General features: G+C 41.4%; 7 protein-coding genes across 11 annotated transcripts; 3 read left to right on the forward strand and 4 right to left on the reverse strand.

The window, feature by feature from the left end:
• Positions 1-35625: 35625 nt before the first annotated feature.
• On the reverse strand, positions 35626-119789 carry LOC128372464 (signal-induced proliferation-associated 1-like protein 2). 5 transcript variants are annotated; one of them, XM_053332538.1, is made up of 22 exons: positions 119669-119784; positions 99354-99426; positions 86784-88569; positions 82173-82306; positions 80639-80827; positions 74842-75016; positions 74503-74606; positions 73151-73308; positions 71935-72511; positions 65866-66140; positions 57918-58172; positions 54695-54838; positions 53240-53340; positions 53016-53104; positions 51354-51727; positions 48787-49050; positions 45526-45664; positions 42108-42327; positions 40490-40621; positions 38048-38165; positions 37877-37955; positions 35626-37454 (listed from the first exon to the last, which is right to left on the reverse strand). In XM_053332538.1, the coding sequence occupies exons 3-22, from the start codon at positions 88297-88299 to the stop codon at positions 37308-37310; spliced, it is 5190 nt and encodes a 1729-aa protein (XP_053188513.1). In that variant the 5' UTR covers positions 88300-88569; positions 99354-99426; positions 119669-119784; the 3' UTR covers positions 35626-37307. The 5 variants fall into 5 exon arrangements, with proteins under 5 accessions (XP_053188513.1, XP_053188510.1, XP_053188512.1 ...); XM_053332535.1 differs by having other exon boundaries at positions 57918-58211; XM_053332537.1 differs by lacking the exon at positions 99354-99426 and having other exon boundaries at positions 57918-58211; positions 119669-119789.
• A 722-nt stretch (positions 119790-120511) lies between these two features.
• Positions 120512-123043, forward strand: map10 (microtubule associated protein 10). Its single transcript, XM_053332647.1, has one exon. The coding sequence runs from the start codon at positions 120581-120583 to the stop codon at positions 123041-123043; it is 2463 nt and encodes an 820-aa protein (XP_053188622.1). The 5' UTR covers positions 120512-120580.
• A 1480-nt stretch (positions 123044-124523) lies between these two features.
• ntpcr (nucleoside-triphosphatase, cancer-related) lies at positions 124524-128038 on the forward strand. The gene is made up of 5 exons (XM_053333004.1): positions 124524-124609; positions 125300-125462; positions 125554-125656; positions 126534-126743; positions 127310-128038. The coding sequence occupies exons 1-5, from the start codon at positions 124576-124578 to the stop codon at positions 127385-127387; spliced, it is 588 nt and encodes a 195-aa protein (XP_053188979.1). The 5' UTR covers positions 124524-124575; the 3' UTR covers positions 127388-128038.
• Positions 128039-133664: 5626 nt separating this feature from the next.
• On the reverse strand, positions 133665-140541 carry LOC128372803 (uncharacterized). The gene is made up of 9 exons (XM_053332966.1): positions 140281-140541; positions 136016-137941; positions 135129-135263; positions 134933-135007; positions 134754-134840; positions 134572-134663; positions 134377-134462; positions 134225-134288; positions 133665-134111 (listed from the first exon to the last, which is right to left on the reverse strand). The coding sequence occupies exons 1-9, from the start codon at positions 140494-140496 to the stop codon at positions 133736-133738; spliced, it is 3057 nt and encodes a 1018-aa protein (XP_053188941.1). The 5' UTR covers positions 140497-140541; the 3' UTR covers positions 133665-133735.
• On the reverse strand, positions 140525-160754 carry LOC128372553 (spectrin beta chain, non-erythrocytic 5). Its single transcript, XM_053332648.1, has 24 exons — positions 160150-160754; positions 159436-159522; positions 157914-158057; positions 155069-155215; positions 154311-154502; positions 153538-153624; positions 153181-153299; positions 152954-153068; positions 152784-152861; positions 152565-152680; positions 151026-151188; positions 147060-147205; positions 146865-146961; positions 146241-146390; positions 145869-146018; positions 145114-145370; positions 143904-144039; positions 143257-143451; positions 142648-142800; positions 141537-141754; positions 141030-141213; positions 140776-140931; positions 140571-140658; positions 140525-140529 (listed from the first exon to the last, which is right to left on the reverse strand). Exons 1-24 carry the CDS (start codon positions 160648-160650, stop codon positions 140525-140527), a joined length of 3684 nt encoding a protein of 1227 aa, XP_053188623.1. The 5' UTR covers positions 160651-160754.
• A 13-nt stretch (positions 160755-160767) lies between these two features.
• Positions 160768-161043, reverse strand: LOC128372877 (protein myomixer-like). Its single transcript, XM_053333074.1, has one exon. It carries the CDS (start codon positions 161041-161043, stop codon positions 160816-160818), a length of 228 nt encoding a protein of 75 aa, XP_053189049.1. The 3' UTR covers positions 160768-160815.
• Positions 161044-175202: 14159 nt separating this feature from the next.
• On the forward strand, positions 175203-202380 carry klhdc3 (kelch domain containing 3). The gene is made up of 11 exons (XM_053333028.1): positions 175203-175239; positions 177029-177274; positions 178717-178893; positions 179137-179252; positions 179338-179409; positions 180821-181034; positions 183684-183770; positions 185062-185170; positions 197700-197773; positions 198623-198701; positions 201386-202380. The coding sequence occupies exons 2-11, from the start codon at positions 177121-177123 to the stop codon at positions 201450-201452; spliced, it is 1149 nt and encodes a 382-aa protein (XP_053189003.1). The 5' UTR covers positions 175203-175239; positions 177029-177120; the 3' UTR covers positions 201453-202380.
• Positions 202381-209278: the final 6898 nt, after the last annotated feature.

The raw sequence follows: 209278 nt of genomic DNA on the forward strand, positions 1-209278 counted from the left end.
AAGGGGAGGTTGGCTTGTTTTGAGCAAAAAGATGCTTGTGCTGCTCTCTCATGTGTAATATCAAGAGGAATGGGAAAGACCTTTTTTTTTAGCAAACCGTGTAAACAGCGGAAGCAGCAGAGAATTGATTATTACTTCAATGTCCAGGCAGGAAAAACATATTGTTAGTAATTCCTCCAGGGAGAGATCCTTAATTTAGTTCTACGGAGGAGCACTTCCTGCAAGAGGACCAGCCACTGGTTCACCTTGTAACATCCCTGGGGGACATGGCTGTCACTGGAAAGCTGAAATATCATGCCAGCTCTGCCATCCTTCCCACTTAGTCTCAAAAACAGACAGGTACCACACGAGGGGGAGACAGGATCGATAGATCTGATGGATGGAGCTGGCTGCCTTTAGGAGAGCAGCCGGGGGGTGGAGGGGAGGGGAGAGAAGTAATGAGAGCTCCCATGAGCGGTGGGGAAGTTTTTGCCATGGGAGGCTGGGCATGTGGCCCCCTTTCCTTTCACTAGAGCTGCCAGTTTGACATAATGAGGCGTAGATGGGGCTCCTGTCCTGGAGAGGTGGTAGTGATGTGAGATGCTGCTTCTCAGCGGCTGTCTGTCTGTCAGTCTGTGTGTAGACCAGGCTGCACCCACAGAGGACAAGGAAAACGAGACCTGGCGCACCAGCACAGTATATGAAGTTTGCCCGGGTGTGACTCTGAATCAAGGACTGCTGGTTGTTTTATCTTCCATGCTAGATAACTTCAGTCACTGTTCCAGGTGTAAGCAGTTCTGATTAATGCTTTAAACTGCACTTATCAATATTTTTATATTAATCATGGATCAGAGCTGTAATGTGAAAGGCATTTTGTACAGATTTTTACATTTTTTTTCCCTATTTGTTAATATTTTAGGCCACTAAGACTTGTTGTGACCGCCTGAGGGTTCCCCAACCTAGGATAACAGAATACAGGATATGGCTTAATTCACTTAATGCTCCAAAGATCCACCACTGTACATCTCATCAGAGCTGAAACAGAGTCTAGAAGCCATGTTGATACAATGTGTGTGATTTGCCACCTGGCTTCAGAAATACATTGACATGCTACTATTCTGAGAGATTTCTCAGCTATCCAGCCAGCTGACCTCTGTGACCTGGTATTAATGTTATTAAAAGATCTTTTTGCAGAATAGATTATTGTGTTGACCCTTGGTTGACATCTGGCTTGGTTTATGTTACCTATGTTCATTCCAGCTGAAAGGGGTCACTATCTGGTCATGCTCATCTGGTACCAGAGTATTAAAATGTCTCAACAGTAACAAAATACCTTTAGTGTGAGTGAAAATATTCAGTTCATTTGTCACCAACCAATTGGAGTTGTAAGCCTGTGGGATAGATGATGGATATCTTTCACTGGATGGTGTGTGTTTGTGTATGTTAACACAAACATACACAAACACAATTCAGTTTATTTGATGAGAGCCCAAAAAACTATTTATAGCAATTTAGCCTCAAGATGTGTAACATGTTAATAAATGTGTCAAGAGCGTCTATATGGGCCCTCTTAAACTTTCCCATCCTTTTCAGTGCAACAAACAGATGATGAAGAGCAGCCCAAGGACATTAATGCCATTTGGAATTTAAAATGGGACCAGGGTGAAAAAGAGAGGAAGAAATGGAGAATGACAGAAAAAACAGATAGCAATGTGAGTATTCCTGTAGGGGAAGATGTATATCTATAAAAGATGCAGGCTTTAATTCACATCTGAGAATAGATGCCTGTTGGAATATGCAGATCATCTCCAGCAACAACACAAAGTACTTCTGAAATGTTTTGCTGTTTCACAGGAACGCTTGTCCCTTGATGTATTATTAATCATATTGTACAGCTACAAATGTTTGGAATTACAGCTGCCTACATCTGCGTGACAATCACCCACCATGAATTATCCAAATGAAATGGAAGTGGTAAACCTAGATAAGCAGACTCACAGCTACAGGAGACAAGATAAATTTAAATGGAAACATCAATATTCATCACAGAGCCTGAGAGTGGATTAAAACTGCATATTGTGTCATGACACCAAGAAAAGCTCAGCAGTAAGGTTCAAAGTGTGTGTATGTACGTTTGCTGACGGATTGTTCTGGACAGTGGGTTGCTTAAACTGACTTCAGATCAGTCTGATCTCTGAGATTTACACTTGCTGACATGAGGCCTCAGTATATTTACAGAATACCCTGTTTAATATCCTGCTGTGATGGTGCCTTCGGCATGAGACAAGTTCACAGAAACTTTGGCTGACAACACGATCCTCATGTTTAATGAATCTCAAGCACTATATTTTGGTTGCGGGTAGTTTTTTTGCCCCTATGGACACAAGAAGAACTTAATAAAAGTAATAAAAATCTAAATAAAACAGTATGAAACTAAATGGTTTATTTACTGACATTAGAAGCTTAATTTATTCATCATGACAGTGTTTTTTTGTCCTGCAGTGGTTCCTCTTCATACATCAGTTTGCTCCAATGATTTCCACAACTGTATAAACAGCCACAAGGGCACTGAAATGCATGTAACACTGACTGATTGCAGAAATCTATTAAAATTGTAGCAGGTGAAAGCCTTTTTAGCCAATGGGAAGAATATGGTCATGCCTACTGTTAATGATTACAGCAGCACTTAACATTATAGATTACATAAGACCAATTCATACATCCCAACCACTAATGCATATCCCAATTCATCTTAATCTGAACTAACCTCCATTTAACCTCACAATCACATACATCGTGTGTAAGCTGGTTGCATGTTAAATTTACATATTAATCTACATGTGTTTATGACCTTTACCCTCCAATCTAGCTATATGCATTAATTTATATTTACAAGATTACAATATGTAATGTCATTCCTGTGATCATCTGGAAGGACAGAGTTAAGCCACATTTGTCACATTACTGAATTCAGTTTTATCTCCTTACAAGCCCAGTTGGTGTGTAATGAAACCTGCAATTTTGTGTTAAATAAGCTTCCCTTTTGCTTTATGTTTCTCTGTATTACACAAGCTATCTAACCTTGCATCATTCTGTCATATTTTCTGTTTGTCTGTAATCTATTGAAGGGGAACTCAATAAATTTTTACATATCAAAGTGTGTTTACAGGACACACTTTACAGGATGAAGTAAAAACTTTTGACCTGTGCAAAGTCAAAAAAATTGCTTCATGAGGGCTGAAGGTAAAAGAATGGGAAAGATCTGGGTTTGAAGAGTTAGAAAAGAAGTGAGGTTACCCGTGGCTCACTCTGACTTTCTGCTTGAGGCTATAGTGGCTCGAGGCTATTAGCCACTATTAGCACAACACAATCGAATCTCCAACTGAGCTGCTGATGATTGAGCTTCATTGTGTCATTTTTTTAACCATCCATTGTGAGTTTCTCAATATTATGAGAACAATTCTAAGCCAGTGGCGTATACTTTCAATAATCATATAGTTGTTTTAAGTTTAGAAAAGCAAATTCCCAGCAGAAATTCAAATCAAAATAACCAAAAAAAATCCCATATTGGTTGAAATTGACAGCCTTTACTGACACAGTCTCTAATTTGCAAGTGGAAGAAGCTCTGAGTGGATCTCAACATGAGCATTAATAAGCTGCTTTGCATTATAGTATGAATATAGCTGACTTTGGGTAACCATCTGTATTTAGGTCATACATGGTTCAAATTCACTCAAGTCTTACTACTTTAAAATGTTTGCCACAAGAAAAGCAAGGTTGTGTCTTGCAAAGGCTAGAAGCAAGGAGAGAGAACAGAATAATGTTGTGTATAATGCAGAATGGGAAAAAACAAACTGTGTTATATTTACCCAAGGTGACTTTCAGGCAAGTCTCATTTTTCTGCAGTATTGTTCAGTTGGTACAGCAACAGAATAAAGATGGAATGACAGCATTGCATGAGCCAGCAAATATGATTTCTCACTGTACAACAGCCCTGTGTGCTTTGTTGAATACTTTTAAGTGCCAAAAAACATCTATTCATATTCAAAGGTAAAATAAAGATAATTAGGTAATGTTGATCCTCTCTCCCAAAACACAAATATGATTTTCATTTTCTCATTTTCTAAAAACTGATGGTGTGTTGGTTCAAAACACAAACACAACACTAAAGCCTGGCCGAACTCTGTATTGTAGAAAACCATTCAAAATGACCTCTGTGATTCCCTCCAATGTCTGTGGCAGCATGAAAAAACAGTAACTGTATTTTGTCCTCATACGTACTAACCTTCGGCCGGCTGGAACATCATATAACATTGTGAATTAAGGCCAAGGTACTTTCAAGGGCAAAAGAAGCAAAACAGCAAACATGGAGCAGCACTAGGAGTTGAAGTCTTTGAGGTTTATTAATATACAGCTGCAGATTAATAATATACAGCTGGCAGAGGATCAGCGGAGTGGGAGCTGCCAGTTCTTGCTCTGCGGCCAGTATACTGCAGAGCCATGAGGTCACTTTGTTGTGTCTCCCCAGGAGGTTTCAAAAAGCAGCCATTCCTCCTGCAGTGTAGGAAGTGAATTCTTGAAGAGACCTTTCTATACACCCTGGGGAATCTGTCTCTGCGTGACCCCAAGGTTATGGAAACGGGGGAAACTGCTTTTGTCTGGAATATTGGCCTCCCATTTTTCCCTTTTCTTTTCTTCTTGTTATTTAAAAAAATCATTTGCTTGTATATCTTCCACTGGGCTTAATTTATGACAACGTGAGAAAGGGAAGGGCTTTTTTCTTTAATTGAAAAAGTGTAAAAACTGTTTCACAGGCAGTTCATTATTCGGGCAGAATCTAATTAATTTTGCATCCAATAGAAGCTGTATCTGATTTGGGAATTATCTGCAATGGGAAAAATGGACAAATTTCTCATTTATGCTTGTAGCATATGTACAAATATTGTATAGAAATCAATTGAAGCCTCCAGCATTAATGAACTGTCAGCCCCAGTGAACATCTTGTTATTGGTGATAAGAGAAACCCAGGAAAAGAGCATGAAGAGTCGCCTTGGGAGTCTTAGCTATACTGCCCTCCCTTTGTTTTTGTTGCCATGGCACTGGCTCATCCATTCCCCACATTTCTCCGTGGCATAACACAGTGCGGATAGTGTTACTATTACTCATTCTGTAAGGCCTCCCTTCAGTGCTTCCCTGTGCAATCTCCAGTACACCAGAGTGCCCCATCAGCACCATTGTGCCATCTGCAGGCACGAGACACGGAGCGAACCCACTAGGTTTATCTGTCACCAAGCAGACTGTGGGACAGGTGAGGTGGCGAGGTGAAAAATAACCTTCTGGCTGGTTGCTTCGAAGAGCCAGAAAAAGAAGAACCCCCATGAGTAAAGAGAATGAATTGAAAAGGAGAGGCGTATCGTTCTCCTTCTTTTTGATGGGTGCTCTCATTTCAACAGCCTGCTGCTCGTGTGTGTAATGTTTTTGACAAAACAATCAGGGAGGCTATAATAGCTCATTGTGTGAAGGCTCCCTGGCTTGGTAAACAATAAGACTCTTGTGATCTCTGATACTGATGCTGTGCTTTTTTAATCTGCAGGGGGAAATCATAGTAACAGTACATCCAAGTCTATCTTTTTTTCTCTTAATTCATACATACATGTATGTAATGGGGACATTAGATTTGGGGTTTGGCAGGACCTCTAAGGCAAAATATGATGAGAAAATGATTTTCTGTTGTATAAAAGGTGTCCTGTTACCACCATACACAGCCATGGCAGCTTCTCCAAAAATAATCTCGTTGTCTTCTTCCATCCATCAGTGATGTGGTTGACTGCTTCGCTATAAGCAATTACCGCTCCAATTGGGCTTAATGACACTGAGAGGGAGGCAGATCTGCAGCTTGGGGAGCAGCTATGTGCTATTTATAAATCTTTTGAAAAGACACCTGATGCTACTCCACAGAAGCTGTAGCGCTCCAGAAAGATGTACCATGATCATGCTTGCTAGCCAGTGACTGGCTCAGGTGTTTGTCTGCCAAACCATGACCTACTTCTATAGCTGGTGGACCTGGACATGCATGGAGTCAACCAACAAGAGGACATTGATCGTTGTCGTTTTTACCAGCAGTGTCACATAATTTCTGTGTTATACTGATGACTAAGGTCAGAGATGGACATTTACCAGCAGTTGCTCTGAGCTTTATCTGGTTTCCCCCCAGTATCCCATGCAAGCAGAACTTAAATTCATCCAACTTGGAGTCCTGCTTGAGTTGCATTCAGCTAATTATTCCCCTGTTAAGGGTATTCCCTGTGTCAGGAATGCAACATCCATCTTTGTCCGTCACAGCTCACTCCAGCATGGTGCCACATGACAGCTACAGCATGAGTACCCATAGACTGATTGATATCTCCATTGGCACTCCAACTCAGGGCTAATGGAAATGAATGACAGCACATGCAGAACGTCTCTCTGGCTCTCCATGCTACATTAGCTACTATCAGCAGAGATTTTGCCAGAAGCACAACTCCACTTCCTCTACACGCACACATCCCACAGGACGTGGTTTGGCAGCTACAATACTGGCAACATGACCATACTTGCACTTGTAATTTTATGAATACACTTTGTGAAGGGTTTTGTGATGAATCATTCAGTAGATTCCAAAAAATGTCATAGCATTGTTCTGCATTCAGGTGGAGAGCATTGTGGATTCAACTTGGGAATTGTTTTAAGGCTTGAATTCCTTTTGTGTTAAAGGCTTGTAAGATTAAATTAAAGCTGCTGTAATTAATATTTTCACATTAACAATAGCTCAAATGACTTGCATGTGAAAGGAGCCTCTCACGGTAAGAAACCCACAGACAATAGTCAAGTCAATGTCATTGGTACAGCCAAATATGGCAAGTCACAATCTGCTTCAGGGGAGTTTTCAGTACAGAAATACAGCATCCTCTGTCCTTAGACGCTTGGTTTCAATTTATAAAAACACCCTAAAAAACCTTTAAAAGGAAAAAGTGGGGGGGAAACCTCAGCAACAGAGGAAAGGTTCCTATCCTAGGATGGACGGATGTGTAATAGATCTTTCAGCTCTTTGTTTTGGTTTTACAGTCCACATCTTTACTATTTTGGTTCACTTTCACCACATTACTCATTTCAAGCAAAAAAAAAAAAATCTGATAAACTCACTGAAAAGAGAGTGAATATCGTCCAGTGTCCAGAAACGTGACTTCAAAAATTGCTAATGTTTCTCCATAAGGGGTGATACGATTTATCATTTACAGCATGTTTTCCCTGCTTTTATAAAATAAGAAAATGTATAGCCATTTCCTGAGACCTGGAGTAATTTACCTCTCTCTAGTTCGAAAAAGGCTAAGCTGTCAACAGTCTGTGATCCTTTAAATATTTATAATCACCTTGTAAGTATGAAAAACAGCAGAAATACCTGTGATAAAAGGTTGTGTCATTTATCATCACAGTGGTTGTAAACATGTCCAGAATACAATGAGACTGATGTTTCTGGTGCATGTTAATCATATATATACGGTATATGTAATATTGGGTAAATGGAGATTCTTACTTGACCTTCAAAACCTCAACAGATTGCACATTTTCCAATATGCTAAGAGGACCGTTGGTTGTCTTTCACACCTCCAGTTCACACACTCCAATTCTCTTAGCCAATTACACATTGCATTTCACCCACACACTTTATCATGAATCCGCTGCCAACCATTCATATTGCTATGCTATTATCAGTCCAGTCTATTTCATCTAATTCCAGTAACATTTTGTAGAGTGGTATGTGATACAAGATTTGAAGGACCCGTTCTGTGAAATACACTGTGGCATTTAGCCAGAGAGATGAGTGCAGCTCTGGAAGGCTCCTGCCATAAGTCTAGCTGGCTACAGCAGCGGCCATCAGAAGAACAGGAGCCATATCTGATTGGTCATAAAGACATTGCATCAAGGGAATAGGAAGTAAAGTGACTGTTTACAAATGTCAGGCTGGTCCTGCCACACTTGTAAAAGATAACATTACAGAGTTTAAAGAACCCCCAACTCCCGCAATTGGAAGATAATAGAAGGTGACTTTTACAAATGTGAAGAGGTGGCCTTTTCACAAGGCATTTCATCAAGTGCGGCCATGGCTACGCTGATTGCCCAAGTCACTAGTGCATGCCAGATGCAATTTTTTTCTATCTGGAGGCCAAATGGCTCTGCCAGTAATCAATCCAGATATACATGATATTTATTATGTGATTCTCTCCCTGTGCCAAAGGGAGTGTGTGGCAATGAAACTAAAATTATACTCCACAATTAGCAGAGGCATTAGAAAGGCATTTTCTGCATCTATACGTGATCACACAATACAATCTTGGCAGGCTTGCATGTGTTTATTAGAACAATATCAGAAATGAAACTGTGAAATGTTTATAAATTTTGGCAGCTTATCAAACATTTCTGAAATTCCTGAACAGGACATTTTGCATTTGCTGTTGAAAACACTGACTTGAAGTCCTCAGATAAATACGATGTAGTTTTAGCCATTCTACAGATGTCTCCACGGCTTTGAAATATCTGAAATATCTTACTTTATTACCTGATGGATTGCCATGAGATTATGTGCACACACATTTATGGTCTCCAGAGGATAACGCCTACTGACTTTTCCAGACTGACTTTTGATTGATGTGTTGACAACTACTAGATGGATTGCCATGGAATTCAACAGACATTAATATCTCCCTAAGGATGAATTGTTATCCATTATCTTTTAATCTAGTGCACATTAAATGTGATGACATTTAATTTTATCCTGTGTTTTAGTTTCTGAACAAATACTTGCAAAACTTTCAGAGCTAGTACGTTCAGCCTCAGCTCTTTGTGTCAAGTGCAAATGCAAGTATACTAAAATCAAAACTGGACAACAAGCTGGACATGGTCAACATGATATCTACTAGACACCAGCATATGCATTAGCATGTAGACTTCATACTTGTTATAGAACTACTTAGTGAGTCATTGATAGTTAGTTCTTGATGTGTTCCTTGAAACACTGTATTGTAAACTGTGAGCAAATCAATTGTGTGATACACTCGCCTTCTGGGAGCAAAAGCTTCAAAAGGGACATTAGATCCAACATAACTCCATATAGCCTCACAGTTGGTTCTTTCTGTGTTGTGGACTTTGACAATAACAGCTACTAATGCACTGACCCCTTAACCTGTGTTCCTGCAGACCATTGAGAGTGTAAGGCTGATGCCCCCGGATAGAGCGCTGGATGGAACTAACCTCCATACAGCTCAGAAAAAATACTTTTTTTCATTCAGTGGAAGAACATGACTACACATAAGAGGGCTCACTTTCTTTCAAGCTGAATGACTAATTGTCTATCTCTTTCAGGAGTTTATCATTCTGGTGAGTGTGCAGTCTGGAGTTCACTGGATCGAGATTGAATTAGCTTTAACATAAACAGGGAGCTGGCGCAATACCAGGTGCGAAAAACTGCTAAAAACAGTGAAAAGCAATTCATTTGATTGACATGAATGCTTGGGGTGTTCTTTCTGTCTCCTCTCGTCAGGGTATTTTGCTTTGTGAGTTAGTCCTGAGGCAGAAACTGTACTCTGCCTGACCTGTAAACATTGCAGAAGGTCAATGCACCATCGGTAGCAATGGCAACTATTATGTATTGTTGCTCTATACTTTCCCTGGGGGAGGTAGGCATGAAGAAAGCAGCACGTATGATATATAGGCTATCCTGCTTCTGCTGACAACTCTGAATGTTGAAGTCCCACACTACTATGAGTCTCTAAATATATAAACAATAGCTAAATAAGCACCTATATATCTGCCATTTATATTCTGAATTTTAGCCACTAAAGCACATCATAATCCACACAATCACAGTAACTAAGAGACATTTTCTGGTAAAAAGCAAATTAAAGTGACAGACAGCTCAAATGAACCAGCAAATGTCATGTCTTTTCCAGACAGGCAGAAGATTCCAACAGATGGTCTCTTTATGTTCAGTATGCGCACAGTCACCATGACTCCATTTCTGCTCAGCAGCATCCATGCTGACCAAAATTTGCATGACTTCATGATCATAAAGCAAATAAGTAGCATTCACATTTATCAGTACAATAGAGTGTCAGAGTGAAGGTCAGTTCAGAACCAATTTAATCCAATCAAGAAGTCTGTATAATTCAAAAACTGGGATTTATAGCCTTAAAAACAAATGAGTAATCTCTTCTAGATTATTGTGAAGGTGGGCTCTGTTTTTACTTTGTTAGAGATAAGTAGAAAGTCCCTTGACCTCAACCCCATTTAAAAACCAGGTGAAGAAACAGAAATTGGTACTCAAATGAACAAATAATTTACAAATATTTTTATTTAAGATACACACATAAATGTGCCCAGCTCACATGGATTTACAAGACAAGACGGTCTCATATGTTGATGGTAAGTACTCAACAAAAACTGAGTCATGTCTACAGTCTCTATTAAACTGTCAAATAGACTGGGATGTTCAGCAGACATTATCAGTAAAAGATGAACTCCAAGCTCATAATAAATGGATGTTGCAGTAGGCCAAATGCCACAAAAAAACTCTGATAGCTTCAAGTCATATTGCCAAATAGCTGTTCTCCATATTTTGTTGAATTTTCTTTAAGAGCATCAAACACATATTGGGTCTCAATGAGTGACATATTGACTGAATAATAACTAATACAACCTCACATCATCACATCCTTAAATACATTTTCATTCAATGCAAAACTGATTTTAGCTGCCTAATGTGTGAGGGACTAAATGTGTACTGTAAAAAAGTGGTGACATCTTTAGGAAGAATAAAAAAAGAAAGCCTGAATATTAATTCACATATGCACATACATCTGGGCAATCACTGTGTAAGGCGGGTATGATGGTCAGATGTGATAAGGGGATTCAGATGCTGTTACACAGTCCCACAGTTGCTTCATTTTAAGCATACTGACGTCATCAGAGAGCAGGTAGGGTTTCAAGCATCATAGCATGCTCGCATCTTCTGTTCAGACCCATCTGCTCCTGATGTCTTGTGTGTTTCTGCTCTGTTAGCCAAGAGACAACAAGCCACAGCTGGTTCAGCCACAGAGCTTTATGTCTTCCTGCTGTAGATGTCACTCAAGTGAACAGCACAAAGGCCACAAGAGATAGAGAGTGAATGATATTATTGAGATTTATAATACCAGTGTCTTGATGATGACATGTGTTTACACCAGCAGTGGCCCTAAAATAAGTCTGTGTTCTGCACTTTTTATTCTCAGTATGCACATGTGCATATAAGTACTTACAAGACGCCCGTGGCTTAGTTCTTCTGGAAAGTGAAGTAGAGAGTAGAAGTGGAGAAGAAAAGTGTTGAGGGAGCGAACCTGAAAAGAAGCAGGTGTAGGTGAAGAAAAAGGAACAAAAAGTGGTTGAGTGCAATTAGAAGGAAAAATAGCTGACAGAGTTTATTTAGTTTCATCGTGCTTTGTCAGGGTTTTTCTTGCTATGGTAGCCTATAGTCCCTGCCCGGTCCTCTGAGTTTGAGGGGCAGCCTTGCTTCTGGCTGACGGGATGGCGATGGAGGAAAGCAGATGGAGGATTATAGCTGGCCTAATTGCCTCCGCCCTGCTAACACACCCCCATCTGCTGAAAGGGGATCCTTGAGGCTTTCTCCTCCTCAGCAGAAGCCAGCACTCTATAGTGCTGCCATTGTCTGGATATGACTGATGCACCCATCCCTGACCTTCACCTCTTACAGATCCACCCAATATCTCTCTATTCTAAACCATACATTAGCTTGCCATGGCAGAATAATTAATCGTGATATCATAATGGAGCACAAGACATATGAAGTCAATATAAATCTTTAAATATTTAATATTAATGTCGCTGCCATGCAATAAGGCACGTTATTAAAGGTAAGCTGAGCCACAGGATTTTTTTGGTTTTGCATTTTACGATGTGGAAATAGCTTCTATCCTCCACTTTATTGGTTGCCTGGGTTGCTGTCGAAGACACTCAGAGTGACAGCAGTTCCCCTCTGCTATAACTGTCAGAATACATCAACATAATAGCTCACTGTTGCTGATGGCATCAACGTCTTATTCAAAGAGTTGTCATGACACTGCATCTTGGTTAAAATCCTGGTTGTGCCTTTTGGATAGGTCAACATTTTGGAAAAACAAATTTCATCATTGATACCGCTCTCATGTCTGTGCTACAACTAGCTGGAGCTGGAGCCAGGAGGCAAGAAGCATAGCTTAGCATAAAAACTGAAAAGAGTGTAAAGCAGCTAGTTAAATCATCTGTTGTGGGTCATAAAGCATGCAAAAAATTTATTTTATGTCACTTTTTTAGTAAGTGAGCAATTTAAAGTTGCTGGTGTGCAGGTTTTTGAACTTTTGACAGATCAAGGCAAGCAATTCCCTGTTTGCAGTGTTATGCTAAGACAAGCTAATTACCTCTCTGTCGCTCATAGACATGATAGTGGCATTGATTTTCTTATTTAACTTTTGGAAATAAATCTCCCAAAAAATGATAATGATGATGATGATGATGATGATGATGATTATTATTATTATTATTATCATTATTATTGTTAATCATAATTATTATTATTATTATTATGCAGACCTATTCCTCTAGCATTTTGTGTTATATTTCAGTATATTTTGGATGAAGAACACTGGAAAAGAAAGATGAAGAGCTAGAACTGAGCTGGTGTGAAGTTGGCTGAAATGTGTTAAAATGTGTTTAAACGTACTGTTGTTGCTTCAGAGAAAGTGCCACACCTGAACCATGAACACATAGCTCTCCTCAGCAGTCTGTCCATGCTGGCCCAAGGCTCTGTCTTCTGTGTGTGTGTGTGTGTGTGTGTGTGTGTGTGTGTGTGTGTGACAGTGGCACTTATGGGGCTTTCATCAGTAAAGCCTGACTGGTGAGCAAATCTAGGGCTTTCCTCCTCCTTGAGCCCTTTTGGGCTTCAAGCTCTCTCCCTCACTTTTTCTGTGTGTGTGTGTGTGTGTGTGTGTGTGTGTGTGTGTGTGTGTGTGTGTGTGTGTGTTTCTGAGCTCATATCAGGGAAAACTATTATCAAAAAACCCTTTGAAAAACATATGGTGCTCCAATTTTTGCTACAGATACCTCCCGCTCTTTTTCCGTATGGTGATCTGCCTCAGGGCTGAACATTGGCGACACTATTGTCCTCTGAAACTGCTGAAGGCGTCTGATTTAGAGGTGATTAGTGGTGCCCAGGGAAGGGGGGATTGCATGGTGTTCTACCCTGTGGACATACAGGTTTCATGGGGGAAAATAGCCTTGAGGGAGGATTTAGAGCCACATTTCATTCATGTTGAGATAAAGGCAACTGTGACCAAGACTGACAATGTTGTAGCCCTCAAGCAACCTGACAAACAAAATCTAAACACAAAAGCAGTTTTAAATTATTTATTTTACTGAATTAAAAAGCTACTGATCACTGACATATTAGTCTTAACTGCACTGTTGCTCCAATGTGGACAGTAGATTTCCTAGGGGCATGGGGGGCCAGTGAGCCAAAAGAAGCACTCGGGTGTGGATGATGACAGATGAGAGGGAGAGAGAGATGAGAGAAGAGGAGAGAAGGAATAGGAACAGAAAGGAGCTGAAAGCGCCCTTCTGCAACCCACTTGTAGCCCCAGAGTCCTTCGGCTGCAGCATTTTCACATGAGACAGCACTTTGACAAAACTGTACAACTAGACTGACCTACATACAAGTACCCCGATTCTTTGACTAAACTTCTCAGGGAGGTTTGAATTTAATCGACAGCCTTGTAATATAAATGAGGTCTTGTCTGTCTTTTGGTCTCTGCCACTCTGATTGCTCTGGAGCATAATGAAAAGCAGAGGTGGACATGAATACCCAATGGAGGAACATTTGAATAAAATATCTGTCGTCTCCATATGAGCCCCGAATGTGTTCCTGATGTGATGGCTGTTGAGTCCTGGGGCCCATAAACATTTGTCAGCTTCATGTCTGTGTCTGCTCATGTGATTCACTGATTGGGTCAAAGTGGGTTACAAGTGGGTCCATGAGAGCAGTCATAATCAACGGGCCCCTCCATATGTCCACCTACAGTGTGTTACAATGCAGAACTGGATTGCACCAGTTATTTGTAAGTTATGCTATTTGTAAGTTTGTGTGCCAAATTCTCCCAAAGTTCTAGCTAGTTTCAAACTAGTGATTTTATTAAAATTTAAAAAGCTAGAAAAGACTTGAGAAATGTGTAAATCAATTGCTGGCAGAGCCGTCAGCTATGTGAAAATAGCATAACTTACACATATTACAGCTGTAAGGGGGAATGCCTTATCTAAAACATAAGTACTAATCTTTTGTTTTATTCATATATGATTTCATTAAGAAATGTGTGCATTAGTCAGTGGTGTTCATGCAGTTTGAATCTGACTAAGCTAACCTGATTAACATTATTTGGACATATAGTGTACTTTTACTGGCATTAATTAAATCTTTACCAGTTAAATAGCATTGTTTCAAGCATTTTGTGAAATGTGTTGACCATATTTCACACAACCTCTTTAATATACATACAGTCGTACATTAGCAAGCTAACATTAGTTTTGTCAGTTAATTCAGTCACATGTAGCTATGTTACTTACAAATTCTCCACATGAGAACTAGTTGGTGTTAAGCAACGTGTTTAGTGACCCCTACATATCATTAGGCTATTTTTTAACCAAAGAAGAGCAGATGCAACTAGCTCCAGTACTGTAGTGTCTTTGGGCTAGGTAGTGAGGCAAGGGAGTGCAAATGTGGCCTTTTTGGACATACAGTAAATGACCCCCATGTGGGTCACTTGTTGGTTACCACATGAGTTAAACATAGGTTGCCAGAGGCTAATGTGTTATTTTTCCTGTGAATCTCACCTCATGACATTTGGAGAACAAATTGGACCCCATTTGGTTTTCCCAAATGTCAAGAGGTGGCTGTCCACTGTTAGCCTATCACTGACCCATTTCCCATACTAGCTGGGAAATAATACTCATAATGCATGCCTGTGATTAATGCTAGACGTTAATGTTAACTCTCCACTCATCTTTTTTCCTTGTCTTTGTGATTCAGTTTATGGTGTCTGCATAGCAACCTGCTTCATTTGAGCTGTGATCCATGATAGCTGGGCTTTATAACCCACCACTGACAGCAGGCATCTTCAGAGAGAAAGCTACTGGACTTAGATCAGCTTTGACACACTGACACAAGGCTGCTAATCTCCATGTGTCGGCAGCATCACACGAGAGTGTCCAAGGTTATTCTCACAGAGCTGTACTTGACATGGGCTAAAGGCTACGGTTTATCATGGTACTCTCCACAATGACACACTGTGTTATAAGAAAAGGATTTGTCAATCTGAAGTGTCAGTATTGTCCCCTGCGGATTAATGTCACTCCAGGTCTCATACGGTTAACAAAATGTATTATAGCACATTCACCACAGACACACAAACCAAAGCAACTGCTTTTGGTCTTTGTTAATGAAATGGAGAGGATCACATGGGGAATTTGAACAGTATTGTGTTATGGAAAGATCAATAGAGCTCTGTCCACTAAAATTAGAAAGACAAATCCCAGCATGGGGTAGATTTTAATCAATACAGGCATTTTTTTCACAATCTTGATACCCTCAATGTAGAAGCTCAGATATCAGATACATGATTTCATAAAGGAAACACAAAGTATAATCATCATCTTAAGGAAAAGAAGAGCTTTGGGTTAAGTCTACATTGCAGTGAAGTACTATAAATAGTATATTTCACATACAGAAAGAACTAGGACAAAAAATGCATACAATGAGATAAAGCAGAGAGACATTTTTAAACAGCTTTGGGGTTCCTAAAGATGGTGATTACATTGCTACACAAAGGGCTTTAATCCCCATAGATCTGCTGACAGAGCCTGGGAATATTGACAATGAGACAAAGTCAGACTGGGTGCACTGGGTTCAGTGTCCACAGAGTAGACTAGACTGCTGGGCATCAGACCAGAAGGGGTCACTCTGCCACCATCACTGCACTGCACTTCCTCTCTCTGTAAGGCTTGGGATGACAAACATAGTTAGAGTGAACAAGCCTGAATTTTCACTGATTCACGTGAACAGCGAATGGGTCGGGGGTCTGTAATGTTTTTACATCCCAGAGAAAAGGAGTGCTTTTAAATTTGGTCTTTAAAACAAAAAACAAAAAAAAACCTGTTCCTAAATGGCAGTTGGGAATGTAAAAATTCAAACATCTGCCCAGCTGCTTAACAAAGACACAGCGTGTGGTGCAGATCTACTGTATATTAACACAGGTGTCAGCAGCAAAACTAGAATGCCATATGTTTTCCAAGGTTTGGTGATAATAGTTTTCCATATCTGCTCTTCTTCTCTCTCTCTCTCTCTCTCTCTCTCTCTCTCTCTCTCTCACTCTCTCTCTCTCTCTCTCTCTCTACATTGTCTCTCAAGCACAAAAGCACTCACTCACTGATATTCCAATCATTTCTCTTCCGATTGCTCTGCACTTGGCTGCACCTGCTCCATCGTCCTCTCTCCTTTTTCCTACCTGGGGGGAAGGTGAGCGACGAGACTCTGGCAGAGAAGAAGGCTCTGATTTGTATTAATTTGCGGCCGATCTCTGGGGAGAGTGCAAGAGAGAGAGCGAGCGAGAGAGACAGAGAAAACCGTGTGCCTCTTCACCCTTCAGCCCCCTTCCTCCCCCTCTCCACCATCACCACCACTGCAGCTATACAGAAACAGGAACCATCCAATCAATCCAACTCTCCCCAAAGGCTTGTCCAATCAACCCAAGACCTGACACAGAAATTAATCACTTCACCATCTCTAACAATTGATGGCACCAAGCCGTGCGTAGAGTTTTCAAGGGAAGTACATGTAGAGAGGCGTATGCATGAGTGCGAAAGCCCCCTTCACTTCTCAACCTCAGCCACACCCACACACTCACACTCTTCACACACAATCTACACACTTGTGGACATTATTAATTCTATTTGGTTAAAAGGATAATTCCAGTATATTATGGTGTAGTCTGGTCTTTGCCGTCATTCATATTAGTTTTGGTATTGCTGAGTTAATAAACTTAAAATTCAGGACCTCTGAACACAGCAAGATTGAAATAAATATTGAAAATCATACGTCATTGCACAAAGAAACTGCATGCACACATCTATGGCAAGTAAGACAGGTCAAAGTTTAGCAGAGAAACCATGATGGATGTTTACAGCAGACCATTTGGGTGATAATTTTAGCCTTCGCCATAATATTCTTTTCCAAATAAGTTTGTTATTATAACCGCTAGTTCAGTCAGAGACACTTAGGTCAAGTAACTCTTGGTAAATGTTTGTACAGCTAAATTTGTCAGAAAAGTTTCTGCTCTCTTAGGGAGAATACATATGTAGGAACACTAGACAAGCAATAACAACGCTTAAATCACATGAGGTTGACGTAGAGAGAGTTGCAGCAGCAAGCAGTGTTGGCATTGAGAATCAGCAGATTCATAGTGAGAAGTGAAACTAATATGAATATGCAGCTGGCTGTATGCAGCTCATTATGAAATTACACTAAATTTGAATTTGTAATAAACTGGAATTAACTGGAATTGTACATCCTAAAAACCAAAGCCTTAAGTATGCTTCAACCAAAGTGCTTGTCTGATTGGTGACCAACTTCATACTGTGATCCGATTCAACCCACACTTTTCCAAGGTTGGAATTAGAGGGACTGCATTGGAGAATTTCTGTAACCTTTCGAAACTGACAATCTGGCATTAATCATGACATTAATCAGTCATCATGCAGCAACTGGCCAGGTTGACAAAGATGAGAAAGTAAGCAGAAGTTTTTTTTCAAGCTCTCTTTTTTCATTATTTACACAACTATATCCGCCTTCCAGTGTGTGGCCATTTGGAGCAGCTATAAACACTTTGCTGCATCATTTGTTTCAAAAATTCCTACCTTCATACAAGCACTTGGCATGGTTGTCTATTACCTGTGGCATTTTTATTTTTGGCAGATTGTCAATAACAAGACAAGATGGTCAGATTTCCAAAAAAAAAAAACCCACTAGAGTGGATTTGCCATTTCACCTCCATAAATAAGGATCTTCAAAGAGACTTTGATCACAGTGTGGTCTTCCCAACCGGGAGACAGGATAAAGGGTAGTGTTACTATCTCAACATCACTCCTTCTACACACACCTACACAAACACACACGCACACACACACACACACACACACACACACACACACACCATCAATGACCATTCCATACATTATTGCAATACCATGTGTTGCTCCGCTAAGGACCACGGTAATTGTGCTTGGGAACAGCTTAAAGGGTAATTGCCCGTGGTGTGCAGGGTGTCCACAGACAGCCCCCGCAGGCACCAAAGGGGGTTTAAGAGGGTTTTGGGGAGGGGGATGAGTGATCAGAGCTTTGAGGCTGCTTCAGATCTCCTCCTCATCACCAATACATCCCGCTGGCATTTGACAGTCTGCGAATCAGGATGTTGACCTGCTCCAAATCTTCCTGATGCTCTCTGGGTGTGAGGAGGAGGTCTCTGGCGAATCCACAAGATCTCAACTCATTAATCTGTGAGTTGTTTATCTCCTGTATAGGCAGCGTCAGATCAGAGTTGCCGCCGAGCAGGTGTGAAGTTGTTTGCTCTTAACATATCTCGGATAGTAAGGGCAGCAGGCTCGGTGACATCAGCTCTGGACTCAGATGAAAGCTTGATTAGGAGCGGAAGCTAAATTTGTCCCTGTGAGGGATTAGCCTTCTGACAGGAGGACTCAGTTACACCCTCTCAGCATCAACTTGGAGATGGATCCGGGTGGAGGTGTCCCTGTCCATAATCCAATGGCATGCTGTTGCTGATGTTTTTCTGGCCTTCATGCATAGATAAGTCTATGACCTGCGTTCATTTTACTCTGACTGTGAAATTTGTTTGCCCTTGCTCCTACTGACTGACAGTCTGATTACACCTGCCTCCTTTATGTGGGTGGACAGCAGTCATTTTGAAGTGAGTGCTTGTGAAATAACCGCCTTTCCCTTTTGCTTTCTGTTCTCTTCTACCTTATGAGAACATCTCTAAGCTTTAGGAATCTGTATCTCCAAACCTTTCTAAAGATCAGGAGAGGATCGTTTTTGGAAGCAAACAATTTATCAGATTTTTGTCATGTGTCTAAAGAGACGGATATTAATCACAAAGCTTACAAGGAGACTTAAATCAGTAACTGTGTGTGTGTGTGAGACCCCTACATGCCCATTTACAAATTCAGCCCAAAATTTTGACAGAATTACATTGACAGATGGCTCCCAAAAAAGGAAGCTCCTTTGATGTCCAGGTGCTGAACCAACAAAGACATACAATGTATTCTGTGGCTTCTATTTCTGCTCTCAATGACTAATATCCTGTATGCCACTGTTCATTTTCATCTGCCAGCTCTGTGTAGATTAATCTACGAATGAAAGGGCAGTTAGATGACAAATATGTCACACATACTGTAAAAAAAGATTGTCTAGCATGGGAAAGTAGACAATACAAAGGGCAATACAGGACACAGGAAGATAGATAAGGACTTCTCTATAAGGCTCAATGCATAAGATTTAAGATTCGATGATATTTCTACTTTGACATTTGCTGTGTATTGTTGTGGTGTCATTCAACACTCATTGAGAGCAATTATTCATAAAAACAAAGATATCAAATAAAATGTGCAATGAAGAGTCAATCTAAAAGGTGTAAAATATGAAAATGTCCAATCAGGTCTGCTGAAATGCAATGCTTTGCTTATATACTCAAATAGCATATGAAGCATAGAGGCCTTTGTTCAGTTGGAAGAATCAGAAAGAAATGATATTAACTCTCTGAAATGAGTTCTCTCTAGCTGTTTCTTGTTCTCTAGCTGTAATATGATGAAACCAGACAGTTGGTAAAACTAAAATATCTCCTCCCTTGATACCCAAAACTTCTCTTGTTGCCACAGACAAAGTATTTGTTCAAATGAAAGTGGGATTATCCGCCCTTCACAAGAGGAAGAGATGGTGGTGTACAAAATTAAATCTGCTCCACTGCATTGCCCACAATAACCTCTAATAAAAGGTCATTCACACCTCCCAAAGTCAACACCCTTCTTTCTATTTTTTTCCTATTTTGTTTTAGTATGTGATGGATTACACTTTTTATGTGTCCTTTGGGTCGTGTGCTTTAGTGTCACATACAGTATTTGTCATGGGCTGGGGTGCTAATACTTTAGTGTGGTCTTGGAATCAACCCAGACCTCCCACTTGGCATGCAAGATTACAGCTGACCCAACAGGCCGCTGTGGACATACTCCCTCCATCCTTCTCTGTCTCTGTGAAAGCAGCACACTCATCTAGCCAAGAGACACATGAGTAAAACATGTCAGTCCAGAGACAATGAAACATATGGGGGTCAAAACGGGCATATGTGATAGTTTGATACTCTGCCATGATATGCTAATTGAATTTTAGTCCATTTTTACATTAGATAAGAACAATGTCCCATATGCAGCCAAAGCCTTTCATTTAAAAAATCATCAAACATGAGCCTTGTTCCCATTGTTGTCCTCCAAAAAGGGCACATTTTGCCTCATAATATAATAAATATCTTAACACCATTCACTATAAGACTGTCTTATTATTACATGCTGCCTTGAACTAGCTATGTAAAGCAGTAGCTAACTAGCAGTAGTGAAGACAAATATCTGATGAGTAATCCTAAAATGAACCACTGACCCAGTGCCCCTTCTAAACAAGCCCTGAAGGTAGGTGCTCTTTTTAGTGTCATTGCCCACAAAACACATTATGTCAAAGAGAATCTCATTATGCTGGTAGGAAAAGCCATTGCATGATGCACTGCCTGTTAGAAATGTTGATACAGTAGTGCAAAAATGACTTTGTTCATAAGATAGATGGTCTGTAACCTTCAACATTAGCTAGAATTGTGTTTTACAATTGGATAAAATGTATATTGGCCACTGCTACATAACTGCTACAACTGTTGCTACATCTACATAGATAGAGATGCATTGACAACATTATTTTAACTCATTAATTACTATTTAAACTAATAATAAATATCTGACAGGTAATACATTAAATACATCTGCAACCATGCTAGCATCTATGTGGCTGCACTTAAAGACTAGCTCTGCCTTGTGCTACATGTATATGTTACCTTGCAATCACGCTCACAATGACAATGCTATAATGCTGATGTTTATCAAGATTAATCTTAACTATTTTCATCATTTAGTTAAAACATTTTGACCTGATGATGGAGCTAAAAGGAAATGTTAAGGGATCACCAGTTATTAAAACTGATCATGTGAGTAATACAAATGTCTGTACCAACTTTCATGACAATTCATCCAGTAGCTTTTGAGATATTTCATCAAGACTACAAAGGTCATCCTCATGGTGGCAATAGAAGAAAGGTCAGTGGATCACCAGAGTCATTAGGATTCATCATCTGAGGAGTATTAATGTCTGTGTAACATTACATGGCAATTCAACCAATAGCTGTTTGTAAGATATTTCAATGTGAACTGAAGTAGTGGACCAACCAACATGGCCATCTGAAGTGTAATGCCGCTAGCGAGACTAATTAACATGATCACATTTGTCATTTGGGATGAGTATAATCAGATCAGACTGTGCTTTAAGAGCGATGATGGTCTACGTTTTTGCTGGGGGACCCTGACATAACAATGCAAAATCTTAGAGCTTCTTGTCATAAACAAGTTTAGTGCGTAAATGAAAAGGACGTTGGTCAGCACACACACACGCACATGGACATACACACACACACACACACTCACGTACATCCACATAAACTTGAGATTTGGTCACGGCTAGTGACCTGTTGTGTTGAACCTTGCCGACCTAAATAAGAAGTGACATAAAGGTGAGTGCACTGCACCTGTGGGCCTTCTCTGCCATTTGTGTCATCACAGCAAAACACAACTGACAAAGCAGAAAAAGTTAAGACAAAAGTTTACACAACAGTTCAACACATGATAGGATACGTATGCTAAGTTTTTAACATATTGCTCATCCATCAATCACCAGACAACACTGTGACATCTGCGCACCTTGTGAGATGCATCATTGGTTGACATGTTTTTTAATATATAAATAGCAGTACAGCTTTTACCCAGGCCCTCTATAAAAAGTCTGCCATCAAGGAATGCCCCTGCCAATGACAAAGCAATACTACCTGGAGTGCTTTTTATAATTCTCCAAACAACTCGTCCTCTCTCCGCTCACTCCATTATTCTTTTCTTGCTGTTTCGCCTTTTTTTTGCTGGTTCAAGAACACACGAGACCTGAGGTCATTGTGTTTGTGCAGACATCAGCTGATATCTGCTCGCCTCGGGCAGAGCGAGGAGCCGAGAGAGAGAGAGAGGGAGAAAGACAAAAAAGAGAAAGGAACAGTCAGACATAGAGGGCAAAGTCATCTACCTAAAACTCTAAATTGGTGCAGAGTATGAGTGCTTCCTTCTATCCGGCGTCCTTGAGTAGATGTCTACTCCCTCCCTCCTCTGCTCTGCTGTCCCTGTCAGGCTCTTTGTGCGTTTGGGCTGTAGAAGAGAGGTGCCTGTGATGCTGGATCACAACATGACACTGCTGAACATCGACTGCTCTTTCCAACTGTCTTCATGAGTTACTCTCTCTCTTTCGGCCTCATTCAGCTGGCCCGGTACTGCGCCTGTGTCCGCAGACGTTACAGTCTTTTAAAAATAGTTTGAGATGGGTGGACCCTGTTATTGGCCTCCTGCCTGTTACTTCTGCACTCATTAGATCATGTTAACTATTATGTAAACTCATTATGTCTTCATAGAAAGAGGGCACTTCCAGAACTATCTCTCAGTGGATCTTAACAAAAACCTCTCCATTTGTATTCATACTGTATACTGTATACTAAAGGAATAGTTCAACATTCTAGGAAATACACCTTTTCTCTTTGTTGCTGAGAGTTACAGGAGAAAATAGATGCCACTTGCATAGGCTATCTGTGCAGCAAACATAATGCTATAGAGCCAACAGCCAGTTAGCCTAGCTTAGCCCAAAAACGTGAAACAGGGGGTAATACTTATCTTGAGTGTGTTTGAAGGTTACATAATCCATGTATCAGCACCTCTCTAGCTAACAAATTATATGTCACTTTAATCAGTTCAACATATGGTTTTACAACGCATAAAAAATCACACATTGTGGTCTTATGTGTTCCAGACTATTCGAAAATCAAACACTTCAATCTAAACCTTCTTCTTGAAAAAGTATGGGGGGGTTTTGAACTCAACACTTATTGGGAAACTGACTGAATTCCATGTACCCTGACCTCACTGGCAGATGATGTGATGTCACTCAGTATGGTCGCTTTCACAATGAACATGAATTTCAACATCATCATTAATCACCATAAGATCATATAGTTATTTCTCTACTTAAAAACATTGTAAATGAAATAACACTGATTATCTATGTTGAGTGATGTCAAAAGTGCGAATGTTGCAGATATCTATTTGCCACCTGCTATATAAAGACGAGTTTCTCACTGTCAGTCATGTTGATTATTTGCATTAATCACACATTCTGAGAACACTTCAGACTCAAATTTCCCACTCAGAAATGTCTGACCTCTGAATGAAATAAAATGCACTCTAATTGTCACGATGATGACTGCAGGAAATGACTGTGCCAGGTGAAGGAATAGACTTTTGACCTCCTTGAACAACAGCTCATTGTTTTACTTACTAAGAACTTCACACACAGGATATCTTGTTAAGAAATGAACTGAGGTGATGTAGAGATTTTGTTACCTTTGGACAAAGCCAGGCTACTGGAGTTGTTTCTCCCGTTACCAGTCTTTATGCTAATTGGTCTCTGGCAGTAGCTTCATGTTTGCAATGCAAACTAGGGGAGTGGTATCAATATTATCATCTAATTCTCTGCAAGAAAGTGTATATCCCAAAATGATGTATTTCATCAACAAATGTAGTTTACTAGAGCAGGAGGTGAAGCAGTAGTTATGATATCGTCTTCTGTTTTCAGCATTACATACTATACTATACTCTGCTATGGTTCTTCTCTTTGTTTCTAAGATAAAATTACCTCGTAGGTTTTACGTCTTTCATCAAATCAATTGAAGGAATTCAAATTTCCCTGTAACTTTAATCTTCTTTATGTCATCACAGTGAACTGTAGTGACAAGTATTTTAAAGCAATGACCACACAGCTCTCACATTCCTCTATTGCCTTCATCTGTTTCTGTACCAATTTTGAGGGAGAGAGAAAGTTCCCCCAGTTGAAATCAGATCAGTTACACTGTAATGCAGGCTTATTCTCTTACCTTTACCGTGCTTAAAATGTAACAAAGCCCCCATGAGAAACCTCTTACGAAAAGATAGCAAGATATAATGTTAATCAGCCAACCAAAATTAAATCAGGATTATCCTGGCAAAGCTGTATAGCTTACACAGTAATATTTTACTGAAGTATTTGGAAAAGTGCCCAAATATGAGCAATCACGTCTACACCCACTGCTCAGAAGTGACGTTAAGCCAGCAGAAGAATTTGCTAATAGGTCTGTGTGGAAGGGCTCAGACTCAGTGAAAAGCAGCTGGCAAAGACCAAGAAGTCAAGACAACTCATGTAACCATGACCACATTTAATCAGCAGCAGGCTCTTACACAAAGACAATAAGGAGTTCATTAGAGCCACTGCTGAGCCAGTGGTTTGAAAAGGAAAACAGTCACACACCCAGGCAACAGCAAGTCAACAAAAAGAGAGACTTCTGTTTGTTAGTACAGTGTTCTCAGTTCTTACATTTGATTCACAGCAATCTCAAAGTGGTCGCACATGCCAGTAAATTATGCTCATACTTAGTATCCGACTAAATATACAGCAAATTTAATGTAAACTATTAAATTAGTTGTAATTGATGGCAAGCTGGCTGGCTAATGTAATAGATAGCAAATTAGGATGGATCAATAGATTGATTGATAGATGATGATTATCAGGAACATTAGTATGATGACACTGTAATGTTAATCCTCATGAACCAAGGCAGGAAATGCTTTTCAGTTCACTAATGGTCAGACCAGTATAAAAAACACGGAAATAATACATACATTATATATAAGTATTTTAAAGCTTGCTTATCATTGTATTCTTAGAGGTTGCTCAAAGGTGTTTGATGCTTGTTGCTGATGATCCTTCACTTTCCCATTTCCACTTTGAAAAGATTCAATACGGCCCAAGAGCTCTGAAGGCTGTGCTGCAGCTTGTAGGAATTGACAGCATGCATGTGTGTGCCAGTCTGTATTGATTGGTGTGCTGCTGTAAGCCAGACATGCCTCTCTGAATGGATAGAAGACAAAGAAATGAGACAGAATGGTCACTCATACTGTACAGCCTGACTACTAGGCATATTTCACGCCTCCATCGTCGTGGGAACCAAACAGCGGCTGAGCCTAGAGGGTGACAACAAATCCCTATATTGGAGGAAAGAGTTCCTTTCCGCCCTGGCAGCAGTGTAGTTAGACAAATAGAGACCTTTTCCTTTCTGCTGTGACAAAAAACTCCCACTGCAGTAATTCTGCAGCTGACAGCTCACATGGAAGCAGTGTGAAAGTCCAAATAAAGCATGAATAGTCTGGATCAGAAGATTATTTGCCTCTCTGCATGTTTGCTTTTAATGAGAGATGCCATTCACACCTTTCAATTGCTATTCATTTCTGCTATCGCTCACATCTCTGCTACACAATGTGCTGCTTTTGTGTGCTGAATTAGACCTATTGTATGTGCAAACCTTCAGCCTCCCATATCGTGATCTCTCATCGCTTTGCCTTCATGCACACAGTGAAATTCATTTCAGCTCTTTTATTACAGCACAAGCACACATTGCCATTACCTGCCCTTTTTTATATAGCCTAATGGAATAAATCAGCATTTCATAGCACCATGAATATGTTAACACGATGCTGACACATAGACAAACGTGAGCGCTTGATTAGCATCACTCCTGTTTTGTAGCTAAGGAACAACATTGATGTTTCAGCTCCCAAACAATTAACTTGATGCTAATTCTGAATTTCTAACAATATTGAATGTATTTCTTTCAACCTGTACTGCATGCATTTGAAACCTAACCCACATTGCTGTGGTGAATTTGTATTTTAGTGGTTTAGCCACTTGGGAACTTGTTTCTTTGAGTTGCCCATGCAGGGCAGATGCCCAGGTCTGCTGTAGTGCCAGATGGTGGTTCATTAGATCCTGTGTGTTGTGTGTTTTGGTGTGAAGCGTAGGAGGAGCAGGGCGGATGTTTGTTCCCATCAACAGCCAGACTTTAAGTCTGGCTTCATCCCTATATAATGCCTCAATGCCTCAGAGTGCCAGAGTGCTGGCAAGCAAAGTGATACTAAAGTGAAGTGTGATGGGAGGAGACGTTGCCTTTTGTTTTGCTCTTGCTTTAAGTCATGCTCTTGCTCATTTTAAGAAGAGTCCCTTTAATTTGAGCACTTCATGTATTTAAATCTCTGCGTGCAGAAGGTGTGGAACGTAGAAAATCACCTTAAAAATAATGCAGTCCAGTACACCAACAACAACAGCTTTAAAAACTACCCCTCACCACTCACACCTCCCTAACACAAAAGGAGAAAAAAGAGAGAGTGAAGCAAAAAGAATAGTTTATTATACACCCTGGTTATTAAATGCTGACAAAAGTCTTTGGTGCTTAGACTCCACAGGGAAATTTTGAATCAAGGGACATCAATACTGAGCATCAGCAGGATAAATCCCCCAATGGAGTCTAGACACTGGTGATGGTGGTGTTAATGACCTCTGCTGAGACTGATAAGGCTGATGAGGCTGATGAAATGATGCACTGATGGGCTGACAATGAAGGTGTGTCACTGTGCTATTGGTTAGATGTGATCAGCTGACATCTTAATTGACGCCCAAGAGAAAGACAGCAAGGAAATTATGAGTGAGCATGTGTGAGGGACGGGAATGACAGATGGTTTGAGACATAAAACTACAGACCAGAGCGTGTGAAAGATCTTTCTGACTGAACTTTCGCTAAGCTCCATTTAAACATAAGCTATATTATTTGAATACAGAGCTATTGTACTGTGGTGTTTGTTGTCCAGCTGGTCTTATATTTATATCCACCCTTGGGCAAAACCACAAAGCTTCACTGACCCAAATGAATCATCTGATGTTCAGAATAACTTTTACAATGTTATATACACTCTATCACGTTTAAAGCTGAGAGGCTTATTTTGTTTTACTGGTGAAACCACTTGACTGTCTTGTAATTCATCAGTACATTCATTTGTTTACATCTGGAAAAAAGAAAGTTGAGCAGAGTTCATTCAGTTGTCAGTTTACTGCTCATGTGCAGGTGAAAAGAGGAACAACAACAGACAGTGTTATCAGTGACAACATCAGAGTGAAGTTTTCATGTCAAGAAAAAATGACCTGCTGCTTTAACTACAAACACAACATGCACTGTGACTATATTAAACCTTTGCCTATTGCCGCTACAGTTTACACTTCAGATGATTGACATATTTTCCTTCACTTAGTTTTGGGAATAACTTAGTTTATTTTGTTTTCCCTAAGGAACAAAGGCCATCAGCGGAAGCCCTCCATCCTCCTCGGTCTTGTGCCTTTCAATTAAGTTGCTGCCATGACAGCCCCTCACTCTTTATCTCTTGTTGTTTACTTCTTCTCCAGGTGGTTCTGGGTCTTGCTCTGTTTCTCCTGGCTTATGGGTTCCATGTTAGCGCCTGTTTGGTGATTGATTGTGGGAATAAACTACAAAGCTAATTGGATCCAGGAATGCAAAGCACTGCACATCATCAAATGTATGAGCTCAAAGTGGTGAAAAGAAAGCAGCAAATGTGATGGTCTTGTTTGCAGCTGCAAGAGAAAAGGAAGAATGTTTCAATCAGTTTATCTGAAAATGCATAATTGTGAACATTAGTTATCAGCTGATGTTTAATTACATTTTTAAACTGAGTAGCGATAGTAAGCTCTCAAGTTATAACTACATATCCTAATCCACAAATGTGGATATGAAAGGTGTGATTGCCAATGCTCTTAAAGTGAACATATTTACAGAAATCTTGGAATAAATTGAGGTGAGAGAATCTTACTGGAAGTTGAATCTGAAAATCAGTGTTAAGCTTTTTCATTCACGTCTCTGAACAGTGTGCAGCCATATAAACACGACCTGTGAGGTGCATGTCTTGGCTGTTTATTGCCTGTGTTTCACTGTAGCTGTGCCATACACCACATGAGATTGACAGGAAGATGGTTGATGGTAAACAGTATGCACACACACAAACACCCACACCCACACACTGACATGTCTGGCTGTCAGTCCAGGTGTCAAACATTTAGAAAAACACATCAAAGTGATATAAAACATGCAAACTGAAAGTAACCAGGATGTTAGGAAACATATCAATAATGTAGACAGCACTAAGGTGTAAATTAGGATGAATATACTTTGTTAGTATTAGTGATATAGGTTTGGCTCTTTGCCACCCTGCCATGTTATATTTCAGTCTTTGGTCCCCCATGACTCTAACTACATGCAGCTCTGCATTGTGGGTGGTGTGATGAAACCTGACCTTGTTCCTTGCAGATGTTGTCGGGGTTTGAGCTCCTCCAGCTGCTCTCAGCCACACAGACTGCCACAAGGCTTGTGCTTGCACTTGACGTCACACTGTCTCCTCTCCCCCGGAGAAAGAGTGACATTGTCACATGGTGCCCAGATAGAGGTTGATGATTAGTGGCACAATAACAGAAACCACAAACTGGAGAAAAGCAGGTGCTACTAGAAAAAAAAACAGAACTGGATTATTGGGAGCATTTTTTCTGTATCAGCCAGTGTCTGTCCTTGGCTGCAGAATATCCAGGCTGGATGCGTTTTCACAGAGGAATGCAGTGGAAGGGAGGCAGGCTTTGTTGCTAATCTGAGCGTTAGGAGAAAGAGACGAACACAAAAACCTCTGTCTCCATCCACAACCCCTCTCTATCCAATTCTTCAATGACCTTAGCGTCATGTTAGCTTAGAAGCTTCCCATGTTCCAAGTCTCTCCGTAAGGAAAAGGTTTGTCTTACAGCCACAAAATATCAAACGCTCTGTTTTGTTATTTCACAGAGTTCTTTTCTGCATCGTGTAAAAGAAAAAAGGCCAGCAAAATGATTGTTCACTGCCAAGCTGGCAATCAGAAAAGCTGGGTAATCTTTTCTATCATTTATTGTCCTGAAAGCACATGACACATTTTCTATTTTAGAGAGAAAATAAGGAAAAGACATAACACCACTTATATACAGATCAGAACAGAAACATCCGTTCCATGTAATAATACTGTACAGCATACACAAGCTGGATGAATGTGAGTGGCATGCAAGGTGGAAGTATAGTAAAATTGATGGAGATGCGAGAATCTGTCATACCTCAGGGGCCAGGTAGACTGAAAGCTGACTTGCTCATTTTTGACATATAGCTCACCGGAGCTTTGCACTTTTGTTATTACACATATAAATTACCCAAGCAGCACGGTGTGCACTTGTCAGGATGTTATGTCACACTGGGGAACAAAGACAAATATGTTGTGAGTTGTAAATAAGTAAATAACACACAACTACACATCTGGGGGTTGGAGCGCTATGAGTGTTTTTTTTTTCTTTTTACTGAGATTAAAGGTTGTTCGTCTTGAAATCAATGTTTTATGCAAATACATTCAACCTTATTGTGTTGTTCATTACTGATTGCATAAACAGTCGATGCAAAATAATGCTTGGGTTATAGGTCAGGCTTAACTTGTCTACAGATGTGCATGGTCACCTGAAGTATGTAGTAATAGCTTTATGTTAAATTATAATTCAAATATATTTTTATAACTGTGTATTTGGGTGTAAAGACATAATGTTTTTACTACCACCTTAAATATCAAGTCAGTATTACATTGTTAATAGGATAAATGAATGTTTTTCTATATGATTACACGCTTTTTTATGCAAAAACTTTATGACATTGTGTTATTTTAATGGCAAATTCAGCTGAGTAATCCAAGCCAAACTGAATCTTCATTACAGTGGGGTGTGATGGTGGGATTTGTTCCCAGATCATAAACTAAGCTGTCACCGGGCGAGGAAGAAGAGAACATTAATTTGTACTTATTGAACCGGTTAATGAACTATTCAGGAAAATACCAATATTCAGTGTTTGCTTCATTGCTCCCGGTGAACATAAAAGTCCTGCTATTAAGGAGACTAATTAAAATTACAAATCAAAATCTTCTACTTCTTGTGTTTTATCAGGGCTCATAGATGAACGTGTACTGCTTTTGTTGACATGCTGAATAAAGATGTATAAATGTCACCATCTGGCATGTGAAGCAGGAGACACTAATCCCATTCATCTTCACAGACAGAGAATGTGAGAAGAGAGACTGAAATCCCTCAGGTGAGGTGTTAAGAAGAGACGTAGGATATAAATAAACATCCAAGAACATTTTAGATAATGTAAATAACTGACAATCATCTGGCACAAAGGTCACATGTTGCCACAGTACTAGGATGCCTTCAGGGACAGCAATGCTGATTGCTCAGTCCGCCATTTTGTTCCAGACTGAGATATTTCAACTGTTCAGACTGTTGGATGCGTTACCCTAAAATGTTCTATGCATGTGTTATGCTAAAATAAGAAAATGGTTAAAATAAAAAAAGAAATAGTATTGCATCAGCCTGTTGTCATTGTGAGCATGTTGGCATTTGTGCTGCTGAGTGTAGCCTCACTGAGCTGCTAGCATGCCCCTAGATTCTTTGTCCTGTCGTTTAATGTGTGGAAAAAGAGATCATAGACTTACTGTAAGGAAGTGGAGTCATTATATGACATTTATTACATTTTTCACATCTGCCCCACAGTTTAAAATATGAACATCTGCTCTTTTGAAGATGTAGCAACCCTGCATATGGTGATACTGAGCTGGAAAAACTGGATGTGCATTGTGGTATGCACCTGAATGACATAAACTGACGGTCTTATGCACTCCATCTACATTTTCAGGCATGTTTGAAATGGTTATATGTCTTCTATTGTTGACGAGTTCAAATCAAGCACAGATCACTCCAAAAGGTGAAAAGACAGGGAGCAAAATTTCAACAATGCATGTCAGCAGATAATGATAGGTCTGTTTTTATTAGCTGTGTGTGGACACAGCCTGAGCTCGGTTTTACAGTTTATGTCAGGCTGTTACAGGCGACCGCGCTCACTGTGCCAACGAGAAAGGCTAAAGTACACTTTGCTTTTGACCTTCCAGTGTCTCTCTAGCTCCTCCTCTCACACTGATGATCGATTGCAGCTCCAGTTAAGCTTTTATTGCTGATGATGGGTCAGTGGGGGTTATTTGTTATTCACTACTATACCCCCGCCCACCACCCCCCTCTCACAACTACCATTCACCCTCCAGACATCAATATTCCCATGACCCTCTAAAACAACCCCTCTACTCAGCCATACAGGCCAGGCTAGACTAGTGCAACTTTGCATAATCAATATCTTCAATATAAAAAAAAAAGAAAGAAGGAAAGTCAGTGTAGAGATCTGGGTCTTCCTAGCCACAACCCACCACCCACCACCCACTCATCCCCCTGCCCCGCGCCCTGAATGCCTCCTCACAGCCGGGGCTGTTTGCACTGGAAGCGGCCAATTGAGAATCGATAGCAGAGCTCGCTGCTCGGAGGCTGAAAAGGACAACAGACAAGGACATCTTGGCGAATGAAGATAATTCAGCAGCCCTGTCTTATCTATTTGTTCCTGTCTCTTTATCTAATTTAGCAGTGAAATAACACACAGAGAATACAAGACATGATCGTTCCTTTTATTCACATGCCTACAGCACATGAGCTTTAGTAAGGTTTTCACTAGGCTTTCCTGCCAGCAATGACCTTTGTGGAAAATTCTACCCCTCCCCTGCCCCCTCCCCTGTTTTATTTTACCCTTTCTGATTTCTATAGAGGCCAGGCAGGGAAGCAGCTTATAAGATGTTGATCTAGGTTCAGCTGAGAGGGTGGTCACCTGTGACTTGACTGACAGATAGTGACGGCCTGTGGGGACCTGGGAGGCAGGTGTGTGTGTTTGTGTGTGTGTGGCAGGGGGGATAGCTGTCTGTTGGTTTAGTGGATCTTCCTTTTTCCTTTTCTCCACCACCTCCCTTTATTTCTTTGCCTGCCTTTTGTGTTATAGGTGAGATGCAGCTCCCCAGTGAGTGAGAGGGAATTTCAAAGCGCCTGCAGAGAAGAGATGAGCAGCACAGATAAACAGTCCAGGTGAGAGAGCTAATCCTGCCGTTATGCCTCGCAGGCACACAACACAATTGAGATTTTCGTAACTGTCTGGCAAGACCAAAGGCAAGCCTATTGAATTTAGCTCTTTCTACTGTTCTCAGAGCTTAATGACGGACTAGTGGTCAATACTGTATACATCTAACTTTCTGGTAAAGTGGAAAATATGGTATTATGTTATTGAACCAAGGATTAAATACAACAGCAGTTCTGAATAATACATAAACAGGATTATGAATAATTCCCTGCAATTCAAGTTGACTTTTTTTCAGTAATCCGACAGAAACAGAATCTCTAACCTATAGGGAAGCTGATAGCTGAAACTGATACTGATATTTGATATAATACAAGCAATAACTGCAGGCTGATCCACACCCAGTCGATAAACCCCCACCACCACCAGCAGCACCGCCACAACCACCCGTGCTGTGCCAGCTGTGCTTTGGGCACATTGAATCCTATTCTTGGTAACATGATCCTGACTAGGGTGGCACTCACAGCAGGGGAGCATCTGCTGTGGGACTGTGGAAGCGGGACAACTGTGTCCCAGTCACATGCTATTATGTGTGATGAGCAGCCAATCTGTGTAGCGGTAGATGACCGGCACTCCTGAGCGGAGGAGAAACACAGAGGTTCAATCCTTTAACTGCTGACATAGTCAACTATTAGAAATCAATGCGGTTTGCGTGACTATAAGCTCTTACCATCTGGTTAGAGGAGATTTTCAAGCAATTGGATTGAGTGTAACTTTACTACTTGTCAGCATATTTTTGTAAGGCTAATAAAATTCCAACATGTTACTGTAGTATTGAATTGGCTCTATACATCTTTTTTGCTGCAGCTCATTTTTCATATTCCTTCTGTCCTACCGACCCGTCACTCATACAGCGTCTCTGTCCACTCATATATCTCCAGTTTTCCTTGATGGCAGAGCAGATGCCATTTGGCACCTCTCTCTGTAGTTGCTGGTCAAGACTCCTGATCTTACTCTCCATAACGCACCCTGGAATCCTCCTCCATTTGAAACAGGCAACACTTACGCCTTGTGCCAGTGTGAGCTCCCATCTGCTGTTCTGGCACCGCGCACACGCATGTAGATTAACTACTTCATCTCACTGCACGCTGCTCGCGGCCAAACGCAGAGCTCGTCCACACACACACACACACACACCCGACCATGGTGTGGAGTGGCCTGATGGAGAGGTCAGACAGAGATCACAAGCCTCCCAGGAGAGTCAGGACAGGCTGCCTGGTAATATCACCCCCGGGTTCATTCATGGAACGTTCAGACATTGTTTTCACTCAGACGGAGCCTCTATCTGTAAAGACATTGCTTGATAAACTCCCACACACATTTCAAACGCTCTAACTGAAATTGGCTCCAACTCCTGCACAGGTAAGCCTAATGAAAAAACTAAACCCACCACTACCAAAGACACATGGCACAGCTCTACCCATAATGCAACAGCTGCATACCCACAAGCCCCTAGAGGACATGATAGATTGGACCACACTCAAGCAGCAGGGCTTGAGGTTTATGCAGGAAGTAGCAAACAAATTTAATTGTTTTTTCTCTGCACACCCAAAAAGGCTTGTGATTAATTATTCAGCAGGTCCTTTGCTGTCCCTGCAGTGAAAGCAACATCTGTCATTTATTTAAAGTGCACCAACTCACAGGGAATCAAGTCACAAACACATTATAATTTCATGTTCCCATTGGTTTGTCTTATCACACCTGCTGTTTACAAAATAGATGGATGAGGAAGCCTCATAGAAAAGCTTGTTATCTCTCTTTTTTGTATTCAAACCTCTCCAGTTCTTTATCTCATCTTTATCTCTTTGTCCCCTGTCTGAGCCTGGAGAACAGGTGTCAGTTGGTTAATAAGGACCAGGTAACCTAGCGTGGAAATCCATTCATCACCTTCACTGAAGATGTTTGACATTTTTGTGTCTCTTGGTGACAAATAAGCCTATCTTACACAATCACAGGAAAAAGGGAGAAAAGTACTGCTGGTGTACTGGTTAAGGCCGTAATGTTGTTGGTTTGATTCTGGTGGAAGAACATTGTTGCACCTTCTTTTGATGGAGAATACACATTTGATCCAATGCTGACTTAGTAATTAGCATACCATTCTTTGATATACCGTGCTGATACTGGTCAATTGTCTACTTTATGTAAATGAAGTTCTTTTCTACACCTATACTGATGAATCATTCCTGACTTCATCATTCCCTTTGTCATTGTAAAATGTAAGCCAGACTGTTATGTCTCCATGCAAAACTGTCTCAGTCATTGGCTACATTTGTATTTGCATGCTGGTTTGATCACTGCCTTTGGTCCCACTGTATAAATGTGCTACCCTGCCATTGTTCTGTGGTTGGCTGACTGTCTCAGAGCCACTCTGTGTCTATAAGCTCACTGTATGACCCAATATAACCACCCCACTACAGCAAGCTTCTCAACAGAACAGGGCCCTAAAATATTACTGCTTAAATGTCACTGCTATTTCATATCATTCCATTATTAAACATAGATTCACACATCAAGTGGGTATCTCATGTAGCACACTATTTCTTGGCCAAGAGCATGACTTCTTGTAGTCACAGTGTGGCTGTCAGATCGGTTTCCAACGGACTTAACAAACAAGATATAACATGTTGGTGAGTGTGCTTCAGTGTTGATGGTTGAAGGATTTTTTTAATCCTTTGGACAGAGCTTGTCCAGCTGTTCCCACTGTTTCCAGTCTTTGCACTAAGCTAAGCTAACCGGCTATAGCTTCATATTTAGTGAGTGTCAATCCTTTCATCTAACTCTCATCAAGAAAGCGATTTAGCACATTTCCAAAAATGTATAACTACTCCCTCAAGACAGAAAAGGGAAACTGTCTTTTAACACCACTATACTTACTGTAAGAAACATTATCCTTCAATGAAATCCCAATTTCCCACTCTCAATTAAGAATGCTGCTAATAAAGTGAATTTTGAAATGGTTTTTGGATCAGTCTGGTTATTATTTGCGTTTTTCTTTGCGTGTCAAGGGATATATAGTGCTGTTTTTATGCTTTGTAAAGAATTAATTAGATTCATTGTTTCCTGTCTGTAATCCTATTAAAAAAAAGAATGTGTCGACACAAAGAACAATTATTTTTACAACTACATTTATTAAAAAACAAAAAACAAAAAATAGAACCGAAAAAAAAAAAGCAACCAGTGTCTCACCAGGGATGAGACAGTTTATGGAGAGAGACATCTTTAAAAGCATACAAACCAGCAAACTGTAATCTAGCAGCATCCAAATGTTGGAATCTCCAAAATCATCATTTATATATTTAAATATATATATTTTTTTGCCCTGGCAAGCTACACACTTTACAACATACACAGAGCTTTATCTCTCCTTAGTGCAGAAAAAAAACCAACAACAACAAAAAAAACAAAAAAACAAATACCCTTAATAAAATAAACAACTTTAGGTTAAATAAGCTTAAATAATAGTGTTAAATACAAGACACTTCTGTGGCAGATATTTACACAAATAAACACATTTGGCATTGTAAGTGTGGTTCACTGGCGCTTTCTCTAATGCTCTAGAAACCACTGCATAAGAACACATTTTGCTGTGATAAACTACACACACTCGCTCACACACACACACACACACACACACGCATTCGTACACACAATTTTATATCAGTGAGCCACAGACAAGGCATGTGTTTATAAAAGAACTAAAAGCAAAGAGAAACAATCCATTTACAACCAAGAGTTTTAGGCACAGTCTCTTCCTGTTTTATCAATACATGTCAAATACGACTGCTTCTCCACAGGAACTCTTCACGTTTGTGCTAACTTCTTTTGATTTGATTTTTTTTTTTTGTTTTTTTTTGTTTGTTTAAATTTTCAACACAGTTTTGTAACTACCACTTCGTTATTGCTAGGACATTGTGACAGTGAATGGAAACTACTGACAAACAGGTGTGTCGGGGGGAAAGCACCTTCAAACATCAAAATTACTGCCATGTGACCCCACATTTACAACACTGAGGAAAAGAAACGTGGAATTAGGTGAAAGAAAATGGCCCAAACATCAAACTTTGAAACTTTTAGTGACTTTGGGAACCAGAAATTCAGAGAAAAAAAGGGTCTCAGTTGAGCTACATTCATTTTTCCTCCCACTGTACTTTCAAGACCGCCACATGTGGATTCCTCTTGGTGCAAGCAGACAGTAAGTACCACTTCATTATGTCCAGTACATTCCTCCCCTCCTCTCCTCCTCGCCTCACCCTCTCTACTTTCCTGTGTCCGTGAGGGCCGGCACAGAAACAGCTGTGTGACAGTGTGCGCAGTATGATACAGTACAGCTGAGTATACAGTACAGTAGACTGACGTGACATACATAGGTAGATTATATGTTGACTACAGTAAATGAGCTTTACATTCCACTACTGTAAGAAGATCCCAGGGACTCAGGCGGGGGGCCCTCGGGGGGGTTTGCCTTTCTGAATTCCTCCCCAGTGCCGGAGATGAGGAGGTTTCCCAAGAGTCTCGTTTGCCAGGATGGGTAAACTGTTAATGTCAGGAACAGCCCTGCACCAAAGACAGAGGAGGATCCCACAAACTAAAAAGGTCCAGATCAGGGTTGCAAGTCTCTCCACACAGGGCTGCACTAAAGTCTCTTAAGCGGGGGCTTTTTAAAGAGTTTTCATTACTCTCGGGGGCCGGTAATGGTTTGTTTCAAAGTTTGTTTGCCAGTGGATCATCTGGGAGTCTTAAGTAGGAGTTGACAGGGTGCCCAGGAGGAGTGAAGGCCATCTCGCTTGCTCTTTCCCTCTCTCTATCTTTGCCAGTCCCTCTCTCTCTCTCTCAAGGTTTCTTGTCAATGGTGTGAAAGAACCACTCGGTGAACTTCCTGAGCTGAGCCGCCGCCGTCTGGCTCTCCTCCTGCAGTCGCATGTTGTCCTGTCTCAGGTGTTGCACCTCCTCTTGCAGCATTGCCTTATCCTCTTTCTCCTAAACACAAAAAAACCACACACACACATACACACACAATCAACACCGGGACATGAGGCAAAAGTAAGTGGATACAAAAGAGGTTGATAAAAGCCCCCTAATTACAAGCCCATCCGTCTTTCGTCAGCGAGATGTAAATGGGAGGCATTAACATGGCAAAGCAGCCATTTCTCTGTTCCGATAAAAGTGCATTTCCTCTCTCTCCATTTTGAGCACATTAGTGGAGGTGGGGAAAGGCTGGGCCCAGGACACAATGAGGAAAGGAAGCAGGATATTGAATTAAGTGGACAAGTTTATATTACACAGACCGCAGGGCACCAATTACTCAATGTCTATTCTTCTGGACCGTATGACAGACAGGCGCTGTTTGTTGACGTGAAAAAAATATAATAAAGAATTGAATTTGATGTATGTGACGTTACCTTTCTGAGGTCATGCTGCAGCTGTCTGAGAATCACCTCCAGCTGGTTGACTTTGCCAGTTAGTGTGGATGGGGAGCCGCTGTTGGTGGGAGAGACGAGACAGGATGATGCAGAAGCTGGTATTTATTCAGTTATTCAGCGTTAATGCACGTGTTTGTCTGTGAAACCTACTGCGCTTCCAGTGCTGCTCCCTCCGCCTCCACCACCCGTCTGGTGAGCTCTCTTGAGATCTGCAGAGCCTCGGCCCGCTGCATGTCCGTCATGGTGCAGAAAGACGCCACACGCTGGTCTGGACACATAGCAGGTGACATTAAAGGTCATAATCTGCCCCTCAGCATCAAAAACAGGAAATGTGTTCCAACAACGCTTTTCATGGAGTCAGCAAGCAAACTAAAATAGAGCAGAAAAAGCACACTCGCATGCACGCATTCCTGACAGGATGGAGCGATTCATTCATGCTTTGTATGAATGAATGATTCTGTTTTAAGCACGTTTGCAGAACAATATCGCGGACACCGGGTAGGTGGTCCTCCCATACTGAGTGATCTGTAGTCAGACAATTAGAAATAAAGGTGGTAAACATTTCCAAACTGTCACATAAAGTACCCTGGGTGTTGCTCCAGTGCCCTCACCCCTCTGAGTTTCCTCTGACAGCTGTTTGGCTCTTAATGGGCTGGATCCCAGAGAGCTATAAGGCACCAGTCATGCTTGTTTTACCATATCAGGCCCTTAAGCTCAATCAAAGCCCCGTGGAAAACCCAAACTTGGCATGTTGCGCTTAGGGAGAGCTCAGTGTTGAAGCGTAATGCTCTTTTCTTTAGGAACCAGTCTCTCTCTCTCTCACTCAAGCCCTTGGTCTGAGACTAAAGATAGGAGGATCTGCATATTCATAGAAAAGATTAAGGAAACCCTTCCATTAATTTAGCCCCCAAATGAAAGCTAATCCACTCCAAGACAAAAGCTGATCAAGCCTGGAGTTAGTTGTTCAGACGAGGCAGGAAAGGGAGTCCAAGCTTTCATTTGCATATGAATGAACATTTTTCCTCATATTCGATGGCTGCATCAGAAAGATTAAAGACTTCTAGGAAAGCGGTGACGGACGCAAAAAAGCAGCTTGTCATATTTGTGTGACCGGGTGTCCAGATTTACTGGACCAATGGCTGCAAACCAAACAAAAATAGATTACATTGAAGGGAAAGCACAACAATCTATGTGAGCAAAACATACTGTGCTGTGTTTATTTGTGGGGGAATATTGGAAATATCAAATTGCTGGCAAAGAGCTTTTGCAGTGATTGCACCAAAAGCCTTCTGTGGCCTTTTGTGATTTCACAAAAAAAAAAAAAATGTAATTCAGCCTGCAGATTGTTTTTGTAGAAGCTGCAAGTTTTGTTGTATCATGAAAACAAGCAGTTTCTCAGGATCTGCATAACCAAGGTCATAAATGCTATACATGCTTTACATCTCAGCAAACCTCTTCCTTGCATGGCTTTGAACAGAGGCTAAACATACATGGCACAATAGCAGCCTGGAGCCACTTTCTGCTCAGCAACAAGACTCTGGTTTACGCAGCGCTTTTTCTGGGCCAGCTAGGCTGCCGTGTCAACTGCCTTCTTGCTGCCAGTCAGACTCTGTATCATCTCCACTGATTCCACTCTTGTTAAATGATATGCTGCGGGCTATGTAGCAGAAAATGTATCAAAGAAGAAACTCTACAGAGTATTCATTAATTATGACAAATGAGCAGTCACATGCTACATTGCCTGCTCGCTGGTCTCGGGGTCAGATGTAGTTCGTGGAGGAAGAAAAAAGACTCATGGCATGTTAGCGTTTCCGTGATAGATGGGGAATACAGTGGCGTGAGAGTGGTCGAGGAAGTACTTAAAGTTGAAGGAAAAAAAAGAGCAAAAGTGATGATGCTGACCATGAAGTGGCTGAGATGTGTCAATGCTTATTAACTGACAACAGAGTATGAAAAGACAGCTTTCAGTTTTGAGAGGGACCGATCACTCATGTTGTCATGCTAATTCCTCTAAGTCCTACTCCACCTTAAAAAAATGATGATAAGGCATAATTATTTCTATGGAGGGAATCGGCAGATTGGACGAGATGAGATGTCTGTTCCACAGAGAAAAAAGAAAAAGCAGCACCTTCCAGTGGGCCATATTCAGACTTAATGGACAGGAGGCCAATAGAGGAGCTAAAATTACCCCAAACTATCAACCCAAGAGCTTAATAGTAAAAGGCTTTGCTTTAAGAACTCTCTCTGAGTGGTGACCTGCTGGCTTTCTGGTGTGAAAATTGGCTCCATATCTGAGCTGAGAAATGATGGCTCATTTTTCCCAGTTACAGTGCTTGATGGGAATCCCAATAGGGCTCAGAGCAGAGGCGCAAAAAGCAAAAGGATTCCCAAAAGTCACCTCCTTCAGCACTTAGGAGATGCTAGAAGAAACAGAAACACACGGCTCACACAAACCTACACATGCAAGCGAGGAAGCACTTGCAGATTACGAACACACAAACACACACACACACGCTAAGCAGCCAGGAGGAGGGGGGGGTTGGGTTTGGTGGGGTTACAAAAGGCGCCAGCAGCTTCAGCCAGGCTGGTTACCTTCAAAGGCTCGTGCTGCATCAACCAGGTGAGACCAGTCCAGGCCCGTGGCAGTGTCTGGGAGGGGCATGAGGCCCGGGTCGCTGTATTTGGACCTGTCCGCCAAGGAGCCGTCAGAGAACCAAAACTCATCTGCAGAGACAGGCAGGCACTCTGATCAGTGTCTAGGCCTGCCCTGAGTACAGGGCTGATCTCTGAGTCGCCCATCAACTTGCATCAGAACAGACAAGAGAGGTTGGGAGAGGAGTGGGTGGCGTAGACGGAAGGGGGGGGGGGGGGGGGGGGGGATTTATTCAAACTGACCAGGAATCTCACTTGTCATCGCTGCCAAAAGGGACGATATTTATGTAACTCCAGCCGCACATCAAGAACACCTAGCTTGAGTCTATGCTTGATAAAGTAGCTCCTATCTAATCATAACTGTGCCTAAGTCCAATTTAATCTGGATGCCTCTAACTGCAAACTATTTAAGTTTGAAAAGAACGCTTTTGTGTGTATGTGACAGTACAATAGACTGAGTCACATTAAACCACCTTCTCTGCATAGCACTCGCAGGGCGACGCTGTCTGAGGGGTGATAAATGACTTGTCTTAGTGAATGTCTTCATGTTTCAATCAATATCGCCTTTCCCTCCCTCTGTCTCTCTCACCCTCCCTCCCTCTTAGCCCTGAAAGACAGGGAATGCAATAAACAAGCTCCCATTCTGTAGAGAGGCATTTAGAAAAGCATGAGTTGAGAAGCAGTAAGAGAGAGACCGAGAGAGCTCGAGGTGATGCTGACACTCTCCTTTCAATTTACCCAGCGTCTTGGAGCTTGAGTGATTCACTGTTTACCAAATTGGGCTGTTTCAGCAAGGGAAAGAGAGAGAGACTTGTGTTCTCACTACCCTTCAAAACAATCAGGAATCCATCAGGTTGACAGCAAGAAGACGTTAAAGAGAGAAACATCTTTCCAAAAGCCGTTTTCTATGTAACGAGGCCAGCCGGAGATGGGTGGAGGAGCGGAATGAAAATGAGACAGGAGGGACAGAGAGGGGAAGGCAGGCAGGGACTGAGACATCAGTGGATGAAACATCATGTATGACACTACTGATGGAAAAATAGGCATGATCATGTCAGAGATCTTAAAACACCTGCAGAGGCGCAGGCAGGACACATCACACCTCTCATTACTTAATGCATATTCATTGGATGCTGGGAGAACAGTAGAGAGGGGAACACTATCCAGTAGTGACAGGTGTCTGCTTAATGCAGACGGAGCGGCAAGCCCCTTGCAAGTTGCACACCGCTTCACCCACTTCCAATTAGTTGGATATATTTAGGAGTGTCACTGAAGTGTGTACCAGTTGTGCTAATGATATTGGTAGGACACAAGTGGCTCTTCAAAGAAGTATCTATATCTTGCCTCTCATCTGGTGTAAGAGAGAAGTGATGATAATCCAAGAAAAACATGCAGAGAAGTCTACATTAGCCTTCTGTCTCTATGAGGCATTTTAATAAGAATTTGTTTTTTTTCTTTAAAGCAACTCTATGGTGAAGTATTGTGCACATTTTAGGTGTCTTAATTGGTTTCTTTTGCACCAAGATTGCCAAGTGAGAGTTTGACTGTTTGTACTCACTCCTCAGGTTGGATGCTCCCTGGTTGTGGATCATGCGAGGAGGCAGTGTGCTGTGGTAAGGTGGGGTGGTGCTGAATAGGATGTCGTTAGGCATGGCTTGGTCCAGCATGGAGCTGTGCGAGCTGGCGTAGGATGAGCCCTTGCGGTTGCTGCACACGCTCTCGTCTGACAGCGTCCGGTACAGAGAACGCCGTGGTGACAAAGTGCCCATCGCTGATACCTGAGAGAGGACAGCAGGTTGAAGGAGAGAAAGAGTGAGTGAGTGAGAGAGAGAGGGGGAGGTGGGGGGAAGAAAAGAGGAACGATTTGTCACAACGATGTAACGCATGAAGCTGAATCCCCCTCCAAACCCCCGGCGACGCCCTCCCGTCAGCACCTTCCCTGTACTTTGCCTTTCCCTTGCACAGCGGGTTTATACGAGCGGGCAGCTGGGTGGGCAAGGAGGGAACATCAGGGAACAAGTGTCAGGAATCAATTACAGTCTTTGCTCACAGTGAAATGCAGATGGATTGAGCACAGCTGGAGAGTGTCTGTTGGCGGAGTGGGAAAAACAGGGGACAGGGGCTGGTATAGGTGGTGACAGAGGTCAACGCGCTGTGGCAGCCAATAGTCACTGAGCTTAATGTGAGAGACGGCAGGGGGCAGATGACTAGCTGTAAGAGCCATGCAGCTAGGAGAGAAGAATGTACTGGTAGAACAAAGTAGAAAGAAGGAAAAAAAAGAGTGAGTAGTTAACTAAACTCAAGCTTGTGTTGTCATTATTCCTCTAATGCAGGTATCATTGTGTGAAAAAGCCTAGTACATATTCTCTTTGTTTCCTTATTTACAAACCAGACAAAGAGCAGTGAATATTGTTTAGTTAAACTGTGGGTGTACTACAGTATAATGTACTGTGTATGCTCTCTAGAACAGGAATCTAAAGACTAATGGAGGCCGATGCAAAGGTCAAAAGGGAACACGAGGTCAGCATGAACAAAAAGCTGCAAGGGTTTGAAAAGCAACATTGTCCTGAGGGGATGTTCATCGTGCACACCGAGGGAGAATTTGCAGCATACCGCAGCAGAGATACTAGAGTTTCATAACTGCGGCCAGAATTTTGACAGAGGCTCTCCTGTTCAAACACAAAAAAACCACAAGGACCATTTCGATCCATCATTGTCCTATTTAGCTTACATAAATATTGCAGGATCAAAAGTAGCCACAAATGATATGTGGGGCAAATGGCCAGATTGGGTAAAATGCCTGCCTTTAACTTCCCAGCTGTAACCAACACTAGACTGGTATCGCGGCAAGCCAACACCCAGCCATCTCCATTTCAAAGACCCATCTCCCACAAATCCCACGGTGAGAATTTAACAAACATCTTAGTACGTCTTTAAAAGCGGAGATACACTGGAACTCAAAGGAGCATACATACATATATCCAGCATCTCAGAGCCTTTAACTTAACAAGGTTGTCTCTTATTGCAAGTTTTTCCTCCCAACTTTATGAGATTAGACCCCATAAGGTTCCCACTCATCAAAACAACTTCAAACAGGATTCACTGCTCTTTCATATAAAGCAAAAAATAGCACAGATTTAGAGCTCACATAAACAGAGTCACGGCAAATGAAACCATTTGCAATAGGGCTTAATGTTTTTCAGAAGCCGTCTATTTATTACATCTATGGCATCAAATGGGGCTCTCTGAACACATTTTGGAACTGTTTCACTGAACCTGCTGTGCACGCTGAACAGAAAATGTTGTATTAATCATACCTGCTATGTTATTGACAGTTTCAGTACGTCTAAATCTGCCTTGGCTGGCAACAATTCTCAGCCTGCACTGTATTTGATGTAATGTCTTTTCTAAAGGCTCTTATCAGTTGACACAGCAGTGACATATCCACCGAGATTTTTTTCCTGATATTCGGGACTTTTTCCCTCACTGCCCACGTCGAACAAAGACAACAACCCGGGCATGTGAAGTCCATTGACGTGCCACTTGGGAGGATGTGTTGGACCTATTCAGATGCTTTTTGTTCTTTCCCATAGGAGGTTCAAAGGAGGAACGTCGTGGGAGAATAAGCTGTGAACGGCCTTTCCTTTACGTCAGACACACAATAGCCTGCCTGTCTCTGGAAGGGCGTCCCAGCGGACACCGTGGCTGGCAAGCAAAATCTCTCCGCACCTGCTCACCCAACACAAAGAATGGCATCGGGTGACTGCCGGAAGTGACACACACATTAACCTTTACTGTATACTCTGTTTGATTACTTAGGAGATTAAACAAGTCAGACTGTATTAAATTAGGGATAAATCAATGATGTTTCCAACATTGTCATTACTGTAATTTGATCCCCCTACGTGCCAGCTGATGATTGAAAACATGCAGACCAAGAGAAGCTGCTCCCAGAAAAGAACAGTATGTGTTCATTGGGATCAGATGTGTATACGGTTTGAATGTCTGGCTCTGTGCCCTCCCTCATGCATCACTCTCCCAGATTGCTTTTCCACATACTGTATTATTTCCTTGAATCAGTCTGGAGAATGAGATTACAACAAAGGCCATGCTGCTCTTTGAATCCGACAAGGAGCGCTGCGTACTTTTGTGCTGCTTTCTTTCTCTCTGGGAAACCAAATAGAATCAACTGAAGGGAAATCACAGTGCAGCCTCTATACACCTGCTTTAATTTCAGACTGTTCTCTTCTAAGTACTGCATTTTACATGCAGTGAGCCTGGTATACAATAGAAGATTAAGCTAATCAGTGCACTGAGCTACTTCATGTGAGGGGCAAGGCCTGCCTGTGCCAGAGGACATGGCTGTGTCTCTCTTCTCCAGGAATGAAATGCATGTGTACTAGAATTGAGCAGCGTCCAAAAATAACCCATTTGTATGTCTCCGGGGTCCCTTCCTGGTAGATAATGGATGGGGGACGGCGGGGGGGAAATGAAGATGCAATTAATAGAATCTGCAGGACCCAAGAACATCAAACATCGATGCACTCTCTGCAACTTCCTGCCTTTAATCCATGACATCCCGACTGAACAAACTCAGGCCCCATTTTAAATTAAATTAACCAAACACTCAGTGCCAGTCAATGGGGACTGAAAGGGTCTTGTGTTGGGAGAGAGAAGCCTATCAGCTGTGGTGCTCAGCAGCAGGGCCAGCTGATAGGCAGCAGATGTTTGTTCTGCTTTTTCTTATTTCCCAGCAAGAGGTTATCTGCTCTGGTTCAAGGTTTGTTTGTATGTCTGTTTGTTGGCATGATAACATAGCCTTAGGGTTTATATCAATATCTATCACAAGATCCTCACAATGTCATGTTGTCATGGTATCAATGATTACGTCAGATTTTCAACAAGTTTCATGTATCCTTGTGTTGCACAGAACATCACACGTATTGCACAATTTGGAGGTTAGTAATTGACCTCACCTTCCGACTCCTGTCTTCTCCTGGGGGGCTGTCAGGCAGCATCATTTTAAGGTATTCCTCTTTTGAAAGCCTCTGCAGTGATTTCCCATCCCGTTCAGTAGCCTGAAGTCGGCAGGCAGCCTCCTGTGCGTACAGCTGCCTGTAGACGATACAGAGGGCACAGAAGAGCAGAGATCATCAGAAGGGTCATGCAAGCCACATCCTACAGGGGAAGCCTTGGGCTGTCACAGCTTGGGTTCAGAGGTAGCCCAGCTATTCAAGAAATAATGTCAGTATCACACAAAGGGTTCAGGTACATCTGTCTTAGCATGCCAACATCAGGTGCCTTTCTGCCACATGCTAGTCAGGTGGACATGGGGTAACAGAGTTAGAGAGGGAGCTAGGGAGGGATTTTTTTCCCTTCACCCTCCCTCTCCCATCTCACTCTGCCAAACCCAGACACTGTGAGAAATGCAGCCAAGCACTGTGAGAAGTAGAAAGGAGAGAAAAAGAGGGTTTTGGACAGCAATTACATCCAGAGACACGTGCAAACCATGGACTCTAGAGGAGTGTTCAGACAACAACAGAGGGAGACATGAGAGCTGTTATACAAGGTTGGAGAAGGACCCACAAGAGGTTACATGTTTTGTTTTGTGGTGGTTGTCAGGGGGGTATTTTAAATGATTTTGAGGGTTTTGAGTGTTCAGAGGGGGGTTACAGTACAGGGAGGATGTGACCGACCTGGCCGGTGAAGTCATGTGGCTGTGACACCTCTGCTATAAGTGAGCAGCCTGTGAGCATGACACACTGTGAGTGCTGTTGGCAGGGTGTGAGATGGCTGCGGGGGGATTTGCTAGATGGCTAAACGATGGTACAGCCTGGCTGCAGTGGTTACCTAGAGACACTATTACTGAGAGTTGCCCTGTTTTCAGCAGTTGGCACCATGGCAACCAAGCCTTAAATACATATACAGGTATTGAAAATTACCAGATGCATTCTGACTGATTTGTGAGATGTCTGGCTCAAAAGCAACAGTCCTATTCTAAAGGCTGCTCCCAGAGGAAGAAAGGTAAGCTTCTTTCCCCTATGAATCTCTACTTAGCTCTCCTCTAATTCATTACATCCAATTCTTACATAATCGATCGGTGATTAAAGACGATTGGAACAATGGTACTCTTAACCTTTGCAATTAAAGGTTATTTTACTGTGGCCAACCCTCTGTTAATGCCATTTACTACACATTGTAGGCATTAACTGGCTGACATCCTTCACACTAGGTCCTGAATGTGGGTTTGAAACAAAGAAGTTACGTTTTCATCCTTATTTTTTATGTTAGACATGCCAGAAACTTGAAAAAAAAAGGTTTGAAATGCTTTGTTGGCAATAAAAGCTGACTGAAAGACTTTTTAAATACACCTTAATATTGTAACTTCCATTGCTCATTCTATTGACATTAAAACATTCACGTCATGCTGCCACCCAACATTGCTGGCCTCTATTCAAGTAAAGAATGAAAAAAGAAGGAGTGTCGGGGGTGCAAGTAACCACAGTATCCCCAGTTTGCCCCCCCCCCATCCATAACAATCATGGCTGATAAAATCACCACAGGGAATGTGGATCAGAAGAGACAAATTCATTCATCATAGGTGGGAAGCAGCATGAAATGCCACGACATATCACTTACTGGTGCTCGATTAATTGTGTTCTTATCAAATTGGTGTATATATATTCACATAAAAGTAGTGGAAACTTGCACTGATTCACAATTGATTTTGCAGAAATGGTAAAAAGTGTGATTTTCCTGGAAACATTACTAGAGATGCTTGATAGTGTGCTGGATGAGGGGGTGACATGAGGAAGTGATGGGTGGGTAGTAGCATTGCTCTGTAGGAGATAGAGCAGAAATGTCAGAGCCACTGATGCACAGCTGGTTGCCCTCCACTCCCAGCAAGTGCCACAAGGCAAGGCCAGCACTTTCGACCTGCCAGGAAAGGGGGAGTGGATGGAGGTCTAAGACAAAGGGAGAGGAGGGCGTGTAGGGGGGAGCAGGCTGGGTCAGATCAGGGCCACGGGGTTGACTTTGACTGTGTACCTTGAGCGCTCAGACAGCATTTTGAGAAGGAATGCTAACAAGCTCTCCGCTCCTCTGGAACGAGAAGCAGAAGCAAGAGAGAAAGGGCCAGGGGTTAAGAGCATTGTTACACATCCTGCATTACCTACAGTGTTAGAGCAAATGAGAAAACTTTTTAGAAAGGGGGGAAGAGAAACTTCATTAAGTTAGAACAATATCTGCGAGTAATATTAGGCCATTTATCATGAGGCACAGTTATGTAAGACGAAATAAAACTGTAGGAATATATAAACAAACAATGGGGAGGGTAACTAAATTACAGAGCTTTTTCATAAGTCGGCAGAAGATGACTTCAGTGCATGCGATCAATCACACAGCCCTTAAGTGGCAAATTTCACAGACTAAATGAAATTACTTGGGAGCTAGAGCAGGGGGTTTCTTCCAGGGCAAATCTCACATTCTCTCCAACAGAATATGCCTCGAGCTATCACACAAACACCTTCCAAGATTCTCACACACACACACACACACACACACACACACATACACACATACACACATACACACATACACACATACACACATACACACATACACACACATACACACACACACACACAATGAAAGCTGTGTTTCAATTTTTCCTTCAATGGCTCTCTGTTCTTTACAGAAAACCATTTAATCATCAGACAGATACAGTCATGTCGTCACTGTTAGTATTCAGTCTGTGGAGAGTATATGCTCTCAACCTGGCTGAGCAACTGCATACATCCATCTTCCTTTCTAACATTTCTATAGGCTGTTCTGTGGCTGGTGTCCTTGGACTGCGTGTGTGACATCAGTGTGTTGCTGTGTGTGGATCTCTACTTGGCTCCCGGCAGAGATGCTGACCTAGTAGAAGTTCAGCCCAGCCTCAGTCAGGCAGTCCATGGGGACCCAGCTTCACCGGAACGATCAATAACCAGAAGTGACATGTGCCAAGTGTATTATGTCTGCGGCTTCATTGAGCTTATTTATTTTGTGGCTGTCGGCTTCAATCAAGGCCAGTTTATGCACACCGGGTGGGCTGAAAGGGGGGGGTCTAAGTGCACTCAGATCTGTGATCAAACTTCTGTCTGTTTTTTGTGGTTTCAGACTGTATTTGGTGATGTTCTCATGCATCTTCTCCCATGTATTTTCTATCTTGTTCTCTCTCACACACACACACTCACCCACACTCTGAAATGTTGGGAGGTCCCTCAGTGCTGTGGGCATCATCATCATCATCATCAGTCGTCTTCATGCCCACTGGAAGTATGCTGCCGGACTGCGTACGTGTCTGTCCGCAGGCCTCTGAACTGGGCCCCGGCCCTGGTTCTGGCCCCAGCCCTGAGCCTGAGCTGCTGGTCTGGGGGATGGTGTACACCTTGGAGGAGTCAGCGGACATACAGTACCTAGCACCACGTGCCAAGGGACTGCCCGAATGGTGTGAGCCACTGACCAGACAGCAGAAAATAAAGAATAATGTAACTCAAAAGTGATCATAAAATGAATGGATTTGAAAATACAAGAAAAAAACATGAAAGCATAAACAAACATCAATAATGAAAAAATGAGAAAAGCTGCTAGCAAGAGAGCTAGGTCAGATGTTGAGAAATAACCTAATAGGATGATTTTAGTAAAATTAATTCTTGATAGCTCAGTTCTGCTGTTGGCTTTGACAGGTTGACATTATTTCCCCCAGACAGAGAATATTCAGGCTGGTTGACCTCCAGCCTGTGGTGCAAGAAGACTCAAATCTAGTCCATCATGTGCACACGTCTGCCTAACTTTGTCCTTTCAATATTGTGTCAAATATCAACTGACAAATCAGATTAAAGTTGTACTTGTTGAGGTTGTGATATATGTGCCATTACGCTTTCTGAAGATTTATAGTGCTCAAAGCAAAAACAAAAAATGTGATATCACTAGGGGTGAGTGGTTTGTGATATGAGTGAACTGACCCTTTAAATTAATTTAAAAAGTCTGTTTCTGGCTGATTTTATATATGTTTTATGTTACAATCAATTTGATTTAAATGCAGTTATGTGTCATTTCCTTGTCTGTGATTATTGTTTCCACTCTGTGAAAGGGTTCAGAGTATTTCTATATCCCAATATTACATCTTTGTTTGAGTAACTGCACACTGATGATGTGCATGATGAATCTGTCACATTTGTCAGTGACATGACAAGTGAGCAGGTCAGACTTTCTCTGCTCTTGTTTACCAACATTGTCATTTGCAATCTCAGAAGTCCCTCAGTATCTACTGTGATGTCATATTCATCACATCACTAATATGAGAGTAGGCATGTTGTCTTCTATGTCGCGTGCCGGGCAATGATTCAGCTGTTAGTTGTTCGAGTGGAATGAGATTGGTTCATAAAGATGCCAGATTTTGCTGGAAAACTTTCAGCAAATACAAAACATTTTCCTAAAATACCTTGAGACATCTGAGTTGGCTTTAGCTGGAGGTGCTACATACACCATTTCCATATTCATGACCATCTGGGCCACACCCTGCATAATGTGCTCCTGCTGCTACACTGTTTGTTCAGATGACACTCTGGTGTCAAAGACCATTACATAAAAGGTGGGAAGCATCGGAGTAGTCAAGGTGATGGCATGGGCTCTTTCCTCATTTCTGAATGATATCCTGGAGTGGACAGTTCTGACACCTCCCAAACAGGTCAATGATCAGAACAGATTGTGGAAACATAATCCTGTATGGCATAAACAAATACCCATTCTATTTCATAGGGGCAGACTGTGAGTGGCTGCGGGGCCAACCCTCTCTGACACCCCTCCTCTTTCCCAGATGGGCCCCAGTCTGGTGAGGAGGACTTGGACGACGGTGTGATGAAACCCCCCATGTTGCTCCAGCCTGACAGCAGCCCCACCTACCAGCCTCAGCACAGCTGGAAGAGTCAGGCTGTGGGTCAGGAGTAAGGGAGCACGACTGGGTGAAAAGGTCAGCAAACAGCCAGCAACCATCCTTTTGTGTGTGTGTGTGTGTGTGTGTGTGTTTGCCTCTGTTTGTGTGTTTAACAGAAGAGATAACAGGGTGGTGGTGTACGTGTGAATGTACAGTACAATCACATGTTTGAACAAAGTGGATAGTGCTAGGATCTATACACCATGAAAAGGGTGTGATTTTCCTCAGCGGGCAAATCAATGACCCGACACGCTAGAATTAAGCCACAACAAAATCAAGTAATTGCCCACATAGAAGAAAAAAAGCCCCCATCAAAGTCGCTACTGACATTAGCAGGAGTGTACAATGGATGATGAATTAAAGGAAAAAAACAACATAAACTGTCTTAATGAGGTGTTGGGGAAATACCGGCAAAGTTTCCTGAAACTGTTCTGCCAGTCTTTCAAAAGATATTCTCTCATTTGGTGTTTTGATGATAGTTTTAGAGACTGCTGTCTAAGACATCACTCCAAAATCTCCCATTGTTATTCAAATGGATTGAGATCTGGGGACTGTGTAGGCTGCAGCATATGATTCACATTGTTTTCATATTCATCAGACCATTCAGTGACCCCTTCATGCCCTGTGTGGAAGCGTCTACATTCTCCTCTAATGTTTACAGATATTTTCTCTAATTTGCCAACCGTCTGCATCGTGACCCTAGAATAGATTTTTATTACCTCAAACACACAGTGCAGCAAAACAGCAGATGATTGCAGCACATCCTAACTGTTATTAAAGAGAGAAAAATTGATTAAAAACACACACAGCGTCTCTGCACAGTACCTTGAGTGGGAGGAGATTTCGCTCAGGTCTCCAATGCTGCCCTCCGTCACATGACTAGACATGATGGCGGAAGCGTAGCCTTGTGGCAGGTACAGTTTCCCGTGATCCTCTTCTGATGCCCCGTCTTCATGGTGCTCTGATACCCATGGGTGTCCCTGCTCCCCCACCCTGCCCTGCAGCAATACCCGGGCCCCAGGGGCAACGCAGGGATTAGTGTCAATGCCGCTGTCTGTGGACGCCCCTTTGATGTAAGTGAGGCCCAACATCTCTGGGTCCATCAAGTCTCCAGAGCCAAAGTGCTTATCGTCGCTGTTGCTGGAGGCGTTGCTTGAGAGAGTGTTGCTACTTGAGTGGCTTGAGTTCTTATCGCCCGTCTGGTGTGGGGAAAAAGAGAGAGAGTGAGAGGGGTTGAGGAGACAGAACTACAGTAAATCAGAAGAGGTCAAACAGCAGCTGCAAATCATTCTTGCAGTTGTTTTAACATGCTAGGCGCACCAGAGGGGAGGAGTTCACCCATCAGGCTACATCAAATGTTCATGTGTCCCTGACTGAGGCGACAGCTATTTTTCTTGAGGCTGATGATACAGTCAGGCTGGTTGACAGTAACAGGAAGGAATAAAGACAGAATATGGTGAATGTCACACACTTGTGACCTCTCAAATTCTGTTATTTACATGAAAATCCACATGATCTAGCACCTTATTCATTTTAAAAAAGGGTATATGATGTTTTTTGTGAACTATTTTGCAGAGATTTGATCAGAAAGCCAGAGTTCATCAAGCAGATAAATATAAAAAAAACAAGGTCAGGCCAACTTAGAATAGCAGCCTTACATCTCCATTTGCTGCCTCTTGTTAAGAGGGAAACTGTAATGCTTAGTTTGAGAATATAAACTCCGGATTATGACCTGTCATGTTTTCTCCATTACGCTATGCTAAACACTGCTAAATCATGGAAGCGACTTAAATCACATTGCATCAAAAACAGCTACCCTGATTTGAAAAAAACAAGCTCAGTGCATTAGGGACACACAGTGCCAAGAGAATGGTTTAAATTTTTATCCAGTGGGTCTGGGTTAATGCAATACTGGCTGAAAGCATTGAAAGATGTTGTTAGCTGTATGCACCAGCCTGCAGCATCAAAGGGGAAAGCAAAGAAAGAAGGAGAGACTGTGTATGATGTCCCCAAAAAAAGATAAACTAGAGAAAGGAGAATATAGAGGAAGAGGAAATGAGAAGTTCAAGCACTTAATATATTCAACCTTCAAGGAAAATGTGTCCTAGAAAAGTGTGAGACATCCAGAAACAGTGATGAGATGAGGCACCCATTAGCATGCTGATGAAGGGAAAGTGATAAGTGCAAAGAGCAGCTAGGGGGGACGACATGAGGTTGAACACCCCAATTGAGCTGCTGATTGCTCCAAAGCCCATAAACAAGGGCAGGCTGACCTCTCCCCAATTCAAACACTATGTGGGGTGAAACTAGATCTGACAGCACAAAGTTGGGCATGGCACAACACTTCACACACACATACACACATGCAGGCTGTTTTCAAGTCTCAAACACTGTACCCTTCAAAACAACCTGCCAATGAAGTGTAAAACACTTCCACTAAATGTCAAACGGGCAGTTTCTGTCAGAGTAGGAATCAAAGACATTTACCCTGGACAGCTTGTTGGGGGAGTCTTTGCTGCCTTCTCTCTGCTTCAGAGGGTTCAGGATCTTGGTGGAGGGGATGTGCCATTTGGCCTCTGTAGAACAGGGGTAAAAAAAGGTGAGAAAACTAACAGAAATCACAGTCCAGTAAATTTTAAAATATTATATTCCTATACAATATAAACATGATATGCAGCTGACTCATTACTGATTGGATTAAAAAGACCCACCTGCAGACCGGGTCCTCTCCAGAGTAGGTTCTCTCTCCCTGTGGATCTCTCCGTCACCCCCTTGGATGTCCCCTGCATGGAGGATTGGTGAGGGACATCTGCTGAGAAAGAGAAAGGGGAGAAAAGTTTTTTTTTCTGTCTTCAGAGTGAGCTCTGTATTGTACAAGGAAAGGAGCTTCAATAAAAGTACCACAGATGTACAGCAATTAGCTCAAGATCATTTAAGGTCAAATCACTTGAGCTCATAATAGAATAAAGAAGCTGCCAGACGACACTGACAAGAGACCTCTTTTCATACAACTTAGCATGCCAGGCACTCTCTTGCTCTTGACAAAAGGAAAAGAGCAGTCTTTTTTTGACACAGGGTCTTAATTAAACCTTAAAGACCTAATAAAGGCTGCAACATATGAACTGGGGCCACTGTGTCTCGTGATCTTTAACAAAGGCTCTAACTGGAGATCAATTGGCTAGTCAACATGTCTGTTGTTCTGCATCACGGCAGCTCTCTGAGAGTTCAGTGCACTTTTGAGGCCTCTGACAGAAAGGCAGCAGCGTGGAGCTAAGCCTCTTGTCATGGTCTGCAACCACTTACAGACATACTTTGGTCTCTGATGGATTCGGCTCATGTACAAGACTCAGTCTGACATTGTGCCTGTGTAGTCAGCACGTCTACCTTGCTCTGAAAACCATTATATGATTAAAAAATAAGGAAGATAGCAGATTATTGAATATAGACTAATCTATACTACAAAAGGGGAAAAAACACATGAACTGGAGTCACAAAGTCTCTCCATCCCACTCACTCAAGATTTTTCACTTATTTTTGATTTTTTTTTTTTTTAAAGCAAACTTTTCAATTCACTTCAATTACTGTGTAGTTTGCTAAAGTGGCACTTCAGTCACAGCAGGCGAGATTGAAATACATGGAAAGATTCTACATAATCACTCCCTGTTAGTGTTCAAAGTTACAACAAAGAAAATATTGTACTTGGCTTGGATTTGTAATGGCTATAAAACTGTACAGTTTCATTTATAAATTGCCCATCTATATTTAAGGTAGCCTGTTCTTCTATATGAGGGGTTTGGATCATTGAATGGAAACTATAACAATGCATGTGTCATGAAACACAGCAAAGTCATACATGAAACTCATCATCCTCCATCTTCTCTCTTTTAAACTCTGGATATGGTACTAGACCATGGCAGGCATAAATTTCATCATTTAGTTTGATCACTTCCTGCAAGAAGGAGTGACGACTGGCCAAAAGCGCGCTGATGATTTGGTCACTTCATGTGGAAAAATTGCTGTCATTTTGCAAAATTGCAAGTTCTCAGAAATAGCACTGGGACTGATTGTAGCTGCATTCATTACTGTAAAACCGCATATTCCTGGAGGGACTACTTAGAGGCCATTTCAAAAAAACATTAAAAAATAATAATGCTGTGGTCCTGTACCCATCATATCCAGGCTGCTGGGACCAGGTGCTGGCACAGGGTCCTGGATCACTGGAGGAGGATTGGTTACTGGGGGAGCTGCGGTAGTGCTGGTCTCCCTTGTTGCATGAAGTGACCTGGGGATTCTCCATATCATGCATTGTCCTGCAGAAACAGGTTGAAAAAAAGTACATGGAATTATTTGATGCAGCTAATTAATATTGCCAACAATGATTAATATGTAAATTACTTTTACACTAATCAATCATCACTGGAATTTATATAATGTCACAAAATTGGGAAAAATAATCATAGCAATTTCTGAGATTACAAGGTCTTTAATTGGTTTGTGTTGGCTGATAAAACAGTTCAAAACTAGAAGATATTTAATTTACAATAATATAAAACAAACAAAAGCATTTACTGAGCTGGAAAGTACAAAGAATTGGAATATTCGCTAATGACTTTTGAGTAATTGATTTACTGATGATTTTAGCTGTGCTCCATCTCTTGACACAATGCTTAAGTCATATTTTTTACTCTCTCTCTCCAACAAACATGAACAACTTCCCCTCATTGTCCAGCATTAATGATATTATTACTGTGTGTCGCTCCAGAGAATAGCCCCTTACTGTTGAGCACCGTGGCTAATCTCTAAGAAAACGTGAGAACTGTCAGTGAGGGAGACGGTGTCTTGTTCTCCAAAGACAAACAGTAAAAGAGATTAGTTATGGTAATACGCCTTAGTGAGTAATCCAGATGGTGAAGCCTCGTGTCTGTGTAAAGACGTAAAGAAGTCTTTCCTCCATGTAGGAGTGATGCTTTGAAACACAAACCTGAACCTCTTGAGCTATCTGCTCAGAAATGACCTGATAATGAAGTTTGACCATTATCTTGGCTCAAATGACCCAATCTATATTCCACTGTCCTGCGGTAAGCCCTGACCCAAGCTAATATCTTGAGACAAGAGGTTTCTTACGGTTGCCTGGCCAGAAAAAACTTGCGGACTATGGTCTAGAGTGAAAAATAAACACTGGAACAGAGTTATGTCTGCTGCCTAGAGGCCTTCCTTTTAACTAACACCAAAGTAGGTTAGATGACCGGACAGAAATAAGACTGCAATAACATCAGCAGGATGGCTTTCACATTAAGTTTCCATCCAGATCTATTCTGCACTGCTCATACCTGCTTCTTTTTGGCTTATATCTGCTTATATAATGACTTAGAGATTGTGTCTACAACGATTAGATATGTGCAGATACATTTCATAAAGATAACACTTAATTCCAAAATCACAATATAAATGTTCATTTGGAAGGTGACAAAATCTTAACATCAACCTTTCTGCGTTGTCATCAGGTTTCTTTTGTCTAGACCTCCATGAGAAACTCGCTAAACTGTCAGTAACTCAATCGCAGCACACATCATTCAATGCTTTGGCCAGATCGCTACATTTCCTCCCCGGCTGAAGTGTTAGTCTCTTTAGCCGGTTCCAAGATCTTTAATGTGAACCAGCAGCAGCTGCGTTTCGTTCTCCTGCTCTTCCTCCCTTGACATAACGTAAAGTTCTGGGGGGATATTGGCCGTCATTTTTCTCTCTGCACTGCAATAACATTTGAGGCTACCGAGATTAGTGGTCGGTCTCAGTTGGCTGCGTAGTAGGTGTCATATTTTACAGTGCAAAGTCTGGATTGTATATACTGGATATGTATATATGTGGAAGGGATGCTGCTTTATCTCAGCTTTCAGATTTGTGTGTTTCCTATAGAAAACACAGATGTTCAGTTTCTCTTCTGTATGTCCACAAAACGTGAAAAATTAACACCAACAAGCAGCTGCTAAATATGTAGATAAATGCTAAACAAGAATAAAAAACATACATCATGAATTTCTACATTGATTTATTTTCCGAGTGTATGTGACTGTACGATATTCTCCTCATCTCCCTTCCTTCCTCTTCAGTCTATGACTCCTTCATATTCCTCCTTTACTCCCACTCCCTCTGGGGCGCTACACATCGTGGTCTGGGGAAGAGCACTCTCTTTGTTTCTGCAGTAATTGGATGAGATGAGCTGAGCCGTGTCAGTGTCCCCATCACCTCCTTCTCGGCAGGGTGCAGGAAGAGGGAGGGAGCGGGGAGTAGGAGGGATACGTAGAGAGAAAGAAAGGAACGAAGGAGAATGGAGTGCTCCCACTCTGATTAGGCAGGGAAGGCGGCCATTATCCCAGTATAGTCAGAACAGGCAACACCAGGGGGGGTCGGTGTGACACACTGGAAAGGTTATCATGACTGTAGGGGTTTCATTAGGATGAACAAATCACTACTTTACATGGCTCGATGGAGATGTCCAAAAGGGACACAGTCTAGGACAGCAACAAAGTCTGAGTGTGGCCTTATCATTCAAAGGGAGATGAAAGGGAAACCGTGAATTCATTGGACTAAAATGCTCCATTTATATGTATGCAAATAACTCAACACAATAGCAGCCACTTAAAGTGTTACAGTGGCTTTTTTCTAAATGAGAAAGGCTGAGAGTTCAAAGATTTCATCTCAAAGGATTGAATAATGTTTGATCAAAAGCGTTGCCGTCTAGCTCTCTGAAATAGCCTGAGTGAAAGATTGACTCCCAAAAATATCTAAGTGTCATTATGTTTGTTTTTCCTATTTGTGGATTTTACTAGTCATTTTCATCATGATATCATTTTTCACTCTCATAAAGGCAAAGGGGTCAATGCTTTAGTAGTAGTCATATAAAATCAACTACAGCTTTCATTTCCATTATGATTTTTTTTTGTTCTAAATGTTGTAAAAGCTTCCTGTTTTGGCTTTAATTCAGAGGGTTCATTGGCTTTGATGAGACAGGACTGCACATGAGAATATTACCAGCTGGTCAAACTAGTCAAACTCTATTTTAGAAATGACATTACACAAAAATCAAAGGTGCATTGACCTAGACGTCATGTTTGTTTACAGATAATGGAGGTCTAGTTTCAGCTCTTGCAGTTTCCTGTCCTGCATGTGTGGGCTGATATAGAGCAGTTGTTTCTACAGCAGCTTTGCTTGAAACAAATGTCAATTGTGGATCAACTTCACTACATTACAAAACTAAAGAGCTGTATTTTAAATGTCTGGAAGTGAGTGTGCGCTAATAAGCAGGTTTAGTAAAACGTAATTAAATATTCAGCTTTGGACTAAAAGGAATAGGAGAAGAAGGGCAGTGGAGACAGGAAAAAAATAGTGTACCTGGACCCATCTGGCAACTTCCTATCAAAGGATGTGCTTCGTGGGATGGCTGCCTGGTGCTGCTGGAGGATCTGCTGGCACTGCAGGCGATCAGGGCCCTGTGTGGGCGAGCTCCGGGATAAAGGTGGTCCAGCAGCTGTGGGCACTCGATGCCAGGTGGTGTTTCTCCTGAAGGGTGTCTTGTATTCGCAAGGTGTACCCTCGCTGTCGACTTTGTACTCCACCATGGGTATGCGATAGAGCTCGGAGCAGCCCCTGAGAGGACAGGAAGAAGGTTGAAGGTCAATCATGAGCCTGTAATAGAACAGCAAGGGAGACAGTTGAATTGTTGGTATCACTTGCTTGTACATTGCTTGTACAAAAAACATCAGCTAACATTTTCAAGCAGTATCATCAGTTTTAATTTAACTTCTTGAGGTAATAGCTGTTAACATAACACTGACATATCACCATCATATAAAGTCGCTATAGGGAATGTGTTAGAGCAACAGTATTCATACATCCAGCAGAAACAGAACAACATTAAATTTCATTTGCAGTACGTTTCAGGCCAACATTCACTCTCACTTTAGCTCTGTTTATGCTCTCTGCTAACTCCTTAGGGAAACATCTGGCTCTTTAGCAGCCAAATGCTCCACTATGTTCAAAAACTAGCCAACTGCTAATGGCACATTGTTAACTTTGCAGTGTGTTGTTTTGGTGGTGCTGAGCAGGTAGCGACTGACAGTGGCTTTGTCTGAGCATTTTTGGTGGTGTGCTGCTGATAATGGGGTTTATAAGAGCAGTGAGGCCAAACCAAAACACAGTGATATGTATCTGTGGGTTTGTTACTATGAGTGACACCTTTCACATTACACATTGTAATTTTTTCCTATTAATACAAAATACATGCTTCATTACATATCAGCCCAGATCACATTTGTTACTGTGCAATACCATGTACCGTTGTTACAGAGCTTCATACTGTACACCACCACTGATCATGAGGTCCTGGGCATAAACTAGGGGGAGGGGCAGGGTTTCTTCTTTGTGTTACCATGATAATACCACAACACACTAATGCAGTAAGAACTATCTAGCCAGAGGCAGATATCTAGATATTGTATACACACGTATGCTTGCATACAGACACACATGACCACATACTCATGTATAGGGTGCATCTCAGTTCCATTAAATTGCATCCATGTTTTCCTCAATTGTGTCATTGAGGATACATGAAGAGAAGAGAGCCAATCTTCATCAGAAATGGATGTGAAGTGACGTCCGATTCTGATGACGACAGCAGCTAATCACAGCTGGATCAGCTATCTGTTGGCTTTAACAGCTGGAGCAACTTTAGATGGAGTTTCTGTCTGCACACACATGCACTGTCCTAAATATAATAAAAAAGGTGCACAGTTATCACTGGCAGAGCAGCAGGGGTTTTTCTCTCTAGCCTGTTTAACAAACACCTGCACATGAATAAAAACCTGCATTCTGTATTTATACTGCGTACTGTGTCCTGCTCAGAGGCACATGAACCATTTCTACTGGCAGAATGAGTTTATATTATTTATTAATTATTTGCGTCTGTATTTATTTATATCCTGATTGTGAATTCATTATTTAATAATCCAGAATATAATTACAGTGTCTTTTGAACACTGAAAATTGAAATTATTTATTAGGCTAAATGTTTCAGGGAAAATGGAAATGATGTAACGCATATCAAACCCGACGCTTTGAAATTTTCAGCCTCATATGTGACTGAATGGAAATGACAACAAATTATGTAAAATATAAATGCGTTTCAAATGTGATTCTTGCAGACAGAAAGACTTCTAATTTTATCCATGATAAAAGATAATGATGGGAATAAATGTTCATGGTTCTTTTGTTGATCAGATCAATTAACACAGATGTTTAACTAGATGACAGAAAACAAATAAATATAAACGCTGGGGCTGATACACTTGGGTTGAATCTATAATCTGTCTCCATTCTGTGACCTTGGTAAATTTTAGATGAGTTTGAAGAGCTGCAGTGTCCAATCAATAACTGATATCCCATAAATTGGCTGGTAAAAGACTTCTGTGAAGGATTCTCTCATGTATCCTCGCTCATGGCTCCTCAGAGATCCCTCCTTGATCCTTGCTCCTTAGAGCACAAATAAGAGCTTTGACATGGCCTACAAAATGGTGGACCAAAATAACTTTCAGTTCAAGCGAGGAAATATCAAATAAGAGCACTGAGATGCACCTAAAGACATTCACATACACACACACGCTTGCACACACAGAGGGCTTACAGGCACATCAGAGAATTTTTTGAAAATAGTGGAAAACACTTTGTGTTTGTTAATAGAGCAGAAAATCTCAGTTTGCCACTCAATCATATATTCAACACAGGAAGCTTTTGCTCTGTCCATCTCCATCCCATTACTGTTAACAACACTGGAGATCTCAGGGATGGACAGGTTTCGGGATGCCATTTCATGCAACATTAATCTCTGGGCTTGGGCAAAAGCTTGGTGTGTATGTTTGGAAGGGGGGAGGAAGGGATGTTACAGGGTGGTGGGTCAGGGTTAAACAGCCTGGGTGCTCTGCTAGCCCTCCAAAAGCATCTCGAGCATGACCCTAATGATTACTCTGTCCTCCCCTCCCCCTCCAAAGTCCATTTTCCACAACCCAGTCGGGGTGGGGGGAAATCTGTGTATACTTTGCTGCGGTCATACATGTACACAAAGTGAGGCTTGAGGAGGGTGCGCTTGCTGATTGCGACGGCTGCGGTGGAGGGGGCGAGTAATCCCTGTCAGGGAGACCCTTTCATCAAACTGGGCCATGGGTGGCTGGGCTGTTTACAGCTGGCCTCCCACTGGAGCTGTGGGTGTTATAAGATCTAACTAGAAGATCATCCCTCGCTTCCTCCCTCTCCACCATGTCGCCCATCCAACACATCTGGTGGATATCAAAGCTGGCCTCAACCATGATGAAGGACTGTCAATGGCATGCATTACAACCCTCAGTTTACATAATTTATTTACTGTGTGTATGTAGCATGCATCGCTGGTTTGATATATGGGACAGCGAGCATAATGAGCTGCATTACAGCATCAGAGATGTACATAACCTGAAAATGTCTATTCCATTGAGAAAAGCCGTGATATTGTATATGTGCTTGACTACGATTATATTATTTCCTTGTGTAACCCGAGGTCTTTCAATGGTGTCAGAATAAAAGGATGCTAACAAGAGTGTTAAATCCTGGAGACTGATGGTCAGTTGGTCTTTTAACAGGGCTGCTAACCCACTCATTACCTTGATTAACTGTGTATGTGTGGTCACGCCAGGTTGCCACACATCATTATGCCCTGAGTAAGCTAAACCTAGCTAACAGCTTGTCAACAGGAAAGGTCTCAGCTGCTGTCTCTTGCTGTGCTTTTTTCACCAGAGTGACCATGAACTGACAAGGTAAATTTCTCCTATGATCCTAATATTCTCCCTCAGCGCCCAGCGAGCTTGGCTGGAAGCGGACATGCCTTTTGTATTGGCCTGATATAAAAGGAATGTGCTTCTTGTTTGTAATGTATAGGAGGGGGACTCAGTCTCCATGTGTATAAATCATGGAGAAACAGCAGGAAACTGGTGTTTGGTCAACAGTTAAACTTGAGCTGGAGGCTGGTGGTGAAGGAGTGGCTGTGAGACACATCCAGCCATAAGGAGAGGAATTGGTGAGGAATTACATACTGTCTGCTTCCTCCTGATTCCTGCTGCACAGCTAAATGTTACAGGCTATAAATTACACCACAATGACTTGTATAAGCTTGGAGGGAAAGAAAACATCCACAACTTAAAACTAAACTTCCAGTCAACTCAAATAGATCGATGTCTAACTTACAGGAGGAAAGAATTTGACAACACAATTGCAACAAGTTCACGACTGCTAAAATAACAACAGTGTTCATTTTGAGAAAATGCTCAGTTTGTGTCCTGTTGGAGGTGAACAATCAACTCATTCAGCTGTTGGCTCTTAACAAATTACAATAGATCAGTGTGACAACAGGACCTTAGACCTCAGTCAGGGAGCTGTCACTTTAATGACATGGCCAGCAACTGAAGGACGTGCTAATCCATTCCCACAGTCAGAGTCCATGTCACAGCAAAGAGCCACAGAGGTTGTGACCTCCACCAGCTCTTTGGAGACCATTGTCTAGAGGTTCATTAAATAAGGTGTGCTGAAAAGTGTATAGGTTTGCAAAAAAAAAAAGCAGTTTCAATGATTTCTTTGCAAACTGATCTAATGAAAGAATGGCCCCCGTGAAGAAAGTGAGGGGATTAAGCGGTGCAATTTGTGATGCAGGTTCTGAGTTTTGGTTTAGCTGTGCTCTCTTTCACAGGGTGTCGGCATGGGAAGTGAGAAATCCGGCTTAACTTCAGTCCAGATGAAAATCCATGATGACAAGTCTGATGACACTTCAAAGGAAAGGTCACAAGTGGCCATCTGAATGTCGCAGGCAATACTCATTATCGGCAGGGGTCTTGAGCAGGTTGAACCCACTTAAATTCAGGTTATCCACCATCTTATACATACATCTTTGCTATCAAAAATCTATAATGCACAATATGTTATAATAAAAAACTATATGGCATATGGCTGATATTCTAAAGACAAAGCTGCTTTCTGTTTCTTTTACAGTCTATATGTCTTGTGTCCATATTGTACTGATCCATTTGTTTACTCTTACATCTCTGATGACCATATACCAAACACAGTCTACTAAACATACAATCACTGCCATGTTCTGTACATTGCATTCCTGTTTCAAAGAGCTAATCTTTTTCATCTTTTTCTCATTAGTTTGATCCAAGGCTAACATGTTGAACTTGTTTAAAGCTTTTCAGAGTGATGATGGAAAAGCCTCTGGTATTGCACTGGGCTAAAACCACATCCTGCCTCCAGTGTAAATAAATACAGTACTAGGTAAGGCTAATATTAGAGCCATATCTGCTCTGGCTTCAAACTAAGCAGGGTAAAGCTGTTTAAGGCATAAACAGCTTTAGGAGCTCTACCACAAAACAGTGCCACACAGTCTAAATGATCTTTCAAAATGATTTTTCTTCAAAAGAAATTCAATCAACATTATTTTAGCAGCTGGATGACCCCATCAATCCTCCTTGAATCATGAGAAATCACAAAATTAAAGAGGACCTGTTATTCCCATTTCTGCTAGAGTAGTTTTGCATGATTCACATTTAAAAAAACTCTGATTCTTTATTCAGCCTCTGTCTCTAACAGGCAGTCTTAACTGCCTCAAGGCTCCCCTCCTGATAAGTCCACTCTGTTCTGATTGGCCAGATTTCCAGCTTTGGAGAACATTTCCAACAGGTAAACTGCTTATCTTACTTTGCTGTGCTGTGTAGTGGAAAAACACTCACAGTGTAACAGCTTGACTCGAGACATGGTTTGGTTTGACTACTCCAAAACAATAGAAAAACACCATAATGTTAGTGTAGCAGAGCAGTGGACTTGCACATTATGCGTGGAGCAGGTGACCATATATAGAAATCTGTCATGAGCCAACATCGGCTCTGGCTGAAAGTAGAAAAAAATGTTGGAAACTGCGTATTCAGAGCAGTCTGAAGCCGGTGCCTTTTCACACAGTAATTACTTTTACATACGTTTACATCATTGTTTGATACTTTGGCCACGTTTAATATGAACATCTGACAATGTACTGTAATATGCATATGACTGAAACTAAGGAAAAGCATAGTAGGTCTCCTTTAAGAAGACTAAACAGTAACAAGGAAACTTGCTCCTTCTAGCCTCTACATGTGCTTATGAAAACATTTTTTCCTGTCATGGTAGCAGTGTGGAGCCAGGGTACATTGTCTGGAGGTCATGAGACACTTGTCCATTGTTGTTAGACTAACCCCCATCTCTCTGGCCACAGGGGACTGACTGGGGCCTTCAAGCCCCTGCTGAATTCCTTTCCTTTGAGATAATAGTGGAGAAACTGGAGCACTTATTGTTGACTGCAACACTTTAGTGACTCGAAGACGCAGCAGCGAAAAGAGTTGAGGGCCCTCGAGATTCTTCACCTGACCTCTCACCTCTTGATTTGTTGAAAGTCTTGGGAGAAAATTCACAAGAGCCTTTTGGTTCTCATGAGGTGACAATGAAAAATTGTGCTGCAGTAAGAAGGGGAAATCTCCCAGCACAGCTCAACAACACTGACCAGTAAGGTCTCCCACTGCAATACCTACTAATCTGCCAGATGCATCTGTTAGCAAACACCATATATGGGTCAAGCTCAGTCCAGTACTCATCATACCATCCATTATGGACCCACAGCATGCTTTAGAGCATGCTTTTGGGCACAATGCTATGTAGCATGGTGTTTTTAAAACCATGTCCTAAGTACCTTCACAGGCTTCAGTGGTGTCACTCAAACGAAGCCAGATGTCTTACACTGGCACAGAAACCACGCCAAATGCTTCATTTACCAAATCCTCCATCCTGTAACCACAGCTCTGGGGAGCTGGACACGCGTTTGTCGACACAGAACCAGTCTTGGAAGATATTTGTTTTGTCTGCTTTCTGCTTCCCTGAACTGCGATTATGGTTGTATCATCATGTATCATCACAGATCGTGGTAAGAGGATTAGACATTGGTTCTGCCAGAGAGGCTGCTGTGTTGGAGTCACAGACGACGCATCTTAGCCCACCATCTGGGAGAGCAAATATGTTGCTCCTTTGTTGCCAGACCAGAATGCAAGGTTGAGATGCAGTTAAATAGACCTACTATGCTGTCTTTGGCATAATGGCACACTTGAACGCACAGCTGTTTAACATAGTATTCATTCAGAAGAGGCTGTCATGAGTATAAATTTCAAGCAATATGAATAAGACTTAATCTTAAATTTGTCACCCACCAGTGTTCAACTAACATTCTTCAGCTTTTGTTGATCAGTTTGTAAATTCACTGGGTTAACAAACATGTACACAGAACAAATGAAAATTGACATTTGTTGATTGTTGTTATTGTGGGGTTTTTAATTGCAATGATTAGCTTACAGCATTAGCATCACCTGCAACATCACAAACAGAAAATGGGATTGAGTGGAAGTATTCTCACTGCACAATGATAAATCATTCTGATGTGTTCTTGGTGAAAAGTGGGAACAGAAATTGCTGGTACACAAATCTGTCGGCGTGAAGCACAAGCACAACAAAGATGTCGCAAATCCGAGTGTGAAAGAGTGATGGATATGATTTCACAGGACTGCCTGTCTCTCACAGACAAAACAACATCTCTTGCCATCACAAAAGTTTGTTTGAAATCTGCTCCTTTCCTTCTTTATCACAAGAGTGATGGGAGTCTCCCCACGGGTGTGTGTCCTAAAAAGCCAAACACTCCCATCCCAATTGCTGAATAGAAGATTGTGTGAGGATAGAAAAAAGCAATCCGCAAATGTGAGCCGTCAGACAATGGCAGTGAGAGTTGAGCCATTAATCAAAATGCTCCTCTCATTATCATTAGTGAGAAACGCTGACTGTCCGTGTCTGCGTGACTCTACAGCCCTGCTGGAGCTTTCTCTCCCAACAAAGCCACATCAATACAAAGAGAGTCTCATCTCCAGAGAAATCAGTGGAGAACAACATCAAACTTGTGCAACAAAAACCCTACATAAGCATTTTTTTATGCTAATCATCTAAAATGTGAGACCAAATGTCAAGCTAATTTAGCACCAGCTGCAAGGAAAAATAAGGAAAACACAGACAACCTTGACTTCATACATTTTAGAAGAGCACCTACTTCTCTGTCTCACTAGCTGCAGAAAAACACCAAAAATTCAGAGACAACAGAGAGTCTGCATCTGTTTGCAAGCATCATTGGTCTGTGGTCTTGTTACAAAGTGTTAATACTCAAGTAAAAACAAGAAAACATTGGTAGGGTAGTTACCTTCGAGGGGTGCCGTCTTCATAAGGCTGGATTATAACCACTTTGACAGAGACAGAGGTGCGCAGTAGGTCAATCATCTGCTCATGTGTGAGAGTAGCGACGGCAACTTTGCAGATCTCCACCAGCCGGCTGCCCTGTCTCAGCCCGGCCTTCCAGGCGAAGCCAAAGGGCTCCACATCCGCCACGATACCCTCAAAGTTAACATGGAAACCAAGCTGGCCGAGCCCGTTCCGACGTAAAGTCATCTCTGATGTTTCACAGCCTCTGGTGGTGATCTGGAACCAGAATCAAAATCAATTTGATTATCATCTGCAATACATTTACATCACTCTTGTATTTTCTTCTTTTCAAGCGATATGAGGAAAACAGGGTTTCACAAACACAGGCTTGGTAGGAAAAAAAGTGTAACAAATGAAATAGACTACAGATGATATGCATGTAAAGTAAGTAAAAAGAGAGAAAAAGCAGGAGATGGACAGAAAAACAACAAAAGTTGAATGATCTTAATATGTCCTAATAAGAGCTTTCTAAGATGTTATATTCCAACAGTAGCCTTCAACATTGTACAGTTGGCATCTTTTTCTAATAGATCTGTTCGAGTTGTCTAGACAACACATACGGACACACTCTCACACACATACACACACACACATACACACACACACACAAATACTATTTGAGAATCCAAAGCAGAGTAAAAATCCTGTCCTTGGGCAAAACTGCATGAGCGTGTTTGTTTGGCTAATTCAAAGAACCTTTCAAAATGGAACTCAGTAAGAGGGTACATCACAGAGCTAACAGATTCAACCTAAGAGCTGCACACAGAGAGCTAAAAAATACCCTTCTCTATGGACACACACACACTATAGTAGTGGGTGCAGCATTAGGAATTTGGATCAAACTGGCGGCTGAGACATGGGATGGTCCATAGAGCTAAATCAATTTATCTAGAGCTTACTTCTAAGAAAGACAAAGAAACCTGCATCAACTAACACAGTCATATATTTATATAGTGTGATAAATTATCTCCTTCACCTCTTTCTCACAGTGCTGCAGACTACAGGCAGAAACGTAAGAGTTCATTCTTCAGTCCAAGAGTTATGCATGCTAGTAGGTGCTGGACAGTCAGTGCTTCTTCAATTGCGTGCTTGGATGAAACTTAAAAGTCGGTTCTTCATACACTTGCACATGCATGCAAATTAAGTTGCTCACTTTGTTCAGCAGTGGCCTTCCCTAATCCTCTGCTTTAATGCAATTCAGGTTCAAGCTAAGTTCAGGCAACCCTTTTAAGTTCAGCAGCAGGATGTATGTGAAACACATAATGAGAGATGAGATCATGCAAATATAACCTATCCTCATTCACCTTGATGGTATAAAGTGACTGAGCTTAAACACAGGCTACACTAAAGTATGGGTGCACTGACTTACTGGTAAATTTTTTGGTGAAAATGACTGAAAAAACTCATACTGCATCCAATGAGCTTTAATCACCGATCAGATTAGTCTTGGTTCAGTTGTGGGTGACCGCCTCCATTTGCGTCAGAGTGGCAGCTGGCTTCAGGGACACATTAACTCAGACTATGGCCTGTCAACACTCCAACAGATTCTCACACTGGCAGAAATCCTACCCTGCTGTGTGAGACGGGACCCGAGAAAACCATGATGGACCATGATAGATTCAATGTGTCCACATGGTGAGGGAAGGAGTAAGTATGTTAGTGGGCTAGTTAAAAAACTAAGAAGTAACTTAAAAACTTTATGACTTCACTAAATGCGTCATTGTGTTACAGCCTCACCCTAAATCTGCCATGAACACATGCCAAAAGCCTCAGCCTTCAAAAAGAGGTAAAACTAGAGGAGCACTTGGGTGAGATGACCCACAAACTAAACAACCGTTCTACATAAACCATCAAGGGCAAGAGAAATGGGAAAAATGAAATCCAAAAGCTCTCTGGGGTAAATGTCTGGAAGTAAATGATCTGTGTATTAGGAAGACATTGGCCTGGGTATTAGAGACCATGAATCAAAATGCCCTTTGTCAGAAATTCATTAGGCCTAAATAATAGCTTTCTAAATACTTTCATCAAGGCCCTTTATTCAGTCCATCCAGAAAATTAATGTTCCCAGGTTCTCCTCCAAATGGCCCAAATATATAACAGCTGAATCTAATCGGACACTCATTATCTCATCGGAGGGATTTGTGGTCTGTAAAGTTATTTTGATATGAAAGGTGAACTTCAACTGCAAAGCGACATGAATGTGTGTGCGAGTGTTTCCATGCAGAGGCTAATGACGGGCTCTGATGACCGGTGACATGAAACTACAACGCCACCCTTAAGAAGCAAACGGCATCAGCATCAAATCTGATGTCAAGCGGTGACTCAAGTAGATTTGACATTGACAACCTCGTCTGTGGTAGTATGACTCACAGACTTGTCATTCCTCTTAACTTCAAAGGACAGAGGCACAGATTGGTAAGAGCGATAGACACTCTTTTCCTCGAGGCTGTGTGTTTATGGTTCTCGTAGGAGTCATTATGAATATCTGGGACAGGGGCACCTAATGTGATAAAGCCTAGTTTTACTTAACAGAGAAAAATAGAGCAAGTTAAGTCAGCATTTACCTAGAAATGGTATTGATAAATGCAAAAATGATTGGTCATTTAATAGATTGATTGATTAAATAGCCAACAGAAATTCTATATACTGAATTGCCAAATAAATGATACTAAAAACTGATTGAGAATCTACTGCTTTTCTCTCTAACTTAAGAAATTGAATGTAGTTGAACTTCAGACTGCTGGCTGGACAAAACAAGCAACTTGGGCATTTTTATTATCTTCTGACATAGAAACAATTTATACGAAATTGACCAATTGGAATTGAAAATAACTGGTGATTAAGGCCAAAGAACTAATCCGATCATCTGCTTGGTTAACAGATTCATCAAACTGCCTACAAAATGTCAGTAAAAAATAGTGAAAAAAGCCTGCTATAATCTATCTGAATTGCAAATTGTTTTATCCAACCAACAGCCAAATATATTCAGTTTGTTATAATATAAACAGACACAGTACAACATAGTGTCACACAACCACACAACACTAGTCCGAAAACAAATAAATTAATAAAAACAACAGAATAACAATAAAAGTAGATGTAGAACGCCTGAAGTAATAATACACATAAATAGATGGGATTACACTGTGGCATTCCCAAGAATGATATATTATTGCACTTTATGAGAGTAAATATTGAGTTGTAGCACATGATGCATTCATTACATAAAGACAAACACAAACACACATACAAGATGTGAAAGGCTGCCTGAACTTCATTCAGGTAACAAAACAAAACACAATAAAAAAAGAGCATACATGGCACCCGAGCCAAGATGACTTGTCTCATAAAAGCTAAACACGTGGCAACCCAGCTTAGCAACACCCTGGAGAGCAGGAGGTTATCACAAAGCTTTTAGTTGTGCTCTCACGATGGCCTCCTGTGTGTGTTACAGTGGGCAAACTGTTCACTGTCCGGCCTGGTTCGCATTACATCACAGGTCCGGCAGCCTGTAAATCCCACCAATGAAACATGACTCGAGTCAACCTCTGGGACATTTAGGAAAACACAGACACCTTTGGGACGAAGTATGCATCTGCATCGTCAGCTCATATCCAAATGTGTCTACTGCTGCTGTCACACTGTCTGTGTGGGTAACACAAATGGCCACCCGCTTATTATTACTTATTCTGAGCTTCTCCCGTGAAATTTCCCTCACAAATCCAGTGGATAAGTGGACAGAAAATGTGAGTTGGGATTAGCATAGTGAATGAGAATGTGATGTCCTTTGGCTAATCACAAATGCTAATATATCCTGCTCTGTCCTTTCTTATGATGAGTGGAGTAGACACTGAATGACACCCGTGTCCTCTCAAGATTAATTATGGTAAATACTTTTTTCAGATTCTTGTGGTATTTGAGGTGGTGAGGATACGCAAAGCTCTTTGTACTGGTGCACACATTTAGTTTTTTTCTTTTTACCTACTCTAATCTGTAAAGTGTATGACGTAGGCTATGTATGATATAACAAAGGTGTAATTATCTCCGTCTTTCATAATCCTCAGAAGAATAAGATTCATGTTCAGGTTTTTAGCAGGAAATGGAGTGTTACTTCCGTGTTATTGGCTGAACCAATGGTTTTCTGGCTAGGATGCATTCAAATTTTCAGTGTTGATGAGGCTGCCAAAGACGGACTGAGAGGGATGAGTGTAGTGGTGTACGCAGGAAGAAATAAGGTCATGCACAGCTCAGGTTTGGATTTTGGGATTCAACCTCAATGTTATTTAAAGGAAACAAAGGGTTGCCTGATTAGAGGATCAGTGCACAAATCGTGGAAACTAGAATAGGAAAAACAAGCCTTTGCAGTAACACAAGGAGTGGAAACGAGGCATCACATGCCAGCGTCCAGGCTGAGGAACCAGGACCTAGCTACCTGACCCCAAAATCACACAATGTAACCAGCGCCATGGAGTGTTACAGATGGCCAGGGCAGAACTACAGAATGGGGATGAGAGGACTTGGACTAAGTGTGTAGCTCTCAATAGGAGTGAAGCAGTAGGAGGCCAAGTGTCCGCTATTCTTAGTCTTTCAGACCCAAAAATGTTTCTGTGTTTTCTCTCCTCCCCTTCAAAACTGGGTTGGTGTCCTGTTTAAGCTGCCTCCTTCTGTACCTGAACCCACCAATTCAAGAATGGGCCAAAATCCCATTACTGCTAATCTTTCATTCCATTAAATGAACTGTCTGCCGCATGGAGTGGCTCTGGCTTTGTTATCTTTTTATTTATTTATTTTTTTCACAGAAATGCTGTGATGTTTCAAAAAGCTTTATCCTGATCGAGGGTGGGACAACATCTGCGACTGTGTGACCTAAACGGTCGGCCATACACCTCTGCAGATTCTGTGTGATGAGCCAAATAAAGCTATCAACGGGAGGCCTATAATCCTCTCAGGATTCTGTTGACTTCACTTTACAGTTTCACATTCAAGTGACACTCACATCCCTGGATAACTCAAAGAGGACCAGGTGGACACATGAGGGGAAAGTCGAGAAAGGCATAGGTTTACAAGTGTTGAAGAGAAAAAAAAGACAGTGAAAGAAACACAAGGAAAGAAAAGGAAATATCAGGAGCTCAGTGTAGAGCAGAATCATATAAGACTTGACAGGATAGATATAGGTTAAGCAAGCAACGGTTTTGCTGACATAATGATGAAAATAAAATAACAAGGTTTGTGGTGAGCAGTAAAGCTACAGTGACAGGAGTAATATTTACTGAATGTATTGTTTTACCACAGAAAGACCACAACTCTACAACTATCCCAGAGTTAAAATGCCTCACTGCACCATTTAAAGTAAAGACAGCCACTTTCCTTCATGTGCCATGCAGTTCAGGCGTGTAAAACAAACCCATTGTGGATTAAATGGAATCTAAGATGACAAATTATGACTCCACCTTCTACTTCTTGTGCAGGATATACTATGCTGTGTATTTCCCTTATTATTAGTTAATGGGACCATAACTACTAAAAGGTGCCAGCCAACCCAAATATTTGGCTGCTGGCCATGTTAAAAGCGGGACATCAAAGCAAAGATATACACAGTAAACGGTTATGCTTTGATAATGTTAAACTGCCTCTCTACTTTGCTAATATCATAATGTGTTGCTACTTTTTGACTACTGCTGTTGGTGCTTAAATGAGTTATAATCTTAGATTAGTTGGTTTTAATCTATCACAGGTTTGTGTTTTATTGCCAGCCTAGCTAGAGTCTAGGCTCAATCTTGGTTAATCCATTTAAGTCTCACTGTCTCAGAATCGGAAACAAACCCTATATCAAACTAAGATGTTTTATAGGTGGTTATAACATCCAAGATTCAAGAGAGCTTTTATGAAATTCCACAAGTCGGTATATCTTTTATTCCCTTTGTATGGTATGACATGATTTAAAACATTTGATACTCAGCAGACATTAAGAACTTTAAAATGATTGCAGCTAAGTCTTTAAGGGTCTTACCTCTAGTCTTTGCACCATCTCCCGGATGTCTTCTCCGCAGTTGTCGTGAGCTGACAGCATGACACACTCCCCGCGCTCATAGAAGATCTTAATGCTCATAATCCCTGAGGTCCATCCAATGACGTCACGACAAGAGCAGTTGAAGACCACATTTTTTGATTCCTCCTCAATGAGCACAATGAACTCATTGGATATGCCGAGCAAGCAGTCCACGTCTATTGACTGACCAAAGTCCCGAGCGCGGACGCTCCAAGTGATGGCTCCCACACTCAACAGATGTGCATCCTTCCTGGGTTTCACCTTCTCCTTCTTCTTGGCCCCGAGGGTGATGAAGCTGAATTTGACAGCAGAGTCAATAGTAGCTGTGCTAACAAAGTTTTCCGCAAGATCCTTCAGGTACTCCTGCCGTGTACGAGTCGCCATGGCTCGGAACTTCTCTGATTTGTGTGCAGCGTTTTCTCCATTGATGACCTTGGCCAGCAGGAAGTCCCTGAAAACTGCTGACTTTGGGAAAGTCACAGACTTGGGAATAGGGGGGCCGAATGGAGGCACATCTTTAGATCTGGACACAGCCACGCTGGAAAACAGGATGAAATCAATGAATCAAGTGTGGCACTGTGATGATGACAGTGAAGAGAAAATACAAAAAGTGAAAGAGTATTAAACTGTACATATAATGAGTAGCTATTTGAAGAGTGTTGAAATTATACAGCTTTCAGGGAAATTATTTCTGGTGGAAAGACGGAGAGGAGCTCAGCTTAATCTTGTTCCGTTCAACAAATGCTATGTTATTAACAAGAGTCGTCTTGACTTCAGAAACACTTCAGGAGAGAGTTCTAAGTCATAATTTCAAGGTGTCTCTGAAGATAATAACTGTATCATCACTGAACAGATCAAAAGAGGCTTGTGATTCCTGCACATTACTATTTAGTCATGACAGAAACCACAGAGAGCACTCAGCAGGCTGTTATTATTATTCTTTCAAATTAAGTGCTCTTAAAAGTTCGTGTAGAGCCATTTTGGCATAAAGACATTTATGCGACATCAAAAGATAAACACGTTTCCCTAAATTGACTTGAGGATATTAATTTGCTTTTTATCCCATGGTAAAGCACTGGAATTTTTGGTGGCTTGACTCTATGCCATCAGCTTCAGATGTTGAGTGAAAGAGCTTTAAGAGAGCCTCGCAGGCGTGATGCATGCATGTTCTATTTACCTGTAGCAGACGTTATCAGTGCAGGGGTTGTGGACTTTGACGATGACAAACACATGTTGGAAATGAGAGCGGATGTTTTTTGGAGTAAAAGGAAGGGCCCCGGGCTCCTGGAATACTATAGTGACGATATCGTTGCCAATGTGCCTCTTCCTTAATAACTACAAAAAGAAAGAGAAATAAGTTAAACACAAGAAGAAAATGCATCAAATAAATAGTGACTAAAGAGTGCTCACATTTTACTTGCATTCCTTTCGACTAAGATTCAGAGTAAAAACAAGGTCTCCTACAAGTTTCAAGGTGAAGCAAATCCATTTCGGACCAAGCCCTCACTTAAGCATGCATTCGGTTTCTCCCAGTTTCCCATAACATTTCAATCTCAAGAGTCAAACTTGATATGTGATGTCTGTTGCTGGAAACCAAACCTTTAAAATACCTAGTTTTCAGGTTAACTCACTGATACAATCAGATGTTTTAAACCTGAACTGTAATGTCCAAAACCAGGATAAAGGGTGTTTAGGGTGAAGGAGATATATTCCCCCAAAACCTAATTTAGACTGCTTGTTTTGTTGGATTGTGCAGATAGTCATGGAATGTTTGGTATAAAGTTGTCAGTGTGGGTCAGCAAGAGCCCAAAACCAGCAGGATTAGAGGGTGCAGAGGTGAATTGGAAAGGATGAAGGGATGAGTGGGGCAAGCTCTGCTGGAAGATTACTGCCGGGGATTAAATTAAACAACCCCACTCCCTCATGTACAATTGGAGGAGGAGAAAAGAAAAGAGAAAGAAGCCCCTGAAAATCCTGGCAATCAGACATTTTTTGATGCACATGAGAGATTAAGTCTCTGCAGTGTCTCATGCCCTTCTCCCCTCCCTGTTCCCCCCTTCCCTATTCACTTTTAATATTTCAGTATGGCCGTGCTGTTTTTTTATGAGCTCAAAACAGTACTTCCATAAAAGCAATGCAGAGACTGAGATGGTGATCTTGTGTAATCGCGGCTATATCGGGCCATCGCTCACCAGTCCAGCACTGCATCCACTTAATTCCACTTGTTAGCACAGACAGACATAGAGGCACATCTAATACAATGTCAAGTCCAGCCCCTGGGGATACATTGATTAAAATCCTACTATGGGGTACTGTTACCATGGCAATGCTCATGCTTTCAACTGATAGGTCATTACCGTGGCGGAACAAGCCTCTGGGAAAGATTGGCACAAGCCTGAATTGAAGATATCCTGAAAGAGGAATCTACTCAGGGATTTATTACCACTACAGACACAGGCCCACCACACAGATAGGCAGGCATGGTGGTCTGCTGGAGGGGATAGAGTGTGAGGTGTGAAGTTTACCGACCTGCTGTCTGTTGTTGGGCGTGTAGGGGAGCATGGTGGACACGTGGAACATCAGCTCGTAGTCCTTGTAGGTGGTGTAGAGAGAGTGTGTGCCGGTGGAGTCCGCTGTAACACAGGACAAGGCAGTTAAGGTCGCAGGCCTCATGACAAATGGCCACTGTTTTAGATAATCTGATGATATAATAAGACATGAATCTAGACCAAGATTAAAGATACACAAGCTTTAAAAAAGCTTGCAGGCTCAAAGAAAGCCATATGTAATAGAACAGAGCATCTGCACTCAGCAGGATTAGAAATGTGTGTGTTTAGTTTGGTGTGTGTAATGCATGTTTTATCTTACTCTTGTTATCCAGCTGAGCTCTGTACTTGGTGAAGCCTTTGAGGCGAACTCTCTGTCCTAGTAAATCCAAAAACTCCTCCAAAGCTGGTCCAGCACTCTCGTTATTGTACATCTCTTCCTCTGTGCTCTGGCCGGCCTTACAGTAAAGCACCCCCACCTTGTGCTGGAAGCTTAGCTGCAATGAAGAACATACATAGACACTCAGTGAGTAAGTATCATTTCCTGTAGCTGATATGTAGCAAGCACGCCACACTCATGCATACTGTACATTATGCACTCAAAGCATGTGAGAGCCCATTTTCCATCATGTCACAGCTAATGTGATGGCCTTCGTAACCTTTCTGGGAGAGAGCTGAAATCCCCTTTTATAAAGCCAGGCTATGAACTCTCAGGAGCTGAGAGCAGAGCATAAATCAAGCCAAGCTAATAGCTGCTACTTAAGAGCAGCTGTGAAGCAACAAGAAGTAAATTAGAGACATAAGGCAGGATCGCCCTGGTTTATGGCAGAAAACTCAATGAGCTGCAAGCAGTAGCATTTTAATACAATATTGTTGTTTTGTAGAGTCTTCACTGTAGCAGTGAAGTACTATTAACAGCCATGAGATGACAAAATCATGGATCTATCCAACCCCTCACTAATAATACTCTTTATTCAGCTGTTATTCAATAGAGAATAAAGATAAATGTCTTATACAGCAAAAGGGAGTATTCATAGACATAGACAAGCCAGTCACATCTTGCAGATTTTTACTCCGAGCATTAATACTATCCAGAAATGACAGGTCTGATAGGAACTTGTCATGTGAATGGACAGGAAGAAATAAAACATCCAGAGTGATTCTTCTTGCACGGTGAGAGCGAAAGCCCTCTCCACCAACATGAATCTTTTATGGCTTACAGCTCCGTGATGCTGGCCAAGAAAGTGAGTCAAATGGGGAAAAAATGAATGAGAAAAAGCAACCTTGCGTTTGGCACCTGTTGCCCAATATTCACAGCTGAGGACAGCACCTTGACTCCAGGTCAATATGTCAATATGGCAAGACGACAAGTTTCCTCTGAATGTGAAAACCAACAGATGATCTATATACGGAAACAAATTGGAATTGTCTTTTTTTCCTCCCTTACAGGTTATCAGTTCCCGGTGTGCTCCTGGCACTGTTGTCATGGTGACTTGCTCTATCAGGTGGTCCGCTTTGTACTAAAGCTCCTGCGGTGACAGAAAGCCATTATACCATCAAGCTCAGTGAAAATGGCATGATGTGCTTCGATGTGGTCCTTCTTTTTTCATCCTGCATTATAGGGGCTCACTTAACCTCATGCTCCTCTTAACAGACAGGCTGATGGCAAGGACAATCACATTGCCCTTTGGTGGGAATTTGTCACTGGCTGAGAATCAGCACATATAACACATGCATGAGTAAGGCTCCTGAGGTGTCACTCATTTTGTCACCGCCTTTGATGTCGTTTGGTGGCACCAGCTTCTGATAAGGTAGAGGATCCATTAAAAAAACAGCTATATCCAATTTAATGGATCAGTGATTAGCTAAAATACTGCACATGCCAACAGGATGAGCATAAGTTGTTAAAATAAAGCAGTCATTTTGTCTATTCCTGTATACCTTCATTGGCATGGGAAACCAACATTTACATTGCACAAGCAAGCATGGAATAAAAAAAACAAAAAAGGTTGCCGTTTGAAATAAATAAATATATATACACGTGTGTGTTTGGTCTATGTACAGACATCAGCACAGTGTAAATGGTCAGTGAAGGGGTACACAGGTGATTGACAATCTTCAATGCTAATGGATTTCATGGTTGAGGATTGTCTTAGTTTTGCATCGGTCACAGTGATCAGGTAATCTGCCGCTGAGTATTCTCTATTTAGGGACGAATGGCATTTCAGCTTGCTCTGGTTTTTTTGGTTAATTATGTCCAATGTGCAAATAGTTCTCTCTTTTGTTTTTCTTCTAATTTGGTTTAGTCTAATGGGATTTCTGTCTGGGAGCTCTGCTTATGTTTGTGAACAGAGTCCTAGAACCAGCTGGCTGAGGGAGCTTCTCTCTATGATCTCTCTGTATGTGATGGCATTGTTATGGAGTGTGTTAGGGTCACTTTGTATTTTTTTTAAAAATTAGTAGGTATTGTCCTGATACTGCTCTGCATGCATTATTTCGAGTTTTCTGTTGTATTTGTGTTTTGAGAGGTTTGCACACTACCTTCCTTCCACTTGTACCTTTTTTTAATAGTATGTAGTTTGGTTACTTTGATACTTAATGATTGCATGTTGATCAGTTCAGGTCAACTGTGGTGTTGCTGTGTTCTGACAGTGCTGTTAATGGGCTGACAGTGAATGCTCCAAGAGACACCAGACTGAGGTTAGTGATTAAATAATCGACTGTACTGTTATACAGAGATATGCTGTAGGTCTACTTAACATAGGAAACCCCTCGAAACCTACTGCTGCTGACTATGGACAGGCCCAGTGAGCAACAGAGCTTTAAGAGCTGCAGCCCATGTTTGTTTCCCACTCTGTCATTTTGTCTGGTGGAACATGTTGGTCTCCATTTGCGCTGAGTGTCAGGTTCTCAACCTGTGCTGACATTGAGGTCCCCACAGACTACTATGTGGCTATGAGATGATGATACAGCAGTGTCCCAATACGACACACAACATCACTGTGACATCTGTCTGCAGTGCAGTGTCTCAATGCGGCACAAACCCAAAATATGGCTTCCAAAAACCTCCCTTCCATCATCATGCACCGCTGCACAAACAACTACTGCAATCTAAAAATAGAAATGAAGGAGTGGGAAATAAATGAAGGTGGAAAAATTCTGGTCACTACAAAAGTTCAGCAGTTAATCTTCAAGTTTCAATATCATGACAGGGGATTGATTTACATAAGGGAGAGGCGAGTTATGGTGCTGCAATAACAGCCTCGGTAGGTGGTAGATTACTCTCTTGAGCCTGTGGAACAAATCTCACTTAAGCCTGAATTACACTTCAGAGTTGTGGTGTCGCTGTAGGCATCAGGACTGATTTATGGTTCTGCAAAAGCTTTAACATGTTGACTATCAAAAGGCGACGTTGGAAATCGGGCAATGTCACACATTTATTTATCTGAAGAGATTTCGTGTTTATATTCATGTTATGACACGGGTCAGAAACAGTGGTGGCAAAGACAAGATGTGGCACTAAAAACGGCTCTCTAGATGAGGAAGAAGGTAATTTGTTCAACATTATTGAGAAGGAAAGATTAGCAGCCTTTCTCTGACCTTGTCGATGTTGTCTTTACTATTACCAAATATTATTACGTCGGTTACATTTTCTAAGATGCCAGCATGCTCCTGCGGGCTAGCCTTTATCTTTATCAGATCCCTTCTTTTGATATCAAGAATAAGAAATTAAAGCTGAAAATTACATTTTTAACTCTGAAACTAATAGTAACTGATAAAATGCTTTTTTTTCAAACAAGATTGCGGTTATTTTATAGCTTTTAGTCTTTAAATGGAAATAGCAGATAGAGCTTTTATATCAATAGCCCATCCTCTGTTCTTTTCTTACATCCATGGCCATTACAGCACAGTCTACAACACTGCTTTCAGGGATATTCTTTCTGCAGAACTGATCATTGGGATATTGTGAAGGCTGTCTTGCTCCAGGACACTCTCACTCACCAGGCGTGCTTTCTGTTCATAGCAACATAAAAAAAAAACCTTACGACACACACACACACACACACACACACACACACACACACACAGACATATAAATAGAGGACTAACATTACCGCATAGCCGTGCATACACACAAATATTCCCTAGATAAAGCTTTCTAAATGTAGTAGAAAACTTTATGCACTCAAACAAAACAAGCCTGGCAGACCACTCTGCTTTTCTCAGTTACAGCTCTTCCTGTCCACTATTAGCTTCCTCACATAAACACATTAGATGGGCGGTGAAAGTCCAGCTTGGTTAAAAAGTAGATTGCAGGGTGCTTGACATATTAAACATTTGCACGGCAAGCATAACATTAATGATTAAAACAGGAGTGTACAAAAATACTGATGTCCAAATATAAAACTGGCCTCCACTGGGCATTTGGTTTGAGGTCTGTGAGGAGTAGTGCCAGTTGGAAGAGCTTTAAGCCCCACTTAGTCCGGGCTCTCCTCCTTTGAAAGTAGTTTGAGAGTGGAAAAGGTTACTTGGATTACTTTATTGCTTTTTTTTCTGTCTTATGTGTCAGTTTCAGTCATCAAAGTCTGTATCTGCAGACTGTCTCTCACAGCAAAGGCACGGGGAGTTGTACAACAAGTAAAACAAACTCCCGCACGCAATATCAGTTCCTGAAGTTCTTGCAGGAATAACCTCCAAGAGCATTTACAAAGTTACTTTGCAATAATTAGAAACACAAAGTCTGTCATAATCTTAAGTGCATTTAACTTGCTTTAGAGAGACCACTACACTCCTCTTGTTTATGTGCGTAACAAAATCTTAATATTCAAGAGGGACGCGGCTGACACAGTCTATTATAAGATTCTGTCCCCTGTCAATTGGAAGGATGGGCTTATGCTAACGAATGTAATTACACTAATAAGAAGCCAATTCTCTGATAGTAAGACAAGCAGTGCACCACTGGCAGATCCACCCACACACACACTTTCCATCTTGCTGTTTCATTATATTCGAAATTAAAGGGCCTTAAGATCACACAATGAATCCATCTCTGACACCTGTGAATATAGAGAGCTCCTATCACTAATAGCCATTTTATGCAAACAGAGATAATGCAAGATGACACCCTCCACCATCCAGGCAGAATACCAAATCATCAGCTCTCAGATGAAGTAAGCTGTGAAAAAGTGAGCTATTCTAGCTTGTGCCTGAGTTTCCAGAAAAAAAAGGGTGTCAAAAAAGTTGTTGCTGGCTAGACAGAGTGTGGGATTCATATTGATTCTCTTTATATTGGCTGTCCTGTGCTTCCAACCGGGAGACAGTATTCATCTAAAATAAGCAGCCCACATATGGGACAAAGGCTCCTGCCATTTGAAGTTAATTCCTCCCCAGATTCCTTCTATAGTTGATACAGATGTCTGAAAGATAGACACATGCTAGAAATATAAAGTCTATAGCATGACATGAATATATTACACCGTTATTTTTCTTCTATAACACTGTTCATAATGTGGCACTGATGGCTTCAAAGTAACACAATTGGAAAATCTGTGTGGGTGAGACTGAAAGGTTTTTCCTTCCTTAAAGCAGTAGTCTGACATTTTGGGAAAATATAAGTTTATATGCTTTCTTGCCAAAAGTTAGATGAAAAGACAAATCTGAAGCTACAGCCAGTCAACTTAGCTCAGCATAAAGACTGAAAACAGGGAAGGGAAAGCTAGTCTGGTTCCATCCATAGTTACAAAAAATCCACCTACTTGCACTCCTAAAGCCAACTCAATAACACTAATTATTCTTACTGGTTTAATCTGATGACATTATGTGATTTTATGGGAGGTTATGTGACTATATTCCTGACACAGTGACTTCCTGGAGTCTCAGGTAGTTGCCTGGTAACCTTGCGTTGTGACGACAACAATCCAGTATACGACTGTGCAGCCACAGGAAATAGTCCAGCACATAACCCCAGGTAAAACCACAACCCTGTTTCTACTTTTCAGATTTTGTACAGAAAGCAAATAAATGTGTTTCCCAAAATGCCAAACATTTTTATAGAAACACACTTATCCTCTGATTGCTCCAGTGCTGTTTAATCATCATTAGCAGAAGTTTGTACTCACCCCCTGCTCGTCCAGTTTGAGGAGCTGCTCCGGGACCTTGGGGGAGTTGAGGGCCAGCCTCAAGCACTGAATATTGAGCTCAGGGATGACGTATTCAAGCACTTCCTTTAGCGGCAGGCCTCGGGCAGTACCATGTCTCGCCGTAGATGGAATAGCATCCTCCAGGATGGCTCCACGGAGTGTGGTCAGCTGACAGGAGATACAGATAGCAAAGATTCATCCGGTTAATTAACTGTCTGTCTGTCGTATGTCTGTCTCTTGTACAATGCATTAGGGTTAAGTCTATGTGAGCACACTGACCATGGTGGTCACTTTGCCTACGACCCTTTGATTTGATTTATTTGACTTTTATTGTTTATGGCTTGAGCTATTATGTTGTATTTCCAAAATATTAGAAATTAGATCAGGCTGATATGCTGGCTGCTGTGTGAGTCAGTCATAATACGCTTTTGTATTATGCCATATTTTTTAGGGCAATGGCTCCATTACAGCTCCGTTGGACAGCATTAGGAACTCAAGCTCTAAATAATTAAGGTAGGCTAACTGAACACTAGATGTTAAGTGGGATTTTACTGTTAAGATCATTAATGTGCCAGTAAACGTTGAACCAAACAGCTTCAAAACACCCACTCTGTATCCCCGTGTTGTTGTCTGGAACATTACAGACACATTTACGCACATAAATCCCATTTCCATTCACACGGCCTGTGGACATGGACGTCAGTGGTCGATGGCTGTCCAACAGAGAGTCAATCTAAAAAGCAGATTACTTAACCGAGAGTGGAAGGGAGAGTGAGAGTGGGACAGCGAAGCAGGGAGCGCCCAAGCTAAATGATAGGAGTACATGCAAATAGACACTCCAGTGGCTGGGGAGTTCAAACATTGTCTGCGTGCTACTTGCAGGGCAAGCATGACCCAGATACATTGTTTTATCGTGGGAGTGGTGCTTCAAACCAAGAATGGCACTAGATATCAGTGACATTTCCCTGCCTGATGCATCTGTTGCACCTGAATTATTCAGTGGATGAGACCACCCAGCATCAATCAAGGAGAGGGTTCTGTACCACTAGGGACTGTGGGACTGTGCATCTCAGTTTGTGGATTAATCATGTAGTGTGTGCATGTGCGTGTGTATGTGTCTGCGTGTGCGTGTGTCAGAGTGAGAGCGGGCAAAGGCGATCACACTAACTGATGGACTGCATCAGTGTCTGCATGACTGGCCAACTGGTACAGAATCACTGGACATATTAGGGTGCTAGGAGGAGATTTAGGAAGGGAGAGCTGAGAGAAGCCATCGCTTGTTTTCAGGCGTACTGAAGCATTCCTGCACTCTTGCACTGCCTGACTGAGCCCTGAGCTGAGTGATCTTAGCATGTCTTACTGACTGCAGTGTATGCGAAATACCCTTTAAAAGCATGTTAATAGAGCAACAGAAATCACGCTGGTTTCTCCTGCCATGCATCTGTAATAGTTCTTTGTGGATTTACAACAACAAGCAGGGCAGAAAGAATGAACGTGAGTGCATTAAAGTTACCTGGCTGGTTCTGAAGGTGACCCGATAGTTGTACTGCATGCCTTCTTTCTCCTTCCCGTCGTCCAGCCTCTCCCTGCGGATGCTGACTGCTACAGGTCCCAGATTGTCATCTACCCCAAAATAGTTTTGATGTTCTGGAGTCGGATAAAGCAAGAAAGATCAGAATTAAATACATGTTAAGTTAAATACATCACATCAATGTCCATGCTTCTAAACACATTTCTGTGTTGACAGTTGTGGAAAAACATAATTAATACATAGATTGATTTTTGAGAATATGAATCTATCAACTTGTTCATATCTTTATCAACTACTACATTTGCTTTGACAGAATGCAGATGTGGATTTTTGAGTCCACATATTTTTTTAATCATGTGAAAACGCTTTGTGGATTGACCATGGTCAAGCTTTGACACTGATTAAAGTGAGCAGCAGGGGTCCACTTGAGATCTGAAATTGATTCGCTCTGGATTTGAACCTGGGACCTCTGGCTTTTAGTTTTAGCACTGGGATTTAAAAAAAGCAAATAAACAATAAATAAAAAATAGAGCTCTGGAGAGTTTGACACACTCTGACCGCATCTCTGACCCAAATAGTCTCACACTACCAAAATACTCACTAGAGATGGGTATCAAGAAAAGGTACTAAATTGGTGCTGGTTCCTGACTGAGCAGTACTGAAATATTGATAAGCACCTGAACACATGGTGCTGCTATCAGTATTCGAGTAATTCATTCTAACATAGCTGGCATTTCCAAATTCCTCTAATGATGAAAAAGCTTGTGGCATCAGACGGTCATGGTTGACGTTACATCTTTACATTGTGTGCTCTCCAGTCTTGGCTGGCAGGGCCAAACATTCAAAACATGTTTAAATGTTTAAAATATGGGTTAGGGTTAGATGAATACTTTTTAATATTATTCAGAGTTTTGGAATTTGTGATCAAAGGAAACCTTAAAGTAATCTTTTTTTGTTTTCCATTTCAATGTGACGAATGTGTGATCCTACTACATGCACACCTTCATAACACAAAAAAGATGGAGAACTTTTTTGGTCTTATTGTTTTCGATTTTATTGGATTGGCCACCAGCCTGTGTCTCACACTACTAAATATAGTCAATCTGCCTGTGCTTCTGTAGCAAACCTGGTCTTAAGTTGAGTGACATAGCAGTCATATTGACCTTTGTTCTTGTTTTAATTGTATAGTGCTTTCATTGGATGACTGCCTAGGCTGGGTGGAAGGAAGGCTGACATGTGATTAAGTTTCCTGACTACATTCAAACCCAGGATAAAGTGCTTAAAAGGTATGTGCATTAGACCAGTAGGCTACCAGGATGTCCCGTCGCCAGGCTCAGTGAATCGGTGTCCTTTACTGGAATTTTTCAAATTCAAAGTTTGGGAATAATAGACCAACATACTGACTGATTCATATGGACTGTTGGTCAGGAAAATAGGTTTTTATCATTGAAAAGCTGTATTTTTGCAGCAGGGCCTAAGGATATCCATCAAACAGACCAACTATTCAATCCAGAGCAAGTATGCCAACAATTACAGCAAGATTGACATCTTTTGTGAGAATATTCATGTTTCTTGGGAGATGATTGCTAAAAATATTAATGACCTCTGACTTTTTGTTTCATGCCACCATCTGGTCAGACAAACACTTGTGCTCTGACAAGTTATCTCAAATAGTGATAGCAAGATAAGATATCCATAGTTCTCAGATACACACATTCAATGCATTTGTAACTTCTATATCTCACCAGCATAGACATAAAATGACAAACTCTACAAGGCAGATTCTCATTTACTTTCCTGGGTATCTTTTTTCTGGGTATTTCATTTGCAGACCCTCAATGAACTTTCCTCTTTTGCAATCCTGGGGTCAAAATGTTCATTTCTTGCAGAAAATGTATCATAATCTAATGCGCAGACTTAGATGAGGGCTAATGACAGTCTATGAAATATCAGAAAAATAATACTTTCCAAAAGCCCAGGCTCATTTTGCCAAATCAAATAAAGATACTCAGTTTATTATTCATGTAAGACAAAGAAAAGCTGCAAAGGCTCACAACTGAGAAGCTAGAACTTAACTATGTTTGAAATGTTTGTTTAAAAAAAAAATCAATGATCAAAAACCTCAATTATTGACTTTAGATCAAGTAATCAATTTAATGACTGATTGTTTTATAGATTAGAGAACCATGGATTTTTTTTCTAAACAATAATAATGTGCTGAAAAATAATTAACCAATTGAACTTTTGAACTTCTTAGTCCTACTTCTAGTAAGGCTTCAGAAAAGTCAAACTTGCAATTATGCTGTTAGTTCTGTGCTGGTAGGCAGATTAGGATTGTGGGGTGTAATGAACAATTTAATGAACACTAGAGGGGCCTCTAGCAGGGCTTTAGACTTTCAGTTGTTAAGCATTACAAGATTAGTGCAAATTTCTGTGTCAACAAAAAAAAGTATTCTATTTGACATTCGTTATACAGTGCTAAATAAGACCCTCAAAATACATGAATGAATGAATGAATGATAAAATCATAGAGATAGTACAGTGTGTGTGTTTAGGACATGGACAGGAGCGGAGCTTTGCACACGCACAGCAGTGCCTTGAGCAAACACTTCCTAATCCAGGCTAAAGCCAGAGAGAAAAACCAGGATTCAGGAGACAACAAAAGAAAAGTGTCAGCAGGGACTCTCAGCACTAACATTCATGAAGAGATTTCTACACAAGGTTTAGACATTGCATCCATGCCATGTAGAGCATGCTATGTAAATATGATGGTTCTAGTCACTGTGGCACCAACACTGGGGCAAATCCCAGATCAGCATGAATAATAAATTAACTGTATGGAGTCAATGTGGGGTTAAATATGTGAGGAATGCTGCTTGTCAGGGACAGTGGACTGAGGGGAAATGCTCTGTGAGGCATGAGGTCAAATGGTGGTAGGAGGGCTGTCTATGCATATGAGGCCACCAGGAATGCAAATACCGATGCCACAGTGAGGGTGACAGTGTCGACTTGAGAAGAAAGCTTTTCGTCAACACATGTCTATAACATGTCACAAGTTGCACACATTACTCGGTGTTGACAATTTGGAAAAGGTTGCGAAATGGTTGACTTTGATTGTCTTGTCAAATAACGCCTCTATTTTGTCTTCCTGTCACTCCACACTGCAGAAAAGCCTTCAAAGTCTTCAAAAACCCCTACACTGAATGTTTTTACTAAGGTTTTAGAGCACTTTGGCACTCTAAGACTTTATTTCAGGTCATACATCTCCATAAATATATGTATACAGTAAATTAGCCTATAACTCAGTGTCTTCCCACTTACAGTATGTGACTAAAACCTATATGTAAAAAGGCTTGGCCTAAGGGTGTGGGTGAAACATTGTATCCATTAGGGCAGCCTGGGGAGAAACACTCCTGTTGCTAAGGGAAAGAGAGCTTTAGGCAATCAATGGAATCAATGTTCAGACCAGGTTGATAAAAGCTTGCCCTAAAGTGGTGACACGCGGTCATGCTTGCGCAAGTGTGTGCATCTTTGTGTGACTGCTTGTTTGCGGTGAAGCAGAGGTGACGACAGACTTGTCTTTCCAATGAAACACCTCATGAAAGAAGGGCAAGGGTTACCATCCACACACTGTGAAAAAGACATCTTCTGTATAATGAAGCGCTAACATCAAACTGAAACTGACAGCAACACAGGGCATTTCAATTATACATTGGCCTGCGTTACCACAGAGAAAGGCCAAATACAGCTAAATCAGGTTTGGGATGCGTAGTGTGTGAGGCAACATTTCAAAGCAAATAATTATCTGAGGAAGCTCAATGATACATTTAAACATACTGTAAGTAGAACAGATCTGTAATGGTCTCATTAACCTTGACTGGAGACGTCGAGCCTCCGGCGAGATTACACACTGTCATGCTGACCACATTTTAATGCAGAGTATGTTTTTGAAGAAGTTCAGGCATCTCTCAGTGTGAAAGGTGAAACAGCTGTTTTTTGGGGGGCTTAAGAATGGGTAACTTAATCTACTGAGAGCAATGTACAATGAGACAGTGGGAAAAACAGATATGTATAATGCGGTGATGGGTCGGGTCGGCATGGTATTTCCAGCGTCAATCACATAGGTGTTTTAATGAGGAGATATGGGACCTTGACGTGGTTTTGCTGACCCCATAGTTTCAAAAGAGGGGTCCTCACACCCCTCTGGCCTCCATGGGGAACAGCTGCAACACACCCTCTTGCTCACCTCTCTCTTCTCACATGACTAATCACAGTTTCTCCGCAGGGTTCAGAGCAATATCACAGAGAGGACATGACCGCTCCTCTCCCGAGGAAGCGAAACACACACCCTCACACCCAACACAAGCCTGCTATTGTTCTGGCCCTTATTTCATCTGGTCCTACAAAAATAACTGGGCCGTTAAGATATCTGACCCTATGAGCACAGACTGTTCCATTTGGGAACTTGATCTCACATAGCATTGAGCATAGTCTTGTTTCAAAGAAAAGTATTTGGTCTGGAAAGTTTAATAATCCTCAACATCATCGCTATTAAAAACAAATTAGGACACATTTACAATAAGTATTTCTTACCTCTCCCATAGAAGAACTTGTGGTAGTAGTACGCTCCCAGGTCAATATGCTCAATGATGTAGCGTTTGACCTTCTCCCTGTGGATGGGCTGGTTTTCTCGAGGCACCTCCAGTACAGAGACTCCTGCATTGGTGCAGTGGGAGCTTAGAGATGATTCAAAAGAGCAGCTCTCTGAAACACCACTGTAGTTGGCACTGTTGGCTCTGGAGAGGGAGATCCTTCTCTCGCCCTCACCACCAATCTCGTTGCGAAAGTGCGGGCAACCCAGCACTAGACCGTTGCTCTTCCCGTCTCCCTCATCAGCATCTAGGTTCTCCTTAGGGTTCAAGTCCTCCCTGCTGCCTAGTGGAGACTCAAACATGGGGGCATTTCCACTGCTACATGCTGCTGCTCCACAATCTGGCCCTGCTACAGGTCCAGCCCCGGCTCCACCACAGGGCAGTCCACCAACTCCTGGCCCAGCTCCTGCTGAGGCAGCTGAGGCTCCAGTAGTAGTGTTCTTTCTCTGGCTCAGGTTAGCTCTGCTTGCCACAGCTTCACTGATGTTGAAAAGAACGCTCTGGACATCGTAGTGAGCAAAGCATTTCTGGAAACTGAGTGGCCGCCGGTCTTCCTCCATAGAGAGCCGCAAGGCATCACTTTCACTCTTTATGGTCCGCAATTTCCTGAACAGAGATGTTTCAGATGAATCCGACTTGAGACGTCTCATGAAGGACTTCTCCCGCTCCCGGCTATAGAGGAGAGAGGGGTCTATGTAGTCGTAGCCTGGAATGTGGACTATCTCACCCCTGGCGATTTGTGCTGCTGTCTGCAAGCTGGGGGAGAGGGAGGCATCACAGCGCAACAACTCAGGGAAACCCAGAGGTGGTATGCTACGGTGGTCCAGGGTGTCTACTCTATAGCCCCTTAGCATGGTGAAGAAGCCATCCCCACTCAGGCCCTGGCGGTCAATAGAAGATGTGCTGCCATACTCACGGTGCAGCGAGGCCCCAGTGTTTGGATTGACAGCATTCTGGTCCATTATGTCTTCAGAGTCAATATCACTTATGGTTACATCACTGTTGCTGCGTTGACGGATAGGGTGGAGACCCTTCAATGGGGAGTGGCTGAGGAGGTCACTCAGTGTGTACTTTGTGTCTGAGTAGTCTACCTCTAGACAGACTGCTTCACCTTGCTCCAGTATTTCCACATGGTCCTGCTGACCGTTCTGAAAAACTGGTATCACACTCTGGTAATTAGGCGAAGGCCGTCCGTCCCATCCATCTTTCCTTGGCGGCCATTCTGTCACCCTGGCTCTGACACCCATTTTAGGCATGGCTGGAGTACCATTTGTTTTGCCTGCACCTTCAGGTTTCCCCTGCATGTTGGAGGCTGGTGGTCCCATGCTACCATTCAGGGCTTTGAGTTTCCTGCTGAATAGTTCCTCTGACTGCATGGCTCTGGAGTATTCGTCTGGGCCTCCCACAACTCCCACAAGGTTTGATTTGTTATCCGTCACAGGGCTCAAAATACTCATATCCTGCTGGCAGACTCCTTGAAGAGCAGACTTTCAGGACCCCTCTTCATTATACCATGTGATCTGCTCACTGGTGAGCGGAGGAGGAGCCTCTTTCCTGAGTCAAAGAAGCAGCCGTCGTCATAACTCACAAAAGGCTGCTGGCACGACGATCGACACACAGCATTTGGATGTCAAGGACAAGTGTCTGAGGGGCGCTGAGGCACAGAGGAGTGGAGTCTTTTCTCACAGCGTGCCGCCAATGCAGAACGACAGCTGGAAGAGTGAGATCTATGGCACAGAGACAAAAACACAGGAGAAAATGTTAGCACACAGCAAGTGGATTAGAACAGTGTAACTGAGATCTGCAAAATACATGGACAAGCAATTTATATTCCTCAAAATTACCCCAAAACATGGCACTTTCAGTTCAGCTTTAAACATGATCATATTGCTGACCTAAATTGTCTGTATCCTGTTATCTTGTAAAAACTCCCACCAACGGGTATGTCGGGCTGTATTAGTTTTGGAACCATGTAAAACACATCACCAAATACAGCTAATCAGAGTATTTGAGAGGAGTTGGTGCCATTATGGGTTTATAACAAGACAGATGTATATCTTTGTTGGTGCTTCCAGCCAATGCCTAACAGATGGTGGTGAAGCAAATTACAGCAACAAGAGGCAGATGTTCAGCTAAATGTTCACATGTACCAATATCTGATCCAACCACTCGCAGCATCATCAAGCCTGCAAATTATACAGGAGGGATAGTTTTGCATGTTCAACGCCAATTCCATTTCGCCTTTTTATCTGATATTGTCGGTTAGGAGGAAATCTAATAACGACCTGATGAGGTGAATTGCCTATGACAAATGACAAAAACAGAAATGTAATAATAACCAAAAGTCACTGAAATATTAGGCTGGAGTCCACTCCATTACTGTAACTTCATAAGATGATGTTTCTAAGTTTGCCCCTTATTCAACCCAGGTCAACTGGGGACATTATAAACAGACAAAAGGTGGAAATTGGCGCTTTTAATAATTAATCAATGTCTGAGGACACCACAAGCAAAAACTTTGGTCTACTTGTCCTGGAAAAGCAGTGCTGTTCCCTCTTGGGTATTTCAGATGTCAGAGTCCAATAAGCAACAAACTCACATGGTTTCCATTTTTATCCCCAAGTTATGTCCCTGCACATCAGCCAAGTGTAGACTTTTGTGAAAAAAAGCTGCAGATTGGTCATATAGCCTCTTTCAACAGCAGAAAACAATTTGACATGGACAATGTAATAAAGACAGCAACAAACAAAGACTGTACTGTACACTGACACTGAAAGCATGACTCCAAGAGAAAATAAGTATCTCCAAGAAACACAAGCAAGGTCCTCTCTCATCAGTCCCATCCCACCCCATGCAATTAGATATGTTGTAGGTCCACTGCTGGTGAATGACAGAGGTGTTTCACTATATTCATGTCACTGCACTAACATGGAGTTCTGCATGGAAGATCGCATACTGCTGCAACAGAGACTGTGCGTCTTTCTGCATTGACCTAAATGGTTTTTTCTTGTTCTTCAGGGCTGGTGGTGTGCCTCATTTTTATCTACTAGTCTCTCAGGGTAGGTAGTGCCTCAGCTAAAAGCTAAAATGAAACATTTAAATTATACTATACTTTTATCTATTTATCATTTCTTCATATTAATAATTTCATAAATGTTATTTATTTGAAATGATCATTATTCATGATTTGTGTCAGGATTAACATACTCCAGTAAATCTAGTCAAGAGTTTTCATAGATTTCACATGCGTTGTCAGTTGTCATTCAGTGTAGAATATTGAACACTGAGGCAAAGGCAGACCCTGCTTCAGCCCTGCAGTCTGTGTCTCCACCATGTCAGGTAACATCCACTTCTCAGTCTGGACCCCACCCTTCCCCAGCTTGTGCACCTTACAGACATGAATGTTTATGAATATCTGCTGTGAGTTGCCCCTGAGTGAGCTAACCAGTTAGCTTGTTAAACGTCATGTAGCGACTGCTACCGGGTTTTGAAGACCAGCACGCATAGCTGTTGATTTTCTGTTTGGCTCTTAAGTTGAGCAGGAGCTCTAAGTCAGTAAACGGTAATGTGTTTGGACTAGTTGCAGAAACCAAGGAACAGACAGGGATTACAGTTTATATTATTGTTGTTTGTAAATAGTATTCTGGCAGGTTGTAATATATACACTGAGGGTATTTTCTGAGGGGGACAAGGCTGAAAAAACCCTGCTCATTGAAGTGAAGAAAAGGAAAGTGAAGGAACAGGGGATACATGGGAGTAAGCATTGAAAGCCATTATATAAGATGTAAAATAAATGTGTCCCCATTCTTTACTAATACTGGTACAATCTGCATTGTTTCAACCTAGCAGTGGACACCTTACCTTTGGTGTCCAGATTTGGATGTTTCTATGGATGTTTTTATTGTAAGGATGAGGATGGTCCTTTGTAGGATTTTATAGTATCTGCATAGTGTTGGAACATCACGTGGAATTACAGTGATAGTTGTTTCACATTATGATGGAAGTGCATGGTAAAGCATCTATAGCAAACAAAAAGGGAGTAATTAAGAGCTTGTTTGTAAGTAATAACTGGTGGAAAAATCTTATTGCTTGTAATTAAACTTATGGTGTAATTCTTTGTATGTTTGACATAAAACATAAAAACATAATCATTCCCCACAACATGTCCTGTCAAAATCACTCCCTCTCTCTGTATCTCTCTCTCTTTACTGCCGTTTATAGTGTCTACAATGTTTGAACACACTGTGCGCTCAATATGTCCATTGATTACATTTAGCTACACATCTGACTAATTTTGCAGTATGTGCTAGGCATATTTATTCATTATAGCCAAATTACCTAATGTAGACTATATTTTGTCTATCCATGTGTAATACAGGGCTGATGTGTTCATTGAATGTAGACATATACCATGTTGATAAGTCACTGCCTACCAAGGCAAAGATTTCACTGCATGTTACTGCAATCATGTGAAAACCCCATAAGTAAAAGCCTCCATACTGCAGAGAACAGGGTACTGAATCGCTAGTTATTTGCTTCAGTGAAGATGATAAGCCCCGTTAAAGCTATTCTCTTTCTAAAGGCGTCACTGCAAACATGACAGATAACAGTGAGTTAGGCCCGGTCTCCCGAGCTTTTGCTTCAGCTCAATCCACAGGCCTTGAATATAATAGCCTCTGTTTCCAGATGACTGTTTACATTTCTCTGTCATTTACTGTTAAGGATAAACTATTTTAGGATGAGAATGTGGGCCACATCAAGATTAGCTACAAGCCAGACTAGACCAAATACACTCTGGACAAGTGGGAACCACTGAAATAATAAAGTATGTGCTTATGCCTGGGCCAAATACAGGTTAATGACGTTAATGCATGCATGACCCAAATGTGTAGTAATAGATTGATAATGACACCGTCTCATTTAGGTCTACTGCCATACTATCTACAGCCCCCTCTCTCCTTTAAACAACTGGTCTCATTATGAAAACAGCATTATTCACAAGTGTAAAACTGTCTGTGGTGTCATTGTATTTAACACAAGGCTCAGACAGGACAGCAGAATACTGTGTCGTGTCATGTGAATGCATAATGTATTAACGAAGACCGCTCTGGGAAATATGTTTGTCTGTTACAGTTGGCAAATGATGAATAATGGAATATGTGACTGGTTTCAGAGTGGTGAACAATGCCAACCTGCCACTCAGTTTCAAAACAGACAACTCCTGTTAAGGGAAGGGGGCAAAAGAGGTTGATTTGGGTGTGGAGTTCATCTTTACTTTTTAATAGCATAAAGCATTACATTTTGAGTCAACAAATCAAATTCTGACATTTTTATACCCATAACTCCTGGATTGGTGCCTAAATCATTCATATGCATACTAATATGCTAGTTTCAGCAGGCACCAAAGTAAGATGTTTCTAAAACAGCCACAATATGAAGTGAAAAGGTGTCTATCTGATGTGATATAAATAGGGTGTTACTTTTTGAGAGAAGAACTTTAACACACTCTGGATGAAGAGAAACGAGGAAAAATGACCCCAGCTGAGTCCACTGCCTCACAAAAAAACAAAAAATCCATCAGGAGATACAACACATCATTGGGAAGTCCTTTAAAATGGTTTCCTCAGTATATTCTATTTTGGCTGCTTGACATTTAATTCAGGTTTCTCTTGTAAACCAAAATCCATCTGAGGTCTGAGGCATGACAGGGGGGGGGGGGGGGGGTGACTATGACTGCTGACCAACAAATACGGCATATGTCAAGCGTTGACTGAAAGCTGTCTTTTCACACCCACAATTAGAGCAAGTGACGGCAAAATGTGCCACCTGTGCAAATAGCTTTATCAATGGTGACACTCCAACAGAAGCTTTTACGGATGACTGAGAACGAGAAGAACAAAGAAAGTGACACAGTGTCATCTGGATGCGTGACAACAAAATGCCATGAATGACTCTTCACAGTAGTCTGTGTTGAGCACTTAAACAAGATTGAGGGGTGTAATGCTGGCAGACAAAGTGCACACAAATGCTCACTTTTATTGACATTTAAAAGAAATGGATGTACACTGAGCCATAAACACACAATGCTCAACTTGCAATATACACAAAAAAAATCAATTCAAAGTTAAAATGATTAGAGGGGATCTATTATTCTTATTTTCAGTCATGCATTACAATGTTGGATGTCCACGTTAAAAGTGCATTTCTTCATTGTTTGGATTTAGTCAAGTCGAGCTACAACTCCATTACACAGCACTGCAAAGTAAAATAAGTAAGAGCTACTTGTCTGCAGTTCTTTATCAAACATCATCATCACTGTGGCTGTTTCTACTTGTACTATTCCTCCCTGCATTATTTCTAACTGAGAGCTCCACTTCCAAAGCTCCATTAAATTTATTCTCAATAATAGTCTTCCATTATTTAGTCAATTAAAGCTTTTAATATAGAGCAATTAAGCAGGAAATGTTGGATTTGCATCAGTGGCAACTTAACATGATACATAATGCCCTTCTACATGTTTCTAGAAAGCTGGCCCATCAGAACAGAGTGGGCCCATCAGGAGGGTGCCTTAAAGAGACATGGGCTAAGACTGCATGTTAAGAAATGTGGATGATCTGAAGGGTTTAAAAGGGGGGATTAAAAGGTCAGTATAAGATAAACACAGAGTTTTTTGGAATGTGAATCATGCAAAGTGACTCTAGTGGAGTCCCAGCATAAAAATATAGAACTGGAAATAAGTATAATAGGTCCCTTTTTTCAGTGATATATATACTAGTTTAGCCTCAACTGTGTCTCCCATTGGCAGTAAATTCATAGCAAAAAACCCCCCCGTAAAAATCAAAACAGAAGAAGGAGACTGTTTATGTCTGTTTATGTTCATACTGTCCAGCCTCTCCTTGTTTGTGTTGCTACAAAGGGTCAGGAAAGGGTGAGTTGGCCTTTATTTCATGTAGGACAGGATAAACCAGACAACATGGTGGTCTGTGTTTCCCTTTCCTTCATTCTATTAGCTACTTTCCCTGTGTGACAATGATTAATGAACACAGTTGTACTGCGTCTGTTTCCACATCCAACCCCCCCAGCACACCCAACCAATGGAGAGTGTCACAAGCTACATGGTCAGCAGAATCTATCTTCTGTGTGACCTGAAGGAGGCTGTTTTCTGTTCTCTCCTTTGTGGCTGTGTGTGCATGGGAGGCAGCAGATGGAGGGTGGGCGGTCTGCTTTGCTAACAACCCTTTATTACTGGAGTAATGCATCGCCATTATGGGTGTTTAAGACACAAGGGCTGGCGAACAGGGGCAAGGGATGGAGAAGTAGAGATGGGAGAGAAACAGAGGCCTAATTACAGTAATGAACTCATTTTCTGTCTCTGATGTTGGAGAGTCTGTCTTTCATCTTGGTTCATCCAGAGAGGAGAGGCCCAGCGGTTTTGCCAGGTCTTAAAATAATCCTCTGACATTGTGGCCTGATTAAAGGCCGGGTAGATATTAATATGCTGTCAGGACAGTGAACACGTTCTGTCCACCATCCTGAGATTAATACTCTACTATTGCTGATAGCCAATTTCACCAGAGCAGGACACACGGCATGATATCAGCCAGCTCTGACAGACTCACTAGACACTAGACTGACTTCTCATTAGTCACTTCTACGACTCCCACTCAACTGAGAGGAAGTCCCTCTGAACACGGCTTTGGGCTGTCTTTTTGTTGGGTTTTAGTTGCAGTTCATTCCCAGTTCTCCAAATGTTTACCATCTGTGCCTAATGTTTATATTTTCATGTTCAGTAAGATGGAATGTAGAGGCACACTGCCTCAGCTACTTGAGCTAATAGTGAAAAAAAAAAGAGGAAAATTTGCAGAACAGATTTATGGAAATTAAGTCATAATGCAAGGATGTTCTATAAGACAGCACTGCATACATTAACACTGTCGCTCTATTTGATTGCCAGTTGCAAGCACATTTAGTTCACAACATTATTAAGAGTAATCCACTCAGAGCTGACAACACTTCAGGAAATACTGTAGCTAGTAGTTTATGCTCAAAAAGCCTGGTCATGTTATCAACGTTTAAAAATTACTTCTGACAGGAGCTCTAAATCCTTTACATGCCTGATTTGTTGGCAACAAGGCCCCTTTCAGGGAGGAGTGATAAGCCAACCTTGTCACATAATGACATGTCTTTAAACTTAAGGCTATCTTTTAAATTATCATGCTGCATAAACAGGAGGAGCTGATTTTGCAAAGGTTTAGTAGACTCTGTGTTAAAATTAACATAAAGTCCCCAAGATGTTACAATTATGTGAGCAAAATATCAAAATTTGCATATGTGTGGCCATCACAGGCACAATTTAGCTGGGTGATCTGCCAGTACACCCATTGTGCAAGATTACAGAGTAATACAATAACACAGAATTGTATTGTTATATTAGTCAGTACACTGGCAAAGCTTAAACAACAACATATTTAAGTTAAATAAGTAACATGGCCTTTAAATGAGGCAAATGTATTCAAGCCTTGCTTTTCTCTTTCTCTTTCTCTCTCTTTGAATTTTCACATTCTTTACAAAATGTAGCACCTTCCACAATATCCAGCCCACTGGCCCTAAGGTCAAAGTCACACATGTTTATTTAGCCCCAACCATGCTGCTGGGCAACTCAGAGCCTTGGGGTGAACACAGACTTGTGATTATGGCCAATTATCTTAATAAAGCCTCGTGTAATTGAGACACATTAATGCTCCTCTGTTCTCGGCAAGCAGGAAGTAGTAGCTGGCCTCGTCCCCAAGACTCCTCGACCTCCAGAGCCGAGGCCAAGCCTTGATGCAGTCATCCTCTCCTCCTGCAGCCAAATTAGGGTGCAATGCAGGTTAGAGGCCAAGATGATTACACCAATTTTCCAGCTCATGGACTTCATCATATAGTGAGCCAGGCGGCATTGCTATGTGAAGCAAATTTACAAGTCCTTCTCAGTGCACATACAAAAGCCCAAATTTATTTTAGTTCCTTGCTACCTGCCTTCTATTGTTTAATGTTGAGAGGCTGCAGCCAGTGAGACAGTTGGATGTGTCAAGCTGTGTTCATCATTAATACAGAGGAAGGAAAAAAATCCAGGCAGAAAACAAACAAACAAACCTGAAGGCATGTTGCTTATGCTTCACTAGTGCCTGTCATTTCATTCCTCAATAAACTCACAATAAAAACAATGAATCATATTCCATGTCACTCCACACTCAAATCCGATCAAATCTGCACTGCACACGGTGTTAGTGTTTCGCCCTCCGAGGAGTTGATTTAAAACAACGTGGGAGCTCTGTTTTCAATCCTCTATTGTAAGCAGCTGTTCCAACCTTGCGGTGGGAATGGGAGGGGTGTATGTGATGGTTTTGGGCAGGATAGATATTAAATTCATCACACTTGCAGTCAGTGGAGGAGGGGTATGGAAGGGTGTATGACTGCAACCAGACACGGGCATCTCCAATCTGATGAAAACACTTGTGTTTCTGCTTCACTGGAGCGATTCTTTACCTTAGCCGGGTTATTGCAAAGGAGAGTGTGAGGTTAAGAAGAGAAGTAAAAGTGGTGGAGCGGGAAAAGGAAAAAAGAAGAATGGGAGTTTTGCCAAACCTTGCTCAAAGAGATCCGAGCAATTAAACCACAGAACCAATTAATTGGGCGATCTTATCCTTGAGAGTTCATTACCAGGGCCTGGGAAACCAGGCACGCCATCTTCCCAAAGTGTTTCCAAAACCAGAAAGGACACTTGTAAGGCGTGTTAAGACTCTGTGTATGTGTGTGTGTGCGTGCATGTTTGTATACCACAGCTCACACCAACTGTGGCTATGAAAGTATGGACCAAAGAAAACCAAATGCACCCTTAACCCTCTTCCTCTTTCATCTGCCGGTCCCACAATTCAACCTCACAACAGGGAGGAATCTCCCACCAGCTGACACTCAAATTAGCACTGATGCTAAAGCCCTGCCATTAATGGCCGAGCCCACCCCTTCCTGTACACAGCGATAACTCACTATATCTGAGCCGGTAAGAACCCAATCTTCTAACTCCACCCTCTCTTATTGTGGCCAGACCATCAACTGAGTACCCCGATGTGCCAGTATTGCCTGCAGGGAGTAATGCTGAGATTTTAATGGCCAGTGTGAATGGAGGGTCACACCCTCAGTGGGAGGTAAGGAAACCAATGAAATGGGTTCCAGCCAGCTGCCTTATCCTGTCTTATATGTGGAAACTAACAGCCCACTACACCGAGCCTAGTTAGCCTGTAAAAATGCTAACATGGATGCTAATTTGGGACTGTAACAACTGCAGATGCTGATTATCTACGTTGAGCGGGATTGTGTGTTACAGAATATTCATAGCTACAGAATTAAAAAAATCATACTTTTGGGTGGCAAATTGATCATTCACTATAACCAAGAAGTCAGAAATACAGTCAAATTCTTCCACTGTTTCCAAACATTTTGGTGTATTGTGTATTTTAGATTTGGACTATGATATAAGGGCTCAGATATGATAATTGCACATTTCTGTACTAAACTACAAGAGATCTTCCCTGAACTAAGGGACCTTATTAAGAGTGTGCATTTCTTTCCAAGTAGCCAGGAAGTGACTTATCTTTGTCATTTGCCCAGTGTGGAAATAGATAATATAAACAACAGGTTTATCACAAACATGTGCCTCAAAGCCTTCCTGTGAGAACACTGTTTTCACTGTGCCGCCAACCTACATCCCTCTGTCTTTCACGACTCGTCTGCCAGCTCATCTTTCTTTGACAGCCTTCATATGTGCACTTTTTCCCCTCCCAGCTAAAAATCTACTGTTAAAACTGAGGAGTATCATGTCAGAAATGTGCCCAGCTATGACCACAGTGGGTTTATACCAACGCTGACGATGGCTGATCAGCAGCAGAGGAGAGATTACAATAAAAGGGGAGGAATGTGTACCTATGACCGTGTGCTTGCATTAAAAAAAAAAAAAAAGAGAGAGAGGGAGACTGAACAGAGGCAGCTGCAGCAGGAGCGAGGGACAATTAGAGGCTTTTTGTTTACATCTCAGCGCACACAGACCTGAGTTGACCCAAGAGCAGAAGAACAATCAGTAGAAAGAGATAAAAAAGGAGGTCAGACAGCACAGAGTAAACATATACCCTCACTGTCTCATCGTTCCCCCGGCGTCGGGCCTCAAGTTGCGCTGTGGGAAATGCCCACATTCACTAATGCCCAGTCAGTGCCCCAGGTGCATAGACTTACGGAGAACACAGCAGCATCAAACAAGCAGTGCAGTGTGCGCAGGAGTCTAACCTCTGGCATGAGTGCGGCTTCAAAAGACTGCCTGTATGCTCTGTCTGCATTTTGATCTATATAAAACTCAAGTAAGAATCCTTTCGCCTGGTTCGCTTTTGAATCGAGCAGACTAGACAGGAATTTGTGCAAAAGGGAAGTTGTTTCACACTGGAATCAGACTTTGATACTCCCCCAAAACCCCAGGAAAATTGATCAGCAAAAATCCCACACTGGAAGACACACACCAGCTGGAATACAAGAGGTTAGACGGCTATGTTATGAGCTGCACTGTCTGATATCTGTTCCTGTGACTACAGCGCTAACCCGAGGTCACTGCCCTCCAACAGTCATCTCGCCACACCTCATCTGTCAACATTTATGCTCTCACGCGTAAAATTAAACAAAAGATAGCTGTTTGCTTTGCTGTGGACTTTGTGGTCTGGACTGGTGGTTATTTCTAGCTGTTGTCTTATCACAGGGGCACCTAACATGAACAAGTCTGTTTTCCTACACCGGTGAACCCCCCGAGTCTAGATCGGCTTCGTGCTAGCAGTAGCTCCATCTGGAATGTGCTGGCTACAGCTGAGTCTAAAGCGCAGGGGTCACCCGTGATCTGACTCCATTTCACTTGGTTCAGGGAACAGCAAGTATTTACCCAACAGAAAGTCCAAATGGTAAATTCTTTTCATTTCCTGTGCACATTCAAATCTCATAATATCTACCATATGCTCTGCTACAGACAAAGAAAAGGGTCTGCCAGAAGAAAAGTAGTTTGAAACACCATGATTGTGTATATAAGCCAGTGAAGTAGAAGAAAGCAGACTCAAGGTAAATCCAATTATGTGCATACTGATCCAGATAACATGACTGCACATATCTTTCATCTTGATTTCTCTGGAAACATCAATTTAGTCTTTCAAAGTAATTGATTGTATTGTGAGGCACCGCAGCATGTTTTAAAGTAATGCACATCCAAAGTAGCATTAGTGCTACTAAAACAATCATAGTACTCAACTTTTCATAAGTGCAGGCTGCCGGCCAATCAACCGACCCCTTATTTTAAGTCCACTCAGTTACTTTGTTCTATAAATTTTTGATTCCAATAAAATAGTTTTGATTAATGAGTTGTGATTTACTATGCGTGCACATTTATGATCACTGGCCTCCACTTCAAAACAATGTGAGCGTAATGATAGAGAGATGTGCCTACCTGTCTGTATCAGTCCCACCCACACATGCTGTATATGAATGCTTGTATGTGTGCTCAGCTGAAAAGCTGTGTCCTGCCAAATAGAGAGCAGAGAGTCGACTTCAGTGTTAAAGTGACAAATATTAGAAAGAAACATTAAGAACTGCATTTAAAAGGAAACCATTTTCCATATATACACCATACAGATGTTCACAGGCTTAATAAAGGAACATATGACTCAATTATCTTTATTTACATTGGGCTTATTACAGCAGAGCCATCTCTATGACGCATTGCAAACACCAAAACAGGTGATGTTGTCAATGTAAGAGGCTTGCGTCATATGAGTAAGATGTGGGTTATGTTTCAACCTCACCCTCATGATAATAGTATGATGAAAAGAAAGATAAAGATGACTAGAAGTTGAGTTGATTAAGTAGATTCACATGATTTGAGTGAAGTGAATCTTTTTATTTTATTTTAACCTTGCTTATTTTATTGAAGAAGGGTGCATTTATGTTTCTGTTAAAACAATAAACTAACCATCATTTTGGCATATCTTGATAGATCTTACAGAAAAGGTGACTCTTAATCACAAAAGTTCTGACCAGTCAGAACAGGCATGGTTTTAAATATTAAGGCTAGGGTTACAGACTGTGTGGGCTGATTTCCCATACAGGGATTAAGTCTTGTTCAAGACTACACTTGTTTCACAGAAGTCTTTAATCTAGGACTAGTCTACATCTCTGTCTGAGAAACTGGACCTACATGTTTACAATTAGGTAGGCAAACTCATTTAAATATGCAACAATGAATATCAGTGTATATGATGGAATAGTGGCAGAATTTGACAGCAGCCACCAAATTTGGGCTTTTGAGGCCAAACATGTTCTCTGGTTCTCTTTTTCCCACTGGATGGATGGCTACTCTAAATTGTTGTGAAAAACCCTGCAAATAGTGTTTTGGCATGCTATATGCTCATTAAATATCCACAACACAGCTTTTCAAAGTACTCAGTTGCAACTAAGCTGATTCTGTTTCAGCTTTTCATCCATCAAGTCATTTGTAACAGTATTTGTAACACAAACATGACACCTTGTGCATCAGCTCTACTGTTTCTAAATTCTAATACCAGACAATGCATTAAGATAACAGCCACTGATCAAATAAAATTACTGCTTCAGCTCTGGAATGACGACCTTTACTTGCCAAGATTAACATAATTACCAACAGCAATCTGTCAAGTGGTAGCTTAACCATAGTCATGGTAGCTTCAAATAATCAGATTGACAAGGTATGGAGCCAAGTTATGTGGAAAAGGTATGTTTGTAAAAGAAAAGAGCCCTGTTCTTAAGTTGGACTGAGCTTTGTGGTTTGTCTCATGTAAAACAGCACCACAGTGGTAGTACTGGCTGTAGGTAGTGCAGGAGAGGCAGGCCTCCTCCTGGCACCACTGAAAATGGGAGTCTTCTACCCTGTTGCCCTGCCAGCTGGCTACCTGCCCAGCGCCTGCCAGGCAGCACACTGCCATTGTCCTTTAGTTGTTTCAGGGTGATCTGAGAATTAAAATAGACAGGACAACAGATTTTCCCTGTTTATTCACGTGAGAACAAAGTGCAACTACCGCCATAAAAGAAACCTAACACACAATGCACCAAAGTACAAGTACAATTTAAACTTGGCTATAAAGTACAGAGATTCTATATTCTGTTACAAAATTCATGACCACAGACTAATATGACTAATGGAACCGAGTGTTATTAGAAATGTGACTAGCAGTGCTGTCAAACCACTTATTATGTCAGTTGACATTATGTAACAACTAGCTCTAGTATCACACCCAAGAAACACTTGCATACTTTTAGATGTCACTCCCAGTCTGTTCAGGTCTCTCAGACTCAGGCTCCTGTGTGTTCCCAACAGAAGGAGACCGTGTTTGTTCTTGGCTGCTCCAGTGGAGCCCCACGAGCACAGAGCACTGTGCTGTGGCCCCGCTCCAAAATGAACCATCTGTCCCCCGAAGTGGGCCTAGCCACACCGGCCTTCACAGCTTTGGGGAGACAGAAATGGACGTGCAGGGTTGATGTGGCCCAGCAGGCCTCCAGAATCAAACCACCACCTATTTTCTATCAACACACATCCACCCTCTGCCACTTCCCAGCAGCCTGCTGCTTACCCAGCTACCTCCATACCAATGACAGCCTGTCAGCGGTGCGCACTCTCAGGAAAGGACAGAAAGGAAACAAGGAGAGGAGAGAAATGGTGACAAGGGAGCTCTCGTTTCGCAAAAAAAAAGGCAACAGAGCTGTGAGGAGTTCATGTGGAAAGCTCTGAGAAAATTACTCACTCTGCTCCTCTGCTGAGGTCAGTCACATTATCATTAAGAAACAGAGCAGTGACGGGAAGTAGGTTAGCTTTGTGACACTGTTAAGATTTAGAAGCAACATGCTGACGCACAAACAAATCCACACACTTCATCCAGAGTTTACACATGCCGTCAGTGCCGTGGAACATCTCTTCCTCCCTCTTACTCACTTCAGTGGCATTCGTTTTCTTTTCAAAGTTCGCTTTTCACACATGGCCTGGTGTTGCTGACAGAAATCTGGCATAAGATAGACATTTTGGATGTCGGGGCAGCAGCTGGAAGCACTGCAGCTGACACAGAATAAGGTTTAGTCAAGCGGAGGATGTGAAGGGAAGATGACTGTAGGGAGGACAGGGGTAAGCACAGATACACAGATGAATCACTAATTCATTCACCTCTCAAGAACCGTATGTGCTGCCTCTTCCAGAAACACACTCACAACTTCTTCCACTGATACAGACCACAGGCTAGACCACTCATACATACCGTTGTCTCAAAATAAGACCTCCCTCTCTTTATAAAATGCTTATTCTGCATAAATTCAAGTCAACATGGATTTTATTAGCCTTAACACCTTTTCCACTGAGGCCACTACATGAGAGGCCAACATTAGATATCAATAGTTGCCATGCTTACCTGATTAAGAGAGTCCCTTTTCATTAGAGCCATAAATCCTAAGAGGAGAGGACACAAAGCTCTGTGTGCAGCTGTGGTAATGAGCCCACTGTGGAGATGCTATCCAACTGCATTAAATCCATCAGCCACTTGTTGAGTACAAGCCACCCAAAAACACAAAAGAGAGAGAGGAATCCAAACGCATTTCACAGCGGAAAGGCTCGAAAATAGACAACAGCTCCACAATATGCATAAAGGAGCAGCCTTTATCCAGCGACTAGTTTGAGGAGAAAATGGAAAAAAGTGAGGAAAAGGGAGTAGAAAGTAAAGTAAAGACAAGTCTGGCAGCCATCGGGGAGTCAATTTAGCAAAATGCATACAGCTGCCCCCTAATGCACACGACCCTCTCCCTCCTCCCTGTGACAAAGCCACCAACAGCTGAATGAGACTGCAACATTAGCATATGTAAGGAAAAGTAGGTGGCTGCGCTGGGTGGGGGGAGAAAAGACTGCAGGGTGTTGGGTGTTGGTGGTTGGTGGGAGGGGGGTGGACCGTGACATTCAGAGCTCCTCTGCCTGACAGGAAGGACAAGCAACAAAAAAAAAAAAAAAGAGGAGGGAGAAAAAAAAGGGGGAAAAAGGCTATTGTTCTCAGGGAAAGATGCCCAGGTCAAGCCTGTGACCTTCCTAGTTCCTTACGATGGCTGACATTTGGAGCAGCGGGAGATGAAGGAATCCATTTATCTGTATGCTGTCCCGTGAGCTGCAGCCTGGAGCAAAGGTCTCTCTGACAAACAGAGGCAACAACCATGACCACCTTAAACACACTGAGATAAGAGAAGTAACACACAACCAAAAAGAGGGGAATTGCCCATCTTTCAAAACTGATAATCCCTCTATCCATATACCATATGCTGAGCCTGCATTTTTTTTTTAACATTCAGCAGAGGCCTGAGCGAGAGACAGGGGGCGGCTGGCAGAGTGGGGAGAGGCTGAGATGGTTCTCAGAGCAAGTAAGAAAACGTAGGAGTATATGAAAACAGGACGTCATCTCCGCAGGGTGCTACTCTCTGGTGCTCCGCCGCAAACAGCTGTGGACCACCACATACTAAGCTGATCTCAAAAGAATAGCATCACAACAGCCTCACATCTTCTGATACACGCCACAAAGTATTTGATCAGTTGGTGTTTGTTTGACGCCAGTTGTTTGAGGTCAGCACATTGTATCACAGCCACCTAAGTGGAGGTTAAGAACACATACTCATGTAAGGTTTACGGCCTGATTTCTACATCGGGCGGTTAAATACGGTCGTGGAGACAGATTAACAGCGGCTGAGGCATTGCTGAGCAATATGCTTTTACCCGCCAACTTCTGCTGAGCAACAATGGGGTATGAATGTGAGTAAGTGTTGGTTTATGCTAGTAAAGAATTGGTTTTGTATGACGTGTTGTCCCACCTCGTCAAAGTCCAAAGTGTTTATTGCCGTTCCACACGTCTACACTGATAACAACACCCATTTTCAGACGGTCTATCCTGGAAGACATTCATGGTGTTGTGTTCAGTCGATGGCACACACAAAGAAACGGTTGTATAAGAGAGAAGTTTAAACCCTGTCAACTCTCTCACCTCTGAAAATGTGGCTAATTGCTATATGCGAAGTGGGTGTTAATGTCAAGATTGTCGCTTTCAGAAAGTTGCAGCCCTTTCTAATTGTAAGGTGTGGGGCGACATGGTTTCTAAATCTTTAGGACTGTCCAACGAGCACTTCTGATTCTTCTGCGTACACTGGAGCCTTGGAGTATATTTACTGTATATGAGGCACGTTAGTTCTGAGGAAGACAGCCTTCCTTGGATACAGAAAAGTTATAAAAAGAACAACTCTGTGAGGTTATTGAGTTTTGATGATATCTTTCTCCCCTTGTATAGTGCAATATAATTGAGTTACAGTAAACTTAATTGGAGAAAGCACTAAAACAGTGTCGTTCCAACCACTTCCTGACGACTGCTTTGCTCTGTCTTTTTCTGGTTGGAGGTAGGAGCGTGTTAATAGCAGGAAATTACAGACTTTTTAATCAAGCCGAATGAATGGCAGCAAGTACAGGTCTTTGTGCCACATTCTGCTTTGATCCAGCCTCTGCAGGCAGGTTTCTCAGCTTTGATTGGAGTTGAGGGGAAGGAAAGAGTTTTATTTGAAGAGTGGGAAGCCCCAGGAGGTAACACTTAAGAGTTCTTGTCACTGCATCCCAGCAAACAGACAAACTATTCATCAGCCTACACACATGTGCAGCAGGGCCTGTGGAGAAACACGCAAACCCGCAAAACACTGCTCGTTAGCACATGGACGACCGGGTCTGATGGGTAATTTACATACCAAGGGTAGTCATTACAGAAACGGATACACATACACAAGGACCCACATTCACAAACGCTAAAAAAACATCTTTAAACAGCTCATCTTTCTTTCTTTTTCTTTTTTTTTTTTTTTTTTTTGGCGTGGGCAGTGAAGAGGCAGACAGGAAACAAGGGGAGAGAGATGGGATGACATGTAACAAAGGTTGACTGGAATCAAACTGAGGACGTTGCAGTCATGTGGCATGTGTAGTAACCATTTGGCTACAAGGCGCGCCCAATGACTGATGGATTTTAAAAATATATATACAGAGTTTTGAGGAATTTGGTCAATAGTCAGCAGCCCATGTTGTAAAATAGAAGACTGGACATGAGGGGGAAAATTTGGGGAATCTTTTTTTTTGTGACACTTAATTGCTTTCATTCACAGAAACATAAACACAGGTTTTTTTTTGTTGATTCATAATAGTTTTTCTCTCTCATGACCAAGAGTTCTATTTTTTCAGAAACTTTTTTTTTGAAATCGACTCTGGGTTAGTGAAAAGTTTGGCTGTGTACTTGAATACATTATATATGAGTTAATGGAGAATTAGTGAGAAAGGCGTAGGAATTTATAAGTGTTTACTTCTCCTTTTCAAACACTGTTATTCTAGTTCTTGGTCGGTTTTTATTTTTACGCTCAAGATAAATACATTAAAATCAAATCCGATCAAATCAAAATGGGGTAATGTTAATTTATCTGTGATTACTTAACATACTATGATTCCCAGAAGAGAGGCAGAGAGGAGGTCACTGTGCCTGGCCAAAAGCACATAACCTCCAACTAAACCACAGCTCTTTGTTTTAACACAAGTGTTTTTGTACGGGTTAAAGAAAATGAGATTTAAACGTGTTAAGTATGGAGTTGGTGGGCAGTTTTGTTAGCTTTGGACAGAGCCAGGCTTGCCTTTTCCCCCTTATTTCCAGTCTATATGCTGCCTAAGATAACCATCTCCTGGCTGCTGCTACATGTTAAACTGACTGATATGAAAGCAGTATCAATATTCACATCTCACTTGGCAAACAAATGAGGCATATTACTCAAAATGGAGAACTATTCCTTTAAGCATGAGCATTGAGCAGAACTTTTAGACACTACATAGATGATTTTGGCGCCAGTTTTAGATATTGGGTAAGATGAGCAATACAACTTCACCTGTTCAAAATCAGTCAGATCTTTTTAAATATGCATTTAACATTGTCTAGGCAATTTCTAGCACAGCAATCCTTCATTATCTCTGTAGTGGAGCTGGGTTTATTTTTTTGGTTGAACAACAACCTTAAGGCTGATTCTTTTCATGCTACGGTCAACCTGAAAAGACAACCACACTCAGCAGGGCAGTGTGGAAGCCATTGGGGCTTGCTACATAATTATAGTGCTAAACAAGTTAAAACAGCATAATGTGGTAAGGAACAAAGGCTTTTGCCTGATTGTTTCCACCAGGGGACATTTAATAATCCACAGAGAACGAAAGGCACCTGTATCCGCTTAGATTGAGCTCGCTTTCACGAGGCTGTGACGATAGCCAGGCATGTGATGCATTTTCTGTCCAGTATTTTTAGTCCTGCTGATAATGGCATGCTGTGGTAAGACAAGTTTCTCCTTAGTTATGCAGAGCGAGCGAGGAGCTGTTTAGGGAAATGGCCTGTTCCTCCTGCAGAGAGGAAGGGAGGAATAGCAGCTGGCAGGCAACAGGCAGACACAGCATCTCTGAATGTCACTTCTCCCCTGTCTACACCCCCCTCCATCCTCATCTTTCTCCCCACCTTTTCTCCTCCTCTCAGTTTGTTCTGTATCTGTTGTCTGAATTCATCAGAGAGCAGGAGGCTGAGCTGCCTCCGCTATCCTCCCATGCCACTCCATCTCTGTGACAGAGGAGGAGAGTGAAAGAGAAAGGGGTAGTGGGCACATGAGGTGAGGGGGTGGAGAGTAAACAGTGGCTCGCATCCCTCTACATTGTTGCTAGGCAACTTTTTCTGCACATGACAGCCATGAGTGACAGCGGACCTCCCTTCAGAACAAAGACAGAAAGTTGAGGGAGGGAAAGGGGAGAGGAGCAGAGAGCAGCACAGAGATGAGCCATGAATATAGGGAAAGATGCATTGTTGATTTTCAGACAATATGAAGCAGTGTAATTTTTAAAAAATGACAAAATCTGTAATCTATAAAGAAAATGTGAAAGAGCTGATCACACACATGCAAGAGAATATCACATATCCATTTCAAGTGAGTGGTTCAACCATGTGGTCAAGGCCTGACAAAGCATTGCAAGAAAATCTGAGCGCTTCACAGATGATTAAACGCATATTTCGCGACGTCTTATTTTCTTTTGCATTAGTGCATAATTTACTTCTTTGGGCCTCTTAAAAAAGTCAACTCAGATTATGTTACTGTAATCACACTACAGAGCTGACTAATGAATGCATTTTTTGAACGCTACAACATTACGACTGCCATGTTTGGATGTCTTTATCCAAGTCTTGTTTATATTTTGAAGTTTTTCACATGCTCTGTCATTACCAATGAACATATGATTAAGATCTGTAAGGCAGACTACCAGCGTTACCACAACAACCTTACAAACTATACTTTGGCAAAAGTTGGCAGACACCGTCGGTTCCGGCTCAGCACATTTGTGTTCGGCGCGGATGACGTTCTTCATCCATAGGGCAGAAAAATAAGGGTTTTTGACAATTGCAGGGGCTAAAATTAGCACGTGAATAATAATCACCGGCACTGAGAACTGCTTTTCATTGGAAGTTTGGCATGGGAGAGTGAGCTGGACGCCAGACTAGGGTGCTGCTCTACGGATGTGTCCAGAGGTAGCAGGCAGGCAGGAAAGCAAAGGGAAGTGGACACTGAAAACCATACTGTTAACAGCAGAACAGCAATGTGTTGCCAGTGCTTTTAGATGGCAATAGAGGGATGCCAGATGCCTGCAACATGGCTGACTAGAGAAGTGAAAGGCACTGCTACAAACAAACAAGCAGTCTGACAAGGGGATACATTCATAAATGTATGTCAGCATCAATCTGCTGACATACTTGAGGTATGACCAGCAAAGATCTGAAGAAAAAAAGAATGTAAATACAAAAAAATAAAACAATGACAACAAGAAATAGCATGATGTCCGTGACCATCTGGAGCATATGTTCCAGTACAGCAACTTCCTCCTGTAATTAATGAAGTTCTCCAAAGGGAACAGTCTGATTAAGTGAAAACTTTTCTTATTCTCCACAGGCCATGTTTCCAGAGCGCAGAGAGAAATGGCTCCGATACAGCTCCTGAGAACTAGGCGGCCCCGGTTTGTCATGCAGCTGGCATCTCTTTTATCGAGTCGCTTTCAAAGCCTTTTTTCCCCCTACAAGTGGCATCAAAAACATCTGTTTCCAGGGCAGCCACCCACATGAGAGATTGCCCAGTCCTGGCAGGATGGCCTGCAGATGTAGGCAACAACCGACATGCAAATGTACATGTAAAAACCCCAGACGGTGGCCACACCGTGACAGTTAGACAACAATGCGTCAAAGTCACAAAGGGGAGCAAGGAGAGGAAAACAGAGAAGAAAAATGGAGAGAAGAAAGATAGGGAGGGAGAATTAATGGCGACATAAAGGCAAAAATGGCTGGAAAGAAGAATGAGAGGAGAAGTCTTGAATGATGAGAGATGATAATGTAGGCTGTAGTGGAAGAGGAGTAAAATAGCTAGTAATTCTGAGCTAGTCTCCTAGCCATGTTGAAGGATGTGCAGTGGTACTTTAAATCCCAGGCAGCAGGCCAATTTGACCTCCATCCAGTTCAAAGCAGTTGTAGTAGTGGAGAAGCCTAATGCCTGAAGTAGCAGTAGCATGGCTATACCGAGGCTTCTACATCCAGGGTGTGTGAGTATGCCTTAAATGTATACTTGGCTTGTGCTCAGAGCGGTGTAAAACACTGTGCATCATTAAGGGGAGTGTGCTTAAGTACTGTCCACAGCCTTGTAAAGAGACTGCAAGTGGGGGGAGAGTGGATGGAGGGAAGCAATGGGAAATGGTCAGAGTTATTTCCATTCCCTCAGCCCGTTTATGAAAACATTATGGGACCGAGGTTCAGTTCTCACGAGGAAGGGAAAAAATAGGGGGGGAACTGAGTAAGAGTGAGAGACAGGAGAAAGTGAAGGAGAGAGTGAAAGAGGGAAAAGGAGGAGGGACTGCAGAAATGCTGCTTTTAGCTGTTTTCTCTGGAAAAGACCTTGCGCTGTGTGTGTCCCGCATTGTGTAGTTCTCCCTCTGGCAAAGGCCACAAAAGCTTCCATTTATCTCTCCTGAGCATCTAGCCTTATTGAGAAAAGGGCCTGAAAGGCAGGGCGGCCATCACATGTGCCATGGTGACATGCTTTTCCCTTGTTAACACTTTAGGTTTGCACCCAGAGTGCACCCAACACAATCTCCACCAGAGTGAGGGATTACTCCTGCCGACAAACGGGGCAAAAAGAAGTAGTACATCTGTTCTATATATTTGCATTTCTTTGGTTGAGATCACAATGCACCACTTGACTCGATGGAAAGCGAACATTCTCAGTCAGGCGTGAGAAACCCACCCCATCAATGAGGCCTTTTTCCACCCTTTAGTTTCTTTAACCGGGGTAACAGCACATCACAAGGGGCAGCTAGCACAAAACACAATCTGTCAACTTCGAGACAGACCGAGCCAGTTTATTCATGATTTGCTCTCATCAGTTTCTATTTACTCAGTGTTCTCGGGAGTAGAAAGGGGACCAAGAGCAATTTTAGGACATCGCAATGTGCGCTATTCAGCAATCTGCAGCTCTAATTGCAGAGTGAGAGGAATTTTCTACATCTCTAGCATTGAGGCACAACAGCTGCAGCTGGCATGGCATGCGGTGGGTGTGTTTAAAGGGAGGTGTGGCGTCTAAAAGGGTGTCAGAGACTAACCTCCCGCTGAGAGCCACCCACACGCGCGCACACACACAAACGCATTTTAACGCACACAAACGCTCACGGTGGAACGTGCACGGACACAGACAGGTTCCTTAAAAAAAAAAAAAAAAAGATAGTAAAGCATCAGGAGGAATTACTGCACTCTAAAATTTGCACCGCTCTTTGCTGCCAGTCATCAGCACATCCTTGATCTGACTGATTTAGAGAGGAGTCAGCTGCCATCAACAACAAAAAAGCCCACATCCCATTCCTCCAGTCAACGGGTCATTATTATCCCCTCCTAAATATCTGTGTATACACGCACACAGACTGTATGTGAACCATAAAAAGAGAAGGAAGTGTTATGAATGCCATTGCACGTTTTTTTTTTTTTCCTCTATTCCCACCTCGTTACACCACCATCTTACCATCCCCCCATCCTCTATACTTAATGGGGGGAAAGTGTCCAGGGAGATAAGTGCAGATGAGTTCATTCCTACCACCAGGAGCGAAGTGCACTGATCCGACCTGACGTGAGGGCCCTCAGTGATCCAGTGACCTTTGACCTTTAGAACTGATCGAGGCCAACGATCTGATGAGCTGGATCTTATGAAGGGGGTGGGCTTATGAAGCGCTAGGATGGGGGGTGGGTACAAAACAAATGTCCCAACAGTCATAAGGAGTACGGTCTACTGCGTAAAGCAGCGTCTCCTTTTAAGATAACTCACTGGTGAATGCACACAGATGTTCGTTGGCATTAATATTTATGCAATTCACAATGACATAAAAAAAAGGAGCTGGGGTTAAGATTCTTTAATGTACTTCCACCTCACTCAAGCAGAGATCAGGCACAAGATGAAAGATGTGTGCAGGAAAGTGTCTGTCCTTAATCACAGAGCTGGCCAGACATTACAAAAGCATCCCAAATAAACATAGATTTCCTTATTCCTCACTTCCTTATCTCGAAACTGCAGCAGGCTCAGAAGAATGTCACCAAGATGGCAGCCTTCGGAGAACTGGCAGCTGTACAACTTGCTCTCGGGGTCACCAGCACGGCCGAATGAATCATGCAAAGTCTTGCTTTCATTTTTTGGTAGATTGCGAACGCCGTGTTATATCCAGCAGGGTCTGATAAGATGGACGACACCCATGGGCCATTGCTATAAATATGTGTGTGTGTATTTAGTCAACCTGCCTGCTATTAAGAGATAGAGAGTTCTTTAGTTGAAGTCAAATGTTAATATTTGCATCTGACCTTGAAACATCAACTCAGAAATAGGAAATATTTAAATTCCCTTTAGTAGCACCCCTGATGTAGTGGAGACAGTAATACAATTCAATACTAAATCAATAACAACCATTGTTTCCTGGAGGGGACTCCCTGGGGAACAGATCTTCAAGCAGAGGCTTATAGCTAAGTGTGTGTCTTTTTCAGGCTCTATCACAAGCAGTTTGCAAAGCCATCACATACTACATTATATATCTAGCCATGGGCATGATGTTGATTCTGCAGCACAACAACAAAAACGCTGATGTGACGAAGCTATGGTGCAGCAGCAGTTTGTCAAGTCAACAAACAGTGGTGTAGACTAACCGGGGGGGGGGGGGGGGGGGTAAGCTGTGTTTTGAGCAGAGTCTGGGGAAAGCCAAGAGGTCTCCTCAGGGACCAGAGGACTCAGAGTGCCTTTCAGTGAAAATTAAACAAAATGACAGGAAACAATTAACCTACAATCATTTCTCTCTTAACACCCCCACAAGAAAAATGTCACAGTCACCACCTGAGAGAACGGCTCTTCATGTGTGACCCAATGAGAATCAGTGTGTTTACATACACTTCACTAACCTGATTATTGTTGGCTTTCGGCAGTAACCTCATTTCTTTAGAGTCGTGTAAACGAGGAACTCTCACATCAGCTTTACACAGCTAAATTTGTGCTAGAGAAATATTAATTATGGGCATGTGTACATTTCATTATTGAAGTGATGTGTATGTGTGTACAAAAAAACAGCAAACCTGGGAGGTATCACTGTGGCAGTATTGTAGAGGAAGGAAAAACACAAACTTTCAAATTCCCGCGAGTCTATTAAAGTAAATACATTACAAAGCCAATCCATCAACAAGTGGGAGGTTCAGCTTGACCTCTGACCTTTGGTGTTTGGTGTGCTCCACCTAAACACAGATTATCTCGAGACAGATGAGAAAAAAAGAGCAGTGTAATTACACAGCTGCTCCTGTGGTCAGATACACAGCACCTATCCAGCCGTTGTGTGTTTGGTTGTGTTTTTGGCTCGAGCTCATACTGCTCAGTGCTGAACTGCATGTGGCCTTACAGTCCTGTTTACATTGCAGAGAGCTTCCACAGGCTTCCAGTAAACATAGCCCGGGGAAGGTAAGCACTGAATGAACACACGGTGTAGCTGCGAGGCATTGTAAGAATTACTTATACAGAGACCTCTTGTTAGGAATCTAACATAGTGTCTGGGACACAGTTTGCCTGAATGCGTTATGTAATCTCCTTTTCCTTTGCTCCCTCTTCTTTTAAGGCAGTAAACCCATATAAAGACTAGCATTCAGTGTCAAATGTGCTGGCCCTCTGGCTCTGGATCCCACAGCGTCCCACCCCCTGTGGCTAACCTCCAAACATCCGCAGCAGCTTCCAATACACTTCAGCGGAGGGGAGGAAGGGAGCAGTTGATCTCCTCCACATTGACAGACAGCGCGATTACAGAAGCAGGAGAAAAAGAAAAAAAAAAAATCAGGCCACTGTCACTCCAGATCATTATCTTCCGTCAACAGCCTTTAGAAATCGCATAAAAGGAAGGCTAGTCAAAATGATGCAAAGACAGAAAGAAAGAGAAAAAAAAAACAAGTGAGATGGAATATACTACTCTGGCTTCAAATTAGCTCTGCTTGGCTGAGCCGGTGCTCCTTAAACACATCATACTGCTGCTGCAGCCCCTAGTACAAGGCACGGCCAGGCCGAGCGCCAGCCCGTTGCACAGTTCAGCTCCTCTCCGCTTTAGTCCTCCCTTTCCACTTTGCGCAAAAAGGGTTTCCCATACACACCAGTAACTCCAGTATCTCAGGGTCATCTAAAATAGTCACAGACTCGTACATCTTTGCTAACAGCAAGTTACAAGAATAGGCCAAAGGCAACGTCACGTAGAGGCATTTTTGTGCTTCAGTAAGTAGATACAAAGGCTACATAGCGATGTCGTGGTTTAATGGTGTGCATAATTCAAAAGTACACTCTAAGGAGAACTGCAAGAGACAAAATATTTATCTTTCAAGGATATCGAAGGGAGTGTAATGTTTATTTTAACCAAATGAAAACTCTAGAAAATAAAAAAAAATGGTTGTTGAAAGAATGTTATAATGCCTCTGATTTCTTCTCGTGAACATTTGCTGTCAAATTAAAGAATAACACAATCAGAATAACACATCGTCTTACACCACTTTGAACTTCTCAGTGGAAATAAAACCGCAAATAGACCCGAGTTTTGTTATACTTCTGGGATTCCCGGGATAAACCACACATTTTCAGTAAACTAAGCTCATTATCATCTGATTTATGGACCAGTGGAAACACAAACAAGAACAACATCCTCCTCCCAGTGTGTTTCGTCAGCTCTTCTAAAAACACAATGACAGACTACAGACCATGACTAGACTTTCTCATTTGTCTCGTGTCAGAGAGCTGGCAACATGAAAGGAGCCCAACAAGAAAAAAACAGACACTTTCTCACAATTGATAAAAGAGGTTGTTTAGGAGAAAGTTCCTTCCTGTAAAAAAAAAGGCTGATCCACTGAAACATTCACACACATTCCTCACAGTGCTGCTGCGCCAACTCAAAACAACACCGGTCAGCCTCTAGAAAACAACAGAGCAGTATTATTCAGCTACACGCAACTTAGACTCTTGTTATATTCTTAAAGCCTTACAGTGTAATATCTATTGAAGTAATCCAGCTCAATTGAATTTCCGCACCACTTCATACTCAGCGACACTGTGGAGGCACTGCGGTGCACTGGTGAGGTTAAGTGAAGGATACTGGCTCCAGCAGCAATGCCTCAATGGTTCTCACACACACTCACACACACACAGAAACACCATAGCCAAGCACTTTATGGCACATCTGTCACGGCTCTGCTCCATTTGACTTGTTAATTACAATCAACCTCTATCAGAAACAAGTCAGCGTACTATTACGCTTTAAAACAACTCATCCGATGGCTATTTGCTCCTTGGCTTACCTTGGGTCAATTTGCCACTCAAGGGCGCAGATGTTCGCACGCAGAGGTTCAGTCAGTATTCATCTACATTTGATGACTTCAAAGCAGGACTTACATTCATGACTCCAATTCATGCTATTAAATATGAATTACGAAATAAATAATAGTATGTGTAAATAGAATAAAATACATAAATGATCCAATAAGCTGTGAGATAAAGCCGTTCACTTGACTCATTGTTATTCATTATATTTCATCATTCTTACTGGCATGTGATTGGCTGAAAGGAGACAGGTTCAATGTGTTGTGACAACAAATAGCCTACAGGCACCATAATGTTGCATAATAATGCGTTGTTGTGCGTCAATGGTTAATTCTCCCTTTATTGATTTATTTACTGTATTTGTTCATTATTATTTGATTTCATTTTGTAGCATTTCAGACCTCTTTTATATATAATATTAGCCATTTTGCAGTTCCATTGCTGTCATCTACACCAAGATGATATTCAATGAATGAACAGACAGAGACAGAGACAGAGAGGCAAAGAGGCATGCTGTCTGGACTCTGGGTGGATCACCTACACCCAGTCCTGTCTGCCTATTCAGACAGGCCCCTTCTTTTTCGCTACAGTAAGAAGGAGGTATGCACACCAAATCCCTTCTTATCTCCCATTGGGGGCTGGCTGTGACCAGAGAGGTCAGTCGTCCCGATTGTCTGGGCCCGCTGAGGGGAACACAGACAGAGTTAACCCCATGGGTCATGGCTGGTCCTTGGACTCAGTGGCCATCGGGTTAATGACTGGCCAGCACTCTTTCTCCCCATTGTGGGACAGGGACAGATATGTAGACAAAACATGTAGGGAGGGTCTGCAACTTTCGGTGTCCCCCTCCCCAACATTCCTGATATGGACACTAATGAGTCCCTAAGGGAAGAGGAGGTGCAGACATAATTCATCTTGGCAAGACACATTTTCCTATATGTTTGATTATTGCAAATCCATAATGCATGAACACGAATGTTTTGTGGAGTGACATTGTTAAATAATTGGCTTGGTGAAACAAAGAGTGAGCCTCCCATGCTCACAGTCACACAAGTGGTATTTGCACTGATGACCGGTGGGTAGCATTGCAGTAAAAGGATGAGTAATAGATTTAGTGCAAAAATGGAAGGTTGTGTTAGTTTGACTCAATTTTCCTATATGGCTATTATCTATTAATCGAGGCAGGTAAATGGAAACAAGATAAAAACCTAACAATAATTATGATGGTGATGGTGCTCTTCATTATACTGAGATGACCCACATCTCACTATTGTGTCTGAAGATCAAAAAGCTTATCATGAGGATTAGTGATATTCTTTTTCAGATGGAAAAATATCTTACAGTTACATCTGTTGACTGTCAGGACTACATCTGTCACACAAAGCCGTACAGTTATGATCATATGTAGATCCGTCTGTCAGTCGAGTGTGTAGGTTTGAGCTTAGTCCACAAAATCATGTGAGATTTCAAAGGGTCACAGTTTAATAGTAAGGTTCAAGCTGTGTATAAGCTGGTTATATGATGTTTGTTTTCATGACCGGTAATATCTAATGTATGGATATAAAACAACATGTCGTTGCTTATTCATCGTTGGCCCATCAACAAAAGCTTCCAAACAGCAGTAACATGGATATAGTGATTAGCACAACATAAACCATCCATTGCTCTGGTTGCAGATATCAGATGCCTAATCTTATCTGATTTCTCCTCCCATTAACAGTCTACCTATGCATGAGCAGGCAGTGATGGCAAAGTCGGCCATCGGAGGGCTCAAACCTTTAACCTCCCTGCTTGCCCCCCGCATCCCACCTCCCACCTCCTCCTCAATCCTTCAGTGTCGCCAGAGGTTGACAGGGTCCTCACCAGCCATGGCGCGATCAGCATTTGACTTCTGTCATTCTACCATCTGCTCCATCCAGCAGCTTCCCCTCCAGCCACAGCACCGATTTTTCACTCAGATGTGCTTGGCACGACACTGAGTCACTGGACGACTGGCAAGAGGGTGGGAAAATAAAGAGGAGAGCAGAAGGAAGACGTGCAAGCCACAAGAGAAGGGCTGGTGTAGAGGCTATCGCTATTTCTAATACCATTCAAATAGACATCTGAACATGATAGCCATGAAAATGTTCATCGTATACATTTCTCTTTTAAAAACATGCAAAGTACAATACAGAAATTCCCCCAGTGAAGCGCCTTTAAATGGCAGGCATTACATATGACCAAACATTCATCCATCTGCATCTAATCTACAGTATCTACCGTGAGGCTTAACCACATCAGTCAAATCAGATTAACCAACGATACATCTACTAGACACAAATAAATAAACAAGCAAAGCGGCAAAGGAGGGCACACACGCCACAGGCCACAACGTCTCGTTTCTGTGTATCACATAAAGAGTGAAAAATACGGTGCTGTGAAGGGTTTGCCGGTGTTTTCCTGTGGTTCCCTAAGACACATGCAGACATACGCCAGCGCCCGAGCCAGCTGTTAAACATGCAGATGCAGTCACACTGATTGCACATGAGAAGTCGTGTAATGTGTAGAAAAAGGTGATGGATGAAGCTTGAGAAGTGAGTGTGTCTCTTAGAATGACGTGAAGGGTTTATTGTTACACTTTGTACACCTAATGAGTGGCTAGTATAGCTAGCACTGATGAGGCGGATTGTTCTGGGGGCTCTAATTGATCCTCAATGTTACAAATCTAATTGATATTCCATTTCGAAAAAGGTTGTGACTCCTTTATAGGAACATCGTTTTCTTTGTTTCCAATTTTTCTCCGCACTTGTACGCTTGATGAACGTTGCTCACAGGCGGGGGGAACACTTGATCAACTCATTAAAAAACATCAACCTAATGACGGCATCTGTGCTTTCCATGACAGTGATGAGTGGGCTTAAATCCTTCCATAAATCCAGACTGCAACCAAAACAAAGGCTGACAAAAAAGACAAGAAGAAAGTCTGGCTCTCACAACAGGAGCAGGCAGCATGTGATCCCCCTGTCTGCTGGTTGGTTGGTTTTGAAGCAACAGGATTTGGTCGGGGAGGCCTATTGTGACTCCTGGCCAGTCAGCCAGTCAGCCAAACAGTCAGCCGGACCAGACCAGGTTTCCTGATCCTCGTCACATGCGTGGGGTGTGGGATCTGTTGGAAAGGGGGAGGGTGGGGGTACCACATGGTTTGGCGTGCTTCTCTAGTACAATGAGGAGAAATGCATCACCCGTAAAAAAACGTGGCTCGCATCTGAGTCTTTTTTTTTTCTTCTTTTTCCTCCACTCAAAATCATGACTAGTCAGAACAGCGGTAGCAAAGCAACGTGGGAACACAGACAAACAAGAAGAAAGATCAGGAGACAGGTGTCAAGTGCTGCAGGGGGAGTGGTGTAATAAGAAGGCAGGAATCAACCACTACTGTTGAGTAATCCCCATGCCAACAGAAAACACCCAAACACTTCTGTGTGTTATGGTAATACCTCTACAGGCAAATTCTGGGCCACAAACACATAACTGTTGAAACTCTAGTGGGGCGTCTCCAAGCCCTCCAGGCCAGAAGACATCCTAAACAGCTCTGCAATGATAACAACTGGATACAGCCTGCGGGCATGTCACAGGAAGCCGCTTCTCTGCCAAAACCTGACAGGTGCCTCATTGTTCAGCTGAGTACACATTGTGCACATAACTTTATTTTTGAAAGACATATCTATCCGGCTCAATTACCCATTGTCTGGTTATTCATGCAGAAGGCGCTGTTAGAAATAGATGAGAACATATTTCTTCTTCAGGGCCCTCTGCGCACCCCATTAATGGCAGAATGAAACAGATCTCTATTCAAACTAAGATTGAAAGACTTTCCTGGCACTGTCATTACCATGGCTGCTGAATGGGTCTCCTTCTAGGAGTGTGCTGCTGGCAGCGGGCGAGACAGGGTACCTAGACAGCCTCATTTTCATCTACATTAGGGAAGATCTTGTTTTTAATCAATCTTTCATCTGTCTCCCCTTCAGCCATGGAACCAAAACACAGTTTCCAGCAGAAAATTCAACATGTCAGGGAATAAGTATTGAAGTATCGTGGTCAACTGTATAAGGGGGAAATCCATGAATCCGAGCTCAATGGGAAAATAGGTTAATAGAAATCTAATGTAAAAGATGGCAGATAAAAATTAGTAGTTTTCTCACTTTTGTGCACAATAACAGCACATTATTCACATTCACATTATGCCCCTAACTGAGAGTGGTCAGTTGAAAAATTGCCTCCCTGATGTGCAGACCTATGACAGTTGGATTTCTGCCAAACATTCTTAGTGTTAAAGGAAAATAAATTAAATGCTATACCAGGCTGTGAACATACTGGGGCCATCTTAAAACACTCCTGTGCCTGCTTAGTTTAGCACAGCTCCATGGAAAACTAATCTTTCCCAGACATAAAACTCTGTGAAAAATAATGGTGTCTTATTGATTTGGACACTCTGGGAGCAGAGAAACTCTTTATGCTCGATCTGTTCAGATGGGACCCGTGAAGCCATAAAAACATAAATCCAGGGCACTGAAAATTAAGCAGTGGAAACTTGCATTTACACTCGAGTGCCTTGTTTGTTGTGTCTGCAGCTAGCCACCAGCAGAGGAACAGACCTATTTATTTCCCTTTATAGGGAAGTAAGCTATTGTGGAGGCTAAACTTCCTACAGGAAGACAGCAAAGGATATGGTGCTAGAAGACAAACAATATTTCACTTGTTTACTCTCCCAGAGGAGTATACAGTATACACAGTATGTTGAATGGGGCACAGGAGCAGTCTGCAATGAGGCAAGATTGTACATGCTGTGTACAAGCTGATTGCCAGATATTAGTCATGGAGAATCTAAACAACTCTGATGTTAGGGGTAATTGTTCTTTGTTTAACAAGCTCCCAGTGCTGCAAGTGGCTAAAGATACCTCAAACAAATACATAAATACAACAGCACAGTGCAAGTGATTGCTTTTACTCTTGTTTACATGCTGTAAATAAATGCCTATTTCGTTGTAGACTGTACAGAAAAAGTGAAATATGGCCTGTAACGCTGTGCTTCACTTACACTGGGATATATGTGAAGGCTTTATTAACCATAACCAGTTGGACCATGATGCCTTTATCGCCCCCCACCGTTTCATGGAAGCACTCCACCAGACAAATTCATTCAAAAATATTCCTGTGCAAATCAAGTCCAATCACTCCTCAGCAGACACACACACACACACACGCATGCACAAACACACACATCAACAAATATATGACGCCATCGTATGATTGCATGACCGTTCAATCTATTACTTCACATAACATGAAGTAACAGTCTGCCTTCAGGAACATGCATTTTAAAACTGAGTGTATTTTGCATTGGATTTGGTTTACAGGTGAGGCTTATGCTAAATAAAACTAACCCAAAAAATGAGTTAAGAAGTCGGTACACATAGGCCATACCTTACATTTAAATGAACAGACACATATAGGCTAAATATAGGCTACTGCCTGAAACCTATCCTTTTGCTCTTTAATGTTTGTCGCTCAAATTACCTACGCCTCGGTCCCTGAAAGTAACTTTATCCTTTGTGTTGACTGTTACCATTGATGTACCAGTTAGTTTCCAAGCCTATAGCCTACTCTCTTTGTGTGTATGTGTATATGTGTGTTTGTGTGTGTGTGTGTAGGGCTCCTCACTTTTAGCTGCAGCCTTACTTTTTTTACGTTGTTGTTGTTTCACGGTAAAGGGGTAAAAACACACTCGGGTCTTACCTCACAACGATAGCGACGTCCTGTCCAGGTTGCGAGGTTGTTAATGTTGTTAGTTATCCTTTAAGGTGCATAAAAAAAACACCCAAAAACCCCCAGTTGTGGCTGTGTTGTAGTCGCTCTCACATCTCTCGCTTTCAGTCTCAGCCTCCAGACTGAAGTAGCACAGACCATAGCGATATCCATCCAGCACCTACCTCCGTGATGACAACACGCAGGGGGAAAAAAAGCCCCCGCCCACCGACGCTTGTAAAACAGTGTGCCATTCACTTTCTCTCTCTCTGCTCTGTGAAATAATTATTACAGGCTTGTATAGGTTGATATTGATAGAAGATTAACGGACTAATGTCTACCACAGGCAAAAAAGGCGAAGAAAAAGAGCTTGTCATGTAAACTGTGGCCTTGTTACCACTTACCATGAGGCTATTTTAGTATATAAACCTAGTAAAAGCCCTACAGTGGCACCATCTGGTGAACTGCAGAAAAATTGCTCACCCAAACTCTTCCCGAATCGATTAGAATCTTTATAGTTTTTTTTTTTTTTATAATGTGCACATGGTGTCATATTTTCCTAGTTTGCCTTCAGTGTATTGTCATGTAGTTGTTCTCTTTTTTATAGTTTATATTTGGAAACACACTCCCACAATTAACAGTATTTGCAAATATAAAAATACCGTATTTATTCAAAAATACCTTTAAAAAAAGTGACATTATCGACTGAGCATTAATTCTAGGGTAACCCCCAGAAACTACATTTCCCATATATCCCGGGGAATTGTTTGACGTAGAAGTCTTGCGACGGTTGTTTGTTTCCATGGAGGCGATGGAAGCTGTGGATTAGCTACATTAGGTAGCAGCTTGTTAAGTAGCTAGCCGGTTGTTTTTTTTATTTTTTGTGGCCATATCGCTTTTAAAATGTCTGAACGACACAGCAGCGAAGATATAGAGACTCTGTTTTCATTTGAACTTCTAGTTGAATATATCCGAATCGAGAAAGAAAAGAAAGTTTCCGACGAGCTGGCTCTTGCTGTACGACTACTGGATTTTCCAACGCTGCTCATTTATCAGCCTGAACAGAGGGATGATGAAATGAAGCGTCAAAAAGAAAAAAGAGGGGAATATGCCTTTAACAGAGGCAAGTCTTGTGTCTTCAAAATGAACCTGCACTCACTGCACACCCACCTATCAAACAGCCCCCTCTATGCCATGCTTCTGGATGTGAAAGAAGAGATCCCTAAATTAGTTGGGACCTCCCTCATCTCTCTGGCTGAAGTGATGGACAGAATCAGACAGGATGTAGCTGAGCGTGGTGTTTCTACTCCCTCTTCACACGGAGAAAAGGGGCTTGTTGGCATGTGCAACTTCACAGGGGAGAAAATAGGATCAATGTCACTGAGTTATAAACTGTTAAGTCTGGGAGCTAGTTTGCTGCCACACATCACAGAAAGGAGGAGGCTTAAAGGCACCACAGTACACAGAGGACAACATGTAAAAGAAAGCATCAAGGACAGTGATTTAACTACACAAGCATTACCTTCAGACTGTGAGAAAGTCAAGGCTTCAACACCGGACCAGTCTGATGTTAGTAACAGATCATCGATGAATGAGGGTAAGCAGGATGTTCATGTTGCCACCCAGACTGAACCTAAACCAAGAAGCCAAATGCCTCAAACTCTCCAAGACACTGAAAATTGTTTTGATGAGGATTTAACTGTATTCTGCCCTCCGCATCTTTACTACACTAATTCTGGTGAAGAAAAAAGAAAAAATGAGGGAAGTGGTTACAGATTATTGACACAAGACTCAGAGGTTTGCACATTTGAGGACACACTGTCAGAGGAAGAGAGTTTTCCGGTGACAGACCCGAGAGCGAGGCACAAGACAAAAATGTCAAACGACCAAGAACAAACAAGTGTGGTGACTCCACACGGCCTCGGGGAAGCCTTGCGACAGTTGCCTCTACTAAACGCTCTCCTTGTCGAGTTGTCACACTTGAATGGACAGAGCCCGCATCAGCCCTTGTCTATTCATCCCAATTTAGCGTTTATTTATAGGCCTGATTCCACAGAGCCTCCAGCCGGGCAGGGAAACACACCACGAAAGGCGCACACCAAATCCTCACAGAGAATCAGACAGGGGGCAAATTTGAAACATCTACATTCCCCGAGAAACTGTTCCACACCAATTTTTAGGCCTGCGTGTGAAGAACAGCTGAAAAGCAAACATACAGAGGCTTTTATTGAGTCCAATAGAAAAAAGCTAGTATATGGAACAACTAAAACATTTAATCTGAGGCTCAAGCAGATTTCTACAGCTGCTGTAAAACGTCGTGAGTGCATGGAGCTAACACAGAATGAAACAAAGTCAAATACGACCAGAAAGACACAATGTAGTCATAAGATCATGAAGTCAAGCAAAAGAAAATCAGCATTAAATCAAAGCTCCAGTGTTGATGAAAATATCCAGACAGCCGTACAAAGCATCACAGCAGACTCAGTGCAACAAGATACAGTCACACTAAAACAGAAAAACATACATGCAAATAAAGTTCACGGTAAACAAGAGAAAGAATCTCTGCAAATGTCTGTAAGGCCTTCCTGTTCTGTAGGAGATGAAAAGTCTATTGACATCCCCCGAGTGGAGAGTGACAGTGTTGCCAAAAACAAAGACAACACCGAGCATCACAGTGAATCTGATCAATCACAGTCTGAGTCTGACAGGCACAGGGTGAAAATTGAATCTTCAGCGAGCAGCAGACACAGCAGCCCAAAATCTTTATTCTCAGACTCCAGCGGGGAAGGAAGTGATGAAGCGGAGTATGCTGATGACTTCACCAGTCTGGAGCCCAGTGATTACTCTCCTGAACCCACCAGCAGTCCCGAGCCCGCCCGAGCCAGGGCTCCAAAGTCTCCCATTCGATTCGACTCACGCTATTCTGACTCTGGCTCTGAATCCGTCCAGAGGAGAGCGGTCCTCCCTGTGCCAGTCAAAGCATGCGGCTCTCCGCAGCGGGCTCTGAGGGGTACGCACATCATACGACCTCGAACCCAGGCCTCGGCTCTCAGCTTTTCCTCTGATGAAGGCGACAGAGACGAGTCAGCTTCCGTACGAACGGTGCGCTCTGGAAAACATACGACAGAGAGCAGCAAGGCAGAAAGGAGCTCTGTAGCAGAGAGTGTCAGATCATCCAGAGGTCAAAGGAGCCAGTCGACCAGGAACAGCTGCCCAGTTCGAGGATTTTCAGCAGAATCTGTGTCCTCCTATGAACCACAGGAGGCAGAGGAACTGGAGGATGAGCTTGGATCTCTGGATTTTAGAAAAGAGTATCGGCACATCTCTGAGCTAGTGGCCAACAAGCTCCCTGGTTACACCATGTGAATAAAAAGTACAACAATTATTGTAAAATCAAGGCTGCACTATTTCCGTTAACCAAGCGAAACAGATGAATAACAGTATTTTCCATATCTAGCAAATTTCACTTATTATGTCTGACAACTTTTTTAATAAAGGCAAGCCTTTGTGGAAATAATGTGCTAATGCTACTTCTCTATCACTCAGTTAATAGTAGGGTAAAGCTCATTTGCATAACGTATTTGAGTCTTTTAGTTACACATAAGAGGATGAAAAATCTCTCTATGCATGCAAATCATTTTTAAGCTCTTATTTCCATTAGAGTTGTCACAAGTCAGAAAAGGTGCTGGAGCTTATAGGGCAGCCTCACAGTATTTACTGTTCACACCTCCCACTGCTTTGCATATTTTCTTGATATTATTTGATAAGCAAAACAGGGACAGTACTTTTGAGTTACAGTGACTTCAGTATTTTCATGTACTAGTTTCGCCACTTTATACCTCTACTCCACAACATGTCAGAGGGAAATTGTGTGCTTATTTTTCTACACTACATTTATTTGACAGCTTTTGTAATGTCAAAGATGAGCTTATAATATGTATATCAACTATTGAAAATCATAGTAAAAGCTAGTTCCAGCTACAATTTTAAACTGCTGCTTAAATGCATCATTTACTACAATTCTGCATGGTTATTTTTACTATAGATAGTTTCACTTGTAATAGAGATTTTTAACACAGTGGTCCTTTTTTTAAAAATATATGAATACTTTCATCGCTGCTCATTTGTACAACTTTCAAATAAATATTAAAAGTTCTGGATCCATTGCACGACTGAATATTGTTGCATGGTGGAAAGTAAATAAATACTGAAATACTTAAGTACTGTACAATTTTGAGGTACTTGTACTGTACTTCAGTACTTTCAGTTTATGCTACTTTACACTACCACTCCAATGAATGTTAGATGTTAAATCTTGTATTTTTTGTGCTATATTTATTTATCTGCCTACATTTTTACATACACAATATATGATCAGTGTATAAATGCTGATTTATTGTTAAAGATACAAGTACCCAAAAGCATGTAAAGCAGTTGAAACTATAATAATAACAATGCATTAATAATAATAATGAACACACAATGCAACACTAATAAAAGTCACTGTGCATGACAAGTATTTTTATTTTTGTTACTTTATCACCCCTCCCCCCGTACTTCTACTTTGTCAACATTTTGAATGCAGTTCTACTTACGATGGAGTATGTTTATAGTGGTGTATTGCTTCTTTAACCTCACTAAATCATCTTCCACCACCAATAATGTCTGCTGTTTTCATGGTTCATTCAGTATTTTAACTGGATACTATGATTCAGACCTATTTAACATACATTTTTACAGTTACTGCTTATGTTTCATTGACTCTTTAAATCAACTGAATCCTCACCTCAAGTATCCTCTAGCTGTGGAGTGGAGTGTCTAGTGCGCATGCGCCGTCTCGGTGTGTACGGAAGAGTAGCAGCAGCATGGTGATGCGTGGCTGAGCGGTGTCAGCTGAAATGTTCAAACACGTTTTCTTAACGGGACCTCCAGGTAACTGTTGACACACACTGAGGTCAGTGCAGCTGAGGTTATAGTAGCTGTAAATTCAGGGCAGCCCGTCGGCTATCTAAATCTGGAGTGCTATTTAGAAAGCTACTCTTAAAGGTTAGTTAAACGAGCTAACTTTAGCTGTTTTTGTCCAGGTAAAATAAAACATTACCTGTTACTTTGTAAGGTAACTGCACAGATATGCTTTATTCATTCAGGTTGTTCCATAGATTATAGTATGTGAGTTTTTACATAAACAATATTATTGTTCCCAACTACTTTGTAATTTTTGTTAAGTTGGGTTAATAATTTATATTCAAAGATATTTGTTTCTAGCTAACTTCAGTGGATTGAAAAACGTTATTGTGGGAAAAACATACATTTATCTAGTTAAACTGTTTGGTGTGAGATGTATGGAAGAAGCTACAGAAAACAAAGAACAGTACAATTTTTAAAAAACTGAAACCTATTTTTTCTTTTTTTAATTACATCAATATGTAAATGTCTTAATCAGAGAGGATATATAGTAGTTACTAGTTATTGTACATTTGCTTGATCCTTTTATTTACCTTTCTTTTTGAGAAGTAATAATTATTAAACAAAGAGTATATTAAAACACATATTTTGCATTCAGGGAAAATAAAACTTCATTTACAACAGTTCAGTTGTTTGACAGTGTATCTTGTTTTCCAGGTGTGGGGAAAACCACCCTGGTCCAGAAAGCCTGTGATGCTTTAGTGTCATCAGGTGTGGGAGTTGAAGGATTTTACACAGAGGAGGTCAGAGAGGGAGGGCGAAGAGTTGGCTTTGATGTCGTCACAGTGGCGGGAGAGAGGGGCCACCTGTCCAGAATCAGGTAACAGGGTTTGTCATCTTCTCCAAATCAAACTAGGTGCTCTCTTTCATCACGCTCTTTTGAGTAACCCTCACTTCATCTCAACATACAGAGACATAGCTGGTGCGGCTCATGGCAGACGGGAATATACAGTTGGACAGTATGTGGTCGATTTGCCGTCATTTGAAAACCTGGCTCTCCCCCTGTTCAGAAAGGTAAGACACCAGCCTTTTAAAATTACCCCCCTTATCAATAGATCACAGAAAGCAAACACTCCTCCCACTTAACAAATCATCAAACCTTTGATTTTCTCCAAACTGATGGAATAATTGGAAGCCTGCAAACACATAAATTCCAGAGTGACATTTTTAGTGTTCGTGGTGCCGTCTGGCTGTCACTGACCGTGATTAATCCGGCATGTAAAGTGAGCCCAGAGTGCCGCCTACACATGCGCTGTAAAGGAAGGTGTCTATGCCTTGGCGGCACATATACCACTTTCATCTCACTTAAAGTGTTTCTGTAATTACTGCAAACCGCCCATTACGTGTACCATGCATGCACTGTCACAGGTCATCCATCAGTCAGTGAGATTCTCACACATCCTGACATTTCTTTCTTTCTCCAGTGAAACCTATTTCATCTTTTTATCAATACATTCCCAAACTGATGGTGTCCCTTTATTTCTAAATTATACAACTTACATTTATGCATGGTAATGATGGTGCTCTTGCTTAAAGGACCAGTGTGTAAGATTTAGTTGGTTGTATTGGCAGAAATTGAATATAATCATAAATATGTTTTAATTAGTGTATCATCACCTGATAATAAGAATTGGTGTGTTTTTGTTACCTTAGAATGAACCCATTATATCTATATATGGAGTTGGTCCTCTTCCATGGAGTTTCTACAGTAGCTCAGGAAGGACAAAACCAAACACTGGCTCTAGAGATGGCCTTTTGCATTTTTCACAAGTTTCATGTCCACTGTAGGGTTCTACAAGCTTGAGAGGGGATGGTGAGGGTAGGGGTATTCAGTTGTTTGCCACTAAATCTTACACACTGGTCTTTTAATTATGACACCCCTCACCTCCAGGTAGGGTCAGCTGATGGAGGCAGTAGGAAGGTGTTTGTCATTGATGAGATCGGGAAAATGGAGCTCTTCAGCCAGTCGTTCATCAGGGCAGTGAGGCAGACTCTAGATAGCCCCTCCTGCGCCGTGCTGGGCACCATCCCCATCCCCAAGGGTAAACCACTGGGTCTGGTTGAAGAGGTGCGGAGCAGGAGAGATGTCAAGGTCTTCACTGTGAGTATAAATACAAGCACACTGACTGGAAAAAAATAGATATTTAGGTCACTGTAGGAGCTTGTAAGTCCCACAATAGCTATAGGCCACTGTTTACACTATCCACTTGGTCTTAGGAGGCCGTCCGCCTGCTCACTAACGCTGAGGGGCCATGCCCTGTATTATCCCTCTCCTATAGCAGGATTAACTCTAAATCATGCGTGACTGATTCAACAACAAAGGGAGGTCTCAAATGTCAAAATAATTTATCACGCAAGACTCAGTTATGGATATTGTCATGTAAAATACTCACCATGCTTGAGTAGTTATTACTGTAAACAAGGTTATGGGGCAGTGTAAACATTTTAGGAAAACATATAATTGGTAATTTCATTTATCAGACAGTAGGTCAGAGATTATCTACATGTGGTTTAATAGAGTAGACACTGTTCTGTGAGGCTTGAAGACATTTTTATCACAGTTTTCATGTCATTCATCTTTTGGCAGCACTGATTGTGTAAATGTACATTACATACATCACTCCCACTTGTCTTAAATGGTTTTTGCTTATTTTTTTTCCCACTTAGGTGTCTAAAGAAAACAGAAACGCCATTCTAGAAGATATTCTGTCAGCACTACAGGAGTGCCTAAAACCTCAAACCTAACATGGAGATTCAGAACCGTTAAAAGGGGAAAAACCCTGTAATTCCTTGTGTGTGTTTCTGCTGACAACATGTTTCCATGCATATGTAGTACAAGCTCACGCAGTCAGACTACTCAGTGGATCTACACACGCTTCACATCAGGGTTGTGACCCAGCTTGAAGGGCATCCCGAGCTGCTGGAAGAGTTAGTGTGTCACATGCATGCATTTATGTACACAATTCATTTCTTTTCTTTCTCATACTGCCTCAAAATGGATCGCATGCTGAATAATTGATTACGAGATGGAACGCATTGGGGTTGAGTTGTTTGTGTGTAAATACCCCCAGTGCTCTCAGAGTCAACCGACCGGTAGTCCTCAAAACAACTCTGTTCTATTTTTAATTTAGCCATCGACCATAGAGCGGTCCAGCAGCAGCTTCCAGCAGGCATTTCTCGTGTGTAAGCGTGTCATTTTGATTTGTTCACAAAGACAAATTGTGCTTCTTTTTTTTCTTTTTTTTTTAAAGACACTGCTCATCCGTTTAGTTCTCTGCAATGTGAGGCTCCCTTGTGTTAGTGTAGTCAACTTGTGGATGCGCTACACAAATCAATCAATATTTATTGGTGCAACTATGTCCAAACTGCTCATGATTTATTCATCTGATAGCATGAAAAAAAGACTTGAAAAATAAAGAGTTATTGTCTTCAGTTGTTTTGAGAGTAAGAATGTTTTTCTCTGTTTTTAATTTATTTCTTATATTTTAATATGGAAACTGTACAATTACAAATGTCTCCATGCTGATGATGAGGTTCAGTGTTGTTTTCATTTGTCAGTATAAACAAATATGCTTCACTTTTGTTTTAAGGGATTTTATACTCCATCCTGGAAGATAATGGAATTTATATCCACTGGAGATCAGATTACAGTAGGATAAATAGTATCACTCAATATAGGATTTTTGAGATGTCGGAGTGCATTTATGTAGGATTTAGTCTGCTGGTACAGTTCATGAGAGGTCTCTGAAGGGTTTTACAACTGCAGAGTGAGACATGTTGTCAAACTTGCAGAAAGGTGATGCTCTCTGACTAGCTGAATAAAATCTAGCACAAAAATCCTTTTTGCCTGATGCACATTTATTATAGAAAAAGAGGCTGTGGTTTATACAGTCGGTGAACAGCTCAAGAACACTCAAAGTTCACAAGTTTATCGATAGAAACTTACTGCTTGTGGAATTTCACTGACTCTGCATGAGCTCCAAAGTCTGGCAGTTGATTCAAGGTTTTTAATAGAAACCCTCTGGCAAAGTTATTTGTCTCAGCCCCAAAGCATCTTCAGGTCATTTCAAAGTGAAAATACATTTTTTGGCTTGTTTTTAATACCGCCTGTATAACTGATGTAACCTGTCAAGCTGGCTGCAGAGAGAGCTGCCAGCTGTGATCTGCGTCAGACTCGCTGTGCCAGCATCTGCTCTGCGGCCACCACTGTGACGTACCTCTCGCTGAATTGGCTTCAAAGTCAACATTGCACCAGTCGTATTTTTTGAAGACGAACATGGAAATATGACGTTACATTGTTGTTATAGGCTCGGACTAACGTGTAATTAGAATTGATAGTATGGTTTGTGTGGTACTGCGAGCCAAACAGTGCTGCTGAGGGAGCTGGCTCTTCTGATCTTCTGATTGGGAGGTGATCCTCAGCACCCTGCAGCAGGGTGGCAGATGGGTTATGTAACAGTGACACAGACTTTGCCAATTTGACCATGTAAAGTCTGTGTGGATGCATTTGATGTGTCATGATGTAATTAGTAGCCATATTGTCCATAAAGTGTATTTATGGACATTACATTTCATAGTGTCATGATGAATAGGAAATGTTCATCATATCTCTGTAATTTTAAAGCTATAAAGGAGACTTTTTTCTCTCTTGTTTTGCAGTCTGCAAAGATATTTTTATATATTTTGTTTTATTCAATGACAGGCTCCAGCAGTGATCATCATGCTTGCTCTTTTACATACATAACAATTGTGCGACTGTACCAATTGGACATGCTGTCAGGGGACTTGAATATATTGATGTGCCCTAAGCAGGAGTGTTGCGTGAAAAGCCACACAGAATAGCCTGAATGAATATGAAGTGAATTGATATCCATATCGCGGAGATGCATTCACACCATATCTGCAGGACAGATGTCTGTGTGGCACCCTGCACCCTTTATCCCTCACACACACATGGAGGACACAGAAATGCAAGGAGCTTACCAACAATCCAGGACAATAGAGAGCTTGCTGGTGGGAGGGAGGAAGGGAGGGGGGAGCTGGCTCTTAGATGAGGACATTTCTCCCCTGTTATTGCACTTTTTGGTACCAGCCCAGGAGGTACAATGACAGCTGTATGGAGAGGGGGAAGGTGGTGAGGGCACATCATGATATATTGTCCGAGAAGCCCTCGGCCAAAATGCCAAGCACAGCTGATGAAAATCTGACATATTGTTCAAAGACCATGTGGGAGATAGACAAAAGCCTGCTCTAGCTTTCCCAAAGCTGGACTTCAAATTCGTTATTTATTTCCCAAGATGATTGTATGATTTATTGAAAGATTTGGAGCTAAAGCTTCTTAGCATCTGCAATGTCAGATTTCTTTGTGCCAAAGCCCGCACATGGTAAGTGCTTAGCAATACTCCCTTAAATCAAGGTCACTTCTCAGCATCACAGCTTCTGCCACAAGGCTTTGCATGGCCCACAAAATATGACAGCCAGGCATTGGGGTTCCAGATATATTCCCAGAAAGGCGTAATTGAGCTTTAATTCAGCTCATTGTGCTAATGGGCATAACTAAGGTCTGCTGGCCTTGACAGGTGGGCAGTTAATGTCAAATGGGATCCGAAGGCTGTGGAAATGAAGCCATTTGATCTGGGTTTCTAACCACTATTCCACCCTGCTGCCCACCATGATGATTCCTAAACCATTCTTCCTATTACATCACTTTCATGAGCTCCCCAGAGCTGCTGGAGGCAGACAGTGTTGGGTTTCAAAGCCTGTGACCGGGCCACAAGCAGGTCTACCTTTTGAGCTTCGGATCAAAGCTGAAAGAGTGACGTGAATGAAAACAAAAGTGGAAAATCCTCTCTACACAAACACAGATTTCATCCTTCACTATTCATGAAATAAGCAGCTTGCAGTCCTTCCCCAAAATACTGCCATAAATCTATATTTTTTTAATCTAACAGCTCAACTTTAACACTTCCCTCTAGAAATATACAATGTGTAAAGAGTCATGCTGCCCTGTAGCTATATGGACCATTTTCCATCATCAGCAGGGGAGGGGTCGAGACCTGAGGACATCCTTCTCCTTTTACACTACCTTGATGGTTCCTTGTGATCTCCGGATCTCTTCAAATGACTGCGGTAACCTCTGTGAGTCACTTGGCTGCATAACACAACCTGGACTTTACCTTTGGGAGGATGTGTCATGAAGGCTGTTATTAGTGGTTAGAGAGGAGAAATGCAGCAACCCAAGTGTGGAGAAGTGCGTGGGTGTTGTGTGTTGTGGTGGACATATCCATTGCTTGGCCACATAATCCCACACTCAGAAAGAAGTGGTGGTGACACACACACACAGGGAGTGCATCATTGTCACTGCAGGGGAGAAGTAAAACCCATCACCCCCAGAGATGTGAAGGAAGCAGTGGGAGACGTTGATGAGAGCTTGATGATATGGAGGTCAGAGGGCACAGAGGGGACACAATCAGGGGCATGGTGATCAATAAATCAGGTGGTGCTGCGTGCCTTTGGGCTGCAAAGGATGTGGTTGTCATTTCAAACTTGACAGAAAGGAGAAACATACAAAAACAGTTTTTATTGTGGAGAGAATACTAACCGAAGTTTGTTGTCCATGAAGAAAGTATCTTCTTTCATACAATAATAGATGCCATATGTGCAGGAACTTCTTATCCTGAATGTCACTGTGGATCATTAAGTTGTCTTACACAGAGTATACTAACAACATATAGATAATTTCTGTGGCACATGAACATGACTTATATGGGGATTTTGTGTATAAAGTGAACAAACACAGTATTTCCCAGTATTGCGAGAGGTTGAGTCATGCAGCATTCGGCTCTATAGAGTCTCGATAATGATTCACAGATTGCTGACCTGCCATGATTAATGCCTCTGCTAGATACTTTTTGACAAATTTGCACCACAAAATAGCAGAGCTGTTCGATCTGTTTCCATTCCATACACTACTGTAGCTGTTGCCTGCATGTGTGTATGCGTGTATACATGCCAAGACCACACTGTGACTTTTGGCAGTGCTGTAGGAACCAAAAGGTGAAGCAGTGGTCGCGCCAAAACTTTGCTGTGTATGTTTTTACATTAACTCAGAGGTTTTGGGGTATACAGCATAAGTGGAAATTTGTGTTGTAACAGAGTTTCATTTTAATTCCAAATTAATACCAAATGATCAATTTCTTCATCATTTCCCTCTCTGCTCTAACTAATCTGGCCCTCACACATCTTGTACAGAATCACTGAATATTTTGTAATGCTAAACAATAGCATTTTGCAAACTCTTCATGCATATGACTCATTATGCAGCCATAACGTCTGCAGAGAAAGTGTGCTTCCTCTGCATAAATGCAATGTTGATTATGGTATTTAAATCTGGTCTTTGAATGGTGACAGGTTTTATATGCAAAAAAAGGCTAATGATGTGAAGATGTTCTCAGCCTGGCCTGGCCTTTAATCTTTCTATTCATCTAATCCTTTTTCTCTTCAAAGCCTCCAGGCAACAAAATACAAAGCTTGAATAACAAACATTTTTACCGCAATTGTAAGAAAAATGAATATCTTTATCCAATAATCAGTCCAAGCAAGTTATTAGTTTTTAATGTTTTATTATGAATAGTCTTTGCTACAATTAGTATTTAAGAAGTGTTAATATCAAACAAGCGCAAGCAGTATCAAACTGCTGATCTTTGTATAAGTATAAGGGAAAGGGTTTGGTGCACCACACACTGTACATGTGAAGAAAGGGAGCTGTAATGATCTAGTGCAGTAATGTATGAGTTCAGTATATTATTAAAAGGCTATTGAGTTGTGGTGATATCACTTCTATGCAAATGTAATTTCTAAACTGATTTCTAACTGAGCTGTTGCTGTTTTTGTACATTGACAGTTAACCCAATAACACAACAATCCAAAAAGATACAAAAGACAAATACAAAATATTAAGACTGGTGGGAAAACGTGTCTTTGAGTTAATCAAATCTACAGCTATACAGTGCACACTCACACAGTATTGTTCCTTTCACATGAACCAAAAAACTGAAAAAGAACACACTTGTATTGTAAAGACTTTTCAGTCCGTGAAGTGATTTTTTAAGGCACATCAAAAATAAAAATGTGGTAGTTCTTCCGATCATAAATATAGTCAGTAGTAGCATTTTTTGCTCTTCAACAAACATGTGCACTGCACAATAGAAACTATTTGTAAAATCCTTTATTTGTAAAAATCGTCATTAAAAGAAACCCCTCAAAGGTCTTTTTTCCCAAAGAATTTTTTAAAGACGGACTTGTTTCGTGGCCGTGGCAGGCTGGCATAGCTCCTCAGAGCAGCGTCCTGGTAGGTGTCCTGCTGCCATCCAGCCATGGCTAGCAGCGGAGGTTCAGAGCTTCTGCTTACGGACGTGCTTTCTGATGACTTGTCTCCAACCACCAGAGTCACACAGTAGTTAGAGCCTCTTTCCAGACCCCTGCTTCCAGAGGTGTGCAACATAGGCTTGATCTTCTGGTAAGTTGCTGAGAGAAAGCAGAAAATAGAAACCGTTAGGAGAGAACAAACAGCTGAATATGACGCACACACACACTATAAACCACAAGGTCATTTAGGTTAATAACTGTAAATGAACCTGATGTGAAGGAGTGAGAGCGACGCTTGTTGCTGAGCCAGTCCTGACCACTGGATACAGGGGAGAGAGGGGAGGATGAGCTGTTGTCTCTGAATCCTCCTGACAGTCTGTGAGTCACTGTCTGCATCATACTACTGCCATCATCATCATCATCATCATCATCATCTATAGAGAGACAAAACCCAAATCATAAAGGCAAAAATATAGCAAGGATTGTTAATAAAAAGGGAGAGAAACAGAAAACTGACAGAAAATATAGATATAACATTGGCTCCCCCTAGTGGTACATACCACAACTGCACACAACAGTCATTTACTACTTTCCTCTGATGGTTGTGTGAAGCTAAATTGTATTTCAGAATTCCATTTCCAGGGTGACAGTAACTTCAAGAGTAGGAAATTGCTTTTTTGCCAGCGTTGTTGATCGGTATGTTGAAAACCTATACATAAATGATGTTTAAAAAATCACTAGTGGTCTAGCTGGGCCGTTCAATAGCCAACAACAAAGGGTGGTGCTTGTATTGTTTCTGCTAAATGTTAAGGTGGACCAGTTGCACAATCGGTCAACCCTTCCCAGATTAATATAGCTTTTGTGTACACAGCAGAAGATCTTACCGCAGCAGCCTTCATGTGAGGATGAAATGGTCGATTGCTCATCCAAACTCCTTAAGTGACTCTGCGGCATGTGACTGAATTCTCTGGTGAGGACAACAATCTCTTTGGCTTGGGCGGCGCCCGGTGGTTTTAGCCTGGAGAACGTGGAGGTGACATCATGTCGGGAGGAGCAGTGGCATTTGGCCAAACCGTGACAACCAGAACAGAAGGAGGGATTTCTGGAGGGAGGGAAGAAAAGTTGTTTATTCATTACAAAGCATTATTGTAAGGATGAGAGGTGTTTAAATTTTGGAAATCAAATTCTTTAATTTGTTAAACTATTATATCTTACAAGGAAATGGGGAAGTCTTGATCAACAGGGATGCTTAATATTGAAGACCCGGACTCATTCAGACCTTTTAAGACATGACAAAACATAAATGAATCACATCGTTGGCACATCCATTCACATTTGGTATTTCATCTTTTTTATAAAAACTTTACCTGTGTTTGCTTGTATTTTCATCATCCATTTCTTCATCATGAAGCGTGAGGAGGCATTAAGAAGATACTCAGAACCATCACGCAGCCTGAAATCCAGAAACCACAACTGTTATAACCACCAATACAATACTCTATTTTCTCTCTTGAAATAAATAACTATAATATACTAAATATAGTGATTGCTAACAGTCTTACCGCAGACGAAAGCAGTTGGGTTTTTTAGTGTACTCTGGTGCAGATGAACATTCAGCTCCGATGAGGTTCAGAGGCAGGCCGCATACAGAACTCTGCAGCACAGCATATATTGATCATCACTGACCACAAAATTACTATCCACTTCAATGATTTGTCAATTCTGTACCTTTTTTTCTGCTTACCCTCAGTGTGTCCTTTCTATCCTGGTAGAAACATAAGGTGTGTCTATACAGGACAGCATGGTAGGAGTTCCAGCCTCTGGAGGTTGCCTGTGAAAATAAGATAAGAGGGTGTGCTGCTGACTGTGGGCTTTACATTTGCTGACCGTGCAGGTTTAAACATCAAATAGAGCCTTTCTTACTTTCTTTCCTCCCAGCTGCAGCTTGTGCTTCCTCTCAAGCGTTCCTTCCATAGACTGCAGCTCAGGCTTTCCACTCTGACAGAGTTTGAATTAACAAAAAATATTCAGAAAAAAAACCCCAACTCATCTCTGTGGTAAAGCCTAAAAGCAATATTTCTAATATGCAAAGAGCTACACAGATTGCATTCAATCTCACCAGAGTGATACAGTGCCCTCCTGTGGCCATTGATTCTTCCTGCGTCTCCATGTCCTCCAGGCTTTGATAGGCTTGGCTTTGACGAGAGACCCCATCCAAACCCATGTGAACTGACAGCAGACTCATTGACTGGTCCTGTTCAGAAATAGAAGATTCCACAGTCATCACTGATTGCAAAAAAATATGTGTCTGTGCCGCTGTGTTGCCTTTGATGTCTACAGTGCTGCAGCGACAAAAGCTGTGGAGCCCAAACTACAGATTTAGTGCATAATTACTACAGTAGAAAATGCAAATAACTACCACCGTGCTTATTGATATTGTGTAAACATTTGACTTCATTACTGCTGCATTAATTCAGTGTATAATAAATCCAGTACAGTGTACTAATGGGTCAGTTCAACCAAATTACATACACACATTTTTTTTTGACTTGCCTTCTTCTTCTTAGGAACTAATTCTATTTCTTTGACTATTTATTTTTTTCATGTGGTTTTATGTGTGTATGTTTTAATGTTTTAATTACCTTACAGAATTTACACCATTGAGGACAATAATGTTATATTCTCTTTTAGTCTATTAGTAGAAAATAGTTCCATTAAAAACTGTTTACAGTGAGGTCTTTGGATAAGCCAGAGTATCTGTGACAGTGTTTGTGGAGAGATGTTGATGTAGGATTGTAATTTCTGTTATATTGTGGTGGAAAAGCAGAAATCTCTAAGGACTATAGGTCAAAGCCAAAGCAATTAAAATCAAAAAATCTTCATGGCTACATACCAAAAAGGGTAAGGGAGAAAATATGTATTTTTGTAATTTAGGTGAACTGATTCTTCAAGGGGATAAAGTGTAAGAGGTCAGTCTCATAGGTACTGACAGTTTATCAACCTCACCTTTGAGCAACCTGCGTGCTCCTCCACCTCCTCCCCCACCTTTGCCCCTTCCACCTCCTCCTCATCCTCTCTGTATTGGTAAATGTATCTCTGATTGTCCCCTACATCCGGCAGCTTCACTGGATCGGATGCCGTCTCGTTCACTACCACTGAGCTCTTGCTGGCTTGTTCCCTGTTAGGAAATGCGGCCCAGGACCTCCTGTCTCCTACAGTCAGCGGAGGTTGGTGACCTTTGGGACTCTGCTCTTTGTCGTAACCCAGCAAGCTCTGCACATAGGAGGGCAGCTTGAACTCAGCCACAAGGAGGTTTGGTGCTGAGGCTGTGACCAGGTTCCTGTAGAGTACGGCTGGGGCCTTAGGAGAAGGTGAGCGGGAAAGGGGCTCTTTGGATTGTTCAGAGGATATGGACTCTTCCTGGTTGGATTGGTACATGATATCTGAGCAGATACTCTGCCTATAGTTAGTAGTTTGGTTCCAGATGTCCTCCAATTCTTCTTCTTCCTCCTCAAACTGCTGATGGTCGAGGTGGACAGGCTCTGGTTCTAGTACCTCTGAGTCTTTAGATAAACCCAAGGATGTTACATTGTTCTCTTTCATTTTAGTGCAGTCTATACCTCCCACCTCAAGGGACAGGAGCCTACCCACCACTCCCTTAGGCAGGGAGTTATCTGTACATGGTGCATCGGAGCAAAGCTTGATGCTGCTGGAGCTGGAGATGCCAGAGTCCACTGAGTCCTGACGAACACTCACTGTTGACTTCAGATTCACCACCATATGAGAAGCTTGGCTCAGGCACTGTCCACTGTCTTCACGCATGCTCTGAGGTCTTGCACTTCTATGGTACTGGTGTCCATTTAAGTCTCGAATCAGTGTATGGACACTGGGGCACTCGTGTTTATGTACAGCTGTAGTGGAAGCATGGGATTGGTTGACATAAATAGGGAGCTGGGAAGGCTGGCTGTTCCCAATCCTTACAGCTGCACTGATTTTAACCTCTGATGACATTTTGTCCCATTCCTGCTCTGCATCCTCATGGAGGCTGAACTGGGTTTTAGATAGGTCGTTACATGGCACAGTTTGATCCTCCTCTTCTTCCAGGGAAGGTGGAGATGGTTGGAAACTGCTGTCTATATCAGGCAAATCTTTCACTACAACCGCTGAAGTCTGTGTTTCAGAAAAGCTGACGTCTGCTGAAGTATGTGTGATGACAGGAGTGGGTCGAGTCTGTTTGAAAGAGCTTAGGGCTGTGTGTCTCTGGGAGTGTGGGTCTGGATCAGTCCCTGCTCCTTTCTTGGACTCTGGGGGGGCGATAGTAATGATGTCCTGAATGCTTGGGATGAGGGTCATGTCCTTGGGTAGGTCGAAACTCAGCACAGAGCCTAAAGAAAGGAATCTGCAGTGGCCTCTCACTTGACTTGGCCCCTCTGAAACAGCATATGGTATAGTGCTGTACTCTCCTGCACAGTCTGTATCAATGTCCTTCAGCAGGGGATTCTTCATGTAGGCCATAGCTTCTACTCCATCCCCATTCTTTGGTGTACTTTTCTTCCTCCTACCTTCCTTCAGTGGCCAAGTATGCGTGTCATATGTGATCATCTCGCAGGCGTAATGAGGCTCATCTGTTTGCTCTTCCACCCCCATGATTTTCTGGATAGTGTGCCTGCGAGCATCTCTCTTCCTCTTCCTCTTCTTGCCCATTCTCTTGAGGCTGCTGAAGATGGAGCTGCTGCCGCTCCTCGTCAAAGGGTGGAAGGACACGTTGGTTGTCTGAAGCGCAGGCGCTGCGAATGATGGTGAGGAGGAGGAAGGCAAAAAAGTAGGGGAGGCTGAGGCTGCAGAGCGAGTCTTTTGGCGGGGCAGGGTGATACTCTCATACACAGGGGCCACAGCCAAGTTGTTATCCTTGACATGCAAGTAGGTACTTACCTATAAAAGAGAGAGAAAAAAAATATTAAGCATGTGGGTGAGCGCTTGTTTCATGAAGGTTGTAAATGCATTATCACAAATGGTTAACCCTGGAGAGACTCATGCGTGCTGCAGGTCGAGGCCTTGCAGCCTTCTGCAAGAACAAGAGCTGTTTTATGTGTTACAGATGGACGATGACATGAGAGCAAAAATTACTTGAACAATCAGCTTCTTTTCTGAGACAAACATCAGCCCCTTTTTTTCTTATACATCCCACACATCCAAAAAAACAATGGATTCGGGAATGTACGAGCCTCACACAGTGATGCAAAAGTATAAACGAACATAAAAGACAAAAAATTAGATGAAAGGACAAAAGGACACGATTGCAATCGCAGGACTTGCAGGACTTAATCAAAATCATATGTGGCTGTGCATGTCGTCATATGCAGCTGTAATGGCTTGACCTTTCAACTCTGTGACTAATCTCTTGTTTCTGTGGAAGCCCCAGACTATAAATCATGGTGTGCAGTCTGGGGGCCGTTCTTGAAAGTTCAGTACCAGTTCTCTGTCTAATGACTGTGCCTGTACTGGCGTTCAGGCCGCGCTCCTGCTGGGAGCCATTTCGGAGCACAACTTTCATAGGAAGTGAGGGTGAGGTCACTTATTTTACACAATTGTGGCAAAGCCACAGAGAGCCAAACAAGACCAGGCTTACATCAGGCCTGTGGTGAAATGACATAAGGAGAAGAGAGAGCTTCTGTCAACATTCACAGCAGGCGGGAGTCTGTGCGTGCTCTTCTTACTCATCACCCTCATTCTGTCTCTGTCATCGGTGTTTTCCAGTTTTAAATCCTGGCTCATTTAACAAGTCGAGGTCCAAAGAAAAGTTGAATGTCGGAGGAAAGTTGGATTGTTTAAAATACTGATTCATTGTCTAAATTTCTACTGGGAATTTTTTATTCATTAAAGTTTATACAAGACAAAATGAACGGGTAAAATGACTACTGACAGATTATTGCAAAAATGGAAACACATTTAGCTAATCCAAAATATACACATTTATTATTAGTGCTATTACCTCACATTAAATAAAGAGTACATATTATCGAACAAATCCTTGGCAATGCAATACCTGGATCCTCACTTATATTATTTCTCTTGTTATTCAAGGCTGGGATGAATGACACTTTATGAAGCCTTTAAATACCAATATAGCTAAACTAAACTAAATGCTGTCTACACTGAAATAGATGTAAAAGAAACAATACAGTTGGTAATCAAGTTGTAAAACCGCTTTCATTTTCAAAACTATTTAATTTACATCCAAATTTACTTGCAGAACAGATTTTAAATATGTTTTTGGGTCGGCATATTATATATTTGATATGAAGTGATTATATGCATTACAGTAAGTGGAATCAAAAGTATGTCAGTTATAAAAGCTGAGGTATTATAATTCATTTTGGTTAATTTAATGGAGATTAGATGTGTCACTACATTTCATTCATTACTATTATATTTTTACAAATAGACTGTAAAAGTAACACTTCTCTATTCCCATCCCGTTAAATGTCACTACAGAATGTGCTTCATTAAAACAGAATTTATTGGAATTTGTATTTGCATTTATGACTGCAGTTAAGTGGGAAATTCTGAGTTTTGACAGTAAAATGGTTTGTTGTCTTTTCTCACGTTTCTTACATTAGCTGAACATTTTCCAGCCGAAGAGACTTTGGAGGAGACAGTGTGAGCGCAAATATGCACTCTAGCAACACTGGAGTTTTTAGGCTTTCAGTGTTTCCTTTTACTCTTGTACCAGAATTACAGACAGGGCAACAACACAGGGAAGCTTGAGACTTGCTGTACCTTGTAACAGGGGTTAGTAGAGCATGCTCTCCCCAGAAAACGACTACACACAGCATGCAGTCCCAGCACACTTCGAGACGTATCATGCAATGCCATTTCACACTGCGCAATTTACCTCGTTTGCGCTCTGCCGATAAATCTTTCTCTTTCTCTTTAAACTACCCAAAGTATTTTCCAAAAGCCCCTGGCAGCGCCTCCAAAAGTTTTTACAGGCAGAAGATTGAGGCACAGTGGGCTGAGGGAGAAAATGGGGAAAAGGGAAGACATGAAGGCCAAAGGAGAGGGAGGAAATGAACAGCAGCAGATAGTCAAGGAGGGAGATCCCATGCAGTGACATTACAGGGAATTACCCAACATGTTACTGTGATGTCCTTCAGGAACAGCAGCAAATAATAATGTGCAAATTTTCTTTCAGTGCTTTTTGGGGAAGAAAAAATGTGGAGGCCTTCAATGGTGACTTCTAGTGTAAAGTGATGAGTGTGTGTTCTCACCCTGTGGACAGGCTCAGAGGTCTTCTCCACTACCTCATCTGTCCTAGTGGGCGAATCAAGCACTTGAACTTGGCTGTCCCCTGTGTTACCAAAGCTGAAGATAAGGTTGACTGTGCCCCCTAAAGAGGGACTGCTGGCCTCTTTGAGCACCACGACAGAGGGTTTGGGAGACTCTGGGGAGGAGGTCTCACTGCCTCGTGATCCGATGCTCGTCATGAGTTCATACCCATCCTCTGGCTGCTGCTCATCCTGCTGCTCAACTTGTGTGGACGGCAGGACTGAAAACTGGCCGTCTCCTGCCTCATTTGGTTTGTCTTCATCTGAGGTGATGACTGGGGACTGATGGGACTCGTAAGACTCTAGGTCAGGGCCTAGACTCTGTAATGGAAGCCATGGAGAGGACAATAAATACATATTCACAGTGCACATACTTAATCTGCACAACTAATGTTTCAAAACTCAGTCCCTACAGGAAACAACTTTCTGCTCATTTACCTCTGTTAATGGGGAGCACATTGTGGCTTCAGAGTAAATGTTATCTTGTGAAGACTCCTGTCTACTCTTCTTGTGGAGCCACTGTTGTTTCTGAGCTCTCCAGTGCACCGAAATCCATCCGAGCATACTCCGCAGTTCCTCCATGCGCTCTCTTACCTGCAAGACGTCACTCAGGTTTTGTAAAAGCATAAAGGAAATTATAATTCTAACAATATATTCAAATATCACAGAGGTAGGCGTGTAATCCTGCTCACCATCTGAGTGAGGTGGTGTTCTTTATCTAAAAGGTTTCTTCCTGTGGCCGCCAGCTCGTCAAACTCGTCGAACTTTTGCTCAATCTGCATATCCAGCTCTGCAGCCAAGGGCCTCTGCCCGTCTTTCCCAAGATGCAAGGCAATGTCTGAGAAAATGCACGACCTGGTGTCTTCTGTCCATGAGCTATGCGGAGGAGAGGAGGTGGGTTAGGCAATGAACAGGGCTGTGAGAAAAGCCATACATTCACAAAACATGAGAATGGCCAGACTCTGTCTCTCTGATAGGACAGACATTCATCGCCTTGTCACACTCAGCCCAGGATAGTTACGCTGACCTCTTCAGCACATCTTAAATTATACATTTCACCAGAGACCTGTGCTTGACAATGAGGAACATCCTGTTCTTTACTCGCAAAGATATTGTAATGCGCAGATGTTCTCAGAGAGTGGATTACGAAAGAGCGTCTGGCTCCGAAAGAGGTCACAACACCCCCACGCCCTGCTTACATCATTGCGAGGTAGCTCCTGAAGAAGTCCTGAAGCTGCACAAACTCTTGCAGACGTGATTTGTTCTCTGTCACACTCATTCCCAGCTCTGTCCACGCCTGCAGCGTTGCCTGGATCTTGGCCCCGAGTACATGCACTCGCTCTGGGCACAGCTCCTCCAGTCGAGAAGCCTGGTCCTCCATCTCCTTTACTTCCTCTCTGATGACTTCATAGTCAATCTGTGGAGAATCACAATAAAAATCTATCATCTCTCATCATTCTTGGTATTGCTCAGACAGCCGGTACCAATTGTATCTCTGCCTATGACTTCATCCCCATAGATTTATGCATATTATTCAGCAAGAGACCCATATGGTCTGCATATGGCCTGCCACGCTATAGTAAGCTAGCAATCTTGACCACTTTTTTCTGCGTTTGACGAGGTAGTAATTAATAGTGTTGAGGGTTCTCTGGGAGCAATACTTTTTAACGTTTCTCAGCTACAGTAAGCCTCAATAACACTGAGAAGTGGATGCCTGTTTCCTGACGGCACAGTTATTTCAGTTTGGGAGATTAAGTCATTTCTGTTCTTCAATGGTATCAAGTCCAGACAGCTGTGTGTGCGTGTGATAAACATAACACTGCCCAAAAATGACTCACACAGAACTTTACCATCCCAACCTCACATCTCCAACCCCGTGACCCCCGGACGCATATACACACCCCATCAGATTTACTCACAAACACACACACACGCACACACATTTGAGAGCTAACAGAACGGTGACTCACACAACCATAAATAAATATCCTGTGTGAATAATAAACTTTTGCACGCTCTGTGTGTGTATATGTGTGATTGCACAGTGCGGTTTATATAATAAATTAAACACAGCACAACGGGGTGGGTTGGCCCCTTTTTTAGATGTGAGAAAATCTGGCACAACAGGAAACAGATTGTGGAACAATGTGTTGGAGTCGAGTGCGAGAAAGAGAGGGGGGCTTCCCCTTTTTCACTGCGCCAAACAGAGGTCCAAGTCAATGGAATGGAATACTGGATCATATTAGCACCAGTGAATCATTTTATATGTTTACACCATAATCACAACATGGGCCGGCATCTCCCTCTCACCTCCAGGTGGTCCTGCTTCTCCTGCAGAGCCTCCAGGCCGCAGCGGTCTGGCTCACACTGGACGGCCATGTCTGTCTCCTTCTCCAGGATGTCCAGGCTGAGCTCCTTGCTGCAGCACAGACACTCCTCCACGCGCACAGCCAGCCTGGCATGCTAGTGTAGCGCAAAGTCATCATGAGTACTCGTAGGATGTCATTAAGTCATTATACTTCACTATGTAATATTTGTTTTCCAATGAGAGCCACATTGCAAATTAGTGTTAAAAATGGTGTCATAGAGTCTCGTCCGGGCATGTGTGTATTTGCTATTTTGACATGTGTACTGCTTTTTTTACCCAGAATAACTCAAATTAACAAAAAAACACTCATGCAGGGGGGGAGTGGTGCCTCATTTGGGGCCTATTAAAGAACATAGCCACAGACAAAAGCGAACCAGATGTGGCTCTATTGGTTTGTGCAGCTGTTTTGACAAATGTAGAGGGACTTAAAGACTTTTTAGCATAATCTAAGATCAAAATAACGTAACCATAGTGGCCATCAGCTGAAAAATCGACAGACTCCACTGACTTGTAACAGTTCAATAAAAATAAATACAGTCTCATCTCTTTACCTTGCTCAGCAGCTCCTGGATAGCCTGGTCATGACTCTGCGACCGGCCTCTTTCCCTCACAGTGTCATTCAGCATCTCCACAGCCTCTCGTAGTTCCTCCACAGGGTCACCCATGCTTTCTATCAGGGGCTCTCCACTGCTGCTGCTTTGGAGTCCCAGCATGGCAGGAGCTGAAGAAATCTCACTGTGGAGAGGCTGTTTTGTACAAAGAAAGGGTTGTTAATGATACAACTATTTGATTGGTGTGACTGGGGACATTATCATTAAAAAGGTTTTACTCACTGAAATTATAAAAACATACGACAAGTGATATAGAGCCATGCAGAGAGTTTTGGTTTTATGTGTCCAAGTTTTAAAATATTCTTTCTGAGATTTCTGCTGCTACCCCAAAAGCAGAAATATCTATGCCCAGAAATGTTTTTTCCATTACTCTGAATAATCCACACTTGTCAACCAAGAGGGGACCAGGTTTTTGGAAGAAAATAGTTCTTAAGCGGCATAGTCGAGTTTGCGAATTATTCAAATTAGTCAGGAAATTTCTGGAAAGACATATTGCTGCTGAATTTTAAAATGTAATATTTTAATACTTTGGCATCATAAAATGAAATTCTGTCCACCTTCTACTGGCACACTGAGCTCTGTCTCACCTGGCCCAGGCTGTACTGGCTACCATTAAGCTCCTGGCTCTCCTCCAGCTCCACGCGCTCCAGGAACTCCGTCAGCATTCGGGTGTCCTGCAACTCGGAGCTCTGCTGGGTCAGGGCACTTTGGACACGGTGGTACCTGGGGAACACAGAATTTTTAAACTACCAGCTACACCTTTAACTGTCATCCATATCCACATATACAACCCTGCATCCTTCAGTAGGGCCACATGACACAGGCCACAAGCAGCATAGAGAGTGCATTTTATCATGCTAGAAGGCTGTTTATATTATTTTTCATGTGTCATATAAACATATCCAGTACTTCAGAGCATGAAGGTACCCTGTCCGTGCAGAGTTTATATTTGAGATGGTAAAGGGAGCAATTTGAAAGGGTATTTTTTCCAGAATAAATGAGCCTTAAGCTGCTTGTATGCAGTGATAAATAATGACATCAGCGCAACTGCTTTACAGCTGTTTAGTGAAAGCTTCTACCTGCATCAATGGTCCCTCAGACTGCACAAGTGTCTATCCCTGCCCCATCTAACACCCCCACCCTGGAAACACTTAAACTGAGCCCCTTTCCGTGTCTTTATTTGCTTTGGTCAGCGTGGTGTTCTTTACAGAGTCTGACCTTGTGTTAATAGGCATAGGTACGTCTAGTAAACCAGCCAACATCATAAGTTTTACTGAGTCCATGGCAACAACCTGTCTTTTGAGGGCCAAGCGACGAGAGAGGCATCATCTGAAAACATGGAATGGGTGACTCTGACACACACACTGACAAGCTGTGGGTGAAGTGCATGTCAGGACTGTGGGGTAGACCTCACTAAGTGCTGCATGAATCACAAATGAATAAACTCGAGCTTTGCAAAGAATGAGCACATGGAGAAAACATTTTGCCAGATCACAGAAAAAAAGCTACTTATGGATATATATTTTTGTGGTTTATGAGCTGAAATTGTTTGTTTTAAATAAAAACTGGGGGTTTTCTGAATAAACTCTTCCATGTTGGATTTGAGAAATGGCAAGCTTAAACCTGTGACCTCTTGGAAACACTGACAAAATTCTTACTTTATTTCCTGACCACAGTGACAAGCTAAACCACCAGGGTAGAGTCTGATTGTTTGAAGGCATAACATGAGTCTTCCATGATGAGAGACGCCAGGGGGTTACACCTGACCTGTCCCTCGTGTCCTCTGAAAAAACTCACTTTCTTTCCACCTCCTCCATACGTGCTGGCAAGCCTCGTGTATGTGGGTGACTGTGGCCGTGGAGGCGGTCAACCTCTTGCCTGAGAGCGCTGAGCTCCAGGCTGCGTGCTGCCACCTCTTTCTCCAGCAGACAGCTTTCCCTCTCAGCCATGCTCATTGTTTCGGGGTCACCAGCTAGCAAAGACTCCTTCATGGAAAGCTCCACGGACTCCAGCCAGGCTTCCAGGCTGCCCAGGGCCTGGAGCACTTTCACAACCTTTACAGTAGAAAAACAGAGAATCAGAGAGTTTATGGGAGAGGCGCAGAATAAGTTCAGTGAGATTTTCCTGCTGCAACTTGCGAGTGATTTAGTTCATTGCGAAAACAACCAGAGGTGAAGTATTGTACAGAAAAGACAATAATGGGTGAATTATTGTCATCAATCTGGGTGGATTTGCAGCTGTTTTTCATCCTATAATTGAATTATATGGCACCACAATTTATATTCTTTGGATTAGTCTACCATAAATTTTGGGGGAAATACCTTGCAGACTCTGCCAATTAAGCTGGTAAAGATGAAAGTAAATGAGTGTCTAAACATGTGTGTATGGGAACAGCTCAGGCACTGGGCCAGCCTAAAGTTTCTTACAATGGGAGAACTGATCCAGAATCATCTGTCATAACCATAAATTTCCCCTATAACTTCAGAGGTAAGTAACTTGCCTCTGTAATACTTAAGAGGAGTGCCTGTTATGAGATATTTTATGAATTTTACCCTAAAACCCAGTTCCTCTGAGGCTTGCAGAAACACAGCATTCCTCTGGTGCCTCCTCCGCAGCTCTTCCCACAGGACCTCCAGCTGGCTGAGGAACTCCTCAATCTTGGAACTGCCTGGGTGCTGTGCACGGACTAGCCCGCGGCCCTCCTGAGGATGAGGCGTTAAACCGATGAGATCATGTGATGACTAAGGACTGGGATTTATGTTGCGAAATGTAAACCTAATCTGAAGCTTTGGGTAACTTAAGCTGTCTCAGACAAAATGTCTGCTCGTTATTTGACTAATACACCAACCATTTCATTTAAGGCATTCACCCAAAGCTTTTGTTTGCAGAGAAACTGTTAATGTGACAGGATAGTCTAAGCTTACCCTTTTGACCACCTCTATCCTGGCTCTGTTGGTGAGGATTTCTTGTTCGAGAGCATGTTGGCACCTCCTGGCTGATTCCAGCCCCTCAACACTGGCTATTGAACATACCTGCGTGGCCATGGACACGTTGTCTTTCAGCCAGGACAGAGTCTGAGATGTTTAGGGGAGACAAATATGGAGAAGGAAAGAGTTTAAGAGATGGACAGTTAAAAATTATTAGCAGATCACGGAACAAGAGAGATGACATTCAGCTGAGCCATAGGAGACACAGGAACCAGGATCCAGGTGATTTTGCCCATCCTGACTTTTACATCCATCCAGCATTCAAAGAAAAGACAATCAGAACAATTACTAGAAATAAGTAAATGGTGGCATACCAGTGACGTATAAAGACATGACAAGTTGCTCTCATTTAAAAATGTGTGGCTGGTTACAAGAACACGGTGTACAAATTAGTGCAAATGCAGTGCTGACTTTACATAATAATACATTTTGTGGTTGTTGTCATAGCATTGACAGCATTTTTGTTTCAATCTCATGGTCTGTACAATATACAGAGAGTTTTGAAAAGTGATATTTGATTGGAAAAGGAAATGCAGGTGTGCTTGGCAGGGGTCAAGTCACCTTGTCAGCAGACACAGTGAACTTCTGGAGCTGTATGTGAAGCTGTGGGTGGCCTCGCGGGGCAGCAGCAAGCTTCGGCTCAACTCTGAGCTTCCTGCTGCAAAGAAAACACAGACATGTGACTCCAATTATGACTTACATAAAGACCACTCATTATGTAAGTCACAGAGAGAGAGAGCCAGACTGAAAGGTCACCTTTCCCCCTTCAATTGATGTCTGACGATGACATCATTTGCACAGGCCGAGCCATCTCCCATGGGTGAAGAGGTGTGGTTCACTGATTGCTGCTCCTGGCTTTGGCAGCTCGCTGTTCTCCTACCACTCCCACATTCAAGGGTACTCTGTGGACAAAAGACAACAAGTCTCTGTTGAAAAGTCCAAAAGATCAGCAGCATGACATCTGAGTAATGTTTTGCTTTTCCTGTCAGCTGTCCACCGAATAAATGTTGAGTGGATGCATAAACATTTCAGATGGAGGATTTCATGCTGTGAGCAGTCAGTAGACAATGAGGCTGTAGCTCACTGCTAGTGGGAATGTTACAACGTGGCTGGATGCTGGACAACATGGAGAGCTGCCCAGGATAGAGTAAAGTCTCTCCTAGAAATGACACAAAGCATACTTACATACAAAGGTTTCTTATTCTCAGTGAAATACCCCAGGCCAGACCAAAGTTAGAAGCTGTTTTTTGTCTTTGACAGCATCAAAGTTTAGAATAAAAATATTAAAGATGGCAGAAAAAATTTAAATGAATTATAATTGCTTTATGAATGAACACATTAAGAATAACAAGGTTGCCAACATGTGCTACACCACTCGGATGACTAAAAAGAACCATTGCAGTTAGAAATACAACCCTTTCTCAAATCCCCTATTCCCAACTCTCATTAAATGGCAGCCATGTTTTTTCAGACTCAGATACTGATTTTCATGGCTGTCCACTCACACTCTGTTCAGGACTATGCAGTGGAGTTTTTAGTAAGGTCAATGCCAGAGCTGTAGACCTTGTCTATGTGCAGAAATATATTAAAGACGTCAACAGCCATTAAGCCTCTTTTACAACCATGTGAGTACTTCAAGGGGTTGGCCAAAGGACTCTGCAGAAAGGTTTCCAATGAGGGCTACATGTATCTGAATGGGATATCCCGATAGTGGGGCCTTTCATCACCTGCAGTCCACTGCAAAAAGGCTGTCCAACAATGAAGTACAATAGCATCCTTAGAGATATTATTTATTCAAATGTATGGTGTTCTTTTTTGTATGGCATGTATTTGTATTTTTGTACTACATGAGTAACTATGACTTACTTCTGCTTGTTTTAACTACCAAAACTGGTTGGCATTATCATGAAATAATAAAATTAATTGTAAATTTACAAATACTCGTAATGCAGACATTTGACAGCCAAACTGTAAAAAAAAGCAGATCATGCTGTGTTGATTGTCCTACATAATATGATGTCTTTTACATATGCCAATAAACCAGTTCTGGCAGAAGTAAGGGCCCTGTAACAATCAGCAAGGCAAATATGCATTTGTCAGTGCTTTCACATTAACAAATGCTGAATTTACACGACAGCCAAAAGGCAAAAAAACAGCCATCAATAATAGTGTTTTATAGAGCAGCTTTAATTTAACCACGTTATTTTCTGACTGGGCTTATAGAAGAAGTGAGTCAGACAGCTGCAGAAAAGTGTCACCTCCAACATTTTGCGAGAGATGCAGGAAATTGAAGGGGTCTAACATAATTTACTAACACGCCAGTCAATTTATAGGCTGACTCTGACTTTCAAAGAGACGCATTATCGTCCCTTTGATGTATTAAAACTGCAGAACTAACAAACTAGTGTGATTCATTTGACAGGGTTGATAACCATCGCTGACATCAACTCCCTCGATATTTGCTTCTGTCCTTCATACTTCACAGTGGCTTCCACTGTAAACAACTCCTGCAGTGCACTCAACATCCTGTTCTGCCATATGAAAAAAAAATCTCAGCCACAGCCAAAAAATAGTCTTTTTCATTCTTTGTTATGTCTTATTCAATGGTATTCTGTGTTTTTAGGCCTCATCCAATCACCTCCTATTTCAGCATACTTCTCCCTATCTAGGTACGGTTGATTCTTATCTGTTTTCTACTGATCTCCTCTTCCCCTGTGTGTCTTTCTGCAATGTGCTATGAGGTGATGTCAGCCAAGAACTATCACTTAGCACCAAGCCCATCTGGTCTGCAGCTCCAGCATCTGGCTACAATTAGCCAAAGAAACAGACGATAGCCATGTTTACCTTCAGAAACAAGAGGCCATACTACTGCTAACACTGGCTCCACTGCAACAGAATCATAGACAATGACGTATAGATTATTACGTATACACACATACAGACACTAAAACCTTTACATTTACCTTTAATCAACTGAGTTCAATTGCACCAGAGAGGGAAGAAAAAAGAGAAACAAAGTGAGCATGTGTGCACCACGCACACGTGTCAGCACATACACTGACAATGCTGTCTGCGAGCACATATGTAAATGTCTCAGAGACGCTACCAGTCCACAGACCTGTGCAGCTGCATCTGGCACCCTTAAAAATACTGTAATCAATTCAGCACACCCAGGAGCTGGAGTTAAAGCGCTACAAAAGTATGTGACAAATTACTTTTACTGTTTGACTGGTGGTTGTGTCTGGCACTGAGTTTGGCCTTTGGGGCTCCAGGGTTTTGTTCAGATTGTCTTATTAATTCTCCATAAAGAGTTAACGAGTGGTGCTCCCACAGACAGTGCACCAAGGTAACTCCCAATGCAATAAACACAACTAACTGCTGTGAGAGGGCTCAGGACAGCCATGCCAACAAGCTCAGTGCCTGTTCAGAGAAACAACCGGGCATCATTTGCTGGCCTGATGGGTGCCTGTCACAGGTGGTGAGGCCACAGGGCCAATGAGAGACTAAAAGCACGAGCAGGGAAATAAACTGAACCTGAAAAACAGGGAGAATGGAAAGAGTGAAGTTTTCTCTCCTCAACCTACTTTCTCACTGGGCAAAATGAGGCCAGAGACTCAGCAGGGACTTCACAAGAGCTCAGGGTCCAAAAGATGACAGGACCACTGCATTATGCCTCTGGGCTGAACAGACAGTAAATAGCCACTGTGCATTCACTTACAGATTGTAAAGAGATTTAATGTACATCCTTAAATGCCTATATATAAACATAATTACTGGTTTTTAACATACCACACACTTAGAGTACTGGATACTCCTCTTCCAAGAGACGCTAACAATGTTTCAGCAGTCGACCTACTATAGGAGCACCCACATGTTCAATAAAGTGCAGGTTGGCCTCCAAGCTGAAGAATGTCTTGTCTGAGGAATCCACATGCTCTACAGATTATCCACTCACCCTGGACTGACCCGCCATCTAATAATATAGTATTAATCCAATGACTGTATACTTTTGTTAGAGCAGTTGAAAGCCAAGATATTATTCTACCATAAAGCGAAAGGATATGAAAACTATTAGGATTTTGGGTCGGAGGGAAAGGCTTATTTGCTCTGGCCCACCGTTCAACCATGATGTACAGTCACGGCTTGACATTTTTCATGGAAACTTAGGGAATTCTTGTGCCAGGGTAAATAACACCTCTCAAAGCTCTTCCTGTGACTCCTACAGGGCAATATTCATAATATTTGCAGAACGAGGTTCCTCTCAGGAGATAGAGAAGAGTGGTTGAAAAATACGGCGCTATGTTATAAATGTGTTTTATCCATTGAAGCATTGGTCCCTGAGGTTCAGAGCCCCGCTGGGTTATATCCTAACCAACCAATCCCAGACTGCTTCTGGGACATCAGGCGATATTATGAAGTGCAACTAACTAGCTGGTACGATGGAAAACCAGCAGCATGTTTGGCGCCAAGACTAAACTGCTGCTCTACATCACATCTGACAGATGCCAAAAATACAGTTATTTAGGAAAACCCTTCTCAAATTGTAAATCAGCTATTTTCCAAACCAAAGGACAAAGTGCGTCACTCCCTGTGGCCACAGATGTCGTAAGACAGGGAGAGGATGAACTCATCTTTCACCAGAACTGATGGCGTTGTTCTCTCCCAGCTGGGAGCCACAACGTGGTCACTCCAGTAATAGAACAAAATACCAAAGCTACTTACCACACAGCCTTTCAGACGATTCTGCTCTTCTTTCACCTCTTTTCCCATGATCCTTTGTGTCTCCATTCCCACATTGCCCTGGGGTTCGCGGGCCGGTGTCAGCGGGTCAGCATCTTCCCTGGTGAAAGTGGAACCAGTGGGAGGGAGTGTGGTCCTGTCGCTCCTGCGGAACGGGCAGAACAAGAGGTTATTCCGGTGCTGACAGAGGGTCTTTAGAGCCCCACAGTGAACTCCAATTATGGGTTTGAAGTTTTCTACCAGTGTTTGTGTTATTTGGTTTAAATAGCTATGAAACACAGCTGATAAGACTGACGAGATGATGTAATATTTGGAACTAAAGATAGCCCGCCGACATGAGAGGCTCACAGCCTGAGAAATATTTGGAAAGCAGGAGATGTTGGAGATGGATGTCAGAACTGTGAACTCCAGTTACTCCTGACCTTATTTATTATTATGAGCATGGAAAATGTTCAATCCTTCTTTGCCTAGGCAGAGTATAAGGATTGCAATGATTCTCTGTCCAACACTTTGATCCAGTGACTGATCATGCTGATATAAAACCTGATGTGAATATTCATGAATCCTAATCACATTAATGACCTCTTGTCTAAAGCAACCATAACTAAAAATTAAATGGGCAGATGGCCTTGAAAGTTACTGAACACATAAATGCTTCCCAGATGATTACCCTTCACATTTTGGACAGTATCCAAAAAAATGCCACATATTTCACTATGCATGCATCATGTAACCAATGTCAGTTATTCAGTGTGGACCACGATGCAAAATCAATGTGTCATTTATTGTATATTAATTTACATATTAGCACAATATTTTGTCAACATTTGGCAGCACAGTACTCATTAAGTGTTGGTCAACAGATCATAAATGCAAATTACTTTTCCTTTAGCAAAAAATTCATATGATATAAAAGCCTGGATCACCATTGCAGGCTATTAAAGTAACAACACATTTGTTTTTACTAATGCTGTAAAAAATTACAAAATACTCCTGTAAACGCTTTCTATCTGAGATTGAGCACACATTTTCAGGTGATGGCAGGATTTTAAGAGTGAGAAGAGAACACACCATGTTGCCAACTTGGCTTTTTCAGCCAAGACATTATTCACTCACTACAGTAATCAAACACATGGGAAAATTCCAAAGCACTGCAGAAAACTTAAAATTATAAACTAAAAAGTGGGTGGTGATTGATGCTCTGTGTGGTTGTCGGTCTCTAGGCATCCAGACAGACCAGTCCTTCACTCTGCTTATAATTTTACATTGATTCAAACCCAAATTAAACAAGGCTAATCAGGAGCGAGAGAAAAATCTTTATACAAAACTAATTTTTACTGGGAAAACGTCCTCTAGGTTTTGCCAGAGCAGACTTTTAATGTAGGAGACCAGGAGAGTAGTACAGAAAAATACAGTTCCAGCTCAGAGGAAACCTTCGGTGCTCCAATTACTGAATGAAATGATGCATGTATTCACAGGGCCACCATAGTTGTCGGTGGGATCCAGTGCTGGCTGTCTTACCTGAAAACCTTCTGAAGAAGCGCCCAGCAGTCCTTCACTTCACTCTGCTTCTGTGTGACACCGGCAGCCAGGGCAGGGTGCAGATTAGACAGCTGGGACACGCTCACATCTAGCATCTACCACACACAGGCCTGTAGGTTAGGTAGAGAAGCTTTCTGCAACACACTTTCAGGATCTGACCAAAGGGTACTGTTTTAGTGAAGAAATGTTTTTTCCTACCATGATTTGACTGGCGATGTCACGTATTTCCCTGTCTCCGAAGCTGTCCAGCTCTTTGGAGGCAGATATGCTTTTTTTCTAAAAGAAATTATACGTATTAATATTGGAATTTCACTGCAAATCTCAGATCTAATTGGAAAATTAAGAATGAAGCTGCCAGGGAATTTTACCATGTTATTAATGGCAAACAATGTATTATCAGCCTGCTGGTAGAATGAGGACACCTCCAGTGCAAGCTGAAGATTTTCATGGTAGTTTTTCAGATGAGACTGGACCTTCAGCCACCTACACACACAGCATATGACAGTACAAGCACGTTAGGTCTTCAATTTATCATTAGATTAAAGATATTTCATGCTGCATACATTTTCATCTCAGTTTAAGGGACACAGCATACATTTTATTGATGTGTTTCCTCTTGCTGGAGATGTTTTTGCCATCTGTCTTCCCTTGTTTCTCCAGTTTTAGGGCCAAGTGGTTGATCTCCTCGTGGAGGTTTCTGTATAGCTGCTCATCCTGCAGGGAAACAGAGGAACACAATCCAACTATGACCTCAGCTGTCTTTACCATACACCCTGGGACACAAATTACAGTCAGCCATAGATTAATGCCTGGGAAACCTCCACAAAAGTGTAATATAAAACATAAACATGCGGAAATGTGTATATAATTTTTACCCAAAGAATGTCATTAAGTATGTGTAATGTTTTTATCAATGCTTTTTTAATAGATCCCTGTGCTTTACAATGCTCACCTGTTTCAGATCTAAAATTCTTCTGGTCAGCTGCATTTTGTCGACATTTTCCCCCAGGACATTTACCAGAGACTGTTCCTCTTCCTGCTGGCACACATAAAAGTCAGTGTTTATAGCCCCCCATTTGTCAGGAACCCAACTATTATTCCTTTCTTAGAGGCACTGGGATTATACCACATTATCCCTGCTACCAAGGAGGATGCTAAACAGAAATAGCCCTCAGCATGAGGAGAAAAACTTTGAACTTGATACTACTGCACAGAGGAAAGGATGAGTGGAACTAAATGGAGAATACTGTCCCCCCTAGGGATGAATGTTTTATAGACTTCATAAGAAATATCCTCCATTACATTCCCACAGGTCCATTATCAATCATCAGTTCTCTTGTGCCAGACACAGACATGAACAGAGAAATAAACACAGGCCTAAAACGCTTGAGATGATTGCTTTTTGATAATGACAGGCAGATGTTTTACACTGGTGAATATACACAAACAAGAGCTGTCTTCAGGATACTGAGCTAATTTCCTGTATTAGCAAGTGCTGCTTTTTGCGCCAATTATTTCGACAACTGTTGATTAAAGCAGTCTGTCCACTTGTATTTGTCTCTGGGGCAACTGTTTTTGGTGTTAATCGTTCATTAGTTGTAGTAGTAGTAGTAGTATCATTTATGATGATAATAATAATGATAGCATCATTATCAATATCCAAAATTGAAAAAATAAAATATATTGCCTATGGTTCAGCAAAATTTACAAGGATGAACATTTTACCTTCTCTTTAATCCATGCCTCCAGCTTGTCCACCTTTTTGTTGAACTCCTGCAGATTCTTGGCTCCACCCAGGGCCTTCGTCTGATTGGCAGCTGTCTGTTTCAGGGTCTGCCATTGGTCCCTGAGCTGGCTGAGCTGCTTCTTCACAAGGTCAGAGGTGGGATTCAGCTTGCAGATCAACTGCTCACCCATCTTTTTAAACAGAGAGGAACATAAAGACATTGTTCATTGGTGTAGGGCAGGCAGAGCAACCAGACTAACACAGAACAGTGGCTGAGTACATTTGACACCTCCAGTTTGTCAGAGTCATTAGGTGCCAGTCGCCTGCATAAATGTTGGAAACTCGCCATTAATTTCTTGGATAAACCTTTGAAAAATCTCCTGGTTCTGCCTCTGGCTTTCCTGGGCTGTCTGAGTGTCAGGGGAGGTTAATTATCAGCAATGTACCATTTCCAAACATTTTCTCCTGAGGGAGAAAGTATAAACTGGCTTGACAGAGCCGTCTGGAACACTGAGGGTCTGCTTTTCTCTCTGGTCGACTGGAAAGGCCTATAAGACCATTATGTTATGTGTTATGCGACCTGACAGACTCTTTAGCACCAAAGACAAAGATTAATGATTGCATTCAGATCTGCATTACCTGTTAAAAAGTTCAAATAAACATTTCATTTTGGATGTGGGTTGCTCTGATGTGCTTGCTCTGGTAAAATGGTAATATTTCAGTTAGTTTCCAGACTCATGTTACTGCATTTTCTTACCTGGTTGAGTTGAATTAGGGTATTCTCAAAGTCTTTGAGGTCTCTCTGAAGTGTCTGCGAGGCTTCTTCCCAGTCCTGCAGGGGGCAGCGCTGAATATTACAGCCATCCTTCAGGTCCTGAAGCTTGCCTTTGATCCATGCCTCTGCCTACATCCCAAACAGACACATAGACACAAATGATTCAGATATGCAGTGCATTATGTGCAGCATGGTAGGTCACTTATGTCTGTTTATAGACTTGTTTCAGTTGCTTGATTAGATTTTTCAGCTCTGAATCCACGTCAGAGATCTAATATGGCTCATTCCAATTTAGTCTTGGACATTTTGTTTTAAAATTAATTGCTCAAGTGAAAGGTATTTATAGAAGAGATAAATGTATCTATATGGATCCATAACATACATGGAAATGTGGTACAGTTACAATCCAATTTTTTGTGTTTTTAATTAAATTAATCCAGAACTTTAATATTGAAAGTTCATGTAGCCTGTTGATTGTTCTGCTGTGTGATATGCCAAGTTAGTAATTTAGTGGTAAATACAGCACTTTTTCGGCTCATCAGGAGAGCAAACAGGCCACATTTTCTTCCATAACTTCAAGTAATGTGGAGCTTCAGACACATCAAGAACAGCTCTTTGTTCTCTAATGTCATGTTAAGCAGAGCAGAAGTTTCTCTTGGCAAGTGTCTGGACTCCATTGCATAAGGCTTTGTCTTGTGGAGCTGCCTTCTGGCAACATCTTTATGCAGCGAGAACTCCACACCAGGTGGCCATGGTCAGAAACTCTTGGAAAGTGTATGTTTGTTTGCTATAAAGCACCCGGTGTGGAAGTCAGTGACCCACTCAAGTCACAATGATCGAATGGAGAAATAAATCAAGTCAGGGCCTTCCATTTCTCTGCTTGATCCTAAATGACTCATGCAACTGATAAAATCAGCAGAACTTGATTTTTCACAGCGTTGCTTTCTTATACTATGCAGAATGACAAGTTAACCACACAAATAAGTCATTACAACATTACATCAACACGTTATTTCCAAGGAATCGAATATGACTGACATTAAATAACAGACTCTACAGCAACCCGTCTCTTGAATTAATAAAACATCAAGACCGCACATGACACGGCAACTAAACAACTCTTTGCTCGAGATTAAAATGTGATGTCACTTCTCCTCAGAGAGGCAGGTCATTAACTTTACAAGGCCCCTGGGGCGGCGGAGGTATTTCTGGGTTGAACAGAAGGAAAAGAGCTTGACAAAACAGGCCTGCCCCTATCTCCTCACACCAGCTCCCATGGCATATAATGACCTCATACAGGAAGTCTATGATTCCCTTGTTTCTTCCTGTTCACTCTCCAAAACAATGGTCTGTTTATCAAAATGTACAGTTGGGCTTTAGTCTAGCCATGAAGAATAGACAGCTAATGCATGCAGTTCAGACTGTGTCACTGCTCCTGATTTTATGTGAAAAATATGTGGCCACACACAGGAAATCAGATCTGCAGTCAACACAAGAACATATCTTACAACAAACTCCATCTTTTGCTGATTATAATCTGAAAGCATAAAGCATTCTATGTCAGACTGCTTTTCATTTCTGCGAGCTTCAGCTGAACCTAATTTTAGCATTTTAAATGAACATCAAAGACAAGGGAGCATATTTCAACTCATTATAAAATGTTGATCAATAAGCCAAATGTTTTAACCTCTCTACACAACCTGGCCCTGAAATGATAGTGGGAGTGTAAGTTTCTATAATTTCTCTATAATGGAAGTGAGATGGTGAAAGGCGAGATGTTTTGCAGAGCAGCCTCGGAGACACATGGCGTGTTTCTCCATGTGGTGACCTGCTTTGCTCCCCTAGCTTGAAACATTAGGGGCCTTTAAAAGTCTCTCTCTGGAAAGCTCACTTCCACTCCGATGTACTGTAATACTGTAATAACACATTTTCATCAGTGATAGCAGTCAACCAAATCTCCATAAAACAAGCAGGTCCCCAGATATCAAAAACCTCAAACTATTTAAAGTACATTCTCAAATGAAGTTCAAATTTGAAAAAAGCTGTCTCCTCTGAACGCAAAAGAAATGCGAGCTCCACTTTAGAGCAAAGGGCTGCTAAGCTTGTTAACATTAACGATGTGCTATGGAGTTGTTTTCAACACAGACATACATCATATGTTTCCCTCAGCTGCCACATCCTAAATTAATGTCTTATTACTGGAAGTAAACAGCCTATCACTTGGATAGTCTGCTCAGCAGAGCAAAATGTCCCTCCACCGAACTCATTTCAAAATGTCCTTGTATGCCGGGCTGGACGCAGCGATGAGATAACACAACCAGTTGTGCTGCTTGGCTGAGTCTCTCTGGGCCATAGGCGTGAAGAGATGGAGCCAAACAATGATCTCATCCCTAAATAATTGCTTCACTTGTGGCGGTTTCCCCTCCCTCTCTTCCCTCAGCCAAACACAGCTCATACAGTTCTTGGGACAAAATAAGAACCAGTACATATTTTGTTCTCCTCTGCGAGTCATGCGACAGGCAGCTTCCATTCTGATTTCATCTCAACAACACAATTTGTTGCCTTTGAGATAAACCAAACCCAGCTTCTTTCCATTTAGCATCTTTACATCAGTAGTGATGAGAGAAAATGATTTAAAACATCTCTGTTTGTAAAATATGCATATTCTGGAAAAGTTTAGAAGAAAAAGCACACTCTCCTCAAACATGTATTTATTTCTAATTACATGAGGGAAGACAGAAAAGTAAAAAGAGTGCAGTGACTTTTCATGAACAGGGATTTTTTGACAAACTGTTGGTTTAAGTTTAGTATGCATGCTGCATTTTACCTGCAGCACTTCCTTGTTGAAGAGAGAGTTGCGCTGAGTGAAGCAGTCACTCTGGGAAGTAACAGCTGCAGACCCTTCACTCTGTGTGTGTAGATGACTTTCTTTCCTCTGAGCCTCCTTCCTCTGCAATTCAGGCACTGAAATCTGTATGAGCACAAAGCACAAACAACAAATGATGGCAATTTAACTGCATCATTAGCTTTTTTAAATAAACAAAATCTTATCTTCCAATGATGGTTGGCTCTGATAAAAAAAAAACCTTTAAGACGGAGGTGCAGCTCTCCAGCCATAACTACCTCACAGACAGATGCTGCTGAAGTATCCATTCACGTTGATTACACATCTTTATTACCATCCAGACATTACAAACATGTGTCAAACTGGCCCCAAGGTCCTTTTGAACAAAAACCTACTGTCAGCACTACGTGAGATGAAATGAACACGTCTGGCACAACTCCCCTAATGGACGACCATTCCTGTTGCTCCAATCAGGAAACATCTGGGCACATGAAGGAAGCAGTAACGGATGAATTCTTGGATGTCTTCCTTTTTTTTTTTTTTTTGTAACATGTAAACATATCACCTTTAAAGGTCTTTGGTAGATCAGGTTCATTATTTCATACCTGAGCAGGTAAAGGCACCACCACATTCTCAATTGTAATTACAACCATTTTTAGCCATCTGCATGAATAATATATGAGAGGAGCAAAAGTAATGTATTGTTGTGGTTATACAGGAAAGGATGATGCAGATGAGAACTGTACTTTTTTTGTCTTTAAGGGGAAATGAGGCCATTGCTGTGTCAGTGTGTTATTATTACCAGCCTCCACCAGAACTTCAGCAAGCCTTTTTCTTTTGTTAACATCTTCCCTCCCTGACCTCATGTTTTCCAGTGAGCCCTGCCTCTGCTGTAACAGAGCACTTCATCCACACACACACACACACACACACACACACACACACACACAGGACTTCGACAAGGAGTCCAAATCCAACAGCTCCACTGATTTTAAACAACATCCTACAATACACGTACACCATGATGGTTTTTTATTGTTATTTCTTACATGAATTATAGCCTAACAAGAGGGAACAAAAGGGGTATTTGTCGGGGGTTCAGAGACACGTTGCTCTTATAACCCGTCCCCTCCTCTGTGTGACTTTGCTCCAAATATATAATATAATAAAAACTGTTTAAGTTTGGCTGAAACACATCATGACTTCACTTCCTAAACTCCGGGAGATTCATGGAGTCCACAGCTGGCTACAAAGACCCCACTGCGTCACAACAAAACAACACTTTTCCTACAGCCTCAATAACACGGTTAGGAAAAACAGCATCATATTTAAAAAGAAGAAAAAAAACACCTACTAAAGTCACTCATATTCAACATGATACAGGCTTCTTTTTTTTTTTAATAAACTCATATTAAACAAACCGAAGCTCTTTTTCCTTTTCTTGTCTTCTTATAAAACTGCTATCATTTCTACTAGCAGTTCAACTTGCTAAGCATCTTCTTACCTGTTGGGATTTCTCTCCGTTCACTTTCGTACTGGTTTGTCCCTGCATGGCTTGATATTCATCACTGCTGTCTTTTCTGAGTAAAACCTAAAAAGGGTAACATGAAGTTAAATAAGCGCTAAATAAGTTGTAAATTCAATTAACGAGCTAAAAGAAAAGCGGACAACTGCAATTAGCATTTTAGACACGCTAACGTTTGGATTTGGATGTGCTGGAGATGTGTATGAAAAATATTTAAAAGTATCACAAACTTACTACAAGACTGTCCTTTCTGTTGGGAAACATTTATCAACCAATATGTTAGAAAATATAATGTAAATATATACTTTTATGACTTTAAAAAGAATTAAATTACTGAGTAAACAGAGTTAAAAGCTCTTCAGGTAAGTCAATATTTGTAAATATGACTGTAAAACTGTATAAATTGTAATATTTGTATAAAACTGTATGTATAACTTCAGAAAAATACATATGTGCTGAGGTTGAGTTTGTTCATTTTTCAGTACTTCTCTTAAAATGTTAGTTAAAATGTGGATTAATCATGTCAGAGAACTAAAAGGATATTTTACATTCAGTAAAGATGGAAATTACCTAAATTGTGTCTAAAATTATCTATATTCCATCTTTTCCAGTAACATTTAAATTTTAATAAGTGCTTTTGAGATACTTAGTTGTTAGATTTGCATAGTTTCATTAGTAAAGAGTGTTTTGTACCTTGAATTGAGAGCTGGGTTTATTCTCACAGCTTACTCCCACAATTCTGGGTAAAGGTGGATCTGATGTGCTGGTGATGTTGTTGTTGTTATTGTTGTTCTCAGATGTGGACCCTGTGACTGAGAGCTGTGGTGGTCCGACTGACACCTTGTTCTCTGATCGTTCTTTACTCCCAGAGATTGTGATCTTCTTGATGGATCTGGAAACAGCAGATGGAGAGGCAACGTTCTGGTTCAGGTGGTCCTCAGCTGCTATGTCCTCCTGGTTACATTCCGCAGGGGCTACTTGCTTGGCAATGGGTGAGACAAGGCAGGGGCCATGTGCACAGACCTGCGATCGACTGAGGTAGAGCGAGTTCAGGTTGTGCTGTAATGTGCAGTTATCTAGACTCTGGCTCTCCAAATAACTTTGTGCAAAGTCCTGGCATTTTGGTACAGCAGGGACAGACAGCCTTGTCCCAATGGTGAAGGGCTGTACCTTCCTTACAATACTTTCAGACATGGCCAGTGTCCTGATAAGAAAACAAAATATTCTGGAGTCCAAATGAGCATTGAAAAAAAAAAGTCTCTCACATCCCTTTGTACACACTCCTCACTCACCAGTTCTGCTTGTCCGGTCTCTGTTCAACAGGCGAGTGAAGAGTTTAACTGAACGTGTCGGGAGAGCTCAGTTCTCCACCTTCTTGTGCATATTGAGAATGCACATCACACAGCCCAGGATGGCTTCCTTGGACTCCTGGGATCGAACACGGTCCCAGACGTGGCGCAGCGCTGTGCCAAGGTGGGCAGCGCCTGTAGAGAGGCTTCTTCTGAGGAACTGTGCCACTGAGCTTGCCAGTCTGCTACTGAGGAGCCTGATAACCAGGGACCGCAGCAAGATGAAAACTGCTGGCATGCTGCCTGGCTGCTACGCAAAAAAACTCTTGAAAAAAAAAGAAAGCTCGAAAAAGGAGGGAGAAAGCAGAGGGTTGGTTAAGAGAGGGGATGAAGTCACCACCTCTCCACTCTCTCTCTCTCTCACTCTCGCTCGCTCTCCCTTTCTCTCTGTCAGAAAGCAACAGAGCGGAGAGGGGGCTGTAAAGCCTGGCTGTCAAAACTTCCCCTCTGAACCCGAACAGAAAATCTGCTCAGATAAGAGGCGAGGAGTAATGGAGTCAGCGGGAGAGACCTCTGTCAGACCTCTTCAATCACAGCTTATCCTCTATGAGGTAATATCCCCAGCTGAAACACACTCACACCCACAAAAGCCTCTACCTACCCCTGCACAGGAACAAATTTAGCCCTGAGGTGTTCTGCTCTGTCCCGGCAAGAAATAACAACAAAAAAAAGTCTTCTGAAGGGAGCAGGTTTTTTTCTTTTAAATCCAAAGTGGTCTGCTGAAATGTGTGGAGAGAATTAGCTTCAGATGCTCACGTGAGCTCCGTCTGTCCAGGAATGAGAGTGTTGTCTGCAGCTCAGAGCCTCCCCTTTCCCCATCAGCCAGGAGCAGTTGTCACACAGGTTACAGCTGAATCGAACAGAGCAGCCCAGTCGCCCCTTCTCCTTAAACCTAAGAACTGCTGGCATGACAAGTGTGGGGGGCAAATAACAGTCAAGCAGATGATGACCCCTACCACTCCTTGATGGTGGCTAGGGTTCAACGGAGCACATGTTGGGGTGACTGATTGGAATGGCAGGGGTGGCATGTGTATGTCAAGGGAGCGGGGATTACTGAGGAGGGCAGACAGCAGTGAAAATATTTGCAGGGAGGAGATGGGAGAATCTGCCTCCACGGGTGAAAGCTTTGCCAAAAAAGGAACTCTCACTCTTCATTCTTCTGCCCTCTGACTTGACCTCAGCACCTGGTCTAATGGCTCTCAGGGGCAGTTCAGCCTCTCACAACAAAACTATTTGATACAATGAAGTGGAGTGGAATTACCTTACATTTAGAGATAGAAACATTAAAGAGATGTATTCATTTATGTGCTACAGTGTTAATGTATTGTAACAAAAAGCAGAGGGGCAACAGTCACTCAGCGGGGCACCATATGACAGAGGTAGCCCTGGAGTCGACATGGTTAATGATGCTTTTAAAAGTGCTCTGGTTTCATGATGAAGTCATCTAAGGAAGAGTTTTAATATGTTCCAGCTTGAAATCAGAGATAAATTCTGCATAGGCTGGGTGGTGTTCACAGAAGGCTGGATGGGTGGAGTTCAAGGGGTTTGGCTAACTTTAAAATGTCATTTCCTCATATTGCAGGGTGAGTAGCTCTAAAAGTGTGCGATTTATGCGTGCGGTCGGCACACTGCGTGACTGTGACACCATATGCTGAAATGTTGGTTATGTTCAGTCGGAACATTTGGAAAAGTGGTTGATTCTTTTTAATTTAGCACAATTATTTGTTGGGAAGGAAAATATACACACATGTCTTTTTGCAAGTCATGTTGCATAAAGGCAAACAAGTCCACATGTAACAGAGCTGTTACTAAGGATTTCCATTCCGCAGCTTAGTTTATTATACAACTTGAAGCAGGTAATAAATTATCCATAACAGATTTAAAGTATCATCTCTAACCTTGACTGCATGACATTTACACCAAACTGATTTACAGAACTTTCAAAAAACTCAGACAAGATAAAAATCATAAGACTGTCATTTGTGTCCACAATGAATAGAGAATATTGGTTTATCTTTCCTATAAATGACAAAAACAAGAAGAATTTTGTATAGTATTTTGTAGTCTATCTCTTTTACTAGCTGAACAGTTTCAGTTTTCGGCCTCTTTGCAAAACTTTCATTTCAATATAATGTCCATGAAGCATCTTATTTTGGAGGAATGCTTTCATATTGTTATTAGAAACATCATACACGAGTTAGCAATGATTTATTTAAGCTACAAAGGGCTTAAAACTCATCAGAGGTTAATGAACACTTTGGCATTATGGAAACAAGATGCTTTTTATGATGCCACTCATGTTTGTGCACCAAGTATTGAGCTAGCACCAGAACACAATTATGTTAGTGTAAAGACTGGGGAACAGCTACCAGCTCTTTCCAAAGTTCAACCAGCACTTCTAAAGCTTTCTAATTTAAAAATGTATGTTGTTGTATGAGACTAAGAGGCACTGGTCATTTTTAAATTTGGAAATACTGTAAAGCTTAGCTAAGCAAATTGCCTACTGGGTCCAGCTCATTAACTTAAAGCACGACACGAGAGTGGTATCAATCCTCTCAGTCATCCTCCAAGTTTCCACAAACATTGTGAACAAAGAAACATTGTATACAATCATGGAAGATTTGCAACAATAAAAAATCTTTTATCAATCTCCTCAATTAAACTTGTAAACTTGAATTTAAGCGAAATTGATACATTTCCTCCTGCAGGCTTAGAACTGAAAGCCTTGTGTGAATAGCCCGTTTTAACCTGTAAACATTTATAAAGGATGGAAAGTTGTTTGCTCACAGAGTCACTGTCAGGTTAGATTTGAACCAGGTGTCCCACCTTTGCCAACCCAGTCAGATTAGGCTACTGTAACACCTTCCTTATGTTGTTTACCCTGGAAGTCCCTCCTCCTCCTTCCCCACAGTTTTCATTCACATCTTGTACGACTGTGCTGCCCACATCCGTTACAAATAACTTAAACCTCAGCTTTGGTCTGAAAGTTCTTTATTTGTGCCATCTTCCTTTATTGGCATCTTTGTGGAAAGGATTTTAAAGGCAGGCTGCTTCTGGCCTGATGGCTGATATCATTGCCTCCCAAGATGATAATAAAAACCTGATGCTTTCTCACCACAGGCCTGGTTGGTAAACCCTCGTTAGATATACTCCATTTTATTAGAGTTAGTAAGTACAACTTGGACGACTTGTTCAAGTGGTGATGTCACCAAGACTGCCCGCATGAAAGCAGAGTGATAGCTGCGGCGGAGGAGAGAATATGCATGGGAGCTAGAGGGGGTCTGTACTTTTCCACTTGGTGTATGTCATCACAAAGGCATGATCGGCCTGCTGGTCAAGTTTCAGCACAGATAAGATTAAGGTTTTTGTTCTGGATCATGATCAGAAAAGAAAAGATTTGAAGTTTTGCAGTTGGTTGAAATGAAAGGACTAGAAAATAAAACTATTGACTTCATATGTTCATAATCTAATGTCAGGCCTGATTGTCCCAGTCAACATTGGACTAACCCTTCATCAGCTTAACATTTACAAAAAAACACCATTGATCAATTGAAGTTTCATTCAAACTTACCTCTCAGCTCATTAAAGTGAAGTCTCTGTTTGTTTGTTCTGTAGTTACAGCTAAAACACTGTTTATTAGTGGAAATGTAGGTCTTGATTACCAACAAAATGTAATCATTTGTCCCATGGCCCAAAATCCTATTTTTCAGTTTTTACAAGCAGAACAGATGGAGCATAAATAGCCCAAACATTAAGTCTTTGGCAAAGTATTAAAGCAACACCAGCACAGCTACTTTTTACTTTAAGTAGAAAGAACAACATAGACTAAAGAGGAGGTTGTTTTCCCTGTTAAACTTGTGAGTGACGATGAAACACAAAACTACAAGGCAGCGGGGCACAGAGCCATTGAAATTGTGAAGTCATACATTTGTTCTAATGCTTATCTGTCCATCTAAATAACTCCAAATTCCTTTGTTCTGAGCTCACATGTCTGAGCCCACATCTTGACAATGACCTAGCCTCTTTCAGATGGGTCGCCTATGGGCTTTTGTACTTCAGCCACAGAGGCAAAGACACGATATTAACAATGAAATGATTTGTGCTTGAACAGAACAACATGACAGCTGCACTTTAATATAAACACATTATGAAAGCCACGATTCATCTTTTACTGCATGATGTTCACATGGGTTTTGCCCACCCCCAAATCTCTTTGGCCGGAACGTAGAATAAGTTGCAACATAATTTATGACATAACTTCAATCAAATCCTCTTAAAAACAGAAAAGTTTCAGCCTAGAAACTTGTCAGCTAAAACCCAAATCCTTTCATCATTGATTTAATACAGAAATAATTGTGTCTCTCAGTATTGAAGCTCACCTGAGGCTATTTGACCTAATGAGACTGCATGCTTCATAGCTTACGTTCACACACACACCTGTGATACTCCATCCTTCTGAACATGTTCACTCTTATCACACTCGACTGTTGGATGACATCACATGCAATAAAATGCCATCTTAGTCATTGTTTAGAGTGCCAGGTTAGTCACATGGCAGGAGGAGGCAAGCAGAGACAAATATACACCATGACGCATATATTTGCTTTATTTTACTGGAACGGCTTTGTTCTCATTTGGATGTTTTAAATATATCTCTTCTTCTTAAATATGGCCTGCCAGTAATAGCATTTTGGGAAAACACCCTTATTTGCTTTCTTGATGAGAGTTAAATAACAAGATTAAAACCTCTCCCATGTCTGTACAGTAAATGTGACAATTCAGCCAGCAGCTGGTTTGGTTAGCTTAACTTAGCACAAAGTCAGGAAACAAGATGAAACAGCTAGATAGACTATGTTCAAAAGTCACAAAATATGTTCTTGTTTAATTCATACCAAAACCAAAGTGTAAAAATGACACATTGTGGAACTATTTCTTGGCTGATTGCAGTGAATTCTTGGAATTGTGTCATCACTGTGAGGAAAAGCAATTTGTAGGAATCAAACATATGAGGTATAATGTGTTAATTAGTGAAGAGGTTCTGGTTTGTCTGTTTTTATGCCAGTCTTCTTGCTAAACTAAGCTACAGCTGCTGGCCGTTATATCAATCTTCGCATCTGGCTCTCCGTAGGTAATCAAATTAGCATATTCTGAAATCGTCAAACTGTTCCTTTAAATGTAAGTATGCCAATCCATCATCAATAATGCCATGATGGGGGTTTAATGGTTAAGGTGCATATCACACAACCACAATGTGCACAGTTCGACTCCTACCTGTTCGACTCCTGCTATTTCCCGCCTTTCTCTTCTGACTGTCAAATAAAATGGCAAAATGCAAAAGAAAAAAAAGACTAAAATAGTGCCATGATGTCTGACCTCCTCCCGCTGCTTCCTTAATGCAGCCACAACCTGTAATATTTATTCTGTTCTATTTGTAGCTTTGGCAACAGGTGAGTAGAAACAGTGTCTATATTATATCTTTGTATCAGAAAATATGTTAAACTAAGGGCAGGAGTCAGACTTGGCTTTAAGACAAAGGGAGTCTTTGTTTGGACTCAAGCTTCCTAAATGGGTTTCTCGTCCTGCTATACCAATTGGCCATGACACCAGAGAAATACATCAGTCAGGGACATTTTAAAACATTGGGATTTAGGAAAAACTCATAAGTGTGTAAGATCAAAAGATTTTTTTTAAAAGTTGATCATTCAAAGTCAACATTCACACTTGTACGATAAGTCAATGAACAGGTCAGCAAAGAAATTTATAGATAATCAAAAGTATCCATTTCACAGTTTGTGTTCCTACTTCTGCACTGGAGGCTGATGAAGTATTAGGCTCACTGGGGACTAATATGTTTTTCTTGGCTGTGCTAGAACAGGGGTTAGAATTCAAAGAATACATTTAGTTTTTATTTCATTGATTCATAGTTATTTAAATGTGATTTGATGCCAAATCCCCTTTTCATTCCTTTCAAGCAGGGACTTACTGTATCACACAGGCATTTACTTTTACTTGCGTGTGCTACTAGCCCAAGTGCAATTTGAAGCCACCCTCAGGTGGCGGTCAGACTGAATGGTGGGATGAGATCAGGCCATCATGTGACATCATAGGTTCACATGGAAACCGTGCTCTGGCAGCAGGAAGCAATTTTCCTATATCAAAGGTTGAATAACAGAAAAAAGCTGTACCTTATTTTTGCCCTCTCCAAAAGTATCAATCACCTTGAGAGGGAAGCTTAACATTTGACCTCTGATGTCATTCCAGCAGCAGGTTGGGTGCCTTCAAGCCTTTATTTGGAAGCTCTGTTGACCTGGCAGTGTGATTTATTAATCACATACAGGAACTTTAATCATGAGTCTGCCTAGAGTATTTGCTTGCCTGTGTGCTTGACATCTGTATCACCAAGTGTTGCCAAGTGGAGAGGATTGTTAAACATTTTCAAGGCAGAAACATAGAATCAAGAAAGTGGCGAACCCACATATTTACATTTAAACATTTACACATCCAGACACTTGATGGATCGGGTCTGTAATCATGATGTACTTCAAAACCTCACAAGAGGAACAGCAGAAGAAAATGAAAACTGTTTCGTCTGAATGCTTCAGGCAAGTGGAAAAATATAGGCAAGCCAAAGTACATCTTGAGTCATTTTTGAGCACCGCTATTTCGTTACAGATTAGTTTAATGTTTTGGTTGAGGTCATTCTTCTCTGTCATTTTGTAACTGCAGGTAAATAAGAAAATACCAATAAATACACAGACAATGCAGAAAAACTTTCACAGATGTTCTTAAACCTCCTTCAAAAAACAGTGGGGTCAACACTCATTTTATCTCACTATGAAGACATTATTACACTTCACCTCAAAGAGTCTGGATTTAATATAGGACAGCCGAACAGATTTTTTTTTCTGCTTTGACATATGAGGTGGCCTCGAGGGCTTTACATAACAAGCTGGACCTACCTGAAAGTCCTGCTTTATTGTTTGCCTCATCCATGTCACCTCCTGTTAGTGGAATGGATGATCTCATCGCTGAAACCAGTATGAGCAATGCATGGGTTGTTGATGCTAAAATTCAGCTAACATTGAAACAAACAGTAAATATGGTGGTGTACTTTTACTAATGTGCCAAATAGAATTGAACTCAGTTATTTTTAGGGTCTCTAAAGCAGCAACACATTTAAAAAAGAAAAGAGGAAGCAGCTAAATTTAAGCGGACAATATATACTTTTGGAAAGTTCAGTCACTATTTGTGAATATGAACGTTTGTGGTACCATCAAAAGAACTTAGTGACTCACTTTTTGGTTTTCGTAAATTACTCATGGACATTTTACTTCCTTTGACCTTTACCTCACTACAGACCTACCAGTGACAAAGCAGAGATTGTTCCCATTGCTGGGTATTCATGTTCAGAAATGTCTATTTACCACCAACAGAACACTCCAGACTGCTTCCTTTTTTGGCATAATCTAATGCAAATGTCAGAATTGTGAATAGTGAATAGTTTAATAGGTCAAATTGTTGATAGCATATGACAAAGCAAACAGACAGTAATAGGTGGCTTGAAACACAGCATCAAACTTCATCTTATTTTAGCATCATATAGGGATGATAGGAGCAGGTGCAAGTGACTTCAGGGTGGGGGATAACAATTGGGTTAAAACAGGTGCTGTGCAATCTACAGAACAACTGTCCCAACTGTGTTGAGGGTGGGAGGGGTGAGGTAGGGCTGTCTTAGGGCAAAAAAATAGAGAGTGTGCCACATAATTAGAGTAGTTTAGATGAAAACTATTCTTGCTACCAGCTGTTTCTCCTGTTGCAGTCAATCTGAGGGACCCTGAGGAATGGTAATTAGATTCCATTGTACATTGAGGTTAACAGACACACAGGCCAATTTTACATACCGATACAAACAAAAATTGGACCTTTTAAAAGGAAAAAGAAACACACACACACACAAAAATCAAATCAAATCAGTGATGCAAAAAAGCAGGACGGCATGGAGAGAGCAACAACCGTTTCCTCAAAGTGACTACTGAGGCGTGCACTTTCACACCTGCCCTCCTTTGTGCAGTTGAATTGCAACCAAAAGCATTTCCTTTCCTTAAGTCCGGAATATTTTCGGAAAGTGAGTGTGCTACACAAACACACCACATACACGAAACAACTGCTGCCTGGTCTGTCTAATTTAAGTGCTCTTTACAAGACCAGAAAGAGCCACAGAACTGCAGTTACATTGAACAAACAAAACTTTGTTTTCCGGTTTGTTACTAAACGAAACTGAAAATCTGTTATGTGGGGCACAGCAATTGAAGAGAGCAGACCAGACACTGCTGAGCTGGGAACCAGCAGCGGAGGTAACCTGGGGCAAACTGTTCTGAAGTAGAATATGTTTTTGGGGAGGAGAGGCAGAGTAGAACAAGGGAAGCAGGGCTGATGAGATGAGGGACAAAATACAGAAAGAGGAACAGGGAGCAGAACCAAGGTGATTGATGATTTGGACACTGGAGTTGCAGAGGGAAGGGGAACTTAAACAAACAGCCTGAGGCCAGAACAGGGTCAGAGCAAAGACCCCAAGGACATGGGTTGGAAACCATGTCTGGAAGAAAGGAAAGACAGGCAGAGTTGCTTGGGAGGGAAACCGGAAGGGCGCTCCAGAGGTCAACGACGTATGCGGCACTGCATTTTGGCAGGAGCTGACTTCTGAAGATCTGGCAGGGCATTGGTAGTTGTGACCAATGGCTTGGGATCCGGCTGAATATCAGCAAGGGTGGCCGACAGTTTGGGAACAGGCTGTTCCTCAGTAGTGGTACCGGGTAGGTGTTGAAAGCCCATGGCTTGGAGAATCACTCTTTCTTCTGGGGGCTCCTAATTGTGGATGTCCCAGGAAAATGACAGGCGAGACCCCGAGAAAAACATACAGCTGGAGGTCTTTAGGGGCAGGATCAGGCAGGGGGCTTATGGAGGCAGACTGGAGGCTAGCAAACTTGAGGATAGGCAAGTGACTAACAGTGCTAAAGCTAGCTGCCAGGGTAGCAGGCCCAAAGCTAGCAGACTGAAAGACAGGGTGATGGCTTGCAATCTAGATACCCCCAAACCAGAGGCTGTCTACGCAAGACATACGATTAGAGCTATCTGAAGAACTGCTTGGCTGCTCTAGGTGGGGCTAGGAGACTCCAGGAACACAGGAGGCTGAGGCTTCAATAGTAGACCTTGGAGGAACAAGGTTAGAAGTGACTTCCCACCTGCAGAAAGCCACTTCCATGTCCAGGGCAGGGAAGAAGGGCTGATGAGACATGGAAGAGGAGACAGGGACTAGAGCCACAGCAGACAGGACTGAAGCAGACAGGAGGCAGTTATAGACTGACTGGGAAGATGCTATGATCTGGCAATGTGAATCTGGCAGGGCTGAGTATAAGTAGAGGTCTTGATTATGGAACAGGTTGCAGCTGGAAGGGCTGTGCTCTGACTCCAGCACACCTGTCTTCATACACAATCTCACGCACACACACACACACACACACACACACACACACACACACACACACACACACACAGAGAGAGAGAGAGAGAGAGAGAGAGAGAGAGAAGAGTAACTGGGGATGTGACAACAGGTTTTGTGAAGACAAGAATTGTAATGACATCTTAGTTGACATACAGCATTGCAGGCAGAATTGGTCAGACAGAAAATGTGATCATATTACAATTTAACCATTTTATTTTAATCATCATTGATCTTGAAAAGAGAGTTTTCACCCAGGTCAGAGGTCAAATATAGATATGTGACAAGGGATTAACCTCCTCTCACCCTTTATAACTTCTGCCTAAGCAAGTTTGCATATTTTTATGACCAAAGTGGAAATGATAATACTCAAATAAATCACTCATCTGTTGAGGATTTTAAACCTAATCCAATAATGTGCCTCCCTTCATGACCACATGACATGGCTTGTTGGTTAATTGGTAATTGGAAACATAGCCTAGCAAATAAAATGTTACAATACAAATTTTACTCCTAATTCAGAGTAATTCAAATGAGCCATGAGTGAGAAAATGACCTAAGGCACATACCAATCTTCATCTTAAGAAACTCACAGAGAGGAGCTCTGTTCATTTAATAACCCCCGAATTAAAGGAAAATGTATGATTCAATCATCTGGCCACAGAGTTAGATCATGGTCTATGACATCATTCTGGACTGCTTAATGCTGTTGACCTAATCCAGCTATAGTGGAAGTCAAATCAGTACATTAAACATTCAGGGAATATCTCTGCACGCTATATTAATGCACTGACTTCAGCTGGTGATTCACTTTTTGTATTACTATGACATAAAGACTTGGGAAAGGTGGATTACCATTTTTAGGGCAATGCCCACAACAGTGCCATGACTGTGCTTTACAGCAAGCCTGCCTTACCTTTCTTTGGGTTTACGCAATGGAAAGACTATGGCAGTGGAAACTAATGAAGAACCTCAGGAGTAGGTCCATTATAGTCCATAACCTGATAAAAGATATTTCTGGCAAGTTCCATACAGTAATTGATGATAAAAGAGAAATTATACTAAACTACTACAGTACTTGTTTTTCATGTCAGCATCCACAAACATTTCTTTCCTTTCATTTATTGGTTTATTTTGCACGAAGTTGGTTTTACTGTTCATAATAACAACACACTTAGGATTTTTATGTGCCATGGGTAAAAAAAGGTTAACCAAATGAGCCATTTCTAAGCAGAGGCTGTATTTTTCTCTGCCACAACGCATTGCAAAGCTCTTCCATCACTGGGCCTGCCCAAGAATACCGAACAACAGTTGGTTTTAGCAGTTGTTGTTGACTTGCAGAGCTATGCTGCAGTTGGACAACTCCTGTTCTCTGTATCAGGCATAACAACAGACAGACACCACATGTGTTGGCTATAAAGTTTGCAAAACACACCACTAAGCAAATGTGTCAAAGAGTGGCTCAGCAGGGTCAGATGGGTGACGCAATATGTGCAAATGCTGACAGGTGGGATGTCAGGCCTGACTTTTAAAACTGGCTGGCAGGACAGACTGGGTGCAACAAAGAATCTCACTGGGCAAGGCTAGACTCTCTTCTCTTTATGACAAACTTAGTTTGTTCAGCTACCACTTCCAAATATATTTATCACCTCTATAAGGAGTGCTGAGACACTAGAAAAAATATTTTTTGTAAGATTGTCAGCAGCTAAAAAAAAAATAGTTTCATGTCTGTGTTTTATTTTAAAGAAACAAGTCAGCTTTACTTTTCTCTTTTGGTAAACCTGAAAAATATTTCTGAAGTAACTGTAGGACTACAGGATGGTGCATGTATGCCTCATTATTTCCCATATCATTATACAATATGAGGTTTGCATGTACTTGTTCAAAAACAAAACAATTACCCCAAATAACATTCTGTGTCCCAGACATGTGTTCATTACACTTATCCAAGCGATTTCCAGAAATTCTTGGGACTATTTCCAGATAATAACATCATCTAGCTGCAATTGTGTAATATCAATAGAGTTTGAGAAAGGACTGCTGCATAGACAGCTTTTGGGATCTACAGTTCAAGCTGTCAGGATTCGTTTAAGATTCTTTGGATGTTTCTATGAGGGCAAGATAGAGAAATATACTCAAGAAAATTGGATCTTCAGTTAACTGACTATGTTATATCTGATGAATAAACAGCCCTTAGATTTTCTAAGATTAGATTACAATTTTAATCAATTAGGATTTTAAAATCTACTGTTCTTATAATTCCCCGTAACCTACTTTTCAGAGTGCGTCCGGCTGTGGTCTGTAATCACCTATCAGTGCTCCAAGGGGCAGCCACGGGCAGCTGTCGTTTTGGCAGCCCCAGGCACAATCTCACCATTGTGCATCACATGCAGCTGGCATGGGGATGGAATGCCTACACACAATGAATCAATCAAAACCCCTCCTAAGTGGACCAGACCTGGGCAGTGATACAGGCAGATCCATGGCAGCTGTAATACAGCTCCTCAGTGCCATAATCCTTTTACAAGGCTCTCCTTTCACTTCAGCCTGAACATTTGGGACCAAGTTGATCACTCTAAACCCAGCTCTTTGTAATTTAATGCTTTTAATATTAGAAAGCAAAATCAAATAGCATGATGTGTCATATTTACAGTCTAGACGTGTTAAACAAGGCTGTTTAATGGGTTACAGTAAACTTCACTGTATGGGTTAGGCCTAACGTAATGGGAGCAGCACTGCAAAAAAAATCAAGCTCAACTAGAGTTGTCCACATTTTTCCTTGGCCCAATCACCTGGACTTAGGTTACAATAGGATTAGGTCTGTCATGCCCATATTAACCTCAGATGAAGGCTGTTTTGTTCTCCAACCCAGGCAGGTTTCCCACATTTATATTTACTGACAGCATCAGCCTGGAGGTAGTCATCACAAGATAAAGTTTTCTTCATATCAAACATAAATTTATACCTAAGAACTTCCCTCCATGACCACAGTCTTACACTGAAATAAGTTGGTGTTGGGCTTACTTAGTGGTTACAACCACTGGCCTTGCATCAGACCAGCTGGCCTCCAGCTTGTGTCAGTATATGTCTGCCATTATTAAGTGTTCCTCCACTACTTGATACCGAATCACTGACAGCTCCAGGGATGCTGCTCAGTAACTGGCCATGCTCTGCCAGTTCTCATGAATTGCTGTCACGCAAGCAGTCAAGTAAATTTATTAAGTTCATTGCCCAAGTAAATGATCCAGCTGGGTCATCTGGTCATGTTATCTGACCGATAATACTGGGGATGGAATTGTATACTTAGGAATATTTTGGGCAGGACTTAAAGTATTTGGGGCTGTGACCGCCTGCAAACCTTATGAGCAATCCAGAAAGTATGTAACAGCGCCATCTACTGCTGCACTTATGTTATAGTGTGTGTGAGAGTCAAATGGATCATGCACAGCTTTACACTGCACAACTTCATGACTCAGTGCCAATAGATGTCCTTCTAAATTATATTTTAGATATCAAGTTATGGATGGCAAAGATATTTCTACAGCTCAACCTGGACAAAATGTGAAGTCTTGTTGACAAGTGAAAAACCTTGGAGTTATCAGTGATTCACATCTTACTTTTGAACCTCACATTACAAACATAATTAAGAATGCATTTCATCATCTTGAGAACATGCCAGAGCGTGACACAAAGACAGTAATGTGCACTTTTATTACCTTTTTTTGGATCGACTGCTGTAATGCTCTACTTTCTGGTCTCCACAAGGAAAAAAAAAAGATTTAGCTCAGTTACAATTACTTTAACACTCAGCTGCAAGTGTGTTGATTAGGATAAGAAAGAAAGCACAATAATTTAAAGACTCTGCACTGGACACCTGCTTGCTTCAGAATTGTGCCAAATCAAAGAGCTGCACTCTGACACATAGGCTAGCAAACCAAGTGTTATTTCAGCACTGGAGTTACTAGTTTCTCTGGTTTCAAAGTTTGTGGGCTTATAATGAAACTGCCAGGGTATAATCTGTTGTTTGCATAGTACTACATGGGGACATGGAGGCAACAGGATATATATGTAGTTCAGATAATAGGAGGTGGAGAGCCAATACTCAAGTCAAATCAATTTTATTTGTACAGCCCAATATCACTAATTTGCCTAAGGGGGCTTTACAATCTATAGCGAGTCAACATGTTCTGTCCTTTGACTCCGAATAATTTGAATAAGGCAAGGCAAGGCAGTTTTATTTATATAACGCATTTCATACGCAATGGCAACTCAATGTGCTTTACATAAAATAAACATTTAACAGTAAGAATTAGAACACACACACAATAAGGAAAAACTATCTCAAACTAATGGAAAAAATGGAAGAAAGATCAGGAAGAGCAACTGAGGAGGTATCCCTTTCACAGGACAGGCAGATGTGCAATCAATAGAACACAAATTACAGAAATACAGCATGGACTAATAGGATGACAAAATTATAATGAATTTATGATATATATGAAGAATGTGATCAAAAGGATGCCAAGCAACCTCCAGGTGCTGCCAAAGATTATAGGACCTGTCACCTGAGCCATGTAACCTCCATCACCACCGAGACCTGGGAGGAGGGCGGATTACACATGCACAAGAGAGAGGGGACATCATTCACGCAGGAGAGAGAGAGAGAGAGAGATGAGGCTTAAACACTTTATCACAGGGAATCGTTTGATGAAAAATCTGTACACACAAATACCAAACAGTTTTAGTCGACATTTCTGTAAGTTATAGTCAATAAAAAAGGGTAATTTAAGGTTTTTGTCAGTGTGTGAAAGGGTTTTTATTGTCAGCCGACAAGGGGCGCTAGCGGACGGCTCCCCTCCCCAAACGTCAGGAGGGAGTCGGGCTCCCGGTGGATAGCACACACACCAGTTAACTCACAGCCGACTCCAGCTGAAGGTAGCTAAACTCTAACGATACTCCACTATTGTCATGTACTTTGTTAGATAACCAATTCATAACTCAAGCAGAACTGGAAATAAATGCCGCTGTGTTTACAGTTACTGGTCGCTTTTATTCAGTTCACGCTAGCTAGCTAACAGCTGAATTATGTAGCTCGTAAAGATTAGCCTTTAGCTTTAGCTAGCAGCAGCTGCTTCTCAACCTAGACAGTTGCTTATCAAACCGCTGGGCAGGTTACAAGGGCGCTATTATCTCTGAACGGCTGTTGTTAATGTTGTTGAGATGAGACAAGCAGCCCTCACGGTTTGTTTAGTCGTTGTCCCTCACAGGTGTGTGTTATGTTTGATAGCTAACGTCGGCTAGCTAGTGTACGAGGCGTTAACCAGACTGTAGTAGTAACCATGTTGCAGTTCAATGTCACTGGGTCCAAATTAGCTTCATCAATCAACGATGTGTGTGTTTGCAACCTACTAAGCCAGTCGAGACCTGTGCAGAGGTGTGCATCGGGTTTCCTATCTGTTTCCCTTTCTTCTATCTCTAACCCTATTTACTACTAAGGCACTATGTTTAAGTTAACAGTGCCATGGCTAGTCATCTGATACAAACACTATCCAGTTTAGTGGATAAGCAGGGTGTGTAGAGTAGACCCTGCTCTCCACCCAGCTCATATCTCATAAAATGCTGTTCTCAAATTCTACCAGGATAAGACACAGGATATAAAAAAATCTATTTAATCCATGGTGAAACACTGTACTGGGATACTGTAGCAAAGAGAGGCAACACTGCCTTAACGTTGATAGATTGATTTCACAACTGTGATGTTTGTTACCTGGCAGCATTTATTTGCTTCAATACAATGAGAAAGAGGTAAAGGAAGCAAAACAATGACTCTAATAAAATAAAGACTCACATTTGCCTGTTGCTTAGATCTGGCCTGTGTTGCTCTTCAGGGATGTGGGGCCTGAAATAGAAATGTCTGTGTTAAATAGTCTTCTGGGGGTTTATTTTTAAGAGCAAACAAAGGTTGGAGGTCAGTGAGGAAGGGGGAGCGGAGGGGACTCCGCTAGGTTTTCCCTTCATCACAGACTTTTTCACCAACACATACTGTACGAGTAGTGGATGCATATGAATGGTTAATTGGTCGTTTGTGTTTTTAATACTTGAGTTATGTGATTTATAGTTAGTGATTGTCTCTGGAAAAGTGTCTGAAATGTGAGCTGCAGATCTTTTTACACTTACTTTACTTTGGTGTTCGTACTTTTCATCCTACATTTTTGATTAGCATGGCTCTGCAGTCATGCATAACTAAGTACCAAGATGGAGTTTCGTTCTTATTTTGTTTTTCATAAATTATACTCACTCATTTCATAACAACTAAGTAACCTAATATAACATCACTATTTAAGATTACTGGAATAGTGTGTGTACAGTGTTATTGATACAGCATTGTTGTTGATGTGGTATTTCCCCAAAGGGATGCATATTTATTTATATGCTTCTATATTTAAAGCTTTTGCAGTGCAGTGGGAGGGCAGAGGGATAAGAGTGAGTGCAACAAAAGAGGAGTGGTAGGTATAGGTCTAATCACCTCTTAAAATACTCTCTCAGCTTAGATAATACGGGGGCTTGTGAGCTTGTCAGCAACAGTAGAGCTGAGCAACTCTTAGCCAAAGAGGGAAAACAGTTCCCCATTGTGTTTTGCCTCAATTGCCCCTCCCAGTTTGCCCCACTGTACTCCTAAGCAGAGTGAGTTAGTTGTGCTGCTCCTCTTTTTTTGTGATCACAGGTTTTGATGGTGAATGTTTGCTTGATGGGGTCCAAGCAGGCGACAGAGTGATGGTCTAAGGACTCGCAGACGCTGAGGTGCTTGCGCGTGGAATGTTGCGCTGGTCAGTGCACCTTGAAGGAGGGCCGCGGAGAGTCAACCATGCTGCTGTGGCGGTGGGGCACAAGGTGTACTCTTTTGGAGGCTACTGCTCCGGGGAGGACTATGAGACACTCCGTCAGATTGATGTGCACGTCTTCAACACAGGTAGGCGGTGAATAAAGTCTTACACTTTAGCCGTATTTATTTCAGAAACAGTCTCTTGTGCTCAGGTTTTTTTTTTCAACAGCGAGCTCAACTGCTATGGTAACTAGGTTGTTCATTCCTTTGCAGTTTTCCAACTTGACAAACAGCATTAGTAAACTGACAGGTGTAGGTCTCAAGAGTGCTTTAAGTTTTCAGGGGAGAGGGATGAGATTTTACATAAGAACCAAAGAGGGACACCAATATATATACATCATTTAAAATGGCAATTGTGTACTTATCTCCAAAAGGATTTTGTTTTTTGCTTATTTGTATCATATGGTGTAAATAAATTCTCTTTCTAATGCCCCAACTTTTATCAGTAATGGAGGAAGAAAATATTGGTTTCCAACATTAGAAGCTAAACATCTGACTATGTTCACATAGCCTGTGTAATCTTCACCACCTTAACGGCAACTCATTACAGCTGGCAATTAAAACCCAAGCTTTCCATTGTGGTTTTTGCAAATGTCTGTTGCCATGTATTTATCTCACAAACGCAGATGTTTTCTTTGACTTGGTGATGCACCACTTCAGCTGTTGTAAAACTGCTCCCTTTTCTGCTTGGCAATTCATTTGATTTAGTTTTTACTCTGTCAGCCACCTGCTTTAGGGTTTTACAACTTCCTGAAGTAGCTTGAACCTACCTGCTACTACTATACTATGAAAGGATCTGTGGAAGCAGACCTTGATAAAGATGCCTTTGGCTGATTGAAATGGAAACGGGACACCTTAGCCATTGTTGCAGTATTTTATCTTGTCACTTGCTTTGTGCCCCTTCTCTTTGATGTCTATTTCACAGTAGAGCCTGCTGTCTCTTAAAGGTCTTTGATTTTTCCTTTCTCTTGTCTATTTTTCAGTCTTAACTTTTCACCTTCTGTTTTTAAGCCTCTTAAAATATGTAAATGGTAAACTGGCAAATAAGCATTTTGGATTTAATTTGGAAGCACTGCTGGTATCTCCAGCTGCTGTAAGAGCTTTGAGTAATGTCAGGGCTCACCCTGAATTTGAGTCACAAATTTAAATCTTTTGCATCTGTATCTCTGTTCTTTCACCTTTTTGTTTTTTTGTTTTCATTCTTATAAAAACTTATCTTGAAATAACTGTTTTCATGTGTGAATTAATGATGTATAACAAAAGTTAAAGTTATGCTCTAGAATTCAAACACATTTTTGTCAAAGTTAATGTACTTCAACAGTGCCATTAAGTTATCTCTAGTATAAATGTTGTTCATACTTTTTTTTTCATTCTTGCAACCCATTCCTGCATTTACAGTGTTGTAGTTGAACATATATTTCCTGTGTACATTTTGCAAACTCTATCTCTATATGAATATTGACTTCAACTTAAAAGAAGTTACTTTTCAAGTACATATTCAGTAGTCCTCGCTCTGTTTTCTGATTTAGTGTCTCTGCGATGGATGAAGTTGCCTCCGGTGAGGATTGGAGGACATGAACGTGCCCGTGAAGTGCCATATATGCGTTATGGCCACACAGCTGTGCTGCTGGATGATATTATCTACCTCTGGGGTGGGCGTAATGACACAGAGGGGGCCTGCAATGTGCTTTATGCCTTTGATGTCAGTAAGTAGACCTGCATCTAACCCAAACCGTTAAATGATAGTTTCAGGGCTTTATTTCCTTTCAGATGCACCTGTTTGATGTTATGGTTGTACTAGAAAAAAAAAAGAGAAAAACTACTCTTCTGTCAGGGAGCTAGAACACCTGCTTGTGTGTGAGATGGTTTTAGATTGCACATGGCTCAAGTGCTATGAAAGCTAAGGCCAAGAGTCATTAGAGTTAATGTTAACTATTCCTGCTCCACAGACACCCATAGATGGTTCACACCCAAGATTTCGGGGACAGTACCAGGGGCGAGGGATGGCCATTCGGCTTGCGTCCTAGGGAAGGCAATGTATATATTTGGAGGATACGAGCAGCTGGTGAGTCTTCATCACTCTTCACTTTGGGTCCTCCTCTGGTGAACATTAAAATGTGATTTAATTAATCTCCTCTGCTGGTTTCTAGGCTGACTGCTTCTCCAATGACATCCACAAGCTGGACACCATCACCATGGTGTGGTCATTAATTAATGCCAGAGTGAGTTAAAACTACCACTTGTGAATTTTTCAAAAATTCATTTGTATTTTGTGTGCAATTTGTCCAAAGAATATCTTGAATGGTACATAGTAATCACTCAAAAAACACAAAGTACTCTTGGACTGGCAACATGTTCAGTTACATCCAAAGCACTGGTGGTTATTATTGGTTAGCAGTGCTGTTACATGACTGCCCAGTGGTCATATTGGCTGGATAAAGAGGCACTGCTATGTAATGCAGCTTCCTGGTAGGTGGCCAAGTACAAAAAGCCTCACAGAGGATTATATACACTCCTTTTTTGGGAAATGCCATTGGTGTTTGTATGTCAACCAGCTCATGTGATAACTCTTGCAAAGTGTATTTTAGACATAGACACCAGCCCGTGAATCACCAAAGGACTGTCCCTCCTCTGCCAGTCCCCAGTTCTAGTTCCTAACTAATAACATTTTGTCATAAAGGAGATTACAGTGCAGTGTTTACAGATTTAGTTCTGCATGTGACAGAATTATACATTTTTTGCACTTGTCCTTAGACTTAACTTTTGGAAAACAAAGCCAGCTGCTGTGTGTTTACTTGCAAACCTGGTTCCTGTAAAGCTGACTTTGTTTTTAATACACTTTGTTAGTATTGCTCCATTTAAATTTTCACTAAGTCTAGTATTCTCTCCAGTCTTCTTTTTTCTAGATCCAGCACATTTATTTTAATGTTTATAATTAGTCTTAGTTAGTCTATTTTCTTGACACAGGTCATTTTTAATTTTAAAATTATTAGCATAGTTTATACAGCCTGTCTGTTTATAAGATTGTACTTTCTCCCCCCACTGTGCTCTTTATGATGCCAGTTAAAGAGCCAAAGAGGCTGCTTGCTCTCATAAAATTCCAGGAAAACAATGACAGCACATTCTGGAAATGGAGGCATGTGAAAGGCTATAGACTAGCTCAATGTAAAGAGAGTAGAGGTGTGTCTTTGTTAGTCAGTTTCATTCAGATCTCGTCTCACGACATGTTACATTGTTTTTATTCATGGTTCTCTAGTTATCACTTAAAAAATAACAGCTACATTAGTAATCAGAGATTGGTGGAATTCCCACTAAATAGTTTACATTATTCCAATTACAATACCGTTGTTTGAAAGGCTGGAGGTGTCTTAAAACAAGTTTTTGGTGTTATTTGGTGTGCCCTTGTAGTTGGTAACAAGTTCCACTAGATGGCACTGTTTACCTGAAGTTGCCAGTTAAGAAGCCTTGTCTCTGCCTGCTTGAGGATGAAGCATTATTCTTATTATTATGAACATAGAATGTTGGAAGTTATGAAATAAAACTAGATTAGATGTTATGGTAGATTAAACCAAGTACAGTGAAATATAATGTATTGTAATAGTCACAGCATCACCTCTTGGCTTCTCTTCACAGGGCACTCCTGCACGCTGGAGGGACTTCCATTCAGCAACCATCATCGGGACAAAGATGTTTGTATTTGGGGGCCGAGCAGACCGCTTTGGTCCCTTCCACTCTACCAACGAGATCTACTGCAACAAGATCAAAGTGTTTGACACAGAGACCAACTGCTGGCTTAGCACCCCTTCAACACAGCCATCGCCAGAGGGACGTAGGAGTCACTCAGCCTGTAAGACAAACACACGCATTCATGCTGAACAGCTTATGCTAACAAATGCAAATGCTCATATTGTGTTTTAAAAGTTTCAGGACATTATCTCAAGCATTCTCAAATAAGATCTTTATCCGTGACAGGTAGTGGTAGGATTTAACTCCTCATTAATTTAGAGATAAGAATTGTGAGCCACAATAGCCCAACATAAGAATTGTGTCGCAATAGTGGCAACAATTCCTCTTACACCTAGATGTGAGTGGTTGTAATGATCTTTTGGTTCTGAATATTAGGTTTACTTTGACTCTGAGTACAGACTGGTTGAAAACACAGATGACATTCATTACAAAGAAAAGAATCAATATTACCACATAGTTACCACATTTTTTAATAAAATCTGGGTATCAGGACATTTCTCATCCTCTCTCCAGGCACTGGTTGGCCAGGCTCTGGCACTGGTTATTAAATTGGTTATGGTTTCTTATTTTGACAGCTTGACAAAAAAGATTAATAAGGGTTTCTTATGGTATTCCTATATGTTATGTATTTGTGTACAAACTGCAGTCATTTTCCAGTCCAAACTTTCTTCTTTACACACTGTGTGTGTGTGTGTGTGTGTGTGTGTGTGTGTGTGTGTGTGTGTGTGTGTGTGTGTGTGTGTGTGTGTGTGTGTGTAGTTTGAGTATAAACTGTGTTATCTAGTCTGCATTTACTATAAGATTGCATTTTTTTTGACCACATTGTCTGTTAGAAGTGCACATGGGGTCATTTATTACAGTTGTATTCAAAAGTTTGGACAGTTTTTTGGTGATTTTTTTTTTTTAATGGAAAAGATGTACGAACAACATCTCCAGGATATGTGACAAAACACACAATATTTTCAGCAAACACTAATGCATAGTTACATTTTTATGTCATAAAATGAACAAAAATAAAAACATCATTGTGGCATGTGCAAAAGTTTGGGCACCCTAAGATTTGGAGTCTCAGATTCTTTTTACAAGTTTTAAACCATAATCAGCTCATTAGGCCTGAAGCATGTCACCAGTTGTCATTAGGAAATGGTAGCCGGTGCCAGTTTCAAAGCTTTACAAATACTCTGACTCTTTAAATTCTGACAAACACTCAGCAACCATCGGTTCCTAAGCAGGCGGCTGTGGCTCAGGAGGTAGAGCGGTCGTCCTCCAATTGGAAAACTGGCGGTTTGATTCCCAGCTCCTCCACATGTTGATGTGTCCTTGGGCAAATTGGTGTATGAATGATGAGCAGGTTGGCACCCTGCGTGGTAGCCCTGCCATCAGTGTATGAATGTTTGAATGGGCGAATGAGATGTAATGTAAAGCGCTTTGAGTGGTTGTAAAGACTAGAAAGGCGCTATTAAGTACAGTCCATTTACCATTTAGCTGTGTAAGACTCTGAATATGAAAGTTATTGAGGAATGCAACAAGAAGATAGTGAAGCGTTGTCAGTTTGCAGTCTCCACAGTGTGAAATGTAATTAAGAGATGGCGGTTTAGGGGAACTGTGAAAATCAAAATGAGATCTGGAAGACCAAGAAAAGTCTTGTCGAGAACTGCTTGTATACTGGGTGGGAAGGCAAATCAAACCCCCCATTTGAGTGCAAAAAACCTGCAGGAAGTTTTAGCTCACTCGAGTCGTTGTGTACTGTTCCACTGTGCAGTAATACTTGCACAAACAAGACCTTAATGGAAGGGTCAGTAGAAGAAAACCTTTCCTGCATCCTCACTATAAAATCCAACGTCAGAAGTATGCAAAAGAATATCTACAGAAGCTGGAAGTGTTTTGTGGACTGATGAAGTTAACATAGAGGTCTTTGGTCATAGTCATGGTCTGAGAAAAAAAGTGGGCAACATTTCATGAAAAGGAAACCTTACCATCTGTTAAGCATGGCGATGGATCTATCATACTTTGGGGTTGTGTTGCAGCCAGTAGCAGAGGAAACATCACATATGTGGAGGAAAGGATGGAGTCCACTAAATACCAGCAAATTCTTAAAGCAAACATACCATCTGTAAAAAAGCTGAAGTTGAAAAGAGGATGACTTTTACAACAGGATAATGATCCCAAACATACCTCAAAATTGAAATGCAAACTGAAGGTTTATTTTAACGCTATTCCAGGTCCTCACAGTCCTATGACTTAATCATTATTGAAAATCTATGGGTGGAGCTTAAAGAAGCTGTACATGCAAGACAGCCCAACTAGAACTAGAAGCCTTTTGCAAGGAAGAATGGGAGAAAATCTTCTAGACTTTTAGATGTCTACAAAAAGTGTTGTGAGTTGTGATATCTGCCAGAGGGGGTACTGACTATAAATGTGCCCAGACTGGTGCAAGACAGATTGAGACATTCATTGTTGCTTACAGTACATGTAGCATCAGTAGTAATTTAAAAAATATGACACAATGATGTTTTTATTTTTGTTATGCCACCCTATCCCTGTTTTGGTATACATTTTGTCTAATTTGATGCAATTTATTTATTGTAAAGCACTTCAAGATGCCTGTCTTGTATAAAAGATGCTTTATAAATAAACTGTATTGTTTAACTGATCACTAGGTACATTTTTATTATGCTGCAAATGTGATTCATCTTCATGGTAGACCATAAAAATTGTTTCACTTTATTTATTTTCCATTTGTGTGTAGTTTCCTACAATGGAGAGCTGTACATATTTGGAGGATACAATGCCCATATGGACCGGCACTTCAACGATCTCTGGAAATTCAATCCAGGTGATTCACTGTTCTCATTTTTTCAGATTGAGAAAATGTGTTACATTATGTTACTGTAAAGCACTGTTGCTGTTCTGCTGCTGTCATTTCTGAACTTTGTCTTTGCTTTGTGCATAGTAGTTTTTTTTTTCTTTTGTGCCTACCTGCAATGACTGTTTACCTCTATAGAGGAAAATGCAGCAGTGTTGACCCACTTTCCTCCTCATTCCTCTGTGGAGAGTCATGCACACAATCCTCACAATCCTCTCTTCCTTTATTGCATCATTGTGAGTCTCGTGATAGTGGCTGGCTTCTCCCCTCTAACTACGCCAAGTGGGAAATGCAGATGCTGTGTCTTTTAGCCAGAAACGCAGATTAAAAAAATGGACAATAATTAAATCTCTGCAGTCATTGTCTGTTCTTACAAATGTTGCCAGAATACGTCTCAAGTTATTAGAAGTCCTTTCTTTAAGAAACTCTGTTTTCTTGTTCCAAATGAAAGCATTGTCATCATAAGTGAGACAACACGCTCGGAGCATACTCATAGTCAATGTATTGTCCTATATAGACTCAAAATGTCTGAGAGTACTTTACATTGATATCCTTTGTATACAGAAGAAGTTCAATTTTTCACAGCTAAACAGTCTTGTACTGGTTGATGCCGACATCTGCAGTTAACCATTTAAACTTGTGTTTTGCTGTCCACTAGATGGCAGCACTTCAGTTATAGTCCTCATTATCCAACAAAGTCTGAATGGCCTGTTGCTATAGAGATGCAATGATGCTGTTGGCTCTGAGTGTGCAAGGCTACACAGTTCATCCTTATATGGAACAACTGAGAGAGCTTCAACGCCGTCACTCATATTGCACTTCAGCAGAGCAGGAGACAAGATTTGTTTCTATTTTTGAAATGTAAAGTTGTGTTCAAGTGAAGGTTAGATTTTGTGTTCTTTCTTTTATTGTTGTCTTTCATTCTATTATCCGTGGGCCTTGTGTTAGTGGTTAAATATAGCAGGAAGATGAATGAACTTCAGGCACAATGGGAAACACTGTCAGGTTTATGTAACGTTGACTGGCTGAGATTTTGTAGAGCTGCTTTGATGAATCCAGAACCCATCCAGATCAAAATGTATTATGCTACAGGTGTTACTGTTTAGCTTTTTAAAAGCAAGAAAATTATTGGAAGGTTTACTGAGCATCTTCTTGGTCAGAGGAAGTCAGCTGGTTATATGAAAGTATGATTTGTTTCTCTTTTTTCTAATATTAAATCTAAGTATTGTTATCTTTATTCTTTTCTTGTTTGTGGCTACAGAAGCCTTTTCCTGGATGAAAGTAGAACCGAAGGGGAAAGGCCCATGTCCACGGAGACGGCAATGCTGTTGCATGGTTGGAGATCGAATCATCCTCTTCGGAGGAACCAGGTGAGGCACAAAATATTACTACTTTTTTGTCATCTTTGTCTACACGGTTAATATTGAAAACTAAGCCAAAACTGACACATATTTTTGTATATAATGGTTTATATCTGCATTGTAACTCAGGATATTCATACATTTTTTTTCTGTCAAGTTTCCTCTCATCATTCTAATGGTGAAATTATTGTATTATTAATACATTTATGATTATTAATTATTTAAGTCTTTATAGTACCAATTATGTAATCATCTAATATTTTTTCAATTTAACACATGAGTATATGCATGTAGCTGAACAACTAATTTTATGTGTACTGTTGTTGACATAATTTTGCAGATAACTTATTGAGTTACTCCCATCTTCAACCCGGTTACCCCCTCCCACACACACACACACACACACACACACACACACAAAGTGAAAAAAATGGAGAATATATCTTCTAAAGACATGTTTAAACTTTAAGTTACATATGTAGATGCACACACGTCCTCATTCTTCAATGAAAGCACAAAGTTACATTCATGCACTTAAACTCAAACATAAACTTAAACTTTATATCTACATGCACATACACACACACACACACACACATTCTTAGTATCTACATATATGCACAAGTATATAGATTATAAATATTAAGTCTTATATTTCATAGAGGAAAATAATTATAGTTTTGATCGTGTATGAGAGAGACCCCAGTTGAGTTCTCTTAAAATCAATCAAACTCAATCAGTTTGTCAGAGTGTATGATAAAGGCTGAGAATAGATCATGATAAAATTGTTGTGTGTGAGGTGAGTCATTGTTTACTTCTACTGAGAGCGGTGCCACCCAATTGAATGAATGAATGCAGCTGGCATCACTCATGATGTGTTGTCAGCTTTCTAATCTTGTCGAAGAAAATCAAAAGTTTGTGGATCCACTTTGACTTAAAGATGACTGTGAATCATACCATAGGGTTTTTGAACTGAAGAATGTGTTTGTCAAACTTCATAGTCAACAGTGGTAATCTCACTAGAATAAAAAACTAATTTACAACAACTTGAAACTTGCCTAAATAAGGTAATCCATCACAGTGTATTTATTTTTGTCAAAGTCATTGTTGCATGGCAATAAAGTTGAGAACAGCCTGAATCCAAGTGCTAGTAAGGAAGAATTTATCATTATTAAAACCTGGTGTATACTTAAAGAAAGCTTCAGCAGCCTCCTGGAAACTATCACTACAAACACTGCATTTCACAAACACATCTGACAATTACAACAACAAAGAGATGCTGCCCCAAACCTAAAGTTCAAAGAACAGCTACAGCTCGCCTTTCTAAAAACTCAAATTTCTACAGCGTGTAAACTGCAATGAATTACTTTTACAATCACTTCAAATGGTGACATAGCATTTTCATCAGTATTGAAGCTCTACTTTTGGAGTTTGCAGCAACTTTCATTCAGTCAAGAGTTTCACATTTGTTTGCCATAATGTCATTTACACAGATTACACATGCTTACTGATTAGCTGGAAATTCCTGAGGTTTGATGTTAACACTACAGCTAGGAGACACAATTCCAAGATACCATTTCTTCAGTGACAAGCTTTTTCCAAATATGTAGAAAGATTTAAAGATCAGACGGTCACACTAAAGGACTAGCTTTCACATCTGACAGATTGTAGTCACTGACAAGGCTTTCTAACAGTCTTCAGTTCCCAGATAGCTTGCTTTGCACACCTTTTTAAATATCAAAACTGTTAACTCTTTTAAAACCTATTGTATTCCAAATAGTCTAAAACCAACTAACATACATCATAATCACTCACACCCGCCTTAACCAGTCTAACTTTCTGACCAACCAACACACTCCGCACAGACACTCCATCTTCTTCAACAATTAGTACTCGAACTGCTGCCGCAACTGTTTCCACAGCCACTACTTTTGTCACTGAAATGTGATGACAGCACTGTTTATGCTATTTAAACATCAATGTGTTTCACATGTGGAAAACTATTTCCATTTGTTACGTTCACTGTTTGTACTGCATGTAAAAGATATGTAGTATTTAGACCTTTTTAAAGTAGCATGACATTAATATTTAATGGAAAAAGCTTTAATATAAAATGAATATGCATTAATATACATTTTGTAATAGAATAAGGATAGTGCTGCCTTACATGATAACTATTGAAGTATTGAAGTAGTGCTGAGCAAGATAACCAAAAATGTGTATGACATGGCTGAGTCTTTATGTAAATTTATATTGGCTTGATCTACTAAATGAATTGAATTGAGTATTGCCCAGCGCTATGTTGAATCAACTATTAGTTTTCATAAAAACTGTACTTCTACATTTAGAGGTTGACGAAAAAGACGCATAAATTAATTTTCTCACTTTCACAAGTTTGTTTTATTGGCATTGTGGTCCTAATCTTTATGAAGCACAGACTCACTCAGAAGACAAACATCAATCTGTGTATCTGAGCAGTCTGAGGAGAAAAACTGTCCTCTCTTTTCAATATGCCAAATGGAGGGGCTGGCTCCTGTAGACAGCAGTCTTGTAATGATTCTCTTGTTGGCCGTAAGACAGTAGTGATTGCCGGGGGTTCATAGCTGGTAAGGTGCCACTGGGCTGGTGACGGGCTTGTGATAGGCCAGTAGCCAGTGGATTAATGAGGTAGCTAACGGCATTAGCATGGTCCAGAATAGTCCGGGACCTGGGCTACTGTTATCAGGAAGGCTGCGTTATCAGGCAAACCCCACTGGGATAAACTGATAGTGAGGATCGGAAGGCTGTGGATAAGAGTCCTCTCAGCCCCACTACGTCTACAGGACCTTAAGTCCTCGAAGCCTCTGGCTGCTGCTAGATTAGTTTTGCACTGCTCCACTGGCCACTGCATCATGAGGAGTAACACACCCTAATACACATATGTAATATTCATTCATTACTCAGCAGTATTATTTAGACACCTTTTCGGTATCAGAAATGTTTTAGGGATACTTCAAAAAAATGAACATTAACCTGCTGTTCCCACTGCGTTCTTGCAGATCTATTTGTTAAGGTTACTTTTCATATACAAATCAGCAAATTCAGTTGAAAGAAATATATTAAAGCTGCTAATTTTAAACAGCCAGTTACTGACATGTTACTGATGAAGAGACCTTTTCGATAAGAGATGTAGCAGTTTAAGACAATGTTTGGTTTCTCAGCGGGATTAGTCCAGGATGGGTTTTAAGGAGTCATGATTTCCTGTTGTGAGCAGATAGGGCTGGGGTTAGAAAAGGAAGTGTCACTGGGCTCACTGGAATGATGGAGTGTGCTGGCTGAGCAGAGGAAGAAATCGAAAGCCACACAATATCTCTAACATCCTGCTTTAAAAGATGGGGGCAGGACATTTGTGCCCATTTAACTTTTGCAATTTGAGCTGTAATGTGTCAATAATGCAAACAAAAAGGGGGGGTCTCTTATTTAGTTTTATTTGTGACATTGGTCAGCGGTTGTTCAACAGTCTGTTTTAAGTCTGAGCCAAGATGTTGTTTCCTGTAACTGTACAAATGAAGACATGATCCTTACAGGCTTTAAGCAAGTCGGCCACACAGGTTCCCTTGACCGGCATTGCACATTTGTTGTTTACATGAGTACACTTAAGCCTCTTACACACAGGAACTCCCATAGGCATGTGCAGACACATACTAAAACACACAAACACACACAAAGCTATTTCTTATCACACTATTTATTTGCTTTCTCCTCTTGATTTTAAATGTTTTCCAATCAAAGCTCATTTTGTGTTTTTAATTTGCCATAATTTGCACTAATACAGATCAAGAGCTGGTGTTTCTTTCCATTAGACACTGCTAATTTAGGGTGAACATTATCTTAAAAACCAGCCACGGCTGTGTGTTTATTTTTACGTGACCTAACAACACAAGGGCAGTTAACAGGGCTAAAAAGTTATTGGTATCTGTCTCAATGCAATTGACGAATGCCTGCACAGACCGTCGTGAATTATTTGTTGGACACCTTGCTTGTGTGTTTTTGTGGGGCTCTTTATTTTGGTGGGTGTGCCAAGGAAATTGTGTTCAAATTTATGGTCCACATCTTGTTTTCTTGGGTTGGTTGTTCTTTCAAATTGATCCAAAACAGAACCCCTCTGCTGATATTTATTCCCAGTTTATGATATTTATTTTACCTGCAGGAATTTGTCCTGGAATGATTTATTACTTTAGTGAAGCACAATAAAACTAGTCCAAAATCCCCCCTGCTCTCCTAGGAGTTTACTTTGGACGGGATATAACACTGAGGTGTGTTGATCTTAAATGCATTTGAAAACCAAAACATTAATAGTGACAATATAGACAAATAAATAAAGAGGTGTGTGTGTGTGTGTGTGTGTGTGTGTGTGTGTGTGTGTGTGTAAAAGAAATAAGCCTTCATGCTTACATGGGATTTCTACATTTTGGGCTGTTTATTTGTTTCCATGAATTGGGATTTAGAACAGGATATCTGTTTGTTTTGGTAGGAAGTGAATGTATTTTTTGGCACACAATTGCATGTCTTTGAGAGTATACGAGCAGTGTGTATGGGAGTGAATGACAGGCTGGGCATTAGTGGCAGTCCATTGAGTGCCACTTGCGTCAGTGTAAACAGGCCTGCTGAGCTCCAGAGAGGCGCGAAATTCTGCCCCCATCTCTGATTTATGACTTTAGGGAGCATTCTTTCTCACGGAGTGCAATTTGATATACCCACAGCACCTCTGCTACACTCATTTACTGAAACCTGCTCGCTGCCCCACGAAGGACGACCCGTGCATGACTAACTCCACCTGCACTGACATTCACCTACCCACACAAGCTGTGAACAGTGTCCTTTGATAAAACCTGTTCTTTGTTAGTGTTTTATTCCCTACCAAGGAAATGAACATTGCTTAAATTGAGTTGCATATGAAGACGGTGCCTCATAGATTATGGATCCCCAGCTGAGATTATGTTGTCATTGTTGGCATTTATCACATTCTGTGTGTAATTGCTTACGACAAGCCCAGGTTGGGCTAAATCGGGAAATATTTTAAGGTAGGGAACAGGGCATCCTATGAGGGGCAGGGTGTGAACAAGGACATGACAGATTGGCATGCTGGGAGCAGACGGCTTGGAAACTGCGAAGGGGAATCTGGCACTGGCCCTTGAACTACTTGGACATGACGAGGTGTATTCATTCCATCATTGAATTTAGTGAATATAGTTGTTTATCATAAGTATTCATGTCTAGCTGAAGCTCCTCATGATGACTGATTTAAAATATCTCTTTGTGTTCAATCATTACTCTGTTATTGAAGGCTCCCTTTTTTGTTAGAAAAATGGTCGAAAACATCCCAGTCATCTATAGAATTAGCACCTTTATGGGGACTACTGATAATGAGTGGTCTTCAAAGGGTCTGTTAATTGCCTTTCACTGGGAGCAGGAGGGAACAGCGGCTGTCAGTTTTGGTCTAACAATGCCAAAGTGGCCTTAACCGATGAATGAGTTTCTTTGATGTCATCACTGTGCTTGGAGAGGGCCAGGTACAGTCTGTGACCCTTATGTAATCCAATGACGTTACAACTAAAGTTATCTTGTGCATTTACATGTACTGATACGAATGATGATGAGATTAATGATAGTTGAAGTACAAAATGAACGATTTCAGATTCTCTATAAATGGATTAGTGCACTCTGTCAGAGCTGTTTGTCGGACAGTCGAACAGTTGGAAACCCCCTTCAATTTCACCCTTGTGATGTTGGATTGGCGTGGATAGGCAGTGACATTGTACCATGAATAAATAAAATTACTAATACAATGGATCACATTGTGTCACACTAGTATTAACAACTGAAAAAGAAATGCAATTTAGCTTGAAGCTGTAAAATACCAAATGTTACCATTCCTGATTTTACTAGTTATCTGTAATTTAAATGCCTTCGTAAACATCAAAGTTTTGGCAATTATAGCACTGTGGCTATATAGTTGATGATATTAGCTGGTCCTGGTGTTTGGGGTTTTGCATCAGTTTCTTTTCAGTTCAGTCACATCTGCAGCAGACACCTAAATGTGACTGCATTCCCAAATGTGTTTTTCAGGGCACCAGAATTTCAGTCAAATTGAGGAAACACTTTAATTCACTGCTGAGATGTCACACTGCTCTGCTCAGTACAGAGACCAGTAGGACACCCGGTCCCATTCCACCATCCTCTCTTTTCCGGTGTAGTGTGCTGTTTGTGTGTGTTTGCATGTGACTGGATGTGATTTTAATGACTCACAGCTCCTCTTGTCAAGCTGACGTCAGAATGGAGTGCACACATACACACACACGCGCACACACACACACACACACGCTCGCTTGCTTCACTCTGCCAGCCTAACACATTTGGCAATATGCAGAGCCACTCGGTACATTTCATGATGTTGGAAAGCATGCTGACGCCATTCCTAACATTAGCTGCAGAAACATTTATGCTTCAATTTTTGGATCTTTACCCTGGATAAGGATCTTCTTTGGGCATAGACATGGAAACTGATGTGGATATGGGTACATACATTTTGAGCAGAAGCTCAATTGTAGTTTTAAAATAAAATGTAAAGATTTTATTTAGTCCTGCCACTGCAGAGCTTTCAGATAGAGACAGTGTGTGTGGCTGCTATGGACTGTGAGCAAGAGGAAGACCACATAGCAGGTAATCTCACTGGTAGCCAAAACATCCCAGCCCAAAACCTCATGTTTAATCCACCAAAATCTCACTAGGATATTTAATCTGTGTGGAATTTTACTGGTCAGTTCAAACCAGCAATTTGCTGATGCAGAGAGCTTCTGCAGAGTCCAGTGATTTTGTTTTGTAGATCAGGAAGGTCAAAAGCCTGGTGCCTCGATATCGCCTACAGGGCCATTTGGCACCTTATCAATGGCTGAAAGGGCTGCTGTTAAGATAGTCCAGCTGCTTAAAGTGTGGCTTGTTATCACTGTTGAACCTGACAGTTCAAATGTTAGACTAAACACAACAGGGGCTGAGGTAGAACTCATTCTAAAACATTAGGACACAAGTATTACAAGAAAAGCTCTGCTCTTTTTTTCTGATTTATGTTAATTCTTCAACCAAAACTGAAACCATTACAGCCACACTTACTATACACTTCATGTCTTAAAATATACCGCAGTGAAACTTGGCTCCATGGAAACATGCCTATCAGCAACACAAGTTAGGTTTTGATGCCCCACACATGTTGTCATTTGCCCTCCGGTGTCAAAGGGTAAGCTGCAGAAGTTTCCTTTATTAATTGTCTGTGTGTGCGTGTGTGTGTTCCCCTGTGTGTGTCTGTGTGTTTAGTATGCCCAAGATAAAACCTGTCAAACAGTGAAGGTGACCCCAGCAGGATACGGGGCAACCCGCACGTGGCGGTACAGGACCTTAGGGCAGCACAGCAACACTGTGATTTACTCTTCAAAGACAAGCTCATGATAGTATTTCATCTGCATCTTAACCCTCCTTAACCCACTAACAGTGTGTATACATTATGGTGTCATAGGGGTGAGTGTTACACAGCAGCTCAAATAAACAGCCTGCATAGGTGACACTTTGTGATGCGATCCACTGTGTAAATTGACATGTCTAAATAATAGTAGTTTAACATTTGATTTACTACTGTCATCACAACCAACACACGTCTTGGGGGTTTTAGGCCCCTTCTGTAGAACAATGTGAGACTACAAGGACATGTTTTATTAACAGTTATTTGTACCCAATCAACAAATCATCATTAAACAACACTATTTGTCAGTGAATTTAACTTTTCTAAAACAACTTTGAGGCTTTTTTTAGCATAAGAGGAAAGGCAATAATAAAAGAGCAGGATGAGATACTCAAACTGCTTTGATAGAAAGGATGAACCATTGTCATTAACCAAATTAATGTTCATCATGAGTTTCTTTTATGAATGTCTCCTTTTAGGTATCTGACCTTGTTACTCTTACAAATTGCAGCTGAAGAGTTGGACTATAGAGGAAGTCACTTATTTCTCCTAAATGAGTCTGTCAGCTATAAAGTAGTACTTGACAACCCCCCTCCCATGGATTTTAACCAGATGTGTTCAAGGCACTAAACCATAATTTAATGTCATCTCCTTTATTTTTAAAACAACCTATCTTGATAAAAGGGGGCTAAATTTGTATTTGCTTGCGATTTGCAGAGACATTTTTTTCCTCTTAATCTCCTAGTCCAACTACATTTTGTCCACAAGGGTTGTAATTTGAGATGCAGGCTTCACTGGTGGATGGCATCTCCTCTGTCTAATCTGAAGCCAGGCGTCTCTCTCTCTGGGAGCCAGCTGTAGTTAGTGTCTCACCCTCTGCATGGGGCTTAAGTCTGGGTAGCTACAGGCCTTAATCCACCATCCAGCCACTGCCCAGGAGGGGGCACAGATAGCCTGGTAAGACTAGGTGAGACAGCAGAGATTAAGGTAAAAGAAATGGATGAGAATCTATCGATTGGTGATAACCAAAGTAAGTTTAGTTCCAAAACACTTACCAACCCTTAGCAGTCTTGTAAACTCCTTCCATTGGGTACTGTGTCTGTAGGCTTTGTGATTTAATGAAAATGTTTTCACTTTGTAGTGACAGTGAAAATAGAGGGCAATGGAATTCATTAGAGCTGCTTTTGGTAACCAGATTATTGCGGTAACGCAATCACATCACGCCCACTGCAGAGTTTCACCGTTTCACCGCGGAGGGATGAGACATTAGTTATTCTCTCAGGCTTGACATAAGGAATGACGTGCCTGTCAAGTGTCTGATACAATATTGCCACTGCAAAGTTGGCCACTTAAACACTGGAATAAGATAGACATTAAGACTATAGAGGCTATAAAGAATAGACTACTACAGGAATAAATGCATTTGTAAAGTTGACTGTATTGGTCCAAGTATAAGACGTTTTTTCCCCTGGAAATGCGTCTGAAAAAGTGGGGTAATCTTTTATTCGGGTTCTAGACAATTATGTTTCCACAACATCAGATATTTTTTTGAATGGATAAAATACTGGTATGAAACCAACTTCTGCATGTAACATTATGGGTTGTTTGTAGCCTTAATTTTGCTAGGCTAGTCAGAATCAGAGAGAGAGTTCATGCAGAGACCCCTTTTCACGTGCCAAAATGTAGCCTTATCTTTGGAACATTATTTATCCTTCTTCCTGACAAGCTATCATAACATGTTTGGTACCTGTGGACACCTTCATATGATACCAGTATCTTCATCTTTTAGCTTTAAAACGGAATACCCCACAGCATCTGAAAGACAGTAATTGCTTCAGCTTTTTTTACACTTACAAAATATTTCAAATTAATTCAAAAATTAAGATGTTAATTTTGACAGCACAAGTATAACATCTGAGGTGTAAACAATTTTTTATGGTGGTTACCGCAAAGGTTTTAATGGTTTGGCTCATCCGTGCAGTATGGGGAAAAAATCAGCTCTAGAATTCATCTTATTACCAAATCAGAGGACCAGTAAATTATTTCTTAAGTGACTGCATGTTGTCATGTATGCAGTTAAGCTCTGGGAAGCAAAAGGAATCCTCTGGAGGGAGATTTGTTTTAAGCCCGCCAATTTGTTCAATGATAAGTACATTTTAAAATAATGACCTTCTCTGATTGTGTCTGATGTGCTTTTTTTCCATCACATCATGCAGTGCAAAATGCAGTACCTATTCATCTACAAGTAATCCACAAATTGATGTCTATTTTTTTGTTTGTTTTAAATATCACTACCATTTCCTTATTTTTTTAAATTGTATTTTCATTCATGTCTGAAGTGCTACAGAAATGGTTTTAATGCGTGTCTGGCTATCCTGATAAGGTGCTCTGCAGGAAGTTGTTGTATGTGATGAGTTCCTGTGAGCTAGATGGTTCTTAAAGACCAAAGTTCAATAGGAAGTGGAGAAAGGAAAAAGGATACAGATCATATCACTTCAAGAATGAGGATATGGCAAATGAAGCCACAGAAAACATGCCCACAACAGGAGTTCAAGCTATAATTGTTAATGGCAGTGTTGATGTTTAGAAAGCAGAGGTGTCACTGATGAAATTTCCCTCAGTGACACCTCCTGTAACATCATTTGCATTGTTGCCGTTCTTGAAAGTAATTTGCAGAATCTGTTGGCAATTAAATCCCTGGACACTTCAGACACTTAGCAGTATTCCCAGGCTCTGTGGTGTCCCCTCATTAGTTTTAGGACAGTAGTTCAGCCCTTTCTTCTACTGTTGTGGTGGTTTGAAAGATAATGAGGTGGAGAGTCAGTGCATTGCTGGAGAGGCCTGGCAATTGGGTGATTAGACACCCTCATTGAGTGTTGTTTGAAATAGCAACCAGTGTTTTCTTAGTGGGGGAGCGGCATCACTCAGGCCTCATTCAGACTGGGAACCACTGCTGCTGTAGGGGGAGGAGCACTTTCACACATAGTGATACATTGCTGATCAAGTAACAAAGTGGCCCATCAAACACCAGCATGCCACATAAAGTCGCACACTGTGACTTTCCCGCTTCCAACTACTGCCAGTCTATCAGACACCTCTTGCCACCCCCTTGTTCCTTCCCTTGCTTCTATTATCCTTTTATGCCTCTTCCTCTTTGCGGTAACCAATTAAACATCACCATTCCCTAATGTTCTGCCAGATTTCACACCCAGGCTAACATTATCCATGAGCATGCGAGAAAGCCTCATCCCAGTGGATCTTCATTTCTCTTGCTGCTCCTGTTAAAGCATCCTCTTATCTTTACCCTTTCACGCATCAGCATCCAAGGCCTATACCCTTTCTCCATGTGAGCTTGCACAGTCGTCGATAGTCACAGTACTGCAGTGTGCTCTTTACATAGAGAGATGCTACTTTTCATGGCAGTTGACAAAAACAAACTAGATCCAAGGTGACACACATTACAAAAGCATGACCCATAAGTCCTAATAAATATTCTCTAGACAAATGTACATAATTGTTTTAATTAACTTTTATTACTGGAATATCATTCTCATACATCTTTATAGTTAATGTAGATTGTGAAATCCCAACCAGTTGGCATTTAATTGATTTAAAAAATGAGCCATGAATCATTTTAGTCAACACAGTTGATGGTACAGCCATCAGTGCACTGTGTGTCCAGGTCTAGAGACAGGACAAGACAGTCTGATGATGATGATGATGAGGATGATGATAAGGATGAGGACTCGGGTGGTTGAGGCTATTCTGATGGAGGCCCCCACTATAAGCCTGGGTGGATCACCTCCTGGGGGGCAAGGGGCGTAATGACTTCCCCAGCTGGCCCCCTGGGACGACTGTGCTCGTGCTCTGCACCTCTCCTGGCTGCTTTAAGCCACAACCATGTTTGTTTAGGGAAGATTAGCAACGTAAAACCCTTACAACATCCTGAACACGCAGCAAAAGGGAGACACGATGGAGAGGACAGCGGGAAAGAGGAATAGAGATTGATGGGTGGAGGTATGTTTGGGAGAGAGTGTTTAGGGTGAGGGTGAGACTGCAGAGGGTTTAAGGCAAGAATGAAAGTTGGGAAAGGTTTTATGTAAAAGGGAAATATAAAACATTTGATTCCAAGAGGCCATTCAGAACAAGTGGTTTCTGTCAGATGGGTTCAACATTACAGTAGTAGTGTTTGGTGTCTTGCTAAGTCATTATGGACCAGACCTGGCTTCCAAATCCCTGTTATTCTTCATAATTAGCATTCATAGAAACCAACCTGCATATTGAATGCACTTGTTGTGGTTATCCTCTGGGTAGTGTATACTATAACCGAAATATATATTTATATACATTTCATGTCCCGGCGGCCATAGCTTATTACTTTTAGTTCTGTTTTTATGCAGTATACTTTCATGTTCCCACAGTAGTCATGTTAAATGAAGGAAGAGTGGTGGAAGAAATGAATACAAAGATATTGACTGAAGAAAACAGGGATATAATTAGGCTAGCTTTTTTAAAGCCGTATCCCAGGTGTGTCACAGGTATATGTGTGTGGGTGTTCAGCTGCGGCAGGAAACAGATGTGCACTGATATGAACGGCTGCACAGGTCTGGGAGACTATCTGCACCGGCCAGCCTGCTGTCTCACTACAGTGCTCTACTTCCTGTGGGCTTGAATCATGCCAGCCCATGATAAGAGCAGCACTGCTCCTTTTAAGAATAATTTGTGGTTCCCTGATTATGAACCTTCGTGATAAAAGACAGATGGTAAGACGATGAAAGACTAGATGAATATTTGAAACCTGTCGGTAACTAATTGCTGGCTATTCTATGAATAACATCTAAGGAACAGCAATAAATGTATCCAATAAAACAGTTAAAGAGTGAGCCAATGCAGAGAGCCAATGCAGCCTTGGCAGGTTGCAGGGGTCATGCTGATGAAGCCAGGAAGTTTAAGGAGTTGCTGTTGTCCTTGACAAACACGCATGTGTCCACTTGATATATTTTTGTTAACTGACTCTACAAACACTTGTTTCTGTTCTCTTTACAGCCCCTGTCCAGAGCAAGGAATGGGTGATGAATTTAACCTCATGGATCATTCAGACCTGTATATCTTAGATTTCAGTAAGTATCCCAGTCATTATCTGTGTCTCTTTTCATTAGCTTAAGAAAGTGTCCAGTTTTTTAAAATGGGCGCGTGAAACTCCAGTTGTTTTAACCACATTTCCCTCTACCACTCTAGGGTGTCACTGTAAATATTTTAAACCTCTCTGCCTGGTTAAATAAAATATAGATGGTCTCCTCAGTACATTTTATAGTATCAGTACTCTTCTTACACCAAAGCCTTCATTTCTCACCTGGTCTGGTGCGACTTGCCTTGGCCCCGCTTTGTGTTATCACATGGGGCACTTCCGTCTCATCGACAACCAAATATAGCCATATCCTGCCTGCGCTGGGGTAGCCTTGCAGTGCTATCAGGTCACAGTTAGGGTGTGTGTGGGCTTAGACAGGGACACAGGCACCGTATGGGACTGGCAGTATGCAGCGGCATCCCCTGTGGCACTTGCCTCCACGTGCCAGTCGTGTGGGCCTTCACACTGTTTACCACTGAACATATGGTGGAACAGCCATGATCGAGATTGCACTGTAATAGTGACAAAGTTCGTAATTAGTCTTAGAAAGCAGGTTTGTATAATAAGTTGATTTGCGTATTAACATCAGCATTATCATATTCTGTCAATGCACGTCTGAGTGTCCTCTTACATGAGCACTGTTGATTGTTTCAGCAAGGGTTTTTTGTCTGCTCTGGCATAAACAGGACATGGAGATTTTAAAATTATGAAGAGCAAATCTTTTCCCTTTTTATCAACTGATTTTTCTATCTGACCTTCCTGGCTGCATGTTGAATTCCCACAGCTGAAATGGATATTCTTCTTAGTTCCTATAACTCATTATACTTTCTTCTCTTTTCAGGCCCTAATTTGAAGACGTTATGCAAAATAGCTGTTATTCAGTACAGTCTGGAGCAGTCAGGACTCCCACATGATATCAGGTCAGAAAAGCATCCTTTTCTCCTACATAGAACTGACATATTGTTGTTCGTGCTGTTTGCATTATGATCGTCATTTTTGCCACCAATCTGTCTCTCTTTATAATGACGCTGTTTTTCAAAGAGGAAAAATTATCACTCATTATCCTTCATTTAACTAGTATAAGATTTACTCCGGCTTTGCTCCGACTTTACTCACAGCCCCTACATCTTCAATTCGTATGTAATTATCTCATCTTCATAATCACCGTGAAACATCAGTATAGTCAGTGTGCAGCTTTCAGTCTGTTCATTGTCTGTGTACCCATGAACAGTCTCCACAGAAGTCGGAGAAGAAAAGACAATTTTCATCCAATATAAAGCTTATTTGAAGCGTGGAAGTGTTATAGGGGAACAACTGTAGAGACAGTTTAGATGATGTGCAGCATGATGGTACTGAGGAAGTCATAATCTTTGTATGGTAAGTATAGCCAAAACATTCCCTCAACATGCTATCTAGCACAATAGATCTGTTATTAATGTAGGTTAGCTACCTTTCAATGGATCAGGCTGATAAGCTGCCAAAACTTATTTTCTATCTTTATGTTGTTACAAAATAACTGCCCACCTAACACCAGGCAAATGAGGATGAGTGAGTGTGACATGTTAGATGTATTAGAATAAATGGATAATGGACTGACTGACTGATCTGAGTTTGGCTCCTGATGATTTCATTTTGTGCTGTCAGAAAAGTAATCATCCTCTTTAGACAATTTTGAATTCAGCATATTTAAATGGGTGTTAAAATGTCCTGGAATGAATGAAAATCATCTTCTTTCCGTTAATTGTCTTTTATTCTTCCGTTAAAAAAGTGCTGTAAAAATAAATTCCCAGCCAAGTGTCCAATAAGCTGCTGAATTATCTGTTATCTATATTTGTTAGTCATTGCCAACATCATCATCACACAATATGTATCAATCAATCACTCACTCTGTAGTTTAATTATAGACATTTTCAGCAATTCTGTCATCTCTTCTCAGCACCTTCTCTCATTGGCTGATTGATTTTCAGAGGTGTTCAGCTGCAACTATGACTAGATACACAGACATGCACATATATGCACACTATTGTATTCTAATATCATGACAAACATGGAGAACATAGATATGACTAAAACATACATTTTAGTGTTCTTTTAAATTATTTTTCATTTGCACTCAAAGTAGAATCCATAGATATATTCATACATTCATACATACACACAGCCACCAAACATCTAGATATCTATGAATCTGCTAACATGCATGAAATGATGTAAAATAAATGCAATAAAAGAGGACCAGTATGAAAAATAGCAGACAAAAAATGGGTTGCACCTCAAGAGATTTTTGAAGCCACTGTAGAAGAGATGCTGTAAGGAAACTTAAATTCAATTAATAATACACATCAAAAAATATTGTGATATTTGATTTTGTCCATATCACCCAACCCTAAATACATAATTGTCCTCTATCTTCGACAGCTCTGAAAGTTCTTTTGACACATTACTTGCAAGAGAAATTGATAAGTTTGAGAACACCACTTTGATGTGTTGTGACAGTGTAATCACAGGAGAAGTGATTTTAAAACAAAATACATTTCTAAAAATAATATTTTCTGTCATCTGTCAGCTAAAGACTGTTAATCTGTGTGCTGCTTGCATACTAAAGTGAAATGTGCAAATTAGTGATTTAAACTGGTATGTTCACATAGTAGTATTCTACCCATTATGATGTGTTATTTTTACATCATAGGGAATAGTGGAACACAATCCATCTTAAACTCATAACCAACCCCAAATAACTCCATGAATAAACTCTATTAAGACGAAGTAGATCTGTGGACAAGTGCGTCTGAAATTGAAGGATCACACTAAAGTGATATTTTTTTTACATGAGGACCCTTTGTAACTTGATACTAATTACTCCTTTTAGCTTCTCATTTCTCTTGCACCATCACTACCACCTTGCACACTCCCCACTTAAGTGTTTGCAGTTGTGTTTCTAACCCTTAAAGGGTTTTCAGTGGGGTCACAAGAGTCCCGTTAACTCCCTTTGCCCCTCGTTGGCATCTCCAGCTCCAATGCCAATCTCTCCTCTTAAACACACACGCGCACAACAAAAAAACGAACAAAGCAATTGAGAGGGAGTGAGTGTGAAACCAGAGCCAGTGATAACAATCTGGAACTCAACCTCTGACCTGTCATCAGGTCAGCACTAGACCCTGTTGTCAGTCCCTGCTCCTGGATCTCATGTTACAGGGGGGGCCTTCCCTCATCGTTGTCCACATCGTAGTGCTTCGCTTGGACAAGGGTGGGTGAGGGGGGCAAAGGGGTGAGAGCAAATGTCACAGAAATGCTTGATAGAGTGTTGATGCAGTAGATCTTGTTTATTTGAAACCTCAGAAGTTTGTTGTGCATTCTGAAGTTAATGAAAAACATTAAGATTATGAAGCTTTGCCAGAAATCTTAAAGCTTGCAGTATATTTTAAACTTAAATCTGATTTGGTGTTTGATTTGGTATGCCCACTGTGCCTATGTAACACAGTTTGACAACATTTGGATCACAGAAAATAATTAGTTTGAATGATACTGGAGCCTTTCTTCTTCTTCTTCTTCTTCTTATGATTAAGATTTTCTTCCTTTTAATTCTTCCTGTTGTTCACTCCAGGTGGGAACTGGCAGCTATGACCACCAACAGCAACATCAGCAGGCCCATCTTCTCCTCCCATGGCTGACGCCACTGAATGTGAAGCAGAACCAGAACTCTGGACGGGTTTCAGGATGCCAGGCTTTTATCTTTCTAATCAACTGAGCTCTGACGGATTGTTTTTTTGTAGAGTTTGGATTCGTTCTCCACATTCTCCAAGTGAAAACTCTCAATACTGACCAAAATATCCCATATATGACTTCCTTGGACTCCATGGGCTTTCTCATGTCTAAGGATATTTTAACCCTTGAAACACTGATCACGTGAGAAAGAAAATGTTGACATCGGCTCACCTTTTTTCTCTTCTTTCTAGCTTCTCTAGAAATTCAATCAGCCTATGATAATCATAGACTCCTAAGCTTAAGCACAGGAAGAGACAAGAACTTCAGCCTCTTGAGAGCTTTGTTGGGGATGTCATCCTGGTGTCACACTAAACAGATCTCCCCTGAGAGAAAAAATGTGAACCCAGAGATGGAGCCTGGGATGGTTATGAGTATGTATATCTTGCAGTTCTAACTTGGTCATAAAACCATGTAAAACCACCATGTCCATTTGCGTCTAATGAAGTTATGTATACAGTGTTTTGAGGTTAGTAGGGTAACTTATTTTCTTGACATTGAATGCAAGGAGACTGAATATTTGGTACCAAGTTATTTGGGGTGTAATGTCTGTTTGACTGCTTAGCTTTTTCCCTACTTCATTATCACCACCTGGCTAGCACCCGACTGCTCTTAAGTGACTAAAAGGTGATTTTGCAAGGCTGTTGAGGCAAGCTGTCTGCCTTGTAATATGATGTCCATCTACCTCCCTCGATAGCATGTATCATAGAGTCTTTGATAAGACCTCCCATACATTCATCGTCTCCTATACCCCAGAAAAAAAAGCCTTTTTACAGGGAAGTTTGTATTTTTGGCTGTCTGTTGTATTCTTCCAAGAAATGTCGTACTATCACTGGAAGAGAGGAACTCAGCTGCCGCATCGCCCCCCCCCCCCCCCACCTACTCCTCTGTAGTTTGTTTTTCTGTGCCAAATGTGGAAGGGAATCATGATGCAAATATATACTGTGTATGTGTGCAAGCATGTGGTCCCCTCTACACATAATCCCAGCCCACCTGCTTCAGTCTGCGTGTTGTTGTGAGGAAGATCATCACTAATATGCATAATGTAGTTATTCCTCTTTTAGACAATCCTACTGAGTCAAACAGCGCTCAGACGCTCCTCGTGACCTGCCTATTCACAGTGAGGTGAAGAAAAAAAAAAACAACAACCCAGGAAAGCGTGTGTGTGCACGTGTGTTTGTGTAGAACTACAAGCTAAACTGAACCTGAGCAGATGATATAAATGTATAAGGGCTGATAGATTACAAACACTCACCACACAGCTCAACAAATAACTTGGAGTAATTCAAACTGGGGGTGTTTATACAGGTTGGGGGGGTGGGGGGGGATTTATTTTATTAATACCTATTGACACATTTTAGAACAAAACCTTCTTATCTATCTCCATCCACTTTAGTTAAAGGGTTATGTTATATTTTTGACATTGTCAGCAAACATCATGAAAACGCCAAAACCAACTGTGTCATTCCGTCTCTCTGTGTCTTTCCAACTTCTTCAGCCTGCCTGTGGCTGTCAGTGCCGAGCCTATTTGTTCCTGCTGAACATGTACATCTTTAAAGACGGGTCACAAATATTTAGTTTTTCAAATGGCTAAATATTTTTTAACAACTGGTCCACTGTAGTTTTTAACAAATGCTACTCAGACTGAAGTAAATAGGTGCATTTGCCAGGGACTGTTTTTGGTGCTCAAGTGAAAATGAATGGCAGCAGGACAACATGTGGGATCAACTCAAAATAAACTGCAGTTTTTGAATATATCACCCAGTATAACAGCTCACTGGTGTGTTTTTAATTGTTTTTGGATAAAAATGGACGGACTTTGAGTACACAGGCACTACTTGTTACTAGTATCAACTCATCATTGGTTTTGGTAATTTTATGATATTGGTGACAATCACAAAAAATACAGAATATTATCCTTTCAATTTTTCTAAATAACAGTAACCTAACATGATATTGAAGTTAGTGAGTGGGTAAGACTGATTATACAGGCAGTAGAGTTAATATTAATGCCTTTATTCAACATTTTCACTATGGATTTTTAGTGATATCTGATTCTCAGCAGGATAAAAGCTCTAAACTCTGCAAAACTAAGATGTGAAATCCTGGTCTTTGGGGTCAGGGGTCAGGTGTGCTGTGGTTTTATGTTTTGACAGGTAGTTAAATTCTTCTGTATTAGTCACTGATTAGCTGGTAGAAATTGTACCCAGCAGGATCCCAATCAGGACTGAATATGACAGACCTACATCATAAATGTTTACAAATCTGTGTATTTCATGTATAGCAGTGCAAAACCATTTGAAATGCAGGTCGAAGTCACCAGATTACTGCACTAAAGCCAAACGTGGCATGTCAGGCCTTACAGACAGGAGACATGTTGATGCTGCTTCTCGCTTAAGTAGACTTCAGAGATTGAGGTGTTTGCTCGGCCAAACCAAGTCTAAATATTGATGTTTTTATTTACAGACCGGCAGTGCCAATGTGACTCAGTGAGACTTATGCCCTCTGCACTGCACTCGCACTCGGGACATATCACACACTCGATATTCCTCAGTATCCCAGTTACTTGGACTATACAGCAGCTAATGCAGTGAAATCACAGGGAAGCCTAAAGCGTGTTCACAGAGACTTCCCATAAACAAATCAAACTGTTAATGTGACACCAAATGGCCATCAGCGAAACTGATGATATTTATTTCTTTTCTTTTTTTTTCTAATGTGTGGTGTGGAAGTCATTTTTATTTTCTGGATTGTGGTCCTTGTTGTGTGTGAAGATTATGGGTGATGATAGTTTCAGTCAAAGACTCTTCAGGAGTTTGACATGAGTAAATAATTTAGTAAATGACAATGTTGACACTTGGTCAAAAGATAAAATACCTGCACAACAAACTTACTCAGTGATGGTCACTCACTTACCTCCAGTAAGGCGATCCTAATGATAGGAGTTTAGGATTTAGCCTAAATATTTTGGCATTACATTTTAAATGATTATTATTTAACACCCACCCCTCCCCCACCCCCTCTGAAAAAAATCAGTTTCTTCTCATGTTTTAAGTTCTCATTCTACATTTTGATGAGGTTTTTGCTAATAGTTGAGTGAGCTACACAGATGAGGTGTGTCTTTGTGTCACAAAACAGCTAAATTGTTGCCATCAGAGAAGAAACTGCTTCTGTCAAGAGAAATTACACAATCATACATCAGTGAAATATAGTGCTCACTCATGAAGGTGCTCAGTGTAAGCAGTAATTATTTGCCAAGCAGAAGTACATGAGGTGTGTATACCATCTTTAGGGCTAATAATATATGGTTGCATAAACAACAAAGAATGCTTACGAAAAATGAACAAAGTATTGAGTGTATTTGCATTCATTTTACATGTGTTGACCCCTTATGCTTATTGTTACTGTTTTTTTAATTTTTTTTTTTTTTTTTTTTACATTTTTAGAGGGGAATCTTTCTGTCAAGGTTGGTCAGGACTTCCTGTGCAATATGCTTTATAACTATATCAATAATAAATCTGAGACAATTTGAGTTGTTAATATTTGTTTCCGTTTTCTCAGTGTGTGTGATGGACTCGCTTTCTTTCTAGTTTTATTCCATTTGGAGAACCAGCAGGAACTCTCTGAAGATGTATATATGGATTTGGTCTGCACTGAATTGGTCATTTCACACAGTGTTAAACTCTGATGTACCGTGGTGGAAGATAGTTCACTTTTACAGTGACTGAAAGTATTAATACCACACTGTAAAAGTACTCCATTACAACTTATAGGTTGCATTAAAGAGCATGTAGAGGGATTTACTGAGATGATAATGTGGTGTATTTAAAATCCAAATAACTTTTGTAGGATATAAAGTGAAGCGTAGTGGAGTATACAGTACCAGTAAAAAGTCAGTTTACTTTAGAAAGTGTGTCCAAACTTTTGAGTAGCATAAACTAGTGAAGTACTGGTAACTCAAAATTGTCTCAATAAGTCCAGTATCTGAGTAAACGTACTTTCCATCACTGCTGCTGTGTCATGGTCAAGGTTGGAGTGGTGGAAAGTTACATTTTTACCAGTGCAAGTGAAGTTTCTATACTGTACTGTGTTATATTATGTATGCCTGATTTAACACAGAAGTACTGCTTTTTAGAGTCTTGTAAAGCAACAGTCAGGTGCATGAATTGAGGACACTGGAATCCTGTTAGGAAGGGATGTCTTAATGGTCAGCATGAACAAGAGGAATGATTACAGTAAGAAAAACCTGGTTCAGTGTCCATATGGGTGTGTGTTTGATTTAAGCGAGGCTGTGACCATGAACCTCTCCTTTAACAAGCTTTTCACTAAATCAAAATCATTTGGGTTAATTACAGCTGGAGATACTTCAAACTGTTTAAATGAATTTGATTCCTTAACAAATCCAGATGTGTCTGATCGTCACCTCTTTATCTGTTGAGTGAACTCGTACTGTCCTGTATTTCCTGTATGTGCCACTTCATAGTGTTCAGGTCTTTGAACCCTGCATCCTCCCATCTTCTGCTTCCTGCTGAAATCCAGAGAGCCGTATCTGCCTCAGTCAGCCTGTCTGACGGCCCTCACCGTCTACAGCAGTGGGTACTCTGAAGCTGTGGTGCCACCCAGCCTCCCCTACCCCCCAACTATTACTGGCCTTCAGACTTAATGAGACGCGTGCGGCTGCTTTGTGGGGAGTCCCATCGTTAGAAAGTGACTGAACCTCAGCTCCAATCTTTGCCTGTGTGACCAGTAGCGTCCTGGCAGTTTGTTCCTGTCTGTCACCAGCCCTGTGCTATAAAGTCCGTGTTATCTGCAGTGTTAAGTGCAGGCCACAGACGGAGGGTCAGCTTAAAGTGAGTTAGTAGAGACACCCTGTCCCGCCTGGCCCCACGGCACACAGGAAGCAGGGCAATGCTGGGTCCCTCTGTCTGGCCCCGGAGCCTGCATCGGTCAGCAACGCAGGCGCTAATGCAGGCAGACACTCAGCCAAATTACTCTCTAATTTCCCTTCAGGACTTTGACAATCCCACTGGCCCTTGAGAATCAGACTGAGGATTTGTTCAGAGTGATTTGTTTTGTCTTGTCCTCTCCCCGATCCCTGTCCAATTCCCTCGCTCAAGTTCTAGTTCTCTGCTCCCAGCATTGTTGAGGCCACTAAATTGGGGATTTGCGAAAAGAGGCATTAGAGGAGAGAAGCTGCAGCTGTACAACATAAACTCATGCAAAAATGATTGTGGAGAAACCAACAAGAAGCAATTTTCATAACACAGAGACAAATTAAGAGAAATAACTGCAGGACAATTTCAACAAGCTGTACATTCTGCCTGCCCAAGCAGCATTTTTCAGATCTAAGTATTTCATATTCCTCCTTTTTCAAACTTTCAACTTCTTAAGATTTCTACATTAGCTAGTTAGTTAGTTTTCCATGCATGCATCATGCTGTCAAAGGTGACTCACCTAGGAAAAACCTTTTGTCATATGAAAGGTGTCTAGTTTGCCTTAGTCATGTTTTGTGATGCCCATAATCTATTCCTCTGCTAGATGAACTAATTTTGAGCAAGTGACCGACTCTCAGCATCAGTGCGTCATGTTTGCAGACCTGTAGCTTAATTCCTCTCCAGCAGGGGTTTAATTGAGTGACTAACACACACGCAGTTAAAGCCCTTTGAAGACGAACTGCCATAGCTGACTGGCTCAGAAGTCTGTCAGACGTTAAACAATGATGCATCAAGCTCTGTTTTCTGCTGAGATTTCTTGCATCTACTGTAAAACCCTGAAGCTGTGCTCAAGCTGTTAAAATGTTTGAGCACGTAATGAAAAAATCTCTTCTACCGATGGACAGTGTGTTTTAACATAAGGTTTTGTGAAGTGGTCATCGCCTGCCATGTGATCACTGTGTGATATTCATATTATTTCAACCATGTTATGCGTGTGCAGGGGAAGCTGCCTCCTTATCAAGTGTAGAGTGGTTTCATCTTTAAAAAGCCAGTGGTGTTGTAAAAATCCATTTGAAAGCCCACAGCCAGGGCAAACAGTCACACTGTGTCAGGATGGGTTTGCCAGCTACAAAAAGGGGGAAGTCAGGTAATGTGAGACATTTTTTGGTAGATTGCCAAGAAAACCACCTAAAATTCTGAAGACTACATTAAGTGTTACTTTTAGGATTTTATATAAATATTTGTGATCTTTCCATAAAGAAAATATGTTGCCAAGTAAAATATTTTAGAAACCTTGGACCTTTAAACACATCAAGAACCTCTACTTCACTCTGATATCATGTTCAAGTAAAATGGGACAACCCCTGATGTTTGATTTCAAATAGCGTGATGTGACAATTGGCCAATTTCATTTTTAGGCTAATCACTCCTCTAAATACCTTATAAGAACTGCCTTTTTTAATGACTAATAAAGGCACCTTGATGATTAATGAATGAATGACTGCATAGATTCATTATTTTTAATCATTACATAAAAAACAAACATGAAATACATTTCTATAACCTGTGTTAAGACAGAGTGGCACATAATAGCACAATAACAACTGATTTTATGGCACGTGGTACATAGCAGTTTCACCATAGGAACATGTCCCATTTGTCCCATTTTACTGATAGCATTCTGGTATTATGGGGCAGTCATTCTTTCCCATACAAAGTGAAGTATATTGTGAAAATAGTTTGATTATAAGTAAAACGATTAATACAATGTAACATCCTATAGCCATTTATGGTGTTTTACTCTTATTGTTGTAGCTGCATTACTCTTATTACCAAATAGAGAAAATCAATCCACGTTTTACCTTGCAAGTTCTGGGACCAGTGATTGTTTAAAATCTGTGATCCACCCAAATACTAATTAAGATGAATTCATCTCTCTAGTTATCACAGACAAATCAAAATGATTGTTTGATGTAAAGGACATTTGTAGCAACAATGCAATAACGTGTTTGATGATTGGCTGCTAATATTTACAGATCTCAAGATGTAGAGCCTTATTTGTCCCATTTTACCTGATTCCACCCAATTTCAATCAAGATAGAGAGCCTTTATTGTCCCACGGGGAAATTTTCACAATCTGTCAAAACCATCACCAAACATTGAACAATATACATACACACACACACACACACACACACACACACACACACACACACACACACACTGTACAAACACCACCAAACATTGAGAAACATAAGAATACACACACACTGCACAAACACCACCAGACATTGAACAACCGACACATATATCACACTCAGGAGGGCTGGGTCCATATGGGGTCTTTTTTTTTGGAGGGGGGGTTGATACATGGAGCTTTTTTTAGGTTACCAGTTTCTACATATAAGCTTCATCTTGGTGTGATGTTCAGTATACTGATCAACAAGAAAGTGATGCTGCCAGCATGCAGTGCTCTCTAATAAACACCCAGCAGTTTTAACTCTGAGCATATCTGGCAGGTTGACTGATTAACCTTAAAGATGGAAAATGAATGTGTTAATTAGCACATATTTTCTATACATTAGGGACCAATACCTGCAGATGCTTTACGTAATTATCACATTCAATTTGCACACACACACACACACACATCGCCGGCTAATTGTACATGAATCAAAATGATCATCTTTCCTGCTTTAAATCATCGAGTTGGATCATGCGTCCACTCACAGGATATTTTTAGGGCTCCCTCCACTAAATATAACCCGCCTCTACCATTTGTCATCGCGTCACAACAAGAA

Source organism: Scomber japonicus, chromosome 14 (genome assembly GCF_027409825.1).
Source record: "Scomber japonicus isolate fScoJap1 chromosome 14, fScoJap1.pri, whole genome shotgun sequence".
NCBI classification, from domain to species: Eukaryota; Metazoa; Chordata; class Actinopteri; order Scombriformes; family Scombridae; genus Scomber; species Scomber japonicus.

What these genes read in the sequence shown, in the direction of transcription:
- map10 (XM_053332647.1), top strand. Translation starts at nt 120,581, where the DNA reads ATGTCTGAACGACACAGCAGCGAAGATATAGAGACTCTGTTTTCATTT.
- klhdc3 (XM_053333028.1), top strand. Translation starts at nt 177,121, where the DNA reads ATGTTGCGCTGGTCAGTGCACCTTGAAGGAGGGCCGCGGAGAGTCAAC. An exon ending in TGTGCACGTCTTCAACACAG is followed by an intron (nt 177,275 to 178,716) that starts GTAGGCGGTGAA and finishes TTTCTGATTTAG; the next exon opens with TGTCTCTGCGATGGATGAAG. An exon ending in TTGGAGGATACGAGCAGCTG is followed by an intron (nt 179,253 to 179,337) that starts GTGAGTCTTCAT and finishes GCTGGTTTCTAG; the next exon opens with GCTGACTGCTTCTCCAATGA.
- LOC128372877 (XM_053333074.1), bottom strand. Translation starts at nt 161,043, where the DNA reads ATGCCAGCAGTTTTCATCTTGCTGCGGTCCCTGGTTATCAGGCTCCTC.
- ntpcr (XM_053333004.1), top strand. Translation starts at nt 124,576, where the DNA reads ATGTTCAAACACGTTTTCTTAACGGGACCTCCAG. An exon ending in GGCCACCTGTCCAGAATCAG is followed by an intron (nt 125,463 to 125,553) that starts GTAACAGGGTTT and finishes CTCAACATACAG; the next exon opens with AGACATAGCTGGTGCGGCTC. An exon ending in GAGATGTCAAGGTCTTCACT is followed by an intron (nt 126,744 to 127,309) that starts GTGAGTATAAAT and finishes TTTCCCACTTAG; the next exon opens with GTGTCTAAAGAAAACAGAAA.
- LOC128372803 (XM_053332966.1), bottom strand. Translation starts at nt 140,496, where the DNA reads ATGACGAGCATCGGATCACGAGGCAGTGAGACCTCCTCCCCAGAGTCT. An exon ending in TGCAGCTGGGAGGAAAGAAA is followed by an intron (nt 134,841 to 134,932) that starts GTAAGAAAGGCT and finishes TTATTTTCACAG; the next exon opens with GCAACCTCCAGAGGCTGGAA. An exon ending in GAAAATACAAGCAAACACAG is followed by an intron (nt 134,289 to 134,376) that starts GTAAAGTTTTTA and finishes ATGTCTTAAAAG; the next exon opens with GTCTGAATGAGTCCGGGTCT.
- LOC128372553 (XM_053332648.1), bottom strand. Translation starts at nt 160,650, where the DNA reads ATGTCTGAAAGTATTGTAAGGAAGGTACAGCCCTTCACCATTGGGACA. An exon ending in TCCAGGAGCTGCTGAGCAAG is followed by an intron (nt 142,801 to 143,256) that starts GTAAAGAGATGA and finishes GCGCTACACTAG; the next exon opens with CATGCCAGGCTGGCTGTGCG. An exon ending in AGGAGCTACCTCGCAATGAT is followed by an intron (nt 141,214 to 141,536) that starts GTAAGCAGGGCG and finishes TCCTCCGCATAG; the next exon opens with CTCATGGACAGAAGACACCA.
- LOC128372464 (XM_053332537.1), bottom strand. Translation starts at nt 88,299, where the DNA reads ATGAGTATTTTGAGCCCTGTGACGGATAACAAATCAAACCTTGTGGGA. An exon ending in AGATGGTGCAAAGACTAGAG is followed by an intron (nt 66,141 to 71,934) that starts GTAAGACCCTTA and finishes TTCTGGTTCCAG; the next exon opens with ATCACCACCAGAGGCTGTGA. An exon ending in GAGAAGACAGGAGTCGGAAG is followed by an intron (nt 42,328 to 45,525) that starts GTGAGGTCAATT and finishes GTCCTCTCTCAG; the next exon opens with GTATCAGCGATGGGCACTTT.